We start from the raw sequence: 243,793 nt of genomic DNA, 5'->3' as shown, positions 1-243,793 counted from the left end.
TGCACCCGCACTCCAGGAGGACGCTTGCTGCCGGCTCGCACCCTCCGCCGCCCTCCGCCCGCCGCCCGCCCGGCCTGGCCCAATCCTCAGCGGCCCGCTAGTGCCCTCCAGTGGCAGCGGAGACGAGCAGGGAACCGCCGGCTCCGCCAGCGGTGGCACCGGCCCCGGCGGATGGGACTTCTCACCGATGTAGTGGTCAATGGCTCGATGTCCAGATGGAAATTGGTGGCAAGTTGTGACCCGTAGGGGTCCGTACTGAGACCAGTGCTGGTTAATATCTTCATCAGTGGCACAGACAGTGGGACTGAGGCACCCTCAGCAAGTTTGCTGATGACACCAAGATGGGGGGAGAGGGGGGAGGGTGTGCAGCTGACATGCCCGAGGGATGGGATATCATCCAGAGGGATCCAGACAAGCTTGAGAAGTGGGCCCGTGTGACCCTCATGTGATTCAACAAGGGATGGAGAGCAGTTCTGCAGAGAAGGACTTGGTGGTGCTGGTAGAAGAAAAGCTGGACATGAAGTGGCAATGAGCCCAGAAGTAAACAATGTCCTGGGCTGCATCCCCAGCAGCATGGGCAGCAGGTGGAAGGAGTGGATTCCACCCCTCTGCTGTGTTGAGACCTCACCTGCAATGCTGGGTCCAGCTCTGAAGCTCTCCATACAGGAGAGACACGTTCAGAGAAAAGAAGACTTTGGGGAGAACTTATTGCATGCTTCCAAGTCTCAAAGACCTATAAGAAAGATGGGAACAGACTTTGCAGTGGGTCCTGTTGCAACAGGACAAGGCATGGTGGCTTTAAACTAAAAGAGGGAGACTGGAAAGAAAAAAAGAGACTTTTAACACTGAGGCTGGTGAAACACTAGCCCAGGTTGTCCACAGAGGTAGTAGATGCCCCATCCCTGGAAACATCCCAGGTCAGGTTGTCTGAGGCTCTAACTAATCTGATCTACTTGCAGATGTCCCTGCTCCATGCAAAGGGGTTGTACTCGACGACCTTTAAAGGTTATCGAATGGTTCTATCCGCCCTTGGACCCGTGGCCGTCCCGGAATCCTCGGGCTCGGTGCAGGTTTCCTGACGGCGGCCCGGCGCGTACCGAGGCACGTGGGGGACCGGCGCGGAGGACGGACCTGGGCGGGCCGCGGGCCGCCATGGCGTCGCCCCCGCTGGCGGCGGCAGCGGTGGCGGTGGCAGCGGCCGGGAGCGGCAGTGAGGCGAGCTCGGGATCTGAGGAGACGGCGACGCCGCCGGACCGCGACCTGGTCGCGCTGTTCGAGGAGGCCGCCGAGCGTCTGCCGGCGCTGCTGCCCGCCGCCAGCAAGGAGCAGCTGCTCTACCTGTACGCCCGCTACAAGCAGGTGAGTCGGGACGGGGGCGGCTCGGCCCGGCCCGCGGCCTGCACCGAGGCACTCTGCGGACAGCACCTCGCTGCAGGCAGGGTGTGGGGCCCGGGCGGAGGAGCGGGACGGGGGGCGGCCCGGGACCCAAGTGGCCAGGCCTGAGGCTCTCCCATGGACACCGGCCAAGGGCCTGCGCGGCTGCTGCGTAGAATGGGGCCATGCTATCTGGGAAAAGTTGTGTCAGGAAATGTGGAGAGATTTCGGTCGAGCACCAAGTTAGGTGCCGCTGGCTTCGGCTGTGGGGAAAGTAGGCAGTCTGGTAGGATGGAGTCCTGCAAAATTCGTCGCACTGAATGTGGGTCCCCACCTCTCCTCCTTGCTCAACATGGACACACCTAATGTTGTGCTGCTCAACTTTGCTGCCCCACACATCGGTGTAGCTCCAGCCCTGGAGCAAGGTCAGGTGTTGGCGTGAAGGATCTGGCCTTCGTTGTTGGCTGGGGTGGGTCGCTGGAGGGTTGGTGACCTGTCCAGATGTCCACTGAGTCTTTGTGGAGTAACTTGACTGGTCAATACAGCTGCCTGTGTTTGCCAGGCTCCATGTACATAGTGGGTGATGAGGTAACTGGGGCAGGTTAGAGAAGGTAATTGAATGGTTTGGCTAGTGCTAAACTTTCCCATTTGAGACACCTGGGATCTGCAATAATGGCCCAAGTGTGCATTTCTTAGTCTTCGGAGTTTAATGTCACCACACAAAGGACATGCCCATGCAAGCTAAAGGATGGGAATACACAATATGACTTTTTGCTGCTCCTGTGGGAGAAGTTATGTAAAAGAAACTAAGAAGTGCCACTTAAGGTACAAAGGTCTGTAATAATCACCTTATCTGGAGAAAATGAGCACTAAAGCGTAAAAGCACAAATATCACTCAGAGATGTGGCAAGAGGTGCTGCCTTCACTTGAAAACTGAATGCCTCCTGTTCATATTAATAGTTGAATTTGAGTGTGCATATCTTCCCTTTGACTTTCTTCCCACGTGGAATAGTCTTGTCCTTTTTCTGCCACTTACAACTGCTTTCGTTTTTAAATGCTGTATTTAATTATGATTGAAGGTGGAGGCTCCTAGGCTGTCTTTTGTGGAACATTGTATTAAAAGCAGACTGGTCACACGAGGTTTTGTTTTCAGATTGTTCTGGTGCTTACGCAGGTCTCCAGGTTCCTCTTCCCATTTTTTAAGAAAGAGAAGGGCAGGAAAAAAAAATACCAGGACAAGTTTTAAGAATAGCAAGACCATGCCTAGGATGAGATGAAAAGAAAAAGGTTTTTCTTTTTCTCTTCTGTAATATTTTTATCTATATTCTCAGGAGATCCATTGCAAATAATGTGTTGTTTTGCACTCTGTTGTGAATGCTTCGTAACTGTCCTAGGTGGAAATTGAAAGGCATCACTTGCACATCAGCTTGTGATTGTCAGCAGACCTCTGAGGATTTCCTGGTGGTAGCTCTGTAGGAGCAATAAGGTGTTCAGTCACTTAAATCAGAAGCTATTTGACAACAGTTTTGATACAAGTGAGGAAAAGCTGATAATTAATACTGTATCAGGACAGATTTCCAGTTGCCTTCCAGTGAGGGGAACAGAGCACTTCTGTCCTCTTCTCCTCTGTCCCTCTTGTCCCTAGCCAAGCAGGATGCGACAGCAAGTGCCTTTGTGTTTCTTGGTTTCAGGCTGTGCTTGGCACCTTGGGTTTCCCTGACTTTGGCTGCCCAGTGCTGTCCAGGAAGGCACCATCCCTGTCACCAAGTGCCTAGGAGAGCAGTGCTGCTCCTGGAGATGGGAGAAGCTTCACTAGCACAGCTACTGCAGGGTTGTGCTCTGCTAACTTTGAGTTCTGCAGCGTTTGGTGCTTTAAATCAAAGAGAGAGCACTTAATGCAAGTTTTCTCTATTTAATTACAGCAGCCCTATCAGTATGCATAATGGGCTGCTAATATATTACTCTGGTGGACAGTAGTGTTGCTAGCACACAAAAGGTGCTGACTCAGATCTGTCCACTGCCCTTGATTTGGCATCCTTGTCTTTCCTCAGTTTAGTGTTTTATGTCACTAAAGGCTTTGATTTAAGATACAGCACCATCATAAAAGAGGTGACAGCAACAGCTGAGCTCTCTGTTGAAATTCTGTATGTTATTTATTTCAAACTGTTTGGGTATATAGGCATTTTCCTGGAATTTTATTACCTTTTATTGGGGGCCATTTCAGGATTTTATTACTTTTCTCTCTGATTTTGTTTATGTGTCAGAGACTTGAAAATAAGGGAATTGCTTAGTTGTCATCTCCAGTGAGGTTTTTAGAAGATGTTGCTGAGTTTACGACTCTGCCCCAGAACAGAAGGAAGAACTAGTTGCTGGGGCTCTGGCCTGAAACTGATTTTCTGTTTCTCCCCCTCCTTTCTCTGTGGCTTTGGGCAAATCACTTGTCTGTGCCTTAAGTCTGTGGTGGTGAGGTGAAGATAGTGGTTGCCTGTTGTGTTGGGCATGCAGAAAACTGAGATGCAGAGCGTAGTAATGGTCATTGTTCAGAGAGGGGAGAGAATCCAGAACTTGGTGGACATGCTCCAACTGCAAAAACCTTACTCTGCTAGGAGCATGTGCCAGTGCCAAAGTAAGTGGTGAGAAGTGCAGCCAGGCTGGGAGCTCAGTGCTGCTGGTAAAATAGGGCTTATGCTGTCTTTGAGAGTAGGCTCAAGAATATAATCCCATTTTTGTATGACATCTTTCAAGTATTGTTGAACATGATGCCACAGCTCTGCCCTGAACACAGGAGTTTCTGCCTGCTGCTTCTTGTTGCACAGAGCTTTGCAATGGTACTGACTTGGTGTCGCCAGTGTCACTCTCTCTGAGATATACATCAGGACCAGGACCCCATGCCTTCTGTGGTTGATGCTTGTTTGTCTGCCTTTTGCCAGGTTTTCAGTCAGTTGAGTCCAGGGCTTTCCAATGGCTTGGGGCAGGTTAATGTGGCAGAGGACTGGGCAGGAACAGGCAGGAATTACTGTCTTACCAAAGAAATTAATTTCACCTGGCCTATGTACGGTTAAAGCTTAGTCCTGCTGTCCTTGGAAGTGAGTTTTGTTCTTACTTGCTGTTCTCACAGCAAGGCTGCAAATATGATGCACCTGAGAAGATTTATTATCAGGTAAGAATGTTTGGCTGGAATTCCCTGCTGTATAAATGTATTAGTTGAAAAACTGGCAAAGAGCCATTTTGCCACCACCATCAAGGCAGAGCTGCATCAGTTGTGGAGTAATGTGTAAGGAGAACCTCAAGGTTTCTTGAAGTCTGGACCAGCAGCTCAAGTTGTGTGGGGATGGTGTGCAGTGCTAGCAAGTCTCTGAGATGTTAGATGTTAGTCCATCTGAGCACTCTTCTGAGTGTTTTGACCTTCAGCTTTCAGGTGAAGGCTTCATCCAAGGTTTCTGAATTTCCATTTTGTCCACTAATGGAGATGTCTGCAGACACTTCCCGTTTGGAGCTGCTTTATACAATTCATCTTTATACAATTCATGTGTCTGCAGGCAACTCTGCATGCAGAAGCAATACTGGGAAAGTGTTTAATGCATTCTGGCTGTCATCTTTTTTTTCTTTTTTTAATGCAGCTGATGAACTGTAGGTGAGGAGAGCAAAACATCAAGTGACCAGTCAACCCCCTGGAGACCACCAGTAATTATTTTGTGGACACAGAATGAGAAACTCTGACTTGAAATACTAATGTAGGCTCTTGGCTTTTTGCTGGTTAAGGAGAAAAACAGCATTTGAGGTCCTCCAGGGAAGCAGCAGGAAGGCACAATCCTTCACAAAATTCCCCCTGCCCCCTTCCATTAATTCGCACTGGGTAAAAGTCTGCTTCCTCAGCTCTGAAGCACAGGTCCCCACTAATGCTAGATTCCTGGGTGGTATCTCATGCATTGTGGAGTTTTGCATCAAAAAGAAGGAAGCCAAAACCTTTATTTTCTCCTTTCCAACAAACCCACTGCAAGCCTTTTTAATATCTCAAAAGAGCAAACAGGGCACAAGTGCACTTTTTTTCCCCCCTTGATGAATGAAACTTAACTACTGTTCCTTGATTTGTATTACTATCAATGTTATTAACAATCATTTTCCTATGCTAGAACAGTCTTTGAATGCCAAAACTAAAGACAGGAAACTGCTGCTGTGTTTTGATGATGGCAGTGGAAAATGAATATTAAAACATTTTAATTTTTTTTTTTTATCCAGCTTGGCCAATTTTTGCAGTTTAGATGTTGAACTAATGAATTGCTGAGCAAGCATTTTCCATACAGATAATGAATTTGCATTTTATTTCTGTGTCTGTTTTACTTTTTAAAACAAGAGCTCCAGTCCAGCTCTGAGCACAGGAGAAAACATTTACATGATGTGAAGTGTGACTGATTTATAGGACTTAACTGTTGCTAGCCCTCTCTCCTGCTTCTCCATGAAATGCAATATGTTGTTTTAAAGGCCAGCTAAAATGTTCTAATTTGAGTGAATTGCTTGCTGGGAGACAGTCAGATGTACAGAAAATTAATTTCAGGTACAGACACTTGTATCCTCTAACTCTTTAAATGAAAACATAGTGTAACAAATAAATATCTCTCTTCATGAGCATGTTCTCTTTAGAGCTTGATTAATGATTCCATCCTGAGTGTAAAATCCCCACCCTGTTAAGGTGAAGAATTGTTCCTTGATTTAAGCACTTCACCTGCCTGAACACTTGAGCATATTTCATAAAACATTTGATGGAAAGCAGTTTAGTTTTGCTTGGCTAACAAAATCACACAGAATCACAGAATGCCAGGTTGGAAGGGGCCCCAAGGATCCAACCTTTCTAGATGGTAGTGTAGTTGAAATGAGCTGGCCCAGCACCCTGTCAAGCTGAGTCTTAAAACTGTCCAATTTAGGGGAATCCACTGCTTCCCCTGGGAGATGATTTGAATCTCTTAAACTGTTCTTATGGTGAAACATTTTCTTCTGGAGTCCAATCAGAATGTCTCCAGCAATAAATTGTACTCATTGCCCCTTGTCTTTTCTATGGAACTCCTTGTGAAAAGGAAGTTTCCATCCTCCTGGTAGACCCCCTTTATGTACTGGTCCATGGTAATAAGGTCTCCTCTTAAAGCCCAACAAACCCAGTTCTCTCAGCCTTTCTTCATCTGGCAGGTCTGCCAGTCCTCTGATCGTTTTCATGGCCTTGTTCATCCACCAGCATTTGCCCACCTACAGAACATGCCTGTGTCCCTTCTCCGGCAGGGACACAATCCATGCTGGGCTTTCTCTGCACTGGGCTGTGCCCTGTGTTATGAAATGTGCTGTGGTAACTGCTTCCCAGGGGCTGTTGTGTTTGGAGCTGTGGTCCTTCCCTGGCTTTTGCAGTCTTTCATCTATCATCTCTGTGAGATCTAGAGCACTCTCATTAAAAAAGGTAAAAAAATGGTAAAAAAATCCACCCATCACCCATGTCTTGTGTAAGTCCATTCCCTATCAGAATGGCCTTCTCATTTCAGTGGGATTCATTTTACCAGTGAGACTTTATTTTCTATGAGAAAGTGGCGCCGATAACAACCAGAGCTGGTAGGTCTTGACCTGTGTTCCCTGGTTCTTCCAGGCAGGAACCAAGGCACATGCTCTTATATGTTCTCCTGAGCTGACTTCAAGAAAATCTCTCTGTTAATCAAATCTCAACCTGCTAATTGCTCTGTCCTTGAGGCAGTTGTCAACACTGGCCTCGTGGCAAGAAGGTGGCTGTGCCTTTGGAGCCCTGGGCAGGTGTAGCCTCTGCCAGTCCTCTGTAGTCCCCTTTGTGGAAAATCTTAAAGAAGAGCAATGGCTGCAAGAGTTCCCTGCAGTGAGAGCTAGGGCTTTGGCTTGGTCTCATCAGTACACCATCCTATGGAAAACTGCCTGAATCCCACTGCCACCAAGTCCATTTTCCACTGGCTATAAGATTTTTTCCCATATATCTATCTACCAATTCTGGCTTGCTCCCTTGCTTCTTTGAGTTCTCCCCTCACACTTTAATTTCTGGCTTGCTTCTGATGGCCTGGTTTCATCTCTGGCACTCAGGCTTTGACTTGTCTCTCACACAATGCTTCCTATGCAGTGAGGTGCCTCAGAGCAAATTCAGAAGCTGGTTGGCATTCCTTTGCTCTGAGTTTGTCCCCTTGCCTTCCAGAGGACCTTGAAAATAATTAAGCAGTCTGTTTACTTGAGCTTTGTGCGGAAGCAGGTGAATTTCATCCTTAATGAATAATCTTCTCTGTAGAAACCCTAATCAACAGATTTTTTTCTTGATACTAGTGGAGGATGAGGCATTTGGCTGGGTAATAAACATAACATGAAGTGAGAAATCACTTGCTGGTTTTCCCTGTTGGGTAATGCATGCAAAAGAGATGAGCTGCATAGAAAAATTGCTTCCCTTGCACCGTGCAAAGGAAACACAGGGATGCAAAGGTGTTAAAAAATGCAAGAGAGCTAAAATGAGGGTAAAATGAAGTTGAGTTGTGCCAGTTCTTCCCCTTAAACACCATTCCTCTGGCACAAGAACAAAATTACCCCGAAACCGTCAGAGCCCAGTAGTTCCTTATGCAAGTCCCATTCCTTTTGCTTTGTTCTAACAGGAGGATTTTTTTTTTCAGGTGAAATTTGGAACCTGTAACACTCCCAAGCCAGGCTTCTTTGATTTTGAGGGAAAGCAGAAATGGTAAGAGGAAATCCTTGTCATTCCTAGCAATTTTGGGCTCTGATTTTTGTTGCATCTTGTCTCATCTGTTGAGAAATTATGTACCTAGAGGACGTCAGTTCTGAGAGTCTGGCATTGAACTGGCTTTAAAATCCTTTGCTTAATAGGGAAATGTTAGCTACTTTGCCTGATGCAGACATGACATACTAGACCCCTGTATTTACCTTATTCATCTAGAATTAGCCTGCATAAAATGAAAATATTGTGAAAATAGCTACAGCTTTACAAACAGCTTTATTTTGTGAACACAAACTATGTTCCAGCTTGGATCAGGATTCCTTGAAAAATCCTTTTACAGTGGAGTGCTGCACTGACAGTGGCTATTCATGGCTTCAGAGAAAAGCTGGCCATTTCAAACTGAATTGAAGATGTCTTTGCACCCCCTGCAAGTATTTAGATGAATCTGTTTGCTGTGTTTCACAGATGACTCTATAAAGCCATATTGTGCTGTCTCTGGATGGCTCGCTGATGTTTTGCCCTCTCTTCTAGGGAAGCTTGGAAAGCCCTGGGAGATACCAGCCCTCATCAGGCTATGCAGGAGTATGTTGCTACAGTGAAAAAACTGGACCCCAGTTGGAATCCACAGGTAGGAAACATGAAAATATTGTTCAGAAACAAACCAACATTTGTCTTTGTAAAGCTGGCAGTGGGTCAGTTTCGCACAGGTTTTAATTGCTGCATGGCAAACTTCATTTTGAGCAGATTAAAGTCTAAATTAATTTTTTTAACTCTCCTTTTGTTATGATTGAAACATGAAGAACCATCTCTTCCATTCATAATGATCTTCATTCCTGTGAGCACATGCACAGGATTGGTTTGGTTGTAGTGATCTAATTTATTTTGCTTTATTGGTTCATGCTGTATTTAGCATGTAAAGAATCTTTTTATCCTTTTCTCATCCTTCTCTTTTCAACTACTATTTAAATATTGATCAATACAAAGTAATCTCTATGAAAGTGACATGAACTGAGTGATCAATTCTAAAAATGTTTCCTTTGTGTTTCGATGCAGCAAATTACCAAATCTGATTATGAGGAGGTACTCCAACATAACAAGTGTATTTGTGAGTCCTGTATGTGTGTGTTGTCAGGAGACTGTGCTGTCATTTTAATTAATCCATCTTTCATCTACCAGGTTTATTACTTGATTGAATATTTAAGGATCTCTCCCTGTTTATAGACTGGGTTTTGTACAATTTATAAGGGGCTTGCTCGTTAGAGAAAGCATTGTTGGAGGTAGAGTGGAGATATTTCACTAAGAGCAAAATGCTGAAGGCATAGTAGTTTCTTTCCACGGTAGGAAATTGATTCTTTTTTTTGGTCTTGTGCTTTGAAAGCAAAACCTCATGTGAGCACAAGCCTATGCTTGAAGAATTTGATTCTCAGTTGTCTTCTGATGCTGTCCTGGAGACTTAAGAGTAATTGTTCTTTCTTCACTAGTTCATGTTTCATGGTGTCGATCCTCTTTTTGCAGCAAAGAAATGTTGTGATTTAGAGTAAACCCTTTTTCACACCCTTGGGGAAAACAGTTTTATGTGCTGTGTGGTGCAGTTAGCAATATGCTGTGCAGCACCATTAGCAAAAAGCTAGGTGGAAGCTGTGCAAATTTTTGTCCAGTCTAAAATTGTCATCTAGAAATAAAATGAAAATAATCTGTGTATGCTCTTGAATGAAGAAAGTATCTATCAGTGTAAAGTGAAGTAGGTGAATATTCATTAAACAATGAAAAAAAAGCCAACACCCCCCCCACCATGCATTCAACACTTTCCTGAGTGTTTATGAGTAGAGCTTCTGTTCAGAAAAAGACTTATCATGCATGGTGACAGGCTTAGCTTTGGGTATTCCCTTCTGTAACAGTGTGAGAGCTGAAATCCCCTACACCAACAATGACCAGGCTAGCTCAGGCTGGAAAGCAAATGAAAGCTGTATTGACAAGCAAATCTACAATCTATGATGAAATGCAATGAATATGTACAAATATACACAATTCACAACATTTACAAATATATACAATCAACAGAAAAGTACAACCAAGCTCCCTTTGCTTCCTCCCCAAAAGGGGACTTTCTCAAGGAGCCTATCTCCCAGGGGCCTCCTCCCCCAAGGTGTCCCTGGCAGAAAGCAGAGAGTTAAGAAGCAGAGAGGCTGTTAACTTAGCTTGCCAAGGTCAGTGTGTTATCTTCAGCCAAAAGAGAAGAAGAAGCAACAGCCAGACAGCCCAGCAAGAAAACCGAACTCAGACTCCGACTGCCCGAACTTTGTTTTGAGTAGTGGTTCTTAAACATTTCTATCTATCCAATGGAAGTGTTTAGAACAATCACTATTTTGCTTTCTTACACTCAGTAGTGACTTATTTACATTCTTCAACTTTCTCTGCTTGAACTTTGCAAAGAAAAATTAAAATGACAGTTTCAAACCATCACACCTTTACTTTTTTGCCTCAGATAAATCCTTGTTGTCGCAGGTGTGACCTTCAGGTTACAAAGCTGTCAGCTAGGGAAGTGGGACATTTGTTAGTTTTAAAAATTCTCTATTTGAAGGAAAGAAGCAAACAAAGAATGGTTTGCAGCACTGCTGGTTCCCTCTTCTCCTGAAGTGAGGAACAAAAGCATCTGAACATGTTTACTCCCATTGCTGTCCTTGCTTAAGCCTGTAGGAATTAGGCTGTGTGGGGTGTTGTTGCACCAGCAGGTTTGCTCATTAACATGTTGCTTCCTTTCTTTTTGAATCATAGCATCATAGAATGGTCTGGGTTGGAAGGGACCTCCAAAGGTCATCTAGTCCAACCCCCTCTGCAGTAAGCAGGGATATCCTCAGCTAGCTCAGGTTGCCTAGAGCCCTGTCGAGCCTTACATTGAATACCTCCAGGGATGGGGCTCTAACCACCTCCCTGGGCAACCTCTCCTGGTGTTGCACCACCCTCATGGAAAAAAGATGTTCCTAACATCCAACCTAAATCTACTCTTCTCTAGTTTGAAACCATTGCCCCTCATTTTGTCACTACAGGCCTTTGTAAAAAGTCCCTCTTCATCCTTCTTGTAGGCCCCCTTCAGGTACTGGAAGGCTGTTATTAGGTCTCTCTGGAGGTTTCTCTTCTCCAGGCTGAACAACCCTGCTCCCTCAGCCTCTCTGTCTTTGTAGCAGAGGTGTTCTAACCCCCTGATCATTTTTGTGGCCTGCCTCTGGACTCACTCCATCAGGTCATGTCCTTCCTGTATTGAGGGCTCCAGAGCTGGATGCAGTACTGCAGGTGAGGAATAGTTGATGGAAGCTAAGTGTGGGCTTGCAGTAGGAGAGCAGTGCTGGAGCTTGAAGAGAAGTTTCAGTGATGATGTCAGGGCTGAGTTGTCAGTGAGATTTAAGGAAATGTGATTTTTCTTTCCTCAGGTGCTTTGTTGTAGTCTTTCAGCAGATGTTCTTCTCTCACTCATGTAGCTATGCATCTATGTCTTAGCTTTTTGAAGACAATGGGTTTGTTTGGGTTTTTTTTTCATCTGTGTGGTCTCTGCACTGCGCTATATATCTGAGGAAAATCCATAGGAGTATTATCTGGCTTACTGTACCTGCACTGCTGCACAGGTGCCACATTTCTCATGCTGACTCTTTCCTTCTCCTGTGCCCTGCCTGTCATTGAGCAGAAACTTGTTAAGAGATGCATATGCTTTATATTGAAGGATTATCGTGTACGTTGAAGTGATAGAACAAGAGGAAATGGCCTCAAGTTGTGCCAGGGAAGGTTTAGATTGGACATTAGGAACCATTTCTTCCCCCAAAGTATTGTCAAGCCCTGGAACAGGCTACCCAGGGCAGTGGTGGAGTCTCCATCCCTGGAGGGATTAGAAAGCAGTGTAGATGTGGTGCTGAGGGACATGGTTTAGTGGTGGACTTAGTAGTGCTGGATTAATGGTTGGATTTGATGATTTTAAATCTTCTGTGAAGATGCTCAGGTGCAGAAAAGCCTGGCAGATGAAGTTAAATTAGCAGAGAATGTAATTTCAAGTTGAGCATTAAAAGAAGTCACCTGTCCTTCCTACTACATTTTCCTTTTCATTTCACTTTTATGTCATCAGAAGTCCTCTCTGTGTCTCATGTTGCTCTGTACTTTTTTTTCTTCATTTTCCCCCCTACCCAATCCACCTTCTGGAGCCACGAGAGGGAGCCCTCTTCTTTGAAATGGAGATGCGTGTGTCAGGGGATAAATATAAAACAGCTGTTTTAGTCTTCAGATTGGATTTATATAAAAGATCTGTGGGTACATTCCAAGGTGCTTCATCACTGTCATTGTGTCTCCTTTACATGCTCTTCTGCTGGGTTCCTTTGCATTTTTCTTGTGTTCAGTAGATCATGAATGAAGTACTCCCCGTGTTTGGTTAAAAGCAGTATAAAGTGCTTGGTACACATTTGAAAAGTTCAGCTTTCAGCTCATTATAAACCATAAATAGTAATTACAGTGCAAGGATGTTGAATTCCTCATTTGTGCAGCTTCATGAATTTTGCTTTTATAAAGCTTTCTCAATATTACCTACTCAATATTTCCCTTCAACAGTTCATCTCATCCCTTAAAGTTGTTCTTGTGTGTTACCCTAAATCCTCCTCAGTCTCCTGTTTCATGTATTTGCAAAAGGGTTTTAATGTCTTGATCCTTTAGTACTAAATATACAAAATTTAAAACTGAGAAGCACCTTCTTTGCCATAGGTTTCTTTTTTCCCAAGCTTTCAGGGTGTCAATATTTTCCTTAATAAATAGAGTGGAACTAAATGCAACATTTCTTCTACAGTCCAAATAGATCCACTTCTTCATTCCTCTTTCCTGATTCTTCATTGATTCTTTTTTTTTCATATTGACCTTGCAGTTTCTACATTAATCCATTTTCAACATCAGCCTGTAACAGCTATCATTTAGTAATCTTTGCTTGTTTCAGATGGGGGGGAGAAAAACCCCAAAGTATAATCATTCTGATGCAGCAGAAGCACCCTGAATTTGTGTTCAGAAGCAGTAGCAGCCAAAACCTGACCTGCTGCTTCCTAATCCTGAGTGGAGTTTGGAGTACCTACACTGTATTGGAGACAACTGACCATAGACAGGCAGCAGCACAGCTGTTCTGTGCTCTGTGAAGCTGCTGTGCCACTTTAGACAGTAGAGACACATCCACTGGCTTATCTCCATGGCTATTTCTGGTGTGTTTAGTGTATTATTTACCCTCAGTGCTAGCAAGTTTTCTGATAGTCATGCCTAATGTTCTTCCAGAGCTTTGCCTAAAACCTGGATAGAACTGATCATACTGCATGCATTTTCATTACTTTATTTGCTAGAAAATCTTTATAACAGCAACTAACTTAAAGGATATTAAGGTGAGATCCATTATCTTTATATTCACAAAGCTGCAGGAATCTCCTTACTGTGTTTGAGTGGAGAAGTCTCGAACCAACAATCACAATTGCTTTTCTGGATGCTATGCTGTTAGGTCTTCCTATGTTGGCATGCGTCTTATTGTGTTTTGTTCCTTCTCCCAAGAACAGCTGTTAGTAGGAGGTTAGGATTATGTTTTCCATGCTTGTCTCCATTCTATCTTGATGCAATCTTCCTTTGTCATCTTCTACCTTTTAGCACATCTTTTGTTTCTTCTTCTTTTTCGTGAGTCATTCCTTTCAGTCTGAAGTTCCAGGCAGGGGAAAGGTAATTGCTTGGACCAGCTCAGCTCTATTTGCATATTTCAGAGACATCACCTGTCCTTTGAGTCCTCCAGAACAGAGAATAATTTATGAAGCAATTCTTTTCCTTTCGGTCTTCTCAAACAGAAATGGTTTGTGCCGTCAACACCTCTCACGGCTTTGGTTCCTTTGGAGAGGTCTATGTGTCCTGGCTGCTTCACTTCTCGGACATTCACCTGTTGTCTCCCTGCTTTACTGGCAGCAAATGACACGCTGCTTTCAGTACCTTCTGCTGATGCATGTGTGAGGTTGGCAGTGACGTTCATCTGCTCTCCCTGCCAGCCACCTGCAGCTTGTTGCCTGTCTGTGGTCTGACCCCTCTCACATGGTGGCTCTGCGGTACCCACTGTCGTGGTGCTGTCCGGCAGCCTCAGCAGTGGGTTTGGTGATGCAGGGAGGTTCACCTTCACAGGCTGTGGTCTTGCATCTTCATGCAGTAACTTTTTTCTCATGTACGTGTTGGGCACTTCTAGGACTTGCAGTTTTTGAGTCAGTGGCTGTATTTCCATTCCCCAACACACTCCTAAGTTCTCATCCCTGTTAGTTGACATGTCTGTTAGTTGACATCCTAAATCATCATTGGCTTTTAAGCATCCAGATTTTTCAAAGCTCAGCTTGGCCATGGGGGTTTGTGTCTGCCTGCACTGACTATCTAGAGGCAGGAACAGGACAGCAACTCCTCTGCTTAGCAGCATTGTACCCATCTCTTCAGCTGAGCTTTCTCCAGAGACTTGGGTGAAGGTGTATACACGACACTGCAGTGAAGTGGTTTGGAGCTGGTATTGATTGTTCATCGTAATAAGACAGTTACATGGCACAGCTTAAACAATGAAAATAAATAATTTTTAAAAGCATACAGATTTGCTCATCAGTTTTAGCCTTCCATTTGCTGATTGCAGTTTTGGCATCTCTTGATTCTAAATATTTCCTTTTCTTATTTCTTACATTGCATGTTTACCAGTTCCAACCTCAACAGCTTGTCAGTGCTACTAACTTCAGTGGCATCTAACACTTAGAGGCCTTCTTTCTATTTGCTTTGACTGCTGAAACTCATAGGGAGACTTAATGATTTTCTGTTTCTATATTTAAAAAAGATAAATTGGCATTTTAAATTGCTTGACTTCCCTTAGTGAAGATTTCTGCTGTGTAATAAGGAAATTTGCATATGAGGCCTCTGAAGAGCAGAGGGATGTCTGTAAGGTGAAGCAGGAAGAGAGCTTGAGTTCAAAGAAAGCAGATATTGACCAAACATCTTTTGAAGCTCTTAAAGGTTTGAAATTCTAGTGCTGATGTTTACAGCAGAGAAAGCTCCCTGTGTTTTGCTATGTTTGTGTTTTGGGTTTGGTTTTTATTTTGGGGTTTGTTTTTTTTTTTTTTTTTTTTAATTATTGTTCTGTACCTTGTTTGAAAAGAGGAGGATTTATTTCTCTGAGCTCTGGAGCAAGTACTCCATAGGAGTAAATTACCTCTGCTGCTGTGTTGATGTGGGAGCACCAGCTGGGAGGGAATCCCTGGAGAGTAGACAATCTCATGAAAAAGAAAGCAAACTTTAGAGTAAATAAAATACCAAATGTACTACTGCTGCAGGCTCAGAGCAGTCCAGTAAGATGGAAAACCTGCAACACTAAAGTCAATGGATTTGTCCAGTGGGTGTTTTTGCAGCAGTACTGCAGGGGGCAATATTTGACAAGGTGGGTGCCCAGCTACCCTGTGCTCAAGGCTGGGCTCCATCCCCCCTCCTTAACTGTTGAAATAACCTTTATCTTTCATGGTTTAAATGGAACAAGGAAGTTGAAACTAAAATGTGGAAAAGAGAATTTGCAACTCAAGGATAGAGTGAAAAGCAGGAGAACGAAGTTCCAGCTGTTCAGAGGAGCTGAGTGTGTGCCTTTTGTAAGGTAGACCAGGTGAGACTGAAATATTGTAACCATTGATTAAAATTGATCAGCTTCTTGTATTTAAGTAAGATTTCCTAGGCAGCTTAAAATTTTTATAGTGACCCAAATACAAACTATCTGTCCAGTGATGTTAACACGGGCATTTGGAAATCCAAACCTGAATTTTCGTTTTGTCCAACAAATGGATTCATTGCTCAATGACAGACCTGGCCTGTCCAGGTCTGGAGCAAAGAGCTTTACTCTTTTGTAGTTTACAGGTTTTCTGTTTGGTCAGTTTATAAGGATTACAGTGTGAATGGTAAAACATACTGTGGTTTCAGGCTGAAATCTGTGGATTTCTTGGTAAGTAGATGGAATTTCTGCAAACAAAGAAATTATTAGAAAAAATGTGGTCTGTAAACAAAATGAATGCACCCATCATGTGTTCCTGTTTTGTCTGTCAGTCAAACAGATGTCTCCCTTGATAATCTGTCCCAGCAGCCACCATTTGGGTTGGGAAAGAACAGCAGAGTAAGGTGGGCAGGATTACAAGGGGGATGGGAAGAGCAGGAAGGGAGAAGAGTGGTTTGGGTCTCTGCCTGTCCCCAGCAGCAGTCTGTTCACAAGCCTGCTGTGCAGTTAGTTTGGGTGAATGTCTCAATTTATGGCTCACTATACTGCAAGGTCAAAAACTTTGAAAATAGTGACTTTATTTCTTTTGTAGTATAAAAGCAATTTAATTGCATCGTGTAAAGTGGGGACTAATCGAATTATCGTTGTGCTTCTTAGAGCTTGCCTTCATGTGCTGTGCTAATGCAGCACGCTGGGGAGAGGAGCCTCCTGGGTTCCTGTGAGCAAATGCTGCCAGTGTCTTTGCTCCCCACTGCTCCCATTTCTTTCTGGGTTTGTCCAGATCCTTGTGTGTTAGTTCACACACTTAATGTATTTCATGTTTTAAAAAACAAACAAAGCCAAACACAAAACCCCAACAACAAAAATATCCTCAAAACCCCAAACAAACCAACAAGCCTGCATTTATAGTGTATTTATTGTATTTCTCTTTATTATATTATTTATATCCTTAATTCAAGCACTAGAAATTAAGAACAAAACCAAAAAACTGATCCAACCCAGACTCAGAAGATTGCAGTGTTCTCTGGGCTTAAGCAAACTGCAGATTGGGGTTTTTTGTGAATCACCTTGGAACATGTGGTAGTTTGGTGGATGTCTTGAGGGGGTTTAGATCTCAGCACACTGGGGGATTCTTATTCCCTGCTACCTTTTGCTAGCTGTGTGAGGGACAGTTTACAGTATGCATGTAGACTTACAGGTAGATGCAGCCTTCCTGTGGGAAGGAATAATCTGTGCAGCTCCCAGTTTCTGTACAGTTTACTCATGCCTGCAAGAGTACAGAGTAACCCACCTTATTTTATCCAAGCTTAGGAAAATGACAGTTTCTTAGCTGTGCCTTGAGTGTTTTGCTTTTGGAACCTACCTTCAAAACCAATTTTTCTAACTAGCAAGGGGGTGTTTTCATGTTCCTGCTGTGTAAGGCAGTAAAAAGGGTTGGTTTTTTGCTCCTGTTGTTCAAGACAGTAAAATAACACACTACAGAACATGAATCGAACTTCCCAGTTCTTCTGCCATAAAGGTGGGTAATGCTGCATCCTTTGCTTCACCTTACCTTCTCAGAAGGAAAGTGTGCTGATGCTTTAAGTATTTGATATAGGTCCTGCTCATAAACAAAGCTGTCCATAGGTTATTTGCTACCTTTCTGTCCTTGTCTTTCACATGGAGCTGTTCATCAGTTTTATTCCATGCAAGATAGCTCAACTCTGGCACACCAAGCACGTTGCCGACCTGCTTTGTTGTATGAGCTGTTATGCTCTGAGCAGCAAATCAAATTTGGTTTCCTCTTTCTGCTTACTGCTTTTCAAAGCAGCACAGACTCATGGGCTGCACAAGCCCTCACTCAGTGCTGTGAAGATGATACTCCCATCCCTTGGCTGTTGTTTCAGGGAAGGAGGAGATTAATAAAAGACTACATGTAACTCCTGATGGTAACGATGACAGCATAGATGGGAGCTGGCAGTTGCTTGCCATGAACCCATGCCTTGAGGATGGAGTTGTCAGAGATGTCCTGAGGATGCTTTCTTTGTTCTAGCAAGGAGCTCTAGCAAGCACACTCATTGGGGTGCTAGGCTGGTAGGGCTGTCAGCTGTGGTGGTGGTCTGAGATTTTTGCCTGTGGACAAGCTTTATAAATTATAGGGCTTTTTCTCTATTTCAACCACATTTTATTGTAGAGCACAAAACAAAATGCCAGATCCAGAGTGAGCTTTTCATTTTGGGGGGATTGTGGTTCTGGCAAAGCTATGCAGAACTGAAAAAGTTAAAAAGAACCAAGTGTCTCATAGTAGAAATATAAACAGCTGGAATATGTGTCAGCCTCCCACCCCCTGGGAGCCTGTTGGATTGTTCTCTTTGATTTTACATCTCTGCAGAAATTTATGGGCTCGGCTCCTTTTATTTATGACATCGCAATCCTCACTCAAGCGATTGATTGAAATACAACGGTGCCAAGCTGCTAGCCTCTATTTTAGAAAGGTTGAAGTTTAGAAAGCAAACCAGCAATGCAAACAGTCCTGTAGGGAAAGCTGCACTGGAATCCTGTACAGAGGTTGCTCATGTTTCTACCTTCCTAAGCTTCTTCAGAGTAAAGAATTGTCATCATAAGAATTTATACCTCTTCTCTCTCCCTCTTTTTAAGCTGTCTGGTCTTGCTGAAAATGGACTCTGTGTTAAATATGCAATCTTACTAGCCCTGCAAGGGTTAACTTCTACTTGTAATCATGTTAGCCTCTGTTTTTCCAGCACTCCTGGTGCACTATGTTGTTAGCATGCTATGGGCAGCATAATATATTCTCTTGCAGCGACTTGAGTGTAACAATAGTTGTTTTCTGGAATTGCAAGCAAGAAATTGGAGTGCCTCATATTTTTTTTTTTTTTGCTACCTAAGCAGTTATTTTGGTTGAACAGTTGAGCAAAGACAAAATATTTTTCTTTTTGAATATGTTGGTGAATTAACTTTCATCATCTTGCACTAATTCAGAAAAGCATCTTGTTTTGTCTGGAATGTATTCAGATGAAAGAATAATTTCAGATGTAGCTGTGCCTTGCGGATGCTGAGTGTGCTGCTGCAGCATAACAATGCGTGTGGCATCTCAGCGTCATGATTCCTGACTTACTGGTGGATTAAGTACTGTGTGCTAGCCAGATATACCAGAGGCAACTGGAGGAAATAAAAATCAAATAAATGTATGTATATATATCAAACTACTGGCTTTCAGTGATGACAAGATGGCAAGAGTTGAGGCAAGGTACTTTCCTTGCTGCAGTCCCTAATAGTTGCCTTTTTCACACAGTCTTTAGTAGTTGCCTTTTTCCTTCCCCCTTAGTAGATGTCCAGAAACAACAGGCTTTGCTGTATATCTCTAGCACACAGGTAGCAATTCCGTGGCACGCAGTTGTTCTGTGGTCCTGCAGCTCTGGGACTGGAGGTACAGAACATCGCTGAGCTCTGGGATCTGCAAACTTCACTTGAGCAAGTGCTGTCCTAGCTGAGAAAGCATCTCTGTATCAGAAGGACCACTAGATCAGGTTTAAATTGCTGCCAGTCCCTCTGATGAAGGTTGTTGCTATTGTGGCTGAGTTGACCAAAAATGGATAGGTACTGACAGTTCCAGGGCGTCCCAAGATCTTGACTTAGAGAAGGCAAGTCTGAGTTTAAGATATCAGAGCATAAATTAAAGTGACTGAGATGCAACCAAGTGTTGCCCTCTGCCATTTCTGTCTTGAGGTGGCAGTTTCTGGCAAGGCAAGGGAGGGCTTTAAATGCCATGTGCAGTTTTCATTTGTTGCAGATTTTGGCAGCAATGCTGCTTCTTCCCAGCAACAAAAATGTGGATAACAAAAGTGTTGAAAAGCTTGTTATTATGAAGCAGCTGTGTGAGGCTGCAAGTAGGAAAGAGCAGTGTTGTGGTATGAGAAGTGACTCGAGCAGCAATCAAAACCCACCTGAAAGTTTCATCTGTGTGCTGAAATTCCTCTGCCTGAAACAGGTTGGGAAATGAAGCTTTTGATAGCACTGGGCAACACTACAAAACTGGGTTCTGGGGAGGTTACAGCATCAAGGAAAGGTGTTGAACTGAGCAGGATGCTCTCAGGACTGCAGCGACAGAGGGAATAAGTCGGCAGTGAGACACAAACAGGAGCTTGAGGCAGAAAGCAGAGCAGCCTGAAGGTAAGCCTGACGTAGCAGGACATTTAGAAGCAGAGGAAAACCAAATAGGAAGTTGCAAGGGAAGATGTGGAGGACCAGGAAGGTAAGAGGTGCTTTCTCTGCTCAGCAGCTTCCTGATGGCCACGTCACTTTCCAAGCAGTGGGGAGCCTCCTTGACATCTGTAGAACCCAATATTTTCCTGGGGTGCCCAGAAGCCTAGAATAGCCTGAATGAATGTCACCCTGGAGAGCAAAGTGAGGTGGTAAATGGGGGTGGGAGGTGCAGGGACAAGTCTCCTCTGCTTGTGGCATGAGATGGATTTTGAATTGTTTTGCAGCTCATTTGGAGCTTGTGGTAGCCTCTTGTCAAACACTTGCTCCTGCTTTGGCCAGCATCTCACTAAGCTGTGCAAGCAGCTTGACCGTTTTAAACGGGGAAGGGTGCGACCTCTCATTTAAAAAAAATCACATTTTTTCAAAGTAATTGAAGCTGTTGCAAAACCTTCAACTTGCTGTGCCAGAGGCTGATAAAAACAATTTGGGAACTTGAGTAGAAATGCTGAGTTTATTTTGCTGTGGAGTATGTAATGCCTTGATTTTTAGGTGGGGAGTTGTAGAAATTTACTTGATGGTATTCAGGCACAGGAAGAGTCAGTGTACCCTGCTGCTTCCCATAGCTATGGAGAGGCTGATTTAAGAGCAAATATGTTAATTAAAAATAGCAGACACTTTTGGATACGAGAAAAGAGCTATAATTGGTTTGTGTATAACATAAGCTACAGCATCATTAAGCTGTTTCTTTAGTGAAAATACAGCTTTTCCTCTTAGAAAAAGGTTAAGTAGTTCTGTTCAGCTTGCTCTTTGCATCAAGTATCAAGGAGGTATTGAGTGTCATTACTGGAGATTAAAATTTTGTTTGGATGTCAGCTAGCACATTGTTTAATGCCTCCTAAATGCTGTTTGTGTCTTAGAGTGGAAAACGAGTTACCCTTTAAAAGAGCAGTATTGTCTAGTACTGTCATACCCAATTACTCCTATTGTAAGAAAACAGGGCACTCTTGAAATCTCTAGAGCATCCTAGAAGTATTTTGAGCTGAACTAACCCACAGGAAGGCACAGAAAGGCTCAGACACAGCATCAGTGCGCAGCACTGAAGGCTGTTCAGCAGTCAGCTGCCTCCAGATCCTGCTGCATCCGTCTGGTTGAGTGTTACACCACAACTTCAGAAACCTTCTGTTCCTGATGGGATACTCCCATCCTTCCTTTGCCTGAGTCTGTGGGGACAGGGACCAGTGAAGATCTCTTAATTTGCTATTTCTCTGTCAGCAGAGGTCATAATCACAGAATGCCAGGTTGGAAGGAACCCCAAGGATCATCTGGTCCAACCTTTCTAGGCGATAGTGTAGTTGAAATGAGATGGCCCAGCGCCTGTCAAGCTGAATCTCAAACTGACGAATGCAGGGGAATCCACTGCTTCCCTTGGGAGATGATTCCAATGTCTCATTGTTCTCATGGTGAAACATTTTCTTCTGGAGTCCAATTAGAATCCTCAGCAGTACTCATTGCCCAGCTACAGAACATGCTTGTGTCCCTTCTCCAGTGGGGACACAATCCATGCTGGGCTTTCTATGCACTGGGCTGTGCCTTGTGTAATGGAATGTGCTGTGGTATCTGCTTCCCAGGGGCTTATTGTGTCTGGAGCTGTGGTCCTGCCTTCACAACTCAGATCTGTTGGAGGAAACCAGTTTCATTGGTGCTGGTCAGGCAGCCCTGGAGCTGCTTCCTTTTGGGAATGGGGAAATTTGCATCTGCAGCTGCTGTGATGTGTCTGCCCAATGCCTCTCCAGCAAATGGAGGATGAATATGTCAACAGGCAGGATAGGGGTGCAGGCTGATGACCTTCCTTTATTTCTCAGAAGTTAGGGTTGCCTTCAGCTTTCCAGCTTCATGTTCTTATCACAAACTGTGTAGCCTTTCTGTATTTCCAGTATGGCTTGGAATATGGTTCTACAGATGTCTGTGTCAATCTATATAAATGAATGTCTTGTTTAACATTGACAACACCCAGGAATTGCAGCACAGGGTTGTGCTTGTGTCTATAGCTGGGTTCCCTCTGCCTGGGCGTTTGTGGATTTTCGTATGGGTGATGTGACAGAAGTGATTGATTGCTTCTAGGACTGACAATGCAGTGCTCAGTGTTCCCCTTGTGAAAGCTCCTGATTTCTGCAAGCTGCCACACGCAGGAAGGGTGCAAACAGGCCACTGCCTTCACCCTTTGCTCTGCAGACACTGGTAGTCTGCAAAGTACTACAGTGTCCACGACAAGGAGATGTGGGAAGGAGAGTCTATTGTTACTCTTGTGTTTGCCACCTCCATATCTGTGTTCCTATTAAAAAAAAAAAAAGCTTCACAAATCAAGAGCTGTTGGAAGACACTGCATTAGGCTTTTGATGAAGGATGTTATTTCATTCCATGCATTTGTTGAAACATACACAGTAAGTCATGAAATCACAGCTACCAGCAAACATAAAACTAGCTCCAAATTATGTTAAGCATTTTACGTTTTATTTCCCTTCCCCTGGCTGCCTTTACTACTAATTTCCAACTGTGATTATGGTGCAGCTGTTAATTAACTCGTTGTAGGTTAAATGAGTAATCTGCAAGGCCTTGTTTTAGATCACAGCACTCTTTAACTATGACATTAATTATAGTGTGTGTGTTTGTATTTTTTTTTTTAAATGTAGTCTAGAAAATATTTTCCTTGTCTTAGATTTGTGTTTTTTCAAAGGGGAAATTCTGCAATGAGGCTTAAAGGAACCAGAGAACTATTTTTTTAATGTAGCTATTAATGGCATATTAACCAAACTACCCCTGCAATACGTAAACCAAAATGCTAAATCCCCCAACCCTATGTTATCCTGCAGAGCATAATGCCTTCTTTGTTTGGTTTGTTGTTGGTTTTTTTTTTTAATAGGACAGGTTGCTCAAATTGTGCAGATCCTCAGTGGTCTCTTGAAAAGGCTCCAGGTGCTGAGTCATGTGCAGGCTCTGGCTGGGCTGCTGCTGGGAGCCAAGAAGGATTGTTGAGAGAGGAATATTGAAATAGCCTGTTTATGACAGCCATTAATACTGCTGGTGCAGAGGGTAAAGCAGTCTTTCAGGAGAGGTGTCTTTGCAGCAGTCTAACAGGGAAGCTGCCCTCAGCTGGGCTCTGTTTTTTATCCTGTTTGGATGTAACTGGTCCCTGCTGCTCTGTAAAGAGTGGTGAGAAATGCTGAGCTCATACATTTTAGTGGGGAAGGGAGGATTTTAAATGTTGTTAGAGAAATCATTTTTCCTTTAGCAGCATTGCCTCTGAAGGGTTAATGTTTACCTTCCCTCCCACTGCGGGTAGCATGAAGTTCAGCTGATCTGAAGAGTCAGAAGGATACAGGTGGAAAATACCTTTGGAAGAGGGCATTGTTTGTCCTCATTTCATGCTTCATTAGGGCGACCCTTCCGCATTGTTATGGGGTCAGGAGCCTCCCGCAGTGCTGAGGGAGAGGAGACCTCTCCTCCCTGTCCAAGGGCTCTCATCTTTGGACCACCTGCATTTGGGGTGGAGAGCACCCTCCTCCCCTTAGCTCTCCTGGCACTGGCCTTAACTAGTGAAGGAAAGGACAGCAGCAATTATGGCACACACAATTAACGAGCTTCTAATCTCCAGCCTTGCATGTAATTGCTGCTGTCAAATACAATTAGTGTCTGCCCAAGTTCTCTTCCCAGGGGGATGGCCAGGCCCTGGCTCAGAGGGAGAGGAGGGGGGCAAGTGACTGAAACTTTAGGAGGGTTTATATTTTCTTGTTGCATCCCTAATAATCTTCACTCTCTAATTGTGTCCTGAAATGTTAATCCAGAGCATTAAGGGAACATGGTGGCCAGTAAAGCAAGGCTTGAGGTTTACTGCTGAGTTAACTCTGTGAAGTGGCTTCTGTCAAATTTGTCACCCAAGACTATACCAGCTTAATTACAATTCAATCAGCACACTTCAGGGGTTTGCTTGTACCTCTGCATGAGTCTGATGGGGTTACAGGGCATCATCTGTACTGTCACAGCAGCCAAGGCTGAAGCTGCTGATCACTTTCCCATTGTGGTTTGAGGAGATGGGATTTAACTCAGGTTTCTCCTGCCCCCTTACAAGCAGACCTCTCTGAACATCCAGCACTTGCAGCTCTTCCAGTCTTGGTAGCTTGGGACTCTCAGCCACACCCCAAAGCCCTACAGGCACCCCGCGAGGCCAAGACAGGTGGTGGTTGTTGCTTTGGTGGCTGTTGAAGATGCCACATTCCTGTCAAACAGGACGTTCACTGTTCTGCTGCTCTGTGTGCACCTTTCTGCAAACCATACGGAGCAAGGTGATGTGTGCCCCTGTCCCCAGCACTGGGAAGCCAGCCAGGGAGGGTGCCATGCAGACACCTGCAGCTGGAAGAAGGATTGAGCTGTAGAAAAGTGAATTATGCAGAACAAATGCAAATTGGAATCCACGCTGTGTTTGCTGCTGCGGAAACACTTGAGAAGTTTTGGTGGTAGTAATTTTGGTGGAAACATTTCCTGTTTCCATACCATCAAGCCAGATACAGCTGTTACTCTCTGATTCAAGGTGCATCAGGCTCAGAGGATGAGAAAAGTAATATGATAGGTAGGCTCAGAACATAACCTGAGATACCTTCTGCATGCACTGTGGTGGGTGGGCTGTGAGATCCTGATGCATAGCTCTCAGTTGTCTCACTTTTGTCTGTTTCCAAGATTTGTGATGATGCAGAACTTAAGTTTTGTGTGGTTTAAGTGTAACTTTGAAGATAAGTGTTTTGATGAGATGAACCTTTCTGCTGACGGCTTTCTCTTTTTCTTATATATATGTTTATGTGGAGCTATTTAAAGTGTTTGGGTGTGGAGAAAAGCCTGAGTGAGGTGTGAGGGAACTGAGAGGAGGATAGATCTACTGAGCAACACAGCTATGTGCTTTGCCAAACAGCTGTTCCTCCTGGGTGTGCTGTGTGTCTAGACATGCAAAAACTAGCCAGAGTTAGCATTCCACTCTGGATGCAACTGGAATGGTCCATATGTAATCTGCGCCTAGGTTACAGCTCTTCTGTTAACTCCAAGTTATGGCTGGGGGTGCTAAAAGCTTTACTGAAACTTGTGCTGCTTCTGCTGTTTTGTAGTATCTTTGTAGGACTTGTCTATACCTTCTATGGGCTTCATGATTCCAATGTCCAACATACGTAATAGCTGTGTACCATTCAGTACCAGTGTGATGGTTTGAAACTATCTTTTTAATTTTTCCTTGCAAAGTTCAGAACAGAGAAAGTGAAAGAATGTAAATAAGTCACTATTGGGTGTAAGAAAGCAAAATAACGATTGTTCTAAACACTTCCATTGGATAGATAGAAATGTTTAAGAACTATTACCCAAAACAAAGTAGGCATTCTGCACATTCTGCGTTCGGCAGTTGCTGGGCTGTCTGGCTGCTGTTTCTTCTTCTCTTCTGGCTGAAGATAACACGTACTGACCTTGGCAGCTAAGTTAACAACTTTCTGCTTAACTAACTCTGCTTCTCTGTCCAGGGGGGCCTGGGGGGAAGCTCCTGGGAGAGAGAGGCCCCTTTGGGAGGATCCCCTTGGGGGGAAGCAAAGGGAGATCGATTGTGCTTTTTCTGTTGATTGTATATATTTGTGAATGTTGTGAATTTTGTATATTTGTACATATTCATTGCATTTCATTGTAGATTTTAGACTTTGCTTGTAAATACAGCTTTTCATTTGCTTCCAGACTGGGCTAGCCTGGTTATTGTCGGTGGGGGGGGAATTTCAGCTCACACCGACACAACCAGTTAATCACCAGTGGTGATTAGTGAACTCACTTGCATCTCTATGACAACTTCTGGCACGTGAGTTTGAAGTGAGTCATCAGAAGAGCCCTTGGAAGGGCTGTCTTGTTACATGTGTTGTAGTCTGATTTCTGTCAGTTGGAACAAACCTCGGGCTCAGACTTGAAAAATAATAAATCCCAGTCCTGTCTTCAGGAATACCAAACCAATCCCTGACAGGAAACTACCAATCTTCCTCTTGGATGATAATTTTCATTCAAAAATGCAAAAGATAAATGGATCATGATGTGAGCATGGAAGACTTAAGACCAAAATAGAAGGTGAACTCAAAACCCTCACAGAGAGAATGTTTGTCTCTAATTGTTTGCTATTTCCATAATGCTTAGTATGATAAAACTGTCCTCTCTTTCTCCTTTATTTTTCAATCGTGATTAGACTTTAATGTTGTTAAAGCTTATAAGTGAGTTTGAGCTACTGTCTTGTTGAAGAGAAGATGGAGCTGAAATTGTCAGTGAGGCATTGGACAGGGTTTTTTAATGTGTCTGTCATTGTATGTTAACCTCTGAACTGGGACACGACGTCTGCTTTATGGCTGACAACAATTTAAAGGTATACATCTTGACATCGTGGATAAAGGAAGAAGGGGGAGTGGGGAAAAAAATGAATTAATGATGTTAGCAAATATTAGTCCCCGTCTTTCCATTCAGTTCAGAAAGTGGTTGTCAGGCTCAGAGGCTGTCTGGAGCAGCATTGTCAGTGACAGCCAGTCGAGATGCAATTGTACCTCCGATCGAGCCAGTCTTTTATTGACAAATACACTGCGCCGAGGCAGGGATCGGGATGCTCCGCTGTCTGTTCCAGGAGGAGTGTGGCTTTTCTTCTGGCAGTCCTGGTGACATTCGAGAAGGATGGCTCTGGGCTTAGTGGAGTTCCATGTGCCAGTCCTGAGCACATCAGGAGTCAGGGGAATTGAGAAGATTTCTTAATGACTCCATGTGCTGCATAGTGAAGCACACTTGCCTGTGTTTATACTAGCCTGGGTAAACCAGATCGCAGACCCAAGGTAGCTGTCTAGAGTAATGGTGACTTTGATAGCAGCCTTCATTTTACATAAGCAACAAGGAATCAAAGGGCAAGCTAGGGGAAAACATGAGAAATTCCAGTGCATCTTAATCACAGAATTGTTTCATTTGGAAAAGACCTCCATGATCATCAAGTCCAACCACCAACCCAACACCACCATAGCCATTAAACCAAGTCCCCAAGTGCCATGTTCACACATTTCTTGAACGCCTCTAGGGATGGTGACTCCATCACCACCCTGGGCAGCTTATTCCAGTGCCTGACCACTCTTTCTGTAAAAGAATTTTTTGCTAATACCCAACCTAAACCTCCCCGGCACAATTTCAGGCCATTTCCTCTTGTGCTGTCACCTGATAGTAGGGAGAAGAGACCAACCCCACCTCACCTTTTTTTCAGGGAGTTGTAGAGAGCAACGAGGTCTCCCCTCAGCCTCCTTTTCTCCATTAAAAAAAAAAATCCCAGTTCCCTCAGCCATCCCTCATAAGGTCTGTTTTCTAGACCCTTCACCAGCTTTGATACCTGGATATGCTCCAGCAACTCAATGTCTTTCTTGTAGTGAGGGGCATCTCTTATATTTTGTGACCTCTTCTCAGATCCCCTATATGCTACTAGTGCTTCGGCACTCAAGTGCAGTCCTTCAAGGTTTCTTCCCATACCATCATAAATTCCCCTTTATTCCCACTGTTTTTTAACTAGGAGTCTGAGGGCAACCCCCTCATGCTCATGGAGCCCATCATAAGTTTGCCTTCCCTACAGCATCTCTTACATGATCCTGACTGCAGATAATGCTGCTGTCATCTCTCTTGGATCCAGGTTGCAAATTATGGGAGCCTGGGATCATGTTAATTCTTAACTATCATTAGTTACATGTGTATCTGCAGTGCTTTTGGACAGTGCTGCCAACAGTGAAAGAAATTGAGCTGGCTTAATTGAGCCATGTAGTTAATTATTAGTGTCTTTTTTAACGGAGGAGAGAGAGTGTGCAGCATCAGGTTTTAGTTTCATTGTGGTTTACAAGCTAATACGACTTTAAACTCAATGGCTATCTCTGTATATTTAGCATTTCCTTTATCTTTCCGGCCCTGAAAGCCCTTTTCTGCTGTAGAAATGTCAAGATTTGAGAAGGAAAGTGCACCTGCATGTTTCTCAGCTTTTGTGAACAACAAATAAAAACACTGGTTCCTGTTAGTGCAGTATCTGTGACGTGGTTTGGAAGGATCAACTGCTTTGTCCCACATCTGTCATTGCCCAGTTTGGTCTGTCCTGCTCAGATGTTGTGTGTGAGCCCCTGGCAGGCTGGGAAGTACAGCTTTTGGAATTGGGCAGATGAGCTCATGGTATGGTGTAGGCAAGTTGTCAAGAGAGGCTGAAAAGAAACCAGTTTGTATCTGCACTGAGGCAGAGTTAATATTTTTGGAAAGAAATGTTCCTTATAGCCTTGGCAGATTCCCCTTGGGAAATCCAGTGGTGATGAGTGGTGGAGCCACGACACTGTCTTTCAGGGCTTTAAATCCTGGGAGGATAACTGTTGCAAACAAGGGCAGCTGCTGGGTCGCATGCCCAGTGCATGATTCTCTAGCCAGTGAGTCAGACGCTGCAAAGAACAAAACAGCATTCCTAAGGAAAACATTCCTGCTGAAACCAGCCTCCTTACTCCTTGGCACCTTTGATTGGAGCATGCTTGAGTTTATACACATGACTGGATCCTACTGGTTAGATGGGTCAATGTGAGAGATAAAGGAAGTATATTAAAAATCAGGTACTTTGGGCAATTGATGTTTGGTTAGGGACTTCTGTTAGCTGCTTCTTCTGTTAAGGGCTTCTGGGACTTCTGTAAATGGGACTCTAAGACTCTGTAATGCTGGGGATTCTACAATGCAGTAATAAAGGACTACTGAGAGGACTTCAGAGATTCTTTGTCCCTTGCATTTGTGGAACTGTGTTGCTAGAGCAGTAGTGGGGTTTGTACGTTCATCGCCCAATGGGACCCCATTATCAGGGGTTACTAGGACTACAACAGCACCCAGAAACAGGGGTGTGATAGAGAACCATTCTTACATTCTTCATAAACTTGTTCAACATACTGCAGTCTGTGATGAAGTAAGTTTGGTTCAACATTCATCAACTGAATATGGAGTTACCTGTTTCTGCATGGAAGAGATGAGAGAAAAGCTCCTTGAACAAAGCAACCTGTGTATGGATTAAGAGCCAGAGAAGTTTTTGGGAAAGCCTGTATCGCTGAGTGTCCCAATGCATTGGTTGTGCAGAGAAGGTGAACTTAATCCAACAAACCTATTCTACAATTTCTGCCTCTAGAAAGATGAAATATATTTTTTTATTTTCTCAAGTGTTGTTTGTGACTTTGAAAAAATAAATAAAAGCAACACCTTGGCAAACCTTTGGAAGAGAGGAAAGAATATAGATGAAAAATTTCCTGTAGTTTCTGATCCTGGTGGAATGACCACTGTCCCTCAGTATCCAAGAAGACAGGCTGGTTGTGAGTATAGCTTCCTTTCATAGAAATAATTCCTGTATGTACTAGCAGATGATCTGAAATTAATTTTCTTTATAAGTGGTGTAGAAATAATTGATGGATGGTAAGGTTCTCAGCTAAATAATTTTTAAGAGGGGCATTGCACTGTAAAGACTCTGAAGACCTTTGCCTTCAGGAAAGGAGAATTTTGTGTCATCTTTTACTTTAAATTAAAGAAAGCCTGCTTGCCATAGAAGAGTTTTCAAAGCAAATTTCCTTTCTGTTTTTTCTTATAAAGAAGAGTGTCTGTGATGTCTGCAAACCCAAATACTGCAGCTTGGGGCTGGTATAGAGCTGGAACTGGTTGGCTTAAATGATAAATACATTATGGGGGCTGAGATTTGAAGTGGAGGTTGGGAGGAGATTCATTGCAGTGGAGGTGGTTGGACACTGGGGCAGACTGTCCAGGAAGGTCATGGATGCCCTCTCCCTGGAGGTGCTCAGGGCCAGGTTGGATGAGGCCTTGAGCAGCCTGGTCTGTTGAGGGGTGTCCCTGCCCATGGCAGGGGGGTTGGAGCTGGATGATCTTTGAGGTCACTTCCAGCCCAGACTGTTCTGTGATTCTGTGAATGAGTAAATTGATATAAAACAAAAGCAACCTGAGGAACAGGAGGGAAAACAAATGTAGGCATGTTTTATTAAAAAAAAAAAAACAACATCTCTCTAGGTAGAATTCTGATGAGGCAGCACCACTCTTTGGTGTAATCAGTAACGCATTGCAGCTCCTGAGAGACTGCTAGAGGTTGGGGCAGCTTTCCCTTTGCTTCTGGTTTTATTCACCCTGCCTGTGATAATCTCTTATCACAAAAAGGCACAGAACTGTCCCCTGACAGCAGAGTGTTGCAATTAATGGGCTGAGTTTATAAGAAATTAACTGCTACAAATTGCAAACCAATTTTGACTCTTTACGCAAAGGAGATACTAGATACCCTAGTGCAGTTGGGGGTTTCTGGTGCCCTGAACCCTGTAAAATTGAGTCAGGCTTTCAGACAGGAGGCACTTAGCCCTCTCTGAAAGTCTGGTTTTGATGTTAAGTCAACCAATTGAAGATCCCAAGCTGCAAGATGTTTCCTTTGAAAAGGTGGGCCTGAAGCTCTGGATCGATCAATCATTATTCTAATTGTTCTTTTCTATTATAGTGGGAATCATTCAGAATCCTCGAGTTCCTGGGAGTAAATCATTTGGAAATGCTGCCCATTATAAAATTTAATTTTAAATCTATATTAAATAGATTTATAAAGGCAAGCTTTGCAGCCTAGTAACGTAACATTATGCTACCTCACAGAGGCTCAGCTTTTGGGTCCTGAGGGGCCACAGCTGGGAGTGCTGTTCAGGCAATGCTTCAGCTCGTTGCAAGCAGGACAATGAAGCTGCCAAGCCTATGTTTTGGGTGATCCTTCAGGGCTTCCTTCAGAGGAGCATTGATCTGGTTTGTAAGAGATCCATCCAGCAGTTTGGGATGGAGTAGGGTCATGGGGCAGCACCTGCCACGAAGATGAGGCTTCCAGAGGGCTGATCCCATCTCTGGGGAAGGGGTGGGAGATGGCAGAGGGGTGGCACAGGCTAGAGCAAGATGAGAGCCAAGATGCTGGACCAATCTTTCTTTTTCTTTCAGATGACAGAGAAGAGGGCAAAGGAAAGCAAAACTTCATTTGGAGGCCCAGTCATCAGCTCATTGTATCAAGAAGAAACAATCAGGTGATTATCTGTGCTGGATTTCAGTTAAACCCAGTATTTTTCTAATGTCATTTTGTTAAACATTTCTTTTTTTTTTTTTCTTTTAATATTGCACAAGTGTGGTAGCAACTACAACAGGATAATAAATGACAGGAAAGAACTTTTCAGGTCCATAATCATTTAAATCAATAACTGCCTGTATCCCTGCCAGGTAGTAACCTTTCCCTAGCACAAACTGTGGGGGAAGGGCAAAGCTTCCCATTTTTCAGTTATATGGCTAAAAAAAGCTAATATTGGATATTTTTAATAGAAAGCTGTCCAGACACTACCTTTTTCAGTTATTTCTTTACCAATGCTTTCATTAAAGATTGTTCAGTGAAGGTTTTAATGCTGAACAATGTTTGCCTTCAGGAAGAGTTTGTACCTTATATCAAATTAATTTTTGCTAGCTTCTGCAGCTAGCATAGCAGGAATACATTTACTGAACTAGAGTGGCTGCTATTTAAAAACTGTCAAGGTGGAAGTAGTAAGCGACATCAGCTACTGAATAAGGACAGCTGGGCTTTCTTCTTTGGTTGGGGTTTACTGTTCCAGACTGCTAATCATGGCTATAATATTAACTCCAATATCTAAATGACTGTCTGGAGGATCTTTCAGAATGCAGCATCCTATTTGTAGTGAAGATGAACAGTAAGAGAAGACTAAATTTTGGAGCAAGGTTTACCGTCATGTTGCAGTCACTCATTTATGTCTGTGTGATCCCATTTGTTTTATTGAATGCCTTGCATCTTTTTAGTCCCAGGAAATTAAACAAAAATACTGATTTATCTACCCACAGCCTCCCAAGCTTCTTGAGAACTTTCACAAAACGTTAAAGCTCTTTAACACAGCATTTCTTTGACTTCTTGTCACAAACTAATGAAAATTAAATCTTGAGCAGGTGGCTCCAAAACCCTTTGCGAGGAGCTCAGGGCGAAATTGATGTGGCTGTTCTGTGTAAGCAAAGAAGGTGGCAGTTCTGTGCTTGGCAGTAGTGTGGGCACTTCCCCACTGTGTTGCAATATACTTTAGAGTGAGATGGAACAGTTGGCCAGGAGCAGCCTTCTCCACCTCACATGGAGAGCCAACACATCTTTAACTTAACCATGGACCTTGACTAGAAGTGGTCAGGTATGACCTTGGTTTGAAGAATAGCACTTCTGCTAGCCACAAGCTCCTTTTTCTTCCCTGCTCTGTCAGTGCAGGTCTCAGCCAACATCCTTGATCTCATAGTTTGACCTTGTGGTTTAAATCCTGTTCAGGCTCTTCTTTTGGGAGTAGAACAATTCAGTGCTCCCTATGTTGGGTGCTGAGTCTGAGCTGTTCTTAGTCCTACAATACTTTCAGAGTCTCAGCTATCCCCAGTTCTGCCCATGCCCCTTCTTGGATATGAAATGTGGCAAAATATACTGAAGAAGAGAGTTTGCTCTGGTTGCCTTGACTACTTGACTAGTCTAAACCTTCTTGTCATGTTTTTATTTCCACAAGGATATGATTTGTGCAGTACTTGAGCATAAGTACAGCTCTGAATACATAGATTTTTTTCTAAATACACCATGAGGAACGTGTTGTGTGTTCCATATAGCATAGCTGTAGTCCTTGAAAATGGGGCAGAAGGCAGATGTAGTCTGACAGAGCTGAAATAGGGTGATTCTGCTTAAACTGAGTTACATGAAGTCTCCTGGATTCTGGTAGATTGATACAGTGGAAACCCTTATGGTCCATTAGCACAGCTTGGCTCACAGGCATCAGGGTTTTCAGATGTGAGATACAAAGTGAGCAAGTGTCACCATCTCATCTACATGCATGCAGGTTGTACAGCTTCAACCTTCTCCATGCACTTGCCCACGTATTATGGCTTTTGTCTTCTCTTACTGGAACAGGGAATAAATATGAACAGGTACAGACACATCTCTCACGGTGGACAGTATAATGGCAAAAGCATGGCCCTAAACAGCAAATTGCACTGGTACCATGTCTGTAAGCAGGTGAGCCAAAGAAGTATGGCTCTGGACATTCATTTTGGGGTCCAAGTTGATCTGGAGCATGGAATTAATTGGTTTGATAGGACAGTCACCTGCATGAGAAGAGTGACTTTTCTGAGGCTGTGAGTGGTTACCTACGAGAACTTAAGGTTAACATTCCATAATACTTCATTTGTAAATAGAATGTAGTTTTTAAGAAAATAAGGCATTTTTTGTAGAGAAAGGAAATTAAAATACTTAAGGGGAAAGAAAACTTAGTAGCTTCAGTGTGTATAGGTCTTTAATACCTCAAAACCTAAGATCTGAGAAAAGAAACACTGATACAGACTATTTATTGTCTCAGTTGTCTATGGTTGGCCTACTGAAGCTTTACACCAAACTCAGAATTGGAATATAAATCAAACCACTTTAGTCTCTGTTTCCCAGGGCTGTTGATAGGACAAATATTTTCTAGTTACAGGATCATATTAAGGAAGTCCAGAATCAGCAAACCCCCCTTATTTTGTATACTAAAAACTGAAACTTGAGTCCTCATTGGCCCTGGGTTCTGACAGACTGCTGAGAGCAATTTCTCAGGAGGCATTAGTCTGCCAAACACAGCTTACTGTGTGCCCTTTCGGATTCCGCTGATGCAAAGGCAGGAGAAGGCTGTCTCATTTATCTGGAGCTTGGCATCGTCACAGCCTCACCTTGTACTGGGAGACAGACAAGAATGCAAGTGCAGGGTTTTGAAGGCTCACCTAAGCAGGTTCACTTATTTTATTCTTGCCAGAAACTTTTGAACAGTTTATCAAATGATTAACCTCCTCCAAGCTGCTGCTATGCAACAGGAAGATGAGAGGTCTTGTTTTAAAGAGTGTAAACTACTGGTTTACAATGAGCAATAAATTACCAAGCAAATTGCACTTAAATAATTCATAGATTCAGGGAATGGTTTGGGTTGGAAAGGACCTTAAAGATCATCTAGTTCCAATCCTTCTTCCATGGGCAGGGACACCTTCCACTAGACAAGGTTGATCAAGGCCCTATCCAACCTGGCCTTGAACATGTCCAGGGAGAGGGCATCCACAATCACCTGGGCAACCTGTTCACCACCCTCACTGTAAAGAATTTCTTCCTAATATCCAGTCTAAATCTACCTTCCTTCAATCCATTCCCGCTTGTCCTATCATACAGGTCCTTATAAAAAGTGCCTACATTCCTTTTGTGGAATTAAATACTTGGGTTTTGGGGTGTAAATCTGTAAATTTTGGACCAAGTGGAGTTAACATACCCTACCCTAAAGTCAAGTGGAGCAGAGGCAGGAGGAACTGGAATGGTGCCAGGGTTGATTTTGCCTTATCACCAATTATCTCAAATGTTTCTTCTTTGAGAACAAGACAGAAAAATGGTGAGTCTGGCTTGCAGAAGTACACTGCACTGATTCCAAATAAATCCAAGAGCATCCATAGAAACAGGTTATACCAATCTAATTAAATCAATTTAGGAAGAGAGTCAGTTAAATCAGTGCAATTTGTGTGTTCATAGATCAGTCCTCAAATCAGGAGAAGGTCTCGTGAGCTAATGAGGCATAGCAGTTATTTACTTTGGGGTGCTGGGCACTAGTCATCAATTAGGAGTCATTAATAAACCCTGACAATAAAGAGCTCAAGTCTCCCCAGTGACTAATGGGGAGCAGTTGCAGAATGTATTAGCATGGTGCTCTGCCTTGGTGTTTCTCTGCAAATCACTTACCTCACTTTGGGCATTACATAAAAATAATGCTGGCTGGTGACTGATGATGGGACTTGGGGGTTCCCTGGGAAGGAAGGATGTAGAAATCCTCTGTGATTTCAGGCTGGGTGTAGTGGTGTTTTGTTGGGTTTTTTTCACACTTCCTACATAAAGCTTTATGTCTCTCTTTCTGGTCTTATTACCAGAACAAAAGCAGTGGCAGTTGAGTTCTTTCATGATTAAAGAGCCATAATTACAGTTTCACAAACCTGGGGAATGAGCAGTGAGATGAGGTTGACTGATGTGTCACCAATACAAATCTAATCTAAGACACAAACTGAGGGAGGTGTCAAAAATATTGAAGCATGGGAAATACAAGTTATTTTTCAGTTTTTTTAATTTTTTTTTTTTAAGGGAGGGGTGAGGGGGGAATATTTTTTGTTTCCAGCAAACGAAAGCATTGATTTGGCAGATGGAGAATGTGAAATTATGTTGGCCAATGTCCATACCCCTCTCTACTTCCACTGGAGGAGCTCTCCTGCACTTCCCGTGTGCTGCTGCCACATGACCCCAGCGTGCCGGGCTGGGAATGATATCTACTACTCTTCACAGAGGTCTCCCTGAGAGCTGTGCTTCACACTTCTGCCATCCTGAGGGATGCTGAAGAAGCCCTTTTCTGGTAGAAATTTCTACCTTTTCCCATAACACATGGGAGCAATCCTGGTTGCAAGTGGGGCTCTGTTTAGGATGGGGGTGCAGAGCAAGCACCCCTCATATTTGGGAGGCAGCCTGATGCCATGTAATCTATCAGAACTGTATTAATCCCACTAACACAGCCACCATCTGGCCCTGCTGCTGGGCCGGCTCGCACGAGCCCCCGTGATGGATGGCCTGGGGAATTGATTAGTTGTTGTGTGAGACAAATGAACTGTTTTGGCAGAAAATACCAGAGGTCGCTGCGTGTGGTCAGGCACAAAGGCTGCTGAATTTTAAAGAGCTGCTTCCAGCATCCATTGCAGGGATGCCGCTTTGGAGCACTGATGACTTTTGAGATGAGCCCAATAGCTCTCCAGAGCACGGTTGGGGTTTTCTTCTCTCCCTTCAGCCCCACTTTCAGGAATGCCAACACTAGAAATGAGCAGAGAGCCAGGGAGATGTGAGAGTAGGCATCCTTGCTGTGTTGGGAATTACAGGCTGGTGCTGGCCTTCTGTGTATATTTGGGTGGCTGCAGCACAGATGTCTGTCACTCACATAAATGCTGGGCTGTGCAATCCCTGCGGAAAAGCTTTTCTGGCTGTGCAGAGCCCACGCAGCCTGCAGCGTGCTCAGCCATGGCACACCTCAAACAAAACACCTGCGGGTCCAGGCAGCTGGACTTTGATTTTTTTTTTTTCAGGTCAGTATTATTTAGAGATGGATGCTCTTCTGGTGATGTTTAATGGGCAAGTCCCTGATTTCAAGATGATTGTCAAGTTTATTGCTTCTCCCCTCTTTTATTGTCCCCGGAGCAGTGACTTTTGGGTCTTTGCTTTGTTGTGCAAAGGGGCCTTAGGCCTGCCTGCCCTTTGGGAGAGCATATCCTTCATTGGTGGCTTCTGTTTGGGTTTTCATAGCCACCTTCTCTCTGGTGCCACCACTAATCTACTGAAGTGCGTGGGGGAATTGGCTGACACATGTCTCGCAATGTCCCGGCCACTCTCGGAGGACGGCACGTGAGTGTGCCGGCGAGTGGGCAACACTTCCCCTGGGACGGCCTGCCAGTTCAAAATAAACTTGAGTTATGGATTTATTCAGCTTGTAAAACCTCAGCTGGCATAAATAATTGAGAAAGCAAAGGTTTGTCTGCAGCGCGTACCTCAGGGACCCGCTCCTGCCTCCCTCCCTCCCATCACCCTTTCTTATGAAAATGATCCCAGTTGCACTGATAGATAATAACAACACCAAGCAATTAAAAGCTATGGGTGGCTGGAGAGAGGAGAAAAGGTTCAGTTAATGAGCTTTTCCTCTTCCTTGTGCCCAGGAGAGCCTCAGAAGTGAGGAGGCGATTAAAGCGAAGAGATAATTATAGATTATGTGAAAATGGGTCCCTTGGGGGCCGAGGGCCTTGACATAAACACCAAGTGTTGCAAGTGCCTCTCGGCTCCCCGCGCGCTGCCGGCTCCGCTCCGCCGCGCTCCCGCTCGCTCGGCAGCGCCGTGCCAAGCAGACAGGCGAAGCCACCTGTTAGCGGCACCCGGGGCTGCTCTGCAGCGAGCCCACGGGGACCTGGCTTTGGAACAGCCCTGGGAAAAGGGGAGAGGACATCCAAAATAGCACCTGAACGCAACCCTCTGCCCAGAGCTCTGTGCTGAAGGTAACCTTGCCAGGGGGGAGGAAGAGAATGGGGTAAACCTGAAGGATGGTCTCTGTGCAAGGGTAGAATGTTTGAATTTCGAGTCTCTTCTGTGCCGTTTTTCATGGCAGGCTTGGTGGCTGTATAGAAAGCAAGGAGGTTTACAGCATTTCAGGTAAGAAGTAAGCAAATCCTGATCAACTGGTAGCAGAGCTTTTCCACAAGCTGTGTAAAAACTGTTAGTTCAACACATATTTTGGACAGCTTATGAAGAAGGCTTCTGAAAACTTAGAAGCCAGGGGAGGGAGAACTTGGTCTTAAGTCCTTCCATGTCCTTTTGTTCTGGGCTGGAAAAAAACACTGGTGTTACCTGCAAGCAACAGATATGCTTCAGCTCAATTTTGAATCTGTTTGCATCTCTTATGGGAATGGAGAGGAGAAGCAAATAGCTTTAGGGGTTGAAGATATGTTAGCAATGGAGAGGAGAAGCTCTTCTGGCCATCCTCAGGAGCAGATGTGAGCACATTCACTGTCTTTACTGACAGTCAGGTGGTTGCTGACTTTAAGACTCCTTTTCAGCTCAACAAAAGAGCCAGTGCTTATATTTCACACAATCTGACATGGAAGCAAAATTGCATCTGAGCCTTCCTTTTTGCTACAGGTTTTAAATAATCATGCACATCTCCATGAGGTTGAGTTTCATGATCTTTCCCATGCTGTATTTTTACTCAGTTGTTTTTGGTTTTGTTTTTTTCCATTTTTTTCTGAAAATACTGATAGAAATGCTCTGGGGTTCCCCCTCCCAACATTATCTGAGCTATGTATTTGCAGTGTCACTTCTGTGTTTATGATGTGCTTGTGTCTGGTTTTAGTCTGTTCCTACCAGTTTCTGGGACATGCTGCTGACTCTTCCAGGTTTTATGTGGAGTGAAAATTCCTTCTAGGAAGCAGCCTGATAAAAACACTGCATCCTTTTTGTTTTCTTACAGCTACTACAGTCACTACTGCAGGGGAGGGGTTATTCAATAAGTACATATGCACACATGTAAAGAAAAAGAGGGAAGGAACCCTGGGTTGGAAAGTTTTCAAGCTATGTTTCTTACATGTCCTGTGTAGTTTGGAATGCAAAGTCAGCAAATAACAGTAACTTGTCTCCTTTCCATTCATACCATTCAAATAGTGCTTTTTCCCTATTATTGATACCTCCATAAATCTGAGTTTAACTCCTCTGACCTCTTTCTCAGTTTGCTTTTCTTGTTTTGGCACCTGACTAGATCAGATTGTTTTAATGTCTGGGGTGCCACTTCCTGTGACTATTTCATTTGCAGGTAAAATGTCTTTGTTGTGACTATGGACTTCCCTCAAAACTATTCAGGAAATGGCTCATTTTTCTTTGTTACTATGTATAGAAAAGTTGGAGATAATACCTGCTGGGTTTTTTTATAAGGGGGCGGCAGAGGAATGGTTTAAAGCTTGAGAAATAAATGCAGAGCAGAGAGACGAAATTTCCCAAAACCTTGTCTTCAGGTGGGGAAATTGCTATTCTGGATTAATTGCATTGTGGAGACTTCTGAAAGGAAAGTGGTTTTTTGGAAGGGGCATCTAAAGAGCATTTGCAGAGGTTGTTATTCCAGAAAAGCTAAATCATATCCATATAGCTGTGTCAGGTCATTTCCCCCTTACATACAGTAATATACTTGGGAAAAAAATGTAGAATTCTTCTCTGGAGGCTGTGGTAGGATGATCACCTGGGCTTGGTGTGTCAGTGGAGCACAGTCAGTTGCTTTATCACTGGTACCCCTGGTGCTGCTGGGAGCTGGTGGAGATGCTGGTGCCTGGGCTAACTTGATGACTGCCAGAGGATGGACTACACTGTCCAAGCTCATGGTTGTGATGCAGAAAATCATCCAGGAGCAACTGGGGATGGTTGTGGACTTCTCTAGCAAGGAGAGACAGGGCTCTGGTGTTATGGAAGAAAAAGTGATCTGTAATAAGTTATGTGTGTGTGGCTCTGCAATGGGGGAAGAAGCTGCTGGAACCAGGTTACCATACAGTGTTGTCAGAAAAGCAGCTTCACCCAAAAGGCTGCTCTGCTCTCAGCAGCCAAGAGTGTGTTTGAGAGGTTGGACTAACAAGGTAGGACTGGAGGGACTTCCCAGTGTATCAAATCAGCCCTTGTTAGTAGGAGCAGGCATGTCTCATGAACTCCATCATGAATCTGTCAGGCTCCATCTCAAGCAATATAAGCTTTTGTCTTTTCTAATCCCACCATGAGATTTTTTTTCTGTGGAATTCAGAGTAATTGCAGCTAAAGCATGGAGTGATGTTTCCCTGGAGCTTGTGGGTAGTGAGCAGACAACACCTCCAACAAGTAAGTTTGTGAGAGACTGGTTAAGAAACTGGAAGTTTTCTGTAATGTCCATAGGTCTAAATGTGGAGTGTGAAATCTTGTGCAGCACCCAGCTCTTTACTGGAAAGATGCAGCTCAGCTGTTTGGAAGGACTTTGAGCATACAAAGAAGAGGAGTGATGTGCAGGAGAATGGTGATACTAAAGGAGCAAGGTGAGAGAGAGGTCCAAGGAAGGGACTTCTTTGAAGTAAGCAGCACTCTGCTGCTGGAGCTGAGTGTCAGCACTTCTTCCCACCTTTTACTGGCACTGAAGAAGGAAACAGATTCCTGAGGTCTGAAGAATTAAGAGTGTAAGTTTAGATGCATAGCAATAAAAGATTAAGTCAAAGTTGTGTCATGGCCTGCTCTGTTAGGAGAAAGGGACATGGTCTTGTTGGTATTGGTATTGTCATTTGGGGGCATTACAGGTCAAAGAGCATCAAAGAACTCTGGTGTTCTTCAGCCTAGTTCAAGAGCAGTGCAGATAAATAGGGAGGAGCCTTTTAGCCCAGGGGGATCAGGTCTCAAACTACCCCATGGCATTGCCAAGGGTATCCTCCCCTGCTCAAAAGGCTCACAGCAGAACAACCTCCTTACTGGATCTGACCTACTCCATCAACTTCCTCTTTTAATGAGGAATTCCTTTAGGGCTGTAAGATCTGAGTTCTGCTGAACATCCAGACTGTCTTAAGTCGAGGTGATTGAAAACTGGGGATGTCACAAGAGGCAACTCCTTGGTGTTTAACTCCTGTGAGGCTGCCAAGTCTCATAGCAACGCTGATGGGATCATTTAGGCCATAGTTTTCATCTGGAAACTAAAAACAAAAAAAAAAAAAAGGATAGGATGTGGTCTTCTGCTTTACTTCTAGACAAACAAGGATCTCTTTTCTTTAGTCCTTACTAGCAACAGTTGTGTATCTATACCTAAAAGTGTTATTGTAAAGGTGCCTTATAGCCCCTTTCCATAGAAAACTCTGCTGTGTTGCAGTAAGTAACTTTCCATTGGCATACCAGCATGGACTGTAGGGGAGTTGTACTTTCTCAGCAATACTGGTGCCAGTAACTTCCCATCATTAAATACGTGAGTGTAGATTTATATAGCAAGATAAAAATGTCTTGGTCCTGCTCTGTCCGTTCCCTAAAGATTCCTAACACTTGCTTTTTTTAGCTACCACAAAGCACCATGGCTCCAGTCACTCACACAAAGCTCTTCTGTAATGGTTTAAGAATCTGTGAAAGGTTTGAACTTCATTAGAAGGTCTGTTCAGCTGGTAAGAACACAAGTTACTGTGTCTGAAGCCAGGGTATTGCTTCTAGCTCTAGAAGAACCTATAGGTGTAACTCAAGCAGCAGTGACTCCACAACTCGATCTTTCCACTGCAAGCAGGCCTACCTGGTACAGGGACATGCTGGTCCTTCCACATGCCTGCTGCTCAGAGCAGAGATTACAGTCAGGCTTTGCCTTAACACTGTCAGCACAAAGAGAAGGAGTACATTTGGGTCACTTGCAGGCTGGTAAATAAAAAATAAAGACCTGTGCTGAGGTTCCAAAGACAAACACCAAAGATTTCACAATTCTTTAGGCAATTGCCTACCAAAAAGTAGCCAGTAATAGCTGCACCTGTTTGAAAGCCACCAAAAGGATGTATTTGCCCACTGTTCACCCCTTCACACACAGAATACTGAATTGTAGAGCTTGGTCCTTTAGAGAGGCCAAGAGAAGAATGGGTTGAAGTGCAGAACAGAGTGGAAAAAGGGCCTGGGAAAGGCTGATAAATCTGCTTATCTGGGTGGAACCTCCAGCTACAGAAAATCCTTAAGCTACTAAATTTCTGAAACTGGGAGGATCCAACTGGGGACAGATTGCTTTGCATGTGTCCTATATCTTACTATTTTTTTCTCTATTGCACCATTAGTGGCTACTGTCTGAGATGGATCAGAAGGGTCTTTGATCTGACTCAAAGTAGCTGTTACAAGTTTGCATAGCAAGGAGAAGAGCAGCTTTAGCGTTTTAGATCTTCTGTGGGATTTGTGATTGATACCAGGACTTGAAAATGTTTTTTTGCTGGGTGAATTTATAGACTTGTTGTGACAGTTCACAGGAGTAAGCTGACTTTTGCCCTGGCATAATACTGTTAAAAAACAACCCTTGTTCGCTAAGAAACAAGATCTTCTGTCTCTTGGGAGGAAAAAAACAAACCTGTTATTCTGTGTGTGCAATATGTGCAATACTAGATGTCTGTTTAAGTCCAGTGATAGCATTACAATGTCTGTAGCAGAGTTAGAGGCTGTGATGTCCATGTGGCCTTTGTGTTGTGCATAACATGGTGCTTCTTTTGTTTTTGTTTTCCTGATTAGGGAAGAAGACAAGAACATTTTTGATTACTGCAGAGAAAACAACATTGACCATGTAACCAAAGCCATTTGCTCAAAAAAAGTGGATGTGAATGTCACAGATGAGGAGGTATGGAGAAAAAGATAAAAGACCACCAATCTTTTAACTGGTTTTGTGTATTCACTCAGTGCCACTGCTTGTCAAAGGTCCCTGGTTAGGATTGTGGGGACAAGGTGCTACAACAGCTGGACAAATGCTTGGTCATTGAGACAGAGGTAACCTACTTGAAAATAGCTTTCCACTGGATTTCTAGTAGTGTGGATGTACTAACTGTGATGCTGTAGCATATCAGAAACTTACTTTCTATGTTATTTTCAGCAATGCCAACAGCCACTTGTGGAATAAGAACTTCTGAATGCCTTCCTTTCCCCACCTAGTACACTAAACATGGTCAAATAGGAGAAGGAAGTGAGGGAAATGTTTTGGGGGGGGATTTCTACCATGCTGTCAGCTTCTCATCATTCTCAGGAAGAGGGCAAATGAGTGACACTGGCTTTCCAGCTTCATAAAAATCCCACCACTGCCAACAGTTCTCACACATCCAAAGCAGGGCAATGAAGCTGGTGAAGGTTCTGGAGCAACTGAAGGAATGGGATTGTTTAGTCTGGAGAAAGGGAGGCTGAGGGGACACCTCCTCCCTCTATACAACTCTCTGAAAAGAGGTTGTAGTGAGGTAGAGACCTGTCTCTTCTCCAAAGTAGCAAACAATAGGACATGAGAGGAAATGGCCTCAAGTTCTTCCAGGGGAGAATTAGATTGGAAATTAGGAAAAACTCCTCCCCCAAAAGGGTTGTCAGGCCCTGGAATAGGCTGCCCAGGGAAGTGGTGGAGTCACCATCCCTAGAGGGATTTGAAAGCTGCATAGATGTGGTGCTGAGGGGCATGGTTTAGTGGTGACCTGGCTGTGCTGTCTTAACAGTTGGACTTGATGATCTGAAAGGTCTCTTCCAACTTAAACAATTCTATATTTCTATGAAAAACAGTGACATGATCCAGTCTTTCTCTGCTCATCAAACTGAAAACACCATTCCCCCCCAGGAAGACAATACAGGCATTGCCAGCGACCTCTCAAGAAAAAAGCCTCAAGAATTGTGAATTGGCTTGGTAAAAATATATGCTTGTTGTAGACAGTTTCCTGTTCATCCTTCAGGAAAGGCAGCGATGCCAGCTTTGTCACCTTTGCTTCCATCCTTGCATGCTGCCACCTAGCCCTGCTCATGGTCCAGCATCCCTTACAGCTCCTCTGGCCTACTGCTCTTCCAGCACATTGTGTTGGGCTGAACAGATGAAGTGCTTACGCATTCATAGACTGAGACACCACAAATTCAGTTGGGTTCTCCTGTAGCTCTAAGCAGATTTCTGCCCTCTGAGCCATGACAGCCCCGGCTGGGGCTCTGAATGCTGATGGCAGGGCCTTTTATTATTAATCAGGAATTCATGTGATTAATTTTCAGAGGAGAGGAGGGGAAGATGTACACTATCAGGGCTGGATTTTCACATCGTAAATTCAATGAACTGAAACTGTCATGTGCCACATGGTTGCTGCAACAGCGCCAGTGTTGAGCTCCATCTCCTGCTGATCACAGGCTGCAGAGGTAAATGTCATGGGCAGTCCCACAGAACACAACTGGAGTCCTCTCATTAACAAAAACTCTTTTTTTGTGATCACACACTTGCAATAAGTGTATAATAACAATATCAGGTTAGCATTATTTCGTTTCTACTGGCATGATGCTCTTTGTTAGATAGCAGGTTCAGAAGCTTTTGTGTCCAAGCAACAAATGTGCTTGTTTTCAGCCAAAGGGGGGGGGGGGGTGTTTAAAATCAAAATATGTGGTGGAAGCTGAAAGATTTCTGTGCTCTAGCAAAAAAAAATGTTTAGAGCCAAATCTGAAAACTACCATGTGACATCCTCTTTGGGACACAAGTCTCTGCTGAGGAGAAGTTCTGTTCCTGAGCTAATGGGTGTTAGCACATGACTGTTGCAGGGTATGGAAATAAACCCCTTCCTATTTCTGAAGTGCTCATGGGAAGATTCCCACTGGTGCAGAAGTCCCCCATAGATGAAACTTCCACAGCCTCAGTGATTTTTGGCTTATCCAGCAAATGCTCAATCAGGGAAGTAAGAACTATTTATTTTTTATTTAGGTAAGTGCTGGCTTCCTTAGGCTTGACTCCAACTGCCCACTCTGGTCTTGAACAAAATATAATAGCCTACCAAACCCAGAAATCTAAAGAATTTCTTATTTAATGATATGTTAAAGAGCTGAAACCATTACCAATGTTGTTTGGTATCCAAACCTATTCTTCAAACTCTTGGAAGATAGCTTATTTTCCAATATCGTGCAGGTTGATTGAAGTTTTAGAACCCATTTTAGACTAGACATAACCCAGAGCGAGCTTTTGGTGGAGGGAAGTGTATGCAAGCATAATCGTGTCATTTTTATTAACTATTTTAGTGTTACTGTATAAACACATCCTACCATATCCAAAAGATGCCTCTCCTCATCCTCTGAACATAACTCATGGTGTCAGGCCTTTGATTTAAATGCATATAAATGTAAAATGGCAGCAAGACTATGTACAAAGAGTTAACTCATTGTGAAACAAAATCTACCAAAGCACCAAATAGTCTTGTGCTGAACTGCAAAGACACTGGGCTCAGCCTTTCCTTGTACAACAAAGACTTAACTGAGGTTAGAGGCATTCAGATTTTGTTGCTATGTGATATTAGTGCTGTCTCTAATTGTATGTATGCCCATATGTTGATGTGTTAGTGCTGTCTCTAGTTGTATCCCCTCATTTTGTGCAATCCTGCAATAAGTTAACAAAAGGAGGAAAGAAATTCATAGAATGATTTGTGTTGGAAGGGACCTTAAAGATGATCTAGTTCTGTCTCCTGTGCCCTGGGCAAGGACACCTTCCACTAGACTAGGTTGCTCCAAGTCTCATGCAACCTGGCCTTGAACACCTCCAGGGAGGGGGCATCCACAGCCTCCCTGGGCAACCTGTTCCAGTGTCTCACCACCCTCACTGTAAAGAATTTCTTCCTAATCTTCAGTCTAAATCTCCCCTCCTCAAGCTTCAATCTGTTTCCTCTCATCCTATCACAACAAGCCCTTGTAAAAAGTCCCTTCCTGGCTTTCTTGTAGGCTCCTTTCAGGTACTGGAATGCCCACATGAAGCTCTTAGTGACACATGGGACACATGGTCTTGAACATGTCCAGGGAGAATAAAAACATAAAATGAGGTCAAGCCAACTTACTCAAAGCAAAAACATTTCAGAAAGGGCAGCAGAAGTCTCTGGGGTTTCGGTGGATGCGTTTGGCAACTTCCAAAACACGACTGGTAGAAATAAAGGTCTTCATGTAGAGCATTTGAGCCAACCTACCTGATAACAGTTTGGATATGATAAAGTTCAATTTAGAATTAAACAAAGAATCTAATGACACTAATCATGTAGAAGCTTCCATTTACTGTAACTAAATTGTCCAGAGTTCAACAGAGGAGCTTGCATTCACTTAGAAGTAGGAGCAGAAACTAAACCAACCGATTTCTCTTAGGTCCATCAGCAGGACTAATGAAATCAGAACTGACCTGTGGCCATGAAGTCGCTGCAGGCACATCCTGATGGTGTGGATTGCTTGCTGCCTTTTTGAGAACTGTGTTTCTTCAGCTTTTAACAAACCAAGCACTGCTCAAAAGCATCCCTGAGTTGCTTTTGTAATTGGTGCCAAGGGCTGTGGAGATTGTAAACAGAGACATTTTTTTTGAATTGTTGGAGAAAACCCCAATAAACAAACGTGTTACCTGTGTGCAGTATTTAAGCCCTTGCCAAAACTTTAATGAAAGGCATCTCAAATGATGCTCAGTCCACAGCCCTCATGCTTTTGAGGCAGCAAATGCCAAATTACTGCCAGCTTGCCAAGAAAAGGATGGGGTGTGGAAGGGGAATGGGTCTGAAGAAGGATCTCGTACTTCTGGATTATGAATTTGCCCAAGTGTTTCACAGCTCTGAAAGTGATTGACTTCCAAATCACAGCTGAAGTTTACCTGTATAACTGCCACAGTCACCCTTCCCTTCACTGTTTTTACTGTCACTGGGGGATGCAGCCTTTAAATATCTCCTCTTAATTACCAATAATAAAACACTTGTCACAAGTTATAGTGTCTCTCATTGCTACACAGCCATTACAGCTGCAAACAGCATGCCTAGAAGGGTGGCTTAATGTTGTAGCACATCCATTCAGTTTGGCTTTGTTCTGCTCTTTCTCTGCACCGGCTAATTGATGTGAAAATCATTCCCATCCGTTTGTCTGCTGAGACTCAGTATATCTGAGACAAATTCCTGTCCTGTGCTTTGTTTGTGAACACCCTGTGACTTGGAGCTGAGCAAAATTGATGTGCTGTTGGCTTGAGAAACCACTGCAGAAGCTGGCCAAGCTGGCAGCGGTTAGCCAAGCAAAGCGCAGAAGATTTAAGAGGCAGGGTTAGTGCACTGGGGCTATTTTTGTGCCTTTTTTTTTTTATATATTAAATACTTCAAAGGCAGGGGAAAATGCATCCTCTTAAGTAACTTCTCTAACTGTTGTGTTTGAATTGCATGGCAGGGGTACCTTGGTGTTTGGCTGCATTTAGTCAAGACCCCACTACTGCAGTGCTTTTCTGTACAAAATTATTCATATTGCTTTGAGTCTGTCACTGCTTAATGACATAGTCATATGAGAAGTGTTTTGGGAAAGCTCAATCTGTGGCTCTTAAGATTTCTGCCATGTTATTTAAGCATTCCAGTACATGTTATATGCTGATACAAAGCAGCAGCTTGCAGACTAAAGAATTTTTCAGCATGCATAGTTGATGCATAGAAAGAGTTGGATTGTACATTCAGTTTAAGTTTGTCTTATCACTAAGATTTAAGGAAGAGGTGGAAAACAATGGACCTTGTAGCTGTATACCTGCCCAAGTACCTTTGCTAGACCTTCTAAGTGTTTTAGTTTGCCTGATACTATGCAAAAAGTAGTGAATATTCTTGTTTTAAATACAAGTTTCTTAGTAATTATTTGTATTATACTTTCAGTAGGCTGAGTTTCCTCTGCCGTTATTTTTACTTCCGCATTAAATGGTGTGTTCTTGCACAGAAGGTCTCCAAGTCCCTAACACTCTATGTTTAGGGTGTAGCATGCTGCAAGGATGCAGCCATTTCTTGGGTGGAACATGTCAGCCTTTTAATAGTGCACAATTACAATGCAGAGCCATTTAAGGCACTAATTGGAAAATATTGTATCCATTTAGAATTACAGAGAAAATATATAGGTAAGCAGAGTGTAATTACCCAGAGTGGAATTGGCCCTGGACTTGAAATCCATACTCCTGCAAATAGCACAAGGAGATTTTTAATGGCTATAGATGATCAAGCTTCAGTTTCTTGTCCTGTTCCAAAGGTAACACTTGCAGCAGAACCAGCCTCTCAGTGTCATGGGCAGGGACCAGTTGCACAGTGCTGCAGTATCCCTGTGCTGACAGAATTGACATCACTGTCTCTCCTGAACTTCTGGTTTTCCTTCATTGCTCTCAGCCAAATTCAGCACCAATACAAGGAGAATCTGCTTGTCCAGAGACGGCAACATATTATAGCTACTGATCTGTAGTATGGATTTTGATAGAAATTATAGAAACACCTTTATTTTGTTGTGTAATTGCATGATACTTACACTTGTGTGAGTACCATATTTTTCCCCTATACCTACATCAAGAAATAGAAATCATCTATGGAAGTGTTTATTGCTAATTGTGCATATTTCAGGCAGTGCTTCTTTCATCTATGGCATAAGAAAAATTTTGATATTTGTCCAGCTGAAATCCTAAGTGTTAAGAAATCAGCAATCCAGAAATGAGTTAAGGATTTTTCCATGATTATCAATTGTTTTAAATTCTTCTCTCTCCCCCGCTTTAGACTTTGATAATGGTGTTGAGCACAAGAACATTAATCATTGAATGGCCCACAGATGTCATCAGTGCTTCCATGGAAAGCCATTGTCAGAGAATTCATTCTAATTCCAGGTTAATTAGTGTAACATTAAAATTATGTGTTACAAAAATTAATTACTTGCTGGGTCAAAAAGTGTGTTAAAAAGCTTAATGCTTTGAGCTTGAGATCACATTTCCTTACTCAAAACCAGTTCTGCCTCTGCTGCCCTGTCCAAGAATATTCTGCAGAAGCAACATGAGCTTTGCTTGCAGGTGTCTTCTGCCCCTTTTGCTGTTTTGGCACCATGGTCAGGAAATTTATCTTGCAGTTGCCATTAGGAGAGAAATGAGTTGCTCACCTTGTTCTTCACTGCTTTGTCAAGAGATTTATAACCAGGCATGGGCTTATCTAACTGACTTCGTATCTGTGAAGGTCCATGACTGTTTTGTGTAGCATACTGGAAAATGCAGGTCAGCCTGACAGTGTCACAGCTTGGGAGATGATTTCTTGGGTATCTGCAGGGTGCTTTCTAAGGAATCCCCTGCAAGTGTGCCACATGCAATCCTAAATTAGGGTAGACTAGCAGTAAGTCTAATTTACTGGCTGTAGATAGTAAACACAGACCAAAACCTTCCATCTCTAACTGCTTTGAGCTACTTTTCTCTTTGGAGTTGCCAATAAGCAAAACCTTTTATAGGTCATAGAGACTGTCTTAGAGCTGTATGTCAGAAGGCCCTGTTACTGCTTTGAGTGTGTTTCTGCATCATAAAAGGGTAAGCACTCCAGCCTCACCACAGGGCTATTAAAGTGTGTGAACTTGTCACAGCTCTGCTGTGTACAAGTGTTGCCTTTCACAGGCTTGGCTATTGTGGCCCAGAATCAGAACGCCACCTGTGAACCCAACCCCAAAAATTTGGCTTAATTTCCCTACACCACATCCCACGTCCTTGCCAGGCAGAAGGATCTGAACTTCCATTGTATCCCCTTCCATGGTGGCAGAGACACATAGAGAGACTTTAGAATCACGGAATGGTAGGGCTTGAAAAGGACCTCTGGAGATCATCTAGTCCAACCTCCCTGTTAGAGTAGGGTCACTCAGGTCAGATTGCTCAGTATTACAATGTCCAGGAGGGTTTGCAATCTCTCCAGAGAAGGAGACTCCACAGCCTCTCTGGGCAGCCTGCTCTAGTGCTCCAGCACCCTCACAGGAAAGTTTTTCCTAATGTTCAAGTGGAACTTCTTGTGTTCCAGTTTGTGCCTGTTGTACCTTGTCCCATCACTGGGCACCGCTGAGTCTGGCCCCATTGTCTTGATGCCTGCCCTTTAGATACGGATACACATTGATCAGATACCTTCTCTGTTTTCTCGAGGCTAAACAGCCCCAGGTCTCTCAGCCTTTCCTCCTCAGAGAAATGCTCCAGTCTCTGATCATCTTCATATCCCTGCGCTGGATTCTGTCAATAGTTCCTTGTCTGTCTTAAACTGGGGAGCCCAGTGTGTGCAGAGACTTGAAGAAAGGGGATGGGGAAAAAAACCACAGCAATTTTGGTCAGGCTGGAGGCATGGATGCAGCTACCCATATTGCAAAGCTGAAAGGGGACAGTCATGGGTGCTGCCCAGGCACCCAGTTTTAATCTTCTGTTGCAGCAGAGGCAGGGCTTGTGGGTTCAGTGTTTTCAACCTGCCAGAGGAATGAGCTTGTGGGGACTTGACATCTATGTGACTGAGGCAGCATTGAAAATCTTACTCTTTATTGTGTAAGTCTTTGCTCCCAGAAAAGTCAGAGGTGTGAATATTCCAAATCTGTAGTGGAAAACAAATCATGGCATGGCTCCTGCTTTCCATGCTTTGCTGCTTTTCTCGTCTACGTTTTTTTTTGCTGGATTGCTGGTTTGGTGCTAAATGAACAACAAATTCAACATTTCAACACTTCTAGCATTATCCTGTAAGTCCATATTGGGAGCAGTAGGATGTTACAAACTGATACTAGGGTGGTTTTTCAGAGTCTGTGATAATTTTGTTATTAGTGCTTAATACTTAAGACAGTGATTCTCTGTGGGTATTTTTGGGCCAGGCTTTATTAATTTCCTCCTGTCTGTTGCAGGGCCGGGCTCTGCTCCACTGGGCATGTGACAGAGGACACAAGGAGCTGGTTTCAGCACTGTTGCAGCACGCTGCTGACGTTAACAGCCAGGTAAGAAAGGAGTAAAAAGTTGAATTTGGTTGATGTGTTGTTACATAGCCCCCTGACCAAATATTTAATATGAAACTCAATCCTTCCAAAGCTTCGTAGCAAGTTCTCTCAGAGCCCTTATCACAGAGAAGAACATCCAAAAGAAGGGAACCTGGAAAAACCAGCAGAATTTGGCTGGATTAAATACATCATCATAAGGGCCCTTCTTCAGTTCTTGCAGAAACTTCTTCCTGCAGTGAAGTTTTTGGATCAACAGGACTAGAGGAAATGGTTTCAAGCTGTATCAGGGGAGGTTCAGGCTGGATGTTAGGAAATGGTCTGCCCAGGGCAGTGGTGGAGTCACCATCCCTGGAGGTGTTAAAGCAGTGTGTGAACCTGGTGCTTAGGGACATGGTTTAGTGTTGGCCCTTGAGTGCAGGGTCAAGGGTTGGACTGGGTGAGCTTTGTGGTCTCTTCCACCCAGATGTGTTCTGTGATTCTGTGACTGTGGCTTCCAACGTGACCGTGGTGCTGATGACAGGAGAGGTTTCTTGTGTATGAGGTGTTCAGTAGCTTCCTACATAAAGTGTGTTCTCCAGTGTATTCTTTCGAACACCACACTCACAGCAGAACTTTATGGACTAGTGGAAAGAGAATCTTATCTTTGCCTAGCATAAAAGCATCCCATAAATGTCTGGTTTGGCAGATCACACCACAAGGGTTGGTGGTGCTTCAGCTTACATTGTGGTGAGCATGTTACAGCTGCAGCAGGATCTCAGTGCAGACTGAGGGCAGAGTCAAATGCCTTTATGCCATTTTCAGCCTCACACATCCACCTCACCCCCTTAGCAGTCACCATTTCTAGCACAATTTGACTCACAGAGTCATTTCAGCTGGAAAAGGCCTTTAAGATCATCAAGTCTGTTATCTAACTACCAAGTCTGATGCTAAATCAGATCCCTCAACACCACAAAACCACATTTCTGTGTCTTTTAAACATCTCCAGAGATAGGGATTCAACTACCTCCCTGGGGAGCCTGTTCCAGTGTTTGAAAACCCTTTCAGTGAAGAAGTTTCTTCTAATGTCCAACCTAAACATTCCCTGGCACAACTTGAGTCCATTTCATCTTGTCCTAACACTTGCTACTTGGGAGGAGAGACCAACAACCCCCTCACTACATCCTTCTTTCAGGTAGTTATAGTGAGCAAAAAAAGGTCTCCCCTCAGCTTCCTTTTTTTTCCACAGACCAAACAATCCCAGTTCCCTCAGCCACTCCTCACAAGACCTGTTCTTCAAACCCTCCACCAGCTTCGTTGCCATTCTCTGGATCCTCTCCAGCACTTCAGTGTCTTTCTTGTAGTGACTTAACTGGGCGTGAAGTACTTTGTTTAGCCCCTGTTTTGGCCAAATCTTAACTAGCAGGAGTTTTAGGGTACCTTAATAGACCAGGCTCTGAACTGCATGGGTTCAGCAGCTGCTTTGCAAGTGGTTCATTGTAGCCAGCCAGCTTGGGTCTGCCTGTGCCCATGAGTCAGTGCTCCTGGGTTTGTCAGCTTGCTGTAATTACGGGCTGACCTGTGTAAATGTGATCGTGTTCGGAAATAATCGTCCAGCATATTTCTGTCAAATTATGATTGACTGCTCTTTACCAGCCTGACACTTCTTGGCTTTGCACTCCTGCCCAGTTTGGACATAGATACACCTCTGCTGACAAATTTGCTAGCTCTTACTGGTGAGATCTTAAGCAGCCTTGAAATAAATGCCTCAGGAATTTGTAAGATGTGGACCCTAAGCACAGTTACAGTCTGAAGGCTTGTCAGCAAATCTGTAGTGTTCAGAGGCTACTAACAGCTGTGTTGGTATTTACACATAGATGAAATTGTTGTAAAAAAGCCTTTCTTGCCTTTGCCTGGGCAGGATTGCTAGTGGAATGGGTATTAGGAAGCATGGCTGCTCAGTAGCTGATGGGACAGCTATCTTCATGCTCACACCTCAGGGATTTCAGTTGTGATGGATTTTATAGGAGTTTTTCCTTACACAGAAGAGGGGCAGGGGAGCCAATACAAATGGGGAGCCTTGTGTGCCCCACCGTCAGTGCAGACCATCACATTTCAGTCAGGGCTGATGAGGGACATTCCAGGTGCATGTGGGAACAGCTTTGTCTTGAAATCAGGGAGAAGTGGGATCAGACACCTGTCCATCCTAATTGCCCTGGCAGCCCAGGAGTGGTTCATCTGGGACACTGTTCTACTGCAGCACTCTGAAAAATCACTTCTCTGTGATGCTTTGGAGATAAAATCTGACTCTTAGAAGAAAAGACTGAAGGGAGAGTCATCTTATTATTTTTTTCCCCTGGACATTAATTTTCTGTTAAATTCTTCTTCTCTCTTTTTATTTTTGATGTATTGCACATTTCCTAACCAGATTATTTTTGGCCAGTAACAGAAGGTTAATAATAGCCATAAAAAGAAAATCAATCTTTGAATGTTTTTTTTCTCCCCACCAAGGTAATAAAGGAGAATTTTTTATAAAGGTCTCTGTTCACACGTAGCTGTGTTCCCAGAGAAAGCAGACACATTTTTATTCTCAGCCATATATAAATTGCAGTAGCATTTCAAGACTTGTGACCTAATGTTTATTTCTTTTTTCTTTTTTTTTTTTTTTTCAATTTTGATCTTTACCCTGTAAGAATTCACTTCCAAAGCAAAAGCAGAAGTAATTTTAAGAGCAACCAGAAGAAGAATGTAGAGGGGGAAAAACTCTGGGTTCCTAGCAGGCTATAAACACCACAGCACCTGCTATTAGACTGGTTGCCCAGCGAGTTGGTGGAAGCCCATTCCCTGGATGTTTTTAAGGCCAGGCTGGATGTGGTTCTAGGCAACCTGATCTAGTGGAGGGTGTCCCTGCCCATGGCAGGGGGGTTGGAACTATATGATCCCTGGGATCTCTTCCAACCTGACTATTCTGTGATTTCCAAACACATCATGAGTTAATGGGTTGGCTGTAAAGAAGGGTGAGTTAAGTGTGAGGGAATCTCTGGTGATGTGAATCATCAGTGCTGTTATTTCAGAGTGATGTGCTCTTGGTGGAGGCTCCCTTCACAGGCAGCACCTCTGCCAGAGTTGGGCTTGCAAGCAGCCTCTGTGATCTCTACCCACTGCTCAGGTGCTTTTCTTTCTTGTTCAATTTTGCAGTAGTACCTGCATGCAGGCAGCAGAAGAGATGAAGGATGAATTGGGAATTGTGAGGGTTATGAGCAGATAGTGAAGGAAAGAGATGGTATAGACCAATTTTTATTTTTTTTAAATTGCCTGGTTTTTAGTATGCTTCTAAAGTTAGTCAAACAGCACGACAGATTTATGCTCTCTTGCATTACCTTTTTAATAAAGGCTCTTCCATCTTGGCTCTCTTGGAGCATGCTGAAGGATTTAACTGCCCTAAACAGGCAGGGATGGTGGTGATCTGGAGCAAGTCATCCTGCTTCACTCTGCCTGTAGATATGCCTTAGTCGCTTTTGATGCCTTGTTTTAGTCATCTGTTGTCAAAGTACTTGGAGTCTCTGGATCAGGAGGCTCTGCAAGAGGCAACTTACTGCTCTTAGCTGATAACCAGGAGCAGCAGGAGAGGTCACCTGGCTCTATTCATTCCAGAAGTGTTCTTGAAACTGCTCTAATTCTGGGAATAACCACAGGTTCCTGGACTGCAGTGGTCCAGTGCTTTTTTGTTTTAAACAGTGGTACTGCACTTTCAAAAGGATGGTTCACTAATGTCACTGAAAAGCTGCAGCCACTGAGTTCTCTGATTGTTCATAATTAGCTCTAATAGCACATTTGAAAAGAGGTGGTAAGTGATTGCTATGGGCAAGGGGATACAGAAAGTCGAGGGGCTTCTCTGCTGTGTTAAAAAGGAGCATTTGTGTAATTGAATTACCTAAATCTGCAGAGCCAGAGGCCATTTCCAAGTGGGTGGTGGTGTGGTATTTTGGAGCTCTGCTGGAAATATTCAGAGCTTGGGGCTCAGTCTGAACACAGGAACTGTTCACTTAAAATGTTGTAGGCTTTTAACTGAGTGAAGAAGTGAAAGGATAGGGACAGTACTCACGTTCAGTTATGCAGGAGCTCAGCAACATGATTGTAATTACATTATAATGCATTATTATATACATTATTATATATTAAAATTAATTATTATAATCCATGTCTAGCTTTAAAATATATGAAGATATCAATAAGTTTTCTCTGCAAGAGGATGAGTAACAAAGAATGAGCAGGGACAGTTTTTCCTTGCAAGGTTTTCTCTGGCTTTGGAAACGAGGTTTCCAGGGGCCAGGGGAAGCACTGAGTGCAAGATGTGCAGAATCACACCCCAGCTTTGTGCTCCTCTGTGGCTGTGCCATGGCATCCTTGGTGTTTGCCCTGCCAGGAGCAGCAGGCTGGCCCGGTCAGAGACTTTATTTGTCCTCAGTACCAGTGCAGAGGAGACAGCAGAACTCAGCTCTGCTCCTGGATGTGACGTGCTGCTCAACCAGCTTTCAGAGGAGCTCCTTTAGTGTCTTTAGAGGAAGTTTAGGCACAGTGTACTGCTTCAATGCTATTAGATGGAAGAGTGCTTTTGGGGCAGAGTCTAAGTCTGGTCACTCCTCCTGCAAGAGAAGGCAGCTTGAAAAGGAGAATTCTGTGCTCTGGTGCAAAGGCCCCATGTGATTGCTCATCCTACACAAGGGACATTGCAGGTATACAAATTACTGGTGCTGTTTTAAGAAAGATGAAGGGCACGATGGTATAGTAATTGTCCAGTGAGAGAGAAGACAATTAACATCTCTCAGTTGCAGCATCAAAAAGTAGACCCTAGACTCTCCTCAACTTGCTGTGGCTGCACTTTGTTCCATCTGTAGGTACTTTGTACTTTAAAATAATAATCAGTGTGTTCAGGATGTGCCCTTGGGAAGTCGAGAGGAACTGTCTTAGAGTAATTGCCACAGATCAGCTTATTCTGGAAAAGCTTTTCAAGCCTATCTGGCCACCTGAGGAAGTCTTAAAATAAATATTTTCAGTTTTAAGTGGAACTGCATCATTTGAAACACAGGATAATTAAGCGCTGTATACATATCTATGTGGTAGAGCAACTGAGTTAAAATCATATCTGAATATTATTATTATTTATACTACAGTTCTATTAATCAACTTAGCAGTGTTATGGTAATTACTTGTGTATGCTGGAATTGTATTGTGATCACAAGGATGAAAAAAGCCATAACTGATCTTCAGTTTGCATTTGCTGACCTCTCACTTTCCTAGTAAAGGTGCAGGTCACTGTACTGAGACTTTAAACCTCTTGTCAGAAAGTTCTCAGTGGTCACCCATGGACCCTCAGAGGTTTGAGAAGGCAACTTGAGAACCAAACCTGAAAACCATCAGGTTAGGAAATCTGTTGCTAGTATATGTGGATTTTGTTTTATTCATTCATATACACCAGTAATTTCAATGAAGAGGATCAAGTGTCTCTGCTGGCTGAAGAGAGAGTTGGTTGCTCTTTGGTGCCAATGTTGTATCTTGTACCAATCCATGCAGTGCTGTCTGAAGTCATGCCTGTTAGCATCTGATTTTCAATTAGCTGGGTTTTGTTCCTTGCTAAAAGACATCTAGAGTAGCCGGCAGAGACTGTTTGCCTCCCTAGCTTGTCTTTTTCCACAGTTCCATGTCACACACCTCTAGCAGATAGCCCAGCCACTTCCCTCCTCTCTGTTTGCATGCTAACACACTTGTGAGTCCGAGGGCTTCTGGAGACAGGGCCATGGAATAGCTGTCCCCTTGTAATACCTTCACTCACGTCCTCATTGGGGAAAAAAAAAAGACAAAGTCTTTTCAAATGAAGACAATACAAACATAATAAATGGCAGGGAGGGTTCATCTCCCTCATGACTCAATCCTTCTCAAACAACATTATTATTGACTGGCCTATTGGTTGCCAAAAAGGAAAATCAATTGTACTAGAAGTAGTTGCTGGGCCACAGATCATGGTACTAACCCAGCAGACAGGTTGATTTTTATCAACTATCCAAAGACTAATTTCCACCATTAGCTAAAAATGAAGTAGAAATTATGGCTGTGTTGAAGATTGCTAAGATTGGTGGCCTGCTAGCTTTGTTTTATTTGCATGTTTTTTTCTGTTTTCCTGCCTGACTCTAAAAGGGTTGTGTCTGTGTAGGATAAAAAGATCAAGGAAATGCCAGACCTGCTTGCCTGTCTGTCACTACTTGTTTCTTTTCCTTTTCTTGCTCATTTGGATTTCACAGCAGCATGTGAACAGCTTCAATCTCTGCACAGGCCTTGTGTTGGAGGCGTTGGAGGTGTAGACACTTAATAGTGAATCATAGAATCCTTTCAGTCGGAAAAAACCTTTAAGATTGAGTTCAACCAAACATGAACCCCTTCCCTGCCTCCTGCACCAAGTATGGGTCATGCCCTTATTTTTCTGTATCAGTAAGGAGATGTTCAAGCATCTTTACTGTTCTGACTGAGGACCAAAGGCCACAGGCACTATCTATACAGCTTTCCCCCTCCCCAGTGCACGTGTGTGTGTGTCCACACCACACCTCCACCTTTGCTGTGAGCTGATGGGTGCAAACACACTTGCGGGTGAGATGCCAGCTGCCAAAGTACTTTGCTGTTATGATCATTCTCTAAACCTGGCTGAGATTACAAAGGAAAATGCCTGAGCCTTGTGCCCTTGCAGTTAATGTCCCTAGTATAAATTTCCCCTCCTAAAGCCAGGAGAGACCTTGTCTTAGATCTGATGGTTGCTGCAGAGGTTATGCTCACAGCAAGCAAAGGACATTACAGGCACCACTGAAGTGACCATTGCTGTGGTAGGAAGGGACAGTGGCACATGGACAAGACACTAAACAAAGATGAAAAGCAAAGCAATGAGAACAGAATTATTAACCACAATAGTTTCCTTCTTCCCAGTCCCTGTCTCAATATTTTTGGAGTTAGCTTTGCCAAGCAGATCTCAGAAGGCTCTGCAGGCTCATACCCCTTCAGTCTTGACATTGTTGCCAATGGGTGTGAAAGCCGTTAGCCAAAAGAAAGGAGAGATCTGCTTAGTGACAGAGGGTAGCTTTCTACATTAAAGCATTGACATGGTGCCAGTCACACAGTTATTAAAAGTGGCACAGCTCCATGTCTCTCCTGCAGGTCTCTCTATGGAATGTAGATTGGCAGCAGGTTGAATGTTAAATGGTCACCACTCAGCAGATGCTGATTTTACCTACTGGGAGAAAGACCCTTTCAGCAGAAACATTTGGAAAATATTTGCAGATTTAAGTGTATGCTGGGAGATGCAGAGGCTTATCTCTGGTTTGCTCTTCAGCTTCTGAAGACATCTCAAGTCTCATCAACACAAACCATAGGTTGTGCGGACGATGAGATGTTTCCTCCTTGTGCAGGCTGGGCTCTTTTTTTGCATTGTTTCTGCCTATCTTTCAGCTTGACATGTACAGCCTTTGTTTCTTCTGCTCCCAGTAGGCGCATGAATCATTGCTTCACTGCTGGTGCAGCAAAGCAGTTGGCACCCTTGCTCAGGGAGTACGAGTGCAGCATCGCCTGCAAAGCAGGCTCACCACCCGACAAAACAGCTGCAGGCTTCTGTGGTGTTCCAGCAGCGATTGCGGTCCTTTCAACTCCAACATATAAAACCAGTGTTTGAAAAGTGAAATCCAGGAACTGGTCCTGAAAAAAAACTAGTAGTACTTCCATTGCTTTAGCCTCCAAATCAAAAACTGCTTTCATGGTAATCAAAATGCAGGGTTTAAAGCTGGGGACTGAGGGCGGCAGCAGGTTTTAGTGGATTGCTATGAGATTCCATGGCTTGTGGGCATCACCTTGTACAGAGGACTGTGTTGTGCAGAGGGAAGGATTTTTTGTGGCCAGTACTGGTGCAAGAGGAATGCAGTCAGGCATGCAGAGTTAGCTTTGAGATCATGACCACCCTCTGCATCAGGGAGCCTTGTGCCTGCTTCCATGCCTGCCCAGCAGAGCTATTTTGTGTTATAATGATTGCAACCTCTGCCAGTGCTCGCTGTATTTAAGAGGACAGCAGCAGTGAGCTTTGAGATCAGAACAGGTGGCAAGAGAAGTACCTTACTTCCTTAGGTTTTTACAGAGGCAGAAAAGAGCCTTACCTTGAATTCTTCCCTTCCAGGACATGGGATAGTCTCATGGCCCTTTGTCCTTTGCTCTTGGGGTCATCTTTGCACTAAGCATGTGTTAAAACACCTGTCATTTGTAAAGTCATTGTTGGAAATGCTTTAGCCCCTCATTAAGGTGTTTGGTTAACTGCGCAAACAGGATACCACTGGCAGCCCAGCTGGTTTTTCAGGTGAAGCATCACCGTAGGAATGGTCTCTAATCACCGTAGGAATGGTCTCTAATCACCATAGGAATGGTCTCTAATCACCACAGGAATGGTCTCTAGCCTTGCTTCATTTCCTATAGCCTTGGCGTCACCTCTCCCTGCCAGGGGAGCCACCTTTGCCAGGCAATCAGCTCCTCTGTGCTCAGGAGAGGTGGCTCAGAGTATTTGGAGGTTTTGTATGCAACCTCTTGAAAAAGCTTTCCCTGCTTTGAAGGAGTATAATGCTGCCACTCACCTTCTCCCTGAGGACTTTTCAATATGAGAAGGTCTGATTTTACTTTCCAAATGGAATTTTGTATTCATCTGTCGTTGGCAGTTGTCTCTTCCATTTGGTTCTAAAAAAACAAACCCACACACAGCAAAACCCAACAAAAAAACAGTCCTGAGTGCACCATTGGGGCATCTTCAATTTGTGGTCTTTGCTATAAAGTATTTTTGTTAGTTTTCCTAAACAAGCATGTTCTAACTTCTTGGGGGAAGAACTTTATATGTTTATTTTGATTAGATTTTAAATAAGATTCTTGCTGACCCTAGCTGTTTCTTGGCTTTATGGATTGTAAGTGGCAAAGCAGCACTCAAGATGGCAAAGTTAATGTAAGGGGTTCCGATCTCTCAACTTGTGCATCTTACTTCTGCATCCATGAGAGTAGCTGTCATCTGCAGGAGTGTTTCTAGCTCAGTATCGTGTCCGCAGCAGCAGCGAAGAGTGAATGCTTAGGAGAGAGAGTAGGGTAAGCATATAGTGATAATGTCTTATATTTTCCCAGAGCCTGTGGCTTGGAGGCTTCCTGGGCCACTGGTGCTATCGTTACGCTCCTGCATTTTTTCTTTGATAAATTTCTCTCATCCCTCTTTATATTCCCAGCCTTTTCTGCCACTGGGAGTTCTGTAGTTTAACTGTGCATTTGCTTTGCACTTGCCACAATCATTTCATCTGAGAGCCCATCGTTCTTGTGTAATGAGAAACAGTAATTGTTCCCCCAGTTACCTTCTCTGTGCTGCTTTTGGCTTTATTGGCCTCCTTGATTCTCCTTGGTCACTTCTTTTTCAGTCTGAGGAGTTTAATTGATTTAATCCTACCCCATTTGAAAGCTGCTCAGTAACTTTGCTCCTTGTCATTCTTTGAATCATTTCTCATTCTTCTTTCTTTCCTTTCAGGTGAAGGGAGTAGCACTTCTCTCAGTACCCAAGCTGTAAGTGCAATGTGAGGTTTAGTGAAGCAATATAATGATATTTTCTTATTTCCTCTTGTGTTTTTGTTTTTTAAATGCCTCCTTGTTGTTTGTTCTTATTAAGTACCATTGAATATCGAGCTGTTGTTACAATAGAGCTGTCTGTAATAACTTATGATCTCTTTCCACAGAGGCAATAGCTAGTTCGGAGCCCATCGCTTTGGATTTAGACTAAATATTAGTTTTCCAAGTCTGCTTTACATAGTATTCATCAGTGCTGAATTTCATCTGCAGTTTTTTCACCCTGTCACTCTGGGATCCTTTTGTAGCATTTCACAGTCAGCTTTTGGTTTAGCAGACTTGGATGCTTCATTCTCAGCCTGCTTTCCCTGTTCCGTGGGTCTGGGTTGAAGAACCTAAGTCTTGCACAGATCCCTCAGAGATTCCAGTGATCACCAGCAATTGTGCAATCTGGTTGTTTATTCCTATTCAATCTTTTCCCTTGTAACTAGTCATCAAGCTGTGCAGAGACTTTCCCTCTTGCTTTGTGACAATATCATTTAATAGCCTTTTTTGAGAGGACGTGTTGGAAGGCTTTTGAAAATCCATGTGAACAAGCATCACTGCTGGAATGAGGGGTAGCAGGAGTCTTGGTGGTGGATGTCTGCCTAGGGAAACAAAGGCACAAACGCTATTGTCATCTTCCTTCTGCCTTTTGGAGACACTGCAGTTGCTTCCTTTTACAACAAAACAAGTGAATCCTGTCCTGGAGTAACCTTGTAGTTTATCTAACAGGCCAATTGACTGTCCCAACTTAAACATCCCATGTTGAAATGGGTCTTCTGTCCTCTTACGACAAGGCACAGTTTGTCTGGAATCACACAGTCCTGAGAAGGTTTTTCTTACAGAGTGAAGGCCTGAACTTATGTGATGGTGGAGGTGTGTTGAAATTGTCTGCCATGTTTGTCCTCAAGTTAGAAGTTGGCTTTCTGCAAGCTGGGTACCAGTGGTGGGAGAATTGGTAAACTTCCATCATCTAAATCTGTTTCTGGTGTTCCAGCCAATTAAACATTACAATGAGCATGACAAATAAGTGTTCATTTATGGGTCAATAACTCCCTAGTATGTCTGTGACATGGCTGGCTGAGACAATCCACTTCAGTACAGTCTTGAGCAACCCAACATCTTCCAAGTATGTAATTGCTTTCCTAGGGAAAGAGAAGTAATAAGGATAATGTAGCTATCAGGCCCTGACTCACTAGTTCAGAAACTTCCCCGTGCCAATCAAATTTCTTTGGTACTCAACCCGTTTTAGGCTCGTTCCAAAGGCACTATTGTGATGTCAGAAAATATCCTGATGGAGATATGCATTCCTCCTTTGTGAGACATTGCCTTTCTTGGAGATGCTTGGTTTTGTCCACCAGCCAGGTAACTATCTGTATAGAGAGCCCTGGGTGCATGCCTTGTGGCAATAGAAGGCTTGCCTTGTCCCTCTTTTCCTTTCCCCCTCACTTATTATATATCTATTTTCTCAGCACTATTAGATTATTAAATGCTTAATGACTATTCCATTCTTGCTAACTAGACTTTTGATGAGCTGCAGTAATAAAACTTTGTAACAGCAGAACGTGTGTCTGGTTCCTTTATAGGAAGGGCATATTTGGGGAGCTGAAGTAATGGGGGATAAAACTCAATTAATGAATAGAAATAAAAAAAAGTAAATGAGGTAATCAAACTCAGAGAAATTAGTATTGGCAGGTTCTGAATGATGCTCTTGGATGAACAATCTTTCAAAATCCTTCCTTGTATGCCGCTGCTGTCTCTTTATTTATTATTAAAATAACATGATCCATGAGGCGCTCGGGGTGACTCCCAGCCTAGCTAATTCTAATTAATCCAGTCAGGGAGAGCAGCAGGGTAAGTGGAGCAGTCTATCGGATTGAAATTCATAACTTAATTGAGGTCAAAGTCCCGGGTTGGGAGAACAAAAGTCTTTCGCTGGACCAGGCAGATCAATAGCAATAAATATCTGGCTTGGATACAAGTAGCTTATTGTGACGGATTACCTGACACTGGCCAGAGGTCTTGGTCTTGTTTGGGGCAAAGTCCTGTGGCATGTTCACTGTAGGGTGGCTTTTGCCAGTGTTCCCTCCAAAGCCCTGAAGAACCCTTCAAGGGCTCATGAGAGCCACAGAGTAAGGGTGCCTATAAAGAAGTCCATGTGAGTCATGCTGAAATTTGGATTTGGTTTCTCAAGGTACAGGTCTCTCGTCAGTAGCACAAGGGCATGTGTCACATTAGTGCTGATGGAGGTTGGAAGAAGTTGCTCAGGCTTACAGGAACTTGGAGCTAAATCACAGCTTGTCCAGAGAAAGACCTTTAGGATCAGGGGAAGCTGAGCAGTGGATTGATGGGCTTTATGCCAAGTCTGTATTTATAATATGTTTACATAAGAGGAGAGAGGAAGGTTGGAAGAGGAAAGTGTAAATAGTCATTAAGGTAGATCTGTAGTGTAAGAGAAACCAGCAGAAGCAGATGTGGTCTTGCCTGTTCTTAAGCAAAGCAGTCAGTGTTTCTGCTCTGACCTCCAAAATGTTCTGTTTGTAAGGGTTTGCATGGTAGCAATGGGTGGTTTCCCAAGCACAGCATGACTTTGAGTGGTGAAACCAGCACTGAGCTCCTAATTCCTAAGCATGAGGTCCCAGCCTGGGACCTGTGGCATTGCACTGTACATACAGCCTTCCCTAGGTGTGGATTATGAAATATTTGTCAATACTAGCAACCAGAGAAGCTCCTCTGAACTTTTAACTTAAATAGGTACTGCAACTGGAGTTCAATATTGAAATGCAGTCTTCATCCAGGCTGTTATTAATGCGATATTTATGCAGATCTGACTGTTCTGCTCATATCCTCTTTGCAGAGGGCAAATACTGCTGTGGTCAGCATTCGATACATCCCTGATGGATTCTGTTCTGCCAATGTACTTCAACACAGCTTGGAAAAGAGATGGAAACCGCAGCTTGGATGCAGCCAGTGACTTAGTTTGACATACCTGCTCCTCCTATTAACGCTGCATAAGCTGTTAGCATCCAAAAATGTTCACATTTCTTCAGCTCCCCTGCTCAGGTTTAGAGGTTTAGGTCAAACATCTTGACTGGTCAGGTTTCAGGTTTTAAGGTAATGAGCAACTGTTGATATTTCTGTGTGTACAAATGGTTACTGTACCCTCACAGGCTTCTGAAACTCTCTCTGGAAAACACCTCTTGTTTTCCACAGTAGGGCATTGCCTTTGTGTGGACACCATGTAATGAAGAAGGCAGCTGTTCAGTATAAGTGTGTATGTGCAATTCCTATATACTACTTACTGTTGCACTATCTACTGCTTCCTTCATTCACATCCCGTTCACGGCTCAACCTCAACCCTCCTCTTTTCAAGCTGGTGGCTTCACTCTCCCAACTTTCTGTTGTGTTGTCTGTATGTTCCTGCTTCATCCCTGCCCAGCCTGGGCAGGAGCAAAGCAGAGTTCCTGGAGCTGTTAGACACTTGAGAGTTGCAAACACAATTGCATTGGCAACTGTCATTTTCCCTGTTATCAGGAGAAAGAAGGGGGTTGAGTAATCTATTTTGTGTGCATATAATAACAAACAGAAAGATCAGGGGTATCACAGTGCTGAACAATTCACTACTTAACAGTGAAGTATAATTAGCAATCCATGTCTTGAATGTGCAGAACTTGGATAATTAATTAATTAATAATTAAAAAGCCTTTAGCTTGCCTTATGGCTCTGCTAAGGTTTAAGAAAAAAAAATTAAATATGAATATTACCCTTTTTGTTTTCTCTTCGTAGAGACACACACGATGCAGACCTGCTATGTTTGAACTATCCAGAACCACTACTTTCAAATGCTTTTCCTAAACTTCAGGCTCTCCCTGTCTGGTAGTGTTGGTAGGCTAATTTTATTTATTAATGATAGAATTGAGTTTTTTTTCAGCTGAGAGAAATAACAGGATCTGTCCATTCAGAGCTGGCTTATCCCCAGTTATGTGTGTTATTAAAAAGTGTAGCCGTAGATGTCCAGATTTGTAGAATGCCTGTTGATTCACTGAGAAAATTCCCTTTGTGGCTATTTTCAGGTTTCTAATTCTCCAAGTTTGCTACAGAATCCTGGTGTGACTTTGAACAAGTCACTTCATGCCTTTCTGCCTCGCTTTCCCATTTGGGAAATGGTGGGGCAAAAAAAATCGTTTTTTATCTCATGGATATAACAAGATTATAAAAATATGGTAGTTCTAAGATCCTTAGAAAACTGATCAAATGAAATTAAACAGATCTTGCAGTCTAGATAAAATGAGATGAAACAAGCATGAAACTATTAGTGAAAGAAATGTTTCTTTATCTTCTGCAAATAAAAAAGCAAAGTGATTAAGCAGGTATTTTCCAGCTATTAGCAGTAAGGGCTCTAGCCAGCTGACTTCTGCCACCCTTGAAAAATTAATTTGTGGGGTACAGTCTTGAATTTAGTGTGCTTACAATAAAGATCCTTAGAAATGTTGTCACCTCCTCTGATGCATGATGTTACTGCTGTGATGGCACTGCAGTTACTTGCCCTACAGATAAAAGTGGCTGCTCTAAATGAGATGCTTGAACACAGTGGTTTGCAAATTTCTTTTAACTTATTTTTTTCTCTCTCTCTCTCTCTGTGATATTTCCTTCCTTTATTGTACATCCAGCAGTGTTTTTGTAAGGTGGAGGGAAGGAGTGGGAGGTCTCCGATATTCTGGAGGTCTGGTTCATGGCATCCATGTGCAGCTGTGGCTGTGTGGCAGAGCCATGGAAAGTGGTGGCACAGAGATGGAGCTGAATGTCTGGAGGTGGCTGTACCTCTAGACAGCTCCTCTGCCATGTAGCTGCATGCTGGACAAAACCCCATATATCCCTAATGCCAAAAGAGAGGATGAGCACAGTTGGTGATGAGCTTTGTGTGTGTGAGAGATGTTGGGAGAGAATGAAAGCACCAGCTCTGTCTATAGGCATTGTCCTTCACTGGCTTGGTGATCAGATGAGAAATGTCACTTTCAGCACAGCCCTCAAAGCAAGAGAATGATTAATGAACAAGTGTCAGGAAGGAGTTTTGACTGGTTGGCTTTCTCCAACACAGAAGGAAGACAAAAGAAGTATTTCAGAAAGCAATAGTCTGGAATGTGCTACAGAGAAACCTTGACACATGTTTGGACTTGGCCAGAAGCTGGCTTACCTCTGTGCAGGAAATTTCAATTTCCTCTTTCCTTTTTTTTTTCTTAAACTCAAGTTTTAATCATGTTCAAGTTGTGTAGATGAAATTCGAGTCAGAAGCCAGGTCTGCAAAAGCTGCCTGCTTGCCTTCTCTGTGGTGGCTTATTCCTGCTGCTATTGTGAGGACATTTTCAAGTGGTGCTCACAGATTACAAGGTAATTTGGCTTCTGAAAGGGTATGAAATTGAGCTTTGAGCTTTAAATTCCAGTGGTCAAACCCAGAAGAGATTTGTACAGTTAGGGCTCAACGATTGCAAATGATCAATTTTTCAAGGCTTAATACTCAAGTGCTTGTTTTTTGACTGATAGGAAGTGATCGCATTCACCCTCACCTCCTGTCTTAATTGTAAAGTAAAAGAGGTTAAATCAAACCATGAAGGCAGTTTCGATATGGATGTTTGACAGCAGCAGAAAAACTCAGAACTATGGTGAATTTAAATCATTGATTTTACTTCCAGGGTGGCCAAGTTAAGTATGGATGTGGTCAGTTTGCACTCATCAGCTGGTAAGAAACAACCAGCTAAACAGAGGGGCCCAGTTGCTTGGGATAAACCACAATGTAAAGACAGATTATAAATGTGTATCCATAAGAATCTAAAATTGAAGGTGATATAAACTGGAGCCTACCCTGGGAAACATTCATTTAAACCTGGTTTAAACCATCTTTTTATTTTCTTCTTTCTTGCCTATCAGCTCAGGTGCTTCTCTTGTGCATGTGTAAATTATAAGATGAAGCAGCTCTTTCAATCTACCTAATTACAAAATCATAGGGAAATTGTTACCTTTGTTTTGCCTGGGGGAGAGGAAAGGCCAGCTTGAGTAGAAAAGAAAATATTTTCAGGGCTTTAAAACATTTACTGAAGCTCAGTTTTCACTGCTCTGCCCAATTCTCTCCTCAGATGCATGTCAGCAACAAATGCGACTGCAGTACCTTCCCATGCAACAAGCAGGGCACCCCTGTTAAACTGGCACATAGATAAGCATAGAATCACAGAATGGACTGGCTTGGAAGGGACCTCTAGAGGTCATCTTGTCCAACCCCCCTGCAGTAAGCAGGGACATCCCCAACTAGATCAGATTAATCACAGCCCAATCAAGCCTTACCTTGAATGTTTCCAGGGATGCAGCCTCCACCACCTCCCTGGGCAACCTGTTCTAGTGTTCCACCTCCCTCACTGTAAAGAATTTCTTCCTAATGTTCAATCTAAACCTACCCTTCTGTAATGTAAAACCATTGTCCCTCGCCTTTTTGCTACATGCCTTTTTACAAAGTCCCTCCCCAGCTTTCTCTTAAGCCCCCTTTGGCTACTAGAAGGCCACTATAAGGTCTTCCCAGAGCCTTCTCTTCCCCAGACTGCACAACTCCTCTCTCAGCCTGTCAATACTGGCAGCTTTAATTTTGCCCTCAGCTATTCCAGCTTATTTTGTCTGTTGCAGCCAGTAGAAATGCCAGTCAAGGCATCAAGCAAGTGTATCATCCCAAGGAGATCATCTTGGCATGAGATGCAGTGAAACAGGTAGTGCAAATGGAAAGATTGAGTGAATGGAAGGAAGAGAACAAAACAGAGATCAGCAGAAAAATGGTATTCTTGGCTCACTGCTTCCCCACGCAATGCCAGACGGCAGTGACACAGAGGGTCATGGCAGAAGCAGTCTTAAGGAGGATTTAAAGGATAGTGAGGTGTCATTACTGAGGACTTCTGATGAAGGATAAACATATGAATTCCCTGCTTAAGTCAATGGGAATTTTATTGGCATCTGTCTCGGGGCCAAATGTGTCCCTTTCTGTGATCAGTTAAAAAAAAAGCCGTGCAAGTGATGGATTTTAGCAAGTCCACTGGGAGATCGGTTCAGTGATGGAGAAGAAATGGGAAACTTTTCATAGAGAAAAAGAGAAAATTGCTTCATTTGCATTGGAATGTATCACAGCTGTACCCAGTGCAGAAAATGTTTTCTCTTGGGATAGGGTGGTTTAAAAACATAGTCATCCAGCTGCAAAATTGTTTATTTAAGCAGAGAGTGGCACTAACAGTGGCACTGCATTTCTGGAGGGATGATGCTTTCCACCTTGTGCCCAGCTACTGAAAACATCTGGCACAGCACTGGTCTCCAGAATGTCACCTTCCACTTAAACTTTGCTGTTTCTAAACTGAGTGCCTGAGCAATATTCCCTAACTCAGGAATTATCCATCTAGATTTGCCAACCACAGGACATCTTGTTTGATGGGACTGCTTGTTAGCTCTTATGGTAGTATGTCCTGCTTCATCAAATAGCCTCTAAAACATCCAACTTGGTGCATTTCAATTAGCATTTTGCCTTTGAGACACTTGGTTTGTAGCTGGTGCTGCACTTCAATGAGTCAGCTGTGTGTCCTGCAAGTCCTACAACTAGCAAGTTATAGCTAGTCACAGATGGTCCAAGAGATCAGAAGATTAGGCTGAGGGTGTCTTTTAGCAGCACTCCTCATTTCCCATATCCAAGCAGATTAGTGGTTCCTTCATCATGTTTGCTTTCAGTGTCTGAGGCAGGAAGGATTGCTGTGGCTCTGGAGAAGTAACATGGTAGGAAAAAAGGAGGAGTCTGGCCATGTTCTGTTGGCTAAATAAATTTTCCTGAAAATGTGAATTCTAGTTATTGTTGCTGCCACCAACTTGACATGATGCTCTAAGCCTGGGAAGTTATAGTTGAGATGCAGTATCAGGACATAGCCCCATTGCTGCAGTGGCTTGGCCAGGCACACCTTTCCCGTTGTCTTCCATTCTGTCAAAATCCTTCTCCCTTCTTCCCTTTTTAAAATACTCAGCCAGTTTTCACCTCTGTTTCTCTTTTGTGTCCCTCATAGCTCCTGGGCAGCCAAGCTACAAGTCTAGAGAATGTTACATGGCTGACATCTGCTTGGGCCTCTCCCTGTCAAAGTCTGTTGGAGTGAGATGCCTGGGTATCCCTAGGAATAAATATTTTCATTTTCCTTTTCCTAACATCCTAATTATCTGATAGTCACATCTTCAGCAACTGATATTTTTTGACTCAGTTACTGGGCATTGCTCTGTTCTGCTGTGGCAAATAGCACCTGATTTTAAGAAGCAAAGTACCTTGTTCTCCCTTATGCACTCTTTTTGATATCATCTAGGAAAAAGAAAAAAAATGCACTAAATGTCTGGTCTTTAGCACTGAGGGTTTCATTGTGCTGGGGAAAAAAAAATTAAAAAATAATAATCCTAAGCACTGCTTTAGCCTAAGATTCAGAAGGTTTCAAAGAGTCATCAGTTAAACCTGCCTGCTCTGTGATAGCTAACAAGTGGATCTTTCAGATGTCTGAGTGTTCCCTGGAGGTTCACATTATTAATATCTTGCCTTATGACAAGGTGGCTGTGCTGATGCCAGGGATTTTTTTTTTCCTCCTGCCGGAATGATTAATTTTTCTTTCCTTTCTCAATATCTCTGACCCAGATGCTTCTAAATACACAGGAGTGTATTGCTGTTCTTAACCACTCCTCCTTTCCCCCTCACCCCCACCCCTCCACCCCTTTTGCAACTAATTCCTATAATGGCTCCAGAGATGCGTTTTGTAGAGTCACAAAAAGCAAAACTTTGAAAGCTTCCTAAGGTGATGGACTTGACATGTGCAAATCTGGCCTCCTGATGTTCCTGGCAGGTTTGGAAGCTTAGTGCCAGGTAGTCTGTCAATAACATTTCCCATTTCAGAGTGTGCTTATTTGCCTAGCACTTTACAAATTATATCCATGCAGAGCTGCTGAAGTGCCAAGATTGCTGGTGAACAACAGCAGGGTGTGGAGCTGATGTTTTGGAGAAAGCCAAGGCAGTTCTGGCTGAGGAAGAGGAGGCACGCTTGTGTTGTATGTGTAAAGTGCCGTGGATCTTCATGCCCCACCTGGAGGACTGTGTCCAGTTCTGGTGCCCCAGCAGAAGGAGGTCATCAGACTGTTAGAGTAGGTCCAGAGAAGGGCCATGAAGATCATCAGAGGGCTGGACAACCTCACCTCTGGGAACAGACTGAGAGAGTTGAGGCTGTTCAGCCTGGAGATGAAAAGGCTCTGGAGAGCAGAAGACTTTAGCAAGCTCTACAGCAAGTGGCTTGTTTCCAAAGAGTTTGCCTTTTTGCCATCTCTCTCCATTAGTTTCCTGCAGATAACAGATTTGTGGTTCTTCTGTATGTATCCTCAGCTGTTTTCAGTCAGGAGTGCATTCACCTGCATCTCAGCATTTTTTCCTGGAGGAAGCAAAACGCAGAAACAGAATAGTTAGTGGTGAATGGATTAGGACTTAGTTGCCTGTTTGTGTGTGTTAAAACTACATGCAAGAGGTAGATCACTGGATTTGATGGTGAAGGTCTTCATATAAGAAGCCTTTTAGAAAATAGTGTTTCTTAAATACTTTCAGGGCAGGTTAAAATCTCACATCTGTCATGTTCTACTGGTTTGGGTTTTGGTGGTGGTGGTGGTTTTTTTGTGGTTTTAGCAGTGAGAAAAGATGGAATATGAAGTGATGGATTTGCCAGTGCAAACAGAGTTGTAATTAGTGGAGTTGTGTTTACTTTCAGTCTTTTTGTGGGAAGATGACAATCAGCATGCATTGGCCTAGATTGGGAAGGACCTTAGAGATGATCTATTCCAGACTCCCTGTCAGGGGCAGGGGAGCCTCTCAACTAGACTTGGTTGCTCAAGATCTCATCCATCCTGGCCTTGAACACCTCGAGGGAGGGGACATCCATAACCTCCCTGGGCAACCTATTCAAGAGTCTCACCACCCTCATACTGAAGAACTTCTTCATAAGATCCATTCCAAAAAGTCTCTCTCTAGCTTTTCTGTAGGTTCCCTTCAGGTATTGGAAGGCAGCTCTTAAGGTTCCCCAGAGTCTTCTCTTCTCCAGGCTGAACAATCCCAGCTCCCTCTGCGTATCCTCATAGCAAAGATTCTTCAGCCCTCTAATCTTCTTTGTGGCCCTCCTCTGGACTTGTTCCAACAGCTCTGTGTCCTTCTTATGATGGGGACACCAGAACTGGTTGCAGTATTCGAGTGGGGTCTCACAAGAGCAGAGTGAAGGGGAAGAATCACCTCTCTTGCCCTGCTGGCCACACTCATCTTGATGCAGCCTAGAATACTTAGAATAACCTCAAAGATACTCGTAGGAATATCGAAAGAGAGGAGCAGAAGGGCTCCATCAGCATCCCTTTCTGTAACAGCAGGCAGGCTCAGACAGGAGGTAGCCCTTTAGCCCACAGCAGCGTGGGAATTAAGTTAAAATTAACCTGAGTTTGGAAAACAACTAGCACCACTTTATTTGTCCATTTAATTGAATTATATGACGCTGTGAAGTATTCTGACCTGCAGACGTAAATTGCTCCACCCTACCCATTGCCCTCCTTAATTCTTTCATGCTAATGGAGCTGATGGGGATGTTGACTGCACAGAAAGAGATGGGGGGGAGGGGGGGGGAAAGGCTTGGAAATAAAAGGGACTGTTTCAGCCCTGTGCAAACCTTCCCCTTCAGTGAAATGCTTCTGAGTGTCACAGCTGCACTGACTGCACTGTGATCTTTGTTGCCATTAAGCTGATTATATCTGCTGAAGGCTTCATTCAACTAATCCTGCAGTGCTGCAACTGGTTGCTTTACATTTAAGCACAATATTTTTTTCTAAGAAATAAAAGTCAGTTCGGCTTCACTGGGCTCTCAAAATGGGTCAGACTGTTAGAGGGAGCCACTTTTTTAGTGTTTAGTTTCATTGGCTAATGCAGGAAAACAGGACACATTAATGGACTCCATGTATTAATGGATACACTCATTTTGGGAGAGGTCTGTGCAGGCATTAGGACTCAGCAGTGTCTGGTGGGATTTTGGGTGGATGTGCTATGAAGGTGCTGTGCTGTCACTAACCATTGGCACTGCGTCAATTTGTGTGTTTCCTGTGTGGGCAGACCCTACAGACAACAGCTTTCATATAACAGCAACTCTGTTGAGGGAGATTCTGACAGGTTGCATTGATTTAATTGATTTAATAATCAATTTAAATCTAGTTCTTGGTTATTTTTCTAAGGAAAGCTTGATTTTCATTAGTTAGTAGCCATTAAAGTATGTTCATTTGCAGCTAAATACAGCCTTTATAGTAAATTTAGCCCTTCTTTCTGCTAATCAGATATATGATGTCTGTCCATGTTTACTTAATTATGTAGCTTAACCTCATTTAGTCACATTCTTAATTTTTACATTTGAATGAGGCTAGGAAAGAAAACTAAATATTTCTTCCCTGTTAGACAATTAGGTTTTGGTTTGGTTTAGTTTTTTTTCCCAGAGTACATCTGAATGGAATTTTTTTTTTTTTTGTAAATCCTTAAAGAGAACTTTTCAAACACTTCTTAAAAATAAATTAAAATCTCATCATAAATATGATGAGTTTGGGTTTTGGAGTGAAAAAAGTAAACAGAATCTTCTTTGTATTTATGGATACACACTACATAAATGAGATAATGACTGGCACATTATCATAGAATGGGTTGGAAGGGATCATTAAAGGTCATCTAGTTTGTGCTCACTGCAGTGGAGGTTGGACCTGTTCAACTATATCAGATTGCTCAGAGCCCCATCCAACCTGACCTGGAACGTTTACAGAGAGGGAGCATCTAGCACCTTTCTGGGCAATCTGGGCCAGTGTCTCACCACTCAGTGTAAAAAAAAATTCTTTGTTGTATCTAAGAAGCCAGGACATTTTATCATTTACACAGCTTACTTTCTTCAGATTGTCTACTTTCCTGCTCAAGTTTGTTAGCAAAATCAGGGATTTTAGGAGCAAAGTGAAGGAGAAATAGGAGAAAGAAGAGGACCAAACATAGGCTTTCATTTTGTTGTTAAGCATTTAGTGTTTGATCAAGTTTTTCTATTTTCCTATGTTGTCTATTGTCTGCTCTGAGAGTTTGGGCCTGACTATGGCTGCCTAAGAAGCCACTCCCCATGTTACAGGTGAATTGAGAGTGCAGAGGACACACCATATGTTCACAGTGACATAAATTTCAGACAAGCATGCATAATGCATTCCTATAATTTTCCTACAGGATTCTGCAGTATTTTTTGGATTGCATGTCCTCTGAAACCTATTCCTTCAAGACATGGCATGTAGTTATCACTCTCATACCTCAGCTTTTTGCAGTGCTCCCCTACTGCAGATGTGGCTGTCACATACTAAAGCATATGGTCATTCTTTCTAGTTCCTTAGCCAGTAGATCCAGTTGCAAAGCTAGTAGATCTGTTGTTTCTTACTTCATTGTCACAGAATGACAGAATCATTTTGGTTGAAGAACACTTTTAAGATCACCAAGTCCCACCATTCTCTAACTCTACCAAGTCTGATGTTAAACCAGCACCCCATCTACACAGCTTCTAAACCCTTCCAGGAATGGCAATTCATTTTTTTTTTTTTTAATCCATTAGAAGTCCAGAGCTGGTCTAATACCTCAAAAGAGTGGCTACAGGAGTTTACAGAGTAACTTTAACTGCTCAGTATTTTGACTTTCTCTCTCAAGTATGTGTCAGGTGTGTGCTGCTTGAAAACGTGCATCGTTTTTCATATAACTGTAGTAATAAGATGGAACTATATTCTGCTGGGCCATCACTTAGGTTGCCCTAATTTCAGATGTATTAGGGAAGTGGGGTTTATTTTAGCAAAAAAAACCCCATTGAATTTAATACCTCCTTTTTACTTCCGTTTCACAATTCCAACTTCTCGTGGAAGCTTTAAGGTCCCATTAAAACTGGTGGAACAAAGTGTATTAATTCCTTTGGGATTTTTGGTTTTAACACTTAATTGTTTAATTGACCAAGATTTGCAAAGCTGCCTACAAGTAGTAGGCAGTCTCCCATGCCAGTAAGCATGGGAGAAGACTGAAGATAACCATCCAGAAGGAATGTGCCAGTGCACCAGCCCAGTTGTGGTAGGTCTCCTTGGCAGATGCAAGAGTCTTGGTGCTCTCATGGTTCTCAGCTTTGGTCTTTTCATTACTTTTTCTTCCCAGATTACTAAATGAAGGCAGGATTCTCAGAGGACATAGGTGAAGAGAGATCTCACAAGAAGAGGGAAGACCTAGTGCAGAAAAGGACAGCATGTCCTGTTCTAGTAGTCACAGCAATCTGGGAGCTCAGCATCCTCAAACTAATCCTGGCTGTAGGCTGTCTTCCTCGTTTGACCTTGACCAAGTCAGACAGTGGGGTTTTGTGTGTGTGTGTGTCTCAGTTTCTGTAAGTAACATGGGAATACTATGTGCATATATCCCTGGGTCTTGCCTAGATTAATAAATCAATATTTGTAAAGTAAGCCTTGATAAATGCTAACTGTATTAATAGATGTACTTGAACCTTGTGCAGAACTTTGGGAATGTGCCTGCATTTCTGCCCTGTGAGAGCCTGGGGTACCTCAGAGCCCTAGGACAGGGTGGTCAGCAGTGAGAGAGACTGGTTTGGGTCATTTTCCCCCTCCCAGGGGGCTGCCTGTAGCACATATCTGCAAGAAGGTCTTGAATACAACTTTTCCACTTAACATGCTCCCCCATCACCCACTGTCAGCAATGAGATTAAATTCTGTGCGACTGCAGAGGACGTTGCATGATTAAAATCCTCTTTTAGAAATTAATATGTACCGTGGCTCTATAGTACTGTGCCTCTTCTCAGAGAAGGGTATTGTCTCCTGAGCACTCAAGGTGTGAAAAGCCACCAAGTGAAGCTATCTATCTTTGAATTTTATGCTGCTGCACAGTTGCTCTGATGACAGCTACAACTGCATAAAATCACAGGGACTTGGGGATTTCTCCCTTCACAGGGTCATAACAGAGATGTAGGGCAGGTTTTGCAGAACAAGAAATAGAATAGCAAAAGGAGCGTTGGAACCAGAAGTCCTGCTTACAGCACTAAAGGTTTCCTGAGAGGGAAGGGTGGTCAAAGTCCACACTCGTCCCTTCTCCTCAGGAAGCATCTCCTGTAACTGAGTATTCAGGAAAAAGTCCACCACTTTACCCCCAGACACTGCACAGCTTTTCCTTACCTTGGTGCTTCTGTCAGCCCAGAGAAAGACAGGAATTGATGCATTTTCATATCTAAATCTAGCCTTCATTACACATCAGACATTGATGCAGAGGGGCTTTTACTTACATGAACTTTGCATTCTCTAGGTAGATACATTTAGGTCTGCAGGGCTTGCACAGCTGAAGCTCTTGAGCCACCATTTCTGTTCTGGTTTAGGTGCTGGACAGCTTGGTGGATTGACCAGGAGGTGCAGTAGGGTGAGTTATCATGGGTGGATTGATGGTTTTCTGGAGAAACTTTTCTGGAAGCAGCTGCTATTTGATTATTTGTGTTTTGCACAGCTAGCAGGCTTCATATTGCCTTGAAAAGGGCTGCAGCAGAAGCAGCTAACTCTGCTGAGAGGTCCCAAATCCTTGGTACCTGTAGCACAAAGCAGATAATCTGAGCAGGTCCCATGTGATCTCTGCCTATTTAAATCCTGCAATGAACCTGCTGCTTTGAATCTCTGGTTAAGCTTCAAGCCTCATTGAGAAGTGCAAATACATTTGCTGGTGTGAATTACCCACAAACTGAGAAAGGGCTGTTGTTGACAGCCCCACCCCCTGGCTGAGTTCTCCTACACCTGCAGGGACACTCCTGTGGACAAGGGTTTGCCTTACCAAGCTGTATAGCTTCTTTTTAAAAGAGAGCCCTTTCCAGCTGGGATAAGGAAGGGAAGGTAGCAGCTGTGTATTAATTTTTTTTTTAACAACAGTTAATATTTTGGTTTAGAGCTGTCTTAATGAAATTAGACTGAAGTGATATTCTCAGGTTTGGTCACAGCTCCTTCAGGGGCAAGATACTGTTTTAGATGACTGTTAGCACAGGAAAAAAAATCAGTGAGGAGGATGTTGATCTATTCTTCACAATATATGTGGAAAAGTTCATTTATTTTTAAAAGGAAGGGGGAGAATTCATCTTCTTTAAAGACAGAAGTCCTAGTTTTTATCTGTTACATTATTTTCCTAGAATATATTTAGGAGTTCATAAAAAAAATATGTGTTTTGGAAGGAAGAAATCTCATTTAGTTGGGACGATTTTCCATTTGAGAGTGTGTAAAACTGTGGCTTTACTTGCTGCTAAGGTTTGCTTGGCATTTGGGTTTAAAATGCTCTTGTTAGTGCACTCTTCAGCAGGTGACAGACAACACTTCCACTCCTATTGCCAAGCCTTTCAGAGATCTCCTGTGAAATTAGGTTTTTACCAGGTTAGAATTTCCTGGCTTTTTCTAGTCTTAAAAAAAATTTTAAAAAGGCAGGAAATTCTGAACATTGTGAAAAAGTCTTTTAAAATATAAAGGCTGCAAATGTTTTTCTTCCCTCCACCAGTAAAAGCAAGCTTTTTAAATAGTGATATTCTGAACTGTCCTTTCTCTGCTAGCTGCCCATTGTGCTTCTTTTCCATAAGTTTACAGCAACCCTGAGGGGCTTCTGGGACTGGGTTTGTTCAGATCCACTGGAACAGCAGACTCCTGTGCTTCAAGCAGCCTGATCATGTCCATCACCTTCCTAATTTGCTACAAGAGCCCAACCCCTTTGCTAGTGACTGTGCAGGAGCAGTGAGATACAAAAGAAGTCTATGGCTCTTCAGTTCCCTTAGTCCTGCTGTGTTCCCCAAAGTGAATTTGGCATGCTTTAGAGAAATAGCTCTCTTTAGAACCATACACACTTACCAGCTCAGGTATGCAGCCTAAGGAGTCCAGAATGAAAAAAGGTTACACAGGTTTGCAAGGCAAGCACATATCCAGTATGTCAGATCGTAAGCTGGAGTTGCAGCTTTACCATTGGGCTGCAGGGTCCTGAAAGCTTTGGTGTGTTCCCTGGCCTGCAACATGAGCTTGGAAATGAGGAAAACCTCAAGTGCTTTTTCTAAATGAAGGGTGCAAAACACCTGCTGGAAGGAAGCATTGGGGTACTTCTGTTTATTCCTCCTGTAATACTTATTCCCCATTTGTGTCTGATGCAATCTGTGGAGTTAGATGCAATTCAGGCATTGCATATGGTGGTATTAAGGCATCTGTGTGGTTTTTTAGACTATACCTTTTCATATACAAACAATAAAGTAGCTGTCAGGAGCTGCAGACTGGTGCACAAGAGCTGGTCTCTCATCATTCAGCTGTTGAGGCATATGCCTTCATTCCTGCTCCCCCTGACCCACCTGAGTGCTGAGCCTTGGTCAGACACACAGCCCTGCTTCAGCTTAACTCCCCTCCTGTCCATGTCCTCTGGAAGGCACATGACGTTCCCCATTTTACAGGTGGGAAAACTAAGGCACAGAACTGTTTGGGTTCAGCTGCTGCCTCCTCCCCATGCTGTCTTCCCTGTCTCCAAAGGGAAGAAGGGCTGGAGCTAAGACTCTGAACACAGCTACTTTTGCTGTAGGGACTGGATTATGGTGGCAGACTGGATTTGTGCCTGCTGCTTCATGTTCTGAATGTGCATTTCTGCTAAAGCCTTTCCCTGTCTGCTGGCAAGCTCCTGGCTTCCAAGAGCTTCAGAAAGCAGAGGATCTGGGGGAATTTATAAGAACAGTAACTCAAAGCAGACACGTGGTTTCCAAAATTGAATCTGGCTTTCCACTGCTTTTAGCAGAAGGGTTGATTTGGGTCAAAATTAATGCAAACACTCTTGCAGGCCATTTTAACGTTTAGTTTATGGACCTGTTAAGGCAGCAGGATAATCCCTTTAGATTACCCGTGTAATTCCTAGTGAATATTTATTTTAAAGTGACTTCCGTGCCCTTAGTCATTAGCAAAGGTTAGTAATGCATCTCACAGCTGCCAGCCTCAATAGGACAGCATTTGTCAAAGGGAGGGTTTGGCCTTTTGTCTCCTTTTTTGTTTGTTTGTTTTTTAACATTTCTCCCAACTCTTGCCGGCTTAATCCCATGAGCTCACCTCTAATCACAGAGAAGCATCCAGGCTGCCTTTGCCGGGTTGACTTCCACTTGAGCGAGGCTGAGAAGGGTGCCTAATCCTGGGCTTTGCTCCCGCTGTCTGCCGAGGGTGCTGGGTCCCCAGGCTGCATGGGCTGCGGGAGGGGGAGGCTGGAGCACACCGAAGGTGCTGGGTCCCCAGGCTGCATGGGCTGCGGGAGGGGGAGGCTGGAGCACACCGAAGGGGCTGGGTCCCCAGGCTGCGGGGGGAGGCTGGAGCACACCGAAGGGGCTGGGTCCCTAGGCTGCGGGGGAGGCTGGAGGTGCTGGGTCCCCAGGCTGCGGGGGGAGGCTGGAGCACGCCGAAGGTGCTGGGTCCTCAGGCTGCGGGGGGAGGCTGGAACACGCCGTGAGTTCAAGGACACGCTCCCGCTTTAATGTGCGCAGACATGCTCCCGCTGGCTCCCTGATTGGCAAGGTTAACTCGGAGAGGCTGCAGCTTTTTAAACTGATTTGATTAGACCCACTCCTTTATCCCATTCCCTCCCCCACTACTCGGCCCACCACCCCCTGATCCTTTTAACACAGCCTTCGGTCCAGTAACCAAGCGATCTGATTTTATTTTTCTTTTCCCCCTTTTTTCCAATTTCAGTGCTGAATTTTGACATTTTGTAAAATAGATTATTCAGCTCTACGGGGAAGATCAGGAGGCAGCATCTCAGTCTCTCCAGGCTGTATTTCATTGTGCCTAGTTGAGAGGTTGGGTTCCTCCTTGCTCTTCCTCTCTCTGCTCTTTTCTCAGCTCTTAGTGTGGAGGGATAGATCAGAAGGCAAGAGGCTGAGGGCTCACATACCCCATCTTGATTGCTTATTGCCTTACAATTCCTCCCCTTCCTGCAAAACCAGGGCTGGAAAGGATTATACACTCAGACTAAAATGACTTAGCACCCCAGGTGCTCGTCTGCTGTGGTATGACATCTTTATTGTCTGCTAAAAGACAAATTGGCAAAATTTTGCAATGTGGACAGAGAACTCCCTTGTTTTGTAGGACCAAAATAATGGTACATTTTAGTAGGAAATGTTACTGCTGAGATTGCTCTGGGAGAACAGATCACCCATAGCTTCCGTCACATAAGCAGAATGGGTGTGGAGGAGCCACAAGAAGCTGTTTTGGCATTAATGCCCACAGCCATAGAGACAAGAAGTGTTGAGTGGGCACCAGCCCAAGGGTATGTGACCCTGTTTGCTGTCTTTAGCCAGAGTGGTTTAGCACTTCCCAGTTTCAAACCTGGGTTCCACCTCTGATACGCAGCTTATGTTTGTCATATTAAATACTCCAGGGGAATCTGGAGCCTTGTGTACAGAATTGCCTCTTGCCAAGTCTCTTTAGTCCTCCTATTAATAACTAAATAAAGCCTATAAATTACAAGGCCTCACAAAACACAGAGCCCCAGCTCACTGGAAAAACCTAGTGGAAAGTGACCAGCAGTGCTGAATTTTTGGGAATCCTGGCCTCATCCAGAGAAAGCCTCATCTCTCACTAACCTGTTTGTTTCACCAGAACCAATCTAAAGTGGTGTGGGCTGGTTGAGCAGCTCAGTGCTGGCAAACAGGACCAGCCCTATGCAGTCACCCTGGTGAAACAGCACAGAATATAGACAATCCCTTGCACACAATGTATTAAACCTTGACATACTGCATTACTTAAGAGGTCTCAGGGAAAATTAAACCTCTTTTGACTGGGTTTTGCAATGCAGGGAAAATTTTAGTGACATTTAAAAGGTTTCTCTTGTGTTCCTCTAATGGGATAAATAAAAAAAGGCTTGTTTTAGGCCAGCAAATGGGGGGACAATCCAATTTCCCTGATTCCATCAAGACACTCTTAAAGCATTAGCTTGTGCAGTTTTAAAAAAACCCACAACAGACTGACCCCTCTGCCTGATGGCTCTGAAAAGTGTCCTGATGTGGAGGTATTTATCCTACACAGCATGCTTCATCGAGGCACTCCAGCAGCTCTCCTCAATATACTCCTTTGTCATTAAACTGTTTAGGAGGACAACATGCACAGGAGGAAACACAAACACCAGTTTATTATTTACTGCAGCAATCCACACTGGGACTGTGCTCAGAGACTAATGGGTAATGATGTGCTTTTTAAATTTGCTCCTTGGAAGAGAAAAGGATATCAGGAACTTGTAGTGTTTCTGATGAAAGACCAAAACCTAATCATGCCCTTAACTTTGTGTTTTTAAGCACAGTTTTGGCTCAAAATAAAGAAAGATTCCCCTGTGGAACATTATCTTTGCAGTTTGTTTCCATCAGTCAGGAAGATTAATGTATCAACACTTAACTTTGAAGGGGGCTTTGGGGATTGATAATGGGAGATAAGAAGCCTTTCACCTCAAGGTCACTGATTCAGCCCTGCCCCACGTCGGTCACCTCCACCAGAACCTGCCATCTGCTCCTTCCCCAGTGGTCCCAGTTCTGGGTGCTGGGGACAGATGTCCATGTCCCAGCAGGCTCCCTGGACTGCTTTAGTAGGAAATGGGATGGACTCAGCCCCAGATGTGAGGGCAGCCTTCAGCTAGGGCTGAGCACCACCGGGGAACTTGACCTTCTGCCACGCTTGTACGATCCATGAATGGCAAACCTGTTAGTCCTGCCCTGTGCAAAATGACTCATTCAAAAAGCAGGACATCCCTGAACATAAATCTGTCTGTTAGAAAGTTGTCTGTGGTTTTCCCCAGTTGCCTCCAGCTCCTGCTGAATTTCATTAGGAACACCTCTATTATACAGCATGAGGAGGGAGCAAGTGCTGCCTCTAGACTTTGAAAGAGCCCTTTAAAGCACAGATCAATTCTGCATCTCACTAAATAAGTAATGACAGACCAAACTGCAAGTACTTAGTTCAGCTTCATTTTAATGGCACTGTGGCTCCATCGAGAAATCTCAGTTACTGATACAGTTTGATGTCCTGAGACAGTTTTCTCCAGACATTTTTCCTTTTTTTTTTTTTCTCTAGTATCGGCACTTTTTTAATAGCCTTTGGGAAACCTGACTGTCTGTGAATAAGCAGTACCAATAAACCTTTTCCCTCTCTATTTATTTCTCCTTTCTTCCATCAGGAAACAGTCCCAATGATCATAGACTGAGAAGGGAGTTTTCAGAGTTTGATGTGTAGTTGTACTTGGTGGCTCATGCCTTATAAAATAAAAAACTGCTAAATCAGCCACTAATACAATTCACAGAGGCTGCTAAAAGGCTGCTGGTGATCACAAAAACAGCAACCCCTGGAGGTGATGAGGTGGAAGCTTCTTAAGTCAACACATGCAGTCAGCTTCTCCCTGGCAGTGGTCCACTTTGGGGATCCAGGCTCTGCTGCCTTCTTCCCTCTGGCAGACAGCTGTGAGAATGTCCTCTCTAATTCCAGATTAGCCACAAAGAAGAGTCCTTGTCCTTAAGAAACAGGCATGCTTGGGAGGGAAAGGCTGGCTGTAGGCTGCAGGACACAGCACTGTCCTGAAATCCTTTGAGATGTCTGAGCAACATCCCTGAAAGTGGGGGTTAATAAGGGAGTAGCAAAAAAAGAAGTGCCTTTCAAGCTGAGGACCATGGGGCATGGTCACTCAGCATCCCAGACTTGGCTTAGTGAAATCCAGATCTCATTTAATGAGTTCAGAGGATGGTTCAGACCATCTCAAGGTGGAAAGTTTTGATTTTGCTGAGGAAGGTTTATGAGACTAAAACAGAGTCTCCAGAGTCTTTATCATCCTTAAAAGAGGAAAAGATCCCTGGGCTGTTAGCATCACCTCTACCCCTCTTATGGCATATTACCACATGCAGTGTGGCTGTACTTCCATTGCAGTCATCACGATATGTGACCTTCCTGCCAGGGAGAACAACAACAGGATTCTGGGGCATTTCAGCTGACCCTGCCTTGGCCCAAATCAGGGGAAACCAAACTGTGGGTTCAGACAAGGTGCTGTTTTAGCCCACATGGGTGGTTTCTCTGGTTTCTTTTGGATTTATGTCTAGTGGCCACACGGTTGTTGTCTTTAAAATGACAGTTTATATGCAGAGGACGTCGTGAAATGGGGAGTGGCAGCTGTGAGTCCATTATAACTGACAATTAAACTTCTCCTTGACCACCCAGGGTTGTGGCTTCAAGCCTGTGTAGGAAAAGGAGGTTATTTGCAAAGTCCTGAATCCCTTGAAATAAATAAAAGCCACTGTTTGCCTCGAAATCAGGAAGGGCTCAGGTGAACTAAGCAGTGGCAACAATGCTGTTGGCTCCCGCTGTCTCCCATCCAACCTGCTAAATTTAGCAGCTTAATCAAGCTTCCTTCTCTCCCTTTAATCAGGTGGAGCCAGTGGCATGCAGACTTGCTGGCTGGTGCTGGGTGCCATCCTGCCCACAGAATCTCCAGCCCCTGAGCAGTGACCCAGGGAGCCATATGCAGGGGAGCAGTGTGTCTGATAGGCCACCGTGGCAGCGCTGCCGCTTAATCTGCCTGTCCCACCCACCCACACGTGCTGTCCTGATATCCGACAGCCGGTCCCACGCGGGCACCGTGCCAGCAGTGGCTTTACAGGCTTTGTGGCAGAGATTATTTAAAGGAGATTAACCCTTCTAAACCCCTTAGATTTTAATTATTTCTGTATGTATTTATAAAACCTGCAGTCTGCTAGTTCCAGGGCACAACTGCCCCAGTCCCCATCCTTAACCTGGATTCATGAATATACAGTGCAGCCATATTACAGCGCAGGGGCTGGGCTGGACCAGGGGTCATTTGACTTATTTATTGCCACTCTGGAACAAATTCACATCTGGGATGAAAGTGAAACATTCTGGTTTCAAATTGTAAAAGGAGCTAATAATTGGAGTGAGTTTAAAACACTAACAGGACATTAATTGAATTGTTTGAGTCAATGCAGCTTCTCTCGCTAATTGTTTCAGTTAAGGCAGCTCTGGCATTAATGTGGGCTGTTGCCTCCCCACTGCCTGTGTTGTGAGCATGAAGCACCCTGCTTCTCTCTGAAGACAGGGCTCTCTGCAGGGTTGGATTGATAGCCAGAAGAAGGAAGACCTGTTCTTTCAGTCAGTCTTTTAGCAAATCTTTTGTATGTGTATTAATGTCATGAAATGATGAAGTCTGGAAAACTGTCACTTCTAACAGGTACAGGGTACAGGTTACAGGTTAAAAGGGAAAAGCAAAGAAAGGCTGTGCACCTCCATCCTTTCATGATCTCTTTCATTTTTGTCATGTTGGTTTGAGCTGGACTAACTAATTTTTTAGACTTGAAGAGTGATGGAGGGAATGCTTCCACACTGCATGTGAGATGTAAAATCCAAATGAAAGTGGAAATGCCTTTTTTCTGTATCACAGAGCAACCTGGCTTATCTCAGGTGATACACACGTTGCAGAGGTGGGGAAACGTTAGAGTTGGTAAGCCATTGCCATTAGAGTGTTGGATCAGAGATACTCCAGAAGCCACCTCTCAATATGGGTTACAATCCTGGCACAAATACTGCCGCTCTATTCCTCTGTGTTCTAGGATTACTGCTGAAAAAATGTCAATATATGAATGTCTGTATGCCTGCCTTGTAAATGCAAATGTAAAAGGTGGCTGTTAGAAGGAAAAAAAACCCACAGCATTACAGACCCAAATGATCTGAGGGGGAAAAAAGTACTTTTGAATACATTTCTCAAATTCAGATGCTTTTTATTTATTCTTGTCTCCCAAACAAGAAAATAAATGCAGACAGTGCCAAGGAGTCCATAAATAAGTTTTGGCTCTTGGAGAATCTCTTTAATATGCACACAGTCCTGCTTCTGTAGTAGTGAACATTTGACCAGTAGCAATTAATTTGTTATCACAGCCTTTCTATGAGGTAAGAAAACATTAGTGTCTCCATTAGGAGGTGGAGAATGGGAGCTATCCGAGATGTGCCCAGCTTCTCTCACCTGCCCTGTGGCTTGCCAAGAGCTGCCAGAGGGAGAGGGCATCACGGCAATGCTGAATGCTCCTCTCCAGGCAGATCTGGCCTCCTAATCAAGTGATAACTCAGAAAACATTCAACATCTCTGTATTTCAGAATAAATAATGTCAAGCTAATGAATTTTCAACTGCTTATTGTGAAGCCTACAGTATTTCCTTTAAAGGCAGGAGGTAAAATAGGAAAAGGGGGGGGGGGAATAATTAAGGTCTCTGGTATAAATCTCTTCTGTCTAGAAAGGTTGAAAAGAGGGCTTCTTACAAAACCAACCTTACAGAAGACAACATGTGATCCCATGGCGTCTAGATGATTAATATTTCTCTTCTTGTCAAATGGGCAGGATCTCGAGCTGGAAGTGCCAGACCCCTACATTCAGCCCCATGTCCCAGGGAGGGGGAGCAGGGAAACAAAGGGTTAAATTTCGGGGCTGTAGAAGCAGATTGTGTTTTCCTTCTATGATGTGGGCTGACAAGACATCAGTATTCTATTCATCTGTTGGGAATTAGGCTGTTAATCCAATCAATGACTCTTGAGCGAGCTGCAGGCTGCCTCCCCACTGGGGAACAATCGGATCAGACGGGAGATTGTTTAAGAGCACAGTGCAGTCCCCGTGTCAGGTGGAATTTCCAAGCGTTCCCTAGTGAATTGGGGATGGGAAAGCTGTCTCAGCCCATTTATCCTGTCCCTTAAATAACCAGGTATCTGCCTCAGCCATGCTAAAGTGATAAAGCAGTACAGGAGCTACTAACTTTTACATGGGGAGGGGGCAGGGAAGAACCCTAAGAAGAGATTTTAGCAGCTTACTCTGAGGAATATTGTCCTGTTTGCAGCCTGGGATGACTTTGGCGTGGAGGCTGGCTCAGCTGCGGCTCTGTGACACTTGTTACAGCTCTAGACACCAGCTCTTTCTAAACACACATTTGATCCCTGGGCTGAGGAAGCCCAGAGCTTCACAGCAGCTTTTCTATCACACCAACACACTTGTTTGATGACCAGAGAGTTGCCTGATGCTGGAAGTAACAAAGCAGTAGCAAATACTCCTTTGAGCAACCTATAAATATGTTATGTGCAAACCCACAGCTGTGCTTAGGGTGCCAGCTGCAAACTGGAGTGAAAATACTTGACAGGAAAACAACCCTGAGAGTTTTGGGGTTGCTGCATGAGCCGCTCTGTAGGTTCAGCAATCAGTTTGTTCTGCAATTACAGACAGTGGTGGGATATTGGGAGTCTGTATCCGTGCCAGCAGCACTACATGCTGATGATAGTAGGATGTGATAAATCCCATTGAAATTGCACTTGGAAATTTAGGTGCAGCACCAGTTAGAAACTAGGGCGATGAGGGATTAGCGTAACCCTGGCGTGCTGAACTCCTCGGGCCGGTGGCATTTGGGTGCATTAGCAGATGCAGGCTGCAGGAGGGAGCAACTGGCAGTTCCTGGTCATCGTATTCTCTCCAAGCTTTCTTCAACCTGGTTTTAATAGGAGCTTTGCAAGTGGAGGGCTCTTGAAAATTAGTGCACCTAAGTGAACCATGGCTATGAGCTCAGGCAGCGAATATCAATAGGGAAGTCCCCAGACAGAAGGATCCCTGGCTTGAAGGCTTGGCTTTAAAGGGCTTCAACATTCCTCTTCCCTTGATCATAATTTTGAATCAAACAAAAGCTAATGCAATTTTCTTTGCCTTTCAGTAGCAGAGTGTGCTGTAAGGGTCTGTGCCATTAGAAATGTAATAATTGCTTCTCTATGCAGATCTAATTTATCTTTGAGGCACTTAGAAGATGGGCCAAATGATAGCTTGGCGGTAGGCTCTGGAGAAGGGCCCAGGAGGTGAGGATAAAGATCTGTCTAGCACCTTCCATCATTACAGAAATCTGCCCAGCACAATGCAGGAAAAGGGCTGAATGGAAGGAAGGGGGCAGAGGAGAGAGCTGTAGGAGAGGGACAGCTCAGTAGAAGAAGGGTCCTTGCCAAGCCAACCCACTTGCCTGGGGGATGGAAGAGTTTATTGACAAGCCAAACCTGCAGGATATTCAAGCCCTACACTTGTCAGCCTGGGCTGCTTGCAATCCCCAGATCACAACTGCTTGTGACCAGTGCATGGATCTTGTTTTCATATCTGCTGGAGGATGCTTTGTATACTTTCTCCCATGGTGCTGTGCCTTGAAAAGTGCCTGAGCTGCATTTGAGCTGGAACCAAGGATGCTCTTGGTGATGTGCCACAACAGCCTACACGTAACATTAACAACCATACTCTCACAAGCACTTCACAAGCACCAGCTAACCAGTTACCCTCATATAAGCCACCCAATCTGAAAAACGAGGAGAATACTAATTAAAGTCTGCTTCATCTCCCTAGGGTTGGAGCTGTTTGGGTCTCTAGATATTGTGGCGCAAAGCCGTTAGATGGTCTTGATTCTCAAATTGCACTGCCTCTGGTATTGCTTTAAGGCTCAGGCAGCAACTAAAAAGTCTAGGTGCCTGTGAGTCCACACTGGTCTAGGGCAGGGCTTATAAAAGGACAGGATCAAACTTCAGACTTAACCATTGCTTTCCTGTGCCCTCATTTGCACACAGAGCAACCTACTCAGCTGTATGCTTCTACTGGACAAGGATTCATTTCACATGTATTAATGTATACGTCCAAACCCGGGCTGCTGTGTGCAAAAGCAGCACGTAAATGAACATCAAGGCTGTGTTGGGGCTCTCTGCTCAACTGCCTGGTGGAGTTTGAACTGGTTAAATTAGCCCACATTGCCTGGTTTTACATACTGGTGGGTATTAGCATGTAAATTCTGATACGCATTTAGCTGTAGCCTCACCCTCAGTCATCTTGAGGATAAAACTTCAGAAAGAAAGAAAGAAGATGCTGAGGTTAAAGTAAATTCTTTGGAAGCTGAAGTCTAAAGTGGAAATAAATGAGAAATAAAACCCTTTTTAAAAGTGGAGGGAAGTATTTTCTTGCTATTTTTCATCTCCCTGGCTTGAGTGAGTGTGTGTCATGAGCCTGCAGAGATTTATATTCACAGCTCCTAAGTTCAGTGCTTCTTCAAGAAGCTGTATTATTCCAGCCCTTTTTATTCACTCACCTTCTAAAGATGTAGTGTAAATATTTATCTTCCCTCTGGCCCATAGTGCTGCCCAGGACCCAGTGCTGTTAAACATTCTTATCACCTCATCGGTCTTATCTCCTGTGATCCCTGCCAACATTTGGAGTCTGTCAATGGGAACGAGGGTGCACCTTAAAAGGTGCCACAAATGAGCAGAAAGAAGAGGAGATGCGAGGGAAAGAATACCTTGAAATGAAGGGTGCCGTGCTGCCCTCAGGAGGGAGAGGTGAAGGGGTATATTTTCTGCTGTGCTTTTCATGTTTGTGATGTCTGCTCATGGAGATGTGATTGAAGGCACAGGGATAAGGTCTCAGTGTAGATCAGCACTCGAGCAGGTGCCAGGGTCCTTTGCAGACCCTTGCAACAGATATGGAAGGCTGTCCAATCCCAGCATCACCACTGATACAGGGTCTAGGTGAACCAAAGTTTACCCTGGCAACCATCTCGGTTTGTTTTTAACTCTTTCTGTTCTTCTGCTAAATAAAACGTGAGATAGAAGAAGAAACAGCATCTCCCTTAGGGCCACCCTCTCGCTTAAGAGGTTCTTGCACACAGCTTGGAGAGCAAGTGAAGCAAATTAACATTGATATAACACTGTTTTTAAAACTGTTCCATGAAACCAGCACAGCCAAACATTGGCACATCAAGGTCTGCTTGCCACAACGGGGCAGTGGGACTTTAATTTTATAACAAGTGCAGCCTCTCAGCAAGGCTCAGCCAAGGTCTTTCCATGTCTGCCCCTCAGTCCAGAAACCTTGTGTAAGGTTAAGCAGGGTACAGAAGTTCCCGAGGAATGAACATGGGATGGCAACACCAATATAATCCTATCACTTATGAGACAAAATTGACGTGCAGCAGCCATAGTACCACTTAAAGGATAAGACAGTTGGTCCATCTGCGCTCGGTCCATCTTCTCTCATTTCTCTTGCTTAAATTTCTCAGGAGCAGAACAAAATCCTGTTATCCAATAAGTTACCCACTGGTAGTTGGATTTTCATTGAGTGACATCTGTCGCAGACTGTGGATGTAGAAGGTTCCAGTGATTTTATAGCATCTTTATTTTGATGGGTTTGGTAGATGTGGGCATTTGGTTTTATTTTTGAGGTCTTTGGGGACACTCTCCTCTCCCTTGAAGGCCATGCAGCTTGGCTGTCATCCTGCCGTGGCCAGGTGTGCCAGAAGGCTGTAAAAGGCACCAAGGGTGGAGGAAAGCTTGGAATCTCTCCGTTGTTGGTCAGTAACTTGTGTGTGTGTGTCATCAAGTGCTCCTGCATTTGTGTGTGTGATGGTCTTTCCTTTGTTTCTGGCCATCTTGTGTCTGCCTGTGTGGGTTCTGCCATGTCCACAAGCTCCTCCTTTCTATAGGCAGATACTTGCCAGTGCCCTGGAAGCAAATCTGTACAGAAACATGTATCATTGCTTTGAGCTTGGCCTTTTCCCTCTTCCATGCTGAAGTTCACTGAATCAGAGCTCTGGTTGCCTCCTTTAACCTGTCACATTGACATTATTCCAGCTGCTGAAAGGGCATTTCTCAGAGTCATCCTGGCATTGAGCAGAGCTCAGTATTGGACCCAGAGCTGTCCATCTCTTCTCTTGCACTCCCTGACACCAGTTCCACTACTCAGTATCTTCTCTTTCTGCTCCTCTCACACTGCAGAAACTCATACTGGGGGCAAAAAGTCTCTAATTTCTTCTAACCTGCCTTAGCACAGATGGTTAGGCACCATGATTACCTAACTTTCCATAGTTTGGAAATAACTGGTGACAGCACTCAGGGGTTTTATGTTACAGAGTTATGAAATTACTATTTTTTTATGTGTATCAATAGACTCTGGGTCTTGTACTCACAGCTCTGTATGATTTACATTTCTGTAATCTGAAAGATAAATTGGAGAGAGAAGAAGTAAACAATCATGGCAAACTCCTTGCCTAGGATGCTCCAGAAGCTGCTGCTTTTTGTCGCACGTCAGGAAGTACCCCTTGCAGCAAAGCCAGCTACAGTTCATCTTAAAACCACTTCTATGCATCTTGTTTTGTTGCAAAGCAAACATTTCCAGCACCTGGCAGGCAATACTCATCTCACATCATTTCTACAAAGGGAGCTGTAATCCTCACTTTCACGGCCCAGTCTTGGTTTGTTTCCAAGTGTGACCATTTTACACTGAAGCCTCAACATTGCTGTACCTGGAGCCAAGCACTGTGTGCAGAGCAGCCAGGCACATTGGGTTCTGATTAGCCACAGTGCTCCAAAAAGCCAAATCAGAGGGATTGAGATCAGCAGCCTCCTGAGGACATTTCAAGGCCCTTAGGGAGTGACCACACTTGAGCTTTTTCCATTTACCTGGATTAAAATTTGTCACAGAGAAAATACAAGCGAATAGCATAGCATTGGAGAAGTGTAACAAATAGCATTTGGCCTGGCTCAAAGGGGAAAAAAAAACCTATCCACAGCATAAATAAAGTGTACACAGTGTTTGCATAACATTGGATTAATAGTTCTTTTTAAAAACCACGCTGGGATTAAAGACACACGTTTCATATGCCTGGACTTGCACTCTCTCTTTAGCCCAATAAATGCCAGAATGTACATCTAAGAGAAATTAAAACCTTTGTTAGCCCAAAGGCTGCTGCCAAAGCTGCAGTGCCTTTGGAAGAGGGACAACTGGCTGTGGCATTCCTGGAGCAGGTGTACTTTAGAAGGAGTTTTGCAGCAAAGCATTCCCATGGAGAGGGATTTTGCCGCACGTCCTTAGTCCCATCCACCTGCGGGTTTTGTCAGGTACAGTTTTGAAGGTGACAGTGTGGCGGGGAGCAGGCTTCCCATCCCCCAACACACACACAGCCTGCACATTTGAAAGCCTGCCTTTCCAATAACTCATTCCTAGTGCTTCCTCCTCTTCTTCCCCAGCCCTGCTCTTCTGCTGAAGTCAGTGCCAGCCCTGTCACTCCTCTGAGCAGAACTGTGCTTAAAGGACCACTCCAGGGATCGGTCTCACATCGGTTACCTTATTAGTGTGGAATAATCAATGCATGCTGCCCTTGATGCCTTCAGTTGTGTGGTTTGTGGTATCTTCTAATGACATCCTTTTGCATTAACTTCCCCACGGTTTGAGCAGAAATAGGGTCATGAAATGAGGCACCTCCATACTGAGGGCCGTGAATGGGGCACAGCAGCAGTGCATGGAGGGAAAAATCTCACCCTCACCTTTTGTTTGAAGAAGACATGAAATGGGTGTTTAGGCAGCAGATGCCTGTTACATTGGCATTTCTTTTGCTGTGGTGTTAGTGTGGTGTCCCAGAGTAAAGCATGGCACTTCCCACCCTGAAACACAAGTCCATCCTAGTTCCTGAATGGAACAGGATTAGTACCAACATAGTAGTCTGGGAAACCAGAGGTCTCCAAACAGCTACAGATAGTTTTTCTACCTGTTTTCCTGTTCTTGGTTTCCCATTCCCCTCCAGAATCCACAGCAGGCTGTAGAATTTGCACCTTAATCCTAAAGATGATGGTAATTACAAACTTAAGTCTCCATAAACAGATGCAAATAAATTAGGGAGGCAAAGAACTGAATTAGAGGCTAATCCTGGTGGGGTAGTGAAAGCAAAGGGGCCAGTAATTCTTTCCTTATGGTATTTCACCTGTTCCAGTGTGGCACAGTGCAGTGCCTGGGTTTGCACTGCTGGCTGTGCCCTGTGGGCACCAACTGCTCACCCACAAAGCCCTGCCCAAGCTTGTGGGGTCTGGGAAGGGGATACACTTCCCAAACCATTGCAGCTGGTGCAGTAGTGTATGTGTTAGTTTGAAGAGGGAGCTGTGTGCCAGCATCTTCAGATCCTGTGGTTTGCTTTGTGCTTGTGCTGCAGCTGTGTCATAGAGATGAGTTTGTCAACCAGCTCTCATTCCTTAGTGTTGTGTATCCCTTTCTTCATCCTCACACAGCAAGAACACCAGCAGCCCAACAGAACTTACTCACAGAATGCATTGGATTGGAAGGGACCCTCAGAGGTCATCATGTCCAACCCCCTGCAGTCAGCAGGGACACTTCCAATTAGAGCAGGCTGCCCAGAGCCACATCATGTCTGATCTTGAATGTCTCCAGGGATGGGGCCTCAACCACATCCCCGGGCAACCTGTTCCAGTATTTCAGCACTCTCATTGTAAAGAACTTCCTCCTGATGTCCAACCTAAATCTACTCTTCTCCACTTTCAAACCATTGCTCCTCATCCTGTCACTACAAGCCCTTCTAAGCAGTCCCTCCCCAGCCTTTCTGTGGGTTCCCTTCAGATATTGAAATGTAGCTATAAGGTCCCCCCAGAGTCTTCTCTTCTTCAAGCCGAACAGCCCCAATTCTCATGTGGGCTTTGTGTCAATCTTTAGTCAAACCTGCATTCTGAAGAGCAGGGACCTAAGATTTATTTAAGTGGAAGAAAAGTATTTTCCCCACGTGCTTGCTTGTTGTGAAGAGTGCAATGTGCTGAGCAGTGCCAGCATCCCAGTGCTTTACCCTTCTCTTGAGTAACTGGCCAAGGCCAGGCTTGCCCAGAAGCATCTTGGACTGAAGCATCATAATTAGCAAGGGTCCCAAAGTAAGGCCATAGGATTGAAATCCTTCATTTTTATGGGCTGGAAGTGATAACAGTATCAACTGAATTATACTCATGCCATGACGTGATCCATGCACTCTTATGGGTGGATAGATATTGATTATCCATCAATATAGATTGATGGTGGAGGATGATTCAAAGCCTAACTGCCAGGTAGCTGGGTGTCCTGGGCTGTTTATCTTGTCAATTAAAATACTGCTGTGATTCAGCTTATTTATGTAAAACTGGGCTTTGCTTGCATCCCCATGATGTTACCTGTACCTTTAAAATCAACTCCCTCTCTCTGTTTTTCAGGATGGGGAAGGCCAGACCGCACTCCATTACGGTAAGCTGCCTTTCAGCTTGGTTGTTCCCTCTTAACAGGATGGATTTGCAGATGGATAAATGGGCTACATACAGAAAGCAAATTTCAGCAGAAATATGAGCAGGGAAGCTGGATTTGATTAATCAGCAGCGACCTCCACCAGCAGATCCCAGCATGGTATGAATAGGAGCCCTGAGGACAAGCACAGAGGAATATTTCTGTCTTCTTTTCATTCTCCTCTGCAAATATTACCCTAAAGCTGTCCTTTTTCCCCAATTAGTGAAGCATGTTTCATAGATCAATAGATTCACAGAATGGTTTGGGTTGGAAGGGACCTTAAAGGTCATCTACATCCAACACCCCTGTGCCATGGGTAGGGACACCTTCCACTAGCCCAGGCTGCTAAAGGCCTCATCCAGCCTGGCCTTGAACACTTCCAGGGAGGGGGCATCCACAACCTCCCTGGGAAAGCTGTTTCAGTATCTCAGCACCCTCACTGTAAAGTATTTCTTTCTAATATCCAGTCTAAATTTCCCTTCCTCCAGTTTCATTCCTTCTCCTCTCATCACAACAAGCCCTTGCAAAAAGTCCCTTCCCAGCTTTCTTCTATTCCTCCTTTGCTCCTATAAGGTCTCTCCGGAGCCTTCTTTTCTCCAGGCTGAACAGACCCAACTCTGTGAGCCTGTCCTCACAGGGGAGGTTTTCCAGCTCTCTGATCATCTTCCTGTCCTCCTCTGGACCCACTCCAGCAGTCTGATGTCCTTCTTATGCTGAGAGCACCAGAACTGGACACAGTACTCCAGTAGAGAGGCTGAATCACCTTCCTCATCCTGCTGGTCACGCTTCTTTTGATGCAGCCCAACGCTGGGCTGCCTTCGGGGCTGCAAGCGACCATTGCCAGCTCATGTTGTTTTTCTTCAGCTGACATCTCCAAGTCTTGCAGAGTTTGTCCTGTGCACCTACATGCCTCCAGGACGTGGTTTGTACAACCTCTAAACCCAGGAGTGGCTCTGATTAGGGGATGTTACGGTTGAGAGAAGGGTCTATAGTGTCTCTAACAGGTTACACAGGGTGAGAGGAAGGGGGCAAGCAAGATGGCCTTCACCTCTATGTGTCCTGGAGACAAACTTGCTGGATCACAACTGAGAGAGCAACAGCTTCTCTGGTATCAAAACCAGCAAAGCAGTCCCTCTTACAATCACATGCTAATTAGAGATAAGATTTTGTAGCAACCCTTTTAATTGAAAGATTGTTCTGTCTCCAAATGAGAAAAGTAGAGACTGAAGTGACACATGCAGAGCTGGTGTGCAGGGAATAGGAAGAAAGCATCAATTTAATCTGTATCACCATTTTCTCCAAAACTGAGACACACCAGTTCCTATTTTATACTCTCTCGATGCCTGTCACCATGTAATTAAGAGCATGCTTGTCATTCTGAAGTGTTTGTCTCTTTTTTCTCTCTTTCTGATCTCTCCACAAGGACATTAGCAGGATGGCAAAATTGCTTTGCAGACCATCAGTCCAAGGCACAGAGCTTGGATCTGGATCTAAACTGCCAGAATCCACAGCCCCTGAACCAAGACTGTAATTACAATAACGTAGGATTTCTCCCCATGTAGGACACTTTCTTTTTCAAACTCTCGTCCTTCTGACTGAAGTAGCAAATCTGTCGCTTAGTGCTGCAGAACCACAGCAAGCCTCTCTCTGCCCAGTTCAGTCCACATTTTGGGCTTCCTCTCTCCTGGGCAGATGCTTTCCCTTTGCTCCTCACTCTGGCACTGACATCTGCCTTCCAAGGGGTGTGCAGGCTAGGCTGTGCAGAAGCCTAGCACACGTGTAAGTTATTCAAGAGCGCCTGCTTCAACCAAGTCCAGTATGTGAAAGCAGGGGGTGAGTGCATTGCTGCAGTGTAAGTTATGGGCAGGTGGATCCCTCTGGCTGGTGGCTGAAGCAGGTGGTTTAACACAAGCAAATAAATAAATATAACCTTTAACTATCATCACCCTGCCAGCTTAGGTCTTTCACTAGACAGTTTACCATTTTTTTTCCCACCAAATGTTTTAAGTGTTAGCATTTTTTCTTCTCCTTGAGTATTATCCCATGTCATCTCTGGGGAAGGCTCACTTGAGTCACTGGCACACAGATCTGGTGTGCCTGTGGGTGCCCCACTGTCCCTGCCTGACCATCACTGCACCCAGGCTGTCCTCATTCCCTTACGTAGCTGATGTGGCCATAAATCGCCCCAATCTTGGAAAGAGCTCATTAAACGAGTGAGTGGTTTTAATTCCAGTGGCTGTTGGCCTGCAACTGGAACTGACTGAGAATCTCCTGATACCATCTCAGTAAGCACTTTATAACCAAGCTGTTAATTGCAGCAGAGAGGCGCAAGTATGGCAACTGTCTCTGGTGGTGTGGAGCACAGCAGTGGCTCCATAAGGCACAAAAGTACCTTGCCTGCTGTTCGAGGTTGTTCAAGGAAGGGTTAATCCCATGAGTGAGGCTGGCAAGGCAGCCACTGCTTTTAGGGTGTCTCCATCCCTTTTTACGAGGCAGCGTGGCCTGACAGCTGTCCTTGTGGTGACAGCTCTCCTGATTACAGCCAGTGTCAAACTGCATCCTGCTGTGGGTTATAAATCCTGCCTCCTTCCGATCGGCGCCGACCCCGGGTTTAATCGGAGGTTAAGTGGAGGCCAGCTGGCAGCACGGTCCAAAGGCACCGGCGCACCGGTGGGACCCACCGCCGGACCTGCTCTCCTCTGGGCTGCAGGCAGCCATTGGTGCTGTCGGATGGGGATGAGCACAGTCTCCCTGCTGAACAGCCTGTTAGTCTTCTGCTCCTCTCCATCCATCTATCCATCCATCCATCCACTCACCCATCCACCCGCCCACTGGGAATACTAAAATCATTGTTGCTGCCTCTCCCAGAGGAAATCAAGGCTTCTGCGAGCACTGGTGGCCACGTGGCTGAGGAGTGGGCAGGCCTCTGTATCCTCATGGGCGCTCTGGCTTTCCTGCAAAGCACCATCTGTTCAGCTCTTTCTGTGCTGTGGGAGGGGACGCTGGAGGGAAAATAATAAAAAAAAAAAATTCATCATCTGAACCCTGAGGATTAATGGAGTCAGAAGGCAAACGGCACTGGATGGAAATTCATCTTCACCCGTGCCACTGTCAGGGCTGCCGCTCCGGCCCTTGACAAATCGAGGGTCCCAGGGTGTGATAAATCCAGCTGCTCTCCTTGTCCCCAGGGATGTCCCCATCCTGCTTGGGGACACTGGCTGTGCTCACCAGCAGCATCAGACAAAAGGAAGCCACCTTTCCCTGTGCTGCCACAAGGAGCTGCCAGCTTGGCACCCCTGGAAGTCTGCACAGGACATGTCCCCCAGCCCTCACCCACACTCCCAATTCCTTCCACACCAACCAATCCTTTCCCCATTTCCCACCTCTTTTTTCTTCTTTCTCAGTGTAAGCTCCAATCACATATGAAATTTATTTTAATTAACCATTGCTGCTTCTCCCTTCAGGTCAGTACAAAACTGCACAGTGATGCAAAAGACACTAATTACTACATTTAACAGAAAAAAAAAAAAAAAAAAAAAAAAAAGAATGAGTTGGTTGTGTTGTAAAAGTGCCTGAAATAGAATTAAACCCAGTAGCTACCAATGCAAGAGGAAGGTTCTGGCTTCATGGTCTCATAAGGCAAATGTGGGGTGAGGCAGGTTTTGCCTCCTCTAGGATCTGCTTTGCATTGGGCTTAAGGGAAAATTCAGGGACAGGGACAAACCCAGCTCTTCTGTGTTAAGAGTTTCCCTGTTTTCCTTGGTTCCTTGGTTTTAACATCCTTTGGCAAGGCTGGAGAGGGAGCTGTAAGCTGCCTTGCTGTTACATCCTTGGGACTGGGAAGAAAAGCTCAGGTCAAATTTGATTCTATCCTGGCAGAGTAAATCAGGGTTGAAGAAAGTTGCTGGTGGAGGTGCTACTTAGAAATAATCGTGGTCTGCCATTACCAGCTGTCCATGGCCACAGGCATGTTCCCCTAGAGCTGGTGCTCAGGGAAGGGCTGACCAGCAGTTAAAAATGATCCAGATTTTCCACAAGGAGAAATGGTGGGTAAAAGCTGGTAGTGATGATGTCCTGCCTGGGACATGCTGCCTGTGGAGCTCTGGGTAATTCAGGAGGCAGGTGAAGGGCAGATGCATATAAATGTGTTAAAAATTATAAATATGTTATTAATTCTGGGTGCAAAAGCAGGCAGGGGAGGCTTTCCCAGGTGGCACCTGGGGAATTGCAGCACCACAGAGAGATCCATTATGGTTCGGCCTCCAGTCCTGGACATGAAGGAGCATCAACTAAACCATGCCCAGGCACTCTGTGCATCATCCCTGCAAACCACCCAGCTCCTGGTGGCTCTGGCTGGGCTACACACCAATAACACCCCCTCCGGACTTCTGGCTCTTCATTGCTTCCACTCTGCCTTTTCTCTTTCCTTTGCACTATTAAATCCAAAGGCAAGTGATACATTGAGTACTGAAAAAATGATCCCCTCCGCCTGGCCAGGTGCTGAGATGGCATTTCCCGCTGGCACACGCATGGGAAGTCACCAGCTACGGCTCTGCTCCAGAAACGCCCCTCACTGCCACCCTGGGTCAGGATCCCTGGGCTAACCCTTCCCTTTGTCCCCTCCAGCTGCCGCCTGCGAGTTTTTGGACATCGTGGAGCTGTTGCTGAAGTCTGGAGCCGACCCCATGCTGCGGGACCAGGAGGGCTGCCTGCCGGAGGAGGTGACAGACTGTAAAGCCATCGCTGCAGCTCTGCAGCAGCACACGGCTGGCAAGGCCTAACCCCGCGGCGCTGGGCAGCAGCGGGGACAGAGGCACTCCGCAATAACACCCCAACCCCTACCCCTACCCCTCCCTCTCGCAAATGCCGTCGGGGTTCCAAAGGGCATCTTTCACAGCACAGCACCTGGGCGAGCTCCCCAGCACAAGGGTTGGCTGGCTGGCTGTGCACTTGTCCTGGGCAAGATGGAATCAGGGTTTTGCATGCTCTGACATTTATCAGTATTTTAGGGGGGGAGGGAGGGGAGAGAGGGCCTGGAGAAGGTCCCAAGTACTGTTTTAAGGTATTAAACACAAGTACTGCAGTGGGTGCCTTGCCAGAGCAGCCTGTGCTGGCTGCTTGGCTCCTCTGTGGGAAGGGGAGAAATGCTGGGCCAGGTGAGGGGCTTGTCTCTCCCGTTAAAGCTAGGTTGCAGATTTAGGTGTTGTTCCCCTGGGTCCAAACAAAATATTATGAATAAAAGCACATTGTTGGGACAGAGCCTTTTTGTGTCATTCTTGCAGGGACTGACTTGATTCCTTGGAGGCAGTAAGGATGGGAGATAGCCTAGTGATGTTGTAGCCCTTGGAAAGCTCTGCTGAAGCTCTTGTCCTGTAGGGAAAGATCTATAAAAGACAACAAGGTCATACAGCTGTCTGTCCATCCCTCTAGTTCTCACCTAACATGTAAGACAAGTGCTTTATGGTTAACCAACCTCTCCAAGCTGAGAGGACTTTCACATCACACAACCTCTTGGCTGAATTAAACACCATTAAACCCCCCACTTCCATCAACAGCGTCAGGTCCTTCTGTTACATGCTGGTCCCAGGGGTGGCTCATTGAGGGCTGAGGTTTTATAAGAACTGGGCACAGGCGTAAACTTGCACTCACTCTGTCACTCTTGTGGACTTGTCTTGGACACTTCATGGGCCTCAGCTGACCAAATACCCAGAAGGTGGGAAGATCTGCCTCGTGGCAATACCTCAGGTGCTGGAGTAAGGTGGCAGGCGTGAAGGACTTTCTGCAGCTTCATCAGGATCTTCACTGGCCTGTGATGAGTCAGTTCAGGGGAGCTGTCAGGGATGGGTTTGTGCTTTGGGCTAACTTCTGACTGGGAGGGAGGCTGCTGCCTTGTCCCCACTGTGCCTGGGCTGGGTGTACAGGGCAGGAGGAGGCCATGCCACTTTTCCTCAGGCAGAGACAGGGGGAGCAGAGGTCATCTCCATCACTGTGACAGGAAGCTACATGCCATTGAGTCCTTTCTGCAGCACATCCAGCTTCAGGAAAATAAGTGGGAGTGTTCCCTCTACTAAGGACTGGCTGGGCTGGAAGTTCATGTGGTTCTGGCCCTTCATGGTGGCTGCCGGCTCCGGCCAAAGTTTGCTGCACTGGGTGAATGCCGTCAGCAGCTGCAGGTTCAGTGGTGAGGACAGAATGGCTTGGGCAAGGCCCTTATATTGACCACATCCATTTATTTTTCTATTAAATTAGTATTGTAAGGGTCTAATGGGCTGGGGAGCTGCTGTGACAGTCTCCATGATTTTGGGGAGGGCGGGGCGGGGAAACCACTAGGAATTTTTCTGAAGTCAGTAAGGAAAGCTGAGTTCTGAGCCTGATCCCTATCAATGTCCCAAAGAAACCACCTTCATAACTGGAAAAAAATACACTTTGTGCATCTCTTCAGAGCCAGCTGTGCTGGGGTGCACTTTTGCTGCCCAGCTGTGATGGGGGACTGGTGAAATGAATCAGCAGGGAGCTTGGATCCAGAGATGTGCCTTCTTGGTGGCATGAAGGAAGCTAATGATGATAAACATCAACATTCTATCCTAAATGCCGGGATTCAATGTTTAGGGTCCCTGTGGGGTGATGCTTCTTTGATACAGGGAATGCAACAGGCTCCTGACCCTTGAGCAAGGACCTGCAATGCCTTCTGCTCTCCCCCACCCCACTGAGAAGACCGCAGGCAGGTCACAGAATCACAGGATGGTTGGAAGGGACCTCTGGTGATCATCAGGTCCAACCCCCCCCCCCCCCCAAGGCAGGTTCACCTGCAGAAGGTCACACAGGAACTGGTCCAGGTGGGTTTTGAATGGCTCCAGCAATGGGCACTCCACCACTTCTCTGGGCAGCCTCTTCCAGTGCTCCATCACCCTTAAATTAAAGGTCCTCCTCATGTTTAGATGGAATTTCTTATGTTCAAGTTTGTACCAGTTACCCCTTGTCCTGTCAGTGGGCACCACTGAAAAAAGACCGGCCCCATCCTCCTGACACCCACCCTTTAAGTTTTTATAAGCATTTATGAGAATCACCCCCTCAGTCTTCTCTTTTCCAGACTAAAAGACCCAATTCTCAGTCTTTCTTCATAAGAGAGATGTTCCAGTCCCCTCATCATCTTTGTAGCCTTTTTCTTTACCCTCTCCATCAAGTCTGTCTTTCTTGAACTGGGGTCACATCAGTCAAAATGCAATGGGTGCTAATGACACCACCAGTGGCTTTTGTGTCTGGATGCAGATGAAGCAAAGATGCCAGCCTCAGTGCTGGGGTGAGCTACACAGAACTGGCTTTGAGATGGAGCCATGGTGGCATCAAAGGAAGGGACAAGTGAGGCCATGCTTAATGCACAGCCGCTGCCTGGCTTGATGGACATGCAGGGCAATAAAAAATCTCTCTTAAAGCAGGGATGAAAAGCAGTGACCATGATGCCTCTGCTTTCAGCAAACACATTTGGGAGCTGAGATGTTTATAGCACATTGGGGCTGTTTGTGAGGTTGGAGCATTTCCAAAAGAAAAAAAAAAAAACACAACCAAACACAAAACCAAAAAAGCAGAGAAGTGGAGGGGGGGACGTACACACAAAAAAAAATAGACATATATTATTGTTTATAATCTGCTTTATTCAGCCAAACCTTTTTCCCCAGCAGCCTTACAGATTGCTGTTTAAATCCCTCGGTGCCTTTAACTACCGATACGGAAAGTGGTTAATGTGCATTCGCCCTAAGCTTGGCATCTACTCCAGGAAATCACTTTAATTGAGAAGCATTAAATGTTAAAATGATTAAAAAGATAGAAAGCCAACACACCGGTGCCCCTGAAGGGGTTTAGACACACACCCCCACCCCTAACCCTGGCATGGCTTTTCCATCTCACCTGGTACAGAGGGGTGATGGTGATGCACAGTGGTAGGAAAGCTGTGGGCATTTTAGAATGCCATGTGACAGGGATAGAAATACCCACCCCAAACCCACCCACTTCTCCAGGCCCCCCCAAAAAAATCCAGAGCACAACAACCAGTGTCACTTTTCCCATCCTTCATTCAGACAAGTCATAGAATCATATAGCATGGCCTGGGTTGGAAGGGACCTCCAAAGATCATCTAGTCCCAGGAGATCCTGACCCCAAACACTAGAAGATGCCAATGGTGGCCGCTGCCCTCCCACTGAAGAAGAAAAACCCTGAAGACAGCAGCTGCTAAAGAGCATCCCAAGTTTATTGTGACATCGCTTTCCCTCAAGGACAAGGAGGTGACCGTACGCATCTCATGCCAACACACAGGAGGCAAGGGTATAAAAGCAATGCCCCAGGCTCGAATTTGGGGTGGTGTGGGGATTGAGGGAGTCCTTTCTCCCCAAAGACATGGCAATAAATAAGGTTTTAGTCTCTGAAAAAATTTTTAGCATTTTTTTTTCTGTTGGGTTTTCTTCTTTTTTTCTTTTTTTTCATTTGTTTTATTATTATTATTTTCTTTCCCCACCCTCCCTCCCCAGGAAACAAGACTTTCACTTTCTGGAACTGTACAAAATTTACACAGCAAGGGGAGGGGGCATTTGGCCTTGTTGAAGGGGGATGGAGAGCAGCAGGCACAGCTCACCCCTTTCCGTCTTCCCACCAACCACCCACGATGCCCAGCAAGGCCAGGAGCTTGGCACAAAGCAGCACCCAAGGGGGAAGTGGGAGTTGGCGGTGAGGCACATGAGTGTGACCCGGGCAACTTCTGCAGCACCAGCACACCCCACTGGGAGGGGACAAGGACAGACAGGGACATACTGGTGATGTGCTTTCTTGTGTGGCTTTTTTTAAATTTTATTTTCATTTTTATTCTTTTTCCCCCCTTTGCTTTCAGAGTCCCTCTGGCAGCAGCCAGCTAAACAGATTGGCCACCACTTCTCCTTGAACGGCAGACTGACATCACCTCAGAGCTGGGGGCTTGGTGGGGACCCCACGGTCAAGGCATGCCTGCAGGGCAAGGGCAAAGCCAGGCACCCTGGGCAGCAAGCATGGAGCTGGATTTTATCCATTGGGCTGAATGGTTTCAGCCTGCTGAGGGAGATGGTGGCTGTCACAAGCCCAGGAATGTGGGAATGGGACTGGTGATGGGTGAGTCTGGCCAGGAGAAGACCCTATGGGGCTGGCGGGCTGTGCCAAAACCACACGGATCCTCCCTGGCTACCTGCACCCACCCTTGGGGGCCTGTCAGCCCCACAGCACGAGAGAAGGAGGGTGTCTGATACCGGCAGAGGGTCTCACACCATGGTCCCCTCTATTTGCCATTGAATGGGTGCTTCTGGCCCTGATAAAGCACCCTTTGGCCCCACTTTTTGGGGAAAAATCTTTGCAATACCCTCAGCATAAGCATTCCCCACAGCACCTGGGGTGGCTACTCTCCACATGCCAGCCCTGAGCATCCCAGCTGACATTGCCACAGCCCAGCTTGGCCCTTGGGCACCTCAGGCTGTAGGATTTTTTTCTTTTTGTAATTCCTTTTTAGTTTCTTTTTTTTTTAATTTCTTTTTGTCTTTTTGTAATTCCTTTCTTCTTTTTGTAATTCCTCCCAGCAGCACAGCCAAGGCAGAACCCGCAGCAATGCATTGTAGGCACTCCTGCATGCCTGGGAATAAATCACAGCCCTGCTGCCACCACACCACAGCTCTGCTGCCACCCAGAACAGCAGCATTGTCCCCATGCAGTGGGACAACCACCCTGGCTGGACAGGTCCCCAGCCTCACTAAAATAAACCTTTCTACAATACAGACTTTTCTTTCTGCTGAGGCTCTGGGCAGGGCCAAGCCGCATTTCAGCTCCATATGGAAAAATAACTCTTGGAAATAGCAGCAGTGCTGGGCCAGAGGAGTGCGGGGCTGGCGCGGGCACCGGAATGGATTCTGCCATCCCTGATTGTCCTTCCCTCCCTCTCTCACACCTCCCGCCGAGTCCTAGCCCTGTGCCGAGGTCCTCGCCGTGCGTCCCATGTGCCAACACCACTCTTGTGCTTACACCCAAAGGCATCTGTGCCCCTATCTCAAGCACAGCCACCCCCAGCAGTCGCCGATGCCACCCTCCTCTCTCTCCCAGCCCTCCAGGGCTGATTCCCACGGGAAATCCTGGAAAGGTCAACCGCCGGCGGGTGCCCTCGGTGCTGGGCTTGCGGGCTGGGGAGGGGAGCGAGGGGGGCCGGGGCAGGCGGGTGAGCAGCGTTTAGAAAGGGGGGTGATCCATGTCGTCCAGCCAGGAGGCTGGGCTGGTGGGAAAGTCTGGGTACCCGACGCTGCTCCCTGTGGAGATGTCGGAGGTGGGTCCCCCCCCAGCCATGGCCCGCAGCGTCTGACTCACCCCCTGCGCCCCGTGGGCCACCAGCCCCAGGCTGCCGTCCATGGCGTAGTCCAGCCCGTTGAGCAAGGGCGGGTGGGACGGCAAGGAGGAGATGGAGGACGGCGACTGTGGGAGGCCGTAGGGACTGCCGTCCCGCAAGTCCTGGTATGACTGTCCTGTCCCCTCCATAGAGAAGCCGCCGTTCAGCAACTGTCCGCCCGCCACGTCCCCCACAGTGCCATAAACCCTGTTGGTGTGGCCGAGCTCGGAGAGGAGCTGGTCTTCTGCGGAAAGAGGAAGGAGCAGGGGATCAGTACAGCTGAGACTCTCAAAGTCCCCCCACTCCACGTTGGCACCCTGCTCACCACGGAAGCTGAGCTCACTGTCGCTGACACCGCAGTCCTCAGCCGAGCTCTCCTTTTCCAGCTTGCCGCCCCCGCGGCTCCGCTTGACACTCTTGTAGAACTGTCCCCAGCGGTGCCGCCCTGCGTCCTTCTTCAGACGCTTCTCCTTGGCCCGGCGGTTCTGGAACCACACCTGGGGCAGGAAATGCAGATACTGATGGCATCACAGCACCCCACCACCTTGGCACATCTGCGTGCCAGCACCATGGTAACACCGCATCCCAGCATCTCTACATCCCTGCCACTCAGCACCCCCTCAACCCAGCATGCCAGCACCCTGGCATTCCAGCACTCCTGCAACCTAGCATGCCAACATCTATGCAACCCAGCTCCCACACACCTCTGCAAAACAGCTGCCCTGGAACCCAGCATCCAGGCACCCCTGTGTCCTGGCATACCAGCACCTGTGCAACACATGCAGCTCCTACACCCCCATGCAACACAGCACCCCTGCAACACATCAGGCTGGCACCCTGGTGTGCCTGCATCCTGTATACCTGCAATCCTGCAGCCCAGCTCCCATGCATTCATGCAACCCAGAACTCCAGCGTCCCTGCAACCCAGCTCCAGGCACCCTTGCCACCCCAATACCCCTATGGCTCTTGCACCCCAGCACCCTTGAAACATGGTATGTGAACACCTGTGCAAACCAGCTCCCATACACCCCTGCATCCTCATATTCAGGCACGCTTGCATGCTGACACACCAGCACCCCTGCAGTCTCTCAACAGCCCTACAACCCAGGTTGACAACAGCCCTGCAGCCCAGTACCCCTACAACCCAATTCCTACACATCCATGCAACCCAGGACCCCTGCAACCCTGCATGCCATCATTCCTGCATGCTAGCAGGACAGCACCCTGGCACGTCAGCACCCCTGCAACTCTATATCAGTGCACCCTTGCAACCCAGCTGCCATCCACCCCTGCACCCCAGCCCACCTGCAGCCCAGCATGTTAACGCCTGTGCAAGCCAGCTCCCATACACCCATGCAATCCAGCATCCCTTCAACCCAGCATTAGGTACACCAGCACCCCTGCAGTCTCTCACATCAATATCCTTGCAATCAAGCTTGCCAACACCCCTGCAACTCAGCACATCAGCACCTGTGCAGTCTAACTCCTACACACCCATGCAACTCAGCAGCCCTGCGACCACACATGCCAGCACTCCTGAGACCTGCCACCTCTGCAACCCAGCAGGCCAGCACCCTGGCACCCCTGCAATGCTATGTGCCAGCTTCCCCACAGCCTAGCTCTCATGTATTCATGCAACCCAGCATCTCTGCAACCCAGCTCCAAGGCATCAATGGCACCCCAATACCCCTGCCACCTCTGTATCCCCTGAAGCCTGGCACCCCTGAAGCCCATCACCTCTGCACCCTGGCACCCCTGCATCCCCCTTCACTTGGGGCAGGGCAGAGAGGGGCATCCCCTGTCCTCACCTGCACCACCCTCATGTCGAGCCCCGTCTCGGAGGAGAGCTGCTCCCGCACATGTCGGGCAGGCTTGGGGGAGTTTTTGTAGGCATTCTTCAATGTCTCCAGCTGCTTGGCTGTGATGGTGGTCCGGGGACGCTTAGCACCTGCCTCGGAGTCATCTGCAAGCAAAGGAGCCAGGACCAGCCCCAAACACAGCGGCATGAGCAACCTTGAACCAACAGCCCATAACACTGGGGAAAAACTCCTCAAAACCCTTCACATAGGCACAATGCCAACAATGTGACCCATGGCCACCTCTTGGTGTGATGTCCCACCTGGTAGCCCTTTCAAGGTGCCTACCATTCTGCTTGGCAGTCTCATAGTCCTCCTTGCAGACCAGCCGCCCGTCCTCCATCAGGTAGAACTCATCACCAGTGGCCAGCTGCCGGCTGCAGATGATACAGGCAAAGCAGTGGAGGTGATAGACGAAGTCCTGGGCTTTGCGGACCACCTGGGTGGGGGGGATGCCCTGCTGGCATGCTGTGCATTTGGTCCCAAAACGCCTGCAAGGAGAAGTGGTCGACCCTGAGCCCTCTGGCCAGGTGGACTTCGCTGGAGATGGCACAGGGACCAGGAGATAGGGCAGAGTTTAAACCAGCAATCAACCTAATTATGCATGACACTTCACACGAAGGGGGTTTATCTTCTTCAGAGTGAAAGACCAGCCTAATGGAGCTGAGGAAGGTTTGATTTTAATGGTTCTTTTAACTAATGCTTATAGGCTGCCTGATTTTCCCCTGCAAGGACAGTACATATTTCATCCACATTAATACCAAATAAATTAATTGCACCGCCCTGCTTGCGTGATGAATCCCAGATTAATGCAGAATGATGGGGCTCTTACACCCTAATGACAGCCTGATGGGGGCCTCGGATGGGCCAGCCTGGGGGAGGCATGGGCCCAAGCAAGCCCACAGCACAGCTGCAGGGAGTGTGCAGGAAGTGCTCAAGAAGCATGCAAGAAGTGTGGCAGCAGCAAGCAATGAGCAAGAGCATGTCAGAAGTACGCAAGAAGCATGCAAGAAGTGTGGAAGAAGCATGCAAGGACCATGTAAGAATGCAATAAGAAGTGTTCCAAGAAGAGTGGAAGCAGCATACAATGAGTGTGCAAGAACAGGGTAAGAAGCATGGAAGGAGCATGCAAGAATGGTGCAAGAAGTATTCAAGAAGTGTGGGAGCAGCATGTAATGAGTGCACAAGAATGGGGCAAGAATGAAAGAAGAATGCAAGAATGGTATGAGGAGCATGCCCAAAGTGTGCAAAGAACATGCGAGGTGTGTACAAGCAGCATGAAGGAATTGTGGAAGAAGCATGCAAGGACCATGTAAGAATGGTGGAGAAAATGTAGAAGGAGCATACAAGGATGGAAGAAGTATTCAAAAAGTGTGGGAGCAGCATGCAATGAGCATGCAAGAAGTGTGAAAGAAGAATGCAAAGGCCATGCAAGAAGCATGGAAGAATCACGCAAGAATGGGACAAGAAGTATTCAAGAACTGTGGAAGCAGTATGCAATGATCATGCACGAATGGGAGAAGAACCGTGGGAGGAGCATGCAAAAAGTGTGAGTAGCATTAAAGAAACATAGAAGCAGCATGCCAGGACCATGTAAAAATCATGCAAGAAGTGTGGAAGGTGCATGTAAGGAACATGCAAGAATGGTGCAAGTGTGGAAGAAGCAGACAAGGAGCATGCAAGGAGTGTGCCTCTTGCCCATCAGCCTCCATGGATCACAGGCACTCTGTTGCAGAAAGCCTGAGATGTCCTTCACTCCAGGTGCCCCCATAAGCTGGCTGCAGCCATATGGGTGCAGCCCAGGCTGTGGCAGGGTACTGTTGCCCTGTGCAGATGTGAAGGATAACAACTGGATCACACCTGGGTCATATCTGGTGTAAAATGAGCTAAGAGCACCAGGGTGACATGTGCCATGAGGTGGTGGCAGCACAGAAGAAAATCAAGAATACATGGACATCTCACTGGTGTGAGGTTTCAGGCTGACATGAGGCAGACTCCCACCAGCACTACAAGGGTGCTGATAGCTCTGCCCTGCTCCTCCCAGCACCCCTGAACACCCTATCAGAGGGGTACCAGGAATCCATCCTGGCGTTCCACAGCAGCCCCAAGGTAACAAAGCTACCAGAATAAACCTGTCCCCTATGCCTTCAGCAGACCCACCTGCTTCCAAGGAGCAGCCCAGGAAAACCCTGAGCCCTTTGCTGCCCAGCACCAAGGCTGGAGGAGACATTCAGGGATGTCCAAGGGGTAAAGCCACTCCTGGCACCTTTAATATGCTGAACATTCTCCAACCACGCAAAATGACCCTGTGAATACCACAGTTGCCCATGTCCTCATGCCATCTGGAAAGCCAGGGTGTGGGCACCAAAGCTGGGTCCCCAAGACTGTCCCTGAGTCACACAGGTGTCACCCAGGGACAGGTGACAAGCAGTGGGCATGACTGACATCGTCACAATGTTGGCAGCTGCTCAAAGTGGTGTAGGAAGCAGTAGGTGTGGAGGGAAAACAGGTTTTGCCTCATTTCCTGGGCTTGTAACCTAAAGGGAGACTCCTGGCCATCTTCTGAGGAGACCTTAGCTCCCCTAGAGTCAGTTGGGGGGGAGGGATGGAGGCAGGCAGAGGTGGAAGGGAAGCAGGGAAGAGGTGAAGGGAGGGAGGAAGAGATGAAGAGGAGTGATAGAGCAAGGGAGAGAGGGAGAGAGAAGGAGGGAGAGGGGAAGAGAGAGGGAAAAAGGGAGAGAGAGGGGAAGGGATGAAGGGAAGGAGGGAGGGATAGGACAGATCAACAATGCTTCTCTGGGACCAAGGCTGAGCTGGTGCACACTTTCCAACCTTTATCATCCCTCTGACCATCAGCCTCTCCCAGAACACTATTAAATCCATTCCAGCACATGCTCTCCAGAATTTCCAGGTGTTTCTGCACCACCTGGGGATGGACAGATCCAGGACAGATCTGACTGTCCCTGGGGACCAAGAACTGTGATTTGAGGGAAGAAAAAAACACTGAGTATATTAAAAAAAAAAAAAAAAAAAAAAGTGGTCTTTTCAGAAGCAGCTTCTGCATTTCAACCCTGCCTCTGAAGCTAGCCTGAAATCCTCACGTCCTCGGCAGGTTACCTACCCCAAAATCAATGAGCAGTTGAAAGAAAGGTGAGGTGAGCGCCGAGATGCTATTGATTGGCACCAAATAATCCAGGCAGGACCTCATCTAAGAAAGTCGCTGATCTTTCAACTCTAATTAACATTGATTACCTACACCTTTTGGGTGACCATTTAAATGACTTGGAGATTAATAGGCTGGAAAATACCAGAAGTGAAGTGTTATTACCCAGGCTCTGGTGGCTGCTTTGACCGTTGCACGCTCCCCAGCTCAGAAGGAGAAATTCGAGCTACAGCTTTGACCCTGATGGCTGGTGGAGGGGGGAACATGTAGTTGGTCTGAGAGCCTGGGGATGGACAGCCAGGGAAAGTCCTGCCTGGGTGATTAGCACAGGGTGTAATCATCGTGGGTGGGTTTAGCTGGCTGGCTGGCAGCAGAGGGATGATGGACAGAGCTGGCACAGACAGGGATGAGGAGAATATGATGTGAGGAGGTGGCCTTGGTCCCCAAGGTGCAACAAATGCTTTTGATCCCAGCCCCATCACCTGCACCCAGGTAGCAAAATGCATCCACTAGCCAGGATCTGTCCCTCTGCCTCACAGGAGGTGCAAAGCAGCACCCCGCTGCTTCACGGTGATCCCCTGACTGGCCTTGGTGCAACACACGCTGCCATCCCTTGAGAAAGCTCCCACATTCCACCAGCAGCCAAGGAGCAGAGCATCCCCACTGAAAAGTCTGGGTTTAACGGGAAAAAGGGATGTCCTGTCCCTTGGGAGCAGGGGAATGCCGAGGCTGGGGCATAGCACCGCTCAGAGGCAGCTGTCAGTGAAATCAAACGAGGATTTGATTTTTTTGCAGGAGCAAAAAAATAAGGATTTTAAAAAAGAAGGGAGGGGGGACGACGAGGGGACGGGGGGACGAGTAACGAGAGAGAGAGAACAGTCCCGGTGAGGTGAGCGAGGGGCTCACTGCGCTGCCTTACGCGGGTTTCTCCTGCCCTCTAGCTCCAAGCAGAGCCGAGGCTGCTGCTGAACCATTGCAGCTCCCCATCCCATCCCATTGGAGTTGGAACTCAGCACTGGGCAGGGACAGGAGCGTCAAGGAGATTTGGGGCTTGCAGGAGGTTCAGTCCCAACAACCAGCATCCACCCAGCGGCAGCTGGAAACAGCCATCACTGCCCTCATTTCTTTCATATCCACAATCAAAACACGCCAAAACAAACCAAACAAAGCGAAACAAAACAAAAAAAGGAAGATGAAGAATTTGGAGAAAATGTGCTTAAAAATAGGTTGTGTGTTGGCTTCGTGGGTGGGGAGACATTGCTTTTGGGGGGTGTGCCCCTAGGGGGTACTCACTTGAAGAAATCTTCCTTGCAGTAGACGCTGCCGGCCCGGGAGAAGCAGCGGTCGGCCAGCTGCATCTGGCAGTCGGCACACTTGAGGCAGGAGCTGTGCCAGTGCCGGTCCAGGACCTTGAGGATGAACTTGTCCAGGATGTGCTGGTTGCAGCCAGCACACTGGGGAATCTCTGGGCGAGGGGGAGAGAGAAGAGCAGCGTCAGCCACCAGTAGTCCCCGTGATGCCTCCAGCCAGCCAGCGCACCTGGCAAAGCCCCGCATTGGTTTTGCAAGGTGATGGGCTGTCACCCCTTGCTTTGCCACTGTCCCAGCGCATTTTCCTTTGCCGACCTTCCCCAAAAACCCTCTAGGGCGACAAAATTCATGGCCCCACCACATACATACACACACAATGCCTTTTCCCCCCTCTTCACCTTATTTTTCAGGCTGTGCTCCCTGCCAACCTCCTTCACTCCCTCAAGGATGGCATCCTGAAGCCCCCAGGCAGGGACGCCGTTTGTTGCTGCACCCATCTTCCAAGAGCCAGGCTGCTGAACTGACATGGTACTTCACCCATGGGGTCCTGACAGTGACCCAGGGGAGCAGGACACCCAACACTTCCACCCCATCCACAGGAGCTTTTCCAGCATGGGTAAACGTGTCTTCCTCTTTGCTGCCACTGCATCCTGGGGACTACTAGCCACCCATGCTGGTCATGCTGGCCCCACCAGCAGCTGCCCAGTGCCCATCTCCTTGTAGTGCCAGGACACCAGGTGCAACAACCATTTAGATGCCACTTTTGCCATGATGGCAGCAGCAGGTTTCCACCAGCTTTCGCCCATCCAGCTGGGATATTACAGAAAGAAATGTAAAATAGCAGCTGAAGCAAGACCAAACTGGAACACAGCAGCAGTAGCAGGGATAGCAGGTCCAGTCCTCCCCACAGCACCCACGCCATGGGAGGATAGTTGGAGAAGAAGCCTGGTCACCCAGGCTCCTGTACAGTGTCTGCCTATAGATGGGACATCTACAGATCTGAGGAGTTGGGTATGTCTGTCTCTCTGCCCAGAATTCAGAAGAAACAGGAGATGCTGCAGAAGTCTGCATGGACTGGATAGCTGGGTATGTCTGTCTCTCTGCTCAGGATTCAGAAGAAATGAGAGGTGCTGCCGAGATCTGCACGAGAAGATGATTGCCCGGTAAAACGCAGGCATGTGGCACTGACGGGCACGCGTGAGGGAAGACGGATTTTAGGGGAGAAAAACACAGCCCCCCCATGTCTGGAGCTGGAGCCTAGGAGCAGGCGATCAGATGCTCACGCGTAAGGGCTGCTGCACTCTCCTGTGGCTGACGGCAAATACCGGCGCGGGGGGGTGTGCGCGGGGTGATTATTGGGGGTTTCAGGCTGCTGCAAGTGCTGGGGAGGCTTGATGAGATGGGAGCTGCTGTGCCCAGCTGGAGTGGCCGGCGTGGGGGTCCTGCACTGAGCCGCGGAGCAACGAGCCCCGCGTCTGTCTGCTCCACTCAGGCAAGGAGCAAAGGACAGCAGCAGCCGGTGCTCGGTGCTAATGGGAGGGTGGAAAGGTAAAAACAGAAGGAAAATGGGAAAAAGAAGGGGGGAGAGGAGGAATGAGGAAGGGGAGGTATGAAAAAAAGGAGGAGGATTTTTAAATAATTAAAAAAGAGAAGGGGGGGGAAATTAAAAAAAAAAAGAAAAAAGGGTGGAGGGAAAGAGGGGGGGACGAAAAAGAAAAAACTAAAGAAGTGAAAGAGAAAGAGGAGGAAAGGAGAGAGGAGGAAAAAAGAGAGAGAGGAGGAAAGAAAAGTGAGGAGGAAAGAAGAGAGAGAGTAGGGAAAGTAAGAGAAAATAAGAGAAAGTTAAAAGGAGAAAGAAAAGGGGGGAAGAAAAAGGCAGGAGGAAAGAGGAAAAAGAAAGCAAAAAGGGGGGGAGAAAAAAGGAGTGGGTAAAGAAAAAAGAGACAGGGAAAAGGGAGGAAAGAGGAAAAGGAGGGAGAATGGGGAAAAGGGGAAGGGAAAAAGGAAAAGGGAAGAAAAAAGGGAAAAGGGGAGGAAAAAGGGAAAAGGGGAGGAAAAAGGGAAAAGGGGAGGAAAAAGGGGGGAAGAAAAAATAGGAAAAGAAAAAAGAGGGGGAGGGAAGAAAAAAAAGAAAAGATACAAAAGAAAAAAGGAAAAGGAAAAAAGACGCAAAGCAAAAAAAAAAGTGGGGAAAAAAAGGAAAAGCAAAATAAAAGGAAAAGGAAAAAAAGAGAAGATGGGGAAAAGAGGAGAAGGGAAAAAGAGGAGAAGAAAAAAGATGAGAAGAAAAAAGAGAAAGAAAAAAGAGAAAGAAAAAAAGGAAAGAAAAAAAGAAAAAAGGAAAATAAAAGGAAAAGGAAAAAAGGAGGAAAAGGAAAAAAGGAGGAAAAGAAAAAAAGGAGGAAAAGAAAAAAAAGGAGGAAAAGGAAAAAAAGAAGGAAAATAAAAAAGGAAAAGAAAAAAAGAAGGAAAAGAAAAAAAAAAGAAGGAAAAGAAAAAAAGAAGGAAAAGTAAAAAAGAAGGAAAAGTAAAAAAAGAAGGAAAAGTAAAAAAGAAGGAAAAGTAAAAAAGAAGGAAAAGTAAAAAAAGAAGGAAAAGTTAAAGAGAAGGAAAAGTAAAAAAGAAGGAAAAGTAAAAAAAGAAGGAAAAGTAAAAAAGAAGGAAAAGGAAAAAAGAAGGAAAAGGAAAAAAGAAGGAAAAGGAAAAAAGAAGGAAAAAGAGGGAAAGGGGGGAAGAGGGAAAAGGTAAAAAGAAGGAAAAGGGGGAAAGAGGGAAAAGAGGGAAAGGGGGAAAAGAGGAAAAGGGGGAAGGCAAAAGAAAAAAGAGGCAAAAGAAAAAAGGGAAAACTTTAAAGAGAGGACAATTTTGAAAAAGAGGAAAAAGAAAAATGAAAAGGAAGAAGAGGAAAAGAAAAAAGAGGAAAAGGAAAAAGGGGCAAAGAAAAAAGAGGAAAAGAAAAAAAGGAAAAGCAAAAAGGGGAAAAGGAAAAAAAGGAAAAGAAACAAGAAGAAACTGAAAAAGGAAATGCAAAAAGAGGAAACGGAAAAATAAAGGGAAAGCAAAAAGGAAAAGCAAAAAGGAAAAGCAAAACGTGGAAAATAAAATAAAAGAGGAGGGGGAAAGGAAAGGGGAAAATAGAGGAAAAATAAAGAGGAAAATAAAAATATGAATATTTTTTAAAAAGGAAAACAGGACAGAGAAGAGGGGAAAGGAATTTGGGAAAAGGAAAGAAAAGAGGGGGAAAAGAATGAAAGGGGGGAAGGAGAAAAAGGGTGGAAAAGAAAAAAAATAATTAAAGAGGAGGAAAGAGGGGGGAAAAAGAGAGGGGGTAGAGGGAAAGAGCACAGGAGAAAATGGAATTGATACAGCCTGAAACAAGAGGATTTAAGATACTTGTGGTCACCGAGACTCGTCCGAACGAAGGCAGCTTCTGTCACTATCCCCAAGATTAACCAGCGACAACCTCAGCGCCCTTCAGTCCCTATTTACCGCTGGCATTCCAGCCTGCGTCGCATTAACAACGGTAGAATAAATTCTAAATATAAAAATACCAATTATCCACATCTTCCCGGGGTCCCTGTGCCTCTCCCTGTTCTGCAACCCCCCGGGTGCTTTTTGCCCCCTCCCCAGCATGGGGCAGGTGGGCACCAGGCACATTTTTCCCTGATTTGTTTGTTAAAACTGTTTTGGGAGCAAGGCAAAAGCTGGTGGCATGCAGCTCGGCACCAGCAGGTACTTCTGTGATGCTGCAGCGTAAAACCCGTCCTTATTTACTTCATAAACACGTGTGCTCGTCTATAAAAGATGTTTTATATACAAATAGTTGTTTATATAAACATTATATCTATACATACACGCCAACAAAAACAGCTTTTTCCTTCCTAAATCAGCCACACAGCTTAATTTCACCAAGCCATCCACAGCAGCAGGCAATATAATATCTTCGCCATATTTCCAGACGGATTTTTTTTTAATTTTATTTTATTTTTTAACAAAAGACCTATTTTTGGCTCAAATCTGTTTGTGGATATATGGCACCAGCTCTGTGTGTGAGAACACACAGACATGCAGGATTCCCATCGACCTGGCTGCCTTCCCCTCTACTAAACAACAACAAAAAAAAAGAGTAATAATAACAACAATAACAATAATATAATCTAATAATAAAAGGGGGAGCTGCCGGGGTACCAGGAGGTATCTCAGTGAAGCCACTGTTTTGCTCGTTGCAAGCAAAGAGAAAATAATTCAATCCCTTTGCTCTGCTTTGTGCTTTGCAACCGGGACCAGCTCTTCACTGCCTCCCTGCCCTTATTTCTCTTCTAACTAAATTATATGATAGAAATTTAACAATCTTAACGGCGTAAACCCCTCCCTTGGTGCCTTTGCAAACCACCACCACCCCCCGCCAGCGTCCCAGGGCTGGCTCTATGAGCTGGGTGCTCTGATAGATGCTCCATCAGGGAGACCGAGGTGGGGGTACACACAGACGTCTAGTTCCCTCCTCCCCCATCCCGAGGACCACCTCAGGGATGCATCAGCCTCAATTCAAACCGCTCCCCGGGGCAGTGGTGGTGTAAGACGGGGGATCATCCCCCCAACCGCAGCCCCGGGGTGATGTGCCCGGAAGAGGGACAGTACCCTTTGCATCCCTGCGTCCCGCCGGGCAGGATTTGGCCGTTTTCCAGGAAAAGCCGTGGCCAGCTCTTCAGTTCTGCCCCCTCCACCCTCACCCCCACTCTCAGGAACAGCCAGACCCTCTCACGCCCCGGGGCACCGGAGCGATGCCCCGACACAGTGTGCGGAGGTCTGGGCACCCGCCGCCGCTACCGTGATTTATTAGCAGCGGGTCCATCTTTCCACCTCTCCCTCTCTCTCTCCCCGACGGAAAATAAAAGAAATAACGATGGAAACGAAACAAACTCGCAGGTGGCCTCAGAAATCCCTCAGACCCCCAAAATCTCCGAGGCTGAGGCGAAGGCAAGGGGTCAAGGTTTGGGGAGGATATGCATCCCCAGCCCAGCCCCGGCCGGATCTGGACCATTCCAGGCTCCGAGCTGCCAACTCACCACCACCATGTCATTTGGTTTGGGGTTTTGTCTTTTAAGGAGAAGAGATTGTTACCCGCGGAGAGGAAGGTGCAGCAGAATGGGTGCCTCGGCAATGCAGGTGGGAAACGGGAGCACAAAGGCGTTTTTTTCCCCGGTCCCCACCACCCTCCACAACAAACATCCACCGCAAGGGAAACACCAGGTCGGGGACTTTAAATCGACTTTCTGCGGGGAGGAAACCTCATTCCTTCACATGCAACAAGAACAACAACAAAAACAAACAAACCCCAAACCAACCAACCAAACAAACAAAAAAAACCCTCCGATTCATTTCTCTGCAGCGTGCAAACGCCTTTTCCAGCGGCGATTAATCAAATCCCCCCCCCGCTTCACCCGCTTGGCCAGAGGCTGGCGGCACCTGGGCACCATTCCCGCAGGCTTTGGCAGAAGTTTTTTCTTCGGTGAGGTTTGCAAAACAATATCCATCAATAATATTCGGGGGTATCTTGTTTAACCATCCCGTCTGCGAGGCTAGCTTTGTCGGGGCAAGGGTGGGGGTGGAAGCGTTGGGGGGAAAGGCTCGGCTTCCCAAAATCTTGATGCTGTGTGACATAGTCCCTGCTCAAATAAGGAGGCTGGTTAAACCGAAAGGAAAATCTGTGATTTAACAGCGATTAGAATGAAAATGTCACGGATTTCTCAGCCCATATAATACTGGGGTGCTTCTAGAGCTGGGGCTGACCCTGGTGCAAGCAGAGGGGCCAAATTCATCCCTCGTCCCTGAATTCCATTCCTGGTTCCTTGACTAGAAATGATGCCCTTTGGCCGGACTGAGCCCTGCACGTGTGTTAACTGGGGCAGGATCAGGCCCCAGACTGGTGACACCGGTCCGGGGCTGTCAGTGGCTGAGGGGTATTGCAGAGCGATGGGAAATTTTTATGTCCGCCAATCCTCACTTAAATTTGGTTCTGTCAATAATTTTTGCCCGTAAATAAATTATAATAATCATATCTCGTTGGATTGTTTCCTGACAATTTCGGATACATGTGAGTTAGGACCGAAATGGCAATGTCACAGGCAGGAGATCTCGGTGGCACCAAACCGGGGAGCTTTGCTGGGGCGATTCCTGCGCCGGAGTCGTTTGAGACACCTAATTTTGCCTTCGAGGCCATAAAATAGACCCTGTGGCAGGGGGCTGGGCAGGATTTGGCCATGGGACGGACCATCGCCACCCCCACACGCTCCTGCCGGGATTATTCTGCTGCAGTAAAATATGGTTAAACGTGACCGCTCGCCCTCCTCCCCCATCCCAGGGGCCGGGCAAGGAGGAATAACGGGTACAGCCCCCCCGAAGCAGGATGGGGACTGGCCGGGCAGCAGTGGGCAGGGGCACCGGAATCACTCGCCACGAAGACACACAAGGAAAACGAATGACAGACACTCGGGAGCGGAGGGGGGGAAACGGGGGTCGATACAGGGCACGGAATGGCATGGGGGCTCCGGCGATGGGCAGCGACGAGCAGGGAGGGAGGCAAATCTCGGCCTGGAGCAGGCAGGCGGTCGGGGTGTGCACACCCTTCTGCTCCTGTGGGTCCCCCGAAATGCGGCCGGGTCACAGCCCTCATGGCTGACTGCCCTGGTCGGCCTCTCCCGGGCCTCGGGCCCGTCTCACCCCGCAACTTTCCGGGTGCCCCTCGTGGGAGGTTGAATGGGGCAGAGCATCACTTGGCTTTCTCCCCTCCTCTAGACCTGCAAGGAAGCCCTGATTCTCGAGAACCGTTTGCACTCGGAAAAAAAATTATTATATTATTACTATTACTATTAATGTACCCACGCAGTTCCAGCACCTGCCCTGAGAAACCCCGGGGCTGGGTCGGGGGCTATCTGGGACACAGTTGCCCCCCGCATCGGTTCCATGCATCCATAAACTCACAAGCATAGGGCTCGGCCCTATACAAACGGGGAGGCTGCCGGCTCCTTTGGCTCACAGCCGGTTACCGCCGTGTGCGTCCCACTGGAACATGCTCCTGACCCTATACGTGTGGGGTCCTTACACCCAAGTGTACACACACATCCACGCGTACGTGGTGCACAGACTCCCCTAGACGACACCACCACCCCCGCCTCGGCACGCATAGGCATGTTGCTTTGACACAGACATGCTACCTGTAGCTACGGAGCATATATGTGCGCCTATAGATGTATAGGTGATTTTTTGATAGATGCAGACACGGCGGCATCGCTCCACGCACCGAGCCGGGTTTGCCGTCCCGGTAACAAACCCGCGAGCCCGTGGGTCCCTTCTCACTGCTGCCGTTCACCTGCGAGGCGCTGCCTGTCGCGATAAACGGCGTAAGAGGAGGGTCGCGCGCTGCGGGCCGGGGGTGCGGGCGGGCAGCTGGCTAGTTCCCCCACACATGAACACCTGCACACTCATGAACGCTTGCACACGCAGAATCGGAGCCGCGGCTGTACCGACCTCCCCGTCGGGGCCGGACCGCATCGCTCCGCACGGCTCCCGCTACTACCGCTTCCCGCCCGCCCGCTCGCCCACCCCGGGGCATCGCTTTCCCTAATTTTGACGCTACTAAAAATGGGGAAAAATTAAAAGGGAGAAAAAAACATCCAGATGCCCGGGCGGGAGTGGCAGGCACCTGTCCAGCCCGCAGGGCGCTGCCCCTACAGCCCCTGCCCGCCCTGCCCCGCCGGCCTGGGGCCGCCTTTGCAGCAGCGAAGCGAAGGAAGGAGAAGAGAAAAAGCGTCCTTACGTTGCACCGGCACACCGAGGATCTCGGGAAGCCCCTTGACAGCCCCTTCAGCAGCGAGCGCGGAGCTTTGCATCATTTTATTGGCCCCGGGGCGGGGTGGGGGAGCGGCGGAGGGGACAGAAGAGGGGGTAGGGTATAGATTGCAGCCCGGGCCGGCGGAGCCCCGCGGCGGGAGGCAGCGCCGGGTCCCGCGGGCGGTGCCGGTGCCGGTGCCGGCCCGGGCGCGCCGCCGCAGCTGTACCCGCCAGCGCCGCCCGCCTCCCATTCATTCACCCTGCGGGGAACGCGCCTGACGTCAACGCCCGCAGGGGGGCGGGGGCGGGACGGGATGTTTCTGACCAATCGCTGCCCGCTCCGCGCCGCCGGGGCGGGGCTTGATAGAGCGGGGGGCGTGGTTTACTGTGCAGGGGCGGGACCTGTGGGGAAGGGGCGGAGCTAGGGGCACCCCTCGGCCGCCGGGCGCAGCAGGGCGAAGCTCGACCTCGAGCAAGTGTCGCAACACACTGCTGTCACGACCAAGAGCGCTGTCCAGTGCCAAGCAGCCCAGTCCAAGGGTGCCGGGGCTCAGGGACGTTGTCCTGCACAGCTAGGAGGTGGTGGCGGGTCTCCTCTTTGGGCATAGAGCTGTCCTGTCCCTCCTGCTGCTGGAAGTGAGGGCTCGAGGGCTCAGCCAGGCGGACACTTTCCTTGGCTCTGAAAGACACCGGCACACCACCATCCCCTTTGCCACCATGCCAACACGAGTCATTTCCCAGAGTCTGGCAAACCCCATGGGCAGCCACAGTGCTGGCAACTTCTGTATTGGAATGCCAATGGCATCTTCCCTAGGGGCGCATCTGGGCAAGTAAAAGGCCAACCCAATTCTGCACTGCTGCAGCATGCCCAGCACAACAGACCACTGGCTGCTGTGGCACAAGGTGGGGGTGATGCCAAAGACATAGGGCAAAGGGCTCAGGGTGACTACAGTTTCCAGAAGGATCTCCACAGGGTTTTGCTGAGGGAAACCCCTGGGGCAACCCAGGCTGTCGCACCAGAGTGAAATCAATGTGTCGAGACATAGTGGTACCTAGTGGCAAAGGGCCAAGCAAGGAAGCTCACTGAAACACAGCTAAAGTTAGACAGAGCTGGTGCCTCAAGCATCACCCTCCCTGATGCTCACCGCGTCACTGCTCAGGGAGAACCATGCCAAATGTCCGTGATGTGCTGTGACATCCCGCTCTGCCCAGCTAGGGGGGGCTTAGAGCATTGAGCCTGCCCGCGAGGAGTGAAAGCTCCGTGGTGGCACACAGGCAGCTCTGGGAGGGGAGATGCTCACCCGGTCCAGAGCACAGCTGCCCTTGGCTAATGTATGCCCTTTCTGTGCCTTCGTTTCCAACCTGAAATGTAAACGAGGAAGAGGCTTTCCCCACCTGTAAAAACCTGAAATGGACCCTCAGGAAATGTGCAGGTGAGACATGCCAGGAATTTGGGGGGGGGGGGGGGGGGGAGGGGAAATGTTGCTTAAAAACAGAAGTAATAAAACCTAAGAAATGTGTTAAGCTTGATGCATCCTTATGAAAAAAATAATAGTTTTTCAATAGTCTGCTGTTTTTTAACCCCAAAACATTATTTAACCAGCAAAACCTCTTCCAGCTCATCTTCCAGCTCACTGAGCAGAGAACTGTGTGCACTCATTGCAGGAGTGACTCCCCCCATTGCAGTCCACCGAGCTCCAAAATTTGCTCCCTGCAACAAGGGGATTCACCCATGTGGTAAATCCCATCCCTGCCCACTCCATCCCCTCCCCTTCTTCCCTAAATCAAGTGCTGACTCTTAAGTGCATTAACCACATCCAGGCCTCCACCATCCCCAGCCACCTGCGCTCCCCTGCCCCATGGGGCAGGGGCCACCATCCCCACTTTGTGGTCCACAGCCGGCTGGCTGCTCTCCACAGAACACAGCTCCCAGCCCAGGGATGCAGAAAAGCAGGTCCCTAAGGTGGATTTCCTAGAGAAGTTTAGCCAGACATGTGGACAGGGAGGCAGACAGACACTGCCCTGTGGCCTCCCTGTACCACCACTTTGCATTTCCAACCTATTTCCCTAATTATTCTACTGCTGCCGGGAGTCATCTCCATCCCTCCCTCTGCAAGCACGCTCTGATTTATCTCTCAGCCAGGATAGCAGCTCCCCCCACCCCCTTCTCCTCGGGGAATTCAATTTTCATTCATTTTTCTGCATTGCCAGATTGATCCAGCCCCCTCTGCCCTGCTCCAGATCACTCATGGCTATGGTGAGCAGGCAAAGGGAGTGGCACAGCACCAAGCCTTCACCCTGGGGGAGCATCCTGGCTGCCACCATGAGTGTCCACTAAAAAAAGAAACCCTACCAGCATCTTCCTCTCTGCTCACTTTCATCTTCCAGTAGCACCTTATCTTTTCTCTGCCCTGTGGTATTGCTTTGTCCCCCTCCATCCTTCCTGTTGTACATCTCATCCTCGTTTTGGTGGTATTTTGGTCTCTTGGGGTTTTTTTTGGGTCACTTTTTGCTTTGCTTTCCTCAGCATCCCACATTATCCGGGCATGTGAGGAGGAGAGGGCAATGGAGATGGGCACAAACTGCTGGCCCAGCAAACCACCTTCGTGCCATCTAAAATGCTGCCAAATCTCACTGGTGCCCCAGGAAGAGGGTTACATGTAATGAGTATGAAATGCCCCTGCCCTGACTCAGGTTTTCTCCTCCTCCCAGAGCTAAGGGGTGGTGGTGATCACCTTGCAGAAGGGTTAATGTCATGGTTTTCATCAGGCTGTATTTTGGGGGGGTGAGCTCTGGCCTCACACAGATGCCCCACTCCCTCCTCTGGCTCTGCAGACAGATGAAGGCGCCAGCAGTGACATGATGATGCAAAACTCACAGAGGAACAGGGATGGTGCTCCCACACCTACCCCTAAAAATGCAGGTAAACCCCAGAGCCTCTGCCAGGACCCCAGACTCTCTTCATGTGCTCCAGCTCTGAGTGTGCAGGAGCTGGGGCTGTTTTGGGCAGTGTGTCACCAAGAGGGACAGTGGTTGCCGTGTTCCCAAGTGCAATAGGGGTGTTTCAAGGCAGAATTAGGGAGTTGTAAGGAAAACCCACCCCTGGCCCATGCCTGGGGACATGTGAGCACAGCCATGTCCTCCACCAATGAAGCCTGAGTGGTCTTGGAGGTGCTGGGGACTTCAGTCAACAGTGAATTTTCATACCACCAACGCAGCGAGTCTGTCAGGTCTCAGCCCAGCTCCCACAGTCACTTCATGTGACAAAACCAGATCCTCCAGCCCAAGGCAGGAACAGCCTTATGGGGTCAGAGCCACCTTTGGGCATGGGGCCACCTTTCCTCTGGACTGCACTAAGCGTAGCACCCGGAGCCCTCATGTAAGCAGCCCACTTCTTAATTACCCCGATAATTACCTGTGACCCCACCCCACAAAGCCCCCTATTGCCAGGGCTGCCTGGAGCAAGGACAAGCACGGCAAAACTCAAGTACTCACCAGTAGCTGGAGAAAGCCTCTCCTCTCACAGGCGCTGTCGGACAAGGCGTTGCTAATTGTAACTGAAAATTAATCGACGTGAAGTGAACCCCCGGTGGGTTTATAGCCCAAGCACGGGCGGACGTGTGGCTGCTGGTGGAGAAGGGCTCTGATCCGTGCTGAGGAGGGAATAGGAAAGCAGCGTGAGGCGAGAGGGAGCAAGTGCCGAAAGGGTGGGAAGGTGGTTGGGTGTGTGGGGAGTGCAGGGGGCCGGCCACCGGCCTCGAGGAAAATTAAATTGCGCTTGAGGGTAAATTGTATTAGGAACAGAGGCCGCCTCGCGCCAGCCTGCGGCCGTTTGGGTAATTAGCCCTAGGGACAGCCCGGCTTGTGACAGCACTGGGAAGGGCACCTCGAGGGGCTTGGATTGGGAGGCGTCCCTTCAGGACAGCCCATCCCACCTGTGAGCGTGGCTATGGCACAGTTTGATGCCCTCCCTGTGCCAAGGTTTGGGAAGGGATTCACCATCCCGGTGGGCTACCCCATTCTGGGTAGCACTTAGCCCTGCAGCAGCCTCCTGCATGCAATGGGGCTCACCAGGTGCTGGGGTGGGGGACACCCCAGTGCCTCAGCCAGGGAGAGCCAGGGCCAGGAGGATTGGGACTGCACCAAACAGGATTACGGAAAGTCTATTTACTGGACTCTCTTTTTCCTGTGTGCACCACGGCATTAGCTCCCGGGCCCTGTAAATCTGTCCAGCAGTCCTGTTGGGGATGCTAATCTGGCCAGCCCTGCCTGCTCACCCCTTGCTCCACCACCCATCTCCCTGCCACAGCACCCACCTCTCCACCCCTAACCCCCTGCAACGTCCCACTGCATCCCCCTGATACTTTGCCCAGCCTGTCCCCTGGAGCCCTTTAGGGGCTGAGGGTAGCCATGGGCAGCCCCCTCTTACCAAGCTCTTGGCCCTACACAGCTGGCAGGGAGGGGGTGCATGGGGGAGGTTATTGATGTTGGGGATAAACCCCCTAGGGAAATCAAGAAGGAGGCAGCAAGGCTGCAACGATGAGACCTTCCTCATCCATCACCTGTCAGTGGGCAGGACTGGGTACCGCTGTGGGGGATGTAACCCCCTCTCCACATCAGGATGAAGTCACTGAGGACCCAGCTAAGGGATATGGTCAAGATCAAGAGGGCCAGTGGTGGCAGGGCAGGGGTGCCAGCCCCACATACCACAGAGATGTGACCAAGCACAGACACCCAAGAAGGAAAGAAGGAGCAGTAAAATTTATTCCAAGGGTAGGTGAGGGAGGAAAGGCTGTTGGAGCCAGAGCTGCCGGTGCCTGAGGGAGCAGCAGAGCCAGTTGCCCTCCTTTCCCATCCCCGCCAGCCCTCACCTCCCACCTGGGCAAAGTGAAGATATCAAGAAGAAGGCTCCAAATCGGATTGACACCCCCCCTCCCCCTTAATAAAGTTTATTATCGGACGGGCTCTAATCCTTTTAAATCCCCCGTGCAGCGGGAAGGGCCAGGATTAGGGGAGGGCAGCGTAATCCCAATGAATTTGTTACAGGGGGATTTAGGCAGCGCCAGGAGAGCAGATGGCCCCAGACCCGGCTCTGGAAAACAACCATTTTCCTTAATGATTCCTAACAAGGATAAAAGGGCAGAGAGAATCGGGGACAGGCACCTGCGGCGGTCACAGTCCCTGGGGGGGAATGCTTGCATGTCTCTCTCTGCTCTGGACCATGGGCACAGGCCAGCACCAACCTGCAGCTCCTTGGCTTGTGCCAACTTTTTTCTGGCAGGCTCCCTCCCCATCAACCCACTTAAGAGGGGACATGCTGACTGTATGGCTGTGAGTGCATCCAGCAGCAAAAAGCAGGAGAAAATGTACAGTAACAAGCATTCAAAATATTTAAACCAAGCCAGCACTCATCTCAAAGTTGTAGGAATCCTCATCCTCAAAGATGTAGGAAACCAGAGGGGGGAAACTCAGAGGTGGAGGGACAGCAGGGAAGGGAGGTTGTGCCCACAATGCCAGGGACCAGCCTACACATCAGGGCCGGCATCGGCAAAAATAATTTATTCCACTAAGACAAGCAGAGAGCGAGCAACAGCACAGGGAGGGGGCAGTGAAAGGTAGGGACACACGAACAAAAATGCAGCTGAACCCACAACTGCCAACCCCTGCCCAGCAGTGCCCACACTTTTGGAGGGCTAAAACCCCACCCCTCCTGGCTCCACTAGTGGTTTGACCCCAAAGGGCTGCCCTGCAGCATGGGACTAGGCTTTCCAGTTTGAAATCAACCCAGTTCTGGAGAGCTCTCAAAAGCAGCTGGGTACTGAGACACAAACTGCTGTTGGCATCCCTAAAAATATGGCACTGGGATCAGAGAGGGGGGTGCTCTGACACCTCCTTCTCCCCAGAAACAGCCCTCCCCACCCTCCATCTCCTACCCTGGGTGATGCGATGGCTGCAAGCAGAGCAGCTCCTGGGGGGAAAGCAACAAACCCCTTCCCACTGAGGAACAAAACCCAGAGGTACCCTGGCTCAGCAGCCAACCCACCCTGGGGGCAGACCCAGGCTCCCAAAAGCACGCTCAGGCCAAGGGGAAGCCAAGGCGGCCTTTCCGGGCGCGGGTGCGGAGGCGGAAGAAGGTGTACATGCCTAGGAGGCACATGGAGGAGAGGAAGTACAGGGCGACGCAGAGGCTGATGTCCAGACGGGAGAAGCCCAAGCCCAGCACCCGCAGCCAGGGGCTCCTCTGAATGACCCCCCCAGCCACCTCCTCCTCCTCCCGGACCAGGAGCCCAGGAGCCCGCCGGCGCTCCCGGCCCATGCCGGCCTCCCGGGACAGGGCGATGGTGTCTCGTTTGCTGAGCCGCCGGCGCCGGCCGGCTGCTGCTCGTAGTGCTTGGCTCTTGAAGTGCTGCTCGCTGAAGGAGTCCAGGTCCACGATGTCCTCACTCACCTCCCGAGGCTTGGGATTGAGACGCACAATGCTGGGGCGTCGTGGCTCAGGGGAGCCCTGTCGCCCCGGAGCTCTCACTTCTGTCTCCTTCTCCTCTTCCTCATCCTTCTCCCTCTCCTCTCGTGGGCCCTCGGTGCCCAGCCTGGCCTCCATCTCCTCCCTGGCGGCAGGGATGGGGTCAGCCATGGCATAGTCCAAGTAGACGTTGGCCGGGGAGAAGTGTGCTTTGAGGAAGGTGAGCACAGCTGACTCATCCCAGGCGTGCACCCCTCGCTCCTCCTTGTGGCACTGGGGACACATATCTGGTGGAGGCCACTGCAGCTTGGGGAACTTGGGGTCCTCTGTGTCACCTCCTGCAGAGACCAGAGTCAGTGAGGGGGTTAGAGGGAACAGGCAACTCAGCCCTCTCCCTGTAAGTATAAACACCCTACAGCATTCAGCAGCTGGGGATGGTGTCGGCGGCAGGGACATGTGGAGGAGCTCCCTCAGGAGGATGGGTCCTCTGAGGGCATGCATGGGCTCTGAGAAGCTCCCTGTGGGGAACGTGTAGCACTTGACTGCATCTCCAGGGTGATCTGATGCTGCATGACCAGCTGCTGTCCCCTCTGATGGGGAATGATGACAATGGGGTGTCCCCACTGCTGCACCCTAGTGCAGTCATTTGCCACCTCTATCCAGGAGGAGGGATGCTCCTCCAGCACCTTGCCTCCCTCTTTCCCTTGGGAAACCACCCTGGCTTCCCTCCTCATGGCCCCCATTACCTGCCAGGCGAGCATTGACCTCGTTGTGGTGGGACCAGAGCCAGAGGACGGCTTCCTCCCGGCTTGCCACCTGGTCCATGGACTTAGCTGCCATGGCTTCAAAGTGCTCAGCACACTCCTGGCAGCCGAAGAAATTCCGGACATAGCAGCGGATGGTGCTCAGCACCTCCAATGGCAGCTCTAGAGAAGGAGGCAGAGGATTGGGAGGACCAAAGGATGAGTCCAGACCCCACAGTGCCACCATCACAGTCCCACAGCTGAGGTGGCTGCCCCACACCTTGACTCTGCAGCACTTGCCCTAACCACAGACCTGCCTTGGGGTGAGCCAAGTCTTTGCCCAAACACAGCATCCTTGTTTGTACCACAAAGTATTTGGACATCCCTCCCTGAGACTTGAACCCCACTGGGGATGTCAATACCTTTGTTGGGGCCGTTCTGGGCAGCCTGGACAGTCAGCAGATGGAAGAGGGTCCAGAGCCCACAGGGGTAGCCACGGAAGTGGCGTTCACTGCCCTGGCAGCCCACCCAGGTCACATTGGTGGGGAGCATGGCGGGGTGGGAGGCCTGAAGGACAGATGGACACAGTATGATGGAGCTGGTAGATATCGTGGGGTCAGGGGGGCAAGGGGCAGGGGTGAGGAGAGTAGGGGCTGAGGTCCCCATGGGCATCTTACATCTCCGTTGTTCTTCATGACCTCCTTCAAAGTGTTGCGGGGCAGCTCAGGCTCTGTCCAGTTCTTCAGCCAGACGTCCAGGGACTGCAGGTAGGTCTGCACATAGGGGCGCCCAGGGAAGTACTGCAGAGGGGGAAGAGGGGTGAGGAACCCAGACCCATCCCAGGAGCAGCAAGGCAGGCCCCTAGCACACTCAGCTTGCTGGGATGGGCTCCAGCCAGTGCCAGCATCCTCTGTGGCAGCATGTGCCAGAGGGCAGCATGATCCTGGCAAGATTTGAGCACCTGGCATTGAGGGGCTGGGGGCCACAGCATGTCCCCTCCATGGTGGCGAGGCCCCTGTGTGCGTGTTCAGGCTCCAAACCGTGGCCCCATCTGAGGGAGGCAAAAAGCCACTCTGACCATAAGTCAGCACAAAGCTGATTAGCAGCAGCACTTTAAAACCACAGGCAGCCTGCCAACTTGTGCCACTGGCACACGGATGGACAGTCAGACTGACCTACTGGAAGGATGAGGGCATAGAATCATAGAATGGTTTGGGTTGGAAGGGACCTTAAAGATCATCTAGTTCCAATGCCCTTCCATGGGCAGGGACACCTTCCACTAGACCATGTTGCTCAAGGCCTTGGAACACCTCCAGGGAGGGGACAAGCAGTGGCACTCAGGGGAAGTGACAGGGCAGTGAAAGGAAGGAGCATTTTATGGAGCCTTCACTGTTCTCCCTGGCCTCGTAGGGAATCATTCCAAAAATCCCAAATTCACAGAGGAAATTTCATCTGCCACCTGACGTTTCTGCTGCAAAGCACAGCCATTCCCCTGACTCCCTCAGTGGTAGGCTTTGCCATGCAATTCCCTGCTTTCCAGGCACTGCTTCTTCTCCCTTTAGGATTTTTATCTCCTCCTTGCCTTAAATACCTCTTGGGAAGGCAACAGTTAAGGCTGAGCCGCTGGCTGAGCTTGCCTAGCTGGGCTGGCAGTAATCCTGGGGACACTGCTCCGTCCTGTGGATGACTGTGGCAATGGCAGCGCTGGCTCAGCATCCTCAGGGAAGCCCCAGCCCCCACCACTCAGCACTCACTGCCCAGTGCCTGTGGCCCACCTTCACCTCCTTTCCAAATCCAGTGCTTGGGCAGCAAAGAGAAGGTTTACAGGAAGAATTAAAAGCCGATCAAAAAAAAACCCTGCTGGTCTCCACCAGCCCAGCAAGGTTGTACCTTTGGCAAGGGAACTGATGCCATGGGGGATTTATTTCCTTGACCCTGTGGGATCTCATTAAAAGGACAAACTGTGAGGGCAATATCTGGGGGCAAGCAGAGGAAGAGCCATGTGAAGCTCTGAACTGAGGAGTCAGGCTGTTTGCAGGCTCATGATTGGGGCTCTTCGCTGGAGAAGAGTGGGCAGGGGTGGGAGTAGGCAGTATCTTGCACATAGTGAGGGCTATGCAAGGTCCAAATTGAATGTGAGACCCCAGATGACAAAGAAGGGAGCAAAGTAAGAGGACACGGCTGGGGGAAAGTCTTTGAAGGAGCCTGAGCTGGGTCAGGGCTCCTGAAGCCCCACTGGTGTGGAAACCTCAGCCAAATGGAGAACTCCATCACACCTGGAAATTAAACTTCCTGATTTTGCCTGCTCAAAGTTCCAACACTTCAGTCTCACCAAGCCCAAAAGAGAAGAAAAAGAGGCCTTAAACTAGATTCTTGCAGAGCCTGACTCAGTGGGTGTCCCTTTCCCAGACTATCAAAGGAGACTGCAGAGATCAGTTCCCCAGGCCAAGCATCCAAGTCAAGTGATCAGTTACAAACCTCTCTGATCATCTCTGCCACCCCAGCAGGTGTCAGCATCTCCTCTGACAGCATCTCCTTCTGCACCTCAACACCTTCTGCAAGTGCTGATCCTGCTCTGCCCACCAACAGCTGCATCCCACATCTCATTTGAAACTCTCAGCTCCCACTGGAGCTGGGCTGAGTTTGGAGATCCACAGGGATGGGGACAGCCCCACAGCGGCTATGGGACACACTGAGCACCAGGACAGAGGGTTCACATCTAAGAACGCCACGCATCACTACCTGCGAGCACTGGGACGTGGTGGCCTGCACCCTGTGTTTACATTTCACCTTATAAACAGTTACATGGAGGTGTGGGTGGTTCCTCCCCCGAGAACAAAAGCTCCTCACCTTCACCAGTGTGGCCACATAGCACTTGAAGGCAGCCAGCTGGGCTCCTGACATTGTGGCAGCACGGACAGCTTCTACCCGCAACGAGTAGTGCAGTGTGGACTCCAGGTCAGCCATGTACACCTTGGAGCTGGGGAGGGCAGCACAACACCACGGTCCATCAACTCCTTAGTCCACATTTTCAGGGACCCAGCCACGATTCAGGCTTTTTCCCAGCAGAAAGGCATGGTCCCAGCCTGTTGCCCACCCGTGGCCATGGCACATCCCAACCTCCCACCCCCACAAAATGAGAGGGGGAGGTCTGACCGGTCGGCACGATTCAGATGGGATGTGTTGGTCTCGTTGGAAGCACCAAGGGTTGCATTCAGCTTGTAGGAGCCGCGGGTGACGCCCGAGAGCGTACGCAGGTAGTAGGTGTAGAAGGAGCGTGCCTCCATGTGCCTGCAAGGAAGGAGAGATCATGAGCAAAAGTCTTTCCTCCCCAGACAGCCCCTGGCCCCAAGGAGGAAAAAAATGAGACCAAAGACTTAGCCAGACCAGCAGCTTGGACCTGGGGAATGAGTGTGGGGTGGTCTGTTCTCTCCACCTGCTCCAGCAGTGGCTGCTCTGGCACACAACCCAGAGAGGAGCTGAGCCCCAGAGAGCTGCACCATGCCATCTCCAAGCAAACGTGGCAGAGGGATGGTTAGGTCACAAGCCACCTTCCCATTTGCCAGCTCCAGGCTGGGCTGGCAGCTCCATTCATTACCCACCAGCAGCACTGTGCCCGCTGCCAGACTGCCTGACCCAGCCACTGTCTCCTTCCTAATGAGCTTTCCACATTAAAAAGAAAAGTGGAGAGACAGGGCAGAAACCTGTCACCCCACCAGGGTCTGCAGGCTCACCCCCCGTGCGCGGTACTCACACAGGTAGCCGGAAGAAGGAGCCATTGCGGAGGAGCAGGTAGCCAGAGGGGAAAGTGGTGACACCAAACTTCTCCACAAGCTCTTCCTCGCTGCTCAGCACCCTCCTCACTGCCACGTTCTCGTACTGCAGCATGTCCAGTGCCACCTACAAGCCCAGCAGCCAGAGGGTTAGGTCCCAGCCCCACTGGGGATGCAGCAGGCTGTTAAGCACCCTGTGTAACACTTTGCACTTGCAAAGCAGAGCGTGAATTGACCAAGGAGGCTGCCAGAAGAGGACTTCCCTGCCAAAGGCACCCAGGAGTTACCAGGGACACTGGCTTCAAGAGAAATGGAGGATAAATGCAGCTGTACCCACCTCTCTGCCCACAAAGGAATTGCTCTTCTCAAAGATCAGTGCCAGGTACTGGTCCTTGTTCCTCTGGAAGAAGGTGCGAACCTCCTCTGCACTGCAAAAGAGAAGAGGATGGCAGCAGGTGCCTCATCATCAGAGGGATACTCTGCCCTCCTCCCCAAAAGGAGCTCAGCCTACATCCCAAGTAATTTAGCAGGGGGATGCCAGCAGGGGTCCAGGTCCACCATGTGAACAATTCCTCCATGGTGAAGTTTCCAGCCCAGTTTTCCACTCCAGTCCACAGGCTTTGAGCAAACCCACTGGGGTCAGCCAAGGAAGCAGAAAAAAAAAAAGCACAGGCAGGACAGGGGGGGCTAAAAAAGCAGTGAACCTGAAGAAGCAGGCCTGTTGTTTTCTTTGTCTAGGTCATGGAGGCACTGGACCCCTGATGCACATGCCTAGTTTGACCTTCTCTTTGGGAAAGCAAAATACTCCCACGTGGGACAGCAGAACAACTGCCTGTGTCCAGCAAAGGCAACTCAAGATCCTAACAAATCTGTACCGAATCAAGAAAATCCTTTCTCAGAGCAGGGAAAAGCTGTTACCCAGTGCAGCCTCACACAGCATGGCACAGCACAGCACTGCCACGTCCCTGGCTAAGGCACTGCTTGCTCTAATTAAGGCTGATGAGCAGGTTCATTAGGAAATGAAACAACATGGCCTGTCTCATCCAGTCCATGTAAATGGCTCTAGCTGGGCCGAGTCACGTGTGTCTCCGTGGGATGTGGGTGATGTGGTGGCTGCTCAGTGCCCATTTTTGGCTCAGAATTTCCCCAGAAACCTGCTCTCCACAGGACAGAGGCTGCCAGATACTCCCCCATCATGTCACCTCTACCTTGCTGGCTCCAGCGGAGGACAGGCGGGTGGCCAACTGTCCTGGCTCTGCTCAAGGTTGGTAATGATGGCATGGCGCAGGTCCTCAACGCTGGTGCTGGTTTCTGCAGGGCAACAGGATGCCAAGGCATCAGTCCTGGGGAAGCCAGTCCCACAGGCTGAGCCAAGGGGAGCTGCTCTGAATTGCCACCCCAGGCTCCTCAAGGTCCTAGTGCATGATGGGTATGAGCAAAAAAGCCCCACGGCTCTGAATACTCACTGGTAATCCTTATCCCATCCTCTGTCTTCTTGCTAAAAGCTCGGAAGAACTGAAAGAGAAAAAAGAAAACTCAAGGGGAAACAGGGGAAACAGGAGTGAGAGCATTTGAGGTGGGACAGGGACACAGTGCAGCCCAGCAGGCAAAGGCTGCTCCCAGACCAGTTCTGCCTCAGTTTCCCCCATGATGTTACAGCACACTGATGAATGCCAGCCACCACAGAGGGAGCTCCCATAGATGTTCCTGCCCTTTGGGGCATCCTCACGGCAGAAGGATGCAGGCTTGGGCTGGAACCATGTCCAGCCAAGGGCTGAGTGCTGGCAGGCTGCACAACAGGCACCTCTGGGTGTCCCAGAAAGGCAGCCAAAGGCCTTTCCAGTCCTGCAAACCACTGCCTTCCTGCTCCAGAGCCCTCACAAAATGGGAGAAGGGGGCTTTTCCCCTCTCCTGGCCTCCCAGAGTAGCTCTAATGCCCACAGTATAGGCAGAGCAACGAAAGCAGGTTGTGTCAGACAGGTGTTTGCTCTGCAGGCTGGGCTGGGAGCAAAGGCTGTTTGCAAAAGGTGTTTGGCAGGGACAGGATGCAAAGCAAATGACTTGGCACTACCACATCAGCACAACTCTGTGCCCCAGGAGACATTTCAGTCAATGTTTCACAGCCAGTGGGTCTCAGTCAGACCACAGCGCAGGGCTGGGGCACCTGCCTGGCAAGGCCCTAAATCCAACCCCACCTTGGGCTGAGCCTGTAAGCTGGGACTTAGGGCATGTCTGATGACACCTTTATCCACCCCGTTCCATCTCAAGGCAATGCTGGCTTTTATTGCTTGCACCTGGAATGCCTCAGCTTTATTGCTTGTGTTGGAGCAAGGCTCTGTTTGCATAGCAAACACTGTCAAATGGGATATTGACACAGCTAAGGGGCTGGGAATAGGCCCAGAAGGAGGAAGGGCAACTTGCCAGCCACCACAGGAGGCTCCCAGGACGGCCCCCGTGCAGCCTCCCTGTGCCCTCCTCCAAAAGCTGTACTTGCAACCGCTCTCTGCTCTCCAGCAGCTTTTCCCAGGCATTTCCAGTTCAGGTTTCAGACTCTCCCTTGTCCTAGGAGAGATCCAGCACTTATGTTTCACTGCAAAGCAGCATTTTGGTTTTCCCCTCCGTTGCTGCAACACCAAGCAGCTGTACCTAACCACAGCTCTGTTTACAGGAAGGGGAAACAGCTCCAGGCTGAAAAGCCTCGATGGCGACATTTTGGTGGAACAGCACTGTCAATCACATTGAGCAAGAGAGGATCAGCCCATAAGGCAAAGCACAGTGAAACCAGGCAAGCGCCTGGTGCACAGAGCCCTTACCTTCAGTGTGGGGAAGCCGGTGATCCCAAAATCAGTGCACACTTGCTGGTTGGCCTCGTCGGCACAGTCTATGGCTGCCAGCACCACTGCAGGCCTCCATTCTGCAGGGACAGATGATGCAGCCATAGCTCAGTCCCTCTGCAGCTCCAAAAAACACTCCACTCCTCACAACTGCTGCAGAGACAGCAGGGATCTCCCATTGTGCCAGCTGCTTGGCTCCTCCCAACCCCAAAATCACAGCTCACCCCTTGCAGGAGAGTGCCTGATGGCTTCCAAGCCCCAAATATCCAAGCTGTGGTCTGTGCCGATGTTTGCCGCCCTACTTTCCATGTGGCAGGAGCGTGGGGAAAGCCGTGCGAGGTGGGACCAAGCTTTGCACGCCCTGCCTGCTGCTGCCTGCCTAGCTGGTTCTGCCTGCCCAGCCTCTGACCCAGTGGGAAGAGGCTGCTGGGAGCAGGGGAGGGATGGTGAACCACAGTCAAGGAAGAGCAGGGAACATAGGCTCCTGCTTGTCTCACCCCAAACCAAGAGTACAGTTGATAAGCAAGAGGGCACAACCCAAAACCAGTGTCTGCAGTGCTTCAGTGGAGCCTGCCCAGGTGCTGAGCATCCAGTCCCCTGCTACAACTCTCCACCAGCACTACTTCCCTGAGGAGGACCAGTGAGTCCCTGGGGTAAAACAGACACGAAGAAAAAGGGGCATAGAGGCATTTCATGCAACAGAGCTTTGCTCTGAAAGCCAACAGCAAAATGGAGATAAAAGCTCTGAAATGGCTTCTTTTCAGCATAAAGGACAAGCTGAAGAACATTCTGATTCTCCAGGGAGGGACACAGCCCTGGCACATGGAAGGCGCCTACACCACAGATGAAGATCCGCTGAGACTGTCCTGTGACGCAGGTGACCGGGTAGACAAGCCACTTCCCACTGCCCCAGCAACAATGGCATGGGACACCCAGTGCCAATCCCTGCTGCAGGGAACCAGGCACGCTCCTGGACTCATCAGCACATGGTGCCCACAGGTCACTCCGGCATTAGTATCCTCCCCAGACAGCCCACTCCTGCAAATATCCACCCGTGGGAACAGTAGTGAGGATGCCAAGCGGCATGGGGGTGGCTTCCTTGTCCTGCCTGTTCAGTCCAGCCTCTGGAGCAAAGAGCCCCGGGGTGACCCTGTTTTGGAGAGGGGCCAGGAGAGTTGGCATTCCCCCACAGGGCCTGGGCACGCATCCCATTCCTCACATCCTGTCCCGTTGGGGAGCGCTGACGGCATTCCCTTGGAAGAATGGCATCCCCTCGGAGGGATGGCACCCTGACTCACGCTGCAGACACCACGCTCTATCAATTACGGCAACAGCACGGAGAAATCACGCTCGCCTCGGGATGCCGGGAAGGCAGGATGAACCTTGGTAGGACCAAGGTCCCCGGAGAGGGGTGTGTGGGTGCCAAGCCAGGCACCAAGGTCAAAGCTGGGAAAAAAACAGCACCCGACCCCAGCGCTCTCCCTGCAGGCACCAGGGACGAGTGGGGCTGTGCAGGGGCTGTGGGGAATGCAGGACCCCCAGTACCTGCGGTACGCTCAGCCTGAGCTTCTCCCAGCTAAAAGGGCTCCAGAGATGCTGCTAAGCTGGGCCTGGCCACCGCGGGGGGTGGGGGGAGGCTCGGCCTTCCCACTAGGCTGACGTTCTAGGGAGGCTGGGGCAGGGACACAGCGGGATTTAGGGTGCCAATGGAGCTCAGGGCTGAGGGGATTGAGGAGTGCAAATGGGCGGGGTGCAGAGGGGATACGGGGAGGCTGACGATGCGGGGGCAGGGGTGTAGGGAAGATAAAAGGGTGCTGACGGAGAGGAGGATGGGGCTAGGACACAGCAGGGATACAGAAGCAGTGATGGAGGAATCAGAGGCACAGCAAAGATTTAAGGGTGCTCACAGGAAAACAGGACTGCAGGGAGGATTTAAGGGTGCTGACGGAGAGGAGGAGGACGGGACAAGGACACAGCAATGATACAGGAGCAATGATAGGGGACAGAGGCACAGGGAAGATTTAGGGCTGCTGACAAGAGAAGAGAGAGGACGCAGGAGGAATTGCAGGGTGCTGATAAGGAGAGAGTGGCAGAGACATGAGAAAATAAATAGGGTGCAGATGGGAAAAGACAGAGATAGGGTTACAGGAGAGGAAAACAAGGTGAAGGGCTCACGGAAGCTTTAGGAGTGCTGATGGCCTGGGGCGGGGGGAGTAGACAGGGATGTAGAGCAGGAAGGGAAACAGGGCAGCCGTGCCAGGGACTCACCGCGGATGTCGTGCGCCAGGGCCCGCCATGTGGGCGCGAAGTGGACGCAGTGCCCGCACCAGGAGGCGAAGAATTCGACGGCCCAAGCGCTGGGAGAGCCCAGCAGCTGCCCCTCCGCCCCCGTCCCCAGCAGCTCCAAAGGATCAGTGGGCGAGTACAACTCACGACATCTCGCTGCTGACAGCCACAACGCCAGCACCAACACGGCCAACGGCCACCCCCAACGCCCTCCTCCTCCTCCTCCGCCGCCGCCGCCGCCCCCCACGCCCCGCGCTATCCACCGCCGCCGCCGCCACATCGCCCGCCAGGCCGCCCGCCGCCGCCCGCCGCCTTTAGCGACGCCCGCACGCCCCGCCCACCAGGGGGCGGCACGGGGAGGGCGGGGACCAGGCAGTACTCATTGCGGCGCCCCCTATCGGGCGCAGCGCCGCCCTACCCCCTCCCCTCCCCGCTTCCCCCGACACCCCCAAATCAGGGGGGTGCCCCAAATGCTTGTCGCCCTCCCTAGCCCCAAGCCAGGATTCGGGCAGCACAGGGCAAGGGGATGAGGCCACAGCACTGTGAGGGGGCTTAGAGCACAAAATAGTAAAATTCTGGTGAACAAAAGCAGATGATTCAGGCCTAAAACCTGCGGTGCCGCCATTGATGACCTCCCTGAGGGAAGCTGCTGGTATTTGGGCAGTTCCTGGCTCATGCACCCCAATGCCAGCCAACACTTGCTGGGACACCCTATGGGATAGCAACCCCGGAGACTTGATTGTTGCTCTCATCCCAACCTTGTCAGGGATGTGCAACAATGATACCAAACAAAGGCCCCAAATCCAGCTCTTCACACACAAAAAAAATACCCCAGCCTTCCATCCCAGGCAGCCCCATGTCTGGCCACAGCCTGGTCGTGCCACCACTCACGCACACACTCACTGACGTCACTGACTCTGGGGCGGAAGGTGCCCGTTGTTCAGTGCCCCAGGGCAGAGCTGGGTACCGTGGCGTTGGACATGGTCCTGAAATCCATCTCTCCACTCCCTCCCCATCCCCTGAAGCCAGAAGGCCCCTGGCACTGTGGTGGCCCATGTATATTGAGGGCTGGTTGTTGGCTCCATCCCCAGAAGGCCATTAAGCCATGTCGGGCCCCACCTAGGTATTTTAAGCAGACTTGCCATGCTAGAAAAACAAGCCTGCCAGAGCCAAGCCTTGCCCTGGCAGCAGAGGGCAGTGGCCTTCAGACAGGGCATGGCTGTGGGGGAGCTACAGTGCTCCTCGAGATGGTCCAGCTGTAGGGCAGAGAGCCTGTTGGACATGACCCCTTGTGGGAGTGTTGCCACACACCTTTTGGTGTCCAGGCTGATGCAAATGGTGCCGAATATGGTTTGCTCCAGTCCTGCCAGCTGTCATTAAATGCTTAAGGGATTATCACACCTTGCTGTCCAGCTATGAAGAAGAGAGGTGCAGCATGGCCCATACAGGGCTGCTCTGAAAAGTGGTCCCTTGCTATTGCCAGAGACCTTGCCCCAACTTGTCTTCATCCCGCTGGTGCTTAGGGTTGTCATCACCGTTATTTTACCCTGAGTTAACATCTTTCTTTTAAGGGCTTCATTAGGTTATCACAGTGAAGGAGAGGTGCTCAGCACCAGCATAATTGCCAGCGCCCTCCCCATCCAGCTCACCCCTTCCTCCCAGGCAGCCCAAATTCCTTGAATCCTTTTTCAGATGCAAAGCAGCACCTAAGAACCCAAAGGCAGACGGGCTAGAGTCTGACACCCTGGGGCTCTGGCTCCTTTTGAGGTGAGCCACGCCATTGCTCATCTGTTGAAGCCCTGAGGTGGGGATGTTCCTGCTTCCGGCTGCCCTGGTGCTGCTGAGGACCCTACTGCCAGGCTGTCACATTCTGTGCCCATGGCTCTGCAGGAAACAGCTTCCTTCAGCGGCCACCTCTGGGGCTTTCCATGCACAGACTTGTTTTTTTTCCTTTCAATGCTGCTGCAAAGCCAGAGATGAGACTTTTCTTCTGCCTCCAACTGGGAAAAGCCAGATTTTCGTTGCAGAATGCCATAAGACAGGGCATGGGAAGCCAAATGTGAATCAGAGATTTTGAAACAACTAAGAGGGTTTTGAGAATAACTAAGATGAATTCAGAAAAATCAAAAAGCAGTAAGAACTGCTAAGCCCCCACAACCAGTCCTAAAGCCTAGTTTTATGTTCTATTGGCACATATAGGAACCTACTTGGTTTTCATGTGCACTGCACAGTGAAGCCTTCAGCATGCACCTTGGCATCCTTAACTTTGGGAAGAGATATGCTCCACTCCTACGTAGCAGGGCCATGGGCTAAAGACCACTGTGTAGATGTTCCTATGTTGTATTAGTCCCTGGGCAGCAGCTAATTGGTGGCTTTAGTTCATTAAGCTCATCAGCTCTCAAATCTCCTTTTCAAGACTAAGAGCCAGCAGAAATCTCCTTGAAGTCAGTGAAGGCTTGACAGCAACAATAGTCTGAGAGCCTCAAAGGCCACTAAGATCTCACCAAAATAATTTAAGCCCTGCAGAACTTGTTTTGTGTACCCAAACTCTATCATTTCTACAGACAAAGAGCTGCTCTGATGGTCTCTGTGCTGGGTTAGAGAGGAGACAAAGAAAGAGCAGCTAGGTTTTTATGTATTCAGCTCTTGAAGTGCAGGAAAGGACTACACTTCAGAAAATGGAGAAAGGCTTCTATTATCTAGCTTTAAGGTCATGAAGCTGGTTGCAAAATTCCAATAGCTTAAAATGGCCAGGTAAGCTGACCCAGGACCTTCTCACTTCCGTTTAGTTGTGAAGGTATGGGGTCAGGGAGATCCAGAAATGGACTTTCTTCCTTGAAAATTAAAGAACGCGTTCCTACCTAATTGTGTGATTCCAGGAACTGACTCCAAGAAAAACATGCAACCAATGCAAGACTCATGATACAACCACGGCAGCTCCCTCACCCTGTCCTGGCATTTCGGAGACCATTCAGAGAGGTCTGCATCCAGCTCTTCTGCAAGCACCTTGGAAATACCAGTTGCAGAGGAGGCTCAACAGTTTTCCTCTCTCTCCAGCCTTCCTTCACAAGATCAGACTGCTGAACCCAATGAAGCCCTCCTTGATCTGGAGCACAGCACTGATTAAGTGTAGTCCTTCTCTAAATAAAAGAAAAAAAGGCTCATTTCCTCAATTAGCATCTTCAAACAGTCTCAGAGAGCAAGTGAAAATTGTGTCACCTGGCTGAAGTCAGCTGGGACGTTCCAGTCTGGGTGGCACTTTTCCACTGGTGGCACCAGTCACACCTCTGCTGAGACAGGGTGTCAGAGAAGACCTTTGGCAGTGCCTTCATAATAAAACTTTGACAGCTTTTCCAAAACAGGGAGTGGGTGTGAATGTTAACATGGAGTGGATGTAATTTCCAGCTTGGTTCTGATGGGTTCACACCTAGGAAGACCAGGAGAGCCCCTTGTAGCCCCCACTGGTAGCTAGGAATTGCAGACTACGTGAGACAGGCTTGGTCGGATACAGTCAATTTCTACTGTTCATGCTCAACCAGCCTGTAATAACAACAGACGTAAGAGAAAACCCAGGGTGCGTTCTCAGGATGTGATGAATGTGCTCACACAGTCTATGTCTGCAGAGAGAATACAGCAGTACCAGCCCCTTTTTGCTACTCACCCTCTGCTGATTCATCCTGGCTTGCAAGGACAGCAGGGATGCTGGCCTTGGTCTTTTTGGAGGGACCTGGGGGCACTGGGAAGAACTGGTGCTGTCTTTGGTATGAATGGGTAGGAAACATTACCTGCAAATTTAAGATCTATTTAAAGCCATAAATCATCACCATGACCCAGCATGCAGAGAGCAGATATTTTCCACTCCAGCTCATCTGCCCAGCTTCCAGGATCAGATCGGAGGAGGCCACACCACCCAGATTTGCCACATCATTATTTGGCAGGTAGTTTAATTGCAGCACATGAAACTGAGAATACCACACAGATGACAACCAAGCGCTCCTCTCTTGCTGTGACAGACAGAAGTCCTGCAACATAAGCAAGGTCTCACCTACCAAGGTTTGGTGCCCAGTCACAGGTTCATAGAACAGCACTGGCTCCATCACCTCCACAGAGAAATACAGCACAACATGGACCAGGCTCCTTGAAGAGTTCCTCAAGCCAAGCAGCAATATGAAGGGTAGGATTCCCTGCAGCCTCCTTTGTTTTGCTGGAATAAAAGAAAAGAACATGTCTGGGACAGTCCCCAGACCTAGCATTAATGCCATCTCCAGCAAACTCACAGACAAAACCCTATCTAGTTCAAGTTAGCCTAGATCTCACAGGGCAGGGACTGAGAAGTCAGCCTGAAAGAGGAAGCTACCTGAATCTAACATCAGGGAGCGAATGCAGTCCACAGGTCTTGCACAGCTAGGGCAAAGGGCTGAAAACAGAGTCCAAGAAAAATACACTGAGCAGGAACCAACCAGACCTGCTTCAGGCCATCCTCACACAGCACACATCTTCACTCCAAATGCCCCCCCCCCCCACCTTTTGCTCCACTCCTGCCCAGCCCTCAGCCTCCTGAATTGAGCTGCTGCTCCCCAACAGTTCTATTCTCTTTCCCCCAAACTTCTGCCAGATCTTACTCAGGTAGAGGCAGGAAAGCACAGGGTTAGGGCTACAGGTTTTGTTTGCTACAGTTCCCAGACTTCACAGGGTGCCTTTCCCTCCCCATTGGACCTGCATCCCAGCGAGTGCCCTACGCTTTCAAACTCTGTTACATCTCATCAGCATTCCTGCCTGCCAATGGCCCATGCTCTGGGCTGGGTGCCAGCGGCCAGGCAGCTCCTCTCCTCTGCTTCCTGCTCACTGAAGAGAGCTGCTGGTGTTCAGCAGCTCCCCACCAGCTCCTTTTCTTGAGGGCTGCATTAATGAGAGCCTGGACACCACAGAAACCCTTGTGCTAGGCAGGGCACAGTGAAGTTTGGAGCAGAGTCAACATCCTAAAATGCCCAGCACTCTGCCAGGCATTTAGGACATGGGATGGCTGCAGCTGGCACCATCTCCCCAGGGAGGCTGGGAACATGTGGCACCTGGGAAGGGGAGGTATCAAAACAGTCCCAGTCCATACACTGTGCGGTGGGGAAGGCAGCTGCCTGCCGTTGCCCCACCAGGGAGTTTCACCAAATCCAGGATGAAGTGGCTGTGAAAGGCAACTGAACTCTGAGGGTTCTGGGAAGAGTTGCACAAACGCCACTGTAGAACATCAGTGCCAAAGTGAAGCAATGTAGACTTGCAAATGAGGAAATTAGAGCCTTCATCAAGCTGGTTACTGGGCATCCTGGACAAGGACAGCGGTAGCAATGCAGCAGTTTGCTGTGTCGCTTGCTGGAGTGCCGTGGCAGCGTTCCCACTGCTTGAGCTGTTTTAAAGGGAAACCAGTTCCTCAGACAAAGACGCACAGATCAATTTTTCTTTCAGCAGGAAATGCACTCTAAGCCACTTCTAGGGATGGATGCTGATGGCTACATGTAAATCACTGCCCAAAAGTACAGGACTCATGGAGCAAAATTGCTGCAGGGCGAGGAAAGCAGTGCCATGGATGCTCTCCTGCTGCTCAGCAATGAGAACACAGAGGCTGCAGCACCGTTTTGTCTGGGCCCTTTAGACATCAAACAACTCACCATTGTGCTTTGGCTGGTTCAACCTCCTGAGCTCAGAGTCCTACAACGTGCTTCTCTATCCATATGAGGGCTAGGGATGGTGGTAGCAGTGTGCTCCAAGGACTGGCTACCATTACCGCAAGCTGGCAAAGCTGCTTCCATAATGAAAGTTCAACTGCATAAGGTCCTCCTCCAGGATGAAACACCTCTGCTAAGGAACAGCAAACAGCAAGTAACTGCTCAGAGCAACACCTTCACAATGGTTTCGTTCACAGAGGTCCACCTGTTTGATTCATACACCTGTTTCAGAAACAGAACAGCAAGGTGCAGACTGCATCCTCCAAGCTGGAAAGACCAACACTGTGTTTTGCAGATGCCTACAGTGAATGGAAGGCAAAGTCTCTTCTGCTGGGTGGTACCCAAACACAGCAGAGGTGCAGGAGCAGCAGAGGCTGCAGGCACTGAGGAGGCTTGACAGAGGACCTGGTTTTACACATGTCACACTACCACTTGCTTGCCACATGCCCACATGCCTGTGGTTTGGCACTGCAAGAGTTCAGCTGCTCTCTTACAGGGCTCCAGGACCTTTCACACATTAAAGTGGTAGTTTTGGTGTTGTGTGTTTTCTTTGCTTTTCGTATTTTTTCCCCTTTCTTTCTGGAAAGGAACCAGGAAATATGTAGGAAAATTCAACCTATACATGAAGTTTTCAGGGAGCAGTGCTTGGCCCCTGCTGGTAACAGCAGCATTAGGGAGGTGTAACATTTTAAGAGCCTGAGGGATGCAAAAGCATTTAATTCTCTGAAGAATTTAATTCCAAGATCATTATTTACTATAAAAAGAGCTTCCCCTCTACATGTTTTAAACTGAGTTTTTATTTTAAGGAAACGTGTGCAAGGAATAATTTTTTTTCCTGCAGATCCTGCAGGGTACTCCTGCAGTGACTACGCAATGCTGCTTTCTGGGTTGGCTTTTATCAACACTTGGCTTCAGTAACAAGGAAATCCTAATAACGTTGTGATTGTAATTAAGGCAATGCTAAGGGGATTTTGCAGACTGTGATTGGCATCCCAAGTACAGCATCAGACAGAAAGAGGAATGTACAAGGGGACAAATCTCCAGGACGCCTTTAGAATTAGCAACTATTTGGGTAATTATAAAGCCCCAATTTTAGAAAGAACTAGGAAACAAGATTAATTTATAAATCAGTTTATTTACAGGTTTTGTTCTCTTAAAGTACATTTCAGTTACCAAAGATATTTACACTGGTGTACACAGGGAGCACCCTGGTTATTTTACAGTTTTTAATTACAAAAAAACCCCAAACAATCCCCAAACAACAACAAAACAACCCAAAGCCTCCACATCCTTGGGTCTCTCTACTGTGCAAAGCTGCTCTGGATGCGAATGTGAGCTGAAACTGGCCCAAACCCCAAGTTACCAGGTTATTTACACACATACAGTAAACAGGTTTTCTTTTCAGCATCTCCACAACACAGTACAGGGGGAGACAGAGCCTCCCAAAAGGCGGCTTTGCAAGTGTGTATCAAAAGGCTCTGCAAAGTCAAGGAAAAGAAAAACAACAACCCCAAACTCGTAAATGCAGGCTAATTACAGTATTCCTCTTTCATCTGTATAGAATTTTGCATCTAGCATTTTTTAAATTACAAACAAGTTCAAAGAGTTTGCTTTTCCCCATTTTAGTTGATTTGTAAACACTTCAGATGCACTGAATACCTTGTAAGATCCATCTGTTTCTCTGCTGAAAAGTACTTTTGTTTTCCTAATATTCTTAAGGTAGCAAAGGGATATGAAAGTTGGAACTGCAAGCAGTCCCATGCAGAATAGTCATTTAAAAGGTCTCTATCGCTGTGCTACTGAAGAGCTTCTGCAGGTACACACTTATTCAAGTATTGCAAAAAGCTAAGGGCACTTTTTTCAAGAAAGGAAAGTGAACAAGATGGGATTTTTCAACCCCTCACTCCACCTTGTGAGCAACAAGTCTCTTCTGAAAGGCAGAGGTACTGATATTCCACAGCTCAGCTCGTGGAGCATCCTGCAAGAGAGGTACAAGAGAGGTACTTGTGTTCCTTGTCCTCACAAGTCTGGGCTTTCCCACCTGGCACTGAGATCCTTCTGAAAAGGGAACTGCACCTCCCCTTCCAGTGGTGACAGCTGCTGCTGCAAACAGCTTATGGGTCTCAGAAAAATGCATCTTCTACCATGGTTGCACCAAGGTTGCATCTTGTTCTTAGAATGGGAAGGTTGGGGACAGGAGAGAAACCGAGAATTCAGCCTTTGCTTGTGACACTCCAGGCTTCCCCACACTTCCTTGTCACCCACACAGACCATTGCTTCATCTCAGTAATCATCAGCCCACAAGTACTCAACACACTCAAAGTTCTGAGGATAACACTCAACTCAAAGCAACTCAACACACTTGAGGTATTGAGAAGGTAATTCATGTACGTTCAAGTCTTTTTAGGGTTGCTCCTAGCAAGGATTTCTACCAAATCAAACAATGATGTTTGCAAAGGAATAAAGCCATCACTTAAACACAGCTTCTCTCTGCCCAAACAGCTGTAAGAACAGTTACTACTGCTGTTGGAGTACTTGGCTGGTGCTATCCAAGCTAGCAAGAAAATCAGCACAAGATCTCCAGTGGTTCCTGGTACCATGGCAGGTTAACTGTACAAGCTTCTGCCTGCTGGAGGACAGACCAGAGAAGCCATGCCAGCTCTGCAGGACAGCCACAAAGCCTCATAATGCAGTGATCAAGGATGCAGGACAACCTTCTCAACACTGGCCATGGTACCTACAGAACAGGAAGTAACTTTGTTTCTCTGGTATTCCAGCCCCAAACCTACACTGCAGGTTTCTGCCTTCTTTCTGTAATTGCTACCTATAAAAATAGCAATCCTTGCTGTTGAGAAACATACACCCAGGAAAGGGAATCTGAAGTGGTGACCCAACCAGTGACACCAGACTGGTTAAATGTAGCAGCTTTAGTATGCTTCTGTCTTTAGCATTCAAATGTTTCCTGGTTAGCATCATGACATTTTACATGGACAAATGAATCACTTGGGCAAAAAAGCTGATGAATGCTCCACCATAGTCTGACTCCCAGCCAGAAGAGCCACTACTGTAGGACAGACATGCACATGACCATTGGAGGTGTTCCTATACAGCATTACCTCCATCTTGCTCTTCCACTCGTTAAGCTCCCATGAATATGGCTCACCATTCACTCACAAGTGAGGTGCTGGCAATACTACATCTGAGAACCTGCATGGACCTCTGACAAATCCAACATTTCCCAGTGCTGTCCCTGAAGAATTACCAGCTGTGTGTCATTGTGCAAAATGCAAATATTCCAATGATAGCTTTCAAAAATAATTAAAAAAAAAGGTGGAAAGAGAAAATAAAATGGAGCAGTAGCAGAGGCATGCATAGCAAGAAGCCCAAGAATCAAGCAGATGAAAAACAGTAGAGATCTCCCCGCAACGCCTATTGTGGGCTGCAGCATCTTGGGAGCACCTCTGAGGGCTTCAAAGTGTCCTTCTGCACTCCAGCATGTCTGAAGAATCTGACTCTCCTCTGGGTCTTGTCCCAGGTCAGCAATTAGGGACATCCACTATTAAGGCATCAACCGTTCAACCTCAGATGGTCTGTGTTCCTCCAAGAAAAACACAAGAATGGGAGGGACAGGTTAGGAATGAGTACTCAGCAGAAGGACACTGCTGTTGAATCCAGCACCAAGCCAACCACTTAACAGCTGTCCATGGCCTTGAATTTCTGGAGCAAGGAAGTTCTTCCTCATTTTCAGCTCAAGCCCTTCAACTTTCTGTTGTCTCTGAACCAGGTGTGGTGAAGCTCCATTCCTAGTCCTGCCTTTGCATTGTACCCCTGGTCACTGAGGTTTGGTTCTTCTTGCCTTCTCCTTCCCTGCATCAGCCTCCAGAACTAGGTGGTTTTGTAGGAAGAATGCAGGGCTCTGGAAGTTTCTAGAAATGATGCTTTCTTGAGTTCATCTGTCTCAAAAGGTAGGACAGTGCAGCCACCTGCACAGGACACTCTCCCATAACCCACTTAATAAATTATCTGAAAATAAATAAAAACCCCACAAGCACAAAACATGCAGTTGCACACTGGGCACCCCTTTCTTTGGTGAATACATTCTGTTCTCTACATTGTTCAAGTAACAGCTCCTCCCATTTATTAGGTGACAGTAAGGGAGGCGGCTGAGGGATCGAAGGCCAAATTCTTGTGAGGAAATGTTTTTCACTCCTGCATGTCTCGTGCCTGAGAAAATCCTGAGTATCCATTATCTGGGAGCAGCTGGTGCTCCAGGAAGAGAAGAAGTGCTACACGGTAGGAGGAAAGTTGTCCACAGGCTCATCTTTCATGCTTGACATTAGGTGGCCTTTTCTATTGCTCCACCTCAAGACTGAAGCAAATTACATAGGAAAAGCAGCAAGAATTTTTGACTTGAATGTAGAAAGCAACATCATCTAATGTCCCTGGACTTACTGGCACCATACCTGGCACCACATCAGAGAAGAAAGATGAAAACCAGCTTCACAGAGACGGGAATTAAATGGGCTCTGGAGTGGAAGAAACTGATGCACATTGTTAGGGCTGCAGGAGAAGAGGTGTTAGGATTATAACAAGTTCAGTACAGTAAGTCTCCATTTATGGCTAAAAGCTGACCAAACCGTTTCTTCTCCAAATTACTCACATCTCTGAAGTCAGGTACTGATGGCTGACAACCATTCCAGCAAAACAGCCAATACCCCAGCAGCTTAACCCAACCCTTTCAGAGAACAAACTGAACATGCCACAGCCTGAGACAGCTGCTGACATTTATGTGGCATAAGTGCCTTGATACACCAACAGTCTTGAGCACTCCACAACACAACCTCAAGTGAGGGATCAGCTCATTCCAAACAATAAATCTAGCGGGAGATCTCTGGTGGCAGCAGATGCAAATCCAGGTTCCTTTCATCGCATCTGAACTGCCCTGAAACTCCACATATGAAAGTCCAGCAGGGTGAAGAGCAGGTCAGGAGTCAAAGGCCTGTGATTTGGTTGTTCTGCAGCTGTGCGTTCACTGGCAGTGCAGTCAGACGAGCAGCAGCTTCCGTTTCTCATTGATCTGGTTCAGTACATCAACAGTGTCTCGGATTAAGGCCTCGAAGATGCCATCTGCCAGCTGCATCTTTACATACAGCTCATCCTCGTCATAGTTGACCCACTGCGCTTCTTCCTCATGAAGTTCTTGCACCTTGAAGGGCAGAAAGGAGAAGGCAATATAAACATCACAGTTATGTTGTTCTAGGTATAATATCCCCTGCAAAGTTCCAGAAGGACTCCAAACCAACTTATCTGCCTTTGTAAGAGATTACAGGAAATGCTTGGAATAGCACAAAGGAAACAAACCTCTTTGAACCAGGCTATTTCACTGTGGGAACGTTTACCACCTTTCACTGGAATATCCATTTTAAAGGACTTCATATCGCTGCACTAATTTTTCCCTTTGGAAGAACTCAGTTAATGGAATATTTTTGGCCAACAGCAGAAGCCCCATTATAAAAGTCCCTAATTACGCATTTGCAAAGGTGGCTCCACGTACCTTAAACTGGTAAGAAATCATACTGAGGCCTCAAACAGAGGAAGGGGGGAAAAGACTTCATTGCAGTTCAGTTCATCTAAATAGAAACTACAAAACCTAAAGGAAATAACTAACTTAGAGCAGCCTTCCCGTACCTGAAGGAGGCCTACAAGAAAGCTGGGGAGGGTCTTTTTGCAAGGGTTTGTAGTGATAGGACAAGGGGGAATGGATTGAAGCTGGAAAAGGATAGACTTAGACTCGAGATTAGGAAGAAATTCTTTCCAGTGAGGGTGGTGAGAGACTGGAACAGGTTGCCCAGAGAAGTTGTGGAGGGCCTTAAGCAAACAACCCTAGTGGAGGCAGACGGGGTGGAATTAGATGACCTTTAAAGTCCCTTCCAACCCAAAACCATTCTATGATTTCATGATACTAGGGGAATGGTGGAACTCTGGAACAGGTTGCCTAGGGAGGTGGTGGAGAATCCATCCCCAGAAACATTTAAGGTCAGGCTTGATAGGGCTCTGGAAAACCTCATTTAGTTGGGGATCTCCCTGCTTACTGCGGGGGTGTTGGACTAAATGAGCTCTAGAGGTCCCTCCCAACTCAGTGCATTTTACAATCACAACTGTTCTACTGGTCACTGGCAAAAAGCTGTTTTAGTAACAGAGAGATGTATATAATTTCATTCAGTAAATCAGATCTTATCAAGAGTGTCTCCAAACTGGACATCTCCAACTAAATTTACTAAAAATTAGTGGCCATTTCAGAATTTCAGATACATCCTAAGAAAGCTCAAACATCTAATAAAAGAGTGGGTGCCAACATTGCTCATGTCTAAAATAATAAAACCGTTGAAAGCTCTTTCTTTGCTCAGCTTCAGCAAAAAGCTCCTCTGACCATTTATCCTACACTCTGAACTCAAAATACATTTACACTGTCCACACAAACAAGTGGGACAGACATCCAGACACTGCCAAAACAAGGTTAAAACGTACTGAAAAATCCACTAATCCCATATCAACACTTTAATAATGTTATCTAAAGAGAGCACAAGAGTTACAGCCCTAACACCCTCACTCCCTCACTTGTCTGAAGCTAAACCACCCAGAAACACATCAGTTTTGAAGGAGACAGCTGCTGCAGCACAGTGACAATTCAATAATCCAAACACAGCATGAAGCCCAAGAACAGGCTGCTACAGGAGCCCCAGAGAACTGGCACTGCTTCAGGGTTTGTGGCCATCCATAGCACCTCGTTTAGACATGGAGTTTCACTCCGACAGCTCCTTTCTCCCTCTCTTAAGAGAGGCTGGGGAGAGGGTAGGGATGCCATCCTGCAAACAGCTTCGGAAGAGTCACAAATCTCTTACAAAGCTTACAAAGCTCTGCGCTCCTGCAGTGAGCGCTCCTCTTCAGCACTGCCCTACAGATGTCAAAGACAAGCAGCTAATGGTTTCATTACGCTTCTTGTTAATAAGGAAGAAGCACCAACACTGGCAATCAAACTTTGAACTTTTTCAGTGTTTAAATTCATAGAATGGCTTAAACTGAAAGGGGCCCTACAGATCCTCTACTCCAGCCTCCCTGCCATGCCTCTCAACTAGGCTTGGCTGCTCAAGGCCCCATCTGGCCCGGCCCTGAACACCTTCAGGAAGGGGGCATCCACAACCTCTCGGGGCAACCCTTCATAGCACCCTTGTACTGAAGAACTTATTCCTAAGATCCAGTCTAAATTTACTCTCCCTCAACTTAAAACCATTTCCTCTTGTCCTATCACTAGACACTCTTATGAGAAGTCCCTCTCCAGCCTTCCTGTAGGATCCCTTCAGGCATTGGAAAGCAGCTCTAAGGTCCTCCTGGAGTCTTCTCTTCCTCCAGGCTGAACAAGAAATTAAACACCAACAAGTGGCACATCTACACACTTGCTGAACACCTCCAGGGTGGCAACTCCACCACTTCCCTGGGCAGCCCATTCCAATACCCAACCACTCTCTCAGTAAAGAAATTTTTCCTAATATCCAATCTAAACCTCCCCTGGCACAACTTAAGCCCATTTGCTCTCGTCCTGTCGCCAGTTACTTGGGAGAAGAAACCAACGCCAGAATCACTCCTTCAGGTAGTTATAGAAAGCAACAAGATCCCCCCTTAGCCTTCTCTTCTCCAGACTTAATCCCAGCTCCCTCATCCACTCTTTGTACATGCCCTCCAAATGCCTCACCAGCCTCACTGCTCTTCTCTAGACACCCTCAAGGACCTCAATATGTCTGTCTTACACTGTGGCACCCAGCACTGAACACAGTACTCAAGCTGTGGCCTCCTCAGGGATGAGTACAGGGGCGCAATCACAGAATCACAGAAAACATTTAGATGGAAGAGACCTCAAAAATCATCCAGTCCAATCTTCAACCTAGCTCTGAAGGGTCAACACTAAACCACTTCCCAACTCTTGCTGCCTACAGCTGCTGTGGGCTGATTTTGTGACAAGCTCTGGACGAAACAACAGCAGCATCAATATCTATCAATAGAGAGGCATAAAATAGAAGCACCAGTGTGGAGGCTGATCATGTGCTGTGCATCTGCATCACAGGACATTTAGATGAGGAAAATAAGACATAGGGGTCAAAAAAGTGGTAGTGCCAAAAAGAACCATTTCCAAAAAGCAGAAAGAAAACAGGAGCCTCATACGGAGAAGGCAAAAACTGCCAGGAGGAAAGATTCTGGAAATGAAGAAGATCCTGGAGATGAAGGAGGTGGGCGGAGACAAATGCCAGGGAACAGCCTGGGATCTTGACTGATGATGTTCCAGACTGGTAACTGGGAGCAGCTGCACAGTACCAATGGATGCGATTTTCTGCCCTAATCTTCCAGTCCAGCAGTGCCCTCCCTGATGGGAAGGGAAGCTGAGACCTAGTGAATGTAACAGAGTAGGAAAGCAAGTGAGTAAAATAATCAAGCAGGTTAAAAGCTCTGATCTCACTGGCTCTTAAAACTTCAAAACCTAAATCCACCCTTAGCTGCTGTGTGTTTTGTCTCACCTGCAACCACATGATTGGACAGGTCCTTTGCTGTGTTCCAGAAGGAAAGAAGTGATGCTTGGGATAAAGAAAGGCAAGTAAATGGGAGAGAAGGTGGCAGCTTGATCCAGGCAGAGAAAAGGCTGGATGCTGAACAGCAGTGGAAAGATGAAAAATGAAACACAGTATCAGTGATTCAGTTTCTTGCCTCCTTCTCAGGGGCACAATGCACAATTTCCTTTGGCATTAGAAGAATTTCCTCAAGCATACTTCTGGAAAACATAGAGAATGTATAATTTGCAGCTGCAGGCAAGTCTTGTTTATAGTGTATGCAGAACATGTGTGGAAAGTGCCACGCCGCTTTGCAGCCCTTGCTGCAGAGATCTGAGCCAGGGCAACTGTGACTGCTTTGTTTGGGAAATGTTTGATCCAATTGTTATATTATTACAAACTGTGAAGACCATTGTGGCTTCCATAGAAGTCAGCTTTGCATTGTCTTCAGCATACGCACAGCATTTAAAGTCTGGTACATCCTCATGGTAACAGTAAAACTCCACACGTTTGATACCAGTAAGTAAGGTCATTATACCAGAGAGAAACTGCATTTGAGCAAAGTCAGGAAAAAACAGTTTGAATGAAAAGGAATTCCATCCTGCAGAAAAAGATCATAGAGTTGTTTCAGTTGGAAGAGACCTTTAAGATCATTGAGTCCAATCATTATCTAACTCTACCCATCTGCTGCTAAACCATGTCCCTCTGTGTCTTTTTAACACCTCCAGGGACTGGGATTCAACCACCTCCCTGAAGAAGCTGTTCCAATGTTTGAGAACCCTTTCCATGAAGAAGTTTCTTCTAATATCCAACCTAAACCTCCCCTCATGCAACTTGAGGCTATTTCCTCTTGACCTAACACTTGTTACTTAGGAGAAGAGACCAACACTCACCTGGCTCCAACCTCCTTTCAGGAGTTGTAGAGAGTGAGAAGGTCTCCCCTTTGCCTCCTTTTCACCAGACTAAACAATCCCAATTCCCCAAAAGAGTGACACACAGATAAACAGTGACATAAGGCAGAAGCCTGTGTGGCATGTTCTCTTCCAGGTGCCTTTTTCTGTATGCTGACTTAGTGTGGTGGCACCTGAAAACACCACTTCATACCATCTGAAGGGAACTTTAGAGACTATGTCAGTACATTTCTATTTCTGCAGGTTCCCATTCAAAATCATAAATATTTTCAAAACAAATTACATTGGAGGAGTCACTAGATCATTCTAGCAACCAAAAAGAATAAAAATCCAGGTATAAACTAGTGCCTTGGAAGAATGTCAGTAGAAGTCAGGCAAGTGTGTGCATTCTCACAGCTCTTCACTCTCAGAGTGCCTGGAAATCTTCACACAAATGCGTAGACAAGCAGCCTTTGATTCTCTTCTTACTGTTGCACTTCTCCCCTTGGGTTCAGGTCTCAGGGGCTGCAGAAGCAGGCTTTCCAACTAAACCAGCTTGGCAGGAACAGCTTTTGCTTTGTCACAGTCTCTGCACGGAGAGAGACATTCTAGCAGTTAAGTCAACAGGTCAGAAGATCAAGTATTTTTTGACACTCTGTTGGCAGGCTTCTCAGGTGTGAAAACTGAACACAGAGGTTTGGCAGTATCATGTGAGCTTTGCTTTCTCAAGCTCCAGATAAAAGGGGAGGGGGGTGGGGGGATGTCACAGAGAAAGCAATGGCAGAGTTTGTTCTAGCTCCATGCAGCACAGGGAGTTCTGGCTGAAGATCCAAGAGGTAAAAAAAAAGAAAGAAAAGAACTACAAAGGGGGAGTGAAAACAGTTTATTGTTAGCACCTGAACTGAAATAAGGAGATAGGAGGGTCCTCACTGTAGTTTAGAAAGAGGTTTTGAAAGGTGAAGGCAGCCCTCATGTATTGAAATGCAGCACATCAGCCTACATGTACATCTGAGAACCTCCCATAAATTTAGCACAGACAGCACAGACCTGAGGAAAGTGCCACCATAAAGGGACTTGAGAGGAAAACAAACACCTAAATGTTCCTTTAACTTGGTTGCAAACAAAGTAGCTTTTCATATATGGGAACCTCCCATACCCATCTACTGAAAGCCAAGGTCAGCTGCAAAATGTTAAAAACAAAGTAACTGTGCAGTAGATCAGAGAAGTCCTTTAAGAAATCCCAGAAACCCTCTCTGAGGACAGAGATGCCTGATCAAATTTAACAGTGCTGCAATAAGGAAGAGTAAGATTTTTTTTTTTTGTCACTGCCAGAAAAACATGACTGACTACACCGGTGTCGATGATGGGAAAGTGCAGATGAAAGTGAAAATGCAACTAAAATGCAGTGACTGGTGGTAGCAGCAAAGATCAAGGCACAGCAAGGGGATGAAGGACTAATCCATCCTGTTCTCCCCTTCATTTCCAGTGGGTGTGATTGTTGACCACAGTCACCCGCAGGACTCTGCATCAAACAGCACCAGTGCAGCACAGGCTGCTTCTACCACTGTGCCTCTCCCCTGTAAGGCTGAACCCTTGGTGGAGATAAGAATCACTCAGAACTGGGTTTAATATGGTAAATCCAGGACACATCCAGGGATAATCAGGGAGAGAGTAACCTGCATGCACAAAATAGCCTGGCACTTGCTTTATACCTTCAGAAGAAACAGCCGTGGCTCCTGGTTTTATTGCTACTTGACCATCCAGGTAATGTCACTATCTGACAGTCAATAGTAATATGTTGAAGAAAGCATAAAACATTCTCCTTTCTCTGTATCAAAACCCCTGCCCTAGTCATATCTAGCTCCTGGGTCTGATGTGCTGAATCTCTCAAAGTCACCAAAAAGACATAGTTGCCTCAAAGAAAACTCATTTAAAGGTTAATTTTACTTGATGGGGAAATGAAGAAGCTGGCAAGGACCTGTGCTTAAAGTCTGAAGCCTAAAAATGTTTACCTCTGCTTTAAAAAGATGTTTTATTTTAATTGGTTTTGCCTTATAAGCAGCAAAAAGCAAGAAGAATCAATCAGGTCATCAGTGTACTCACATGACATCCCTGGCACATGCTGTATATCGGCTACATTCTCACAAAAACTTGAACAAAGCCTTTTCCATTTCTAAAGAAGCTTCTACAGTGCCATTAAACCTACCAAAGAAATCTCAGTTCCTCCTTCACAAAATTGCTGTCTTGTACTGCTTGAATGTGCTTTAAACAAAATTTGGAGAACTCCAACACTGACCTCTCAGTTGAGAGCAGATAGCAGATCCTGCACAGACCTCTATATTCACTTAGGGCCTTGGATTTGTGTTATCACAGCTTAAGCACAAGCTGGAGGCTGTCTAGGAGACAGAGAAAGCTATCAAGATACTTCATGATCTATAGACACTGTAATAAAAGAAGGAAAGAGAAACTGAACTCTAACTATCTCCTTAGGTTTTCAGTTAGAAGTTTCTCTTATAGCACCTCACATGACAGTATAAATTTGCTAGCAATGGCACTGAGAGCCTTATTCCTAAAGCAAGGCATGCTGCAGCCTTCAAGGAGTTATTTCCAGTCTTCACCAAAATTTTCATTACCAAATTCTTGTGAGAACAAAATAAAATTAAACACATTATTTATTAAGCCAAACTTATCAGAGCTCCATCAATCTTTGATGCCCAGGTCTGCACGTAGATTGCAGACCAGATTGTCTGAACTTCAAACTTTCTCCACCTAAAGCACTTTGGATGCCTTCAACTAGACAGGAATCCAGTCAGGAATCCTTCTTTCTAGGTATGATTCAAAGAAATTAGGAAGTTGGCACATATGTAATAGCTGTACTGTGAGTTCTCTCAGGGATCTCAACAGAAGACTCTTTTGTGCGTGCTTGAACAGTCTCTATATCCCAAACAAAGCATACTAGGACATGCAGGTCCTATACACAGATACTCTATTTACATACAATTAAACCCTTGAGAAAAAGGCTTGTTGGAAGCCTTCCACTGATGGGCAATTAAAAGACCACATAACCCATGACTCCAAGTTACTTATGTGTGCACGTGTGCGGAATCAATTTCAGGTACAATTAAGTGAAGCACAGAGTTAATGACAGCTCATATTCCCAAGCAGAACCTTCACTATCATTATAGCCAATAAAGACGTTAATCATCCTGCAATACAAGCCAACAAGGAACTTTCAAAAACTAGTACACAGCCAGACAGGCTGTATTTTAAGCATCTTTAACATCGAACAGCCTCTGCTCCAGTGGCAGGTGCATTCACTAGCTCATGACAAGTACTACACCAACAGATGCCCTGCTGCTTGTTCAGCTTTGAGGAAATGCTTGACTGTAGAATGATCTGGCAGACTGGTTACCTTGTACTAGGGACTCTCATGTCACAGAATCACTGAATGGCAGGGGTTGGAAGGGACCTCTGAAGATCATTGAGTCCAACCCCGCTGCCAGAGCAGGCTCACCTAAAGCAGATCCCATAGGAACATGTGCAGATGGGCCTTGAAAGTCTCCAGAGACTCAGACTCTACCACATCTCTGGGCAGCCTGTTCCCCTGCTCTGCCATCCTCCCTAAAAGTAAAGAATTTCTTTCTCATGTTTAGATGGAACTTCCTGTGCTCAAGTTTATGCCCATTACCTCTTATCCTGACTTGAGAAGAGTCTGGTCCCATATTCCTGACACCCACCCCGGTCCCATATAATCTTTTCAAAGTCTTTGCTATTCTAACCCAAGGACTTCTGCAACCTTGCAGTTGAATCTGGTAAGAATCTGGTCTATGAAACCCTCAGTATCACTGTCTCCAGTTAAACAGTATCACATTAAAATAAAACATTTTAAAATTAAAGTAAGAAGAAAAATATATTCCCTTCCTAGAGAAAAAGTTTGCTCTCTGTTAGGTCAAGTGTTTCAGTGTTTCATCCTTCAATTTCATGCTTTAAACTTCTGGGAGTGGGCAAATTTATACCCCAGTCAAATCAGCAAGAACAGAGATAATTTGCTCAAGGCACCTTATTTCACTGGCACCAAACTTCTGGTGTTGTCAACAGGGTGCTCTCAAATTAAATTCCTTCTATCAAGACCTCACACACACTTCATATTCTTTGCATTCTCAACTCATCCCTTGCAGGATACACCCCTTATGACTGTTCAACACTCAGCATGATCAAATAATGAAAAATACAGTGGTATGTCACACTTCAGTCTGGGAGACAGTATCTGACACCAGTTTATTTTCAGTCACTGACCAGTATTTGATCCACTCGGTCTCGTTTCTTACGCCCAAATTTCATCATCTTCTGCCAGTCTGTTTTGTGATTTGGCTCCTTCCTCAGGCTGAACAGCTTCAGTACTTCAGCAGCAATGAAGCTCTAAAAAAGGTGAGATTTAGCACATTTGAGTTAAGATATTAAATGTGTGCACAAAATACCTGCCCTAAAAAGTCACTCTATAGAATGCATAGTGGCTTTCTGTTTAGCCAAGAGATATAAGGAATATGCATGGGAAGTTAACAGTGAAAGTCTCTGAGACAGCATTACACAGGCTGGGCAATTATTAAACCCAGAAGTGGGGAAAGGAGATAAAAAAAAAAAAATCACACCCACTGCTGTAACAATGTTTAGAACAGAAACTTCCAATTAAACAGTACAGCAAAAAGCTGCATCATTCATGTTATGGGACACTATGAAAGGAAAGCAGGATGGGAGATTTGGTGTCCTTGTGCTGTGTTCTCTGCTCTCCCCCACCATGTTTTAAAAGTCTTCTCAGCTAACAGAGTGATGTAGATACTATTTCTGTCTTTTCTAGACAGCTAACATGCTGTGTCTTCAGCAGGTTAATCAAAACATAGTCAAATACCTGCCAATTTCAGAAGAAATGGTACAGGTGGAAGTCTCATTTATGTCCTGATGTCCTACGGAAAGTTCTAGCTTAAACCCAGTCAGGCTTTTTTGGGGTTTTGTCATTTCTTGAGCACTACCACCAATACCAGGAGATGCCCCCCTGCCTTGCCAAACACAATGATGCCCTCACCAGCCAAATTTTGGGTCCCTCTGGGCAACTCCCACTGCCTTCAGTGAGGCTGGCACAGGTGTGTCTGAGAATAAAATCCAGCTCATCCCATTTGGCCCAACCCTACTATTTGATCCATGCCAATGCCAAAGAGAGTTCCACTGGAATCTGCTAGAGCAGCAGTCTGTCAGCACACCAATTTTGTAAGATCAAGGTCATCCTGGTAGTTCTGCACAGGAATAAGATTTAAAAGCAACCAGTACCAACCAAAAGGACAGGAAAGCAAATCTGTTGAGTAGAAAAGGACCATTTTGACAGACGTCCTTTCTGGTTTGTATTCTTGTTTATTTTTTCAACCCATCTCTTGTTGGAAACACCTGTTAGTATATTGTAACATTCAGGCAAGTGCCAGTACAACACTTTTCATCTCACAAAAGATTCTTCCTACCTTGACTTCATCCAGATCATTTGGATCTTTTACTCGGCGAAAGTATGCAGATGAGATCCTACATGGTTTCATCCAAACAGGCTGATTTAGATTAGGATCCTCAGCAAAGATTTCCCCAAAGATCTCTCTTGTTAAATCAAATACCACCTTCACAGAGAGAGAAGCAGAAGTTAGGGCTACAATTATCCATAGTAAACATTCAAAAGGCAAGAATAAAACACCTGAAGACTGCACCTACCTTTTTATAAACCTGCTTGTTTATCGTGTCCCTGTCCTGCTCTTGGAGGGTGCTGTCGAAATCTGTATGAAGGCTGAAACTTTGAAAATCATGACCCAACTCTTTCAGTTTCCAGAGTTCCTCAGCTGCTTCGTGCACCATACCTTCCACCTCCACAGCAGTGTGAGGGACTGCCAATGGCTCCTCACACAGTTTTGTTGGCACTTTCTGTGGTTCTCCCTTGGGCAGCACTGCAGGTTCCTCAGCCTGCTTCTGCTGGTCCTTATTGGAATTCAGGCCATAGTCCTCATCAAACCAGTCTTGATCATCTCCCAGCACACTCAGGAACTCCCGATTGAGCTCCAGCTCCGCCAGTCTCTTGGCAAGCTCTTCCTGACCACTGGCACCAAATACTGGACTCTCCTATGAATTAAGTGCCACAGAGTAAATCTAAAAGCACACATTGTTGTCTAACTCAGCTTACAGTTTTAAATGCTCTACTGGTTTAATCAGCGAGGTATGCACAAATACTAAGAAAACTAATAAATCGACCACAGTAAAATCAGAAATGTTTTGATTCAAATACTTGAGGTTTCTACCACTCCTGATGAATGCTTTCAGAGGGTTCCTACAGAGCTTTGAAGACTTGTGTGTCCTGCCCACTGCCTGTCCTAATCCTCATCTGTTTATGAAAGGCTGAGTGGTTTCAAAACGAACACTGTGACACAACTTTTCACTTCACTCACCAGCAGTTTCAGATCTAAATCAACTGCCTAAAAGCTTTCAGAAGGTGATGGTTGTTTCAGTGATTGAGCAGCACTCACAGTGGCAAAATGGGCTGAAGCTTTCTGTGGTGATAATATATTGGGATCAATGGCAAAGCAGACAGGTTTACTAAGATCTTAACAGAAAGGCTAAGTCCTGTATCTGCACCATTAATGGTTGTTCAGAGGAAGTCTGAACTTCCACTCCTCGTGATATACTAGTTCAGTGGGCAGAGCAGTGTGACACACTAATGACCTCCACAGCAACTAATTCTGTTTGAGGATGATTACTTCAAACCAAGACTAGAGAGACGTAAGTTTACAGTCTATTGTATTTTCCCCATCTTTAGAGTAAAAACTGAGGCTAATGATTAAACACAAACAGGGATGTTCAACCTAAACAAACTATTTTTCATTTTGACGTGCCAGAATATGGTTTTCAGTCTGTAGGACTACCAAAATGAACAGGGATACACAAGGACATACGTGTAAGACATACCTACAGGCAATCTTCAAAGCATGCAACAGAACTTGGGAGAAAGTAAACTAGTGCCACACAGATTGCCACCTCAATCATCTGGTGCCACTTCAGATTCAAACATCATCAGTCAAAAGAACAATCAGCTCTGAAAAATCAGTGCAAGATGTTTGTTACTTACTGGTCTGGGACACATGTCTGGAGAAGAAAGTTCTTCTCTTTCATCATCCAAATCAGAACTCAGGAAAAAGTTACTCAGTCCATTGGGAATTTGCTCTTCTAGCTGCTGGGGTGGGATGCTGCATTCCTCCTTCACATCACAGAGCTCCTGGTTGCTAAGCTGGATTTTCTCATTTTTTATCTTCTTTATTTGTTGTAACTGATTGACTGTGTCTTTCAGAAAATCTCTAAGTAGACTGTCTGTCAGCAAACTGACCTTTTCCCGTTGGTCTTTTGACTTTTCTTCTTCTTGAAGTGGTAGTCTAAGCTGGGCTTCTAATTGGTTCTTTTCTTTTGTCAGCAAATCCAGAAGTGGAGTTTCAGACTTCTCTGCAGCATCAGGAGAGAGATCATCTAATTTTTCTGCACATTCTTCCCCCAGTGTTTTCTGTCTCTCCAGCTTTTCAGAAAGGATATCTGCAATATCATCCAACTGAACAACAGTCTCACCCACAGCACCAGAAAGAAGAGGAGCAATGCTGGTCTCCTCTTTTACAGCATACTTCAGATAATCCACTACTGACTGTTCCTGGGCAAGTGATTCAGCAGACAGAGAAATCTTTATGCTGCTTGCTTTAGAAGACAATTCTTTATCAGTTCCTTCCTCAGGTGAGGCTTCTGAAATAGCTGTGTCCACAGGAGCTTTATTCTGGGAATAGCTCTCTGTTGCATCTCTGCTCTGGCTTTCATCCTCTTTGCCAGATTTGGAACTTTGTCTGTCTTTCTGCTCAACTTCATGTTGCTTCTCCAGTCCGTCATCGAAAAACAAGTCTTCATCCTTATTTGTGTCTAAGTAGTTATCAATACTTTCTGTAATATGAGAAATCTTTTGAGGAGGAGCAAAAATGCCATGCTTTTCTTTGCAGTCAAAATACTTAATTCCATCGTAAGTTCCGTTATTGTTCCCTTCAGGTTTATCCAACTCCACGCCAGCCCAAAACCCCGTGGCAAATTTAGTCAGACCTTTGAATCTCAATGTTCCAGGTTGGACTTCACTCACGAGTACTCTATCACCAATGTTGAAATCTGGCAAACTATCTGCTGCTTCTGTGATTGAAACAGGGGCCCACAGTGGTGACTCAGTGGGGGCCTGTTCCTGCTCCACGTCGCTGCGTTCAGTGTTTTTGATAAGTTCTGTTGGTGACTTAAGTTCCAATAACCTCTCTGACTGCACGCTGCCGGACAGAGAGAGAGACCTGTCGCTGAGGTATTCACTGATCTCACCATCGCTGCCCAGGCTGGTGGATCTGCTTCTGCTGTACTGTGTGTGCAGTGACTGCTCTGCCAGTGACTGAGCATCCCCGTTAGAAGAGAGGAGAGATGATTCAAAGTCATCTTTGTAATCAGGAAGGGTTTCTTCAACTGATGCTTGTTTTCTGGAAGAGGATCTTTCAAAGTCTTCAAGGTATGATGGCTGCTTTTGACTCAAGAGTTGTTCCAAAAGCAGATGACCTTTTTCCTCCACTGATTCGTTCAGTTTGTGGGAGGACTGTTCTACACTTGGGCCAGCTACAGCATCTTGATCTGTCAGTCTCTGTTTTAAGATTTCTTCTGTACTGTGAAAACTTTCCACAGCCAAGTGCAAGAGCTCCTTCTGAGGGGAGAGGTCATTTTCAGAATGGAGGGTTTCCTTTGGAAGAACGTCCAGTGAGCTCTCCTGCTCTTTCTCTAATGTCAACAAGACATCAGAACTCTCTAACGGCTTAACATGAGAATCTTCAGTCTCAGATTCCTCAGACTTTATGTATTCCAAGTCTTCCTGTAGCTCAGATTTATGATGGAAGGCAGCCTCATCACTGGATGCTTTTACCACATTGTTCACTGACCCGTGGGATATCCTGCTAATGTCTTTCAAGTCCTTGAGAAGAGACAATGAGGGTTCATTATCCAAGGAATCAGCAGATCTTGCTCTGGAACTCTTCAGTGACATTAAATCAGAGGAAGATGTTCCAGAAGATTCCTCTGCATGAACATCTGTCACAGCCACCTTCTTGGTGTGCACAGATCTCTCAGCTCTTGACGACAGAGCATCTTGAAGGAAACAGAAAGCGAATGAGAGCAGAACATACAGCCTGCATTTTACTGGAAACTGCAGCCACAGGCAAAACAAAGTTTCTATGCTAAGATACAAACTGGTACCTTGGAAACATTAATTTCTCTAAGAACATGAGCAACATTCTTTCAGTTCCAGGGTTCTAACAATTTCTTTCGTTGTACCAGTATTTCATAATTCCAACATGATCAACAGAAAACATGGAAAAGTATCTCAAATACCCTGCTATTCATAAATTCTTCATTTTGGTTTCCTTACTTTCCTCAAGTGACAAGGGAACAGGAAAAAGTTGTAATGTAATTACTCAGTGAGTATAAAACTAAACACTGAATATACAGAAAACAGCACAAGCAGAAGCCTGCTAAATAAAACCAGCAAAAAAACATATCTTGGTCATGAAGTTTGCATGCTCTCTTAAAATCTTTTCTTGAATCAAGAAGGCAAAGATTAAAGAAGTTTAACTCAATCTTTAAGGTCTCCACCTGCAGTAGTTAACATACCTCCATCCTCTGAAATGGCTTCCAAAGACGCTCTGGATCGCTCTGGTTCAGCCAGAGATTTCCAGTTTTTAGCTGTATCAGACCTAAATGTGAAAAATCAAATTGCATGAATCACAGTCACACCAGAGAATCATGGTTACAACAAAAAGTGTTGGCTTGTTGGCTTGTATATTTTCTTTTTTTTTTAATAGATAAAAATGGAAATACAGGCATATATAATTATACCATCACACCAATGATAACACAGTTTGCTTTTTCAACATACTGTGACCTTAGAAAATAGGAATGGGGACAGAGTTTGGTGAGTCCTGGAAACTAATTTTTTTTAAAAACTTATCAGACTTCAGCCTTTCTTGCAGCCAAAAAACAAAAACATATTTTATCATTTTTTTATCTGAATACACCAAAATTGCACCATCTTCTGGAGAAAATGAAACAATAATACAGTAGGAAGTACAGAAATCAGTTGAATTCTCTACCTTCTACCAACTCAGACCTAAACCAGATTTAAGTTGCAAAGATGACTGGTTTGCTCCACACTGTGGCAAGCATGATGAGTGATCAAAAAACAGGAAAAAAAAATTTCTTCAGGTCTGTAATCCACACAACTATTTGGAACAATTCTTGCCCAGCTGAAAATTGTACTTCAGAAAGAACCTGAAAATAGGACTCAAAAGGCTGGGCAGGACAAAAATGAGATGCATAAGATTACAAGGACAGTACATCTTATGTGTTTTGGGTCTGGAAACACCAGCAAATGGGTCAACAGTATGCTGCCATTGTCCAGTGCTTTAAAGAAGAGAAGTTACCAGCTTTCCCTGTGCTCATGGTTTCTGATGAAACAATTGACCACAGTTTCAGGAAAAAACAAAAACAAAAACAAACCCACACCAGAAATCTCAGTTACCTATGGAGTGGTGGTGCTTTGATCTTGGGTTTTTCAGCAGTAGCTGAAGACGGAGTTTTAATTTGAGGTTTGGCTGTTGGTGATGCCTCCAGATCTTGGCTCAGCTCTGCTTCAGTCTTCTTGATAAATTCATCATATGACTGCTCATGGAAAACAGAGATGTTAATCTCCTAAACCATAACTATACCTCATCAACCAAAAGCTATTTAATGAATATAGGATACAATTGGTTTCTCTGTAACTAATTATTTAACTTCCTAAAGTTCTACAGCTTTAGTGAATCACAGAAATTTTAATTCTTTACTTTCAAAACCAAATGACATGGGCATCACTCCAGTATCCTAGCTTGGATTAACATGTGCATAAAGATACATGATCCCCCTGGAACACTGATAGTAGTAACCTATTAAAGACAGACATACTGAAAGGGAATGGTATCTTTGTCTCAAGGTTCACCACAGAAAACAGTTAAACTGCCAGAACACAGACACCCCTCTACCACTATAATGTGACTTTCAGAGCTGTTGGTACAATATTCTGCCAACAACATCCGTATTATAATGGTTTATCTACGGCTAACAATCTTTTATTTCACCCTTCTTCCAACTGCTCCTAACCTCCAGTTGTTTGATCAGACTGGCTTCCTGGGCCTTCAGTCTCTCCTTGTGCCTTTTTTTCTGTTCTTTTTTCAGTTGGTAAACCACTGACTTTCTTTTCCGTAGTTCATCCTTCAGGGCCCTGATCCGTCCTTCAATGTCACTTTGATCAGATGTGGTTTCTGAAAGAGTTTAGGTTTAGTTTTTGTAAGTTTGCATCTCACAAACCTGTTTTATACAAAACAATGAGCAATGATTTCATAAATACAAATTGTAATCCAAGCAAGATACCAAAGAATTTGATGTCTACATGTTAATTTTAATATAGTAAGGCTCCTAAGTGCATCTCGGATTCACCACTACCATATAACGCTTGAAAAAGTGTTCCATCTTACTTCATTTAGAAGAGAAAGGCTCTGAGACACACAGTAACTTGTTACCAAACTTTTTCACATAGACTGCCCATCTTTATGCTGCTATCTCCCTAACTGCTGATCACATCAGCTGCCAAAAATTGGTTGGTGGTTTGGGGTTTTTTTGACTCACTTAAAAATACAATGCCTCAAAGATTCATACCAAAAAATGTATCTGAAATATTTGTTTACAATCACAACATACAGTTTTAAGCTACAGGGTATACTTAATTGATGAGAATTTCACTTGGAATAGTGGACTCCTCTAAGTTCCTGGCCGATTTAGATTTCCAGCCACCCAGGCTAAACCCATCTATGAAATGGAGACCTGAATGGCCATCAACCAGAAGGAAAGTCAATTTGAACAACGCAGAGGTTTTCACAGTTGTCAGGCCTCAGGAGGACAATTTATTCAGGGTGAATGAGGGCAGTGCTGAGGTTAGAGATGTAGTGGACTACCCAATAACAGCTTATACAAAGCTACTTGGTGTCCAAATTTACAGATCCTCCTGTGGTGCCATTACTGACTGCAGCTGTTCTTCACCTAAACAATTTTCTTCTTCACTGTTATCCTCACTAATTACCTCCATTACCTCCATCTCCTCCATTCCTCTCCATTCCCAGAACTCCCTGTAACCTGGTCTTCCAGAACTTCTGATGACGTTCTACCTGTTTACCCCAAGACAGTATTTCCAGATACTGCGATCCATTCTCTGGATGATAACCCCATTCTACCAGTAACTCAGCTACTTTCATTATTTCTGCTATAACAACCTCTTGGCCTCTTAGACTTTCCAGGCTTTATAAAAGGACTGCCTCAGTCTCTCCTCCTTATTTTTTTTCCACCCACCTGATTATGTCAGCTTGTTTCTTGTTTTAAATCACTACCACCATTGTGCAAAACAAGATCTTTGTCACAGATTGGTGCTACCACAATTATGTATCAAAGCTTCTTCAGGGTATTTATCTGATACAGTCTTACTAGAGAGCTCCTCCCTAGGGTTCATGCCCCTCCTTCCTCTTCTACAGCAGGAGCTCAGGATCTTGGCTGCTTCGCTTTTCTAAGACTCAGTATTACCTGTCATGTTTTGTAGACTAAAAGGACACAAAACCCATTTGCATTACTGATCATCTTAGAAATTAAGGCACCAGTATTATTTGGTCAGCTAGCAGGAAGAGCTAGACATTTTGCTCATCAGTCTCATTTCTCGATGCAACAAACCACCATAATAAAGGATTTCACGATCAACAACAGCCACTACTGTATTCTTTCTCCAGTAACAACTCTTGTCAATCATTTAGGAAGTTTAAAAACCAAACAGCCTGGCACAAAAAAGAATCTGGCACTACAACAGAATCTCACTTGCTAATCAGGAGCACTTTATGATGCCACTGTAATTAACAACTCCTCCCAAACAGTAAGGGACCACTGTGTAATTATAGCCTTTCCTTGATCAACTCATAAGGGAAAGATCTGCACATGCTTTCATCTCGGATGATCTTGTCTACGTGTGCATCAGACTGACAGAGCAATGACTTCATTACTACTCAGCAGCTCAGAAGATTTATCTCTTTACAATGGAATGATTTATTGTGAAACCAGCACTATCCTGATCGGCTTCTCACCTCTTATCCTTTCTTCAGTGTTTGAAATCAAAGACTGCAAATACTTTGCTTTACAGCAGTGATGCTGTTGCCTGCTCTGCTTTTCAGAGCTGCTTCCTTATGTGGTTGCTCAGGCAGAACTTGAAAATAACTCTATCCAGCTGCTTAATGCCTCAATGCATTGAGAACTGCTCTCCAGAAGGAATCCCCAACGAGTAATTTGTGTTAAAACACTAAGGTGTTACTGCTTCATTTCTCTAATAGTCAGGAGAACAGCTACCTCAAAATTACTGCTTCTCTTGCACTCCCATACATATTAACCAAAAAAAACCCCAAAAAACCCAACCCAAAACCCCATATTACTAAACTTGCTACGTCAAGCATCACAAAGAATGGATGCGTACACATGCAAGAACGTTACCCATCTATCACAAACAGCAGCCAGAACATACAACAGAATCACCTAATTTAGGGTGATTATTTAGGGAATTAAAAAACAAAAAAACCAAACCAAACCAAACAAACAAAACCAGGGAAAAAACCCCACAAACAAGCAGGAAAATGCTCTCTCATTTGCTAATAGATGTGGCTATAGCCACTGCACTGTGGAACAAAAAACGTTTTAAGAGACTAAAAGCACTGAAAGGTTCAAAGACTTTACACTTTAACAGAGCTGATGATGGTGAGCACCTGAATGGTGGTTCAAGAAGTTCCAGAATCCACAAAATTAACAGACTGCAAGTGCACAACAGGGAGAGGATTACTCTGTACCAATTCACTTCTCTCCCTCAGCATTTTCTGGGAGCCAGAAAATGGGTACTGGAGGAAATAGTATAAAGAGTCCACACAGTAGATCTTCTATTTTATAGTTAAAAATGTAATCTTAGACCCTATTTCACTGTGCACAGTTCAAACCCTCCTCAAAGATAGAAACTTAAGTCCTGAAGTATCCAATCATTCTGCACATGCAGAATGTCCTATGGGCTTACTCATATTGTCGTGTTAATTCTGGATACAGGTTGTGCTCAGGAGGATGATCATGTTTGTATGCTGCTGAATCATATTCTGTTTTTTTACAACATGAAATGTGGATGAGTGTCACCTCCTAAAAACACAGCTAACCTTGGCATTTCTAAATTCTAGGATTACCTTAACTATTGCCTCTTACCTTCTTCACACCTGTTTGCAGCAAGCTGCATTACTTTCCAAAAGAAGAGATAATATATATACATCATCTTCATTAAGATCTTATTATGTTGAAGTGATGAGAAAATGCTCTCACAAAACCCCAAACTGTGGCAATTTCTAGGAATTTCTGCCTGACTCCCCACATTTGTGTCTGCATTTCAAGACTACTTGCTAAAAGCACAAAGCTTTGAAAAGGCAGTTTAAGCCCAAGCAGATATTACACTTACCTGACTGAGTCATAGATAAAGATTCATCAGACCAGGTGTGAGATATCTGATGAGACTTCACTGGTGAATACAGCTGTCCTCCAGTTCTATGGCTGCTTTTGCTGGAATCTTGCTTTGATACAGATATGCTGCTTTTGGGAGGAGGCTAATGGAAGCGAAAAGGACAAGTAAGTAATTGCACATAAAGCTCAGTTTGAAAGTAGATCACTGTCACTTGAAGCTAGTTACAAGGAAAGAACAACATGACTACAGGACAACTCAGAAGTAGTGGTAACTATTTAGCCTTCTTAAGAATTTAAGCTTAGTTTGCTAGACAATAAAAATACCAAGAGCAGCAAGAACTGACTACTTGCTTGGAGCCTAGACTTCAGTAAACCTGCTTAGACTACTCTGCTGCCACCTAAGTGAGCTGAAATGTTTCTGACTCACAGGTGTTCAATACCATTTATGTAATCTTATTTAGTAACAACCAGGGCAATAGGAACTCCAAGGAAATATATATCTGTGAAGCCATTCCATGTAAAGAGTGCAAGATGTCATTCTAAATCAGTAAAACAGAGCTCTGAAGCTAGGCAAATACTCTTCCAAAATGCCGCTTGCTGCTTCGACATTATACCACCAACCTGTCGTACACCGTGAACGTAACCTCTAGCGTGCATTAGGCATTTTACCTCACTATCTTCTCCTTTCAAACTTTCCAAGAAAGTATTTGTACTAAGTAGATGAGCAGTTCTTTTACCCCACTGACACTGCGTTTTCTGTCTCACTGAACACAGTGCAAATTTATCAACCAAGCAGAAATAGTAGTTAGAGCAGAACAGTATGGCAGAATTAGCTAGCAAGCAGGTATCATCTGAAACCCAAAGGAATGGGCTGGGGTTACAAGTCTGCTTCTTCATCCTATAGCTACACTTCAGGTTACACTACTGGCAAATAAAGTGGAAAAACAGAGCATAGCTTCCAAGGCCTCGAAGTATTTCTAGCCTACAGCTAATTCACACTGGTAAACTGGGTCAGCGTTCTGCCACTTCATGCTGCATACCTACACCACAAACGCAAAATGTTTTGCAAGACTACCCACAAGTGTAAAAATATCTCAACTCTGAGCTGAAGCAGTGTATCCTCAAGTCTTCAGAGCACATACCTGATCACAGTGTCTATTCACAGTAATGTAAAACAGTAGTTTAATCTCTGCTTTGACAACTCTGATAGCCTTTTACAAGTGTTAACAAATATATACACATAAATGATAAAAAGCTCACTCACAAGTTTGCTAGGTGGGGTAAAGGACTTGGACTCTTCAGAATAAACCATTTCTTCATTAGCTGTACTCTGATCTGGGCTTTCTGGCTGTACATGGCCCATAGTCTCTGATGGGACAGACTCAGCAGCTGGACTGCCAAGATCTTCTGGGATAGAGCTTTCACCATTCAGATGAGAGAAAGAAGGCACTGCAGACTCTTCTTCACTAGCTGTTTCTGAGATAGAATGAGAGAAAAGGCACATGAGGACTTGCATTGACTTACATGTCTTCAGAGATACTGCTGCATGATGTATCTGCTACCAATACATGTCAAATTGGCAAGTGTTATTCAATTCGCCTTGACAGTGAGGATGGAATGTTTATCAAGGACAAGCATGTTTACCAGACAACTACAATTTAAGATCAACCAGTGTTCTCAGTGATCACTGAATGTCTAAAATAAAGAGGTTTCCAGGCTATTCTAACATTTTCCAGACAACACACTCCAAAAAGATTATTAAGGAAACCTGTCTTTCCAGTTGACCATACCCCAGCAAGTCACTATTAGTCTGAAGAAGTCATGGAGGAGCATATAATCTGCAAGCCAGATCTTGAATGTAGAATTGATTGCTTCCTTTACAGTAGCTGCAGAAAACATTTTAATGTTATGATTTCATGATGAGTCTCTCAACTGGCAACAAGTAGAACACTAAGTTGGGTTTGTCAATATTCCTGTTTACTAAATTCCACAGGAGTCACACCATTACTGAGGCAGCAGCCATGGGGAATTATTCAATATTTGAGCAAAGGCTGAGCAGAGGAACAACTTCTGAAGCAGGGCTGTGCTCCAGTGCTTACTGGTAGATATAATTAACAGAAAGCAAGCGTATTTTCTCATCTGTTGATGAGAATTCAGCATTGCTGCTGAATTTCTCTTCTTTGGAACTACTGACTCATACACATAGCATCTTTAAAATGTCTTACAATGCCTAAAAATCCACGTGACTGTTTTCAGTAATGAGTGTAATAGGGGCTAAGTCTGAATCCCCTTCACACACAAAAGGACATGCTGCCTGCTTTCAGCAAATTGGGAAAAAACAAAACAAAACAGAAAATGGATTATTTCCAGATCAGTCCCTGAAGGTTCATTATTGTCTACCACCACAATCCAGTTTTCTTTGTTCAAAGTATGGTCCACTTCAGACAGACCAGTAAAGCTGTAGCTCCCAACATCTAGGAACTTATTTTTCCTCACAAGAGCATCACTTATACCAATTACATCCTAGCACACCTTAGCATGTTTGCATGTTTCAAACAGTTACACCACATTAACAAAAGAGGGAATTAAAAAAAGCTTTCCATTTTTTGAGAACAAAACATGGGGAAAAAAGCCCCTGATAAGAACCATCCTCACCAGCAGTAATAAGGCTAACAAGACACACTCAAAGAGGAGAAAATGGTTCTAATGAAGTAAGTTCAGAGGACATGCAAAAGAGCATGCAGCATTTTGTATGTAAAAGACCGAAATTGCATGTAGAAGTGTCTGAAGGTCTTATGCTGCACTGCTCACTTGAGAAGATACAAAGCAAAGGAGCAACGCACATTTAACCAAGGTGTAAAATAGGGCTAGAAGAAGGTAGCCACAGAAGGCAGTAGAGAGTGCAGAAAAATTGAGATCCTAAGAGTATCCAGAGAAGAACCACCACCAAAATATCAAAAAAAAAAAGAAAGAAGAAAGTGCAGATTATGCTTTACTCTTGCCATTTGCATCACCCTCCACCCTCTTTCCATTACCTTTGGGCTCAGTTCTCTGATCTCCCAGGTCTTTGTCTTTCTTGGCTGTTTTGGTTTTCAGCAGCTCTTTGTCCCAGGCAGCTAGGGCCTGCTTTTCTATACGCCGTACTTCTGCCTCCTCTGCATCCAGGCGGCGTTTCCACTCCAGCAGCTCTTCAGCATGTTGTCGACGCTGCATCAGCTTCTGTTCTCGCTTAGTTAGGAACCTGACAGACAGAGCAGAGGACAATGGGAAAACAGCCAACCACACTCAAAGGTCCCAATGCTCTGTTGCCATAATTCCCAGAATTATAGCTGTTCAAATTGTTTTCTCGGATGATACCCACACTAACTACTATCTCCTAGACTTCTCAAGTGCTGCTGAAAAAACAGCCCAGCAAGTAGACAAGATTATTTTTTCTTTGTAATAAGTCTACAACATACTGTAAACATGCTGCTTACATTTTTTTTACATTTAAAAAGCTGTTCATTATCCATAAAGTGAACAGGAGAAGTTTCCAATTTCAGGACACAAAATTTTAGTACCTGTGGTATTAAACTGGAACCCTCATGAAAGCAGTGACTGAAAAAGGAATCCGTCTTTTTGCCAACCCCACTGACAGAAAAATTGTAACCTCAGTTGCCCCACAGTTCTTGCCAAATACATAATTGTAAGAGAAGGCGATTCTGTATTTGTAATTCTGAGTTACTGGAACTTTAATCCTTCTCCCTTTAAGCATTATCTGCATGGATCACCACACCTGGAATGTTAATTGTGAGCTGATTGCATCAAGAGAATAAGGATGCAGGACTGTTTTTACCCCAGCTACTCTCCTATCTGGCTGTTGGTTTAGAACAGATGAAGATTAAAGCAGGTATTTTCTTTCTGACAAAGATTTCTTAAGTTTTTCTTTCCATGAAGCCTCAGAAATTAAGTTCTTATAGAACATCACAGGTATGAATAGGTATGTGTGCATATTCTAATTCTCTTTACCAGCTCTAGAAGAACACTATGTCTGATTTCTAACATTTTAAGATGTTTAAGATGTCACGGAATCACCCTCTAGAAAATACATGGTCTGCCAGCTACAGTGACAGCTCATCATTGATACAGAAGGTGTGTGCCTAGAAAGGCAGTCTTTACAGACTTGTGATGTGATGTTTTGCAACTGCCTTTATAATTTGTCACTTTCAAGACATCTCAAACATTTAGCATCAAAGTTTTTAAGCTGCAAAGCAGATAATTTCATTTCTGCTTTTTAATGTCTCATGTTTCAAAAAACCTCTTTCATTTACAGGAAGTGGAATGACCAATTGGCTAATCTGCAGCTCTTGCCTGCTAAGGAACATTTCTTGTTTGCTTACTCAGCATTCATTCTGCTCTCTGGAAAAGGGAGCTGGCAGCTGATCAGAAAGGTTAAGATTCAGGTAAGTCCTCCTCTAAGACAGAGTAGGGTAAGGTGGACAAGCTATGATGTGAAGACAAAAGTTTCAGAAGCCAGTAAGACATGCCCACAACCTTCCTTCCTATGATCAAAACAAGAGCGGGTATAAGAAAGACACACCTCAGAGTCTCTGGAACACTTACCACCTTCAAGCTGACAGATCCCATGATTTCCCATGCATTACTTTAGTACTTTCCATAGACAAACATCGAACGTCATCTACTCTTAGTCAAAACTGACAGATTAATATAATTAAAAAATTAGACTGTCAACTGTTGCTGCCTTACAACTATGACATGGACAGTCATGTCTACATTATGTCTTCACCAGCACTATCAGATTTATCACCTCTGACTTTCAGATGCACATCAGTTCCAATTAGCCTAGTAGATCACGTATTTGGAACTTGCTATGGAGGTCTCATTATTATAACGATCTCAATGCAAAAGGCAACTTTTTCTTCTTCCTTCACTCACTGCACCAGAATGCCTGGATCTTGATGGTTTACTGGATGTTGAGGGAGGCAAGCCCCGTTGAAATGAAGTGGAAGAGAAATAAATGAATAAATGGTTTTTAAAAGAGCAGGACTCCATAAAAGCAGATGTCAAATGTATTAACCCAGAAGGCCACACACACAGCAGGAGAATTGACAAAATGACCATGAAACCAATCACCACACAAAGACTTCTTCATAAGAAAGGTCAGCCAAAAGAAGTGATGGGAGTGAAGGGTTCCAACATTCAGCCTACAGGAAGAAGAGGATTAAATCAGCATGGCTAAAGGTGCAGATCCTTTTATAACCCTGGAGTTTAATTGGTTGGAGCCACAAGGTAGCATACACACTACCTTAATATTTACTACAGTCTAGAGGGTTCCAGTTGCAACACCAAGGATACACATTTATCCTCAAAAGCAGGGGCACTTTCACAGAAAAAAAAACAAAAAAATAAAAATTAAACCAAAACCACATCTGGCATCTGGGAAGCTGGAAATTTTGGGGAGCAAAGAAGCAGCAGCAGCATTCAGATGATACTAGCATGATTTCCAAGTCTCAGCTGTTTCTCTGGTGCTAATATCACACATTCTATCCATGCATTGCAAATATTAATCTGGAAGCATCAGCCTGCTGCTCTAACCTGTACTTGTACATTTATATCCAAGGTGTAATGACTTGAAGCCCAAACTAGATGGTTTCACCAGCTATTCTGAAGTAGTGACCAGACAGCAGGAGCAGAATGAAATGTCTGCCACTCAGACACAGATTAAACTCACTGAACAGTTTCGGTTGGAAGGGACCTCAAAGATCATCTAGTCCAACACCCTCACATAGGCTGGGACAGTGTCCACCAGACCAGGTTGCTCAAAGTCCCATCCAGCCTGGCCCTGAACACTTCTAGGGATACAACATTCACAGCTTCTCTGGGCAACCTGTTCCACTGCCTCACCACCCTCATCATAAAACCCCTGTCTTCCTTATACTTCATTTAAACCTACCCTCTCCTAGTTTAAAACCTTCAGTCCTTCTCCTATCACTACAGGCCCTGTTAAAAAGTCTTTCTTCAACGTTTCTTACTGAAAAGCCTTCTCTACTCTAGGCTGAACAACCCCAGCTCTCTCAGCTTGTGCTCACACCAGAAGGGTTCCAGCTCTCCAATAATTTCCATGGCCTCCTCTGGCCCTGCTTCATGTCCAGAGCTGTACCCAGCACCACAGGTGGGGCCCCACCGCAGCAGAACAGCGGGGGAGATCACCTCTTTGACCTGCTTCCCGTGCTGCTGGGGGTGTAGCCAAGGATACGTGCATATTGCCAGCTCATGTCTAACTTTTTTGTCCACCAGTATCCTCAAGTCTCTTTCTGCAGGGCTGCCCTCAATCCACTCATCCCTCAGTTCTATGTAAACACTGGGGACCCAGGTGCAGGACCTTGCACTTGGCCTTGCTGACCTTCATGAGGTTCACAAAGGCCCACCCCTCAAGCACATCAACGTCTCTATAGATGGCAACCCTTTCCTCAAGCAAATCACCTACACTGCTCAGCTTGGTGTGGTCTACAAACTTGCTGAGGGTACACTGAATCCCACTATGTCATTAAGTGGAAACAAAACCAAGTGTCAAAGACGTTCACTGACCAAGAACCACTTGACTTTCGAGGACTGAACAGAGCATGCTCTATCAAAGAGTCCACCACTAGAGAAAGATACAGTTACCTGACCAATTGGTTGTAGATATACAGCTGGAATTTGGGGTGTAGATTGGGAAAACAGACACTGAGAGAGGCCCAGTGGTGAGACGTAAAGACAGAGAAGAAGTAGTGAACGGGAGAGCAGTGTCTACAAAATAAGGAGGAAGAGTTTAAAACTAAGATAGCAAAAAAAGGCAGAAAGAATGAGAAAAGGATAGCACCTAGCAAAGAACTTGCACATTAATTGCGCATTTAACATGGTATAGTTATTACCCAACATCTGAAGTAGAGAAACTATACACTGTTATGCAGAAGGTAACAGAACACACACATTTGCAACACTTCACATTCTGTTAGTTGAAGGCAAGCTACTGACACATTGCTTCATTTTCCTTTACAGTTTGGAAGGAGTTTAATTACTCAGATGCAGACTTCCACATGCACTGGTTACCTTATCTCAACCTGATCTTTCTGCAACTCCTGCTATTCTGAGTGTTAAGTATATTACTAGCATTCCACAGCATGCTGGTTTTGTGCTACAAACAACTTTGCTAGGTTGAAACTTTAAACACATTTTCATATACCTGGTGAAACCTCAGTAAAACTACAAAGGTAAACACCAATGAAAGGACAAAAAAGGGAGATTAAATAGATGTATTTTTAAAACAGGAGCAATTCCAGGAAAAGGATATACCTGCCATGCTATTTTATGGTTTGGGTTTTTTTGCAACAAAGTGCAGACTTGGTCTCAGAATATTCACGTATTGCCTCTTTCATTTGAAGTACTAACACCTACTGTTTAAAAAAAAAAAATCTCCATAAATGTACAGCTCTGCTTAAAATGGTAGTTCCTAATGAATCACCATTTTAAGCTAATTCCTAATGAATTAATTATTATATTCATAGAAAAATACCATGCTCCACATAGCTCTATCAACTACAATGTAAGCTAAGAAGCATATTAAGGAAAAGCAAAAGAAAATTAGCATTTAATCAGTTCTCCTATTGCACAGATTATCACTAAAGTTGCATATGCAAGGAAAGTAAGGGGAAAATGGTTAATTCTCTTTGACAGAGCATGCTCCTGTTCACATGCAGGCTACACAAACTCATCAATTAAAATTCAAACAAACTGGTTTTTTGTTCCCCTTTTAGCAGAAGAGAAATATTAAAGCTGCCCCATAAGTAAGGAGGCCAAAAGATTTCTGCTTGGCTGTGGAGCAGTGTGAATCCAGCAAAGTAGGCTTTCCAACTCCTTCCTCTAGTTCCTTTGTACTTTGTCACTGAGCTTCCTTCCTTTTGCCACAGCTCACAATCTGATTCCTTTCAAATGGCAGCTTCCTATCATGACATTCCAAACCAAAATGTCTCTATTATGTTTAGTATTATCCTTATGTTTTACAAATAAGGACATTTAAAAAAGATACCAAGTCAGCACTGTATTTCAATTAGTAAGCACTATTGCTACCAGTATACCTGCAGAAGGTCTGCAAAAACTATAGAAATGACTTCTAGAGAACCATTTATGTTTACACAAAAGACTACTTCCTCTGAACATCTACAGCAAACCAAGACAAAACCATTAAATCAAAAATACATGAAAATATACAGTACAGCAGACAATTTCTACTTGTTTCACCTAAAACCAATTCTTTCAGTTCAAATTCTGCTATCCACCTTTTGAAAAGTATTAGCCGGGTGAGCAATATTTTGGAAAAACTAAAATATCTTGAATTGTAGAACATACTTTGTATCTACTACTATCCCTTATAAGAATAAGAACAATTATTTACTCCATATGTAATTCTTCCTGCAATTGTAAGTGTTGCTTAGAAATGAAGATACTTTGAAGAAAAGAAGGTATCAAAACCAATATTGACAAAACCTGATCAAAACTGGCAAAGGAAGTCCTGAATATAAAAAATAGATTTATAATCTCTTACAGTATTAGTACTATATTCAGTAAAATTCATGAGCTATTTCTTGTAACATAAGCTGTAACTTCTCTATCATCATTTAGAATTTTGCATGCTGAAGCTTGGGTGGAAAAAAAAAAAAATAAGATACAGACCATCTTTTAAACAGAAAGAAGGGATCAGAAGAAAAAAATTCAAACAAAACCTTCCTTTTCTTGAAACCCCAGAAGTCAACATGGTCTACAGAGCACATCTGAGTTTGCCTTTGGAAAGAGGACACTTTGGAGACACTTGGCTGTTCAATTTATCCAATCCTACCAGAAAAGCCTGAACAAAAGAGCAATCAGTTCAGGCTAGAACATGAAGAAGACTATCTAACTGAAACATGGTTTTGTTTCTTACCTACTTATACGAAATCCTCACTTACTGCTACTGGGTTTTAGCTTTGTCATATACAACTACATGCAAGTGTGGGAAATGTGCTTCTCAAATGATTGAAGCTAATACGGTGCTGAGGGGTCACAGCCAGCTTGCCTTTGCAAATGGCAATGTTTCACCTTGTGAAGTTTCATCCAGCTGTTAAGAGTCTCAAGAGAAAAAACATTATGAAGATCACCCCTAGGGACTAAACTACAGTGACTTGCCCTGGTTATATGTTAAAAAAATTAAGAGAAGAGAATTTCATATGGCAACTGGTAAAGGTCAGACTTTTGATGGGTTAGTCTCAAATAAGTACTTAAGGCTTCAAGCTCATGAGCACATGCTGGTAAAGCATTTGGGAAGTTTAGTGCAAAGTAATTCGTTGACTGAAAAGATGCAGAAACAACTTTTTATTCAAAACAGATTTCTCCTAGTTTTCAGACACAGGAACCGCACATATACTTCACTGTTTCCTTTGAAGACTAATGACCATTTTCAACTTATTTTTTTCCAACCTGTGGACCACACATGAAGAAAAGAGAGCTTGTCTTAACTGTCCGTCTTCTCAGGCACACACATACCACCTCTATTAAGAAAATACTTACAGGATTCATCCCTAGCTGATGTTAATGGAAATCAGAACTAAAATTCAGCAGCTGCAAAACAAGGTAGAAGTCACATGCCTGAGAAGCTCAATGACTTTCTTGAGCCAGATCTCAAATTCAGTTCCTAGTTTTGGCATAAGACTATTGCTATTTAGAACATATGCTTCAATTCAAGATAAACATTGGTACTTTAATTCCAGAGTCTCACTCCCTACAATTTTTTTTTCCTTTTAAAATAAAAGGGGGCATAAATAAAGGCATTCTTTTGGCCATTTGACTTCAGTTCTGTCATTGTAAGAGGAACTCTGACAAGATGTGCCATCAAGCTGGAGCCTGGCCACAGTCCTTGTAGGTACAAGCATCAAAATCTCTTAAATTGATGAGCTTTTCACCAACTACAAAGAATATTAAAACCAATCCACTGCAACAAAACCATGACCACATGGTCTGCCAGCTAACAGTGTTTTAATCTCAGTTTTCATAGAATTGCAACCTTTAAAATATTATATTCAAAGATTGATATAGTTCTGTTAATGCTTCCAATCAGCTATTTTTCAGGCAACTGAGATCAGAAGGTATCTGATATCAATAGCTCTGATTTTTCTGACAGCCATTTTTAGTGCAGATACTGGTTAAATCAACTCATTCTACTACAACAGTAAACATTTGTGTAAATAAGAATACAAATTAGTTACTTTTCATCCATTCTGCTGCGCATTTTTTTAAGTTTCTGCATAATGCTGCTAGTCTCACTGCTGGAGATTGAGACTGGAGAAGGGCTGCGTGTTTCTCCATCAGTTGGAAGCGGGCTAGAAGCATTGCTCTGCTTGATGTCATCCTCGCTGGGAAATTCCTGCAAAGAAGAATTAAAAACCCCCATAACATTAAAAGTAAGAGGACTTAGTCTACAATCTTTTTAAAAACTTCGTCAATTTATCTTAGGTCTCCTCAGATTACATCAGATAATACTTCAGGTAAGTCTGTACGTCCACCTGCAGATTTAACTGCATTTTCCAACTTCATTTTTATTTGACACTTTTTTTTGGTACACTTTTTTCCCCTTCATAATGTAGGTTTTTCCCTAACAGTATCTAGAATAAAAACCCCACCAGGATTCAATTACTCAAACAGGACACCAATCCCTTCTACACTACTATTAAACTTGTGTTTCCCCAAAACATTGTAAGCTGACAGAGTTGACAACTTCCTGTCTTGCTGTCTCATAAAGCAGGTGCAAGAAAGTTCATGTCATGACACTGGCAAACCCACAAAACAGCAAGTTTTGGGTTTAGTCCTTACACTTAATACTCTCAGGTTTGACAAATAATCCAACAAAAATCAGAGCCTGAGATACCCAAGTATCAAAAAAGTGACTGGCAACATCTACTGCTCAGTTAAACTAGAACATTTTATAACTTCTCCAAAATGTATTCCCTTCAACAACACTTTGCAGAAATTAAACACAAAATTGCTGAGACAAAGAGGATGAGACCATATGAGGTAGACAAAAATTCCGAGTGATAGGTCAAATTTAGCTGCATTGCTTTCCTATAACCACTGAAGTTAAATCCCAGTTGCACAGTAAAAGAGGGAAGACTTTACCTTCTGTACTCAACACTTACCAGCTTGTTTTCTCCTGCAGACTTCAGCTTTTCCTGCAGTTTCATTGTAGTCTGCCGGATTCGTTCTATTTCCTCTTGCTGCTTAAGGATCAGCTGTCTCTCCTTACGAGCAGCCTTGTTAGCCTCTTGAAGACGCTTGATTTCTGCCTTTTAGGTATAAAATATTAAAGGTAAGAACTGGGACAGACAGCTATCAAGAACACATTCTAAACCTGCCACTGTGTCCATGCCATGGGTCTAAATTGACTGAAATTACATGCTGAAATAATTGGGCAGAATTTCAGCAGCGAAGCACAGAATTATCAATTCATACATCTTAGTCTCAACAGTGATACACTGATACAGAAGGCCCCTTTTAAATATGTTAAGTGCCACCAAAATGCAAATAAAAGTTATTGGCAAATAATACTGCTAGCTTTCTATCTAAAAGCTTGGGGTGAAGTTTTCTCAATTCTTAGCTTTTGCAGTATCTGAAACATTCAATGGCTACAGAGGGGTTTCCACAGGGTTTTCCTAGAGGGCATCAGTTACCTTTTCCTGCTGTAATCTCAGCAGCAGACCACGCTGCCTCTTTCGAATTGGAGGCATCTTATCATCCTCTCCCTTGTCTCGTAAATGCCTACAAATAGATCAGAAGAAAGGATAAGTAAAAAAAAAAAAAAAAATATATACAAACCAACAACAAAAAACCCAAACAAAATAGTTTTCCTAAACTGCAGGAGACTATATGCCTGTACTAAATCACTGGCATGCTCTGTTAGTGGACTATTTCATACTGCCAAAGACATGCACGGTTAAAAGGCCAATTCACGTAATACAAGATCTCACATGAAGGGGCAGAAGCTCTGCAGAGGTGGCATGCTCAACGTTTGAGAAAGAAAGAGGGTCTTGGGTCACTACTTTACAATCCTTTGTCAAACTCATAACAAGAAAGTGGAATGAAGTGCCTGGTGAACAACGATACTCATGCAGAGAGTAACCATGGAAAAGCATTACTAACTGATCTGGCCACCACTGTTTAGTGGTAACACTAGCTACTTAACTGGGCATTTCAGGACAAAGCAGATGTTAGGTTGGAAACAAATCATTAAGTACAACATGTATCCAGATACAAAAAATTTGGCCTGAGTAAATGAAAATTACCTCAGCTAGACACCAAACAAAGGTATAACTGCTTGACAGTGCTATACCTTCTTGAATTAAGACTTGTAGAGTAATGGCTGGGAACTACCTTCTCTGACTGACACACATTTGATGATCTTCTGTTCAACTAAAATTCTCTTTTATCAAACCACATTCAACATAAAGATCAAAGCCCACATACAAAATGGCTTCTGTCCTTTCCAACTGACAATAACATTTCTGTAGATTACTGTTGCCAGTAGATTACTTTAGCAACTATACTTAATAAAGGTGGGGTGGAAGCAAAATCTTACAAAAAAACTTTCAAGAAGTACAAAAAATCTTCAGTCAGCAACAGTGTATACTCAGGGCTGCCTTACTTCTTCTGGTGCTCCAGCCAAGCTAATTCAGCCTTGGTCTTCTCTTTCAGAGCCTTCTCCCGGAGCCGAAGCAGTGAGGACTGATGAGCTGCTCGCATTTCCTCCTCTTTCATGTATTGTCTCACCATCTCCATGGTAAACTTAGAGAAACTATCTTGACCTCCTGAGAATGGCATGCTCAGTTCCTAAAAGGCCAGAGAAATTCAGTATGACTTGATAATACAGAAATTCCAAGGCTCTTTTCAATTATAAAATGTGAGTATACACAGGTACACACATACAAAAACAAGAAGGGAAGCTGAGCTTTGTGCAGAGCAGATTTTTCTTTGCTGGGCTGTGTGACAGATTTAGGACATGCCCTCCTGAGCCAGAGAGATGAAGTATCCTCTTGTACTTCCTAGCTGTGTGTAGGAATGGTAGAAGGATAATCCACTGGGCCTTTATAACCTACCTCAAAAAGTCACTCCTGTTCCCCAAAGCCACAAGAGAACAGGCAGAGGCCTGGATGAGTTCTCTAAGACAAGTCATCACACTTGTACAACAGTGACAAACAGCATGGTTCATACAACTCTGTTTTTGAGATGCTCAAGCAACCACAGGGATGAAAAGAACCCTAAAGCTTGCAAACACAACTAAGAATGGCTCACTGGAAGCTCATAAGCTTAACCACTTCAGTTAATTCACCTTAACTGTGGTGGCTTGACCTACCTTGATAGATGACAGAGCTGTTTTTTCTGGTGAGACTTCCTCGTCAGAGTCATCGCGATTACCACGTTTCTTCTCCAAGTTATTTCTGCGATGGCTCTCGGAGGGCAGCAAAGACCGGAAAGACTTTTCCTCAATCTCATCCTCTGTCATGGACTCATCAAATTTCAGGGAATACTCTGTTGCAACAGAAGCGGAATCTGAGGGAGATATCAGGGAAGGGGTTTTATGCTTGGGTATGCACCATTCAGGCAATTTTACTCTGTCTCACCTAAATAAAGTTAGAAGGCTGGGAAGACAGGGAGGTAACTAATGTAGAAAATGAGTGGATGGACAAGTGACCTTGATTTAGGCTACAAAATACTGTTGTCTAGCTTAAAAAGACCTAACAGGCTTCTGTACACAGGTATAATGGGGCTGCTAAAATATTTGTTCAGCCTGCAGACTCAGCAAGTGAACATCTGGCTACAACTACCACAGCAGAAAGGAGAACGGCCCCTAGACTCTGTCACACTGATGTACAAAATCTCAAAAGGTTCCCATCTCACTTTGCCAAATTCACCTGGGAGTCAGTTCCTTCACACATATATTTTGTCATTTATTTCAGAATTTAATTCCAGAACAGCACCTCCCTCCTTCCCACCTCACCACCTTCAGATTCACCACATGGAAACAAGAAAGCTAACCTTTTTCATCTGGCAGTGACAAAATACTATCACTTGGCAAGGAATCATCCACAGCAGTATGAGCCTGCTCTTCAATACTGCTAGTTAGCTTTTCATGATGGGAAAGCTTCTTCTCATTCTCCTTAGAAGATGGAGCTGAAGGACTCTCTTGGCAGCTGCTGGTACTGCTGTGTTATCAAGAGATAATGTTTTTAAATTATTACATGTCAAAATATTTATGTTACATGATTACTGTAGATACCATGACTAACATCCCAGCAATAACTGACATGCAGAGGATTTGGGCTTGTATTTATATTGCTGTTTGACTACTTTAAAATTCCAAGCCTGAGAAGGGCAAAATGCAAATACTTAGGACAGAGAAAAGGACTCCAAAACCCAGTGACTTAAAGTGACTTTCAGGTTACAAGGGTGATGTAATAGAAGTACACGGGTAGGCCACAGTGCAGAAATCAGAATAATCTCAGCTCAACAATTTCTGAAGGTATTTCATCTAACAAAAGTCAAAGTCACATCCAAGTTCTGAACACCTGCAAGGACAGAGGATCCCACAACCTCCCTGCAGCATGCCTATTCCAGTGTTCTATCACTCACAGGGAGCATTTTGTTTTCAGATGATTTTCCCTGTTCTGCAATGTCACCACTGCCTTCTGTCATCTCCATCTGCACCTCCAAGAAGAGCATAGCCTTATGTTCTCTAACAAAACACCTTCAGGACACTGAAACCAGATCACTGGTTACCTTTCTCTTTTCTATGTTAAGTTAACTCAGTTTCTTCAGCCTGTTTTACACATCATGTACTCCAGCCTCCTAACCATCTTGATGGTTCAGCACTAGACTTGCACCAGCAAGTTAATGTCTTTTCTCTACCAAGTTGCCCAAAACTGGACGTTGTATTCCAGATACAGTCTTATAGGAGCTGAACAGAGGGGAGTAACCATTTCCCTTTACTTGCCTGCTAGACTCTTGTTAATTCAGCTGAGTGAGAAAGCAGATGTGGAAGTCAACCATTCTTAAGTTAGGAAAGCCCAAACTGTCCGATTAGAACAATTAACAGCAAATTCAAAACTGAAAATACTAACACATAACATACTATTGCACTGTGGACCACAGTGTAGTAGGATTTTTAGTTAAAGTCAAAACAAATTCTGGTAGGCGTGTAATACAAGACAGGTTTACCTGCTGAAGGTTTAAAATTGAATTTCCCTTTTTTTTTTTTAAGAAATCACAGAATCATAGAATCAATAAGGTTGGAAAAGACCTCAAGGATCCAAGTCCAACCTGTCAATATCTTGATATTCCTTTGTACTTTAGTTCTTATTTACAGAAAAAAAAAAAAAAGCCTGTGTAATCTAAACTCTTCTTACCTCTGATCATGAACCTTTGATCTTGAAGACTCTGAATAGCTATCAGATATTGGCAAGTATGTCTTTTTCAAGTCACCTGTCTCCTCTTTAGCTTGTGAGACGGCAGCAGACTCACATTTCCTGAGAAAGAGAAGTGATTTGGGTAAATCTGTGTTGTCTTAAAGAACACTACAGTTTTCACAAGCTTTCATCAGTTTACTAGTAGTAGTAACAGTCACTATTTCTGAAAAGATCACTTAGACTAGTTAAATCACCCCAGAAAACATTTGGAGCATCTTTTTCTAGTCTTTTACGGAGACCTTCACATAATCAGTTAATACCACCTCTAGGGTACATGACAGCATAAAGATGGAATCCTAAAGGTTCACTTATTATGCCATCTTCAAATTTTCTTCAAGATTAGGTGAAGCAAAACCTAACTATCCCCCCTTTCCCAAATGTGAAACTATGCAAGACCTGTTTGCATCATTTCGAGCTCTCAGTTGCTTCAGGAACTTTAAGTGGAGCTGCCGCTGTTGGTCAAACAAGGAGGAGACTGGAGCAGCCGGAGCACTGACATTGTCTGAGATCTGGGTTTGTACTATCTCTGTCATCTGAGTACAAGAAAAACAAATACAATGAGCTTCGTAGCATCAAAACAGTTCTGAAAGAGAAAACAGTCATTCTTGCAGGGAATTTACTGATTTATTGAACAAACATGTAAGACATGTTTCTGAGGTGCTTTGTAACTACACATTTATCAATTTCAGCTGTAAAATGTGCACACTGCTCTGTAAATATTCTTTATGTACAGAAGAATTATGGATATGAAACTACAGACATGCAAGACACTATTTCTCATTCTGATCAACTTAAGCAAACCCTCCTCACTAGAATGATTCCCACATAATAAAACATTTCAGACCTACAAAATAAAAAGGAAAAAAAAGGAGAGAAGAAAAAAAAGGCAAGAAGGGAAAAAAAAAAAAGAGAGAGAAGGAAAAAGCGAGTGTTAAGATCTCTGTTGAAGATACTCCCTCCCTCCTTTTTTCTTATTTATTTTTTGCTCTGCTATATTCAGAAATACATAAAATTGCTGTTTTCCTGCTTTTCTAATTTAATTTGCAGGTGAAACAGAGACAGGATCAATCCTTGATGGAGCACAACTCTTAGAAATTAAAGACATTTTGTTCACTATCAATCTCTCCTGGAAGAATAAAAACTTAGTTTGCTACCAAGAAGGTAAGACTGTGGACCAAGGATTTAAGGTTGGTGACTGATTTCTAAGGATGCCAGAAAAGCTCCTTTAAAGTCCTATCATTTGTCCCATTACAGAGTTACAGAAGTTGCACTGAGAATAACACTGAACAGAAAACAACCTAGAGGCAAAAAAGGCATTCAAAAGCATACTGAAATTAGAACAGCTTTTGTCTTTCACACAGGACCTCACCTCACAGTGACCTGCATCTGTAGTGAGATGCGCACTTTCTGCCTGCTTGGCTGCAGCCTTGCATGAGGTCTCTTGTACAGCCTCCTGCTGTGCCTGGACCCGGTGCTGCACTGACTCTGCGTGGACCTACATACAAAACACAGACAGCTCAGCTCTTCACAATGTACTATCTATAACAACTACAGTTTTATTTCTTAAAATCTGGTGGGGGAAAAAAGTTTGAAATTGGCCCCAAGCGTTTTTACAGCTATTTTAAGTCCCTTCACCACTTATCCACATGTTGACAGCTTCAAATTAAGATTTACTTACAGCATTTTGCCTCTTATACACTCCACATTTTTTGAAGGGCAGCATTACCTGAGCTGCCTTCTGCCTTGCCTCATCCAGTTGTCTCTGACTTTCTAAAGCTTCTTGCTCAGCTTTGATTTTCAAAACAGCTAAGTCTTGTTCATGGCGCTGCTGCTGTGCCTATGGATGAGGAAAACAAGTTTTTATCGTGCAAGTTAAATGTAAAGACCTTTTTTCCCCTAGGTACTGGCTGCAACTATCTCCAAAAGACATAGGAGGCAGTGCCTCTTCTGCTAATGTAAAATTTTCAGCCTGTTGACTGACCCTTTCTAAGTAGACAGAGACAACACATGGAAGAAAGATGATTTAGGAGATTAAGTTTAAAAAACTAGAACAAGCAATCTTATGAACATAAGGACATTTCAACCAAAACCATGCTTTTCAAGGAAAGAGAACTGGTGCAGCCTGAACACTGCATGTCACTGGGAGCCATCATCAAACCCAGTAAATAGACAAGTTTTTGGTTTACTGCAGTACACAACCAAAGTGATGATTACAGCTAGTAGTGTATTAATGACACATACTCTAGAGTCACCAGTTCCTTGGTGACTCATTCACTTAAGGTAACAGATATTAATCCTAAAGAGTGGACACTGAGACACTCCATCACTCCCATTATGAATTCTCTGCATTGCTAACAAAAGCATACCTTGCCCTAATTTGATTAACTTTCTTGCAAAATTAAAAAAAAAAGAGAACAAAAAGGAAGGTAAGACAAGGAAGTCTTTTTCCATTACCTTTAGAATCTGAGCCAAAGAAACACTCTCTTGTTGAGCAAGTGCTATGCCTCGTACTCGTTCTACATCAGAAAGCTGTCTCACAGACTCCTCAATAGCACTAAGGTAGTTCAATTCTGCTGACAAACGATGCTGAAGACCAGCAGGAGAGAAGCGTATGCATCCTGCTGGATAAGATTTATTGGTCAACTTCCACAGACTTTAGTGCCCCACATCAAAAAATAATGAAAAATCAGAACTATTCTGGGATTAGCACGCTTTTAACAGAACAACTCACCGCTCGCTGAGGCTGCTCCTGCTCCAGACCTGCCAGTTCCCATGCTCAAGTCAGGGAAAGCTGCATTAGGCTTCATCCCTGCTGTTGTGGGTCCAGAGAAGCCAGAAGATGACTTGACTCTTTCTGCTGTATTGGCTATAGAATCAAACTGCAACATTTTTTGGGAACCAGGAGGTGGGGAAGAAGTCTGTGTCTTCTGGGGTCTTCCCTTGTCTGAGAAACTAAAAGTGAAATGACAAAGGAAAGGAGTCAATATTCTCCTAAGTCCAGACATTTGATATGACAATAAAGCAATAACATATACACCATAAGTCTTTTATGGTTTGCACAGGCCCAGTGTGGCTCTAGGAAACAGTCTCATGAGATGGACACTTCATATATATGTGTGTGTATATATATATATATATATATATATATATACACACACATACATACATATACACAAATAAATTAAAAAAACCCCCGAACAACAAAACCAAAATCATATGTACATATGAAATGTATACAAGATATATATATAGAGAGAGATACATTCCTTTACATTTTCCAGACCTGTACAGCACTCCAGGGTTAAGGTTCTACAGCACTCTTCCCCCCCGCCCCCCCCAGTATTACACCTAGTTAGCACACACACACAAACAAAATAAAATAGAATAGTATATGAATGTTTTACATGGCCAGACAAGCAGTTTCAGTGCCTCCTGTTAGAAACCTTGGCATCGAAGGACACTTACCTGCATATGTATTTACATATCTGAGAATCTGAGTGAAGAGTTTTGTTTTACTCACCACAAATTAGGGCAGTATTTTGATATTGGAATACCACAAACAGCATTTTTGAAAACTAAAGAGGTTACTATCAGCACATGAATGCTGCTGAATGCAATAAACAGCTATCCTGAGCTTTCATCTCTTTCATCAAAATGCAGTGAAATGTCTGAAGGCTAAAACTTGACCTAAGCAGTTACTAAAATACTACAGCAACACTTTCCAAGAAAAAATTAAAGGTTACTCTTTTTTTTTTTTTAAACATACATGAAATGATGCAGACACTTCTTAAATTTATTATTCCAATTTTATTAAGGCAAAGAGGATCAACAGTGGCTGTTTAAATCCTTTAGGATAAAGTTTTGCTTTAACTTGGTATTTCTTAGGAGGTCACAGTACATTTCAAAACCAATAGTGGATATCAATGAAGGTGATCAATATAAAACAAGACCTCAGAACTACTTTCTACTCACACAGAATGAGAGATCATTCGTATTATTTGTTCCGTTTTAGAAATAAGTGCAGTGAAAACTATTTATAAGCTATCTTTATTACATAATTAACATAAAACCAGCATCAGTTCATCTTTGAAAAAGCATCAACTCACAGGGCTGGATGGACTTATGAGTATTAGCTGAACACAAGCTGAGCCAAAAATGTCTGTGGGTCTTACTGAAAAGAGCAAGATGTACAGGTTGGCTATTTTTCCCCCTCTTCACTTACAGACCACTTGTAGAAGGGGAAAACAAAAATTATATTTCAATGATTGAGGTACTGAACCTGATGGGATATCTACACTGGCCAGTCATCCCTAAAAAAAACAGAGGGATCATTTGAGGAGAAATTGTATTTGCATTTTCTTTTACTACAGCAATATATTTTGGACTTTCATATTTAAAATACAAGAACAAAAAAAATTTTCTGCATGCCCATCTTACTAACATTTATTATTTCTGTTACTTTGCTTTTGCATATCCAAAAAGAGAGCCACTTTGGATAACATGCTTAGTTATGTTTGCATACAGTCTTACAAGGTTCATGTTACCTCATTAGGGAGTGTCCAGACAAGTTTTCCAGCGTGCTGTCTGTATCTGGGTTCTGCTCGTGATCTTTACTAGAAATTCTGCTACCTGATAAGGACTTCTTTGCCTGTTGGGATCCCCACTCTAATTCAGACAGTATTTTCCCTTCTTCCACAGGAAAGTGGTGAGAACTTCCACTGAAAGACTCCAACCCTAAAAAGCAACAACATTGCAAAATGTTTACACTTGGCATTCAAAGTATGAGTATCTTAACCATCAGGAGCCTAAAAATAAATGAGATTTTTTTCCCCACTTAAATATGCCTTTGAGGTAGAAGTCTATAAATCCAACAAGCAAGAAATCTAAGTTTGGCAGCTTTCCACAAGAGATTGTTGTGTCCACTGTCAACAAAACTGTCACTCAGGTTTCATTTCACACTATCACTTTAAATAAAGAAGAGCATTTGACACTTTCACACTGGTAATTAGAGTAAAGCCCAGCTTTCTTTGTGTAAGCCAGAGAATTTTGAAAACATAGGAAGAGAGAATTTGGAATGTCAAAGCTTATTTTTCTCATTCTTTTATTGACTTCAAAACTAGCTTTTCCTTATGTCATCCACTGATTACATAGTAAGAGCATAACAAGTATTAGATTCCTTCATGGCTTTGTAATACACAAGTTATTGTAGGAAGAAGTACATTTATTAATTTGTGCACTATGAAAACTGATCCAAAGGTGAAATATACAAAGGCAAACTTCTTATTGTCTTCATAAATGCAGCCATAACTCATATTTCCCAGGAATTTTCTCTGTATCAAATCTGATAACTTCCAGAGAATACTAGAATTAACTAATTTGTTTGAGGAAAGGAAACATTTTGATCTCTTGCTTATTTAATTTCAGATAACTGCATTTTAAGGTCAGAGAATTATCAGAGTCAAAAAGAACTCAGGAAGGAATCCTCCTATCAGTATTAAATTACCATTTCTAGACATGAGGAAAGATTACAAGTTTCATAATAAGAAAACCTGAAAATCCCCTTAGAAAAATACTCTACAGTCATGTACTGCACTTACGTTCCTTTTTCCCTCTCTTTTTCGAGGAACCAGAGGAGCGGGATGATGTTGCAGACCGTGGTCCAGATGAATGGTTAGAAGCAAGCTCTGCAGATGGAGGTTCATAGGGAGACTTCCTACTAGGAACCTCTTCCTGAATGCTTGAATTACTGCTTCCAGCAACACTGAAAAGGAGCACATTGACAGGGCTGAATCAAGGACTTCCAACTCCCGCATTATACTGTACATGAGAAATTCACCATATTTTAGAGACAGATGGCTAAAACTGCACAGTTTTAGCCCATCTTGAAAAGCATTCATCTTGAGATCAAAAACTACAACAGCTGAAACAGTAGGAAGTTTGATATAATATTGAACGTATTGAAACATACTTCTGGTACTATTAAACAATAAAAGATGGGTAACGACCATCCTTTCCAAAGTTAACTCTAGAGTGCTGTACAGTTACAGATTTGAACAACCTCAGAATGACTCTGAATGTAGTGGTCACTAGGCACACATCAACAACTGACAGAAATATGAGTGATTTTCAAGAAAGAATTACAAAAGATTTGCAAATAAGATGATAATGTAGCACGTATGAAGTAATACCAATAGAAGACCTATCAAGAAGCTTAATCAGAAAGAAAACACTTTCTCCAGCAAGCATTTTCAGTGTGCAAAGTGCCTTTTACTTTACTTTCTTGTGAGGTGAAGTACCACCAGTAGAAACAGTACTTGTCGCCTTCCTTAGGGTGCCCAAAGGATGTAAATTTATCTCATTACAAAAAAAGATGTCTTAGTAAATTAAGGAAGCCACATGAATTCAGTAGCAACATGGGGAGTCTCAGATTTAGTCTTCAATTTTAATTCTGAACAAAAGGTTTCAGAAGTTCTTACAGAGAATTTGTGTATCCATTACTAAGCGTTACCAAACCCTTACTGAAAGTAATTACAGGCTTTTTACAAAATTTTGAAGTATTAAAGGTAGTACTAAAGTACTATTTTAATATTTTCAAGTAGATTTCTTTTTTTCAAAATTACCAAGTTTACACAGAAGTTGGAGAACTAACTTCCACCTGACTCCAAAGGTAAGAACACTGTCTAAAACTACCTGCCAAATTAAAAGCAAAAATTAGCAAAAATAGTTTAATTTGTATCCTCACCATGCCGATTTCTACGTTAACTGCAGGGTCCTGTGGAAATACCTCATCACTCTGACTAGCATTAATTCATTTTTCACAAGAATTCTAACACTCAATTACCTGAGGTCACATGAAATCTTTTTGTCTGTTAAAGTGCTACTTCCCTGTGATGAGGAAAAATCATCTTCGTAAGAAACCACACTCTCTGGAGGGCTCATGGCAGGGAGCAAAGGGCGCATAAGGGTAGTCTCTCCATTCGGCTTTTCAAACGCTAAAGGGTGACCAAAAGGGAACAGACACCAATGAAACCACATACAAACACGCATCAAACAGGTAATAAAGCTGCAGACATTAAAATGCTCCCAGCCATGAGTTAAGGACTTCTTTTCAAGCACAAAACCATCAGGAAAACAACATCTCATTGCAATTTTAACACAGTGTAACAATCGCAGTCATCTTTTTGTAAATTATTGAATACTCCACTTCATTAACAGGCTCCAGGTAAAACATTCTTGAAAATCACAGTGCTTAAGAGTAGAGCCATTTGTAGAACATTCAAATGCAATCATCTTTAAGGAAAATAGAATGAAGGAAAAAAGAATCAAGAGAAAATACAAGATTAAAATCAACTTCTCAGAATGCATTCCTCCTCAAAATCAGAAATTCAAGGCAAGAGGTAAATTTTATGAGGCACTCATAAAATGAAAAATAAATTTGTACAAAAAAATGAACATCAAGTCATCCTGCAGGAGACACCCTATGACACTAATGCTTGAATTGGGCTTAAGCAAGAGACTTAACTTCCTAAAACCTTCCCTTCTCAAAATCAGGCATTGTTATTAGATTTTTAACTGTCATGTTACTTTGAAACATTTTTTTTAACTCCTGTGAGCAAAGATGCAAATGGAAACCCCACATCTTTCAGGATATGGAAGCGGAATAACAACTGGGAAAGGAGCAGCAAGACTGGTAGTAGTAAGCAGTAATTCACAAGAGATTTGAGAAGTTTTTCCATTTTTACCTTTTCCATTAAGCTGGTAACTCTTTGCGAAGATGTTGATGACGCTGTGGGGACTTCCCTTCTCCAGTTCCTCCCAGGGCCCCTTGCTGCACATGCCACTTGTGGGAGTGAAAAGTGGCAAATACTTCTCAGCTTCTTTCTGAAACTCCTTGATGGGCTCAAAAGCATTTCTCTCCCGAACACAGAAATACTTCTCTTTTAACGTCTCCATCCCTCCAAATTGTAACGGTTTATGCTGGCCTCCTTCCTCCTCAGAGAAGCTTCCGTCACTCAGGAGAAGCCCTTCACTGATAGATTCAATGCTGGACTCAAGAGGAATTACAGCTTTGGTGGGAGTGTGAGCCTGGCTTTCACGCCCTGGTGAGTCGCTCTGTCTCTTAGATGTATGTCCTAGTATCCCCTCATGCCGGTTAGCACCAGGGGATCTCATTCCAAGGCTGACTGCAGCAGTATGAGGCCTGATCGTCTCAGGGAGCTTTTTAAATTCACTAAGGTTGCCTACCCCAGGAAGGCTGTCACCAAAGGCTGTATGAGACACACAGGCATCCAACATCTTTTGAATTCTGGCTGAATAGGCATCTTCACTTTCCTCTCTCACAGGAGGACTCACAGCCTTTGCCCACCGCCCATCACCCTGCTTTTCTTGCATAAATTCATGGTCTGAGTTCCACATGGCACCATAATTGAATCCAGTCCCTGCCAACTTTTTGGTTTCATTTTCAATCCTGCTAGTAAGGGAAGCAGCTGTAGCTTTCAAAGCTTCAATCCGATCCAATTTGCTCTTATATTGGTTAGCAGTAGGTTTTACCAAGAGATTCTGCTGTGCAGCTGAATTCAGGTATGGCTGAGGCCTCATGGTCAGCGATCCCACTGGGGTAGCATGGCACCTCCTGCCTGCCAACATCGCATCACACTCCTTTGACAAAAGGTCCATCTGCTCCAGGTTCCAGTGTTGGGAGCAAGGGCCTCCACTTGAGCCCATGGGAACTTGCTGGTGAGAGAGATGGACTCTGGGGCTCAATCTGTCTGGCTGTACCTGTGGAGGCTCCATCAAATCGTTCCTAGAAAGTCAACATTTAAATTGATGACTTATACAAGTACTGGTGTTTTAGACAAAAGGATCATTGTCACGTATGTTTTTTTCAGGAAGAAATACTTTTTGGTGGAATCAGAAGGACAGGGAACCAGACAATAAACAGAGAACATGTTAAAAAAAGGCCACATAATGCAACAGCTTCAAATTTGAAACGCTGTTTATAGTGTATGGTACATTTTGGAGTTGTAACGAGTGTTTTCATCATGATCATCACCATCTTTTCCAAAAGTTTTCTGGCTACAGAAGGGAGGAAACATCCTTTTTTTTCACCCTCAGAACTACTTGGCCCCAGCCTTCCCCTTCCAGTTAAACTCAGCCCATGTTTCTTTGGAGCTGTCACTTATGATAAGCATAAACAACACAGAGAAAAGAACTGTAAATACAAGGATGTTTAAACTTCTGTAAGACATCTGTTTTTTCATTTCCAGACAGCTCCCATTTGTATGACAGGAGCTCTGTAGAGACCTTCCTTCATTAATATCACTTGTACATATTCTGAATACTAGGAAAGCAAGGGAGATCCTCACACAAAGTTGCTTCTCTGCTTACTGCGAGGTGCTCCAACAAACTCATGCAGCTCTTCAAGTCTCATCTCTCCCCTACTATTGGTATTACATTTTTTCCTTACACTAATATTTACTAGCATATGATTTATCAGCCTGTTCTATACACAGTACTACTCAGCATTCCTACAGCTTCCTTCAACTTTTCTAGAAAGGAAACAGGTCTTACTAAATTTACAAAGTCACTGTGGATTTAACCAAGTTAAGGTACAAATAAAGAAGAAAGTACCTGTTTAAGAATCAGACATTCATTATGCAATTAAAAAGGAAGATACACTTGCACAACAGGAATATCAAGGATGCAAGACACTATCATTTTTAGTTCCTTATATTAAAGTGGCTGGTTGGGCATCTTGACTTACGCTGAGAAAAACTTTGATAATACACTGCAAATGGGCAAAGCAGCATGAAAGGAAATAGAGAAAGACTTAGCTGCAAACAGATGCAAAGGTTTTGGTACTTTAGAGACAGTAATTAAAGGCCTGAAGCCAAGAAAATAGATTAAATAGAAACACTGAACAAATCAAATAAGAAAAATCAGAAGATATGTGATGCCCAATGGCAATGGCAGAGGAAATAGTCTCCCAATATGAAATGCACATCCCCTGGATGTCAGCAGAAGATTAACTGCAACTATCAATCACTTTAATTTGTTTACAGACCCACAAAATACCCACAGCCAAAATTTTCACATGCTTTCCTGTATCAGCTTCCCCTTCACTGCAAGGGAACAATGACTGTCCTTATATCCAATGAACTTTAGAGCCCAGTCTATTTCACCTCTCAGAGATGAAGACTAGAGTATCTCTCAAGTGGCTCACCTCAGCAGTGGTTGCTGTGGTTCTGAAAGTGACATGTCACTACTTGAAGATGCACTAGGAGGACGCTCTTGAGCTTTGTTTTCTTTGTCTGATTCCCCAGATGGCTGATAACCAGGTTTGGGCTGGAAATGAAGGCAAGCAGAAAAATGAGTTTTTTAATAGTCTGCAGGAGTTTAGAAGCTCTTGTCTCATTAAAATTCAAAGAGGCTTACATTTCTCTTATCACATCTTTCTTACCACACACACAGTTAAGCTCACAAGACATTTATTAGGTTTTGGGCAGAAGGTATTGGGAAAAAAAACCTTTGCTCCCATACTGAACCACTTCAGCTGAATATTTCAGATTGATATTAGTCTTTCACCATATATTACCTTACTTTCATATTTAGTTTCTGATCAGCAAACTTATTTAACTCACTGCTGATGAAGTTTGTCTACTGACCGCAAGCAATTTCAGACAATTCAGCATTTGACTGATGTTTTCTTAAAAGCCAACCTTTACTGCTGCTATTAGCTGAAATCCAGAATTCTGCTTCTATTTGTAATAGAAGGATAACTGCCATTCACCTTCACAGTAGGTCTTGCTGTGCTGAGAAGCAGCCACTAGAGCAAGAAGGCTCCAGATCAAAACCATTACATTTAAGCAAAAGCTAACTAGTTTTTCTTGTGTCCTTTTTCTGAATTATCATCACACCAGGACAAGTCATGACCTTCCTGAGCATACAACCTCCTATTCCTGCAAACAACTGCAACCCATAGAGTTAGTGAATCAGCTATACCTGTGCCTCCTGCACTGCAGGCAGCTGAGGTGGCTCTTCTAAAAGTGTACGCTCCAGCAATAACTTAGAATAGGTTTCCTGTAACCGTTTGGCTGCTGAAGGCTCAGGAGGAGGCACATTCTTCACTCTAGTAAAAGCCTCCTTCTGCTTTCTGTAGAGCTCCTGGAGTCTTTTGTTCTTCTGTTCTGTTGCCTCCTTTTGTGCTTTCTTCTCTTCATTCTGTTTCTTCTTCCTCTCCTCTTGCTGCTTGATCATGAACTGACGAACCTCATCTGTATCATAGTGACGTTTCTTACTGATCACTTGAGGCTCCTCAATGGCAGCTATCTTGTCTGGTTTCCTTTTCGTTGGACTGTGGCTCCTGGCGTTTTGAGTAGGCAAAACAGGTTTCTGATTCTGCTTTTCCACATCTTTCTCTTGCTTTGTACTCATGGAATCCAACTGCAAGTCATCAAGAATTCCACGTATCTCCACAGGCAGGAAGTCCTTATTTACAGGGGCATGACCTGCTTGGTTATCATCTGGAAAAATAGCTTCCAGTTTCTTCAGTTTATTCCCAGATCGTATTTTACTCCTTGACCTTTCAGAACTTGTTGAGGTTTTACGGGCAACATCCAGTCTAGAATCTGAACCTGTCCTTCCAATACGGCCTGTTGGAAGAATAAGACTCGTCAAATAGTTCAGGAAAAAAAATAATTTGGGAAATTACACACCATCACTCGAACAGCTGTCAAAGTGAGGATGGGGAAAGAGTGCAGATCTTACAGTAAACATTCAGTGTCGTGGTCTGAACACAGCAGACTTTTCTTAAACTGAGCTCACACCCTTCACACTATTAACAGCCAAACCACCTCACAGGCCTAAGCAGCACTGTCCCTTTATTGTCCTGCCTGAGATTCTGGATAAATTCTGGAAAGGGCTAGTGGAGGGAGTAATGAAGATTTATGATGCACATGGATGACGTTATATAGTATCTGCAAGAACTACAATTCCTGTAAACCAGGGACGTCTAATCATAGTTTACATATTATATACATCTGGAAAATTCAGGTGGCCTGTGGACCACTGCTAGCCATTCCTTCCCCTGCTATCTTCAAGAGGTAAAGGTAGACTGCAGGTGATGCATTTTTGTGGCTGCAACCTATTTCACATCTTTTCCAGAGTTTCTGAGCACCCCTGCAGCATGCAAATTATTCTCTCTGAAGTGAGATGTGCAGCACAGGCTTTCCATGACACCAAGTAAAGTTCTTCATGAATGGTTACGAGAAGTTACACATCCCAATGATGGATATGAGCAAAATTCTCCTCCTCCCACTCCCAGGTTGAAAGTAGAAGTTATTAAAAAAAGAAACTGATCACATTCCATCTAAGAAGTCTGCTTTAGTCTGCAGACACATAACAAATTAAGAACAACATAAAAAAAGTCCAGTGATAAAAGCACAACTTACCAAACTTCGCAGCACGCTCTCGTCCTGTTCTGTCACTAGACACAGCTCTTCTCTCCTGTTCTATTCTGGGAGCTGGACCCAGCATCTTTTTGGCCAGCTTCTGTCCCTCCCGCCAGGAGGATGCACTTATTATATAGTTTCCACCTACACAATAATTAATTAATAAAAGTCAAGCACTAGATGGATTTTCCAACACGTCAAAAAAGCATTTATTTCAACTATCAATCATTTATATACCATTTAGTTCTGCATAAGTGGTAAAGCTGCAGTTACACAAAAACAGTCAGAACTTTGAAGACACCCAATAGCTGACTCACACAACCACCAGTGCTTCATGCCTACACAGACCATGGTGTAAAAGTCCCAAAACACACTCTAGCACATTAAAGCCCTGCAAAAATTGATTTAACAAAGAAAAAAGGGTTATACAGCCTAAATATGTATAACCAAAGTTTACTGAGAAGAGAGGAATATTTGAAGAGGTCTGAGAAGAAGCTGTTCAGCTCCACTCCAACAAGGAAAATGAGAAAAAACCCACAAAGATCTAAAGTGTTGTAATAAGAACAAAAATAAAGGTGAGGGATAACAGTTAATTCAACTTTCATATTAAAAGATTATTAGCTGATATAAAAAAACCAAAACCAACAAAAACAAGACAAAACAAAACAGCCCCACAAAAAACCCAAATACAACACTTTAGAGATTTCTACAGGTAATTAAGTGTTGAGATTAAGTGTCTTATGAGTGGGTTAAAAAGATACTGAGCAGCAGGTGTTCTACACCAGTGCTAACTCACTGTCCTCCAGCTGGTATTTCTCTACTATGACTGAAAACAGGTTAAGATAAAATGTATTAGCTGATACTTAATTCAAGAACAGACTACCTTACAAGTGACAGAAAAAACACAAATGTTATTAGTATTATTTTATTATCCTATATAAAATTAAAGGATAAAATCTGGGTATGGTGGCATCTTTACCTAGTATTGGTTAAATTAAATGCTAGGTTTATCCAACTTGCCATTGATGTCACTAACCTCAAGTTATTAATAATATATACTCTCTTGAAATAATGACCTTAAACCGTTTTGGAGAAAAACATCATATAGAATTAAGATTATGAATAACCTAATTCAGATAATTTAGCAGTATTTTGCTGCTAGGGAAGCAGCTAACCCGAATCCCCAACTGGCAGTTGTTTTCTAACCATGCAACTGAGGGTTCTACTTCTGACAGCACTGCCAAAATAAACCCAGACACAGCAATGAGAACACAGCACAGCCAGAAAAAGAGGCACTATACTCTGGGCCCAACAGGGCTTTAGAGGTGGTACCAAAGCAACCTCAAGTGAAATCCGGGAGAATAGAACAACAGTGGTTTGGCAATCCCAGCCCTCAGTTCCCACCTGCCCTCCCTGCTTTTCTTCTTGGTATTTTAAACCAGGAAGAAGAAACCTGTTCAGTCAGAAGCCTGTAGCCCACTATTCATTTACTAACAGTTCTCCTTGCTTGCATGGTAAATTATCCAAGTATTTTATAAATCTGTCACTTGAAACATGTCATTACAAGCTGCTTTCAAGCAGACATTTCAGCCAAAGGGGTTCTCTTGCCGAACTCAGTGTTCTCAGTTACTTCTATGTGCATTTAAAAAGGCAGTGTAAAGTCTCATTTTCCATTTCAACTCAGCTGTTGGAACAAAACCACGCTAACGGAGCGGAACACGAGCTGTGGCTATTAATAGCCTTGGCTATATTAAGCAGTTTCTTATTGCTATGACTGAAGCAGGATGGACCATCCTAGATATGCCACTTAGATCTAGCTCTCATCTTCTAGTGATTTCAGGCCATCATTCTCCTCACATTTAATCCACTATGGAGAACAATCACTGCCATTAAAATCTGAGGCAATCTCTGTGCTCCTCCCACACTTAGATATTTCTGACAGTTCCAAGTTAGTTTAGTATAGTTCCCTAAGTAGGAATTGATCAGTACAAGAAGGAGCAAATCCATACTTAGCAGTTACTTTTAAGTATTAGTATTCGTTACCACAAAATATTCACACGCAGCTTCATGATTTACAGCATGAAGAAGCATATATTCCCTCTCTAAACAACTCTTTATACTAATTTTTCAAGGATTTTTTTTTCTTCCACAAAGTGTTTACTTACAGGTCACTGTACATAAGGAGAAACAGAAAACCTTAAAAGGTGCAAGAGATGCCTACCCTCACCTGTGTTTAAAGAAAAACAGACTGCCCAGTAGTGTGACTGGAGTTGTAACCACTTATTTTTTATGCAAATTAAAACCACAGATGAAGCAGAAGTGGAAGTCTTCGTAATTCTTTTGCTACATAGTATCAAAGATTAACATTATTGGGAAACTGACAGAATTCCATATATATTTGACTTTCTTCTACTAAGGCACTGCTCTACAGTATCCTGCTTACATCATCTCCTGTAAATAATTTTATTTAATAGACAAAGCTAATGTCAGAGAACAGTAAAAAAAAAAATCTGAATTGGTAGAAAAAATAAAGCAAATATGAACAAAACAGAAGCAGGATCCACAACTGTACTACTGCTGCTTTTTGTCTGTGTTGGCCTGACAGATACCTAAGAAACACATGCTCTTCAGCAGTTCCCATAAGGTACACACAGCAAGCGGGAAGGCAGAGAACTGAAATCAATCAAAAAAGCACACACAGCCAACCAAAAAACTACAAATTATACACATCCCCAAAGCAGCATACAGTCTACAAACACAATACAGCAGCATTCCTGTGCATCTCAGAAGGCAGAGACTAAACGTCTCTGCATGGCAACAGCCTTGACTCTAGAGTCGAGCCAGTCACCTTGTTTGGACTCAGGACTTGACAACCGTGTCAGTTTCTGCACTTTCCGCACTGGTCTGGCTGCTTTTTTCTCTTTGTTTTTCTCAAGAGGTTTTCCTTTCATTGCTGAATCCTCTGAAAACAAACAAAAGCTGTTAAGTGATATCCCACAGGAGAAAGCAGAATAACAAGCTTGCCTCAACGTTTACCTTGAAAAGCCAAAACTCAGAGAAACACAATAAAATTCACTGCCGCTCCCAGATTCTATGCCAAGATCAATTACTCCCAGTTCAGCATTTTAAAATCCTCACAGCATGCAAATGTTGACTTGAGTGCTGTTTCCCTACCCACTGGAATGTGATGAAGCCACAGAAATGCCATAAAAGTTAATTTTCAATTTTAAAAGAAGCACTGACAGTTTGACAGGAACAATTATTGGTTCTCTGCTATTATAGATGCTGCACTTTACAGCACTCATGTTCATGTAACTCCTTCCCTCAAGAAACACATAGGCGGCTGCTTCCACATCAATGCATGATGGCACATTCTCTCATTGCCTCCATGCTGGGACATGAAAGACAGAACACTTGTGTGCTCTTTCTTCAAAACCTGTCACATGATTCAACCAGCAATGAACAACTACTCTGTATGACTTAAACTCTCACAACACAGTTAGATTTTAGGCTGTAAAGATGCCAGGGACACTTACCAAAACCAGATGTTATCATGTTTTCACATTATGGCAAAGAACAAAACCTGAGATGTGGATCAGTCACCACCCCACTAAGTGTGCTTCCCAGCTACCCAAGGCACAAAGCAGAGACAAGAATTGCTCAAGGATTAACAAGCTGTATGAACAATTTCAGCAGACTACACTGGACACTTCCAAAGATTTTGAAAGCACTTTATTTTACACTCCTTGAAGATGCTCTTTTTGTAATCCCAAAAGTGAACTGTCAATAAGGAACTTCATGGCCACTATTACCACTGTTGTCTTTTCCTCTCCTATAAAAAGATGTGGTCAGACAGGATGCAACCCTCTCCATGGACAGATCTGAAGCTTTATTTGGATGCCAATATGAACTTTTACAGGCCCTAATTTCAGCTGAATCAACTCTCTGATGGAAGCATCAGGGAAGAACTACTGGTCACATTAAACAATGTGCAAATGGAATTTTAAGAGTCTTTAAGACTCCTCCTCAATACCGTTTCCTCACAAATCTTCCAGTTGTCTTTGAGGCTGACAAGTGCAGGAAAGAGAGAATCAATATGCCAAGTACCAGAAGCCTCAGTGACTTATTTGCAGAAATCTAGCTTTCAGTGACAAAAAGCTCCTTCCTAATCCCAGGAAACTAGAAGCTATGTCCCAGTCACTCTGTTCACATTACAGCAATTTTGTTCTAGTACGGCCAATCCTGAACATCTTTAAGACAGAATGACTGGAGCTTGGGGTCCATCTAATATCCTTTAGCCTAAGTGCTAAACCAAAATAAAGGCATTTTGTATGGTTTACGCTTACATGTAAAAACCTTGCGGCAGTAAACAACAATGCTCCTGTAGATATTAAAGATCTTACAGCTTATTTTAGCACTGGAGAGCACAGAACAGTTTTGATACAGCTGATGGTATGCATCCAAAACTCCATGTGCTGCAACTTTAATAGAGAATTAAACACATGGATAAATAATCCAACAGCCTAAAAATAAACTTACAGTGCCTATTATGTGCAGATCAGCATTTGATTACTTCGAATCAGCTATTCAATAAACCTTTTTGGTTCAGAAAGGAGACATGTTCCATGACAGCTGTTCTATCCAGGGCACTAGGGCAGGAACATGGGTGAATACACAGACAGCACCCTCCTCTAGCAGACAAAAGTCCACTGAACACATGATCCAAACACCTTTCTAACTGGGCTTTCTCAATGAAAACTTTTCAGGAATCTGAATTTCTATAAAAAGCTCATGAATTATATACATTATGCTTGTCTAAAATACAAATACTAGTGTAGATAGTCTTTAGAAATTTGCCATTACTTTCATGGGCTGATGCTGAACAGAGTATTTGCAAAACAATTTTACTGAGAAGCAGCAGCTCTTCTTTCTGAATATGTCTTATGAGTGATTCCAGAAAATTCCTCAGTACCTTGTCAAGCTGTACAAGTGAAAAAAAAACCTGAAGTCTGGAAGTTTCCATAACAGCTGCTATACTACCAGCATACAAACAGATGTACAGATTTACAATCTCATTGCATTTTCCTTTGGTGTTAAATGTTTTGGCCAATGAGAAAAGTTATATAATATATAAATAAGCTACATAACTAGGATAGAATTTTATTTCCCATTCTCTTCTTTTTTATTCATCTGATCTCTTCCCCCTTTCCCCACAACAAGTAGAGATAAATCCAATATATTTAACACTCCTTGCTTCAATTTCTTGTTTCCCTGACTTTGTAGGCTGCTGCAAAACAAATTTCTCTGCCTCTCAGAGAGGGTTGTGTGGCTTTATCTGTTCAGTTTGTGTCTCACCTGTTAACTGGAGAGCTATATCTCTATATAGTTCCCGACTAATGTGAAATCCTTCCCCATGCCAGATTTTTCCATCTGGAGCACGAATCTTTGTTTCAGCAGGATTGAAACCTGAAATTTTAAAATTTAAGAGTTTAAAATAACTGCATGAAATGTAAATAAAGCTTTTCCAGGGTGGAAGGGGTGGAAAACTGCCAAGTAAGAAAGAAACTACTTGAATTTCTAATGCTACATTAGAAGAAAGCAATATACCAGTCTGCCACTTGCTCACAGTTGAAAAACAACAGAGTGGGTGAGGAAAAGATCATCAAAAATGTGAAAGGATTTCTCAGTCAATACAGTGTTTCTAAACTCTTGAACCAGAAAAACTGAAATCAACCCCAACACTACTACAGTAAGCTTCTTTTGTCCAGTAATTTGCAAGAACAGACAGGAAGAACTTCAGAAGAATCCACACTTCTGTAAATTGGAAAGAATCTTTTCTTTCTTGGCCATATTTGTGATCAAACCATGCTGTGCACTCTTCTATTGCCCAGTAATGGCTATGACTCATGCTTATGCTTTGACATGTTGCTCAATAAATTGAACTCAGCTCCTTCACCACATGTAACCAACAGAAAGGGATTCTGTACCTCTGTACGATGGAGCAGCAGGTGCAGCTGCCACCTTCCTGACTTTGGGTGTCACAGCACTCTCCACGTTTGTGATCACGACAGGTTGCTCAGCATATCCTGAGTGCTGCCCTCTGCCACCTAGGCCTTCAGAATGCTCCCACTGTTTTCGAATCCGCTCCTTCAGCTTTTCCAACTTGACATCATGCTGCTGTGTTTTCAAGAGTTCCAGTCTATGAGCATTAGAAGCAGTCTTGACAGAAGGGGGACACACTTTCAGGTCATTGTACTCAGGTATGTTATTCTGAAGAGCTTTAGTGCTCCTCTCATCTCCTCTGGAGCCACTGTTTTCTTCTTCTTCCAATCTGGGAGGTATTGCAACCCTACGAAATGCCTCATTGTTCTGCAAGGCAGCAATTGCCGGTCGGTCATTCAAATACCTAACAACAGTCTCATCTACAGCAGAAGAACTTGGGCTTTCAAAGTCCCTGCCATGTAGATCCTGCTCATCTAGGTCACATATCATATGGCCTGTCAGTTCAGTCTTCCCTTCTGCTTCGCTCAAGTCCAAACTGGAAAGCAGGTGCTTGGCCTCAAGTTGGTTAGAACCGTGGTAAAACAGAGGATTATATGCATCCCTAATGTAACAGAAGGGAAAAAAAAAGACAAAGTCACCATCAGAAACACAAGTGTAGGACCTTCCAATCCAGGAACTGTCACGTTAATTAACTAAATGAATGACTTCCTATATTTAGTTTCCACTTAAAAGGCAAGTTCTTTCAAAGTTTGATCACCACACATTTAATAGTGCAAGTCTGAAATAACTGAAAGGGATTTCTGTTCAAAATTTCATTTTCTGTACTCTGTCTGAATAAGACTATATAAAAAGCTGAAGAGCTGAAATTGGAGCATGTAAAAAATCATCAAGCAGTTCAATTTAAAAAAAAAGCTTTAAATAAAAAGCCAGGTCTAAAACCTAAGCTTAGTTTATATATGTTCTCTAACCCAAAGCAATGCACACATGCACAGCTCCTCAACAGCACATTTATTAGCTAAGAAAAAAAAAATTGCACCAAAACCCCCTGCCCTGTAATTGAGCATTAGAAAAGCTGAGCCTCTGACAAGAACTTGAGGGGACTGGCTGTATTGCAACAAACATAAAGCTTACTGAGAGTTTAGAAATTCAACACCCCAAGAATTCCTTCACTTTTTTTTTTCCACAAAAAATCAGTTTCATGGCATATATGTTGTTAGGGAAAAAATATATTTAATACTTTTACTGTTGAGGGGCTGAATCTTGCACCTAAGCTACCTAGCTTGCTTCTTCAGCAAGTGTGTTTAAAGAACTCACTTAAGCCAGGTCGCAACATAGAATTGTGAAACTGTCTACCTCTCTATTAGCACACTTTTGTTACACAGTGTAGCAATCACTACCAACTCAGAAGCTGAGTAGTTTGATTGCACAGAACTTCACCAGAAGTGTCTATAAATAAACACATACAGATTGTTCTACCCACTGTTTTGGTTTTGTTTCCCTGTGCACTATTTAAGCATTGACTACAGGCTGTTGTCAGGGGAAGAGTAATGTGTTAATGTAATTAATCCCCCAATTCTTATTGTATGAAAGCAGTTCTTTTCAATTGGACATAATGACTTGAGTCTAGCTGCTCTCATCTTCTTTTCCCTGAAATCTGTTAAATTTACTACATGTTTTTAAAACAAATAGCTGAGGTATGTAAGTTACTCCAGGTAGGGTAGACAAGAGACAAATTGACCCAAGATTACACAACTGATCCAAATCAGCCTCCTGTGCAACAAGAAAGGGGGAGGAACCACACAGCTGACAAGAAGTGGAAAAGCAGGCCAAAACTTCGATGTTAGGATAATAACTACTAATAGAAATGTAGTGGAACTAGAAGAAAATACCACTGTCTCAACTGCACTCCAATCAGTCAACAATTTGGCCTCACTGGAAGAGTACATTTATATTGAAAAAAAAAGTAAAATATGTGATAGAATCCAATAAAAATCTATTGCAAACCCAACCAAGTTACTCATCAGGGATGAAGTTTGTGCAGAGAACACACTGCTTATAAAACATGAGGAATTAAGTTACAGGAAAATACTGAAATTACAGCAAGCTTTAACTATTTCATTTCTGCAGCAGGTTCTCTTTTCTATTTGAAGCTTTTGAGGCATCTTACATTTGCTACAGTACTTTGCATGGGCTAGGAAAACGAAGCTTTTTGCATCTTCCTGCATTCCTCACACCTCACCATGTTCTATGGCCTGCAATATTCTGTGCCACTCTTTCTGCTTGATATACATGTCTTTACCTGGGTTTCTCACATACAAAGACTGAATGCATCTTTGGTACTGACGTTCTTGTGCTGCACTGTCTTATGGTAATAGGACTGGGAACATATGCTGAAGAACCAATAAAGCAGGGTTGGAAAAGCATGAGAACATACTTTTTTGGATCCTCATTACACAGGCTAAATACCTATCAAATCTGTTAGGCTACTGAAGTCATAGCCATATCAACTTGATCTGGCCCCATTTCAACATATTTGACTTTATAACTCCAGAACAAAACCTAAACGTGTAATGTTTTTTAAAAAGGAAGACCTGACACCACGTGCTGCTCATGCAGGTGAATAAAGAGAGGAAGCAAATCAATTTTTGAGTTGTTACTACTAGCTTAATTCTGATCTTAGCATATTTTTCTTGAATAGCCAGCAGGTACACTAACCTGTACAAAACGAATGTCTCAGGAAATTCCACACGGCTGCTTTTTTTCACATTGCTTTCAAGAGTGGTGGCTCGAAGAGGGCTGCGTGAGGACTTCGCCTTACTTGGTTTATTTTGGCTGGAGGACCGGGAAGCTGAAGCAGAAACCAAAGAACTCTCTAGGTACCTATCTCTCCAGGAAGAGAAAGCTCTTGGGGCTGAACAATTAATTAAGAACAGAGTTTTCTTGGGTTCAAGCAGCACTGCAAAATAGCATTTAAAGCATTCCTCATTTTCAACAAGCTGATTTCCACAACTAGGAGCAAGGCAGTAAGCGCTTAAAACAATAATCAGTTTAGAGAGATAATAATGCTTAAACATCAATTATAAGTAATTAAATCTGTGAAAGTTGACTGTGTTGCCACTAGAGGTCGATCTGCCTGTTCTTCTCCAGTGGCACACGAACAGAATGCTCTAAATAGTATTAAAAATGAGGTTTTATTTCTTACAAGCAAAAGTTTTCCTTAAATGAAATAAAGGAAGCATCAGATTTCACATTCTATCAAGGTGTAACACTTGACAAAAATGATAAAGAGTTATTCCAGTGTAAGCATAAGAAAATGCAACTGTTATCCAAAACCCACATGAAAACATGCTTCTGGAATGGGCTAAGCACTGCCTGCTGACAGACCTGTCACTCCATCTAACCCAGTCACTAAAACAGCACACTTTCTTCCTAAGCTAAGGAAAGAAAACATCAGTTTCTCCTGGGCAATTAGAGTTTAATGAATAGACAGGAGACAGCTTAGGGGCAGAGAGGAGATATTTTCTCCCAGAACACAATGGCTTTGCTATACACTTTGGCAATACATACCCTTTCTGCTGATTTTCCTGCTAGCACTAGCAGAGGGCTTCTTGGCATCCATGACAGAATCAAATACAGCCGTACTGGTGGGAGCTATTTCCAATTTGTTCTCTATATGCCGTAGCTAGAATTTGAAGATGATGCAAATTAGAACATTGTTTTCAATTTTTAAGCCACAGATTTTCTCCCCTAACATGACAAATTTTTCTTCGCTTGCATAAAGAACAAAACTGCAGGTCAAAGCAACTTCACAAGGCTGATGTTGCAAAACTGTAGAGACTTACAGCCAGAACTACATCAGATTATTAAGTTCTGTTTAAAAGGATTATTGAAATTAGGTTCTGCTGCGGGTTGTTGTGAAAAAATGAATAATAACATGCCATGCAGAGTCTTAATGCTTGGTCTGAATGAAATATTAATTCCACTGGGAATAAATTCTGTAATACTCTTTTCACATCGGAGCATGATACAAGACTGCACACATCAAATCCCACAGTGATGCTCAGCTATTAAAAAAGAGGGAGAAGGCTATGGGAAAGATGAATGCCCCAAAAACCCAAGCAGTTTGGCTTCACTGAAGCTGGGTTTAGAAATTAGCATTATCTTAAACACTTGAGTTCCCACAGAAAGACAAAATTCCAATGCTCAGAAGATGGAAAATTATTAAATACTCTGGTGTTGTCCTAGATTTAGACTGGTTTGAGTAACAATAATATATTTTCATGTTTTCAGGAAAAAAAAAGAAGTCATCACTTTGTTAAACAGGTAATATTATAGTCAAGACTTAGCAGGTGTTACTATACTCAAGACTAAGCTCTCTGTGGTTAAAATGTCTTCTGCTGTGTGTAGAAAACTTTTCAAAGGTACAAAGATGTTCAACATGTATGTATCCAACTGCCTGCCCTATTTCACCTCACTTTACAGGCAATCACTGAGCAAAATAATACTTCGGTTAAAGCTTTTGTAGCCAGTATCTGATACAGAAAGGAATAAGAAAATAAAAGAAAGAAAAAAAATTAAAAACATAATACTTACAGCAGCCTTAGTCTGAGAAAAAGTAGCCCATGCTGCAGTTAGATCTTACACGGCAGAAACAAAGAAAGAAATCTCGTTAGTACTTAGGAAACAATCAGATAAAATGTTGCTTTGAAGAAATTTTCATGGGCTTACTAATCAAGTTCTTCCAACCACTCAATTCCAGCCTGTCAATCTCCTCTATGAGAGAGCATAAAGTATCTAGTATAAAATTTAATGAGTTGACTAAGTTAGGTTGTAATAATGAATGCATTATTACATTTTAAATCATATCTGTACACATTATAGATGTTTAGAAGATAAAACTAACAGAAATTACACTATAGTTACAACTACTTTTTTTCCCCCCTTCCATTTTCTTCTTCAGTAAACCAAGCATGAATACAGTGTCATTGAAAGACTCTACTGAAAAAAAACAAGCTTTGAACACATTAAGTTTGAATAGTTATCTTTTTGAACTGTACACCCTACAAACAAAATAGCAGCAAGGTTTGTAAACAAGCAGGAGATGCCAATCAACTTCAGCCTTTTAATCTAAACAGATAGGATGTGCTCTATGTACAATCCAACAGAAGGATGCAGCAGTATTTTCCTCTAAAAATATTTACTTCCTCAGTTCCCCTCTTCCTTTGGTTTCTAATGATTTTCTTCTAATTTAATGGTTTACACAACACAACGTCCAAAACCTTAACGTGTGTCAGAACCATGGAGAACCACCAGAGTGGCAGTTTCAGAGAGTCAAGAAGAAACATCAGTTTAACCAGGTAATTTTAAAAGAAACTGAACATATCACAGGCAATAATAAATAGTAACATCCCCTTACAGATAAAATAATACTCTGTCTACACTTTAAAAATAACTTCTGGAGTCCACTTTTGTCATTGTGGAGATCATAAGATCACACAGACTTAGCATACTCTACAGACTAGAGCTTTCTTCCTCTCAAGGATGCACTGTAAGGTATTTTCTTTTTGCCCCTTCCTTTCCTAAATTACAGTGTAATCACAAGAGAAAAAAAAAGCTAACAGGATTTCTCCAGTTGAGGGAGACAAAAGCGCTGCAAGTCATCGAGTGGTGATGTACTGCTATTATTGAACCACTCTACCACTTTGGAACTGAGCAAGTCAGGAGCCTCACAGGCTTTACTTCTTGCAAAAGTCTACAGCTCCTACTTCCACTCCTGAAGTGCTCCTCCTCTACAGCACCCAAAAAAAAAAAAAAATCTGTCTCTGTGCCATCTTGGCATCCATATCATAGGCTGCAAATCAGTCAATACTCTGGAGATCAGAGTATGAAACTCTTCTCTCCAAAACCTAAGCCATGAAACAAATGGTTTGAGGCAGGAGAATGTATTCCGCAAGAACCCCCCAAAGTTTCAAACAACTCATGATAAAACATCTTCCAAAACAGGCCAGTATTACAGAAAATCCATACCTCTGGTAGAATCCTTGTTTTGTTTATGCCTTGGGTTTTGCAGAGGCACCTCGTTTGACTTCTTGCCCCACATTGTGGCAATTTATCTAAAAAAAAAAAAAAACAACAACAAAAAAAAGAGTCATGTAAGAATCAAAGAGATGTAAAGTAGGAACAAATGTATCTTACACTAAAGAGAATGTAACCTCGATCGCTATGATGAATGCTCATTTCATATCATGAGTTCAAAGCCACATCATGACCAAGATCAGACAATCAGCACCAAATCACAAGAGTGCCTACAGCATGCAGCTTTTCAGTAACCACATAATTCTGTGGATAAAGAAGGATTTTCTTTTGTTCTTATTTGTTACAAAGAAGAGTGAACCTGATACTAGAAACCTAGAGGTCACGCAATTTTGATCATAGGTACACTAGCAAGTATGAAGATGACCACACTGAAATACTGCACATGAAGGGGTAATGGAGGCAGCACTACATGGCTTTAACTTAGAAAAATTGGGTGAAAATACCCAGTTCTGGCAACGACAGATGAATGTCTATTAAAGACAAAGAACAGCACTGTGCATCAAGACACTACAGCCAGGAAAAAAAGACAAGACTGGAGTTGCTGTTGTTTTCCTGTGAACTTCAAAGGCAAGACTCACAATGAATGTAAAATAAAGTGTGAACTCTGAATAACAAACCAGGCAGTCACTATCACCAAAGGACATTTTAATAAAGGGGGGGGGGAAGGCTACTCAATCAGGAAATGTATTTTTTAAAAGAAAAGGCAAATAATTTATATATTATTTCTCATTACTTCCATGGCAAAACATAGACTGCCAAGTGTAAAGTTCTAACAGACTTTAAAGAAGTGTTACATAAGGCAAAAAAAGTAACTTTACGGGGTCTAAGAGGAGATCACACAGCCAACAAGAACTCTGATTAGTCACTACTGCCACTGCCCTCTCACTGAGAGCTTCCGATCTGGTGGCACATGCTTACTGTCCTGTCTTCATAGCAGAACAAGAACATTTCTGTTACAGAAAGGAAAAATTAGGTAGGTAACCACAAAATTCATACAGGATGTTCTGGACCTCCGAAAGAGCCAGAAAGGCACATTTTGTTCTCACTTCTCTCATGCTCTACCAGACAAAATTTTTCTTATTTTCTCCATTTATGAAAATTTCTTTTGCTGTCACTTCCCTCGTGTGCCACATGAAAGGGCATTCCGATATTCTCCTAATACAAGATAACCAAACATCCCACAAAATTAACACTGTGTGCTACTTACTAGAACAGATAATTGCCTATATACTTTGTAAGAAGGATTTTTATCAAATACAGTTTTAAGAACACTCACAGTGACGAACAGTTAAGTTAGGTCTTCGTGTTCATTCATATAGTCTGTAATTATGGCAGAACATTTTTGTAGGATAACTTTGTTATTCCCCAAGAAAGACTACCAATAATAAGAACACAGGTCTTCTAAAGATCTTCAGTTCTCACTTTGTCTAAAAAAATCCAAATAAATGCTCAAAGGAGTGTGGAGAAGGTACGTGAGTTTATATGAAGGTAGAGAAAACTACATATTAGGGACATACCCTAGGAAGTTCTAGAAAGAAGTGGAGGGTGTTTTGGTTTTTAAGTATCTAGTTATGGGCAGTGAGCCAAGTGAAGCTAGAAAAATCTTCTTCTAGGACAGGTACCGCAGAGCTCATTTATGCAGAACCAAGGCTTTGCACCTCACACCATTCATGCTGTAAATCATAACACTGTCCTGCCCCAGAAATCATCTACCTGATTTTTTCCATCACTGGAGCAAAGAGCTGCTGTGCCAGAAATGTAAAAAATTAATATTAATAAAAATGGGGGGATTTTCCATAATGAATCAATTTTGAGAGCAGCTGAAAATGTCCCATCAGTTTCTTGCTGAAATAGAAACCTTAGTGGTTGGACCTGATGATACTGAAAGTCTTTTCCAACCTAAATGATTCTGTAACAAATCCTGCTTATATGTAAATTTAGCATAAGAGAATACCTAAACAAGCAACTGTTTAAGGGATTAAGTATCCCTCTTCATTTAATTGCTTGAGATTTATTCTTATTAGAATCACTAGTACAGACAGGAGAGCTTGGTCAGGGACTAGACTTGTTTTTACAATACACACACAAATCTGTAGAGTTTGTTTTATGATGCCCTGTAAATGTAGTATTGTTATACTGGAATTGCTCTTCAGTCCTGAGGAAGGTCATGTATACCTCAAGGCTCTAGGAAAAAAGTCTGAAATTGTTTGTTACACCTTTCATCCCAACACCAAGTAAAAGCCATCAGTCCTTCACCCGAGCTGAGCAGACAAGTCAGTGAAGACACTTCTGAGAACACCTTAGCTCTACTAGCAATGCACGGATGCATGCTGATGATCACTAATGGGGCATAATTCTGTCTCATTGCCTTGGTTCAAAAGTTATGACATTCTTCCACGAAAGACCACTCAACGTCTCCTTTCTGTACAACCAACAGAGCAACCAAAGTGTCCCACTCTGCTTCTTCTAATAAACATCTGCAGTGCCAGCTCCAAGTGCACAATACAACTCATACTGGCCCCAGTGCTGCCAGCTGAGGTCGACAAGCAGTTTTGCTTAACTCAGGCTGCTGCTGCTTGACAAAAAGGACGTGTGTATTCTGGAGCTGTCTACAGTTTCAGGAAGGCAACACTGCAGTAGTTTTCAGTCGTGGTGCAATTTGCATAACTGTAAAGGTTTGGAACTAACGTGTCCCTCTCCCCTCCTTTGGAAGGGTGGACAGAATTCATCAGCTTTTCAAAACTTACCTACAAATGATGTTGACTCCCATCTACTTTGAATTCCTACAGATCACTACAGATCTTTCCATTGCTATAGGTTATGTGAATAAGCAGCACCCTACACACCCAAGCACTAGTATAATTCAAAATTCTGTCTCTGCAAGAAGTTAAACCAGACAGAGAAGACACCTGAATGCTATTGAGAGTACAGCTAGGGGGTGAAGAAAAAAGAAATAAAGACACAGAGGTGATTCTGCTCCTCTGCTCTGTTGAAATTAGTATTGATCAGGAAACAATACTAAACAAAAAATTATGCAAAGAAAGTTTAAACTATTTTAAAAGCACGTTTTACATGAGTACCGAAGTTGTCTCAGCATCCCATGAACAACTTTGAGACATTGTACAAATTACATTCTGAAACTATTTACTTCGAAAAGACATTTTTTCCCTGAACTAAATGATCCATCACTATTTAAAACAGAGCTTAAATAAAGAGATTAAAATGAGATTGAGATGTCAAAGAACTTCTAAGGAGACAGCAGTGACAGCAAAAGGTTATCTGAGTGTGGGATAATGCTATGAGGACCTTAAAAGTTTGTGGAAAAGAGGTGGAAGATGGCAGAATCAGAACTGCTCTCCTGGTTAGTTGGTTGCTCATTGACAGACCCAGACGTCCTACACAGGTTCACTCAAGCCAGGTTTGGCAAGCCTGGTCTCTTAACCTGCATGGTTAAGATACAGAAACTACTGTGCTCTGACATTTTGATCCCACATCAAGTGCTCATCTCATTCTTTACTCATTTGTCCAGGACATAAAGCAGCACACACAGAAGGCACAGCAGAACTGCTGCTGATAAGGACCTAAGAGGAAACTAGTATGCAAATGACATACTCCAGACTGTTGGAAGGAAACTGGAGGGGGGTGGACACAGGATACAACCACTTTTCTAATAACACTGTTCCTAAGGGAAGACACTGAAGAGAGCTGACAGATCAGAAAACACATGAGAAGACGCAAGAAGGGAAGGAAAGGAAACAAAGAGAAAGACACTGTCAAATAAAAAAAAAAAAAAAAAAGAGAAACCAGCACTACATTTACTACCAGACATACCAAGGATGGCATTAAAAGGAACAGATAATAAAATAAAAAGACAACAAAGTTAACAGGAAGGTAGTTGAAAAGGAATGGGAACAGGAAAGTAGAATATGCTTAGTAAAGGTACAGAAAAACGTGCAGAGATTAAAAACAGGGCTGGGAAAAGAGACAGTGATGAGATAGACAGGATATAAAAAGGAAGACAACGGAGAAAGACCGGAAGGAGAGAGAAATGGAATGAACTTTTGAAGAATCAGCACAGAGAACAGCAGAAAGGGAGAAAAGAAACTGGTATACTGTTCAACTGTAAAATTTTTCAAGCACCCTCAGTATGATTTTTTTTTTTTTGTTAGTAGCACAACCTCAATAAAAAAAGGAAAAAGGAAACTCAGAAGTCAGGGCACCTGAAACAAGGAAACAGGAGAGGAAACGGAATCATACAGATTCTGAGAAGGCAGAGAATGTGAGCAATAGACTGCCCACTGGCATTCTCTCTAACATTTAGTGGTTATGGAAAAACCCAGTATGAACAGGGAATAGTATTCCTCAAGGCTCTGTTTCTTATAAAAACAGAAGAGATACCAAATTAAAGGGATATCAGAAAAGATAAAGCTTTGCTAAGAGTAGGGAAAGAAACAGATTTTTACCACTGACTTCTATGGGATATTCTTAAACGTTTAAACCCCAAAGCAGTGTTTTGCTACACAAGGCCAGCACTCCACACAGTTTAAAGCTACAATAAGGCAGCAATGCCAACAAAAGAAGCCATCTTTTCCTGTCTTTATTCCTTGGTCTCTCTTGCCATATTCAGGCAGAGAGTCATTGGGATTATGTGGTAAAGTGAAGTAGCTCGGTCTGAAAGTAGATTTTTTTTTTTTTTGGTTCTTTTTGCTTTATTAGCTTTAGAGGTGTTGTACCATAAGCTACAACCTCCATGCAAGCAGAAGGAGTGGAAACACTGAGGAACTGCCAGATCAGCCCCAGTCCTGTACTAGCTGCTGTCATGTATCATAACCTACAGTGGTTCCCCAAGAGCAGAAGCTTGAAGCTGCTATTGCCTTTACCTCATGAAGAGTGAGTGGGAATGGACAAAACAAGAAGCATTCCCTCCACCATCACCTTGCCTGTGGGACTATCCCAGGAAAATATACTCCCTGCCCCAGTGTGCCTCACTGCACCCACACCTTGAACAGTGCAGACAATTTGTCCACAGGGAAAACAGGCACAGAGACAAATAAAAGGTTTTGAGGATTTTTTTTTCCTGTTTGCAAAAGTATTTTAAGTCTCCATATACAAATAAATAAAAGCTGGTTTCTGAAGTCCAAAGACCCTTTGGAGCTCCTCTTGTGCAGCTACAGTTTTGCATTTCTGGCACTAACAGACACACGCAGGTGGACACAATTGGACCTAGTCAAGCAAATGGTTTTTCTGAGCCAGTCCACTCAAAGTGATGGAATTTCTATTTAAAGATGCCAGAAACTTTCCATGTCTCCTTAAATACCACTGAATACAATTTATGATTATACACTTGAGTGTGGAACACAAATACCTTTACCTACTCATTTTTCTGGAATCCAAGCTTTTACCATATTGCATTAGGCCATTCAAAGGGGAGCTAAAAATATCCTTAATACATTTTTCTAAGGCTTCTTTTGGTTATGCTTATGAGGTTTTAAAATGTTTTTTGATACAAGAATAACAGTCTGGTTTAGGCCTCAACATATTTTGAGAAAACTGTCTCTCAAAGCAATTAGATGCAGGTGATGTACTGACCTTCCTCAGCACTGAGGACAAGCTCCAGCACAACAATGCATGATGTCTTTGTCAAAAAAAGTGCCATCTCCAGAATCTACAGCCGACTCTGCAGAACAAGACAGGTCCTCCCCCTGCCATCTTTCAACACTCATTTATATAAGTCTTCAAATGAAATCTATTTCAGGGGCAAAAGTTCTGAAAGGAAGTTAATATTCAAAATACAAGTACAACTCCAACTGCACCATGCTTCATTGAGCCAAACCTTATCTTACCATTTCTCCATCATTTTATCTTGTGTCTATAATCTCTGCTTTGCTCCTCCAAAATTATTTCTGCTATGAATTTGGGGATTTTTTTTTCCTCACAGCCAAATCACTATGGCTTTGAACAATAATAATTAAAAAATAAAAGAAAGTTTCAAAAGTAAAAGAAATATACCAAGAACATTTGATCTGTCTTAAGCTAGAAAAACACTAAAAAGCTTTTAGGACTATTAGGCTACTATGAAAAAATGAACAATCAATATATACCACACATTTGCAAACAGAAAAAGCAGTAAAGAATTTTAAAGGATGTGTCACTATCTCTAACTGCTAACCAAGAAGATAAGTGACACCAATTACCATACGTCTATGATACGTCAGAAAATATAATAGAAAAAATATAAGTTTCATGACCATTAAGATCAAATCTCCGGCATCAGTCAGCTATTAAATTTGCATCCAAACCACAGTGAATGTTTTTCTGCAAATGAAACACCACTGAATCTGATTCAATATACACTGAGGATGGATATGTTGTTCTACTACAAGACATGGCAACTTGCAAAAGTGTCTCTACTTCATCCCAAGTGATGTAAGAGTGATAAAAAAAAAAAGAAGCCCCCCAAAAGCCCCCCCAATCTAGCACTAAAAAGCAGATTAGTAGATTAACTGAAAGTAAAATGCATTGAATGTCTTTCTCTGCTGCATCACATGCTAGGAATATTCTGAGGAAATCTATTGAAATGAATGTTGTGACAGCTAGCGTAACTTGATTCATTGCTCATAAGGAGATCAGAATAGAAAAGCACAGAGAATGCAGCTATTTATTAAGGAGATGCACACGAGGGTTTGTAGATCCATTCGGGAGTTCCGCACTTTCTTGTATTTCAAAGATCCTTGCCTTTCTGACAGAAAAGAAAATAAGCGACATACCCTAGTTTCAAGAACAAACCAAATACTCCTGCATTTGTTTCCTTGGCCTTCATAACAAAAGGTCTCTCCTTCCATCTCCAGTTACTTGTAACTGCACATAAGAAGAGTTCAATTCTTGCAGCCCATAATAAATCCATTCAGCAGAATATGCTCCAACTCTTCAGCAAGTCCTGTCTTCACAAGGCCAGCATCCACTATCCTTCATCTCACAAGTAACACTCCACTGGGAGGGAGTCTTCTTACAACACAAACCTCTCAGCCAAGTGCAGGAACCAGACTTGCCAAATTTGAGAGCCTAAGATGACAGCTTTCAACTGCTCAACAATACCAAGACATACAAGCAGAGCAACAACTTCATCTGCAGCTCTGTCAAATGCAGACTGATGGCTGTTTTCTTTCAGAGCAGTGCATTGAAAACCTCAGGAAAGATGTCTCAAACGTCACTTGCTCAAGTTGGATGCTTTTGCTTTGAAACTGCACTCAGAAGTGTCTAAGACTGTCTCAATATGAACCATAAAATATCCCCAAACCCCGCAACAAGTGACCACCTGCACTGTTTCCAACCTGGTCTTACAAAGACTGATACCAGGACTCTGCTGAGAAGATTCTTTCTTGAACTACCTAAAACCAGACATAAAATATTTGCTCCTATTTTAATAATTGCATCCCATTAAAAGCTTTAAGTGCCTAAACCCTAAATCCAGACTTTTCTGTTTCAATATCAGCAAACACACCATATCATATTAATGTGACTGCAAAATATCAGAGAAGAATGTAACCAGGTTTTGAACTTTTGCAGTTTTTTGCCACAGATCAGTTAATGCAAAATTCTGCCATTAGTGAGCAGTGTTCTTATGAAGCTAAAACACAGCCAGAATTTCTGCTAGCGTTCACCAAGTTTCAATTAATCTAGTAAAATTGATTAGTTAATTTATTTGCTCCATTCTTTCTCTAGTATATTGACAAAGGTTTCAGACTTATGCATACAAGTAATTCTACTCTCAATCAAGTAGTCCATTAAAGTCTATTAGATCATTAGCACAACGATGCACATATATCATCCAAGCACTTATATCCATGGATAAATTTTACACTCAGACATTCCGATCCAGCCACATGCTTAATCTATTATGTCTACTGGGGAAGTTTCCTCTGTCAACTAACCAAGCCCCTTCTGTTATCATTATCAAATCACTGTATCTCTTCCCATATTAACACAGCTTATATCAGTTTGAATAGCATGAGTTATATGAGTTTAAGTACATCAGCAGCACAGTTCAAACAGCACTGCTGTACTGACAAAAAAGTCACATACCTGATGTGAATTTCTAAAGTAAAGTTGAGCAAATTTAGCAATCTGACAGTGATGAAGGAAAGCATATATTCCTCCTATCCTCCCTAGCAATCTTGTGATAGATGCAGAGTTCATCTGACTGCATCACAAGCCAGTACAACTCAGTAACCCAGCAGAAAATCACTCCTTTTTTTGGTTTATCAAACTGAATTAAGATGCTGCTGGTCAAGGTGGGGGTAGAGAAGTAGCAGCAGAACATTGTGCTCATCCACCTTATGTTGTGCAGCTTCACCTAACTGCCACAGACATGGCAACAGAACTACTGTTATGTGCACTAATGCTCCCAATTGCAAATGCGTGCCTAATTTTAAATACATTAACAGGATTACAGCCTCATCTGGGCACGCTAAAGTCAATGAAACTAATCACATTAATGAGTTTATCCACAGGTTTGTACAACATAACTTTCTCACCAGAAACCAGCAATGTGTCTGGTGGAGGGGTGCAAGGAGATGTAGAAAGTTCACTATAAAGTCACTTTAAAGTAGATGTAGCAATTCCAAAATTACGCTCTTACCCATTTAGGAGATGCTTTTATTATGGTGGCACAAATTGCTGATAAAGTTATTTCAGGACATGAAAAACACTATCCACAATGGGACTGTCCTATCTGTTAAACCTTAACAGAGTTACAGTGGCAAACTTCCACTATGCACCAATGCTCACTTAAATCCATGCAAACAAAATGTTTGCTAGCTTTAAAATCATGCTCTTTCAGTTACCACTACATCTAGCCTAGGGAGTCTACCAGATTAACACCCATCAACAGTATAATTTCCGCAGTATGCTGGCCCCTCACAGAAATGTGTCATTACTACATAAATTATGTTGCTCTATTTAGTGGATGCAGTATGCCTTTGTTTAAAGTAGCGTCACTCACAGGAACTGAAGCTTTCCACAGTTTACAATGTTCACATGGTCCCACCCTCAGTTTCATTTAATCATCTGAAGCATTACCCAATGAAACCGTTGTAGCAACCAGTGTGATAGGGAAGAGCCAGCACTACACCTAACTTCACCTCTCCATGCAGACTGACAGAATATTTTGCACTCACATGTGAAATAAACAAGCACCCAATTGTCTACAGCTTCACAAATGCCTGTCCTACAAGTGCTACTCTTTTGGTTGCTGTAAACTCCTTAAGTTTTCAAGCCTGTAAGCTCTAGAGCCCCATGAAGTCCTTTAAGACGACCAAGCCACAGTGCTGACTGGTCAAGTTTTCAGTTGCAATACACTGGAGCACTCATCTACACAATGAAGCTATTTGACACATAAAGCTCTATGTATGTACACAGTGTGCCAGAAGAAGCTTGTTTGCTGAGATACAGCCGATATCTAAAGATAGAAAGAAATAAGCTATTTCAGAAAAACTACGTCAACAGTAAGCACTATATCATCAAAAACTGTATTCACAAAAAAAAAAAAATCCATAGTCGTGCCAATATAAAAATCTTCACGCCAACAACAGCCAAATGGCACCAAATGAAGTGAAAGAAGGCTTGGGGCAGCTGTTACCCCAGGATGTAAGAAGCACTTTCAACAGGCAGACATCGAGCAACCCCAGTCCTCTCCCCCGAGCTTACCAAACCCAGCTCCAAGGGCAAGAAGCCCACAGCATAGACACAAGCAAAGAGTACATTTAAACTTTAAAAGCACTGTCACAAGCCAGACCCCGTCCAGCGGGGCTGTTTCCGAGGGGAGCGGGGACAACCCTGCTGGGCCCAGGCTCAGAAAGTGGACAGAAGCCGGAGCCAGCTCAGCTTCACATTAAAACCTGGTTTCGGCGCTTTTCCCATACAAGGCGAAAAGACAACAGTGAAACTGGAGCTCCCCTACTCTTTCCTTTCCTCTCCTCTACTCCTTCCCCCGATGCAATAACCAGCAGAAAACAAATTAAAACTAGAATAAAGAAAGGGAGACTTAACAGGTAAGGTAGACGACACCGGAGCCCGGCGGCGGCAACAGGACAGGCCGAGCCAAGTGACAGCCGGCCGCAGTGCCGGTAGCCCGGGCCACCGGCCGGGCCCGCCGAACCCTCGGCGAGCGGCCGAAACCGGCCCGTCCTTGTTCGGCGCCCCGGCCGCTGGCAGGATAGCATCCACCAGCGGGGCCGGGCAGAGCGCGGCCTGGGCCGGCGGCACGGGCCGCTCCCAGCGCTTCCTCACCTGGTCGCGGCGGCGATCGACGCCCACCGCCCCGAGGATAAGTCCCGGCACATCCCACAGAAGCGGAGAGAAGGACGGCGGGAGGCGGCGACGCCCCGAGTTCGGCCCCGTTGCCTGCCGGTGCGCAGTCTTCTCAGCGGCGTTAGCCCGCCGCCATTACCGGCCAGCGACTGACACGGAGCGGCAGCAGCGGCTAAGAGCGGCGGCGCGGGGCAGGGCGGGAGCGAGCGGCCAAGTCTCGCGAGAACCGACCCGCCGCGGACCTTCCCAATATGGCGCCTCCCCCCCTCCCCACCCTCCCCCTGTGGGTTGAACCCCATCCCCGGCGGCAGCCATGTTGGGTATGGCGGAGCGTCACCACCTTGCCGAGATGAGGAGCTCAGCCCGGAGCGCCGCAGCCGCAACGCCGCGCTGCAGGTGCAGCCGGAGAGGCGGGAACGGCTGAGGGCGGTGCTCGCCCAGCGCACCTTTCATGGTGCCCGGGAAGCCCACGCAATGGCGCGCCTGGCCCCGAGCGAGACGGGCGCCAGCGGCTCCCAGCCTCGGGGCTGGGGCGGCTCGGCCTCCTGCCGCCCCACAGGGCCAGAGAGGTTGGAGTTCTCACAGCTCTCTGGGCGCCAGACCCTCCCCTCAGCCTCAGAAAAATGTCATTTTCAACTATTTTGTTCAAAGCTCCCCCCCTGCGGTTGTGCAGGCTTGACTTGCCGAGTCAGTCCCCATGTAAATGACTCAAAAGTGCGAGCTGTGTCAGGGCTGCTGGGTTTGATGCAAGAACAGGACCTTGCAGTGTTTATTAAACCGCTGCTGCAGAGCGGTGCCAACGCTGATGCTGGCATTCCTGAGGCAGCTCCAGTCGAAACTGGGCCACCACTTTTTAGTCATTTGTATTCACAGCTAAGTCGCGTTTATAAAAATAATTCAAACTTTTTTTATTTTTCAAAATTAAGGCAGCTCCAATTTTCAGTCTCCCCATTCCCAAATTTAAGTTAACAACAGTTGCAAAACTTCAGAGATTACTCGAGCACTGCTGGCTTAATTTCACTTTTAACAGTCGTTATAAACCCAGAAAAGTTTGCCAGTATACCATCTCCTATTATATAGATTCCACCTCAAACCACCCCCATTTCCAAAATAAGATGTTATCCAGCTCTAACAAAATTACTTCCACTGAAGAAGGAAAGTTATTAGAATAGGGAAAAAGATATTCTTCCTACAGTTATTTTGGGAATGTCTCCTTAAGGGCTTGTCTACAACTTCACTGCAGTCTGGTTTTCAGTCATTAATATGATTGTTTGCCCACAGATGCCAAATTTCTTAGGGGGGCACAAGGGTGGAGAGTTATCTACCCCAACCACTAAAGGATCACTAAAACTACTGGAGGTTTTTTTTAAAGCAGAAAGGATTGAACCATTTTTACATAGCCTCTCCTCTTGTGAATGGGTGACATTTTGCCTATCAGTTATTCTAATGAGAACACCATACAAAAACATCCTAAACGCTCAGGAACCATTACAGCTGCAAGGCTTAGGCAATGCAAAACTTAATCATGTCACAATTACAGGTTACCCATTTAACCTTGATTTGGCTCTTTTACATCCACAAACTAATTACAGAGTGCATTTCCCAGCATAAGCATACCTCCTTTGAAACACAACCTAAGCTTCAGATGTCAGTGGTTAAACCTTTGGAAACAATTTTGTTTTAGCAGATAAGGGGAAAAAGAAAAATTAAAAAATAGGTGAACACCCAAAGAAAAGCACAGCTCCAATGGGAAAAAGTAGTAAGTAGTGCCTAATTCCCTCCTGAGCCCTCAGAGAGCAAACCTGTTCCTCCCACATGCAGAAGACTGCAAGTAATAATAATCATAATGACAATTTCAGTCAGTGAAAACAATATGACTACAGTGTATGGGAGCCCTGATCACAGACTAAGGCAAGTTAAATTATATTTCCCATCATCACATAGTGTTTGCTTAAATTTACTGCTTAATGTTGCTGCATTGGCAGCTTAATTTACATTATTCAGCACTTTTGTAATGCTCTACCTCTTTAATTATACTTTTAAATACAGTTTCTCTTTTCTGCTTGGAAGCAGTTAATCTAGTTTCATGCTCCTCCTTTTCATCTTCAGGCAAACAAGGCCCTGCATTAAGATTTTCCCAAACGTGAAAATCATTCATTTTAAGTCAGTCAAACAAAATTAAAAGGCACTGTTTGTTTACAGGTTTTGCTCCTCTATGGCTTCTATTTGTTCTCTGTTAGTGGAATTTCACTGTAAAATTTGATTACTCTTTTCAATTATTCCCTACCAACACGTGGAAACCTCTAACAGGCAAACATCACAGAAAGAACACAAAGATCTCCTTACAGAAAATGCAATAATCTTGTGGAATTCTCTTAAGAGTAGAAATAAAGAAACCATTTACCTGCAAACAGCCACAGCTGAAAGAGGCACTGAACACACTCCAGAGTTTGATGAACTGCTCACTAAACTGTGAAGCAATGGAGAATACTGCAGCAAGCACTGTCCAGGCTCTGGAAATGGTGTATGGAGACAGATAGGAAGTTAAGAGTCACAAATCTCATCTTACACTAACTTGGTTATTGCAGCTTTAAGAGAGAGGTTTGGAAAGTTTTCCACTCCATACTGCTCTTGCACATCCCTTCTAAAATTAGAAAGGGGCAGCTGGCTATTGCAGCCAAAAGATCAGCACGAGCCCCCAGACTCCCTCCCCCCTTCCCCCGACTGACATGGCTCCCAAGAGCCAAGGAAGAATTTGGTGAAGGGTGCTTCCACCTGTTGGACATGGAATGAGGTTGTCCAGGCATTCAATTATAAATCTAACTGTCAGGAGCCGACAATAAAGCAGGACACAGGACAGCTGTGAAGACTACAGGACCCTTCCACACACCTTCTCCATACTCCTACAAATGTGCACTTTTTTTTTTTACAACAAAGCATGAAAAATTGTTTCCTGCACGATTTGTATGCCTGCATGCCTGTAAAATAAAGGGATCACTTCGGATACATTTATTTTCCAGCTGTGCTTCAGGGGTTTGGCACAGAATCTGGCAAGTTGTTTATATATCATTACACACCTCCAAACCCAGATTCTTTTTTCCCCAAATGCAGTGTGCTGGCAACTGCAGTGCAGATGGTGCCTATGGCTCCACTCCTCACAGCAAATACTTTTATACCTACCTTGAGGTGGAGCTCAGCTTGACTTCTGGACTGGGTTTGAGCTGAAACAATTCTTAGCTCAAGAAAAAAAAAGTTCAAAAAAAGGATGAGAAAAACATGACCTTTCTTTTTACTTTGTGAAAAATTTTGTTGGTGTGAAAAACTAAGGGAAAAAAGTCTTTTTAATGAACCTGCTTAGCACACACCAAAGTCCACTGCTCAGCGCGATGCGAGTCAGAGCAGGGTGTGAGAGTCATGGTAACGCAGCATTCCAGATCCCCTTTATGACATCCAGTGCAGGTGGTGATGTCGGTGTTGCCACTTTCCAGGTGGCAGGTTGCCTTTGAGAACAATTTTGTTTTGCCAGATGAGGGGAAAAAACAACAACAAAAAAAACCCAAACAAAAACCTGTGAACACCAGAAGATGAGTAGAAGAGGGGCCACACTCCACCTTCTGCCTGGGCTGGCGACCTTTGAGGGGGCTTTCACTTCTTTCAAGTGTCTGTGCCTAACCCATGAAACGTTTTTCGGGCCAGTTTGCAGAGTGCTGGAAGTTTTTCTGCAAATTGGTACCTGGTTCAGCTCCCCAAAGACTGTGTTCTGTCTGAAGTTTGTATGCTGTAAGCCCAAGGAACCTTTTGGAAAAAAAAAAAAAAAAGCAAGCCCTTTCTCAGTCCCAAGGCTAGACCTGATATCTTTGCTCTAAGAACATTTTTGCTGTCACAGACTATTTAATGTGCTGACCTGCTGACAGTCAGGGACAGTTCACTTTCAGAGAGTTCTCTAGAAGAACACATATTTTACAGTTTTGAAAACATCGAATGGCTATAGCAGCTTCCTCCAGGCAATGAAGTAATTATACAAAAAGGATGGTAATCAGCTGCCTGTGAGCAACCCAGACAGACATTAGTCTTCACCTCTGGGCTGAGGAGGAGTTACTTAATCAGATCTGCATTAAGTACCCGTGGATATTTAATGAGAGCCTTTTAAGGACAAAGCCACCAACACCTACTAAAATGACTCATTACTTCAAGAGCAGGAACAATCTTCTAGTCCTGAGCCTTTTCCCTTCTCCAGAAGGGGCTACTACTTGCTTTTGATTTATTTTTCCAGACTAAGCAGCACATCATATACCTGGAAATATACCTCACTTTCCCTACAGTTAGCAATAAATTAAAAAACCAAAACAAACAAAAAAACACCAACAAAAAAACAACACCCAAGTGATTCTCCTTTGTCTGGCACAACACTAAGTCTCTAATTTCAGGCACAGCTCTTTAATGCCCCATCACTTAGTGGATGGGGCAGTTAAAGGAACAGAGAATAACCTGAATTAAATATGTTTTATCTGTATAACAGCACAGAATCTCCTGCCTTCATGTCATAAGTTATGTCTTTTTCTTGTGGTTGCCAATTTTGTTAACTACATACTTTTTTCTAAGCTGTTATTGAGTAAGACTATCCTGTCCCTCCAGCCAGTTCACAGTGCCAGTGCACTGGTTGGCAGCAGCAGAAGTACTAGAACATGCAGCTAGGAATGGAACAAGAATGAAGTCATCCCTTTTGTCAGCTGCTGATTCTTGTATGGGACTAATGAAACAAGTGAGCCACATCTTACCATTAGTTCCAGCTGAAATCAGAACCCATGAAATTAGTACAAGGACACCAAGTACAAGACAACTCAGTGCCACTATCATCTCCTGAAATGTTCCCTGTTAGAGAAAAGCCCCAATATTATCAAACATATGCATCTGCATCCTGCTATCTACCACTCAAGTTCCTTAAATGTTCTCAATTTTACAAAAAACTATATTTTAGGCATTTGTACTTTGTCAAAGGCAAAAAGAACAACCTTAAACATGTAAAAAATAAGAGTCTACTAAAAATTCAATGGGTAAATCTTAAAGAGCTTATAAAACAAACAATTGCATTTATTTTTGATGACTACCAAAATAGTTTACACAATATACAAACAAAGATGTTATCAGGACACACTTGGAAATAACTCACAGTTGAATTCTTAAAAAACATTCATCCAGTGAAATGTCCAAAATGTAAAATGCCATCTTTTCCTTCCTGAGCTATTCTTAAGCATCCATAAGAGCAGCACTTCCATGTCTTTACTGGTTTTATTTCTTCCTATTAAAACAGAAAAGCATTATCCATTGCTGGCTCTCAGTGGTTAGAACAAATCCACCTCCAGTTTAAGTGACTGCAGCTCTGTCTCTCCCATACCGAGGTGGGCATTTTTAATATGTTTAAGTTGATTTTGGTTCATTTTACTTAACACTCCAAACCTTTGCTTGCACAAAGAAGCCAGAAGCTCCAGCACCTCAAGAAGTTTTCCTGGTTAAGAGGAACTTTTTGCAACAGGGGCTTGTGAATGGTGTGCAAGAGCCACCAATCTCTCAGCTGTTACAAGAAAACACCCTATTAATCAGGGAGCAGTCTTCACATGTTCCTTCAAAACTCAGTAAAACCAAATGCACACCGACACCAACAGTTCAAGAGCACATACTAACAGCAATGAAATGGAAGTGCTTGCTTTTTTTTTTTTAGCCAAAATACTTTCAACTGAATCCAGTACATCTTTTTAGTCTGGTCTGAGTGATTCTGGGCATGAAGTACTCTTAAATTTCATTTTCAAAAACATGCATTGCAGATCTGTTCTTCAATAGGAGCTTATATAGCAAGCAACAGGTTCTATGCCAACACATGAAGAAAGGTTATTTTTCTAGGGTATCAACAGATTTATAAAGGCTCTTGCAGCAGAAATAAGTATCTTATTAAGACAAGAAATAACCTACATCTTTGTGACGTCTGTTTGGGAAGGAGAAGCAACAGGTCTTTAGTACACAAACACACAGCTGACATTTTGTCACTCCTCACCCCTGAATTTTAACACTGGAAGAACTTCGACAGAAAGCAAAGAATTCCTGGAATCAGTGAGGGAAGGGTGCTGAGGGATTATTTAACTGCTGTCAGTACTAATGTCAAGCAGTCCTTTGTACTGCAGCTTCTCTCACTTCCCAGAATTGTTTGGGGCAAGCTTATTGAAGGAAGAAATGCTTTCCAAAAAGTTCTCTGCAAGTCACAAATCTTTCAAGCAATTTTGCCATCTCTACAAGTTGCCAGAGACAGCTGACATCTATTTTGTGATCAGATGGATCAACATAACACTTGTGCTTGGACGCATGTCACTTTATCATTTTTAATTTGATTTTTCATTTGATTTTTTTAAAATTTTTGTTAGAAGACAATGAAGCAATTCTGGCAGATGAAGGTGATGGTTTTGCATCCTATTACCTTGTCAAACATGGCATGAGCATCATGCACCACCAGAAAAGGATCCTCACAGCAAAACTATGACAGCTTCAGAAGTGGATGAGTTTTTCTGCACCAGCAGACACGTCCAGGTCCACAACACCAAGTCAATGAACACAACTTACCAACAACTAGCAAGTTCCTTGCTTACATTCTGCAGTTGATTTAGAGAATTCCCAGTTACTTTAGCAAAACAACCCTGCCAGCTGGAGGAACTTCTCTGCGCAGAAAGGACTGTATGCTGCTTGAGCTCAGCAGCTACAGTAAATTCTTCCCTGTCCAACCATTCCCATATACATTTTCTGTCTTATTCCTTTCCTGAGTCCTCTCCAATAACTCATGCACATCCCTGCACAGGGAGGCCCTTTTCAGGCTGAACAGGCAACACAAGATGAGATATACGACTCCACAGTCCACTCAGTTTATCTGTGTCCATGCTATTATAAGAAGTAGGAACATCAGAACCAGTAAACTTTTCCCAGAGGAAATCCCGGACTTTCTCCTCAACTTCTTGCAAGGTGAGGCTTTTTCTCAGTGACTGCTCATCCAGGAGAACTGTCAGCAGGAGAGCCACATCCTTAAACGCTGCGTTCTCATGGTCACAGTACTTGTAAAAGATTAAGGTGGAGCCTGCAGGCAGTAACTCAAATCGGTGCACCACAGCTACCTTCTTGCCTTCTCTGAACCCAGAGCTGAGCTCATTATCGACTTCCAGCTTGACAGCATCACTGTCCAATATAGCTTTGTCTTCCCCATCAATTTTGATTGTAGCAGCATTCTGGGAGAAGGCAAAAGCATCAGCAATCTCATTACTTAAGCATCTCAGTGCTTTCTCAGCTTCCTGGCCAGCTGTAAGCAGTAGAATGGCAGGCTCCAAATGCAGATGGGAATTATTAAGACGTTTCTCTAGCAGCACATGAGTTCTTTTCCACAGACTGGGGTCCTGGCTTTGGTAAGTATTTTCTAGTTTCTTCATCCGGTCCCGAAATGCTTGCACAATTTTAGCATCTCTGCTTGACAAAGTTGGATCTGTACTTGGCATCACACGCCACAGGACATAAAGCAATAGGGCAACAATGAACGGAACCAGTAACAAAGTCCAGCTCTTGTGAAATCCACTCTGTGATTCACCATCATCTACAGAGAAGAGGAGCAAATAGGAAGAAAACAATGTTTTAAAATTCATCAGAAATCACAGAAATCATCAAGTCCAACCATTCTCTAACTCTGCAAAGGCTGGTGCTAAACCATGTCCCTCAGCACCACATCTCTCTGTCTTTTCAACATCTCCAGGGATGAGGATTCAACCACCTCTCTGGTTGAGCCTATTTTAGTATTTGAGAAAACTTTCAGTGAAGTTTCTTCTGATATTCAACCTAAACCTGCCCTGGTGCAACTTCAGGCCATTTCCCCTTGTCCTATCACTTGTTACTAGGGAGAAGAGATCAACACTCACCTCCCTTTCAACCAAAAAGTGAGAGGAAAATAAGAGGAAACAGTAGAATTCCCCTTTCAAGCTGTTGGACTTGATAATCTTAAAAGTCCAACCAAAATGATTCTCTTGGTATATCACAAAGATGTTCTAGTTAAAAAAACAAACAAACGAAACCAATAAACAAACTTTGAATTTCTTTAGCCAACTTAATGAAGTGATAGCATTAAAAAAGAATATTTATACACATGTCCAGATTCACTAAGAAATTGGACATTCTTCTGAAAAAGAAGCTCTTTGACAGTTTACCAATTTTTCATCAAGCCAAACTAAGAGGTTAAAACAGTTCTGAAAAAGGTCAAGCTTTTTCCCTCATTTAGGCTCTGTAGATAAAGCCTTAAACAAAACCTGGTACCACCAGAATAGTTTCTGTATTTATCCAATCATAAGGGTAAAAGTTTCTTCAGCAGTACTTGCACCTCAAACATTGGTGATCAACACTATCAGAAACTGATTTTGGGTTTTGGATAAGTCAGTTTCACAAAGATCACAGATGGCAATCAGTGCATGGGGAGCACATAGAATGGCCAGTGCTCTGATTGGGTTCATGTTTGCACAGTTAAACTCCTATTTGCTTGACCTACTACTAGCACAAGGTTCAAGTCTTTTCCCAGTGAAATCAGTGACAGAATATACCAACCTCCTTGGAAACAGGAAAGAACTGCATGCCTTTTGCTACCTTTATGCATCCTAACTTTCAACAGCACAGTAGCACAACTGTTAAATGCAATCACCACTAAGCCTGCCTCAGTTTTAATGTTGGAGCAAATCCTTTAAACGCTACACATGAAAGATCTTCAGTTTGGGTGAAAACGTTACCTATCATATAACACTCCTCCTTCACGCTGAAAACATGAGCCCGAGCAAGCAAGTCAGCTCTTCTGGCAAGGACTTTCAGTTTAACACTAGCTACCAGAAAATCTAATACTTGGACAAGCACAAAAATGGTTAGATGTGATACAAACATGAAATAGAAGAGGAAGGAGAAGTCTTACTTCTGGCCAAAGGCTGTGATGGCTTCCCTTTACTGGTCTGAACCCGAAATGTACTTCTGCCTGTTAAGAGATTAAGGAAGGAACATGAGAAAAGTACTCAAACAACAATTATATTCCAGTTAGCAGGGAGTTGAAATCACCAAGCTGTGTTATTTTCAACAAAAAAGCTTTTACACACAAAATTCTACAAAGCTTACAGGAAGGCTAACAAAGCACCCCTGGTCAGCACCTTTTTGAACCAAACACGGTCCTGCTAAGTAGAAGCAAATGTGAGGCTGTGACCTCATCCTGAGTAGGGCTGCGTCAAGCACAGGGCTTTCTGTTCCTCCCTGCATCATACACTCCTGTGCTCAAGGCGAGGCTCGTCTTGAACAAGAGAAATAACTCATTCACTGCTATTTCTAGCCTGAGAAGTCCCATTCAGCTGGCAGACCAACCCTCCCATCTATGTTGTGCCAAATGTCACTTCTTAAGCCATTTTGACAATCTGGTATGAAAAAGCACTAGTTCTCAACTTGTGACAAATCACCTCCAAAAACTCTTGAAAGGTTGCACAAACAGAGGCATTTCAATAAGTGTTCAAAAAACAAGTAGATCTGGCACTTCAGGACATGGTCATGGAGGTGTTGGGCAGAAAGTTAGACTTGATCATCTTAGAGGTCTTTTCCAACCTTAATGATTCCGTAATTCTATGATTCAAATACAAGATGACAAAATGGCAGAGATTTAACAATCTGGTTTTTTCTGCTCAAGGATCCCATGTCCCAATTATGTTTCCTGATTTCACTCGAAAATTTGAAGGACAGAAAAACAGAAGCTCGATTAACACATAGATTAGAAAAACAACATAAAACAAGATATAAACGTATTGCAAAACCAAAGCAATATGTTAAGGGGATAGTTTCATACACCCTTCTTCATCTAGCTTGGGTCAGAGGCCTGCTTCATCAGCAGTCAATTTCTTGTGATCAGTTGTGCTTTTAAAACAAAATGCAAGCTTTCAACTTCAAAATATATTTCTGGTCTATTTATTTAAATGGACTCAGACAGCAAAGTACAAGAGACATTATCCATAAAAGCATATTATGAACAAGTTTCCCAAGAGACCAGTATGAATATATACAGTGCAATTACTGGTCAGCATGTCTTCTACTTTAGTCAGTTAATTAAAAAGACATGAGAATTTCTGGCTCCTTGTGAACTAGAGCAACTGGTTCAAAGCTGAAGGCTCTCATAATAATATTTAACCAGAATACTGTCAATGGCACTATTGAGAATAAATTGAACAAACACACCCTGCAGTAGTTATTTCAAGAACACTTCAATGAATTCTATAACCTTGTTTCTGTATGAATGTAATTACAGAAGGTGCTAAAAGCAGCTCTGGTTTAAGATGGATCTTAACTGGCTTAAGGAGCTACAGTATTCTGTAATTTCAACCCCTCACCCCAATAGGACAGTTGGTGGCTGGCAAAGCTTATATAAGCATTCCAATAGTTAACAGTTCATAATCACCTCAATTCTGTAATATTTCATAGTGTAGCCCTGTTTACAGAGACTAGGTTCCATATTTAGGAGATAGCTGCGGTTCATACCCTAAAACAAAAAATATTTCAATAAACAGCCTAAAACCAGATCCTTTCCTATCAAAAAATCCTGTCTTATTTACAACAGAAATTGCGCAAAGGCAAAGCAAATTACAGGTCTTGCCCAACACAAAAAGTGTAACTTCTGCATATACCTTTGTTGCGGTCGAGGGGAGGCTTATCTATTAACTACCCTCACAGCAATGATTAATAAAATGATATGGCAACGGGTATTAATAAAAACAGTAACCCTTTATTATGAAATATGCCAAAACTCATTAAAGGATTGTTTGTACGGTTGGAAGATATATATACAAAGGATTATGCAGTCTCAGGGCGAATACAGAGCTATTCTATGCAAATCAGGAGGAAACAACTTGGAAAGAGAAGGTCCTTGAGAGCAGTTAGTGCTCAGTCACAGCGGGGAAGAGACTCAATAGGAACCATTAAACCCAAAGGGCAGTGAATGAGTTATTAACAGCTATTTTCACCCATATAAGGGCTGCTGCTGCTGCATTGGCTTTCAGGGCGCTCTTGTACACGCAGCATGGCTGATTGCTGGCAAGAAAGGTTTACCACATGGTCCCAGGCTGGTCTGGCTTCAGCGGATGGCGGACAGTTAATGACGCTCTTGGCGACGGGCGCTTGTGTGGTCCCTGGATAAACTGAGGCACGGCACGATTCTGGTGGCAAGGGGAAAGCAGGCTCGGCAACTCTGGCTTTCTAGGCACGTGACTTCTCCGCCTTGCACGGGTATGGCTTGTAGCTTTATCCCAGGCTCCGGGCCAGACATTTGAGGCAGGGCAGGACTACTCCAGGCAACAAGGCTCGAAGCAAGGCTTGGAGCGAGGCTTCAGCAGATTTGAGCAAGGCTTGGAGCAAGGCTTCAACAAGCATGAGCAAGGCAAGGCTAGGCTACCTAGCCACTTGTATATATACAAAATGCCAGAGGTCAATTGGTCTGAAGCACTGAAGCTAATGTGCAGCTGTCCAATGGAAAGCGTTCTGCCAGGCTATGACCATAAACGGCAGAAGCAAGGACCTTGTATCTGGGAGAGCTTACATGCTCTCACCCCAGATGGGCATCTTGTTTACCAGACAGGAAAGGGTCCTGTCCCCTTTGTTCCTTTTCCCATATTGCCCTGTTTTTGTGGCAGGAAGGAGGGTAGAAAAAGGGACCTGTCTAGACATCTAAGGCCTGTCTGGATTTGTACTGGGCCATGTGTCATAGCCTTACCACCACAACCTTAGAGCTTTCAGACTTTCAAGTGATTTTCCAGAGTTCTTCACCCAACACAACTGGTTACTCCTGCAGCACCTACTACCTCTGGCACAGGAAAGAAAAAATGCCAGACTAGGTAGAACTCCCTGCACTAATTCATTTAAGAAAGGCATTTGAGTTTCTCTTCTGAAAAGGCACTGTGTTTTTTTTAAAAAAAAGGCCCCAAACACTCCCCCAGGTTCTCCAAGCTGAATTCTGATTTACAAGACATTGTTTATCTCTACCTGTTCAGGACAGCAACAAGTGCCAAGACATTAAGAACAGAAGGCTACTAAGAACTCAGAATCTTTTTTCCCCCTTCTTAAGTATTATTCCAACAGGAAAAAAAATAAATCAACAAAACCAACCAAAGATAAAAATCTGAAACACAGGGAACTGGTCATTAGATTAACAGAAAGAAAAATGCTGCTTCTCTCCAGGAGTACATGACAACTAAATCAATCATAGTAGGCCACCGTTGCTCAGGGTAAGGCCTGAAGAGAAGGTGATCTGTACAAACTAACCTAATCTTCACTGTTACCAAAAGGGGAAGGTTTTGTTCCCTTTCTCAGCTCATCCCCACAATGCCACTAGTATATGGTCTGCACACACTGATTGTCCCATTAGTCAACTTCATTTCCTAACTCAGCCAAAGAGACCAAAAAAAAGTGGGTTATTTTCTATGGCCAGCAAGTTGAATAACCCCGTGGAAGTGCTCTGCAATGTCCTGCCTTCTCCAGCTTCCATCTCAATTAGCCTCCTGGTTCCCTCTCCACCTTCCCACACAGTGTCCCAGAAGAGAAGAAAAACCATGAACAGAAGAAAGGAAAATAATTCTGTACTTTTCATTTAATTACAGGGAAAGACTAAGTACCTATTTCTCAACTTACTCTGTGATGGAGTTGAATGATGCTCCTGATTTTTCTCAAGGAAGTCAGCCTTTGTTTCTGAAACCAAAGCACAAGTGAAAGAACTTCATCGCATCAAAGGTTGGAGTAAGGCAGACAAGCCATGCATGTTTTTAGCTCTTTCTATGAAAATCTTCAAAAGTTATTAGGGAAGGAGTATATGCTTTGCAGCCTCCTGGACCAGCCTCTAGATGGAGAAAGCTAACATTACCTAATAGAAAGGATTTAATGTGTCCTTCACTCTGCTTTTCCCAATATGACATAAAATTATCCTTGCTATTTTTTCTTTTTAAAAAGTAATGATGCAATAATTATAAAATGCAAAGGATGGGAAATTAGCAATGTTAATATATAGAATCCTTTGGGTTGGAAGGGACCCTTAAAGTCATCTAGTTCAACTCCCCTGAAGGTACCAGATACAGCACTTCTGAAACCAAAACTGTTCTGCACATTTTTCACTTATGAAACCAAAACTATGCAGCAGAAGAGAAAAACAAAACTAAACAGTGTAAAACTACCACCTTAACACTACTGTGACGAGCTTAGGGGGACTCCAACAAACATGGGCACATTCTTGGCTGCCTGAGCACCACTGCTGCCTGTGCTCCTGGGAAACAGCCACTGACACACGTGTTCTTGTGTACATCTCAGCAACCTGGTTCAAGCCTGTGTTTTGTCAGCCTGTACTGATAACTGCTTTCAGTGCTTCCCCAAATACACTGTAATTAGGGCTGCTCCTGAGTAAATGAATACAAGTCCCTCTCTGACCAGTTACCATCTCTCCTAGAAATCTCGCTTACACAGTGCATCTGTTTGCTTGGATTCAAACCACCCGCAGTAACACAACTCCTTCTGCTGGGCTAAAAAGTATCCTGTATTTTCTTCTTTGTTGTATTTCTCTATTGCTTCTGTAATACACATGAAAAAAAAATCTCTTGAGCAATGAACAGAAAAAGTGCTCCCTCACTTTGAAACCCCTTGATACAGTCAGCTTTGCCCTGCTAGAGTCAACTCATCTTTCAAGAAAAAAAGGACAATCTAGAAGTCCCTTCCAAGCCAAAACATTCTGATTCTATGAAGAAGAACAGTTTTGGTTTGCTTTGCCCAAGGCAATTAAAGATCCACTCTTAAAACAGTTTTTTTAAGCTGGTATGACATTATTAGCCTTGTTGGTTTGCTTTTAAAAAAAAAAAAAAAACAGATAGCTACATGTTTATCAAAGCTGCAAACTGCCCTTTCTTGAACTTCAAGGCTTTACACCCAAGCACATGACTGCCACACTATAATGAGCTTTAATTTGACTCATGGGTAGGTGTACACTTTCAAATCTTTTATTTTTTCAATTAAACTTCTTCATCCATTCAGATTTCAACTCAGTAACACCCCCTTTTGTACCAGAACTGAAAAACTGTCATTTAAGCACATTCAAGCCATCATTTGTTACATTGTGGACTAGTGTTGTTACCTTTTAATGGTGTATAAATGTTTGGTTGATGTCCTGCTGAATGATCAGGTTCATCGCTGCCGTAAGCCTTTGTGTTTTCCGTTATTGGATTCTCTTGAAGGTGAATTGGAGAGGCAAAAAAAAGAAAAAAAAAAGATGACATTTGGTACAGGGACAGTATCACTTCTACCCATAACAACATGAAAATGAAGGGCCAAGACACAGTTTCAGAACATACATGATCAAAATCAGTTATTTTCATGTTGTGATCTCCCAGGAGCTTCTTTTAAAAAATATAACCAAAAGCAAGGCTTGAAAAACTCACGGTAAATTTAGGTTCACTACAAATACAGCTGTCTACACCACCACTACTTTTATTTTTAGGAGTCTTTGGTTTAAAAACATTTGGGGGGGGGGGAAAAAAAGACAAGACAGGAAGACACAAGGTTCTAATAGCCAAGAAATACCTTACACTGAAGGAATTCAGTGTAAACTGGTAAATATAAGGATGAGAGGAAAGAGAATTTTCCCCATAGCTTTAGGCACACAACTCAAACTATAATCATGTTGCCTTCCATAGCATCAGGCAGAAGGGAAACAAACAAATTAAAAAAAAAAAAGAGAGAAGCAAATATAGAACATAAGGCCCCTTTGTATATAGTCCAAGCTGTCCTTTAGTTTGCTCTCTCTCATTAACTGGAACTGCAACCTAGGACACCTATGCTTCTACCTTAATCCTCTCAGGTAGCTGGGAAGAATCTAAACCAACATCTTTAGATTGTTTGCCAAATTACACAGCCATGGAGATGCTGAAACCCAACTTAGTTCATGTTACTAACTAGAAAGAATAAAGCCCTGTAAGGTGACAGTAGCCATAGAGCAAAAGTCAGAGTTGGAAAGCCAGTCAAAAGCAGAACACCTGAAGAAGTTTGAAAGGATAAAGTGCAACCACATGGTTGCCCAGATTCAAGGGAGGAAAAACAGTTCACGTACAGAATAAAAGCTGTAGTACAGCTGAGGAGCAGAGACCATGACACAGCAATCAGGCTGAAAGGCATAAGCAGAGAAAACATCAAAGGGGAGAATATAATTGGTACAACTATTTCTCTGTAACGTTAACACTTTCATTATTTTAACAGCACTGGGTTCTCCCAGGATTTAATGTGTTTCTGCAGCTCATTTATTGTAGGCACAAGGGCAACACACAGGTTGCCACCTAGTGTTTATTCATTTCACTTCAAGAAAATAAACAATCTTTTTTTTCCAGCAGCTTTAGCATGCCAGTGTATGTTTCACATACAACAGACAAGAAAAAAAAAAAAAAAGAAAACAATCACCAAGCCAAAACAAACCCAAAACACAAACAATGGAGAAAATATTAGGGTTTAGCCTAACATAAAGAGCTGGCAACCTGCGCTTGCAGCCCAGAAGCCAACCATATCCTTGGCTGCATCAAAAGAAGCATGGCAAGCAGGTTGAGGGAGGTGGTTTATCTCTTCTAATTAGCTTTCCTGAGATCCCAACTGGAGTAATGTGTTCAGCTCTGGAGCACCCAACACAAGGACACGGAACTGTTAGAGTGGAACTAGAGGAGGCCACAAAGACAATCAGGGGACTGGAGCACCTCTGCTATGAAGACAGGTTAAGAGAGTTGGTGGTGTTCAGACTGGAGAAGAAAAGGCTCTGGGGAGACCTTAGAGCAGCCTTCTGGCATTTGAAATGGGCTACAGAAGAGCTAGAGAGGGGCTTTTTACAAAGGCGTGGAGTGACAGGATGAGGGGAAATGGCTTCAAACTGAAGGAAGTTTGATTTAGATTTGACATTAGGAAAAAAAAAATTCATCATATGGGTGGTGAGGCACTGGAACAAGTGAGGCACAGAGAAGCTGTGAAGGCTCCAACCCTAGAGGTGTGCAAAGTCAAGTCGCATGGGGTCTTGAGCAACCTGATCTAGTAGGTAGCTTAAAAAGCTGTTAAGTGACTGATTTCCCACCGAGCTAAGAACGAAGATACTCATCAAATTACTCAATCTTCCGTATTTAAAACCTCTAAGCAGAAGTGAGAAACAAGTTTCTCAAGTTGTGGTTTTACTTCCGTTTTCTCTCAGTGTAGCATAACATTTACATCCCGATAAAAATCCACACTGCTTGTCCCACTGCCTCACACAGACCCTGCATTCCCCTAAACTCTGCAGAAAAAAAACTAGCATTGTATAGCTGCAGGTGAGAGGACTGTGAGGGACAAAATTACTCCTTCACTTCCATGTAAAGCGTTATCGCCTCCTAATATAATACTTTTACATCTGTTGTGACTATAATCAAACTTTAAGACCCTGGGGAGGTCAAGGGAGGAAGTCTCTTCCTCCAGCCTCATCTTTAGAGACATATACAAAAAACCCCACAACCACCTAGCTGTACCTCTTAGAGCAGCCCAGCCTGTGATGGTTTGAAACTGTCTCTTTAATTTTTCTTTGCAAAGTTCAAGCAGAGAAAGATAAAGAGTGTAAATAAGTCACTATTGGGTATAAGACAGCAAAATAACGATTGTTCTAAACACTTCCATTGGATAGATAGAAATGCTTAAGAACTACGACTCAGAACAAAGTAGGGAGTCTGAGGTCTGCAGTTGGGGCAACTTGCTGGGCTGTCTAGCTGCTGTTTCTTCTTCTCTTCTGGCTGAAGATAACACGCTGACCTTGGCAAGCTAAGTTAACAACTTTTTCTGCTTTAGCTAACTCTGCTTTCTGCCAAGGGGGTTTTGGGGGGAGGCCCCAGGGAGACAGGCCCCTTGGGAAGGGTCCCCTTTGGGAGAAAGCAACGAGAGCTTGGTTGTGCTTTTCTGTTGATTGTATATATTCTTAAACGTTGTGAATTTTGTATATTTGTACATATTCATTGCATTCCATCATAGATTGTAGATCTGCTTGTAAATACAGCTTTCATTCGCTTCCAGACTGAGCTAGCCTGGTTATTGTCGGTGGGGGGAATGTCAGCTCACACTAACACACCAGCCACATTTAAAATACTAAACATGTCAGTACCATAGCAGCCATCATTTGTATGTAACAACTTCCCACAATATTTTTCACAGATGAACCTTTGTACTTTCCCAGTGAAATACTCATAGCCTCTCTCTTCCTCCCTCAAGATTTTTCCACACCTCCTAGAAATTCTTCTTCTAAAGTATACTGGCAGCTCTTTTTAAGGGCAGTGCCACATAATTAACACCATGCACTACAGTTGTAACAAGAGCCTGGTGACGTCTTTGTCACAAGAATACAGATGGGAATGGAGAAGAGTCTTCGGCTCACCCAATTCCTCCTTCTGAGAATTACCACATACTTATGATTTTTACAGTCCAACTCAAAATAGACTGACAGACTAAAAGGGAAGGAAACACAATTCATTTGCAGTTTTATGATGGAATGACAGGCTAAAGCCATACAACTGTATCATAAAAGTTAGCATCTCTCAAAGTTTTGAGGAGAGGATAGTTTTCATCAACTAAAAAATGAGAAGGTGCCACAGAGCTAACAAACCAGCTTGTCCAGCCTGGTTTCCAAGAACAAGTACCAATAGTGCGTGGCCCTTTCAGAAAAGACATGCAAGCCTCACTTAGACACTTCCTCCTGAGCAGTGCTGCTCACTGAATGGAACAGAATCTTACTGATTTTGCAGCTCAAGTTGCCTCATTTAAATTCAGCCTTTAAAAACCAAGCAGTGTTAGCATAATCAGTTATTCTTCATTGTAATGTGAGAACAAAATACTGCTCCTAGTGATGCACAAAGTGAAACAGCCACTTAAGTGCTTCAGCATGCTCTGCACGCACCAATCCTTTTGGAATGCCTGGAAGCACTCCTGGTCTCTTATGTATGGCATGAAAAGTGCAATAGGATTTCCTCACCTGTATGCCAGAACCACAGTTAAACCCGCTAAGGAGCTAAAAGTGCAGATCAGCACCTTTACAAAGGGTGCACACAGAACCATTCTGCATGAAAACCTACCTGTCCATCTATGTGCTTTTATAGGGCGTCGGAGCAAGGAGTCTGGAGTCCAAGAGGAATGCTCGTCTCCTGAAAAGAGAATCAGGTGAAGTGCACAGCAAGGCCGGGCAGCTCGGTTCAACCCACCCGCCTCATGGCCTTGAAGCAGCACCAAACATTCCTTTTAGGCTCGCTAGAACTCCCCAGTGACCCGAGCGGGGCTGTCCGGGAAGATACACTCACTTCAACGTCCCCCGGGCTGCCCCGGCCTAGGAACCCGTGTGGAAGGAGAGGCGCAGCCAGCCCGCCCACCTGTCCCACTTCGCGCCGCCCTACCGCGCCTTCAGCCACGGGATCCACCACGGGGCGCTACGCGCGCGCCGCTCACCCTCCAGTGCCCCTCCGGGGCCGGGCTTGGTCGCGGCCTCCTCCTCGGAGTCCTCCCGCTGCGCCGCCGCCGACTTCCTTTGCCTGCACCCGGAGTCATCCGGCGGAGCCTGCCCGTCGCCGCTCCCCTCCATCATCATCATCCTGCGCGCTGCTGCCCCGCGATTCCGCCGCGGCCGCCCTCTGCCACGGCCTCTGCCGCCGCTGGTCGGGGCCTCTGCGCGCCGCGCCGTACTGAAGCTGCCGCCTTCCCGCGTCGGAGGCGGCTCCACAAACCTCACTTCCCGTCGGGCGGGCCGCGGGGCGAGCTCAGCGCCCGTCCCTTCCGTCGCGTCACCGCCTGCCGCTTTCATGACCGCCTGCGCGCGGAGGGGGCGCCGCGGAGTCACGTGATACAGCGGCTGGCCTGCCATGGCCCGCGCGCCCCCGACGCTTCCCCCGTCCCGCCCCGCGTCCCCCGTCCCTGCCTCCACCCGCTGACCGCTGAGCCTGGGGAGCCCGCCGTTGGAGCCTGCCGACACGGAGGGAGGCGGAGGAAGGCCGAGCGAGGGCCGGCGAGCAGCGGGGAGCGGCTATCCCACGACCTGCCTGCGGCCGAGGCTGCCCTCCAGTGAAAAAAATGAGGGAGCGCGCGGAGCCACCCCCTCCTCGGCCGCGGCCTCCCCTAGTCCGGCGGGGCCCCGCCGGGGGCGGCTCGTGAGGGGAGGTCGGGCCCGGCGAGTCCTTTCGGGCGGACCTCCGCTCGCTGCCTCGATCACTGCAGGCGGGCCGGCACTGGACGAGGCGCGGTGGGCGCACCAGGCAGTTTCTCTTCCCTCGCACCTGTAGCGCCGAGGCGGGCAGAGACGCGGGCACTGCCTCGAGTGACCCTCTGCGAGGTGCCCGGCTCTGCTTCCTGCGTGCCGGAGCGGGCGGGTGGCTGAGCACCGAGCTGGGGCGGTCCCACCCGGGGCGGATAGCGCGTGGCTCCGCTCTGCTGGCCGTTTCTCTCCCGCAGATTGGCTGAGTGCTCCGAATAAGTGTGCCCACGCTGTAAGGTCTGTGTTTGCTGCCACGTTAAACGCACACGCGTTGCATTTGAAACTTTGCACGCAACTTCTGTGCGCCCCTTCGAACCGGACTATGTCTTTTTGTAACCGTCACGCAGGTGCTGACCAGGGCGGCGAACAGTTTAGGACCAATTTGGCAACAAGTTACTAAGCAAACGGAGACCCTTTTACAAATTGCAAATGATTTCTACATACTGAAAAAGAAGGGACTGAGGCAGATGTGCTGGCCTAAACTGCCACAGCAGACAATGCACCTGCAACAGCAGTATCTTAATCTACAGTGATCCAGAATACACATGCATGTGATGTTAATTGTTTTGCAGAATTATAAATTGGGTAGTATGTCGATACATGTTCTGTGCACTATAGAAGGCTGGGTGAGGGAAGTGGTGTTCATTCTTTTGCAACTGGCTTGTACTGGTCTGTACATATATTCCAAAATAAAAATGGTTTTAATGCTGTACTAGCACAGCCTAAATGTTCCGGTTTAATCCAGGAGCAAGTGCATATGTGTGAATAAATGATGCATACGTCCTTCTGTACCAGCAATAGACTAAATGCCATTCTCTCAAGATAGAAAAGCAGAACTTGTATTGAGCAGTGTTTTCTAAAGCAAAAATAAAAGGATGTAACAAATACCACCTCAGGAGGTTGCAAGGTACATATGAACCTTCTATGCAGGTCAAGTCGAGAAAACCTGCTGGTGACTGACACGATTTCTGACAGTGCTAAGCTACAGCTACCCGTAGTATCATTTGCAAGTTTCCAAAGAAACTTCCTAATTATGCTGTGTAACTACATAGCATGTCCTCTATATTCACCTAGTTGCTGTTGATTCTTCTCCAGATTGAGAAAAAAATCCCAATTTAAAAACAAAAAACAAACAACTCCCTCAGACTTGCTTTTTGCAAGTTCCAATTGTACATTCACAACTTTGTGAATACTAAAGAGAAGCCCAGAGAGATGCTCCATCCCTGGGAACGTTCCAGGTGAGGTTGGACAGGGCTCTGAGTAACCTGATCTAGCTGTAGATGTCCCTGCTCACTGTAGGGAGATGGACTAGGTGACCTTTAAAGGTCCCTTCTAATCCAAAATATTCTATGAAGTCAAATGCACTTTTGGTAGGGATGTAGGATGGACAGCAACCAAGAGCAGGGCCCACAGGGAGACCTTGGCTTCTGTAAATCAGCCAGTTGGATTTTGTCTTCCTGCTTTTATAGCCTCTATTACACCCACTGAGAGGTTAGCCACAATAAAGGAATGTGCTGAATCTGCCAGGGAGGAAGGTGGACTCTGTCCCCTCCTGGCCACTACCCCAGCAGCAGGGTGGCAATGCAGGTCATGGAGGAAGCAGCACTGGAGACAAGGTGCAATCCTGCTATCACTACAGTGTTGATACCTGTGCATGTGCTCACCCCTTGTGTAGAGTGACACATATGTCCCCATACAGTTATAGTATGGTCAAGGGACAGATGCAGTGTTGGCCATAGGGCAAGGGGCAGCTTGTGGAGGCCTGGGGACTAAGAGGAAGCAGGGCACCCTCTGGCCAGGAATGCTCAAACAGGACATCCCCAGTGGGACAGTGCTGAGCGCAGTGGGAGCATAAAGTGGAACAGGGTATGGCACAAGGCTGGGATCGTGACATGGGGCTGTTTAGCCTGGAGAAGAGCAGACTGAGAGTGGATGTGATCAATGATGATCGATAAGTAAAAGGACAGAGGATGTCAAGAGTATGAAGCCAGACTCTTTTCAGTAGTATCCAGTAGTAGGAACTGTGTGATGGTTTAAAACTGTTTTTTTTTTTAATTTTTCTTCACAAAGTTCAAGCAGAGAAGGTGAAGGAATGTAAATAAGTCAATATTGGGTGTAAGAAAGCAAAACAATGATTATTGTAAACACTTCCATTGGAGAGATAGAAATGTTTAAGAATCTCTACTCAAAACAGAGTTGGGGCAGTCTGAGTTCTCAGCTTGCTTGCTGGGCTGTCTGGCCGCTGCTGCTTCTTTTCTGGCTGAAGATAGCACACTGACCTTGACAAGCTAACAGCCTCTCTGCTTCTTGACTCTGCCTTCTGCCAGGGACTCTGGGGGGATTCCTTCTGGTCTGGGGGGTAGGCCCCTTGGGGGTAGCAAATGGGGCTTGGTTGTGCTTTTCTGTCGATTGTACATATTCATAAATGTTGTGAATAGTGTATATTTGTACATATTCATTGCATTTCATCATAGACTGTAGATTTGCTTGTAAATACAGCTTTCATTTACTTCCAAACTGAGCTAGCCTGGTTATTGTCAGTGTGGGGGGATTTCAGCTCTCACATTGTTATAGACTGTTACAAAATGAAGGGGTGAGGTGGGGAATTAATAACAAATATAAATTATTTATTAATGCAAAACTCTGCCCCCACATAACTATATACAAAGTTGTGAAAATGTACAGATTTAGTGTTCAGTTGGAAATACCTTCACAATATAGATATAAAGAGTAACAAAACAGTTTAAGAAACAGTAATTGGAAAAAGGTAAGTCCACAAGCAGAGACTATTGCCTCACTAACAAGAGGCAGGCAGTTCCCTGGATACTCTAGGAAATATTCCAATTTTACTCACGAGGTGGCGTTGGTAGCTGAAGATTCCTCTTACTGTCTCCTGTTTTTCGGGAAGCCTTCCAGAACTGCAGGTTTATAATCCACACGCGCAATGCAAAAAGCCAGGCAGAGCAAGCGAGAGTGCTTTGCAGCAAGGCAGCACTTTACAGCGAGGGAGCTGTGCAGCTAAGGGAGCTTTGCAGCTAGGGAAGGGCTTTTCAGCGGGAAGAAGCATGCACTTTTTGGCTCACTCCCTTTTAATATCTCAGAGAGTAATTCCTGTCATAACGTTACCAAAAGTAGCATGACACTCAGCCTATAGCATCCCGGGCTTGCCAAAGCACGGAGTTCTGACACGTGGTGTGGGGAAGGGTCCAAATGCACCAACCCCTGGCTTTAGGCAGGAAAGGTGCCTTCTCCTTCCTGCTTTTCTCTTTCCCAGGTCCTGACTCCACAAGGGGAAGGGGGGAAAGAAGGGTTTTGAGCGCACTACCACAAGGACAAGGGAGCACAAACCCTAACACACTTCTCTAGAGACTTTCAAAACCACCCAGCTTGCTGTGGGACAGGAAGGCAAGTTGATCTAGCTTTAGCATGCTTTGGGATCAAGGTCATTTATAAACAGCAGGTGTTAGCTGAAGATTCGCCAAGCTGTCCTGCCAAACAGCTGAAGGAGAGAGTCTTACAAAAATAAGACGTTCCTGTTTTGGCTAAAACTGATGAAGCAGGGCTCAAATAACAGACACACCAACTTGAAAGCAGATTCTGAAGGCAGGGGTGCCTGAGCGAAGACTGTTGCCTAATTAACTGCAATCCTCTGAATAAGCTAATGAGGAATCTTGAGTACATGTTAAACATATATGACTATGTTACTCAACTTTCCTTCCAAATCATGCTAAACATCACCTAGAAGGCAGGGACAACCTGGGCTGGGGTATAAAACCTATGAGTGGGACATCTCTGGGTGCACTGCTTCTGTAGGCCTCTGCATGGGCCAGCATAAGCACCACCACCAGCTGCACCAGCAGAGACTCAGATGAGGATGGTTGATGGGCTGTGCTCCTTTACCTCTACCCAAGACAGGGACACCTTTCTTGGTCAGAATTGTGCCTTCAATATACAGCTTAATTTGTGCTGCATTTCTGTTTTGTATGAGAGCAAAGGTTTCTGCCTCCAACTGCATCAGATGCTACCCAGGATTTATTAACCTGAGATCATCATGCAATTAGTGCATTTATCACCACGAATTGGTGGACAGTAAGTTATCCATGGAACAGCAATGTGCCCTTGTGGCCAAAAAGGCCAATGGCATCCTGAGGTGCATTAAGAGGAGTGTGGCCAGCAGGTCAAGAGAGGTTCTTCTCTCCCTCCACTCAGCTCAGGTGAGACTGCATCTGGAGTATTGTGTTCAGTTCTGGGCTCCCCAGTTCAAGAGGGACAGGGGTATACTAGAGAGTGTCCAACAAAGGCAATGAGGATGATGGACTGGAACATCTGTCTTAGGAGAAAAGGCTGAGAGACCTGGGTCTGTTTAGCCTGGAGAAGACTGAGAGGAGATTTTTTCAATGTTTATAGATATCTGAAGGGTGGATGTCAAGAAGAAGGGGTCAGTTTATTTTCAGTGGTGTCCTGTGATAGGACAAGAGACAATGGATACAAACTGGAACACAGGAAGTTCCACCTCAACATGAGGAGATAGTCTTTTACTGTAAGGGTGCTAGAGCACTGGACCAGGCTGCCCAGAGAGATTGTGGAGTTTCCTTCTCTAGAGACTTTCAAGACCTGTCTGGATACTTTCATGTGTGACCTGCCCTAGGTGATTCTGCTTTGGCAGAGGGTTGAACTCAATGATCTCCAGAGGTCCCTTCTAAGCCCTACCATTCTATGATTCTATGATCACCAGCAGTCCTGAACTTGTTGTATCTCTTGCTTTGAATAATTAAGCCATTTAATTGCTTTAGCTTTCTGAAATTCTGTCAGAGCAAGTCCTTATTGAGGTACTTGAAATTTTGAGAGGCAAATATTAATTTTGCCAAATAGTTCCAGCAGGAGTCTTAAACTCTGAAACAGGTAAATATTGGGATCATACCCTTAATGTGACACCTGCATTGACTCAATCCCAGGCAACCTGTTCTAGGTGAATCAGCTTTAGCAGAGGATTGGTCTGCGTGAACCCCAAAGGTGCCTTCCAACCCCTACCATTCTGTGATTCTGTGACCTGATGTCCACAAATGAGACCCATCCTTTTTTGAGCCTTCTAACACACTGATTCCATGGCCCTTGTGCCAGAAGTTTCCCCACACACAGCACAAAGTACTTTTTTTTCTGACCACCTGGACCTGAGCTACTACCTGTTTCACATGTGTCTCAAATCCTAGTGTTGAGGTATTTGGTGAACAGCTACACATCAGTTAAATTCCAACCTTCAGTCTCCTGCTCTCCAGATTGAGGAATGTCAACTATTTAGTTTCTATTCCTTACAGACAGCTTTTCAATTCATTTTCCCCATTCATCATCTCAGGCATTTGCTGCAAGGTTTCTCTGACAACACTAGTGAAGAGGTTGCAAGCCAGCTTCAAGGGGCCTGCGGTCTCTGAGCAGCAACTCCTTGTCCTGATGCCTTTCCCTGGGGCATGTGTCTTGGGCAGAGCAGAATAGGGAAGGAATTGGACTATACCTGTCCCCTGTGCAGGCACAGCAAAGCATAACATAATTTTTTTGGAAAACCATTGCCCAAAGGAGGCCAGGAACAGTAATACACTCTCTCTGACCTTCTACCTGGTGCAGTCTCTGGATCACACTCAAAGGGGAGCACAAGGAGATCTCTCCATCCTTTCTGTCCAGGCTGATGCTAAAGACACCCCATTTCACAGCCCACAGCTCCGCACGCCTCCCTGCATTTGCACTACAGGGCACTTCCAGAGTCTGGCCTTTGGTAACTGCATGTTCAGATTGGTTTTCTTGTGATACTTTTCATCTTCATAAATCAACTCTCAAAACAGTTCACTGTTACTTAGTTGCCAAAACCTCTAACACTGATACTTAAGAAGCCAGTCATCCAATTTGCCTGGTGGAAACTCTACGTGAGCGCAGAGTTTCAGAAATACAGATCTAAAAAAAAAAAAAAAAAAAAAAAAAAAAAAAAAAAAAAAAAAAAAAGAGAGAGAGAGAGAAGTCATCATTTCCTGAACGTTCCTGAGAGCGACCGCTTTTCACCGAGGAAAAGCTTCCTGCCTCTGGCAAGAGGGAGAGAAGGAAAACTCCAGCTCCCAGCAGCCTGCTGGCGCCTGGGGAAGGGCAGAGTTCACTGTCACGTTGACAGCGGAGGATTGAGGGTGTGCATTATTGGCGCCAGGGCAGTCCTGCCACCACCAGAGCCGAAGGGACTCTGGGAAGGGCAAACGGAAGTGCCGGCGCTGGCCTCTGCTTATCACCGTTCTGTTTCACTTCACCACTGTGACCAGCTCCGAACCTGCCTGGGTAAGCGTCCGATTCCACAAGTCACTTTGTTCCTCTGACTTTCTTCTTCTGCCACAGCGTCACCAGCGGGAACAGCACAAGGGAGGGGAGGGCGAGAGCCGGGCGACGGCGAACAGCAAATATACGTCCCCACACACACCACCAAAGCTTATGTTTAGCGACACAACTCGGCTGTAGAGACAGCGCAGGGTGGGGGAAGGTGCCAGAATGGCTGCTGAGAAGGCTGGGCTTGAGGTTTGCGTACAGGAGTCTGTACGAACGGGAAAGTTTCTGGGGAGTTTTCCATGCTGCCCATTTTCCCACAGCCTTATTCCTGTGCAGCTCTCCACCCATAAAGCACTTTAGCAGAGGAAATACGGCTGGGGGGCATGTAGGAGAGTCAGGCTGCTGCTCCCAGTTCCAAACACCTGGGCATGGCACTGCTCAGCCCCGTCGGATGGGTGTGAGGTTGGACGGGGTAATACTGTTGCACGGGGAGTGGTGTTTCTGCCAGGAACGTCATCTTCCAGCGCCACCATCTCCAGATCCGACACAGTGGAGTTGGGAACGGTAAAGTGGAGCAGGCTCATTGCTCTGTATTGACCCAGCTGGTGACTTAACCGGGTGCCCAGAAGCATACAGGGCAGCCTGCTAAGCCCCAGCCTTTGGGCTTGCTGTCTCAGAGCACGGCTGAGAAAAATGAGTCCATCCAGCTGAGAAAGAGGTGCCTCACCCCACTGGCCTGTCCCAGCTGTGGTTTGCATTACCCCTTGGACTGCCTGCCTGAAAGCAGGCCTCTTGGGCTGAAGCTCATGGCTACCAGTGGCATCCATCCATTTTCACACCACCTTGGTACTCGTAGAGGGAGGAGCCTCCTTCTCTACCATGAATCACTGGTCCTGTGTTTTTGCTTGTCAGATTTACAGGCGTTTAGTTACAGTTCCTGAGATCAAGAAGGGATGGCTCTGTGAGAGGGTTTGGTCAGCCACTTGAACACTAGGGAGACTGGGGAGTCTCCTTATGATGGAAGAAGAAAGTGAAACAGTGCAGAAGCCAGAGCTCCAGGGGAGAAAGAAAATGGAAGAAAATCCAAGCGTGGACCTGTCTGAAGGTAAGTGAATCGTCTATCTACTAGGAAAACCCCTTTCAGCAGGGTTTATAAGGAAATATAACAGGAAATATAAGCAAAATAAAATAATGCCTTCTTTTCCAGACCAAGAAAAGCAAGTGGATTTGTTGGTTGTTTTTTGGGGTTTTTTTGAAGGGTGGAAGATTAACAAGTTACTGTCAGATTTGTATTCCCAGCTGCAACAGATTAAGACTCTGCATCTAGGATGGCAGCACAAGGAAAGATAAAGATGGAGCTCCAGACTGGGAGAGCTTTCTTCCCTGCATCCTAGTGCTTGCTATCTACAGATGTATCTACAGATGTACATTTGTATATACAAATCAGTTTTCCACCAGCTATGAATGGGAAAAGCAAGGAGGAGGCAGAGCAAGGCTGTACAGGAAGAAAAAGGGTGTGTCTTCCAAGGGAGCCAATGCTTGGAGACTGCTCTGTCATCACCTTACTTGTGGGAGGTGTTGAGCAATTGCATCTGCATCACTTGTGATTTCCTCTCCTTTCCTTTACCTGTCTTGATCTCAACTCATGAGTTTTCTCACTTGCGGTCACCCTCTTCTCTCCCCCACCTCATAGTGGGTAGATGTTTCTGAAAAGCAAGAATCAGGACCTTTACAGGGTGGTGGTAAAGCACTGTGTTTTCTTGATTTCTCTTATGGATACATGATGTTAAATCTGATCCCAACAGCTAGGCCAGCCCAAGGTGAGATGGAGAGCGCAGCAGAGCATCCTGCATACCAAGAGCCTATTCAAGGAACACTTGAGCACCAAGTAACAAGCAGGTGGCCTGAGACCTCCTGCAAACCAGAGGAAGACTCTTTGCTGTGTAAGTCACCAACTGCTGATGGAGGAGAGACATCACTGTCAGATTTAGCTGGCTTAAGAGTAGAGAAGGAAACTGAAGTATCACTGAAAGAATCTGTGAAGACAAGAGATGATGTCTCAGAAAGATCCCAGGAGAAAAATGACTTGGACGAAGGTGAGTCTTTCCCTTCTCTGTGCACAGCACTTTTAAAATGGTGATAACCTGGGCCTTTGCTTAGAAAAGGCAGAACAGGAGAAAGGGTTATTTTTCTTCTACTGAAAGAGTCTAAGCATAGGTCTATGAATTTTATGCCCTACAGCCATGCTGGCCCATGATAAAACGGACAGCAAAGGAGAAAGTCCCGTCCACCCAGAAACACAGGAGGATCAGGAGCCAAGCAAACAAGGGGAAGGCCCTGTCCACCCAGAAACACAGGAGGATCAGGAGCCAAGCAAGCAAGGAGAAAGCCCTGTCCACCCAGAAACACAGGAGGATCAGGAGCCAAGCAAGCAAGGAGAAAGCCCTGTCCACCCAGAACACAGGAGGATCAGGAGCCAAGCAAGCAAGGAGAAAGCCCTGTCCACCCAGAAACACAGGAGGATCAGGAGCCAAGCAAGCAAGGAGAAAGCCCTGTCCACCCAGAAACACAGGAGGATCAGGAGCCAAGCAAGCAAGGAGAAAGCCCTGTCCACCCAGAAACACAGGAGGATCAGGAGCCAAGCAAGCAAGGAGAAAGTCCTGTCCACCCAGAAACACAGGAGGATCAGGAGCCAAGCAAGCAAGGAGAAAGTCCTGTCCACCCAGAAACACAGGAGGATCAGGAGCCAAGCAAGCAAGGAGAAAGTCCTGTCCACCCAGAAACACAGGAGGATCAGGAGCCAAGCAAGCAAGGAGAAAGCCCTGTCCACCCAGAAACACAGGAGGATCAGGAGCCAAGCAAGCAAGGGGAAAGTCCTGTCCACCCAGAAACACAGGAGGATCAGGAGCCAAGCAAACAAGGGGAAAGCCCTGTCCACCCAGAAACACAGGAGGATCAGGAGCCAAGCAAGCAAGGAGAAAGTCCTGTCCACCCAGAAACACAGGAGGATCAGGAGCCAAGCAAGCAAGGAGAAAGTCCTGTCCACCCAGAAACACAGGAGGATCAGGAGCCAAGCAAACAAGGAGAAAGCCCTGTCCACCCAGAAACACAGGAGGATCAGGAGCCAAGCAAGCAAGGAGAAAGCCCTGTCCACCCAGAAACACAGGAGGATCAGGAGCCAAGCAAGCAAGGAGAAAGCCCTGTCCACCCAGAAACACAGGAGGATCAGGAGCCAAGCAAGCAAGGAGAAAGTCCTGTCCACCCAGAAACACAGGAGGATCAGGAGCCAAGCAAGCAAGGGGAAAGCCCTGACACAGCAGAAGAAGATGCTTCATCAAGAAGCAAGAGCTCTGACAGTAAAGTGACACATTTAGATGTGACTGCCAGAGAAGATGCCACCAAGGATCACTTGGCAGAGAAGAGCATCAGTGCCTCTGTCCTATATTGGGAGCATATAGAGCAAACAACACAGGAGAGTGGGTCCCAGGGCATGTTAAGGAACAGACATGGAACCAAAGGTGAGCTGATGCCTGCATGCTGCTGCTCTTCCACCATGCACATGCCTAGATCTTCCACAGGTGTTATGGTATGATGAGCTCTCTAATGTCTGTTGGCAGTTTTCCAGAGTTAAGCAGGGAAAGAAGTACAAGAAATTAGCTGTCCTCTCTTTCTCTCTCCTTTGGCTACTACCCTGCTTTGAAAGGCATGAAACCACACTGCACTCTGCATTGTCTTTCTCCTTCCCCTGCCCAAAAAGCAGAGAGAGCTGCTCTCAAAGCAGAGACTCAAAGCAGTATTAACCCAAAGATGTATTCACTTCTAGCTCCTTCCCTCAGCTGGGAGCTCCTGGCAGCTCTGTTGCTTTTCTTACTCCAGCTCAATTTCCAACTCAAGTTCCCTCAACAGCAAGTGGCATGTTTTTTTCTCTAGGGCACACAACCCCAAATCCAGAGGCTCAGTCCTGCTTGCAGAATGTCACCACCCAAAACACAGACCAGGAGAAGGCCAAAAAGTTCCTCCTGTGGAAAGGTGAGGAAAAGAAGCTTCCCATGCGTGTTATTCATCGACCAGAAGGCACTCATTCTCCAGGATCAAGTAATGAAGCATATTTAATTGTTCTTCTCTCTCAGGATCCTTCACAGCCTCTTGTGAGGGTTTGAGGGAAAAATTATCCCCTTAAAAATAGGCTCAGTTTGAGCCTGTTTTGCAGGAAGCACCCTGGGAGGTCTGATTGTCTCCTATGCTGATGGTCCCCCTTCCCAGTCCTCCTCTGTGTCATGGAGCCCCAAGCAAGAACCATGATACTGATGTGCACCAGATATGTCTCCTGGTAGAAAGAGACCCTGCTTTGCTAGCACTTGTGTCTGGACCTCACTGTCCTCGTTTTCTGGGCAGAAGCACGGTAGCCCAGCGTAGCTAGAAGGGAGACAGTGAACACAACATTTTAACTGGGTCAAACACCTCCATGGGAGGATGCTCTGAACAGTCATACACCTTAAATAAAACAGAGAAGGAGGGAAGAGAAGAAATCTTGTGGCCAGCTGTGATTTCCTCAGGAAATGTTGCACCACAAAGCTGTAGCCTTGCCTCCATCTCTGGAGCTGTAGCCCCCTCGTCTGGTGTGTAGGAGTATGGGTCTTGCAACGTGGAGTAAGCAGCCTACTCACTGTTCTTTGGTGCCCAGAGAACGTGCCAACCTGAACCACTTGCCTAGCACAGAGGGAAAGGTCTGGGAGGGGAAAACAAGCCTCTGTAGCTACTTTCCAGCATATCACTTGAAACTGATTTCTGTTCCCTGTCTTGGGTCTCTCCCGCTTTGAACAGGGCTCGTTATCGTGAGCTTCGTGTTGGTCTGCTGCTTATACAGCTTCTGCAACCTGACCTCCGAGGCCCAGCAAGCCTCTAGGAACCCCACTGTGGAGGCATTCCTGTCTCAGTTCAGCCAGCTGCCAGAGAGGTTTCCGGGTCAGAGTCCTGAGCTATGGCTTCGCGGACGCAGGTTCCTGCAGAAGCACCTCAATGCATCCTACAACATGCAGCCAGCCATCATCATCTTCACAGCTGCCCGCAAGGGAGAGCAGACCTTGCAATGTCTTAGTGCCCATGTGGCCAACACCTACTCAGCTGCCCTGTGTTCCAAGATGGTCCAGATCAATGGCAAGGATAAATCCAGGCTCCAGAGTGACCAGGCCAAGCTGGAGGTGGACTCGGAGCTGAGCTCAGCTTTCCAGGCTGGTGACCGTGCTGCAGTGATACACCACTTCGAGCTGTTGCCAGCAGAGTCCACCCTCATCTTCTACAAGTACTGTGATCATGAAAGTGCTGCTTTCAAGAATGTGGCCCTGCTGCTGACCGTGCTGCTGGAGGAGGAGATGCTGGAGACCAACATCAGCCTCAAGCAGGTGGAAGAGAGGGTCCGTGACTTCCTCTGGGCCAAGTTCACCAACACCAGGGCCTCCGGCTCCTACAACCACATGGATTCTGACAAACTGAGTGGGCTATGGAGCCGCATATCCCACTTGGTCCTCCCAATTCACCCAGTGCAGGCCATTGAGAAGGGGGGATGCCATGTCAACACTATGTCAACCCAGGAACAAAAGCTGCCAGAGCTCTGAGGAGGGTTGGAAAGATGGTCCTGGCTGACTCCAGTGCAGGAGGAGGCTGCTGTTTCTTTTCAGTTTGTTTCTCTGCCTTCCTGGGAAGACTCTGACAAGTTGATCCAGGCCATTTGGCCAGCTGGGTTCTGGAGATGATAGATGACATGCTTCCTTCTGGCAGAGGGAAAGAATGGAAAATGTAGACTGCTAATTGCACAGGAAGACATCACTGTGTGGGGAGGCAGGAGAGAAAACAGAACTTTGCAGGTAGCATTTCTGTCATCAGGAAACACATAGTAAATGTACAAAACACCACAAAGATACTTCCTTTGGTAGCTCTTTCATTTCTCCCTGCCTCTCAGTTTGCTAACATCACATACATCAGTCTCCTAATGTACTTTATCTAGAGGGTTTCTCTCTCTTTTCAGAGAGCCTAGAATACAGAAGGTCACATTCTCCAAAGCCCAACATTTTGAAGGCATGCTTCAAAAACAAAGCCAGTTTGTAGTCAAGGGTTTGACCTGAATAAGAGTCCCACTTGCACAGACTGAATGACACCCAGCAAAGACCAGATCCTAAATATACGATGTTCAAACAAAGC

General features: G+C 44.8%; 6 protein-coding genes across 6 annotated transcripts; 2 read left to right on the top strand and 4 right to left on the bottom strand.

Annotated features, from left to right (window-relative positions):
* The first annotated feature begins 1,152 nt into the window (after nucleotides 1-1,152).
* ACBD6 (acyl-CoA binding domain containing 6) lies at nucleotides 1,153-95,840 on the top strand. The gene is made up of 8 exons (XM_054384392.1): nucleotides 1,153-1,359; nucleotides 8,031-8,095; nucleotides 8,624-8,720; nucleotides 31,104-31,186; nucleotides 41,983-42,088; nucleotides 50,092-50,181; nucleotides 90,991-91,021; nucleotides 95,684-95,840. The coding sequence occupies exons 1-8, from the start codon at nucleotides 1,153-1,155 to the stop codon at nucleotides 95,836-95,838; spliced, it is 834 nt and encodes a 277-aa protein (XP_054240367.1). The 3' UTR covers nucleotides 95,839-95,840.
* Nucleotides 95,841-101,287: 5,447 nt separating this feature from the next.
* On the bottom strand, nucleotides 101,288-115,855 carry LHX4 (LIM homeobox 4). The gene is made up of 6 exons (XM_054384337.1): nucleotides 115,587-115,855; nucleotides 107,754-107,925; nucleotides 103,586-103,788; nucleotides 103,250-103,404; nucleotides 101,767-101,938; nucleotides 101,288-101,685 (listed from the first exon to the last, which is right to left on the bottom strand). The coding sequence occupies exons 1-6, from the start codon at nucleotides 115,849-115,851 to the stop codon at nucleotides 101,288-101,290; spliced, it is 1,365 nt and encodes a 454-aa protein (XP_054240312.1). The 5' UTR covers nucleotides 115,852-115,855.
* A 5,821-nt stretch (nucleotides 115,856-121,676) lies between these two features.
* Nucleotides 121,677-131,979, bottom strand: QSOX1 (quiescin sulfhydryl oxidase 1). The gene is made up of 12 exons (XM_054384453.1): nucleotides 131,682-131,979; nucleotides 129,393-129,493; nucleotides 128,046-128,094; nucleotides 127,788-127,890; nucleotides 126,917-127,007; nucleotides 126,561-126,706; nucleotides 125,963-126,097; nucleotides 125,657-125,786; nucleotides 123,484-123,606; nucleotides 123,229-123,373; nucleotides 122,810-122,989; nucleotides 121,677-122,401 (listed from the first exon to the last, which is right to left on the bottom strand). Exons 1-12 carry the CDS (start codon nucleotides 131,977-131,979, stop codon nucleotides 121,677-121,679), a joined length of 2,226 nt encoding a protein of 741 aa, XP_054240428.1.
* A 6,628-nt stretch (nucleotides 131,980-138,607) lies between these two features.
* CEP350 (centrosomal protein 350) lies at nucleotides 138,608-211,974 on the bottom strand. The gene is given in 39 exon segments (XM_054384425.1): nucleotides 138,608-142,622; nucleotides 151,200-151,322; nucleotides 152,411-152,557; nucleotides 152,649-153,050; nucleotides 154,051-156,119; nucleotides 156,642-156,724; nucleotides 157,549-157,688; nucleotides 158,166-158,326; nucleotides 161,578-161,722; nucleotides 162,844-163,055; nucleotides 164,615-164,820; nucleotides 171,857-172,014; nucleotides 172,784-172,930; nucleotides 173,315-173,402; nucleotides 174,286-174,470; nucleotides 174,994-175,190; nucleotides 175,677-175,840; nucleotides 177,035-177,163; nucleotides 177,500-177,665; nucleotides 178,484-178,598; nucleotides 178,830-178,940; nucleotides 179,558-179,746; nucleotides 179,857-180,055; nucleotides 181,648-181,837; nucleotides 182,695-182,852; nucleotides 183,945-184,095; nucleotides 184,846-185,906; nucleotides 187,326-187,447; nucleotides 188,105-188,754; nucleotides 188,953-188,955; nucleotides 189,553-189,696; nucleotides 192,401-192,531; nucleotides 194,916-195,018; nucleotides 195,540-196,156; nucleotides 198,271-198,439; nucleotides 199,123-199,237; nucleotides 200,149-200,192; nucleotides 201,583-201,668; nucleotides 211,939-211,974. Coding segments are annotated over 38 exon segments (9,429 nt in total). The 5' UTR covers nucleotides 201,656-201,668; nucleotides 211,939-211,974; the 3' UTR covers nucleotides 138,608-142,460.
* A 6,777-nt stretch (nucleotides 211,975-218,751) lies between these two features.
* On the bottom strand, nucleotides 218,752-230,164 carry LOC128969587 (torsin-1A-interacting protein 1-like). The gene is made up of 5 exons (XM_054384461.1): nucleotides 230,133-230,164; nucleotides 226,151-226,243; nucleotides 224,668-224,724; nucleotides 220,931-220,990; nucleotides 218,752-219,580 (listed from the first exon to the last, which is right to left on the bottom strand). Exon 5 carries the CDS (start codon nucleotides 219,483-219,485, stop codon nucleotides 218,781-218,783), a length of 705 nt encoding a protein of 234 aa, XP_054240436.1. The 5' UTR covers nucleotides 219,486-219,580; nucleotides 220,931-220,990; nucleotides 224,668-224,724; nucleotides 226,151-226,243; nucleotides 230,133-230,164; the 3' UTR covers nucleotides 218,752-218,780.
* Nucleotides 230,165-238,666: 8,502 nt separating this feature from the next.
* Nucleotides 238,667-243,210, top strand: TOR1AIP2 (torsin 1A interacting protein 2). The gene is made up of 6 exons (XM_054384533.1): nucleotides 238,667-238,700; nucleotides 239,401-239,691; nucleotides 239,837-240,022; nucleotides 240,106-241,113; nucleotides 241,526-241,690; nucleotides 242,420-243,210. The coding sequence occupies exons 1-6, from the start codon at nucleotides 238,667-238,669 to the stop codon at nucleotides 243,208-243,210; spliced, it is 2,475 nt and encodes an 824-aa protein (XP_054240508.1).
* Nucleotides 243,211-243,793: the final 583 nt, after the last annotated feature.

This window comes from Indicator indicator, chromosome 10, assembly GCF_027791375.1.
Source record: "Indicator indicator isolate 239-I01 chromosome 10, UM_Iind_1.1, whole genome shotgun sequence".
Taxonomy (NCBI): Eukaryota; Metazoa; Chordata; class Aves; order Piciformes; family Indicatoridae; genus Indicator; species Indicator indicator.
Note: the sequence above shows the minus strand (reverse complement) of the source record. Positions and strands in the feature narration are given on the sequence as shown.

Coding starts and splice junctions, on each gene's coding strand:
- LOC128969587 (XM_054384461.1), bottom strand. CDS start 219,485: ATGCCAAGTACAGATCCAACTTTGTCAAGCAGAGATGCTAAAATTGTG.
- ACBD6 (XM_054384392.1), top strand. CDS start 1,153: ATGGCGTCGCCCCCGCTGGCGGCGGCAGCGGTGGCGGTGGCAGCGGCC. Junction 8,096..8,623: donor TTTGAGGGAAAGCAGAAATG/GTAAGAGGAAAT, acceptor CCTCTCTTCTAG/GGAAGCTTGGAAAGCCCTGG. Junction 42,089..50,091: donor TGAATGTCACAGATGAGGAG/GTATGGAGAAAA, acceptor TGTCTGTTGCAG/GGCCGGGCTCTGCTCCACTG.
- LHX4 (XM_054384337.1), bottom strand. CDS start 115,851: ATGGGAGGCGGGCGGCGCTGGCGGGTACAGCTGCGGCGGCGCGCCCGG. Junction 103,789..107,753: donor TGCAAGGAAGATTTCTTCAA/GTGAGTACCCCC, acceptor TTCTCCTTGCAG/GCGTTTTGGGACCAAATGCA. Junction 101,686..101,766: donor CAGTGAGCTCAGCTTCCGTG/GTGAGCAGGGTG, acceptor CTCTTTCCGCAG/AAGACCAGCTCCTCTCCGAG.
- QSOX1 (XM_054384453.1), bottom strand. CDS start 131,979: ATGTGGCGGCGGCGGCGGTGGATAGCGCGGGGCGTGGGGGGCGGCGGC. Junction 129,494..131,681: donor CCTGGCGCACGACATCCGCG/GTGAGTCCCTGG, acceptor CTGTCCCTGCAG/AATGGAGGCCTGCAGTGGTG. Junction 125,787..125,962: donor CATCTGAATCGTGCCGACCG/GTCAGACCTCCC, acceptor TGCCCTCCCCAG/CTCCAAGGTGTACATGGCTG.
- TOR1AIP2 (XM_054384533.1), top strand. CDS start 238,667: ATGGAAGAAAATCCAAGCGTGGACCTGTCTGAAG. Junction 239,692..239,836: donor GAAAAATGACTTGGACGAAG/GTGAGTCTTTCC, acceptor TATGCCCTACAG/CCATGCTGGCCCATGATAAA. Junction 240,023..240,105: donor ACAGGAGGATCAGGAGCCAA/GCAAGCAAGGAG, acceptor CTGTCCACCCAG/AAACACAGGAGGATCAGGAG.